Source organism: Aptenodytes patagonicus, chromosome W, assembly GCF_965638725.1.
Source record: "Aptenodytes patagonicus chromosome W, bAptPat1.pri.cur, whole genome shotgun sequence".
In the NCBI taxonomy this organism is placed as follows: domain Eukaryota; kingdom Metazoa; phylum Chordata; class Aves; order Sphenisciformes; family Spheniscidae; genus Aptenodytes; species Aptenodytes patagonicus.
In genome coordinates this window covers 4,525,560-4,767,127 of record NC_134981.1, presented here as the reverse complement: position 1 = coordinate 4,767,127, position 241,568 = coordinate 4,525,560, and the positions used below count along the sequence as shown (strand labels likewise).

The following is a 241,568-nucleotide window of genomic DNA, read 5'->3' as shown; positions in this document are numbered from 1 at the left end:
ACGTTTCGGTCGATTCCTGCTACCGCCCTGTCCCCGACGCCGCTGGTGATGCTACTGTTCTTGCTGCATGCGTTACCCTGCAGTAACACCCGGCGGGCCCCCGCTACAAGGCTGTGCTTGGGGCAATGCATGCATTTAGTGCAAGATTCTGCAAATTGCTTCAAAGCCGAGGCAGGAAGCCCAGGCGTGGTGGCTCTGTTCAATTTTTGGTGCCTATCGGTGCTCGGTCTGGCTCTTTTCACCCTCTGTGCATGCACCCAGCTGGGCGCTGCAGGGAGGATGAAGGAGGCAATCCATTGAGCCTGAGCTTGGAGGCAACAAAACCAAGGGATTCATTGCAATTTATAAGTGTTGACCCCTGGTCTAGCTGAGAGGGACTGGGATGGATGTGGGAGCGATTCGGGATCCCTTTGTAATGCCTGGCCGTGGGCATTTGCTATAACCCAGCCGCAAAACAACGCATGGAGCACAATCCCTCTTCTTGAAAACCTTACAGTTGGTTTCATCCCCCCCTGTTGAGGGGGAAACCTCAACTTGAAGCTTTTTAACCCACTGTAGAGCTGGGACCTGCACCGGAGCCCTCCTGTCCCCAAGGAGGGGGCCAGCCCCAAGCTGACATCCCGCTCCTGCAGAGGTGGCCAAGCATCCCCACCCCCAGCCACGGCCACGCCGCTCTCGCAACGCACTGCCCTTTCTCAAAAGGCTCCCGAATATCAAGTGCTCGAGCCTCGCAAGGGGGTTAGAGCACCTTTGATAATATTTTAAGCTTTAAGCCATAACCGCTCTTGGTCAGCGTAGATGCTCGGCCATGCATGGACAGAAGTGGGGTTCAATGCATGTGCTCAGCCAGTAGCCGTCCGTCCCCCCTAAAAAACTTTGGATGCAATTCTCTTTCGGGTTAGAAAGGCACAAAATAATGACTGTACCTTAATTTTTTTTTCTCTCTGTCCCTTCAGGGTGCTGCTCTGCTTTGTTGACTTTGCCTTACCCTGGGTTTAAAATCTGTCTGTGTTTTTTTCCTTGCTGCTCTGTAACACTCCTCCCCTGAAGCCTGGAGCTGCGGTTTTGAGCCGTGTGGGGACAGGGGGGTCGGTTGTTCCCCCCACAAAGACACTGTAAAAGGGATAAGTAAAACAAGGAATGAGCGAACAAAAATCCTCTCCTTTAATGACCTGGGCTGGTGAAAGGATCACCCACATTTTTGTACTCCTACTGCTGTTCTGTTGTGCTGTGCAACATTTTGCTACATAGACTATTTTATAGAAGAAAGCTAGAAAAATATTTATTATTAATATTAAAGCAATAGTGCATTGAAGAAATGAAAAGACATTAGAAATTGTGTAAATGCTTAGATTCACTTTTGGTGGATTTTTTGTACTTTATTTATAACTAATAAAACAAACTGCATTGCTAACTATAAACCGGTGCCACACAGAAGTCACCTGGCAGGGCGATCACTTGGTCTTTATTTACCGCTCATTTCTTGTTTCTTTGGGTCAGAGTCAATTCTTCTTTCACTGCTTATGCTTTTGGACTTTGATGTGCAAAAAAGACACCGCTGGGGCATAAAATACCCTGCCCAGCTGGTTTGCAGAGGCTGTTGGTGCTTAAGCTCCATGGCAGAGACGAGGTGAGGCTCTCCACACTGGGCACACCACTGTGCGTGATGTCCTGTGGCATCAGTTTTGTAATTAGGAACCAAAAATCACTTTCTAGAACCAGGCTGGAAGTTGCGTATTAAAAAGAGATTTCTCCTCTAAACACATCCCATGGTGCCTGTAGGATATCTCTAGCAAGTCCTGCAGAGATACCGACAGGTCCTCCATCCTCCCGGTGGAGAAGCATCTCCCTCCACGTGGGTCTCCTGTTTAATGACTAAGGAAAGAGAAACTTATTGGAAGGAAAAAAAAAAAATCCTCCAAACTAATACAGATATATCTGAGGGTATTTTCAATCCTTTTGTTACCTGTTGGAGAATCCAATGGGCCATACACCCAACTTTGCATCCTGCACAGCTCATTTCATGGGTCTTCTTGCACTTTTATTTTTTCCCCTCAATGAATGGTGCCGGTCTCTCCTCCTACCTACTCTCAATTTGGCTGTTCCTCCTCATGCATTTCACGTAGAAAGGCAGAGACCAGTCCCCAGCTTCGACTATGTGATTAGACTAAATGAGCCTTGGAGACAGGCGGCTGCTGATCGTAGAGATTTAGTTCCCGTAGCCGAGGGGAATTGCCGGCTCCTCCAGCATCCAGCAAATGTTGCATAAGGGACGCACCGTATTCAGGCAATACGAAGGCCCATTACAGGAAGCTTTTGCAAATTCAAAAAACGGAAAACAGGTTAAAAATGACCTGCTGGTCCAGCTGGGGAAAATCTCAGTCGCTCGCTGAGATCTTGCTGATGTCCTTCGAAAGGGTAACAGTGCTGAGAGAGTTGCTTGAGATGGCAATCGGTTTTGCTTCAAAGCTGCCACAGTAAACACGCCGCCGCGATCTGATAACAGCCCTGCCAAGTGCGGCGAGCAGTAACCGGTGGCTGTGCTGGGGAGGGAGAGGGGTTGTGCCCATTAAGGTATAACGCACGGGCCAAGATGCAACATCTTTATTTGCTGCGAGCATCCACTCTCGCAGCAGCTGCCCGGGGTCGGGAAGCTTAGCCCTTCTTTGTGTTTTGTAGTATCTAAATCCTCAGCTGGCCCACAGGTTGCAGCTCAGAGCTGTACAACCCCATCAGTAAATATCAAGTTTTTGTTGGTTTGGGTTTTTTTTTTTTAATGAGGTTTTTTTCTATGGGCCTCTTACACATAACAGTGGGGCCTGGGAGATTATAATATGGATACTTCACAGCCCTCAGTTATTCTGTCTTCATGCATGTAAGGCTGGTGTAGGTATCTGATGCTATTAAAAATGTTTCACAACAATTTCTTAGAGGTTTTCAAATAATTCTCTGTGTCCTGCAGCAAGAGACAACCAGTCCCTCTTAGCATCCAACTCTGCAAAGGACTCCTCGGTTATACTTGTTTTCACTGGCGGCACCCAAGTGCTTTCACAAACACAGCACTTCACTGGGCTTCTAAAATGATGGGGACCACAGAGACGATGGGATAGCCTGGTTTTGAAGAATCCTGCTGGGTGTCACCATCCTTTTCCTTTGCTCTTGCTTCTCACTTACATTAATGGTTTTGACTGAAGGCATGTGCACTAAAACCGTACCAATTAAGAAACAAAGAGAGGGAAAAAAAAAAGGTAGAGAGTGGCAGGGGATGGAAGAGCTGCACATCTGCCCAACAGCTTCGGGGAGCTCTGCCCCAGCAGGCAGAGATTGCCTGAGCCCTGCAAAAGGCACAGCCCTAGGACAATTTTGGCTTTTCTCCTCCTCAGTTCTCCGCTTGGCCAAGAACATGTTGGTTTTAGCAGCTTAATGCAAATCCCGCCCTTGGAAAAACTCCACTCTTGCCTTATTACTTTTGTAGCATTAGTTGTTGTAGCAACAGAACGACTCCCCAGAGCCAGGGTGGAGTTGAGTTTTGCACAAACAAGGGACATTTCTGAAGTCTTTAGAAGAAAAAAAGCAGAGTTTTTTTCATGCTTTGCCAAGGTTGCCTTCCTGGGAGGCAGTGAGGTTGCTGACCCCGTATCAGCAAACTCCCCCTTGGCCCTTTTTAGGGCAGCATTGCCTGGAGGTCAGCACAGCTTTTGTGTTGAACATGCCCGTCTGGGGATGGCAGGTGGTTTTGATGACAACCCAGGTATCTGCAATCCCATCTTTCACCTACGCAGTGATTTGGTGACCCCGAAGATGTTCATTCTTGCTTCAACAGGACCTCAATCCATGGCTGTAGCTACTTGCTACGTGTGATCGCTTCCAGATGTGAGCACATCTCATATGCAAGATAAGGATTTCTCTTTCCTCCTTGCCCCATGCAGGGATGGTGTGTGGATCAGGAGCTGCCTCGCTGCTCCCAAGGGCTGGAAGCATGGAGCAGTACAGGTCCTGCGTGTGTCATGGTGAATTTGCTCAGGGGCTGGCAGGGGTTAAACTGCTGCGATGCAGCGATGCTGCAAAACCAGCATCTCTGGCATCTCCGCACCAAGTGGGTGCTGACTGAAGCCAACTGGAAATGCTGGGACTACAGCATCTTAATGGGAAAAACTCCTATTTCACTGCAGCACACATTTGTCTAAAAATGGGACAAATCTATTGACAGGGAGGTTTTTTTCATAGCCCTGGTAGACTGGGGTGGGAGGGAAAGCAGAGAGATCAAAAGCCTGAGCCTTTTTTTGTTTCAAAACACTCACTGGGGAACTGCTGCTTTGCAACAACACTGCACAAGCGCAGGAACAGCAAATGATCCAGACTCTGCTCGTGGGACCCCCTGGCTCTCCAGGGAGCCCGAGCCCCATCCCAGCAGGGTTCCAGGGATGCAACATGCCTGCTGACCCCAGCACCCGCCTTCAGCCCTGCTGAGGTCTGTTCTGCTCCTCCTGTGAGCTCCCGGCTCAGTCCTTGCCCAGAGCTTGGTAGCAGCAGTCTGCAGTGAGGAGGGAGAATACAGGCAGTAAAGGCTGCTATTATTATTTCCATCAGCGAGTAGTTGATCATTGATGAGGTTGATTACTGGGCTCATTTAAGCAACTTGCTCCACTCCAAAACCATCAGTTACCATAAAGGTTTCTAAAATGAATTAGTCTGAGCTATTATTTGTGAGCTGGCACAGACAGCCCTGAATAAGCTCAAGTCTCTTCGGTGGTGCCTGCTGTGGAAAATAAAGATGCAGTACTTCCCTGGCGTGGCTTTGGTGGGATGCAGCAGCTTTCAGATATCCAGGAGCAATCGACAGCACCTGCAGTACACCCCTAACTCCTGTCTCAGCATCACTAGCCTTTGCTGGGGCCTCCTTTGCCCGTGACCAGGCAGGGATTCAGCAGTGGGACAGTCCTGCCTTGTGGCCAGGCACATCCAGGTCACGTCCCAGCGGAAGCATGCATCATCATCCTCAACCCAGGGACTGATGGGGTGGGTGGGCTCAGCGGGTTTAACCCGCTCTTGACCCATTTGAACCCCATTCGCACAAAGTGCTTGTTTAAAACCAATTTCTGGGAGGGGGAATGACCTCTCCTAGGACTCAGGTGGGCCAGGAGGAAGGTCTTCTTCTTATGGCGGCTCAGACACCCCCCTTTCTCCTCTGAAGGATGTGTCGCTGCTTTGCTCCCTGGGGAGGGAGACGGGGCTCCAGAAGCAACGATTTGTGAACAGCTTTTCTTGTTGGTACCTGTAGAGATGCGAGTAGCTGGGAAGAGCTCATCTACAGGAGCACTGGCCCTTATTGTGGCTGGGAAATCCCTTCTCCACCACAGAAAAAATCAAAAGAGCAATCCTTATTAAAAGAAAAAAAAAAATAAAATGAATGGCAGCTGCTCTGAAACAGAGTTGGTATTCAGGCCATATAGGGTAAGATTATCCTGAGGCAGCTTTGAATATAGTTAGCACAGCTTCCTTGCAGTGGAATTGATTATCTGGTAGGTCTTTTGCTGCAGCTGCCGTAACTGTAGATCTCAGCTCTAGGCAGACCCGGACGAATTCAGCCCGAGGGCTGGGTCTGGCTTGCGGGGGAAAGCCCATGGGTGGAAAACGCCACCCAGATCCCACCCCTTGAGACCTGGCTGGTGGATAATGGGTCCTTCCCAACCTCCCTGCAGAAAGCCCTGCTGTGCCCACTGCTTTCGATGTGGTGCCTTCTGGAGGTGCGCATGTGTGTGTACGGACATGCAGTGTTCACAGTTGTCAGAAGTGGGAGAAACTGGGATCTCCAAACTCAATTTTCTTAAATATATTGGCTCAATTCTCTTATCCTCTTTACTCATCTAGAAGGGGAGCCCATCAGTGGTGTAGGCCAGCAGGCTTTCCCAGCCCCGGCAGGGCAAAGCACTGGAAGCAGAAGATGGCATCTGAGCTGTTAAAGGATAGTTTATGGCTCTGCTGGTTGTGGCTTTTAATCATAAATAAGCGAGAAATGTATTTATTTAATTCACAATTTTATACACGCTTTAAAAAAAGCAGTATTACTTTTACAAAATGTTAACCCAGGAAGCACGTCTTGCTACTAAAAATCTCTCAGTATAAAAGGCAGAGTTTTAAAAAGTAAAATGCAATATAAAACAGTATAATGAGAAAAATGCGCATGCCGGAGTGACCAAAACCCTCCTGCAGCCCTGCCCTCCTCAGTACCTAGGAAAAAGCTCCCTCCAGATTAACCCATCGCCCCGGTTTTCATCCAGCCACTTCCCGCAGGGAAATATGGTGGTCACGCCGGTCGCCGAGTTGGTGATCTCCACCCGCTCCACCAGCCAGCCTGGTGCCAGACCGCTGTTGTCATGCTCAATCCGGACTTTTTTTAGCTCCCCCATGTCCAGCGTTTCCAGGTAAAACCTGTTGGCTTTGCCCCGCTCAAATAGGTTCCTGAACTTCTGCTTCAGCGCCCGCTTTCCCGAGTCCCCGTTCAACCCGAAGATGGTGATGAACACGTTGGCATTGGTCCCCGCGCCCTTTTCAAAGCCTGTGACCACGATGGTCTCGTATTTGACTGGCACCAAGCTCCGGGCTTTGCTGGCAAAGCTCTCGGTGACCTTGGCACACTCAAAGACTTTGTAGTCCCGTCTCTTGTAACGCAGAGGGATTTTCACATTGCACCTGAAGAAGTATCTGCCGAAGGAAAATTAGCAGCATGTTAATGGTATGGATGGCCACTTTATTGGGCAAATGTTACGGACTGGGTAAGCTACTAAATTGTCCAATATTAATGATGTTGCTGTACTTTTCCATATATGTGCTAGCACTAGAGTTTCCCTCTAGAAAGACAGCCGTGATTGAACATTGCAACTGCAACTGGAAAACCCAGCATCTCCCTAGACAACCACAGACACCCCGCACATGGGAGGGTTGGCGTGGGGCACTTGTCACTTTTGTCTGTGCAATGGCACGTTCATTTGCAGACCCACCGAGGCAGGACGGGCCAATCAGCCCCGCGGCTAACGCAGCCCAGCACTGCTGAGTATAACTGGTCTGGGAGCAGGGCGATCAGCAGTTATCCTCACTGATGGTATGGTTAAGGTTGGGCTGGGTACTAGGAAAAAGGGAATGAGAAAGACGGAAGGAGGAGGTTAAGCCCCCCTCCCTCCCCCCCCCCCCCTTTCCTCATCTAGATCACCCGGCCCATCCTTAGCAAGCAAAAAAAAAAAAACCAGCATCGAGCACAGAAATGATAGGTAACAGATGCCGAAAGCCCTTGGCTCTGCAGTGCTGCCTCTGGTGATGTGCAGGGAGCACATCACAGCGCACCCATAAATTACCGCGTACCTGGCACCCGGCCAGAGGCTGGAGCACTCTGCTTTTAATGATGTATTTCACTTCCAATGATGCAGATCATTCCCAAATGAGTTTTTTCCCTCTCCCCTGCCTTCACCAAGCTGCAGCGGGTCCTCCTGGAGGGAGTGTTGCTGGATTGCAGTGCGTGTGCGTAAAATAAACACCTGGAGGAAGGGTTACTGCGATTCCAGCAGTATTGTGCTTATTAAGCACTTCCAACATTTTTGACATTTTCCGCAGCCAAAGTAAAGCATTCCTTTCTCTGGAAAGAAGCTTTGTAAACGAGAAATTCTGGTGGGAGCAAAATTTTAGGCTCAGGGACAGAAAAACTGCATGAGAGTGGGGTGGAGGGGTTGCCTGATGCTGCAGTTTTATTTCCTGGGCTATGTAATATCTCATGGTCTGGGGTTATAATGGAGCATGCCAGTCTTCACAAGGGGCAAGAAGAAAAAAGATGACCTTTCTAGCCCTGGAATTTGCAAGAAAAAGCTTCTAAATACAGCCCTTTCATATACTAAGATCTACTACTGTAAGGCAAAAATCCCAGTATAATTCAAAACTATTGCTGCAGCAATCTCATAACTCTTTTAATTTGGTCTTTGGCTTGACTGGGTGGGGTTTTTTGGATGTTTGGGATTGGGAATAGCTGAAGCGAGAGCTTGCTCTCACGGTGCAATCTGCTCCAGTTGATCGTTTGCAGAGCAAACACCGCTGTGAAGTGCTGCGTCTGCAGAGCTGGAGCCCTGCTTCAGTGCAATGATGGGCTGCAGGCTTTACCGGTATCTCCTGGCTGCCCTCTTTAATGTAAAACAACTATACGAAAACTGGGGCTTTACGAGAAGATCTTTGGCCCCTTCAAAACATACTGTTTCAGCAGTTTCAGCATGCTCCCAGTGAGTTTAGTGCACAGATTTGATTGCACAGCTGGACTTTAAGGGTTCCAGGTTTTTCCCCACCAGGAGAAAAGAACACGTTTTAGTACGTAATTGACTGAGTTTTCATTCAGCAAATATTATTGTGGCTCTTCTGCTGGCTGATTAATTTGCTAGGAGAGACTCAGCTTCTAAAAAAAAAAAACCACTTCAAGGATTTCTTCTTAAACACTCAATTGTCTTGGCTGGAACAAAGCCTTTACAGTTAAATTCTTTAGCAGCAATGGAAATATCATTGAAAAGAAAAGAAATCCACAATTATCATTGTGGATATTTTCTCTGAAGAGCAGTTTGTTCTGCAAATGGATGATCTTCTCCGGTTCCTGCATAGTTCCTGTGCTATCTGCTCCCTGAGCCGTGAACGTCACCCCTTCCAAAGGCAGGGCTCAGACCAAAGCGCGTAGGACCTGACGTGCTCAGGGCTCTTCAGACATGTTAATTTTTCAGCCATGGCAGATTTCAGTAATATTCAAATCAGAGTAGCTGAGCTGCATGACTTCAACATTTCCAGTGGGCCTTTTGGACCATACCAGAAGGGTCTCTCAACCAAACTGGTCTGAATCAGAGGTTCAGGTTTTGTCTTACCCTCCACTTTTTTCTAGGAGCTCATTTTACAAGACTTACCTAACAGCCACTCTGTGCAGAGCATCCTACAAACCCCTTAAATTTCAGTCCGTCTAAGTATTTTCCACAAGCTGAGACATTAATTTGTCATAGCTGCGAGATTCACCCCAGCCAACTTGTTTATAAACTTATCTGCACATGCAAATGCTCTCTCTAACAACTCAGAAATTGCACAGGCAAGTCAGGCAGGGACGTTCTGTACCCAACACACCAAACAGCTTGCCCTTAGCTTTCAGAAAGGGTAAGACTCTCCGCTATTGCTTAAGTCTGAAATGCTTCAGGAGGACGCACGCAGAGCTGCTCAGCTTCCCCATGCCCTCCTGGAGCAGCTTCTTGCAGATGAGAAGGCACTTACTTGTTGCAAAGCTCCATCTCTGTAATGATAATCTCTTGGACATGCCAGAAGACATCAGCTTTTGCAGATGACTTCTTCCCATCTTTTGGGCAGTGACCAACGCAGATGGCTGCAATATCACCAATGTTCTTTGAAGAAAACTGAAATGAGTCTGTTGCTCCCCTGCAGGAAACAGGGAGCAGTTTCAGTTAGTATCTTGAAGGACGGCAGTGACTTGTCTCATATGGACATTAAGTAATTTGCACATGGCTACAGAAGATAAAAGATAAGCCTTCATTTAAAGTCATTTGATTTAACCTACAATCATTCAACACAAAGTATAATTTCCATATTTAAATTTAGTATTTTCTCTGATTAGGGGTGACACTTTAAATTGTTGCCACTAGGACTTTCCAGGATAAACTTGAGCTGTTCCACATACAAAATCAATTTGCCTCATTACAGATGAAGCTAAAGAATTACTAATTTCCCCTCCGGCACTTATTCATTCATTCTTGACAGATACTGTATCTGTTACACATCTACCCACCATAGCTGTTTTAAATTTGCTAGTTCAGCCACCCTTCCTGGAGCTCAGCTTGAAAACAGTTTAGAGAAACAATAGGTCTCTGTCAAACCCTTGGCTGGCTCCCTGTCATGTCCCCTGCATATCTGTTAGGTTTATCTCCTTGGACTGGTCCTTATTCAAACCTGCCCCCAAGGATGGACTGTGACTAATGCTTTGGAGAGTGGTGTCTTTAACTCCACTGTAGACACCATCAGCTGAAGGTCAGAAGGAAGCTCCTCCTGATCTTTCATGTTTCATATGAAATTTCAGCCATTCATACTAGAGTCCACACCAGCTGTAATTTCACCTTCCGTTACAGAGCCACAAGAGAAACCTTTCCTCCCTGCAAAGCAACCAAACATCAGCAGAGTCCGTGGCTTTGAAGAGGTTCCCATCTCCTAAGGGTGTGCTGTGTCCTTAAACAAAGTAGAAAACCCATCTCACATCTGCACCACTTTGGTCCCACATGGGAAGAGGAATCTGCCCCACGTTACATAGATGGTCCTCCAGCTCGTCTGCACACGAGGCTGATATTCGGCTTTCCTCACGCGACAGTGATCTTTCAGCCTTACCCCCCAGATTCATCTGGAAAGTCAAATCTGAGCAGCTCTGACAACATTTAGCCTCCAACTATTTTTATTTTCTCTCTGATTCCCACTGCCAGTGAGATGCTGTAAGAGGAACTAAAAACACCTCCAGCTTCCTTCTGCTCCTCCCAGCTCAAAAATACAGGGCCTCCCCGGGGGCTCGCCAGCAGCCCGTTTGTACATACTAATACAAGAGGACACACACACACACACACACACACACACACACACACGTCATTGACGTTTCCTTTTACCAAATGCCTTTTTCTTACTGTTTTTAAACCTGCTCTGTGTCTGCCCATCAGAAACTAATTTTACACCTTCCTTTTACTCCAGGTGAGAAGCCATTAGGCTTTTTGGAAGGGGGATGAGAAACAACATGGCACAAATGCAACTCCGGAGACCATCCTGGAGAAGAGGTGGCATTTATGGAAGACACACAGCTGATGAAGAGTTCCTCTAGCCCACCATCCAGTCCCACTACCTTTCAAATCTCCTTTTCCTGGAGGAGTTTTCCATAAGGAATTCTTTCGAGCGGCCCAGTTTTCCTTCTAAGATGATCCAGATGTTTTCCTTTGTTTCTGCATCCTCTCTGTCACTTGTTACTGTGGCAATCTCATAGGCTTTAAAGCATAATTAACACACACGTTAAACAGAAAAGGAAGAGCAGATGGCCAGAAAGATCTCTTCATTTGGCTGTCACTTCACTTAAAAACTGTCTTCCTAATATTTATCACAGCACACAAGAAAGCATTTGCAAAATAAGGATGGAACCATACTGAGATCTGTGGGACTTTTGACTTCTATGTGCTTTGGATTTCATGCAGGGATAGAGTACATGAAAAATATAAGTACTGCTCGATCAGCTAGCAAGAGTAGATGAAGCTGTTCTTGAACAAGCTGTATCCAGCTCCCTGCTGTGCTAAGCACTCCCTTTTTAACACAGCCCAAATCTTACAGTTTTTGTGCCACCGTTCCTAACAGGGACAGTGAGGGTATCCATGTACCCAATAGGATGTGCTCAGATGCTACGGTGGCATGTAAGTACCCAAAATGGCAACCAAAAGGCTGATTTTTTTGCGGGGCAGAGTGAAATCACACTGAAGTAATGTGATTATTAACTCTCCAGGACTCTCCTGAAGAAGAGCACTGTGGTGCAGGAGTTCTTGAGATGCACTTTGCATATCATCAGTGTGGTTGATGTGCGAGTGCCAGGCTGGGTGCACCCAGCGAGCAAACTCTTGCTCGCTCGCTTGCTCACCACATTAGACACCAGTATCATTACCTTGGACTCAGTGGAATTACCCAGAGCAGACCCAGGGCTATGGGGTGTTAAGCTCAGCCGTCAAGTTCAGCTGGGATACTTGAGCTAGTAGCCCAGAACATGTTAAGAAGGAAGCTGGAGCAATGTTACTTACAAAGCTTTCAGGATTAAACTTATTTTCCACCTCAAAGACTCAAGCCCATTATTTCTAATGAGACCATAACCATGTGTCCTTATGGCTTACTGCTGGATTGAACCGCTGCAGATGGGCCCCTCAAGTTTCAACCCATAATAAGATCTTTTTCTTCCTTATAAATCCTGATTTGTTTCTTTCTTATCACAGCATTTCACTTTTGAACTAAGGAGTACCTTAAGTAATTCAACCCTTAAAGCCTGCAAATACCAATGCCTATTGCATGGGAACCTTGAGCAGCTTGCAGGAGATGTGATCCTATGGCCCCTGAGGTCCCTCAGCAAATGCCACGTCAACTCTAAACTTACTGGTCCGTTCCTTCAGTTCCAAGATGTCATTATTGGCACAAGCCAGTTCCCTTATGAGCTGCCCATCGTCTTCACCTTTAGCCAGCCAGCGATCACACTGGAAGCGAAATGTCTTGTCCATGGCAGAGTCCTTCACGTCAATATATTCCAAGTGCCAACCTGGTGCGATTCCTAGTAAAACAACAAAATAAAAACACTTTTGGATATTTTCACATTGCTTGGGTAAGGAGGTGAGATACCTCTCCTCAGGAGTACCCTGCTGGTACTAGAAATGATCTATATTTGCTTCAAATAATGTCGCCAGTGAACATGACATTGTTCTGATACCAAAAGCAATGACGACCAGCTCAAGACCATAATCTGATCCCTCTTCTAGAGTCAGGCTTTTGAGGGAGTCACTGGCTTTTGATCAGATATAAGGGTGTTGGAGCATGGTCCTGGATAAGCTAGATTTCAAGCTTTCTGGGCAAGGGGCCATCTCTTGTCCTTGCCCGGCACTTTGCACGAGACAGGACTTCTGCAATACCAGTAGCAGCAGCAGTCAACAGGGAGAACCGGGGCCGGTGTGCCCCTTGTCAACACACCAACACAGGAATCGCCCCAGGAAGAAGCACTACTGTGGTTTAGGGACAGCAAACCCTTACAAAGTCCCAGGGAAACCAGGGCCCTGCAGAACTGTTTGCCGGAGCCAGAAGCAAGAAATCTCCTGGAAATCAGAGGGTTTGGGGGCAAAAGTTAATGGAGCAGCTTCTGTCACAGAAACCGCTGCTGATTCTTCCTTCCATTTTAAAGGAAACATGAAGCCTGAAAGCCAAAAGAAAGATACAAGTTCCTGTTGCACCTAACCCCCATCCTTCCACCACACGTCCATAGTTATTAAAAAAGACACAGCAGTGTGTGCATGGTTTGTGGGGGTCCCTTCACGTCTTGGGAGTGCTAGTTGGCCACAGGCTGTAGGGTTTAGTGTCTTTCTCTATGGCTCCCCAAACCCTTCATGTTTGGATTTGAAGGTCAGAAGGTAGATTACAACTTGCTCCTTTGACCCTACCAGCTAGAACATGCAAGGAAATTACTTATGCTATCCTGATCTTGCCAAGCAACCAGGGTGAATTCACTAATGTTGTGACTGGATATGAACGTATGACAGACTAAAGTGATGGATGTTCCAGCAGGGACCACCAAATCACCTAACTTTGGCTTTGGGGCCTCTGAGGACTCATAGCTCCCTTTTAGTTTTCTATTTCCTTTTTTTTTTCAGTGGAAAAGCAACTTTAAAATTAAGAAAAGGGCATTTGGGAACATTTTCCTGATTTCTTTGTTGAAATAGAAGGAGCCCTTGTTGAGCTTAGGTGGGGGGACAGGAGGTTCTGACAGTTCTACTTACAAGTCCTGTTATTAGTCAGACAAAGAAAGATTATGTTCATGATGAGAGATCTCTGCTGACTTATTATTTATTATTATTTACATCCCAGAGACACTAAACAGCTCTTGCTCTTCCAAGAACTCACTGCCATGTGCCTACTTCCTTAGTTTGCAAATATTAATCTTCTTTAGCCCTGAAAAGGAGATGATGGCACCTTTTTGAGTTATGTCAACAAGTCTCCCTGCTCCTGTGGACTGCGAGCCCTCCACACCACATGTTGGCAGTTCTCTACCAGCCTCACAGCCATTCCTGTTTTGTACTTTGGCTTCCTGAACCTTCTCCAAGCTAGGAAATCTCCCGCTACAAAGCACAGACCTCAACCAAAGACACCACTTGCCCCTTAAATTTAGAGGCACAGAACCGTAGAATCATTGTGGCTTGAAGGGACTTCTGGAGAACGTTTAGTCCAACCCCCTGCTTAGAGGGAATCAACTAAAACAGGTTGCTCAGGGCTGTGTCCGGTCAGGTTTTGTATATCTCCAAGGATGGAGACTCCACAACCTCTCTGGGCAACCTGTGCCAGTGTTTAATTACCTGTGCAGAGAAAAAAAGCTTTTTTCTTATGTTTAAATTGGAATTTCCTGTATTTCAATTTGTGCCCTTTGCCTCTTGCTCTGTCACCGGGCACTGCTGAGAAGAGTCTGGCTCCATCTTCTTTACTCCCCCATCAGATATTTGTACACCTTGATAAAATCTCCCTGAGCCTCATATTCTCCAGGCTGAACAGTCCCAGCTCTCTCAGCCACTCCTCGTAGAACAGACGCTCTAGTTCCTTGATCATCTTTGTGGCCCTTCACTGGACTCTCTCCAGGATGTCCACATCTCTCTGGCACTGGGAGGACAGTAGCATGTGCCAGTGACAAGACCTGTGCAAATACCATGGGTGCAGCACCCAGGCAGGGGAGTTGGATGCACTACCCAAACGTGCATGACCTCCTCCAGGCTCCGGCAGCAGAACAAGGGTATGAAGGGGTTTTGGGGGTGAGCTGGCATGCGATACCCTCACAGATCCTCACCAGTTTACTGCCTCCTGGGCAGACCTTATCAAGTTCCCCAGGGCTCCCACCGTGCTCTAACTGGAACAACTTTGCTCTTTGGGGCTGTTTGGAAATTTATTCTAAACACATTGGCAGTGTCAGCTGTTAATCTTTTTGGCAGGCTCATTTCCATTTAAGTTCAATGAACGTCTCTGCAGCATGTTCAGGAGGCTGCTCCGCTTCCATCAAAACTTTAGTTAAAACAGCGCCGGATGAAAGAAAGAAAACATCCCATCCTTCTCCATCGAGAGAGATCAACGACTGCAGACCAGGATAGAATAAATTGGTGATCTTAGTTCTGTTGCCAGCAGTGAACAGCACGACTGGGGCAGGATCAGTGCTAGGTAGTGGTATCAGGAGAGAGGCTGAATGAGGTGCACATACCCTCCTCCCTCTTCTCCAGCCTGGTCCCAGCAGCTGCTCACCAGGAGAGCTGCAACAAAAACCTGCTCTTTTATCACAGGGGTGGGTGGGCCAGAGCTGACTTTCCAGCACATGTTGGAGTTGAGGGCAAAGAAAGCACAAAGTGCAGCTTTTCCTGGTGTTCCCTGCGAAAGGTGCCATTTATCAGCTCTGGGCTATTTAAAGAGCAAGCTCTGGGCTCTGTCAGGGGATCGACACTGAAAAGCAAATACCAACAGGGTGTCCCTTACAGTACAAGTGTACCTCGAATCAAGGAGCTGGCTGGTCACTCTTAGAAAAATGGTGCTACTGCCTCAAGGCATCTTTCTGTCTGCTTTAAGGAAAAAAAAACTTCTCTTCCCTCTCACTAGAATTGGTCTTTCCTTTTTCCTGTTTTCCTTCCTGATGGTTAGCAACTTAAATTAGATTAGGAGACCTGGAAGCTGTAGAAGTATCCTATATTGCTTATCATTTCTCAAGAGAAATAATTCACTCCAGGTGAATGCTGTGCTGCTTATGTCCAGAGCAGCACATCTTCCCACCCTGTCCATGTCTCCTGGTGCCAGGAGCGGTGTCACATCAAGCGTTTCACCGCTGCAGCATTAAACCCCATTTAAAAGCTGATATGGAAATGGAAGGATTGATTCAGGGTTGAAGAAATTATTCTGCTTTACCAGAAAAATAATTGTTTTTCTCTTGTTTCAGACTGGGAAAAGATACATTTAATTTCTTTTTGTATCGATATAGAAAAAAACCACAAAGTCCTGTTATGCACAGAGTCTAAATGTGAGACTTTCCCTCCACTGAGCTGGCTCTGAGTGCCAGGGGGCACATCAGTGGAAGAAGAAACCATGTTTGCAGAACCACTTTTCAGGTCATGAAATCCTGGGTTCAGGATATTACCCTGTTTCCACCTTCTGTTTCCGTGCGGCTTTTGCAGAGCAGTGGGCTCAGAGGCGTCACAGCACCTGAGAAACAACAGGAAAGGGAACTACGTCTCATATGGGTGTAACCCTGGAGGCATCAAATCCTCAGCACAAGCTGGTTTATGGAGTGGGCATCAGTGAGGGAGTGAGGAAGAAGAGCCAGGAAAGTGGTGTGGATGTAGCAGGGTGGAAGGACTTTCCTAGGTCCTGGCCACTGCTCGCACAGCCTGGCCATGCAGGAGAAACTGGAGGATCTCTGCAGTGATGGCTCATCAGCCTTTTCCCTGGGTGCCGGGATACTTTTGGATGGTGGATCTTGATTCAGCATGAAAGCCACAGCTGTTCCATCACTCAATTTCCAGTGTTTGCAGAAGAGCCAGAGCAGATCTGTTTGTATCCCTTCGGCACCTCGACCAACAGTGCCAGGAGAACAAGGGCTCAGGAACAAATCGACTGCATGAATGCCTTGGAGAGCATCGCGGGCTTTTCTGCAGTGACCCCAGTACAAACCAGCACCACTACATTTGTCTCCATTACTGCTTTGGGGCAGAAGGGAAGAAATAGCACTTATCTGAGCAGTTCCTGTTTGATTATGCAGGTCTCGGTCTTTAAAATAGTTTGGCCACCACTGCGCCATTGTGGAAGATCCCCTATCACCATAACAAGTGTTCAATGTTTGCAACAAAAGGTACTTCACTCCAGGCCTGTTTTGCTGCCATCGAAATCCCCAGCAGCAAACCTGCCCTAATAAAACCCATGGCTGTGCCACGTAGGCTCCTTAATGGTCCACAGCTGGAAGTGACATTTTCAATAGCGTGCAAAACATTTCAAATGTAATTAGAGGAGGAGAAGAGCTTTGGGGAAAACAGAATCACTTTGCTTGCTTGACTCTGGCAGTTGTATAATTTAGTGTCATGTAGGGAAATGTATTCTCTTCCCCAAGTGCCCTTATCCAAAAAAGCAGTTATTTGTCCCATTTATCCTCCTTTCCAAAAGGGCTTAAGCTGACAGCTGGGTGATGCTGGGCAAGGGCCTCCTGTGTACGTCTGCAAGGTCTTCACAGGACCATCTTGTCTTTTTCCCAGGCGATGCTAAAAGCCTGTGCTTTCCTGACCTTGGACAGACAGGTTGGATTGTAAGCTCCTTGCCATGCCTTTCTGCAGTGATTAGCGCAATCGAGTCTGACTTTAGAAGCAGTAGATGCAACACAGATAATGACATTACCGCTTCATTGAACTAAAACCCCAACTTGCAGCACCACAAGTTTCTTTTGCCCCTCTTGGGAACAGTCACCTCTTGCCCCAGCCTATATTCACCCCTAAAATATTAAGCTGTTCTGACACATGCAGAAACATGGGAGGATGGGAGAAAGAGCGTGAGAATGAACCGAGTCTGGTGGGTTCACCACTGACCAGGCACCTGGTCCCTGACCTGGCTTTAGTAAATATTAACTATTCCTTGCAAAGCGAGAGCTGGTGGGATCAAATCTGTGCTGGCAGAACCACATCCAGGCTTGGATACACACATGCCCATGGAAGTTAAACTGACTCCACTCTTTGTAGCCGTGTTAAATTGATTTTCCTTTCTATCCCTTGTCTATCTGTAGCAGCATTTCTTTGGTTTGGTTTTGAAAACAGTTGATGCCCCATCGAGGATAAAAGTTGTCATTACCGGTGTTTATGTTCCCATAGGAGTAAACGAAAAATCCTGCTCAGGACTGGACTGCTCAGGGACCAGTGAAGAATTGCTGCTGCCCAGCCATTCACAACCATCAGCCAGCACTGCTCAGCCCCCTAATTGCATTTTTTTTTAATTTTCACATTTTCTGAAACATAAAGTAATGACCATCGCAAAGACAGTTCATCAGCCTTGTGTCCTCTGACATTAAAGCTGCCCGGTGGAAAAGGACCTGGGGGTGTTGGTCGACAGCCGGCTGAACATGAGCCGGCAGTGTGCCCAGGCGGCCAAGAAGGCCAATGGCATCCTGGCCTGGATCAGAAACAGTGTGGCCAGCAGGAGTAGGGAAGTGATCGTGCCCCTGTACTCGGCACCGGTGAGGCCGCACCTCGAATACTGTGTTCAGTTTTGGGCCCCTCACTACAAGAAGGATGTCGAGGTGCTGGAGCGTGTCCAGAGAAGGGCAACGAGGCTGGTGAGGGGTCTGGAGAACAAGTCTGATGAGGAGCGGCTGAGGGAACTGGGGTTGTTCAGCCTGGAGAAAAGGAGGCTGAGGGGAGACCTCATCGCTCTCTACAACTCCCTGAAAGGAGGTTGTAGCGAGGTGGGTGTCGGTCTCTTCTCCCAAGGAACAAGCGATAGGACGAGAGGAAACGGCCTCAAGTTGTGCCAGGGGAGGTTTAGATTGGACGTGAGGAAAAACGTCTTTACTGAAAGAGTGGTGAAACATTGGAAGAGGCTGCCCAGGGAAGTGGTTGAGTCCCCATCCCTGGAAGTATTTAAAAGACGTGTAGATGAGGCGCTTAGGGACATGGTTTAGTGGGTGGTGGTGTTTGGTCGACGGTTGGACTCGATGATCTTAGAGGTCTTTTCCAACCTTAATGATTCTATGATTCTATGATTATTTATCCCCTGCCTGGTTAGATGACCATCCATCCCTAAACCTGACCACATGAGACATCACCCAGAAAGCGGTGGGAGTTTTGATAGCAGCATCAGATCACTAGAAATGGAGCATTAATTGTGAGGTGTTAAAATCATAGCATTGAGCTTTGCATCAGTACATCTCAAAACACTTTAAGAAGGGGAATAATTTTTATCCCTAATTTACATAATTGAAAATGAGGTACAGGGATGTGATTTACGCAAGGTCATTCAGCAAGCCAGTGGCAGAATAAAAATAGATCAATTTTGTGTATCTCTCCTTTAGGATCACGTTAGTTCACACCACAACATTTCTTATCAGAGCAGACAGGCAATGCAAAACCTCTCACAACCTTTGACAAAGCAAAAGTTTAACACTTGGGACAGTTTTAGAAAATAGGTCCCCTGCCCCCCCCCCCCCTCCCCCCCTTCTCTGTTGTCTATGCAACTTGTTCAGTCCAGGATTTGACTCAGGTCAAAACCACCCATAAATTACTCTCAAACAATCCCCTCCCCCCCCATCTTACAGATAAATGACTCCTGTGCAAAAACACTTAACATCTCAGAGTGAAGATATAACAGTTTCTCAGATGATATTCTTGTGATTGAAGCGTATTTTGTGTTTTATTGAGGCATACTTGATGCAAAAGCATTTAACAAGGGTGCAGGATAACTTGTCCCCAAGAGGAGGTCAGGAGGCTTGTAGAAAAGAGAAACTTTTACAGAATTGATAATTCTACAGCTATATCTGGCCTTTTGGGCTCTTTCCACTCTGTAGTGAAGGGTTCTGCAGTTACAGGGGATTGGGAAGAAATGAATGACTGAGCAAGGTCAATACTGAAGTCTTCGTCTTCTCTCCAAGTCTGTTGATTTATTTGCTTACATCTTTTTTTTTTTTCTACTTTATGTCAACTCTGGACTTTGAGATGTTTGCAGTGTCTTCTGCTTGCTCTGTAATGCCTGTAGCACATCTTTGTGATAGGACTGTTGAGCGTAAGGAGAAGACCTACCATTGAAGAGAGAGGAAGGTGCATGGCATGTGAGGAGGGCTCTGCAGGTCAGTGGTGGGGTCTCCCGAGGGGCTGAGGCCAGATATGGGCAATCTGAAGGACTAAGCAGCCAAGGCACGGTTGTTGGGATGCTACACAGGTCTGCAGCTTGCATGCCCATTTGTGCCTTGTCTAAGGTGTTGACTTCAATCCATCCAGAAAGATGCAGGCGTTGACGTTGTCTTCCTCTGTACTGAGCCATCAACAAAACAGGGGGGATGGTGGACCCTCCTCTCCTTGGGCAGTTTTACACAGCTAATTCTCTTCCTCTCACTTTTTATTTAACGCAGAAACTACTCAACAAATCTGCCCCACGGATCAACAGAGTTTATGAGGCAACAGTCAAGCGCTGAGAAGAGGGCTTAGAAAAGCCCTTCTCAAGTCTGATAGCTGAGCAAATCCTTACAAAGGGCTAAAAAGGCAGATCTTTAGGTTTCTTTTAATAATTTATGGTCTACCAGTGCCCAAAAGGCTTGGAATCGTGTCCGTGAATTGTAGAAACGTATCTCTGGAAAAGCCGTGTGCTGCGAGTTCAAGGCCTGGGCAATTTCAGATCTGATCCAAGATACTGCTCCTTAGAAAGGTAGTTCCTTCAGAGAAAGAAAAGGAAAAACAAGGGTATACTGATGTTTTTGACTTGGGTCCAGATCAAGAAAGGGGAATAAGATACTTTCTCCACTGGAAGAGTCACCCAAAAGGAGTCACTGGGGCAGTTAGGCTATTTAAAACTCAATTAGAGAATGTCATAGCAGTTGGTGTAATTGGGAGAAGGGCCCTGTTGAGGCAAAGAAGAAATTGGGCTGCATAACCTTGTTATTTACTTCTGTCTCTGCTCCTATAATAACACAGAGAAGTCTGGTTCATCCATAATTAGACGCTTCCTGGCTCCCCTTGGCTGATGGCAACTGAGATAATCAAGAATCTGAAATTAATGACTTTAGAAAGACAGCTTATCATCTGGGTTCAAATTTACTCAGGCAGATGAGGGAGCTAAATCCAGATTTCCCATATCTCCTTGTTGCAAGGAGAAAAAGGCAACAAAAAAAAAAAAAAGTGAAAAAAAGCTTTTTCTAGGTAAATAATTCCATTACTGAGATACTGAGAAACTTTAAGCCATTCTTCCAGAATGGTGATTTAGTCCTGAAATCAGAGAAAAAATTGAGGCCTATATTTAGAAAGCCAGCATTTCTACAGACCTACAGATACTGATCTTGCATAAATGTAGAAGTAAATGAACTGAGATATGAGAAAATACATAGTGCCTATCTGAGATCAGGAGATGGGGAGTCTGGAAACGATTAAATTTGCTTAGGGAGTCTAAATATATTAGGTCGAACATCAGTATCTGAAAATAAACAGGGGCAAGATAAAAAGACATGGAGCAAAACTTAAAACTAAATTTCATTCACAGCAATTCATTGTTACCAGACTCTCGCTGGTGAGCTCTAAACATCTAAAAAAACAGGAACAAGTTCCTTGAAATTACAGTTGTGAAGTCTCTCAACTGCCTGTTTTCGAATGAGATGCCGACTTCCTCCCTAATCAATTTTACTGAAGTCAGAGGCATTAGATGGGGGCTTCATTCCTCCTTTACATCTCATACAGAGATGCCGCTCAGCAGTTTTTGTGGGGAAAACGTCATTTAAAAGCATTAAAGTGGGACCATAAAACTGGCATGCTTTTCCAGAGGAGGCAAACGCAGTGTTTGCAATTTAAAGACCTTCTGACAGTCTTTGCCATTGCAGTTACTGCCTCTTCAAGTCTGAACACCCCACTGCAGTCAAATTTCAGTGAAAGGATAAACAAAAGCGGGATGTCAACTGGGAGCAAAGCCACCGCAGCAAAACTTTGCTGGTGGAAACGGATGCTCAGCTGGACTTCATGGCAAGGTAACCACTTTGGGCAAGCCATTTAAATGTTTTTTATTCTGAAATAGGGACAGGTTGGTTGACTTCTTGCTGGGAGCAGGTGATGTCTGAAAGAAAAAGAAGCCTTGTGATGGTTAGTAGTTCCCTTAACTAGCCCATAGGTGCTAAAGGCACCTAATGTGAGTCAAAACAGGCTGATGCTGTCATTCTTAATAATCATTATTATGATTATTAAGAAAATTAGGAAAAGAACATCATCCATGTTCCAAGTCTTCAGCATGTGAGGAGCGATGGGGTAGGCCAGTGTGAGGCTGAGTCTTCCACAGACCATTGGCAAAGAACCCTTTAGTCCAAAAAAGAAAAAAAAAAAAACTAGGGAAAGAATGATCAACATCTGATGCCTCAAAGTAATGGTAAATACAAGCACATTTTTGTTTAATATCCAAAGTCCCCCAAGCATCTGACAAAAAACATGCACGACCCTCTACCCCTGACCCCACTACTCCTTTCCAAAAAAGAGAGCCAGGAATTTCCAACCAGTGGCACAGCCAATTTATATAAATTATATCGAGAAAACAGGCATATATGCAAAGGATAGCTATAGCCTGGGATCCCAGCAGTAATAAATACTCTACCCACCCAACAAACTGTCATGCTGCATTGTGTGAAGTTTTAGATAGGATATGCCTTTCACATGACTAATGCAAGAACAATGAAGACAACATATGTTATGGTTTAAACTACAGTTGTCCTTCTTTCTGGGGGGAAAAACAAGTACATTTTTGCTGAATAAAACCTGAGCATGTTGTTTGTTCAAGGCTTAACCCTGCAGTCAGCCAGGTCTGGTAGAAGCCCTATTAACTATTATTTATAAATAGAAACCAGTGATAAGAGGGAAATAAGGAAAGAGAATATGAGGTTGCAATGTGCATTTATATTCAAAAATATGAAGTATTTGTTCAGGTTCTAGGCACATGGTTTACTATTTTAGCTGACTTGTGGCTATCTGGGTATGTGCTCTTAGCCCACAGCAAATTTAAACGAATTGAGCCTATTTACTGCTTAGCCTAAAGCTAAACTCCGTTACTTCTCTTTGCCACTAACCAAGAGCGTGCAGATAGCAATTACCATAGCTCAGCTGCAATGTGGTAGCTCTCCAACCTGTATCAACATCATCATCAGTGGCAGGGAGAAGGTGAAGCGTGATCACTCGTGAAGGAAGAGGCAGCAAAACTGCCTAGATTAACAGGATTTGCTTATCACGCAGCAGAGTGCAGACCCATGGGTCTCATTGCCACGGGATGCTGTAGGTGCTAAATGTCTCCTGGGGAGTCTGGACAAGCACTTGAATGAGAAAATTCACTGAAAGTTACTTAATGGACAAAAATTATATCCAGTTCAGGAGGTGGTCTGAGCTATGCCTAGTAAGATGCAGAGGATTAGAGAAGGATTACATGTGCTCGCTCAGTTCCTCCTCTTCCTCAGGCACCCAATGATGCTGCTGTTGGAAACAGCTGCTGGGCTCGACAGGCTCTCAGTCTGACGCAGTTCTTATCTTCTTACATCCCAGGCTGTTCGTGTGCCTGAGCCCTAAGGATCAGCTCTGATCTGGTGGATGTATTTCATTCTGTTAGCACGACCGATCACCGGGGAGCCACGATGCCTCTTAAGGAAAATGTTCTCTTTGTAGACATTTTAGCTGGTAATGTATTTGAAAACAAATCTGCAAGTCCACGTTGATTTCTTGCTGCTCTCCGAAGGACATCCAAATCACCCTTGCAACTGCAAAGCAGCCTGTTTGCTGAGCTAAAACTCCAGTGGGTATTTTGATAGCCCGTTCCATTTCAGCATCTAAACCGCAGATTCGAGGAATAAGTGTTTTGGCAACTAAAATCAGGTAAAATGGTCTCCCTCACTGCATTCAGCACCAGCTATATAACATGATGTTACAGAGCTTAAACAACTAAATTGTCCTCTGTTGTGGGAGTGATAAATATGAGCCTGAAGCTTGCAGTGGCTGGGAACAAACAATCATGAAGCCAGATTAGGTGGATGGTCACATTTCCCGTATTTCACAACAGATTTCTCTTTTTTTTTTTTTTTTTTAAATAACAATACAGAGACAAACTTACGGTGGGAGAGTCCGATCCAGAGGTAGCATCTTTATTAATATTGCATGAGATGCAGCTTTCCCCAACTGCCACAACTTGGAGAAGTCAAGAAGGTGATGGCCATACTGACATATAACCCCAGCCCAGCCATAAACCAGCTGCCTCAGTACCCCGAGGTAATGACTGGGTAGTTCTGCCGCCATTCCTCCCAGGACTTCGATAAATACTACTGCCCAAACACCCTTGTTCATACTGACCGAGGTGGGTCTATGGGAACCATCAAGCTTCACCTTTGGGCTGCAGCAAGGGCCTGCCATTAGCGAGCAAGTCATTGTTAATGCAAGATCATCTCTTTTAGATGAAGGTGGGATGGGATGAGGTGTCATCACAGCAGTGTGAGTGATGCATTTGTTACAAGATGCTGCTTGGTACCTGAATAACAATACAAATGACTACAGCAGTGCTGCTTTGCTGTTTGTGAAAGCAGTTCGTGTGTCCAGCAGCAGGGAAATGTCAGAATCTCTCACAGCAGGGAGAGATCACACTCACTGTCTGATATAGTGATTTTAATAAAGACAGACACAGATCTTTATTTCTATCTTCTAAAGCCCACTATGTTATGCCAGGCTGCATTACCCCGTGTGTCAATGTCAGGCTGATAGCATTAAATTGCCAGGAAAGTACCATACTAGCCGGTGAAAAAGGTATTGCATTAATAGAGCTGGTGTGTTGGGATAACAGGCTGGATGGCTTTGCTTTGGAGGAGCTGTCGTTATCTGTGCTGCAGTGGTGGCTGTAAGCTCTGACTGAAGCTGGGGACCCATTAGAGCAGATACTACACCAGCACGTGGGGAGACGGTCTCCTGCATGAAGGGGATATGTCTAGACAGGCAAGCTGGGACACAGGATCCAGGTAAAATCCTTGGGATTACCAAGGATTGGTAATTATCCACGGAGGATCATGTGTTTCCTCGAGTGACAACATTGTCCTGACCTCTCCCACCCCCCCCCAAGTCACTGCCCTGACCTTTGTTGTCGTGCCAGATCCGCACTTTGCAGAGATCTCCCAGGCTCAGCATGTCCGAGAAGTTGAATTCGTCCATCTGGTTCCTCTCAAACTTGTTAGACTTGTTGGACTCCTTCAGAGCCAGGGTCCCGCTGTCCCCATTCTCCCCAAACAGGATTAAGAACACGTTGGCGTCGGTGCCTGCTCCTGGAGAGAGAGAGCAAGGCACATCGTCACAAGCTAGCCTGCCGCGTAGGGCTGACACCCAGCCTCCAATTCCATGGAAATGGAGGCAGCAAAGGCAGGCTGGAAGAGGCTGCGGTGACGATCAGGTTTCTCTGGGCACAGCCAACAAATTTCAGTGAAATTGTGCAGGGTCCTGCAAAGAGGACACCCCATGGTAGCTAACAAGCCAGCCCTTCCAGTCCGTCCCCCAAATACAGCTGGAACGCTTCGCCCTTGCATTCGAGGTATGGTGACCGTGGTGATAGCAGTACTAAAAGGAAGCAAGAGTATCTGCTCCGGATGGAGCACTGTGCATCGCGTCGCTTTGCAGAGGATGTCAGTGTCGTCATTCCCATTTGGGAAGCAACGTGACTTACCCAGCAACATTCAGCAATCTATGGAAGAGCATTAAAGAACATACTTTAACTTTTCTAGCTATAGTCAAAGTATTAGTACACATTGTCCTGGGCTTCCCACTGGGCCACAGTCTCTTTTCCACACTGTGGTCTCCTTCTGCAGTCCCACAACCTCCTCCAAGCTGTCCTGTGGCACCCAGGACACTTTAGCTGGGGTCTGTCTCGTGCTGCTCTCCCTGTGTCGTACGGCACAGGGATTTGAAAGAAAAGTGCAGATCATCAACCAAACCACTCTGGCATCTTGTGGCTCATTTCCCCCTCCCATAAGTCTTCTTTCTATAATCCTGTTTCTCAAAATATTGCCACGCTGCGTTAATAGAAAAAGTCCTAGTTTCTTGTACAACAGTTTGCCCCAGCAACTCCCACCTCTTCTTATGTATATGTTAGGAAAAGAGTAATTTCTAAGATGATCTTTATTACCTGATACTGAATTTCATATGCCCATGACTGCCCATATTTTGCTGCAGAAATTTTCCTGACTTTTGGAGAGCTTAAGGCCAAACCATCACCTGCAGTGCCCTTACGAACGTTTTAGCTGAAGGTGTTACAACGATTTTACCTGGCACTATTTATAATTTGACCAAAATTATTGCTTTTTTTTTTTTTTTGATGCCATAATAAAAAAGCAGATTCATAGGAAGAAATTTGATTCCGTGTGGGCAGACATTCATTGATGTGTCAGAACCAAAGCCTTTGAATTGTGGAAAATGAAAATGAGATCATCAAACCCAAATCTGTCTTACAAAGAAAGTCAGCATCTGCTGCCCTCGGTTAGATAGCCCAGCTTTGAAAACTCTAACCGCCTGCCAAGCCATTTCTTACACAAGAGGATCGTAAATCCACTTTGGACCACACCGACAGTATTTCCCACAGCTCCATTCACAACACAATGCAGGGACAAAGTCGGGGGGACAGAAAACTTTCCGAGAAAGCTACCACTTCTTCGGGATAATTATTTGAATACAGAAATTAGGAAGAAATCACAACTCTTCTATAAGGAGGACTGAAAAAGACATTAAAAGAAGGAAAAAAAGAGGAGAAAAAGAGTCGAACAGAGAAAAGGCAAAGCAATATTTGGTGTCCACTTGAAAAAATTGCCTATGTTAAATTGGGGCTAATTTTCAGCAGTTCCCTGGGAAGGACTTAAGAAGGAAGAGAAAGCATCAGGGATTCAGGCAGTTTATCTGGCAGTACCTTTTATGACCCTAAAGCTTGCTGAGGTGAGGAACAAAGCAAACTAAAGTCCATTTCCTTACAAGGAGCAGGCTCCCAATTAATGCAAGGTCTCAAAAAGCACAGAACCAACTGTTTCTTAGCAAAACCTTCCCCGCAGGAAGAAGCCTCATGCCGTGACATTTCCCTCACAAGCAATTAGCAGGAGATGGGCAAGAAAAGAACAGGAATCGCTGAATCAATGTACATTTCACCTATTTGGGTCTCTCTCTGATATTTTTGTTGTGGTTGTTAATTCCAGGAAACTGTCAGGCACATTTAGGAACTGTAACAGATTTGATAAATGAAGAGATGAGGGTGCTGTGGTTGCACAGGCCTTAACTGGCAATGAGTGCAATAGTTCATGGGTCGATACCGGGGTCTGCAGCACTGAACTTTGTCATCGACACCCTAAAAAATGACAGAGTGCATCCTGAGCAGATTTCCGGATGACATTAAATTTGGGGGAGTGACTGACATGCTGAAGGGCAGAATTTCAACCCAGGTGGGCCTTAAGAAACTCGAGGTCTGGGCAAGCAGAAATCCCATGAAGTTCAGCAAGGAGAAATGCAAAGTTCTGCGTCTGGGGTGGAATAAACCCTGCACACGTACGTGCTGGGGAGTTGAAGAAGACCCAGAGGTTATAGCAGTAACATTCATATTCAGGTTGAATCTAAGCTAACAGCAAGTTCTCAGTTTTCAATGCAAACTGCATATTGGGCTACATCAGGAGGATCATGGCCAGCAGCTGAAGGGAAGATCTTATCTCCTTTGCTCAGCACTGAGAAGCCCACACTTAGACCATGCTGCCAGTTTGAATCCCTGGGTCATGTCAAGACACTGAGGAAGGCTCAGCAGATGGTTGCCAAGATGGACAGGAGCTGGGGCACATGACCGTGAGGAAAGGCCAAGGGAGATGAGCTGGGGCAGGTGAACAAGGGGCCCTGTGATCACATGGAGGGAAGGTGGTAACGATGACAGGGTCATGTGCTGTGGAGTTGTCAGACCATGCCCCAGGGAGCCACAAATTGCTGGGGACGTTCAGGTTGGGCATCAGGAAAAAAAAAAATTCTTAGGAAAATGGTACAGATCTGGATCAGGTGCCTGGGGAGGTGGAGGTGGTACCACCATCCCTGGAGGTGTCAAACGCTTGGCTGGGCAGAGCCTTGACTGATCTGACCTAGTGCTGGCAACGGTCCTTTGAGCAGGAAGATGGATGAAATAACCTCCAGAAGCTCTTTCCAACCAAAATGTCTATGATTTTATGATTCTTATTGAGCAGCTGCATCATTTTTAAACAAACTGTGGGCTTGAGTCACAGCCTTCTGAAGCCAGCCTTCTGAATGTCCTTCTTTTGACTTAACAGAGACTTGGATAAGGCACTAGGAAATGACACCAACTGCCTTAAATTATGTAATTTGTAGGCTGTAGCTGAGCTGACAACATACTAATTAATCTTATAACAGCAGAGATAAAAACCTCCTGCTTCATTAATGCTTGGAAAATGAGAAAGCAGTATTTATTCTTTCTCCATCTTTATTGCATTACCATGTATACGATGCCTGCATGTAGAATACAGAAAGTCTACGTAAATCAAAATTAACAGGCGAGGACATTTTTATGCCACAGAAAGAGCCATCAGGTGATCCGGCTCTACTGCAGCTGTGTCTGTGGGTCATACCTTGAAGAAAATGAGCTCGTGAGTTACTTCTCTTATAAGATCAAAAGTAAAACAAGATGTTGGTTTTAACCAAAGTTTCCCCATCTGACTTGGGACGTGTCTGCCGTAATAACCCCTTTTCCCCTTATCTGTGTGTACTCTGAGAGCTGCCTTCTGAGGTACTTCTGATGGCCTATGGATTTGACCTTTGAAAGAGAGGAGGTTTGACCTTTCCCTGATGCAAACTCTGTATGTTACACGATCATCCAACTGAATGACTTCTGGAAAGCCAAACTGTAACTCAAAGGTTTCTTTGAGGAAAAAATAAAACAGGACTGTTGTTAAATATGTGTGTATGGTGGGGAGGAAATGGCTGATGCTTTCTTGTTCGCTGCAGGACATTTTCTGTGGGATTCGTTTTCCCTAACTTTAACCATCTAGCCTAACTTAATTGTGCTGGCTCTGTCTGAATCTGATGAAGAGAGAGTGACAGAGACCCTCCAGAGGATGATCCAGACCACTGATTAAGACTCCTCTCCCCTGTGAATTGACCAGAGACAGTCTAGACTAGAAGAAACTAAGACCAGAAGTGTAATTTTTTGGAGAGCGACAAATAGGTGAGCTGAATTTTCTTTTTTTTTAGTGTGCCTCTGATGCACTGGTAAGTTGAAAGCTATTGCAGAGAAAAACTTTATACCTAGAAATAAACACGTCTGATTCTATTCATTGTGGAGCATTGCTGTCCCTAGACAATGTCAGTGTGGCAGGAGATGATATAACATGTTTAAACTAACCATCAAGGATAAAATGTCTTTCTTCCTGAATTGGTCCAACCAGGAGTAATTGTGGAATACATAACGATCAAAGAGGGGAGATAGTGCATGACTTGTACCCTCTTTAGATAAGCTGGATAAAGTTCAGCATTATGTCAGTGCGCTGTGTGATCTAATCATAAACAGACTCTCTGAAACCTCTCTGTAATCTGCTCTTTCCTACTGGTTGTCGCTGTTCATAATGAAATAAAAAGTTTTATCATTAATACCCATCATCCTTCGTTCAATAGGAAGGGCAGATCTGTCTGCTGTTGCTGTCATCTTCTATTCTCCTCCTGCTTCTATTATTTCCATCGCCTTTGTGAGTTAGGGCTGGATTTCACAAAAAGGTCACAGAAAGATCTATCATTATACTAGATGGATTGCCAGATACATAAACAAATCTTCCTCTCTCTCTTTTGTTTTTTATATTTCACTACATGTTTTTCAGTCAAGCAGCAGACAGAGCAGATAAATAAAAAATGGTGAGGTGGCACGAAGACACTCTGCCAGGGGGATTTTGATATTCTCAGATCAAACCTCACAAGCTGCATAAATTACCACTGGTAAATCCAGGAAAAAAAAAAAAAAAAAAGAAAAAAGAAAGAGAGGTAGAGATCAGGAGGTGGTTATGTGCACTGGTGTGGCAGAATCCCCTTTGAGGGTCAATCTTTCAAACAAGGTGTCTGCAAGATAACGTCTAACTTGCCCCATTTTGGCACGAGGCAGCTTGTATGTGGTTGCAGCTTTCATTCAGCAGCCTGACAGAAGTTCTCATGAAAAGAGGCAGTGATCCCAGGAAATGCCATAGAAATCCCATTTCTTGGCTTTTGAAGATCTGCAGCTTTCTTTATACTCTGTTCCACCTCTTCTATCTGGTGTGCATTTAGGGATGGTTTTTCACGGCCTGAGATAAATGGTCTCAAAACACTTTGAAAAGGAGGGTGAATTATTGCTCCTCTCTTTGGCCAAAGTCGATAGTGCTGACTGAAAACCTGGAGCCCACCAGCTTTGACCGTAGCCTTTTTTCCATCCTACGTGGATGGACCTGACCTGACCAAAAACAAAAAAGGGGGTTCCTGACCATTGTAACATGGTCTGGCGATAGCTTTTGTTAAGGTGTCTTCAGAGGAAGCGGCGAGCAGTCAAATCAAGGCTTTGTGTCTAAATATTTTATGCCCAGGGCTCAGATCGGGATGAATCCCACAGCATAACAGTCATGATGAACAGCCAGCCAAAATGGAGGTGTTCCAGCATAGTAGGGCTAAATTATGCTTTTTTAAATCTAATTTCAAATTAAACAAAATCAAACTTCATACTAGAAAAGTCATAAAATATCCACCATGGACTTGCCTCCAATATCACTGGTTTTAACCTGAAGAGTGTATGTCGTGTCCTCCATCATCTGCTCATCATTTATCACAGCTGGCATCTCACACACAAGACTTCCCTTGGCATTTTTCAGCTTTGACAGCCATTCACCATAGGTAAATGTGGCCACTTCTTGATTAGTCAGGTTCTTCAGGACGATCTGTGAAGAGCCAAAATAAGGGAAAAAACTTCAGCTAAACTTCAACTGCCATTTGAACGAGGGCAAAGATCAAACCTATAAAGTGCAGTGTGGTAGGACATGGGTAGAGCTCGGTCATAGCTTCAAACCTGTACTGAGCTCTTCTGGGCTGAACGGAACTCTCTGCTATGGACAATATTTGCTGTGGTGACTTGTCCTGAGAAATGGTCTTCATAATATTGGACCTTTTCATGCATGGGGTAAAGAATAGGAAGAAATTTGCTCCTCTGACATAAGTTACGGACAAAGCTCATCTCTAAGAGAGTCAGACCTTTCCTGGAAGCCAGTATGGAATTAAATCTAAAGAAGAAGTAACAGAGAGTTATTGAAAACCTCACTACCTCTCCTTGAAGTACACAGTATCTTTCTTTTGCCCGCCTCCTCTGTGCAAACACGCAGCAATCATTGTAGAGATGTGCAAACCGACCCCAAGCAAGTTAAAGCAATGCACAAGATAAAATTAGGCCAGCAAAACTTAATGCTTCACACTCTTCTCCCTCTGGGAAAAGGTGACAGAACAAACAGTATGCAACAGATATTAGTCACACTGTCTAATGTGTCACGGGAAGGAGCTCAGATGCTGTGGTGATAAGAACAGAATAGGAACCTGTTTAGAACAAGCCAGTGAGTTACTCCGACAAACACCTAATAAAACACCCACCTTTATGTGTCCTGTTGAATGTGGGCTCAGTGGGCCACCAGTTTACTGCGAGAAAGGCATGACACATGCCTACAGCAAAAACCTAGCAGTAAATTCCCACTAAATGGGGGGAGTTGGAGGGAAGGGAGGAGACAGGGCTGCAAATTACCATTTTTGTTACCATCTAACAGAAACAGAGACCATACCCAAGTGAAGGAGTGCATCAAGAAACAGTGTCTTGCAAGGCACGTCTCTGCAAAGGCCATGGAAACATGAGCCCAGATGCGCCAGAGAAGTGTGACATGATATTAGGAAGAAACAAATCATGGAGTCGTGGAAAATGTTAAATTAAAAGGGACACCTGGAGGTGTCTAGTCCCACCTCCTGCTCCAAGCAGGCCTAACTGCAAGGCCATGTCCAACTGAGTTTTGAAAATCTTCAAGGGCGGAGTTTCCCTCCATCCTAGGGCTGCATCAGTCTCATTGGGAAGATATTTTTTCCTTATATCCGATCAGGATTTTCCTTGTTGCGACTTGTGTCCATTGCCCCATTCCCTTTCACTGTTCACCTCTGAGAAGAGACTGGATCAATGGTCTCTCTAACCTCCCTTTAAGCAGCAGAAGACTGCAATTAGATTCCCCCTTAGCCTTTTCTTCTGAAGGCTTAAAAACTCCATTTACCTTAGCCTTTCCTAGTATGCCATATGCTTCAGCCCCTTGACTATCTTAGTGACCCTCCGCTGCACTCTCATATATCAGTCTAAGAAACTTATAAAACTTATCTTGAGATAAAATGTGCTCAAATTCTGTCCTCAAACTCATGTGTCCCAGTCCATGCACTTCTGTTGACCCCAACCAAGCTTTGCCGGAGCCTTTAGCAGTTCAAAAGAAGAACATTGCTCCAGGTTATAAGAAATGATTTTAAAGAGGCCAGTAGCTACACCGAGTCTGAAGCAGTAGCTGTGCTATTTGTGCATTGTACTGTTCCTTGGGTAGGACACTCATCTGGGGTTTTCTTTCTGCCTGATGCTAAACAGGGATCTGTAACACAGCACCTTCATCCCAGAGGTACAGGACATTTTTGGGCTGTTGAGGCTGTCCCACTTTTCTAAAAAGCTGCTTATTCACAGCCGGTGACACTATTACTTTGTGGTCAGGAAATTGCTCTGTGAGTCAAGAGATGTTGAATCAAATCCTTGCTTTGAACCAAGCAGAAATCAGGTCTCCACCACCCCAGCTGGTGCCCTCTCTGCTGGGGTACAGACCAGAAGGAAGTCTCCTCTCTCAAGGATGTGTGAATGATGTCTACATCCTCTTAGGAGTCCAACCTAGAAACTTTTCTCTGGCTTAAATTCGCAAATTTGAATCACGAGTAATCTCGGGTTGACTGAAAATGCCTTTTTTTCCCCCCCTTGGTGCATAAACACTTTGCTGGAAAAGGTTCAGCCAGCTCTACCTCTGCCCTGCTTGGACATGACAGCGACACTGTTAGTAGCAAAATGTCCTGAGCAAAGCTTGCAGGGAAATGTCAGGAAAGCAGCGGGGGTTAGAAGCAGATTAGAGCTGCCAGCTGGAGTGCACTCGCAGACAGAGAGATCAGACCTCTCACAAATAACCAGCCCATGCCCAACGCTCCAGATGCTGTCTGGGAAAAACTGTCTGGCTCCTAAAAGCGCCGGAGCAAAATGCCCTCTCTTTCCATCCCCAGCCCCTCACCCAGGGTGGGTGAGTTCATCCCTATGCAGCTTCATGTAAGCAGTTAGCACAGACAGAGCGAGCAGCCTCTGCTATCTCGTTCTGGGATGGTGCTCCAGATAGGAGCAGACAGGAGCAAGAGATTCATTTTACGAGCTTCGTTTGCTCAGGGGAGATCACAGCAAGGGACATGGAGGCAGCAGGAAACCTGTGGCAGGCTGATTGCTCAGTCACAACGTGGGCACGTTGCCTACCTTGCCTAGCGTGAACCGCCTAAACATCAGGCATCCAGCCCAAGCACATCGTGTTGGCCCTCCCTATGGTCCGTGGTCAGAGCTGGGTATCACCAGGGAAGCAACGCATCCCACCCAAGCTGGGGGCAGGTAAACTGCCATTCAAGGCATCTCTCCCTCTCTCAGATCGCTCGCTCTGCTGACTACAGAGGAGGCCTAAATAGTTTGGTAGAAGCGGTGAAAGCTAAACGCAACTTTTTCAGTGACTTAGATAGCACAAAATGAATCCCACTCTACAAGGAGATGTTTGTGGTTGTTGCACACATACAGGATGATGCAGGATTTTGGTTTGGATCATGAGGGTCAAGAAAGTCATCTCAGGAAGCCAAGCTGAGGCTATTTTTATTTTCTGTCTGTTCCTCTCAGAAAAATTAGCTACCGCTTGGCAATGAGACTGCTGCTTTACATTGCATCTAAACTGTTTTTTAGGATACCTAGAACTCGCTGCGGACATCCTGCGTGCTTTTAAGCTCAAACGTTATCACTAATTATGCATAGGTTTTAACTGGGCTGTAGAACACCTATAGAAATGAAAAGGAAGCGGGAACGGTACATATGAATAAAATGTTGATAATTTGCCTTGTAGCTGAGCAAATATCGTAGCTGACAGGAACTTTAAACCAGCAACTTGAAATTAATTGTGCACTTGTATGCTGTAACAGAAAGGTTTGACGTGTCTGATCATTTGATTTACCTCAACCCAGCCTTCTCCCAGCTGCAGTGTAAAACAAGCTCCGCAGGGGCTCACACCCCACTAACACCAGAATACAGAGGTCCTGGATTTCATCTTTAAAGACTCAACCACACGTTTTTGTGGTTCTGTTGCAAGTCATTTGTCTTCGCTTAAAAACAGGGTCCTCTGACTGTAAAACAAAAAGCCTTTGCTCTGTTGCAAAGAACAACAGTCAGCTTCAGCTATAATGAATTGTCTCAAATTCTCTTAATCTCCTTTATATAAAGGAAAAAGAAGTGAATAAAGAACCAAGTCCCACATTCAGGATTATTTGTGACGTTTGAATGCAATGCAATTAGTGCTTCATTAAGACAGCTTCTTATCTGCCTGGCTTTGACAGCACAAAGTAACATTAAAATTCTGAGGGAAGCAACTCTGCAGAATTCAAGTGTCTTACAATTCCTGCTATTTCACTCAGAGAGCTCTCATCCCTTCTTATTTCTAGCTTTTCAACTTCATATCTAAGACACTGGGCAGCAGGTGAAATCATCACGTGGACTGAGGAACTGGCTATCCCAGGAGGAGGTTTCCAAAGCATGCATTTAGGTAAGTTTCCTAATTAGAAGTCACAAATTTTTTACGCTGAGGGTGGTGAAGCACCGGCACAGGTTGCCCAGAGAGGTGGTGGATGCCCCATCCCTGGAAACATTCCAGGTCAGGTTGGACGGGGCTCTGAGCGACCTGATCTAGTTGAAGATGTCCCTGCTCGTTGCAGGGGGGTTGGACTAGATGGCCTTTAGAGGTCCCTTCCGACCCAAACCATTCTGTGATTCTATGATTCTATTCTCTGATTTTTCAGAAACACAGAGCAGTGTCCTGGTAGCTTGACATGGAAGAACATGAGATTCAGCATTAGGTCAGAGGAAAACATCCAAACTCTGTCTCTCTCCCAGCAGTGGTGAGATCAGAAAGTGTTGCTCAGCTTTACAGAGTTTTTGGTATGTTTTTCTGTGCATAGCAATAATCAATAATATTCATTCTGGCCCAACACATCACTAATCAAATTTTGTTCCCTCTAGAGGATTAAGTATCAGCGTTTAAATCTTATTGCCACTTTTGGTGCAGTTTGAATCTTTGGCACCAAGTTCACTATTTTGCTGAGATTCTGAATGAAATTTCGATGTATTTTATCTAGACAGAAAGAAAAAAAAAAAAGACTACTTCCCTGCTTGTAAATTGAATCTTTTGGCTGTGTACAACATCATTGATAATTCATGCATTATAATTGGTATTTATGCACTTCTATTTCTGGTAAACTAAAAGCAGTATAAATTATGACCAGAAACATTTTACAAAAAGACCAAAGAGAATTAAAAAGATCATTTATTGTTATTTTAATAGAACAAGAAAACTGAGAATATCCTGTAGATAAATGGAGCAACAAATGGTTATTTATGGGGTTGATGGCTTAATCTAGCTTCTCATTTCACTGTGCTAGTTAGCACTAACTGTGAACCATCTGTCTGAGAGTTTAGCACTACCCCCACAAGTATTTCATTATGCAGTTTTAATATGCACTTCTGACAGAAATGGAAATGGGCTCAGATCAGTTTTCATGTCACACCAGGCTACATAAGTTTTCAAGGCTGGAATACAAATCAGAGAACACAAATCCTTCCTCCCCTTTTCCAGAGCACTCCTGTCCTCACTCGCTGCCTGGGAATGCAAATGCTGTTTTTCCCTTGCAGGGAAGGTGGGAAAGAAAACTAATAAATAAAGTTCTCTGCATATCACTGGAGCTAGAAGGTCCTCCACGCTCTTTTTCTCTAAGAAAAATAGAAACTATGGCTACAATTTTTAAAAGCTTCTAAAATCCTGGTCTCGAAGAGTTGCATGCATGGTCTGCCTGTTGCTTCGGTAGAGCTATAAGAGGGCCATAATCCCGTCGGATGGGTCCACATGAGAGTCCTTTTTGCCTACCTCTCTGGGAAAGCCTTGCTTTGGGTGGGACAGTCCAGCAGGCTGGCCGACTGGACAGAGTTGGCAACAGGAACATGTGAAGGTGCTACCTGCCACTAAAGACGCCTTTGAGCTATTGCTAATTCACAACTGCAAGATCTGGAATGTCCCTGGATGAATAAGCTTTATTTGATTTCATTTTATATGAATATGATTTATAAAACTCGGGAAGGTATCAGGGAACTGGCAAAGGGAGTTTGACCAAGATAACTGAATCAAATCAGAAAGCAGATTGAGTTATTCCTTAGGCACAGAGAGAAAAATTGCGTGTCTGTGGCATATATTCAGGAGATATATGCTGGAGGTCTAATGCTTTGGAAAGCTGCACAAGAATTGCTGAGAAAAAACTTAGCAGTGACAAGGCTCAAGTACAAAAAGGTACTGCACCACAGAAATGCTTTTTAGACCATGCTAATGGAGGTGGAGAGCGCTTCACTTCACTGGAAACTGGTGGCCACCTAGGACCAGTGTTTAGGGGAAAACGAAGGACAGCTTCAGACTAGTCGAAAAGGATAAAGGACCCCCCCAAAAAAAAATCCTGCACTATTCTTTCTGACCATGGGTTAAGCTATTGAGTCTTAACCTATTCTCATAAAAAAGTCAAGATACAGAAATCCAGCAGGATACCTACTCCAGAAAAAGCATGCTAAATAAACATGGCGGAGATGTGTTCCTCCCTTAATGACATCTGGTGGTGTGGAATCAGCACATCACTCCATCTCTATCTTAGAAATATAATTATAGGGACCCATAACAAGCAAACTACTTTTTACTGCCCAAATATAAGTGACGTTTACATGGGGCTGGTGGTTTGGTAGAAAATATAAAGGCAAGCACTGTCCTTTTTTGCGAGATAGGACACCAGGGAAAAATACAATCAACAGAAGCGGTGGGAACCGTTTTGCATGCTGTATTCAAAATGCAAGAATATTTAAGAATATTTAAGAATATTTCCCACACCTTATTTATATGAAGAAGAAAAGAAAGAAATCTGCCTGCGTGCTGGCGGAAGAAGGGAAGGGGAGAGATGTGATGCTTCACCTGAAAGGATGGATTATTTGGAAATGTCCCACCCAGCCCAGGCCCACGCTAGCTGTCCCTGCCTGGCAGAGGGTGATCCACTCTCCCATGGGGTCAGAGCATGGCAGGGGTCTGCAGGAGCTGAGGGTGCATCCCGGGGACCAGAAAGTTTTGCAGGTGCCCTGGTGGCAAGCCAAGGCTCTTTTGCAGGGAGGGAGAGCAAGATCTAACAGCGGAGACTGTGGTAAAGCTTTACAGCACAGCTTTTGCCCTTGCTCTCTTCTTTTTTGACTCGATTCCTGCAGGAAAAAAACATGAGAAACCAAATGGAAAAATGGAAATGAATGAAAGCGAGTCACTCGCTGCCTTTCTTCTCTTTCTCAGGGCTGAGAGGCTTCAGCACAAGCAGGTTGCGGAGAGACACGCGATGTGAAGTGCATTACCCTTTCCAGGAACCAGTGCGGGCGAGTCCCCTTCCCATCCGTCCGGACCCTCATCTTCCGGAGGGGTGCGATATCGGCGATCTCCATAATGAAACTGTCCTCTTGGCCTCGCTCAAACCTGGAGGGATTGAAAGGTCGAGGAGGTTTCCCGCTGCTTTACAGCATCGTTGTGTCTTGATCCCCTGTCCGTGCTGCAACTCGCACCTTGCCAACAGCCTCAAATTAAAAGTTTATGAATGCACTTTATTGGACTCGAGCTTTTCTGTCCTGCAATCACTAGCTACTGTGTTTTTGGCAAGACACCTCACTGCAGATTTGACAGGGATTCCTCCTCCCCTGGAAAATCAAGCCCATACGAGGCACCTGGAGTCGTTCCAGGCAGCCTGTAGCATACGTTGTCACTCTGTTTGTAACCAGAACAATAGAGACTCACAGTCGGGTTTCTGCACATCGCCTTCCTCCTGGCATCTGCCCACGTGCCTGCCCTTAGCCCATCCCAGCTAGAAGGCAAAGCAATTTCGCTTAATCTTCTTTCCCTAAGGCGCAGCACACAACTTTGCATTTGCTGCGGTGATAGACAGTTGCTGCAGCCCGGCTAAATACGGCAACCTGATTGCAAGTCGGAGCCCAACGCCTAAGTTCAGTAAGCGCAGGCAACTTGCGTTAGAGAGGAGCCCAAACTGACTGTCCCGCACTCCCCTCCTGAATTTGGGGAATTTGGATTTGTCTTTGGTAAGAACCAGGGTGGGTTTGTGTAACATTGCATGAAAGATCTTAACCTATGCTTGGCTGCTGTATATAGGCACAAGGATGTGTAGGAACTGCTCATCCATAGCAATCAGCAGAAAGCAGGAAAAAGGGAAAAAGAGCTAACATATGCTTCTTGAAGAAGATATTACACTGGCTAGGACTGCTGCTACCTTACCTCCCTCTTAGCATCAATGATGCTCGGAAAAAAGCCTTGCTGCAGTGAAAGTGCTGCCTCAGGCTCAATATTACTCTGTTAGAGCAAGTGTATCTTCTAGGTTTGCCCCCAAAATACTCTGGCAGACCTGCTGTGGGCTTGGAGATGGAAATCCAACCCTTGCTAAGTAGAAGGGCAGCCAAATCCAGGGGGTCTACCGGGACTACTCTGCTGTTGAGGTTCCTCCTTCGTGCAAACTTCTCCTTGTGAGCAAGTTACCCGAGTTTGCTGAGACGTTTGGAGAGAGCTCTGCAAACTGTGGGCACTACCATAATACAGGCAATCCATAATGATGATATCTTGTTCCTGGCAATGTACTCAGCCTCCTACAGCTGTGCAGTGCCAGGATATGGAGAAAAAAACATTTCTTTAGCAACCTCTGCTCAGATTACACCCTGCAGCATGAATGTGATTATCCTCACACCATTATCTGAGCCCGCATAGCTGCAGATGTTAGCAATAGCGATTGGCTCCAGCCTCTCAGTTTTCATCCAGGCATTGCTTTCCCTGCACTCCCAGAGGCATTTGGATAGGGCGTTTTGGTCCCAGTCCATTTCTAGTTATTAAGGGCTATGTCTGCTCTTTGAAAAACTCCCCTCTCTTGTTATTTGTCTTTCTGTGGCACCAGATCCCAAGACAGCCTGTCTCACGGTGAGAAAGAGAATGTGCTTTTGTGCCTGGACTGGATTGATTTCCACTCCTATTTAAGAAAAAGGTGTGACCTTTCCAGCGTGAATTATCCCATGATCCTATGATCAGTTTTCATTACAATCACTATTACCTACAAAGCTTCATAGAAGTCTCTCACTCTGTTCCTTTCCAGGCTGAGCAACTCTAAGCTAAACAGTCTGTTACCAAAATAAACCATTATTTATCTTCGGTAAATGCCCTGTTTACAGTTTGTAAACTGATACCTGCTACTTCCAAGAAGTCATTGTACTAGAGGGGAACAATTGCTGAAGTGACAAACTGAGTGACCCAAGAGCTCTTTTCTATCCCTAATTTATATGAACATGAACATAAGCCTGAAAAAAATTGAGAAGGGAAGAAGTACCCTTCTGCTGCTATTCCTTTTCCAGGACACTGAAGCATTTATCTAAGGGATTTCATTAAGCTTTCCTACCCATGGCTGCACTTATAAATATTTCTATTGCCCAGAGGTCTTGGCAGTAACAGTAATGTAGCTAAAATTGCCTTAAACCTGCGGCAGGTTAGACAGACGGTTCTTCGTAATGCACTAAGCTGCTGTGAGTGAATTGGCACTGGATGGCCCCCATAAAGATGAAGTGCCTTTTACCATTTGGTTGCAGTGGCTCTCACCTAACCCTCACTGCTGGCGCAAAGGCTGGCGAGATTTCCATGCGAAACAAGAGCCAGGGAAGCCTGTGTTGTTAACAGCTGGATGAAGACTGGTGGGAGTGGTGTGGAAACAGGCAGTATTTGTATTTGGGGACACGCCATGTCCTCTGCAGAGGGTCCTAATGAGATGACGAGAGCTCTGTACAGTTGGAGGTGTGGTACAGAGCGCCTCCAGCTCGCAGAGCTGTGCCAGTATCCCCAAAGAATAGCACAGCATCCTGGGGATATTAACATATTAATAGTTGTGGTCTACATGTCCTTCTCCTTTATACAGCCCCAATGAGTTTTCATCGCCTTTTGCAGATCTTCTACTGGCAGAAGACAACCCAAGCAACTAATAACATACAAACTGTGTGGCCCTCCTTTATTGCGTTTTCATATCCTTACAGCAGAGGTTAGACAAATGTGATGTTTTTTTATAGGCCACATAGTTTAGGGATATCTCTTGCCTGGCCAGCTGGAGCGAAACTGCAGTCCCTCTCTTGAGGGGTTGGAGATGTCTTGGTCCCTTTGGTCGATGTACCCTGATATGAATTTTGCTTTACTTTTAAATACAAACAGTCGTGGTCCATTTCCCCACCTACTAGAATTGAACGTTGGGCTTAAAATAGTGGAAGACAGATCAGTTTGGGATTGCCTGGGGTCTTGGAAGGAGGATGTCACCGATAGCCAGACACGGTGGTAACCCAGGTGCATTGCCCCGCACGTTGGATGTCTCTCTGTGGTGGGGAGCAGGGCCAAGAGCTACGTCTTTCTGCGTGACTCAGCAGTGTTTCTCATGGAGAGTTTAGTCAGCAGCACCTCTGCTACATTTTTTTTTTCAGCGCAAACAAGGCTCATGCTTATTACTAACTAAACACATGAAGGTTTCAATCCTAGCTGAACACGCTTGCCCAGACACCCACTCTGCTATGACAGCTGCAAGTAAAACATCCCCTGAGCAAACACCTCTATGCAGGGAGCCTTATCTTCAATTATCCAGCCCACACATGATACGCAAAGCTGCGGTGGAGGAACTGCATCGCCAGGAGTCTGGGGGAAGAGTCCAGCATCACCTCAGCAAGATGAGCTTGAACTGCGTGGCCAAATGCTCCAGCCCTCCTGACACTCTGTAGATGTTTTGCTGAATAAGATCAGAGGTAGTCAATTAATTAAATTTAAGGCTGATGAAGCTCATCTCTAAAAGCTGGTTAGTGCCACATTCATTCTTGCCAAAGCTTTCAGTACCGAGGGAGGTGCTAGAAAGGAACAGGAAAGCTTGAGGAAATGGATCAGTGGCATGTGGGGTTTTTTTGGCTTACGGAAGTGCTGGCGTCAGACTAGGATTACAGTGTTTGTTAGCTGTCTCTGCTGAAGAAAACATGAGATTTCACCTTTTTAGTAAAAGCAGAGCACGCAGTGCAGCACTCCGCGCAGCTCATGGCCCATTTCCATCTCTCTGCACCATAAGGCCACATCTGGGCAGACAGATGTCATCGTGTGTCCCTTTTGTGCCAGCTGCAGGCAAGCCAGCTCCAGTTCCAAAACCATGTGGTTACATTAGCGTGGCACAGAGCCCAAGCTAAGAAGCCCACTTCTCAGCAGGGCCCTCAGCTTACCGGCTCAGGCCCTTGCATCCCTCATGTGGCTTCTGGACCAAACTGGCTGACATCTGGCCAGCAAAGCAAACGGGAGGAGCAGACGGAGGAGAGTCAGCACCTTCCCATCACAGGCATTTCCCAAGGCAGGTTTGTACATGTTGATTTGTCTTTCTTTCATTATGCAGTTACTCATGCATTCCCATTAAATAATGTTTAAATTAAATTACTTATTTTTTCCACAAAAGATGCATTTTGCAGAAATTGCACCTGTGGCTTCGTGCAATGCCGACAGTTCCTCTTGGAGCTGATGCAAGACTTCAAAATTCATATTTTTATTCTCAATGCTCATCTCTAAAGCCATGAGAAACAGGTCAAACAAAACTTCTGCAAATGACAGAAGATGATTCCCCTAGCTACACAGTGCTCTCCTTTCCTCCACTCTGCTAAATACATTATAATAACACTTACAAGGGGCCCAGTTCTGAATCTATGAAGTCAATGGGAGTTTATCTTTGTGTTTCAGTAGGAGCATGATCAAAGCCCCAAGTGCTTCTTGGCTTGACACCAGGATCTCTTATCACTCCACTTCTAACCAACAAAAATGACAAAGTTACTGTACCTGTCTCCATTTTTTTCCAGCTGCATCTCCTCAGTGTTCCCATTGGATCCAAAGACAGTCATGAAAAGACAGGCATCGGTACCACCGCTTTCGATGTCTCCAGTCACAACTGTGACTTCGTAGAGGACCTGGTGCGGATTTGAAATAATCAGAAGGTCTCATTCAAACAGCTGTCCTTAACCCACGCAAAAGCCTGGGCAAAATGCTAGACAGGCAAAATGCTGCAGGAGATCTACTTCTTTGCCAGAAATGGTTACAACACAGCTTCTTGGGTTCTCTCCACACCGTGGTTCTCAGAGGCAAAGTTAGAGATTGCAACTTGCTACAGGACCTTCCTCTTTGCATCATCTATTACTTTTTCAGCAGATTTTCTCAGCCTCAATAGACTCAGAGAGAGAGACATTCATTTTGACAACCATATGCTTGGGGAGCGATGAAGACCTGGTAAACTACTTCTCCACGGGAGTCACAACCCTCATGTCAGTGTGTGGGTCTCCAACCCCCTGCTACTGCCGTCTTCTCCCGGCCACCTCCAGTGCTCCAGACCTCTGTACTGCACCAAACTTTCGCCATTTTTAAAAAACAGCTCCCAAAGACCCATTTTTCTCTTTCCCTGGACTGCAGAATGTTTCCCCCAAGTGTTTGGTGTCCATCTGGGCAACATTTAGTCCAACATCGCTAATAGTTTTAAAGTCTATAGATCCAAATGCTCTGTACAGCAGAAGAATGCCGCTATCCTATTTCCCAGTGGGATGCACACTGCTGCATCAAATGCAGAGTGTTCCCAGATCTCATACATTAAAGGTACGCCAATTTGTGAAAAGATGTTTCGCGTCATTTTCATCTTATTAGCCTGACTTTGTTCTTTTCTTCTGACATGTGAATAATAAGATTCAAAATAAAATATTTCAAAAGCGTGCAAGTCCCAGTGGCTGTCAGTGGCATTAAGACTTTTAGGCCACTTAGATGCTTTCAAGATCGTACCTATGGTAACAAGACCTCTGGATTTAAGAGGTGGAAGAATATCAAGAAACAGCCCCAACAAAACATATTTCAAATGGTGCACTGCTAGGCAAGTTTTATTGGCCTGAATTGTGATTGCCACGTAAATAAACCGTGCAAAGGAATAACATCATAGAAAAATTATTTTTCATGTTTGTTCAATCCTGAGTAACCTGTCCATCACATATTCATCCACAGACATTTTAAGTCATAGCAAAGCATCATATTTGCTATAGGTAGGAGAAGAAAAACTCTTTTACCAATGCATTAAAGGTTTTTAATGACTGTGGTGGACATTGACTAGTTTCTGTATGTATGAGAAGTCAAATACTCAATTTAAAGCACAAAGAGGGAATATCAAGCCAAGAAGAAAATTAAATTGAAATGGGTACGTATGGCTGTGCAAGAGTCAAGCAAAAGCAAAACAAAAAAAGCATTAATTTTCCCAAAGACCTTAAACATATTAGTCTTCTCTGAACTCTAAAAAAAAAAAAATAAACTCAGTTTCTAACTACAGCGATTTCCGAGGGAACAGTCCCAAATTCCCTCAACTAGGAGACTGATCAGAAAGTCAAATGCGCACTTCTGATTTCATGTCTCAAGCATCTCCTCTGATTTCCTTCAAACCTTTCAGCAAGTTTCTGGCCCAACTTCATAGAAAAAAATTTAGTTAGATGTGTCTATTTTTGGCATGCTTATGAAAATAAATATTCAGAATTGAGCTTTTAAAGGAAGACTGAACATAAGTCTTCATTAACATCCACTTCATTCTACAGGCAAGCCATCAGCTCACTGATAGGAGTTTGGAAACCTTATCCAGGAGGGTAAACAACTGATGGGAAGTTTTTAAGATATTAGGTTTTAACCTTGGTATTCAGTCTGGGGGAGGTTTTTTTTTCCCTCTTAGGTCAGTTCTACCACTGAAACTTGCATTAAGTTGTTGAATCCTTCACGGATGCTAAAAATGTTATCACGCTTTCAAGTGTCTGGGGAACAAGAAAGATTTCAGGAGAATATCTTTAGCTTGGGAATCAAGAGCAGCATAAAGAAAAATGAATGTACTATGAAAGTGTAACCTCACTGTAAATAGAAACACATCTATAGAGATTTTAAATTGCCATACAGGTATTAAACACAGTATTATTGTCCCATTCATCCAGACTGCTATTTCTGTTATAAACCTTACCTCCAAAATCAGCATAGCTCAGCTTTCCAATTTGTACTTGGTTGAAATATGGCATAGCACACATTACTTCAAATTTCATATATATGGATAAAAAGACTATATAGGTTTTTTCATTGCTTATTCAACTTTAATCAGTTATTCATTTTAAATATCAAGCTTACAAATGTCTCCATGGTTCAACAACTTCCAATTATTATTAGTTTCTAACTGAATTCGGTTTCCTTATCCCATATTAGAAAAGCTGATATGTAGCCGCACTATGCAGAGATTAAAATTTCTCCACTACTCTGATGTGATGAGTTAGAAGTATCTCCTCAAACAAAACACAATGGAGTTAGATTGCACCAAGGTGTTCACCTTGCAGCCGCCCCCACTCTACGGGTACCAGGTGATGCGGTGGGTGCTCCAGGTGTGGTGACAAAAGGAGGACATGCTGCTGAACTGTGTCCTGCCTGCTCTGGCCCTACCCTGTCCTTCTGCCTATGCCATGGCTGCATCCAGCCAGCATTATTGAACAGTGCTCTTAAGTGGCAATGATGCTAAACCGTTCCTAAAGATTTTGCTAAAGAAATGACAAAGAAACCCTCTGCAAATAAACGGCTCAAACCACATGCAGAAGTCAAAGTATGAGAACTGCTGACACACAACCTATATCAGCACAGGTCCATGCAACAGCTAAAGATACCGGATGAGCCTAGAGCCTACCTTGAGGCCAATGTTAACACAGTCTGCATCCAGGATGTTGAGGATTCGTGAGGTGAGTCCATCACCTTTGTCTCTGGCCAGCCAGCACTTACAGACAAAGTTATACATGATGCCTTTGGTGGGCACGACGATGGTGAGCTCTTCCACCAGCCAGCAGCTCTCAGGGGTAGCGCCATCGTGCCCCACCTGTGAGAAAACACCTGCTTGTTAAAGGGGATTTCTTCAGAGGAGCGGCCCTGATTGGGTGTTTTAAACAGTGATGATGAAGGACTAAGAGCGTTGACTATATACACCATCACACCAACCACTTCCACAGTGGAATGGAGCGAGCTGTGAAATAGTTCGTGCCACTGCTGCTCAACAGGCAAGACATCAGTGTACATGGTAGCTGATGTGGGCAAGGAAGCTCAAGTCATCTGCTGCTGAGCATGAGGGAAGGCAGGACACTGCCATTCCTAAAAGTAAGCAAGGGGAACATGGAATAGGTAGACTGCACTAACCTACGTGAAAACATGTCCACTCTCTTGCCACTCTACCTCTGCTCCATTGACTTCTACCTGTGTCCTGGTTTCGGCCAGGTTTGCTGGTCACTGCAGACCCATTTCTCCATCTTTCCAACCCTTTCCACTGCTGTTGCAACACTTTGAAGTGACTATCCAAAGCTTCATAGCCAAGATGAAAGACGCAGCTAGGCAAACACCCACATGCATTATTCAAGCACTCCTTCCCTCACATATCCACGTCTCAGTCAACTATATGTACCAGGCTGTTTCTCTGCTTCCCATCTCCTTAAACTGCAAAAGCTCCGTGTTTGTATAGGAGCCAACAGATGGAGCTTACATCTGTAGCTGGTTGATTTTCAAGGACCACCTCCTCCAAGCTCAAGAATGGTGCATCCTGAAGAGCAGGAAGTCACAGAAGAGTGGCAGGAAGCCTCCATGGATGAACAAGGGGCTCCTGACAAAACTTAAATGGAAAAAGAAAGAATACTAGAGGTGGCAGCAGGGACAGGGGACCTGGAGAAATACAGAGACGCTGCCCAGGTGTGCAGGGATGAGGTTAGGAAAGCCAAAGGCCACCTGGAGCTGAGTCTGGCCATGAACAGCAGCAAGCAATGTTCCTACAGGTATATCAGCAGCAAAAGAATGCTGACGGTGCAAACTTCTCAAGAAACTGCATCTGTCCCTCTTAAAGAACGTGGGCAATTCATCCCAGGGCAGACTTATAAGCATAATTATTTGTCCCAGCTGATGTATGAAACTCAGTCAGCCAGTCATTCCAATGAACTATCTGTACATAAAAGGTTGAATAAAAGAGCTACCTATAGTTCGTTATTTTCAGAGCAAGTGTTGTTTGTGTCATTACTAGGAAAATGAGGTCGTTAGCTCTCTCTGGTTTTGTTTTTAAATTATTAGGATATTTAGGGTTGCTCAGAAAATAATTTTTAATAACAGGTTCATCTAGGGTGATATATCTGTGGTATCTTTTTTTCCCCCCAAAACAAGTGATCTTTTTTATCTGTTTCAGCCATCACTGCTATTAGGAGTATTATTACTATACTAATGTCTGTGCAGCTGCAGAAAATTAGAGCTAACCACTAGGGAAATTCAAGTCTACAATGGATGTATTAATTCTCAGATTCCTGGGTGTGAGGTGAATGGGAATATAACACTTGCCTTCCCATTCCCTCTCTGCCAGCTTGGCTGCCCTTCTCCAAACCCAAAGCCCCTCTGAGAGTCTGCACACAGCCTCTCGAGACCTGTTGCGGGATGGTGCAGATGAGGCAGCGGGGAAAATTCAGGGCAATGGCTCTGCAATGAAGCAGGGACAGAGCAGCCGGAGGGAAAATCCCAATGAGCCCATTAAAGTCTGCTGCTCTTTTGGGTTCGTTACAGTGACCTCCTAAAGCGCCATTCCAAGACATTGCAGGGTACCAGATTTTCACAGCAACCTTTAACTCCTTTGGTATCAGTGACTGGCCAGAAGAAAGCATCCTGCACGTCCAGTTGCCTTGGAGAACCTGCATACGAGCAGACTTCCAAGGGCTCCAAGAACAATGTTGTAAATTCTGGGATAAACTCATCCAGTGCTGAGTCTTCCTTATGGCTGGTCTTTTAGAGCAGAGCACTGGGATTTGTCTTTCGATTCCAAGCAAATCTTTAGACGGACCATGCCAATACAGTGAATGATCCAAAGCCATGGCCACACCAGCAGTGTAGCCTGGACATGTACACCAGCATCATGACAAGTTGTTTGAGCTGAGATGTTTGTACTAAGTTAGAATGACAGAATTTCAAAGGCAGCTAGATCCTTGGGCTGTTTGAAAATCTTCGTAACTCATTCCCACTGTCCTTGAGGGACTGTTGAGTACGTCGCATCACCAAGACTAAGACGCACAATTTGCACTGGGCTGCTCACAATCCCATTGAAACCGAATGCAACAACAGGGGAAAATGGGAGAGAATTTGAGTGGTAGATAGAAGGAAAAGATGCCAAAAAGTGGGATTTTTTTGCTTATTCTGGAAGGTGCAGAGAATATTAGAGAGACCTGAGGGTTTTCCAGGATCAGGTCCCTAGTCAGTGAGGGACTGGACTTGTGACACTTTACACTCCATCACGCTTTGTGCTTGTGTTGGAGAAAGGGTCTGAACTAGAAGTGGTTTAGAAATGCAGACCAATGCAGGACTCTTCTGATCATACCTGTGTCTCTCTGCAGCAACAGCAGTCTAGGAACAGAGATACTTTCATTCATTAGGAGAAGAAATATTAAAACTTGTTTTAAGAACACAGTATAAAGTGCCTATACCCAATAACTTGTATTATTTATTTTCATGTCAGCGTGTCTATTAAAATACACCAGTAGTAAATATTATATCTGTAGGCTTACAAGACAGGTATAAACGGGCCCCTTTCAAATTACTTCATGTTCCACTGTTTCTGCTTTCACTATAGGATATTTGCGGCAGGAGAATAATACCTAACTAAAAGTGGCATCACACTGCAAATCTTATGATCCTACTAAGTCCTGTAGTCTGCAGCCTGGGTTATACAGAGGGCTTCTGGAAACTTAATCCCCATGCTATGCTATTTTCACATGGTAACTCATATTCAGAACTTCTTGCCTTTTTCCAGAAGCAGCCAAATGCCAAATCTGAGAACGAACTGTTCCTCACTTTTCCCAAGTAGATAACTAGCAATTTTCTGCAATGTCCCTGAACACTGCAATTTTCTACAAGGAAAATATGGACTGATTCCATGGCAACCACGGCAGACTGGCACATCGATGTCATCATTGGGACGTGGATGAACAAGAAGAGACTTTCCAAGCAGAGGGCACTACATGAAGGAAGGCAGAAGGCCAGGAGCAGATGGCTCCTCCAGCCACGAGCTGGGGGGTTACAAACTAAAAGGGAAAAATGAGCAAGAGGTGAGGCAGCAGACTGGTGAGATCACGGAGAATAGGGGTGAAAGAGGACAGAAGAGCATCGCCCAGCTTGAAAGCTATATGTTATTTCTTTTTCTAACTCTCTGCATTTCATTTGCAACCTTTTCTCTTCTTTCCCATTTGTAATCCTTTTCAAATTATTTCTTTTCCTTGCTTCTCTCTATTTCCAAGTGTCCGCTTCTCTTTCTCCTATTCTCTGCCCCTTCCTCACCCTACTCGCTGTCTCTTTTCCAGCATCCCTTTCTATTTCTTTCTTCATCCAGCTTTTCCTGTCTCTCTAGCACTGAGGGGTTATACTGGCTTTTTCTTCCCTCTTGGTCGCAGCCCATGGCTGTTTCCATGCGCACACAGTCTGGAAGAGAAGGATTTATGTACTTGCTTCACTTTCAAAGTTTGACCTAGAGATGGCTAGATAGAAAGTGACACTAATACTCATAATAACCAGGCACTTGGAGTGCATTAAGAAAATGGCCTGATAATAAGCTCAAATCTAGTGTGGAGACTTCTCAAGGTGTCAGAATCCATTGCTTGAATGAAAGCTAAGGGGAGTACTTCAGTCTATCAGCTGCTACAACAGGACGTACAACTGCAAAGATGTTTTAATTAGTTAGGATTTCTCTCTTTATATTTTTTTCACTCGTCTCCCTCCAAATACACAAGCACGCGCATCAACAGGTAGGTTTACTACAACACAGGCCATGGGGTAAAAATAAAATTAAATAGGCTCTTGGAAGTCCTCAGATGCTGTGGCTTTCAGCACTCGGGGGGCTGGAGCAGGCTTTCAGGAGGTGGAACTGCCGTATGAAACAGGAACGATGTACACAAACGCTCTGGAATATTCATGTGAAGTTTAAGCTCAGTGATGGAAAATCTATGCAAATTCTGTCTCCCTGAGCCATAGCAGAAAAAAATGGCTCCTGGACCGAAATCTGTTTGTGCATGTTACTTATGAACAATGATTAATTTTCTTCTCTAAGCCTGGGTCCTCCAAGCTGTGAAAACAATTTTCATGTTTAGCTAGAAAATTGTACAAGATGTGTTTCTCACTGCAGGCACAATTTATGAAACCCAACTGGAAGTAGCGTAAAAATCAACTAGGAAAAAGACCGATGGAGGACTGCATCCTGGGAAACTTCACTGCATCTGTCAATAACAGGGCTTGACTAAGAAAAAACAGTGCCAGAGGTGGGACAAAACTGGGACATGCTACAACTTCCTTATAATTCAAAATTATCTTCTGCCTCCCAAGGATCTTGGGTTTGTGACATGTAAAGCGTACTTATTTTCAGGTTCAGACACATGTGAAATCTCATTAGCACATCCCTGTTTACATTCCTTTCAGACCCAAGTGCCTTTCCTTCACTGCTAAGAATAACGGGAACATGTGCTTTCTTTGGCCACGTTTGTCATATGCCTCCAGTGCTTGTAATGCATTCACAAAGTACCTCCACTTTTTTGATCTCTCCCACATCTACGCCCCAAACAGAGAATTTCTCTACAGAGCCATCTGCAAACTCGTCTTTTCCTTCTGGGAGATCCAGCCACAGCCTCTCCGTCTGCGCTTTCTGAGGACCCATGATGATGATGTACACTCGGCTGTCGGTGCTGGAGTCATATTCTGTGCCCGTTGTGACGGTGATGTGGTACGGGATCACTGCAACAAACAGAGGTTTAATCACCAGAAAACCCACGCACAGATGCATTTACATGAGACTTCAGAAAACCAGGGACTCATCCCATCAGAGGGAGCAGTTGTGTATGCTAAATAGGTTCACCTCCCGTTGAACTCATTCGGAGAAGGGATAACACCGTGCCGCGTTGGGCTACAAATGTGCATGGGAGACTACTTTCCCATACGCACTTGGGACTGAATTCTGCAAGGGTTAATTTCCCCAGACAACCCTACTGGCTGCAAGGAGGTTATAAGTCCAGATTTCTCCCTAATAGATGACAGAACAGCAAAGGGCTTGAATCCTTATTTACACCAAGAGACCTTCCTGAAGATGAGGCTGAGCACCTAAATCTTAAACAGGCTATTAGACCAAAGTGATCTTACGCTCACCGTTCAATAAAGGCAAATAAATCTATGCTGACTCCAAGGTAAACCATCACTGACTGAATGTCCCAGTACAACTGCAAATGTTCTCCTTTGTGCTTCATTCGAGAATTGCTGTGATCTATGGGGCAGCTCAGGGTTTCAGCATCCCTTTGCAAATCCAGGCAAACTATGAATAATCCTTGCATTAAAGGTAGGTCACTCAATAATTTTATACATTGTGTAATAATACTGGTTAGGGGAAAAACCTTCAGGCCAAGGCTTGGGACTGAGCAGTTTTTTCTGTGGTTTTCAGAAATTTCAGTTCAGCTGTTAAAAGGGAGGAAGTGCCAGACTACTTTTCAAGTGTTTTCCAAAAGCTCATTTGGGCAAGCCGAGCAGGCGGTGCAGAATTAGATGCTGAATACTCGTTTGATTTCTCAGAACATTTGTGTAGGGCTGTTCAAACCATTCTGACAAGACTCGGAGCTCTGAAATTTGCCTCGTCACAGAATCGAAACTCAGCCTGGCTTCATCATCGCTTTTTTGATTTAAAAAAAATGGTTTATAAACCTTGACAAAAAACTTGGTTGGCTTTCAGATCATCTGGGATTGACATCTAATTTTGCTTTATGATGACTAACAGCATTTTTGGAGTGAGAGTTGTACTAGAAACTCCCATCAAGCTCAGAATATGTGTGCAATATCAGGGAAGGCATAAATTCATGCTGACCAAATCTGTTCTTACCTCTGGACAGAGCAGAACCCAAAGAAATTCATTCAGCCCCAGTTTGAGGATTTTGTGTACCAACACAAAATGACCTGATGATTAGGCAAGACTTATTCTCCCCTTTATGGTATCATTTACATTTCAGTGTGCACATCAGCAAAATGATATGCAATGCATTCTTCACAAAATAACCATTGGAGCTGCTGATATTAGCAGGAGAAAGGGTTTAGCTGTAGGCAAGACAGATTTTATAAGAATATGTTGAGGGGTCATGTTTAGAACATCTCCAGACTCCTCTTTTAAATAAAGTATATTTTGAATAGGGACAACATTTTCTTTTATACAGTTTTTACCCTGCTCTCCTGTGACAGACTAAGTTCGCAGAACTACCAGCATTTCCAACTGATGTTGCATCCTCAAGCCAAAGTACTTGAAACACCTATATAAAAAATGAGAACTATGAGAAATTGTTATCATTTCCCACTTTAAATAATGGATACAGAGACACAGAGTAGCTCGCTACCAGACAGCAGGAAACACTGTTTGCTGTTCTTTCCTTTAAAAACTAGAAAAGCGATCCTTTAATTTGTTTATCTCCCCTCTCCATTGTCTCCCTCTTTCTCTGGGTCTCCATAGTTCTACTTCTTCAAACATGGGAGAATGCAAAACCTGAGGCACATGGCCACAGCAGGACACCACAGGTGCTCCAGCCCATCTCCCTTTGCCCCCTGCTTCCTTGAGTCCCTGCGCAGAGGTCAGGCTGTTTGAGAGCACGTGTCCCCCTCACAGGGGGTTGGGTTTCATTAGGGATGTAGACCACGCCATCTCCAGCACTGCCTTCCAGCATGGAGCAGGGTTCCCAGTTCAGACCCAAGCAGGTTCCTAGTCAACAGGACCTTTCTCTGTGCTCCATCCTCACATCACCTCCTGCCCTTCAAAGGCATTCACCATCTTGAGCATGAGAGAGTCAGAACTGGGCTGCTCAAATTGTCACTCCCTTTCCCAGGCAACTCCCAATACCACTTCCCCTAATCAACTAATTAACAGCTGGCATTTTATCCAGCTCAGGAGGTGGCTGTCTGGCTCACACAGTCCATCTCATCCGACATTCCTTCAAGATGCGGTTTCCTTGATGAGACCATGTCACTGCAACAGAGATAGTGGTGATGACAAGCTCCAGGACTCAGAGAAGAAAGACCACCCTGGCACAATGGGGATGATGGGAACTATCTTAGCTCTGCTGGAGATGGGTTCTCATGGGAGATGTTGATGTTTTACCCATTATTTGTGAAACTACATGGAATGTCAACATGGCAGATGTTATCCATTGTCTCACCACAGAAGTAATATCAGAAGGAACATGGGAATCGCTTATTTTTTGTTTGAGCACAATATGGGATTACAAAAGAAGGGTTGCCCCGAGACACATGGGTTGCAGACCAGGTTAAGCAATGTGCAGCATTATTTCTGCTTCACAACTTAAAGGCTCGGGACACGCAACCCAGGTATCACATTACAACAAGCCTCTAGGAATCTGCTGAATTGCAGTAACCATTTGTGTGAGTTCTCTTGGACCACGTCAGTGAAAGCTATCTTAAACTCCTGAGCCAAATTACATCATTTTACACTTGGCTTACCATGGAAGTTTAAGATAAGTTTAATTATTTTGCACTTGCTGTGGACTAAGAGCCCATATACAGACAGTAACCGTGACTCAGCTGCTGCCCAGTTACTTGTTACAACACAGCATCTTAACCATGCATCTAAAATGTTAATCTAAAGCTAAAAGACCTGATACAGGATGACAACGAACTGTAGGTGCAATTTAGATAATTAGTCAATGTTCTGGAACACAGAGGTGACTGATCAAAAGGTACTTAAATACAGAGAAAAAAAGTCTGTGTGGTAATGAAGTTATAAGGAAATATCAATGGACTGGGGAAGCTTTCCACAAAGGTTAACATCATCTGATGGACACTGATTTTCCAGGCTTCCTTCACAGCCAGGACAGAAACAGAACCCGCGCAACTTTCCCACTTCATATCGGAGGCAGCTGAGCTAGACTAGCCTCCCTGCATGAAAGCTGGCCTTTGCAGACACAGTCCAATATATTTCACTTTTTATAAATTGCAATCCAGAAACAGGTTTTTCTTTTATATTCAGCTTTGCTTTGTCTCAGGAACCAGAGCCTAGAGATGGAAATCTACACTAGAGCCACCAACTGTTTCCATCAGGTATTTGAGCAGCAGCCTCAGTCCAGAGTTCATGGACTCCTTGTCTCTCAGTGACAGCACTTGCAGACCCTCCTCCTCTGCCCAATTATAAGACAATCCACCTTCTAGAAAAGAACAAACTCACCTGAGCACTCCCAGTTGAAGCTTGTTTTCTGAGAGCCAAGAGACTTATCTGTGCTCTTGCTCAGCTCCCGGTATCCCACTCCCCTCCCAACCCAACAGCTGCTATGATGCAGCTATGTGTTGTAAGGAAAAAACCCGAAGGGTTCTAAAATAAATCACCTTTAAATTCGTATTAAACAAACATCCTCGGTGATGAGGCACTACTAGCCTGACCATGAAAAGGGGAGATGGCTTAAATGTGGCACATAACATCTCAAGAAATTCAAAGCTACCTTTGGCAATTCAGATCTGTTATGTTACATGAAACATCATCTTGAGTAGGTCAAAGAGATATAGGAGGAAAAAAACTGCTGATATCAGCAACAAGAGCTACTTTAAGGAATCATGTGGAAAAGAGCCTCTGATAGTCCAAGGGAGGCACCTTTGGTGATAACATGTCTGACTTGCCTACTGTCCCTCTCACTGCAAAGAGCTTTGGATCCTTTGAAGGACACTTCAGACAAAGTTTTACAAAACTTGCATGAATTCTTCCCTTAACTCTATCAGACCCTGCTGTTCAGAGGGCAATGTCACTTCTCCCCACCTCTGAAGTGCTGTCTGCAATGAAGGTGGAGGTGGAGGAGGAGGAGGAGGGAGTATGATTCTTCAGGTCAGTGGGTTTCTTTCTGAAGAGGCCCTATGGATGTTGTTGACTAGCCCCTTTTCCACATTTGATGGTGTACGTGGACTCTTCTAACTTTAGGCATCTAAGGGACATGATTTGTTATTGCAGTTGCCCATAGCCGTCCCCTATGCCTTTTACCTCACTGCAACAGAAAACAGCGTACCCTTGAATAACCACCTGCCTAACAATATTGTCACACTGCCCAAAGCACCACACTGTTTGGAGAACTTACATCTGCTGGCAATGGAGAAGTCAATTCTGACAAGCTACAGCATCACAAATTTCCACAGGAGAGAAAGAAGAGTGTTGGAAACACTGAAGTTGCTGTGAACTTCATGGCTTATTCCACTGTTAGGGTTGGAGAACGATAAGAAAAGCAGCAAACACAGAAACACAGGCATTGATCCAGCCTTTCCCAAAGCGGTCACAACACAGGGTGCAGAGAAGCGATTTGCTGTGCTGCCTCTCCTTGCCCTTCACCAGGATGAATGCAACACCTCAAGCACTGAAAGCCAAGAACACATGCATGCATGCAATCAAACACGGTGCTCGCTCACGTGATCCTTCCTCTGCTGCCTTGACCAAGCTGGATTTTTTCTTCTCCTTCAGGTTTTCATTGCTATCCTGACTTGACAGGCTGAGAGACGAGCCATCCAGGCTGTTTCGCTCACCGTCATAGCTCTAGTTGGAAGGCATGTACGGGAGGGTAATGAGGTTGAGAGCTCAAGTGTTGTCAGCTGTTCCCTTGTGCCTCCAAGAACAACATGAGAAGAAATCCCTGTAGTTCCCCAGGTAGCTTTTTGCTCAGTGTAGCTCAAATAAATGTGACTTGTAATTTACTGCAGGTCATTCATTTACTTCATTGGTAACCTTGACAGGCCATTTTGGATATGTGTTATAATAAAAGAAAATATAATGGACCTAACAGACTTTAATGGTGTGGTGCGACTTTTCTCTGCTACCTGTGGGAGCAATAGCCACAGAAAATTCAGATGGATGGAATGGTATCAGATTTGCTTATCAGGGCACACACCGTGGTGTCAGACTAATTTACCTGGTACAGGTCAAAGAGCATAAGAGGGAGAGTACTGCAAAGCTGAATGATACGAAACATCTATTGTATTTGAAGAGTTCAGTGTCATTGTCCAATAAATGTGAGGGTCTTACCATGCAGTCACATAATTAAAAAAAAAAACAAGTAATTAGCTTTTCCTCATTATGAATTAATATGAGCAACAGGGTAAGCGTGACCACAACAATTCATAGTATTGTCTGCTGCAATTTTGTGAGGGAGCATAGGGCAATACTCATCCATGGTGTAACTCTTCTTACATCCATTCTGCTGTATTCAGGATGAGTCTGGCCCAATTTCATTGATGATAATTTTGGTGGTAACTGTCAATTAAAATGTCACTGTATTTTGCAAAGCGGACTCCTTAAATACAATGGACTTATAATCAGCTGCTTTATTATGCCTCACTGTATAGAAGCAAGAGAGGTCTATTAATCTTGTTTGCTAATTTTAATTAGTGTATGTACCTCGAATTCCAATTAGCTGTATTAGCCTGATAAAGCAACAGAAAATGTGCAAGTAGAAAGGGCATTTCACTAAAAACTGTTTGGTGCCTTGAGCGGTAGCAAAGAAACTAGATTTTTTATGTTTGGCGTTGGTGGAAGAAGTTGCTGAAAAGATAAACCCATCCAGTCCAGTGAGGATGAAGTCAAAGGACCCAATATTTTGGCTTGAGGACTTTGAATAGTGGGACCCATAACTAAGCTACTTTGTGAGCACGGCAAGGAGAGCAGCAGGCAAATATACTCTACTGTGCATCGGTAAGGTACTTTGACTCTCAGCCAAAGAGTTTCACTTGGCCTCCTTGATTTTTCTGTTGAAATTGCAAATTACAGAGCTACTGATACTGGGCTGAGAGTGGCCATACTTTCAGCACTTGTCCAAAAATCACGAATTCATTTTGGACAAGCCAAAAAAGGTAAGTCCCTAATGATCTGTCTTGGACTTCAACCACATATTCAATCATTTTACTTTTATTAGTAGCTGGGTTGGGATCAGAGCTTTGAGCCGTAACCATACCTGTTCATAAAGTGTACGCTCTATCTTTTTGTCCTCTTTCTTTTTAGAGAGCCAGCGCTCGCACAGGAAAACGAACGACTCCTCTGTGGTCTCATCCAGGATCTCTACTTTTTCCAGGAACCAGTCAGGACTGAACATGCTATTGTCATGACGAATCTTGATCTTGTACAAAATGCCAAGGTCCACAGCCTGTATAGTAAACGTATCCTCCTGCAGAGTGTTCAATAGCAGTTGCTTCTGTTAACGAGCTCTCAACAGATCATCTACCGGACAAAAGCAAACGGAGACTACAGAGCACAATATGTGTTTAAATTCCATCTCACATGACTGTGCTTGGTGAAAAGCTTTGCAGCAGTCTAGAGAGGCATTTCTGTATGCTAAAACTGTTCTGCAGGGAAGTGTTTTGAAGCCTGCTTCTGCTATGAGGGGAGCTGCACAAAAATGTCATTTTTACAACCAATTACAATATTGAATTCCTGGAATTTTACATCCTGGTTTTTAAGTCTAAATAAGACTTCCCTTTCTAATCCAGTTAGATTGGTATGGACAATCCAGATGAGACAATCTTTGCCGTCATTATATCTGAGTATCTCCATATGAGGCTGTGCATATGACTCATGGACTGACCACAGAGTACCACTTTTGGAGTTATTTTGTCAAACAGAGCTGCAGTTTAGGTCCCATCAGTTTATCATGCTCTGCAGTGAATTACAGTATATACTATGTACGTGCAAACCAGTTGCACAGAGGCTATGGGAATGAGAGACCTCAGGTTTTGTGTGCTCTCAAATCTGCAGCTAACATTTCAAGCCAGTTTGTATGGACCAAGCTCATAATTTGTCTATCAGTGACTTCACGGAAACATCTACTGCAGTGCCTGTCAGTCATAATACCCAGCTGACAATCCGTACAAAGCCTTCTAAGAGGTAATGAACATGGTAAATGGAATCAATCAATTCATCCCTCATAGGAAAACTCGTCCTATAAAGACAGTCATGGACTTGTTAGGTTAAAGACTGTGAAATGGAAAGTGTTATTAACCCGCTGCATTTGTACCTGTCCTCTTTCAAACTTGTTGAAGTTTGTTTCAGAATTGCTGAGTTTTCTCTCTCCTGTGTCCCCCAGATCTCCGTAGATATTTAGGAAAACATTAGCATCTGTCCCAGCACCATAGATATCTCCGGTGAACACGCTAATCTTGTATATGTGAACTGCAGAAAGAAACAGAGACATGATTTCTGGCCAGGTGAATTATCAAGGTCTACCTTAGATACTGAATTTACCTAAGAAAATGGTCCCAAAACTCATCACTCAGTCCTTGGAAGTTTAAAATCCCACATGTTTTACTTCCAGGCTTCTGATAATGATCCAAAGGTTGGGGAATCACTGGGTTGAAATGTGCTGACTTTCCTTTTCCTCATCTAATCAATGCCTATGTATTGCTTTGATCACATAAAAACGCAAAGAATCGTTATGGTTATTACTGGATGCGAAGTTGATAGAGGTGAGGGAACTCAGCACCTTTTCATACCGAGCCTCAAGGGACCTACATCTGAGAACAAGCGATTCAGTGTTGTGAATTCTTAATACTCCATCTTCCATAAACAAACTCCAGGGATTCAGATGTGCAATTGCTGCCAGAGTTAATGGCATGTATCTCTATAAATTCCCCAAACAGAAAGAGAACAGGTTTCTGGGTCCTTTTGCTGAGACAGTATTTAATTAAGGAAATGTTGGAGCTGTACTGCTTAAGCACCCTTTCTCTTTAGCTTGCTCAGTGATGATCCAATAAAACCTCATCAAATCTTTAGTAATGTGCTTTACTAAACCTGTTAAATACTCCTATTTTTATTTTGCTACTCTTTTCCCAATTACACAGGGAAAACAAACAGTTACCGAAAGCATTCTTGCCCGGAAAACAATTAGGGACTGTACAAGGCTCTGATTACCCTGGTGGCATACGAGCCTTGGAGAATGCCTCCTTGCAAATCCCAGGGCAATACAAATAAGGAAGAGGTTACAAAGTCTTAGTTAGGATTCTTTTTTGTACATTAACAGCGTCAAAGAAAATATCTATATAGTCTTTTTCTTCTGTACCTAGCTGTCATGGTTTAACATCAGCCGGCAACTGAGCACCACCCAGCCGCTTGCTCACTCTCCCCCTCCCCCGGTGGGATGGGGGAGAGAATCGGAAGAGTAAAAGTAAGAAAACTCATGGGTTGAGATAAGAACAGTTTAATAATTGAAATAAAATAAAATAGTAGTAATTAATAATAATAATAATAGAAGAATATACAAAGCAAGTGATGCACAATGCAATTGCTCACCACCTGCTGACCGATGCCCAGCCAGTCCCCGAGCAGCGATAGCTTCCCCCCGGCCAACTCCCCCCTAGTTTCTGTACTGAGCATGACGTCCCATGGTATGGAATGTCCCTTTGGCCAGTTTGGGTCAGCTGTCCCGGCTGTGCCCCCTCCCAGCTTCTTGTGCACCTCCTCGCTGGCAGAGCATGGGAAGCTGAAAAGTTCTTGACTTAGTGTAAGCACTGCTCAGCATCAACTAAAACATCGGTGTGTTATCACGTTATTCTCATGCTAAATCCAAAACACAGCACTGTGCCAGCTACTAGGAAGAAAATTAACTCTACCCCAGCCAAAACCAGGACAGTAGTTTTCCCAGTAAAACAGGGCCTATTCTGCTTCATAGTCCATGAAAGATTTCCGTCGATTTCTCTAAGAAATGGATCATGACCATTCATCAGGCTAGATGCAATGCCAGGTTTTCTGGTTTGCCTCTTCACATTATGTCCTACAGAATTACAGCTCCATATTTGCGAGACAACTGCTACATTAGTAATGAAGGAAGCAATGCCTATGGTCTAATTAGTCAAGTCATCCCTCTTTGGTTTTTGCTTGCCAGTTCTGGAGACCTTCAGGACTGAAGTGCAGTCTACTATACAAAAGGTGATCCTCAGAATACCACAGGCTGATTTTCCATTGCTGTCATTTACACTGCGTCAGTGCCCAAGATGTATGAGGACTCGTGGAGATGCAGAAGATATAATTCCTGTCCCAGATATTTTGTATCTAAAGCAGAAGGTTCCCAAACTTAGCCCTAACTCCCAGCCAAAAGAAATCTTCAGCCATCCAAAAATCCTATTCCATAGATTGTAAAACTTGTTTTAAGGCTTTGCCTTTAGAAGGAAAAAATGAGTCACCTAGGTTAATTAAGACATGGTAACTAATGCAAGGTAAAGCAACAGAAGTTAGTAAGTTAAAGAAAATGCCATGCAGGCATCTAGCAGTCATGCCGCTTACTAATTGATAATAAAACTGTCTTTGCCTCCGCAGGAAAATATCTCCCATGAGCTATCACGTAGTTCTTAACAGGGGAAAAAAGTACATCTGTCTCTTCTAAAGGCACAGTGCAAAGGCTCCAGCCTTCCTTACAGCAAGACACCTCTTCCCTTGGCAATGGAAAACACTTACAATCCATATAAATTCCACCCTGACAATGGTGTAATGTAAATGCAAATCACTCTGAGAGAAAAGAAACAGGGAGAGGAATGATTTTCTCTGTTGAATCATCTTGTTGCCAGATGCAAGAACCAAGAATGAAGATGGCAGCTGAATTCAGTTTGCTCTGCTCAGAGTGTAGGAAGGTTCACAACTTCTCTGAAGGGCAGAAGGAGCTCGGGGTGGGAAAAGGAAATCCTAGAGGAAAAAGAGTTAGGAACAGCTGAGCATACAGAGAAGCAACGAGTTCAGGATGAAACTTCAGTACTCGTTCAGTTGCTTCAGCTACCAGGAGGACCAAACGCTGAATGTGATCACTTTATTCTCCTCCCCAGAGGCACTTTAATGAAGTGAGGGTGGCTGCCTAGAGCCAAATTTTTAGAGGGTGTCCATAAGTACCTGAAGAGCAGCAGGAAAAACAACTTTGGGAGGAAAGAGGAGCATAAATCAGACCAGTAGGGTAGGAAAGGAAGGGGCAGAGTGCACAGGACAGGTGAAGTTGGGCAAACAAGTAAAGATGTTTGCAGAGCCTGGAAGACAAGGACAAGATGGAGGAAATTTGTTAGGCATCAGAAGAGACGTGCAAACTATGTCTGTGTGAAAGGGTGTCTGTGACAGGTTTATAAATGCCCTACAGGAAAATAATGGTATTATTGCACAGAAGTACTTCACATGTAAGAGAGGCCAGAGAACAGGAAGGGAAAGAAACGTGAACAGTTGTACCAGCGTTGCATTTGCTTGAACCACACATCCAAATGTTTTGTTCCAAAAAATCAGATTAACAGGTCCCTACCTAGTCCTAGGGTTATATTACCTTCTAATGGGTCTTCAACTTCTTCCTCTATCTGCTTGAGTGTCCCGTCCTTCATGAGTTTTTCAGTAAAAATACCAGATGGTACCAGTTCTCTGACGATCTCACCATCGTCTTCAGATTTTGCAAGCCATCTTTCACAAGGAAATGTGACAGTTTCCGAGCCCTGAAGTAAACATGACAGAGATAATCTCTTCAAAACAAAGTGAACACGTTAACATTTCCCCTTTGAAAATACTCTGACGTGCAAGCGAGGATTTTCAACTCATGTATGTATGCAAGTGTACGTAGATGCAGACCTGAAATAGTATATAGAAATACATTTCCTCCAGAAAGAGGACGTCTGAGGGCTCTGAGAAGAAGCACTGAACGTGTAGCAGAGAACAGTATTCCCAATGGCTGTGTGAGACTGGCTGTATGATCCAGTAGATCTCTGCCCTTGCCAGTTTTTGATCTTGCAAATTCCTAATCAGGACTGCACCATTCCTGCTGAAGCCATGTTTTACTGAGACTCTGCAATCCCTCTTCGATCCTTATTCAAGCAGCATTCTCTTTGAAGTCAGTAGGGGTTTTTTTCTGAGTCAATACTTCAAGATTTTGCCCTATAATTCTGTGACTCAAGCTGGTTTCCAGGCAATTCCCATACGTGCATTAAGAGGAGAAAAATAGTGATTTAATTTTTGATCTTTTGTTTTGACTTCATTTTGGTGGAAACAAATATGATTTCTATCAGCAAACAAACAAAAACAATAGAACATGTGTTTTCCACTCGGTAAACAAAATCAATCCCAGACCACTCATTAAGAACAGACTCCTGTAAGGCCTCCAAGATGGTTAGAGGCAGGCAGCTTTCTGTGTGCTGGGCACCCCAGGCTACATCTCCATAAAGAAAGGGGCATGAACCATCATGCAACTTGCAGAGCCCACAAGTCTGAACAGAAGAAAAAAAAAAGTTAGTTTTAATTTCACAGTAACTAAATAAAGGAAGAAAAAATGGCCCTTTCCTTACTGACAAGTTCAGCATTTCTCTCCTAAGTGGCTGTGCTGGTTTTGGCTGGGGTAGAGTTAATTTTCTTCCCAGTAGCTGGTATAGGGTTGTGTTTTGGATTTGTGCTGGAAACAGTGTTGATAACACAGGGATGTTTTCGTTCCTGCCGAGCAGTGCTGACACAGAGTCAAGGCCTTTTCTGCTCCTCACCCCACCCCACCAGCGAGCAGGCTGGGGGGGCACGAGAATCTGGGAGGGGACACAGCCGGGACAGCTGACCCCAGCTGACCAAAGGGATGTCCCACACCGTATGGCATCTTGCTCAGCATGTAAAGCTGGGGGAAGAAGAAGGAAGGGGGGGACGTTTGGAGTGATGGCATTTGTCTTCCCAAGTCACCGTTAGGCGTGATGGAGCCCTGCTTTCCTGGGGATGGCTGAACACCTGCCTGCCCATGGGGAGGAGTGAATGGATCCCTTGTTTTGCTTTGCTTGCGTGCGCGGCTTTTGCTTTACCGGTTAAACTGTCTTTATCTCAACCCACAAGTTTTCTCACTTTTACTCTTCCAATTCTCTCCCCCATCACACCGGGGCAGGGAGGGTGAGCGAGCGGCTACGTGGTGCTTAGTTGCCGGCTGGGGTTAAACCACGACAGTAGCCCAAGGGCTTTCTGCTGTTTGCAGTACTCTGTGTGCCACCACTTTCATGTATAACATACGTATGAATACTGTCCACCATAATTACTTTCATGTAATTATTTATCAAACAACCATTATTTATCACTCTTTCTACTATTTAAACACTAAAAAATTAATCTATAGTAAAAGAAGGGAATAGCTCTCACTGTAGCAATATTTAATATTGTTAACACTGTGTATTACTGCCCTGTACTGCCTTGAGGTGCCGGATCCTGCCCTCCCTGACACGGTCACTGAGGAGGAATAGGTCATGCATCTGAGATCAGAGACCCACTCCTGTCACTGGTTAGCAGTCACCGCTAACCTGGTATGAACAGGTCATCGTACCACTGCGCACAGATCCCAGACAAGTTGATCTGCAGGAGCTGAACCCCTCCAAGGGGCTTGTGTGATCGAGCGTCTTGAGTCTGCAGCAGAACCATCCTTTGAACCCACACAGCCCAAACCTTCTGCTGTCAATAAAACACCATTTCTCCTCCTCTCTGCCGTTCCCTGCAGTGCTGCTGTTTAACCCCCAGGCTTGCAATATTTAACTCCATAAGGCGGTTTGGAGCATGACTTGTACAAAATGATATCAAACAAAACTGGCAGCACTTTAGATGATTTCAAATGTTTTACTTTCAAGTGTTATTTGTGCTGTATAAGCAAAATACAGCACCTAATGACTGCCCACACCACCACTTCTGCCTCCTCATTTCTGCACGGGCTGTCTGACCACATAACCTGTATTATCTCACTGTATGCTGAGCCGGTGAACAGTGTTTAACTCCCCACCTACAGTCTGGAAAGAGAGGGCTTTCTGGAATGATGCTTCAGTCCTGAAACTCTCTCCTCCCAGTAGAGATCCCACTTCAGTCATGTCTCTCGCAGAAGATTTTAACCGCTCCTGAACATTCATAACGTTGGCTGTACGTGCCATTGATATGAATACTGCTTATTTGGTAATAGGATATCTAGGGACTCGAGTGCCTGCACAGTGGGGCATAATGTGTAGTTACTGCAAAAGTTAATTGTATCATTATTGTTAATCACCATGTCATTGCCATGTTTCTTATTGGAGTTTCCTTGTTAGTGATTGCATTAATATTTAAGTGACGTAAAGCGCAGTTTTATGCTACCCACAGTAAAATACTCTTGCAGCTCCAAACAGAATTTGTTTCATTGAGTCTGAGTCTGGCCCTAAGCTAGAAGCAGGGTATGAAAGTGTGCTAAAAGTCAGCTCTTTGCCCTTCTCCAAGTTGTAACAAATGAAATATAATTATCAGATATAACTGGCATGCCAAGACGGAGCTTTATTGGCATGCCACAATCCTAGTTTCCTACCCAAGTGCTTTCAATTTAATCTGAAAAGTTACTGACCTCATTTTTCTTTTGCAGCATTACAGATACATCTAGACACATCTTAGCAGTCTGATCAGGTAGCACAGCTTTTAGAAGTGTTGGCAGCATATTGCTATCCTGTGGCAGGTCATAATATCCTGCAGCTGATCAGCGGCATCGTGCAGTGCTCTGCTTTCTTCTTTTTTCCCATGCCATAATCAAAAGATCAGCAGAATTGTAAATCTCTCCATTTTAAGTTGGTCATGGTTTTCCTTCCTTCCTCCACCTTCCCAGGTTTCTCACCGTCTGTCCTTCAAAGCTGCTGTAATGATTGCAGAGCTGCACAGCCCTGAGGCCCTTTCTGGGCTAATGGAAGAGCACCCAACATGCAGCTCTCAGGAACTTCCCAAAGTGCTCAGTTAACAGTAGGTGTAGAAAAAGGCAGCCCAGGAATCTCTCTCCCCTTGGTTTCCATACATTTGTGCATCCCCCTCTTCAACTTCCCTAGCCTATGACCAATATCTCTAAAAACAATGTCAGCTTGTTCATCGACCTAATGAATCTGTACAAGGCAAGGGTTAGTCAATACACAGATAGAGGGTCTGATAATAACAGACTGGCAAAAAGGTGATCATGAGAAACGATCGAAGGGTATTGGCTTGTGAAGAAGCTTGTACAGGAGGATGCAGGCTTGAGCATGATGAGGAAGGTTCAGGGCAGACCTTTGAGTTGATCATGAGGCAAAGAGAGTAAAACGTGCTGGAAATTTTGAAGGAGGAAGCAAGATGAGAAGTAGGTTCACCATGACCAAGCAAGCCGTGTTTACACCAACACTTGATATTACAAGTCACTTCAGGAGGAGGCAGACCTGAGCGTTGAGGTGGAGGTGAAAGCTGACATCCCTTCAGAATAGGGGGAGAAAAGACAAGACAGAGAGCCCAGGTGTTCCCAAATACAGCTACTGCTCCAGTTCTGAACTGGTCCTGAAGAGGTGATTTTCTTCTGAACTTCCCTGCAGCCAGATTCATTCCTGTCCCTACAGCCAGCATCTGAAAGAAGGGCCAAGGAACAGTTTCTTATGTGGACAAGATCAAGATGACCAGTCTGGCTGTACTGCCTTAATCCTGTTGACATGAGCAACCAAAAGCCCTAGGACCTAACTTGATGGTTTTTATATTCAGTGATTTATATGAGTGATGAGCTTCTTTTAATTGTACTGGTTCCCTGCATTTATTCTTCCAGAATTAAGGGACTGATGAAATTATTTCTTGTCCATGTTTAGCAACAATGCTTTTTATTTTGAAATGGTACACCCGCTTCCCACTTCCGTCCCTGTAATTTTTCCAAACAAAACTACACATAAAAATATGAAGCTTTGTCCTCTCATGTCACCCAAACCCACCATTATCTAAGTTAGCCTTGGGCACTCTGGGATGTCCAGCGACAGCGGTGCAGTGCAGCACAGGGACATCTGCTCAGCCCTGTAATTCTTTAGCTGTATTTGCACAGCAATGGGTACAAACTCAGGAATCTCCCCTCTCAATCCAGCAAGCAAGTCATGATAACGTTGCCTCCAAACCCAGCAGGCAGATCGCTCCTTCACACAAAAGATGGTTAGCAAAGACCTCCAAAAGGTTGAGGAGCAACGTCACCGCTTTGGTCCCATCCACTGCCAGGAGAAAATAACTCTATTCTAGTCAAAAGGTACAATGAGAACAGCATTTTTTAAAAAGCAATGATTGCAGAGTCTTATAATCAACATTTGAAGAATAAAACATGGTAATACATGTTTGTTGTCCCCAGATCCTCAAGCTCTAGCAAGTTCATTAGTGTGCATTTTTCTTTAGGGAGTCGTTTTTCACTGTTACTCACACTTTGTATACAGAAGATGCGGTTTGGGAAATGGAAGCGGCTGCTAATGGAAACATATTGCAGAGTACTGGGATTCGCAGCCTACCTTTCCATTTGGCAACAGTCTCCGAATCGCCACACGGTCCAAATGCCATCCGGAGTTCAGTCCTCCACCCTTGTGTCCTATGCGAATCTTTTCAATAATGTCACCAACATCCTCCAGCTACAGAAAAAAGAAAGGGGGAAAAAAAAAAAAAGAGAAAGATTATGGCATGAACAACAAGTAACTTTTGAGACACTACTTCTTTAGCTTATTTCCTATTTTTCCAGTCTGTATGAAGCCCCAGGGGAGCAAATATTAGCGTTGATGTCAATTATGCCCTAACTTGCATTTTAGTTAAAGGGTTTCCCCGAACTTCTGTTCCAAAAATGGGGAGAATCTTGCTCTACACAAATTACCCACAGTATGAGATTGGTTTGGTTGCACAGCAGCAATCCTGCATCTCAGGCTTCTCTCTATGAGTGGGAATGAAGGTAATTCTTCAGAAATGGCAGTGCTGCTGCATCTTAAATTGTTCTTTTTATATCCCTTTCCTTTTTAAACACTTATTTGCACTCTTATAACACTGGAACAATAGCTTTGAGGTCAAAGTACAATATTAACAGCCTAGCATTTTATATTATCTCTCTCCTGTTCTGCCACAGAATCCCAATGCCATTCTGAGCAAGTCAACAGGATCACTATCTTATGAAGTGGCTACTGTTTTTTTTATGCCTCACCTTATTACTTGAGTAATTTGTTACCAGTTCATTACTTTTAAGTCACCTCCCTTCCAAAGGCCTGAACAGGAAAAATGATATTTGCTCCTAAGTAATAGCTTTTGGTTATTTCAGTGCAAACTTTGTATAGTTGGCCTTTAAAAAAACAAGGCTGGCTGCAACCCCCCCTTGCACGTAGGAGAAGCACACTGAGCTGTCTTTCTGTCCGTAGGGACTTGGAGTCTTTTTTTCTTGGAAACATGAGAAAACTGAACATCTTAATTTGCACCACTGGAGACTACTCCCTTCTTCTCTTCCCAGCTGACAGAATTGTCCCATACTGAAGAAAAGACATCGGTAATTTTAGGAGACTCCTCGACTCAATAAGACTGACTGCGCTACTCAAGGAGTTCACACTCCGAACAAACGGGATTTGACTTCGCCAGCCCTGCCCTGACTTTAGACAGCATAAGCATCAATTGCAAAATAATTAAATGACCCAAACTCATTTCTAAAACTCATGCATGCGCACAAGTATACACTAGAGGAAAATTATTTTCTTCCTCCTTTGTCCTGTCCAAATACTCAACTTTCAATGGGGCTTTTAATCAATACATAGCAATAAAGTGATGCTTGACCAGTAAAGATTCATGTTAAAGAAGAAGTGATCTTTACTCTGCTGCATGCATCTCCAACAAATCATCGCTTGGGAGCACAGCTGAGACAAGTCTCTAATCTTTTTTTCCTCTTTTGCCAAATAAAAGCTTGGCAGTTAAAATCACTAAAACAAACAGGCAATTCTCAGCTTGTGTTTCCTGAGATCCCCAAATTGTTTTTAAGGGCTGTTAAACTCCAAATTATGGCTCTACACAAGTAGGTGAAAGAAGAATATATTTTTCTTCATCCCCATCTCCTGCAGCAAGAGAAACTGGTGAAAAGAGAATGAAGTTTGGGGACAGGTTAATATGATGTTATAAATCTGGAGAACAAACTGCATTTTCACTCACTTCATCTAAGAAAAGTACAGATGTTTTCGATTCCACCAAACCTAAAATAAATCTTATGGAATAAAGAAATAACAGTAACACTCAGTTTAAGATTTATACCTATAGGTTAATGCAACCTCTGTTATGAAAAACCGTGCAGAAACTCCACCAAAATAAGTCTTATTCTTTGTTTTTAAGGAATCACACTGGGGATTTATTTTATGATTCATGCCATATAACAACAGCGTGGGCTGGAAGCATTTTAACTTGTTAAAAAGTTTGGTTTAAGATTTGCCTTCAATTATTTTACAAAAACAAACCAACCTCAAAACACAAAGAGGGTGTGCAGTTCTCTACAAAGACAGTGTTGGTGTTGCATCCAGGGAGGGAAGGTGAGGACATGAAGCAGTACCAAAAAGATAGGCCAGAGCAGGACTGCCTATATTTTTGCCTCTCACAAATTCTCAGCAATAACAATATATTATCACAGAATCACAGAATAGTTTGGGTTGGAAGGGACCCCTAAAGGTCATCTGGTCCAACCCCCCTGCCATGGGCAGGGACATCTTCAACTAGATCAGGTCGCTCAGAGCCCCGTCCAACCTGACCTGGAATGTTTCCAGGGATGGGGCATCCACCACCTCTCTGGGCAACCTGGGCCAGTGCTTCACCACCCTCAGTGTAAAACATTTCTTCCTTCTATCTAGTCTGAATCTCCCCCCTTTAGTTTAAAGCCATTCCCCCTTGTCCTGTCGCAACAGGTTGAATAGGAATAGGAATTATTCCTGAATAATAAGGCTGAATTATGAACAGGAATTGCTGAATACTGTGGATGTAAATGAGCTCACTCATTTACGTGCACCGGCTTAGTATTTGCATACAGTTGTGCAAACACTTCAGGAAACATTTGATAAGATCTTTCAAAAAGTTAGCCTCGGGTATTCAAAAATCACGGCGTCTGCAGCAAAGTAACAATCTCTCTGTCCGAGGATACAGAGAAACAGAGCATGATGCTTAGGTTGCCATAGAGTTAGAAAAAATGAACAGACCATCCACCCCAAATGAAGTGCTACGTAAGTAGTGAGCACCATGGACCAGATCCTTCAACATAATCTGCTGAAACAGGAACATGAAAGGATGCGTAGGGACCTTAAACACAAGGCAGCTAGTTTCAGTGATAGCGCAAGCATTTGTTTCCTGTTACCTTTCAAAGTATTGCAAACTGCAAGAGAAAGCAAAAGTGCAAGCAAGTAAGAGTGACAAGGAGAGGTACACATATTAGATCCGGCATGCCTGGAGACTGATACCCTCTCTTTACTAAGCGTGGTCTAGGAAATGGAAGATGTAAAGACCTTCCAAAGTGGCTCTCAACTTTACCTGGAAGGGCAAGCCTCCGTATCCATGTATTGGTACATCTCAGCTCCGTGATAAAATTGCACCGGCCTTTACAAGGCTTCACATGGCATTAGGCCACAGGGACACTGCATGTTGATACCTTTGGGTTGCTACTAACTGGACGTCAGTGAGGAAAGATTTGATCCGGTACACAGTAAGTCTGTTGCAGAACAGAGTTTTGAACCCACATTCTTCAAGTAAAAGAGCTGAATAGCTTTCCCTAAGAGAGGAGAAGTTCCCACTTCACTCCATTTTTTCTCTTCTTAATCCCCTTAGGTCAACCTAAGATGGGAGTGAGCATCTTTGATCTTACCTCCACAATGAACTGATTCACCGAGTTCCTTTCAAAATACATCCTTTGCTCTCTCTTGTTGAGGCACAGGGATTTCTGCTGAGTGCAGATCCCATCACTTCCATAGAGAACAATGAAGACATCTGCATCCGTGCCAGCTCCAAAGATGTCGCTGGTGTAGACCGTGATCTCGTAAGGAACAACTGATTTAGGAAATGGCAGAAAATTAAAACAGACCCACAAAAGTTAGTAAGCAGTATACCAATGCTCCTAAGAACATTTTAATGAAACAAAATCTGGATTAGAAAACTCAACGGTTGAAGAGGACAGGGCAGGAATCACACACTTGTGGTCATTCAGTTACCAAGCTGAATCCAGAGGAATTTCCTTTAACCCTATAAGGTCATTTGACCTTGATGCATGTTCATTTACTGAGATTTTGGGGTTAAACACATGATCAGAAAGCACTCAGTATGTTTATACCTGCCATCTAAAGTTACTGAAACAGGATTTACTTCAACAGCTCAAGTCTTAAAGCAAAACATGAATTCACAAATTTTTGAGCAACTAGGCAGATGGATGATATTAAGCCAACTGGAGGCAGTATATAAATATTCAAGATAGCCTTATTGATAAAAAATCTCCTATTATTTTCATCACTAAACAAGTGACAAAAATCAATCATAAGGAAAAGAAATAAAACCCTCTGCTGTCCACTCGGATCTAGTTTTCTCTTAGTACCACCTTCTCCTTAACACCAAGGCAAACAGGTTAAATTACTACTAGATCAATGGTGAATGCAGAACGGTAAGGATCGTTCCTTATTCTGTTCCCTTGGTTTCTCCAGAATGCCCCATGACCCCAAAATCTGATGCCTCCTTTTGTCCTTTTCTATCTTCACAGCTTCTCAGTCCTGAGTCCTGCTGGAGCATGACTCGGACTTGCTCAGGAAGACTGACCCAGGAATAAGACGGGCTCTGTTCCTGGCTCTGCTACAGACTTGCTGAATATCCTTAGTCAAGCCACTTCCCACCTCAGTTTCCGAGTTGAGATGGTGTTTCGCTCACAGAGTAAGAGACCTATGTTCAGATGCCTGCACGTCAAATAGGTGTGTACATCTCCAGACGTAATCACTAAAGTCAGCGGAGTTTGGAGAAAGAGTCAGACAAGCAAATGCAGGCATCTTCCTCAGGGTCAGCTGAATCATTCTCCAAATCCACCATCTGTGAATGACCAAACATCCATCGATGATAATGGGAAATCAGACACTCCACTGTCACGAGGACATGTAAATTCAGGTGTGCCATCTGCAAACTGAATCCTGTCCCTACCTCTTTTAAATCCTTTCTGAAATCTATAGATGAAAAATGCCAGGTAAGACGTGGGCACCAGTGATTAGCTGCAGGGACTTCTCCTGTCGCAAGGAGCACACAATCCCTATAGTCCACGCCACTACCCATAAGCACAGCCTTTGACACCCAGCGCTATCACCAGGACCTGCTCCTGGCCATCCCTCTCCCATACACCACCCACCCAGCTTCCACCGTTTCCCATCCCTCACTACAATCTTCTCAGCTGCTTGTCATCTGCATCCTCCCACACTGCGACGACTTCAGTCATCTTTGCTATTTAAACTACAGTACTTTGTGCTATATTTCAGATTCAGCATCTCTGTTAGGGTAGAGAGAAGGTTTCTGGCACCATATCTATTACTGTTGGAGTAACTCTGATTATGCGTATCGGGAACTAATCATTCATTAAAAACCCAGGCTCTCTAAACACGGCTCTCAGGAAAACAGAGATTAAGAAATTTTACTTTACAGAAAGTCAGCCTGGAGGTACTTAGTATTCTTTCTGCCCAACTCAGTGAAATCTGCTCTGCTGTGCTGCAGGTAAACTGGAATAGTTTCTGCAGTATGTAAGGGGGGGGGGGGGGGGGAAATCCTGGAGACCAAAAATCACATGCGACGCATTATGAATTAAAAATTATCTTCTCTGCTGAAGTCCGTGGTGCTTGCTCTTGTTGCTTGAATATTAACATCAGCTTAGAACTGAACCAGCAAAGCGGCACTGTAACAAGGTCACTAGCAGCACAACTTTCAGCTGTCAGACTCCCATTTCATTTACATGGCACTTTTAAAGTTGCATCCCCACAGGCATGATTTTAATTGGACTGCTGATGACATGTTTTCATCGTTTGTTGGGCGTGAAACAATTCTGGCACGTGTCATCATAAAACAAATCAAACCGTTTTAGTTACCTCTGGCAAACTGAAACCCCCAGGTTAATAGTTCAGAAACCAGAACGCGGTAAATAGCACAGCGGGAACGGTTTAAATGGTGAAACAGCCTAAGCTGACACTGAGTCTGGTGCAACCTTTTTGCCAGAGAGGTCTGACTATTTTCAAAGGCTGAATGTGGATGGCTGACAAAAATCAGGTTTACACGACCTATGTATTCAAAGGCATGGTATGCCAGAAACTCTTACATCATTTAATATACAGGGACATTAATAAATTATATAGTCAACATCTGCATCAAAATATATATCGACTGGGATAAAATGGAAAAACCTGATGAGAAGCACATACAAGGTCTCTGGGTTATATTCACTCCTATGAACATATTCACTATACCTACCTACAAATTTATTTTTTCAAACAGAAAGACTGTTATGTCTTCCAGTTGACTGACAAAAGTGGGGAAGGGAGCAAAGAGCATCCATTCCTCTGCTCCAGACAGTTTAGGTAAAGCAAGCAAGACATGAGAAATAAAAAATAGCTTGGCCAAAGCATGGGGGAGGCACAAAGAGATGACGTTGGCAGATCCTCAGAGAAGAAAGATGATTTTAGCTTACAGACTGCAGGATGTGAGGATCTGGACATTGGAGGGTAGGCCAGCCAGTGTGAAAGAGACCTTTAACAGGAACCACAGTGTTGACAGTAAAAAAGAAGGAGCCAAAGCAGCTGATAGTCTTCTGCGTCATTATTCTCACAACTACTTATGCAGAAGGAAACTAAGGAAGAAAGAGAGAGATTGGGCAGCTCTAACTTCTGATGTCTAAATAAGGAACTGCAGGAGGTAAGGCTTTTGATACCATCAATGCATACAATGAGGGATGCAATGAGATAAGAGACAGCTTTGGTGTGAACAACTTATCACTTGTCCAGAGTGACCTAGGAAGCACCTGGCAGGGCATGGGGTGGAAATCAACTCTCAAGTTCCAGAGCTCATCCCTCACCATTGTGGCATCCAACCTAATGAAGGGAAGAGGCAATTTTGATAGTCCCCCGAAGGTGGGCCAGGAAATATTTGTCAACAACTTGAAATGAGGCAGATCAGGGAGGAACAAATCAAATACAGTCCCAGGGCTGCGAGTTCCCTGCACACAGTCAAGGATGCACATGTGAAAAGGGAAAGAGAGGGCTACAAAATAAGCAAAATAATGTTTCCAGTCATTTATTTCAAGAAAGCCATGTTATCTGATTTTCAATGTTCTGCAGACAGGAAGAGAAGTTGCCTGAATAGAAGAGTTCAAGGTACCATAGCAGACTTGAAAATTATAAGCTTAGTACTCAGAAGGAGCTCCCAAAGGACACTGGGTTTACCCCAAACATTAATTTAGAGGGGAGTAAAGTGAAGAGTAAGGAAAAATTGGAGAATGCTAAAAGAGGCAGACCGCTGCAACACTATCAGAAAAGCACCACACTGAAGAAACTCTGGAAGAGGGTCTTTCAGCAAGAGAGGGGTGTGCAGTGTCAAAGGTACTGGGGGAACCAAGGCTTGGAAGCAGGACCAAAGTGTCTGCTTTGACAACAGAAACAGCAATATTAGACTGGAACAAGATCAAAGGGAAACTGGAGACGAGGAAGACGGCTTGGAACGGGCTGAGGACTTGGAGATGAAAGGGCAAGAGGGAGCAAAAAGACAATCATACACAGCCACATAGTTTCTAATGACTCTCTGATTTGGGAAACTCAGGAAATGTTAGTCTAGAGCACTCAGAGGAACCCTCTTGTAGTGGTTGGAATAGTTGGCACGTGATATATTTATAAGTTTTTCAAAGCCAATTCAAGGGAGAGGCCAAGCCTATAAAACTGCATAAGCTAGTAAGATTTTATCTTCTGTAATGATGGGTGTATCCCGGGGAAATGGCATTCTGCTCACATGGGATATATTCCGTTGTCTGCAGTTCTGCAGGGAAGATAATTCTCTCAATGGCTCCATCATCCTCCGATTTATCCAGCCAACGGCCACAAGGGAACTTGAGGCACTGTCCCAGTGATGGGGCATCAATCTCCACCCATTCCAGAAACCAGCCAGTTGAATTACCTGTGGTTGGACAGATAATGGTGAATAACCCACAAAGCTTTTACAGACAACAGCAAATGAATCATTGCATTCCAGACCTCTGAGAAATACATCTTCCTCTCTTTTGCCAATGGAAAAATAGATACCATAACGATCATTGCAAGCGATTGTCCAGGTTTGAGCTAATGTGCTTTACATTCCTATATGCGTCAGGTTAAAGATCTGCATGTGGAAGTGCTAATTACTCCATTGCTTGGATTAATTTGCCTTTGTAATAAGACAGAGGAGTTATCAACAAACATGTCCCTTGGTGCCCCACAGGGAAGGAATCCATGTGTCTTTCCACTGCTTCCCTAGTTTTAAGTAGAGATACATCTATGTCTAAGAAGCAGCTAGGACTTGATGATGAAAACAACAAAAATATTGATAAAAGAAATGAGACAAATCAATAGGTCCCATGTGGAACAAGAAAAACTACCAGGTTTTGTGATATATGAGAAATCTCTCTAAAGACTTGGCTGCAAAACTAAAGAGCCTCTTACAGAGAGAGAGGTTGCAAAGGTACCTGCAAGTTGCCACCGCTGTGCTCTTACTGCCACAGCCATGGGAAATGGTATTAGCAGCAAAGATAGTAGCAGCAACAGCCAAAGTGACAGCAAGGATCTGTCACTATAAAAGCTAAATTACATTTGGGGTCTTGGAGGCAGGTTATTTCATACAGCAACGTGCCTAATGCACTAGAAATACTACATTAAAAAGCAGATTATCTTACCTTTATTGTCATGGCCTATCTTGATTTTTTTCAGGTCTCCAATGTCCACAGACTCCACTGTAAACTCATCTACCTTCCCACGCTCAAATTTGTTCTTGTTAATCTTTGAGGCCTTTAGGCTGACTATCCCTGTTGTGGCGATGCAAAAGGACATTGTTCAGCATGTGAAACAAATCCTCTGGGAATGTCAACAGTGGAACAGGGGAAGTGGCTAAAATGTAAAAAATGGCTTTTCATCTCAAGATCCAAGCTTTCTCCCTCCCCCCCTCTGAACCCAAATCCGTATCAACACCCAAAATATATATAATTCCTTTCTTGAGTGATCCTCTGGCAGTGCCACAGGGACAATGCTGTTGTGCTGTGTTCACAGCTAAAGAAATTGGTCCTACCCAGCAGTTCCCTGTCACTGTCACAGGCATCCGAGTCACTGCACACACAGCTCAGCTCCTTCCAAGAGGATTTGCTCATCAGCTGATTAAATACTTCTGGGCCACTCAGAGAGGCAGAGGAGAGCTGGATTTCAGGAGCATGCTGATTCATTGCTGAGGAAAGCAAATCATTCACCGCATTCACTACTCAGTAATGTAGTCCCAGTCAACTGCGCTGTTTCTATAATTGAAATTAAAGCCTTTAGATCAGCAGCTGGTGCAAATCAGCATCGCAAAGTTCAGCAGTGATTTACAGCAGCTGGTGGTATGCTCCCAGCTATCATGATGTATGCGGAGACAGCGAGAACATGAAGTTGTGCTAAAAAGGAGTGAGGAATGGGTATTGAGGAAACAAAAGGAAACCACGACCTGTCTTTTCAGGTATCCAGCAGCGAGGTGCTATCCTGTTCCATCACGTGAAGCCGTACCTGTGTCGTCTTTACTTCCATAGAGAGTGATGAAGACGTTGGCATCTGTCCCACCATTCTTCTTGTCCCCGGTTTTCACTTTCACAGTGTATGTTGTTGATTTAGCTGTCAGATAAAATATCTTAATTTAAGAGTGTGAAGTCTGAGCAGGAATTAACTCTACTTTTCATTGCACATGTGTGTTTGGTTTGGGTTTTATTTTGACCGATTACAGCCATGTTGTAATCTCTAATTCCTGTTGTACGCTGTGGTAGCTCCTGGGGTGAGCTGGGCTATCTGGTTGCAGAGTCTTCTACTGCTCCAGTCATTCAGTACATTGTCTGCATATCTACCGATAAGAAATGTGCTCAAGCCTTCCCATTTGCTTCCTGGGAATCCATGAGGCTCTTCAAATCTGCCTCTGCCTACAATGCTATTTCATTAAAAAAACCCCCACAACACTCCCTGCCCCCTTTATTGTAATAGCACTATATAACATATGTGCATATAACACATACCAGAAAGTATGTGCATGTTGATATATACAGTTCATATTCATGAACACACCCTTCACAATAGCATCATTAGGGATGTTTCTATCGCACCATCATCTAGCAAGCGCAGTAAACTCATAAAAATTGTGGAAAAGTCCAATATAGTCTTCACTGCGCTGCAAAAACCTACTCAAGATTTCCAAACTGGCACCTTTCTTCCATAGTTAGACTCATGTTTCCAAGATGCTGCTCAGCCAGAAGGTCCTTCTGAATGAAAGGGCTATCCAATTTGTGGAAATTTGTTGGCTATACAATTTGTGGAAATCATTCATGTATTTGAAAGCATCTGAGGGGGAACTTTAAGACCTTTCACTGGCAGTGAAGCCAATGGAAATTCTGGGCACTCAGCACCTTTCAGCATCAGACCCAGGAGTGTGTCATTGCTCTGTGGTTACCATGCAAAATTATGTACAAGAGAGTCAAAGTTATTTCGGAGGACAACGGACACAAGCAGCAAGATGGAAAGTGAGACAAATTTAGGTCCCTTCCCTTTCTCTGGTCATGTTTGCTCTCTGCTCGGTTTCATGTTGAAATGTTTAGCCATTCCAGTCCATGATGTGAAATGGCTGGGATTTATGCCTTAGATATTAGCAACGAATGTGCATTTCAGTTGAGAGATGATGACTGAACATCTTATCCATCTTCCTAGCTTTCTCACTTTGGGTCCAATCTTGCAAGATGATTAAATCACCTAAAAATGAGGAGTGTCCACTCCTCGCTGGCTGACACGCACTTCACACTTCATTCACACCTGAAAACTTCATGGTCGGGGCAGAATTACTCACAGCCCAGTGAACGCTAACCACTAATGCCCTCAGCAGTGCTAATAACTTGGTTCCTTTTCAACCCCACACTGGAAGAAATACAAGGCTAACATAAACCTTTCTGTTCCAGGCCCAGCGTTGCAAGAGACTGGCCATCATTTTCCGAATCTTTCTTTACAAATGCTTCATCCACTGGGACCAGCTCCCTGACAATCTGACCGTCATCTTCCTCAACTGCTAACCACCGCTGGCATGGAAAATAATACCTACAAGAATGACAGCAGCACCCAGCACTTACACAGGACTTCACAGGCTTTAATAACATAAACAAACACAGATCAGAGGCTACTTAAAAAAAAACAAGATTACTCAAAGCTGAACAATACATCTGTTTTCATCCTTGAGCTCTGGTGTTGTTTGTGGGAACTAAATCCATAAATAGGTCAGCGAGCACTTACTGAAAAGTGCTGTTTCTGAGCTGTCAGCCCCATATGATTGATTCCTTTTAGGTTTCACTCCCAGAAAAAATTAAATAACTCAAGGGAACCTCCAGTCTCCCAGGCATTTTATGTTTATGAAGAGTGGACCCGCCTTGAGGTCCTTATGAGCAGTCCCACTCACCAGAGCGTTGTGCAACTCTTAAGCACGTGACTTCAAGCATGTTCTAGCTCAAAGGCAAACCTGCATTTCAGGTTTCTAACAGCCTAGGCTTTGCTCATCCGGCTGTCTGTGAAAATCATGGGAGTTTGCTTATATCAGGACTTGCTTTTGGCCCAGATCTTTGCATTAGGTACAAAAGACAAACGAAATGTGAGGTCAGGGACTTCCAGAGTGGAGCCTTGAAAGGAAACACATGAGTGCAGGCTCTGCAAGGAGACCTCTTCAGGAGGGAGAGTCCCTCTCAGGAGAAACAGAGAAAAGCTGAGGTTTCCTTCCAAACAGTGCAGGTTCCTAAACTGCAGAGATGCTGGGACAGCAAAACCCCACACAATGGCCCCACACTCAGTATAACAGCACAATCATCACAAGGATCCCAAAGGATGCCTGCTCCCTGTGAGTTGGTGAGGAGCTATGACAATGCCCTTCTGCATCTCCTCCGCCTTCCCGTGGTTCTGCAGGCTCCTGAGAACATGTCCCCTTTTCTGACTGTATGAAAAGGGTGCAACAGGCTGCTCACGTGGTGCTTTCCTTGAGGTCAACAATCTCTACCCTCTCCAGGAACCAGCTTGGGCTAGCACCAGAGTTATCGTGGCGGATCCGCAGCTTCTTCAGCTCACCCAGGTCAATGGCTTTGATGGTGAACACATCCACCTGCACAGGAGGCAAGAGGTAAATGTCTGTGTTTCCCAGAAAGGGGGAAAGAGAGGCAGTAACTGGGCCAGAGTAATTTTTTCCCATTAAAACAAAAGATGTTTGTAAGTCTCCCTTGTATTCTTAGGGTAGCTGTACTAAAATAACTAAAGAGCTGTGAGCTCTCCCATTACACTCATGCTTGGCTCCTACAAGACAGTAACAGCCAGGGAGCTGCATAACCCTTCGCTCCTTTCTTTACCTCATCCCCATTTCAGCTTCCTCTAGGTTTAACTCATCTCTCCTAAATCTCATTCCTTTCAGACTCAGCATTTTCCCCCGGATTAAATCTGGAACTGGACAGAAACATATTGACTCCATGGAAACTCTCCTGTGCACCTCCATGTGTTTTATTTCAAACCACAAGTTTTTTTTTCCTTTTGTCATTTACTACAACCACGATGTTCATTTATTAGCTCTATTAGTGTGACAGCATGGACCTTGTTATCATAATACTTTAAACATCTTAATGTGATTAACTTGTTGGTAGACTTTGGGTTTCTACTCCCAAGAGCAGAACGCGTTACCTTTGCAGCTTGGAGCTCTTCCCACTGAATGAAGAACCATACGCAGGTTGCAGTTTCACCGGTGCCAAGCTCATAAATCACAGCTAACAGCTTATTTAACCACCTTAGGCTCTTTTTTCCTGTTCTCAAGTTTTCCACAGCTGCTTATTATTTCCGTAATTTTTTATTATTCAAAATTATTCCTTGAACAATTCCTGGCTATAATAGTAGCTTGTTAATTGTTCATAAACATTTTTATGGTGAATATTCAATCTACAAGAGATGCTGTTTAGTTGGATTAGATTATAATGTAACTATAGCACACCATGTGATACTGCTTTTATGCCCTGACTGGTGGAGTAGAACATTTAGAATCGTATTTGCAATCTAAATACTGACATACCTGAGCTGCCTCACAAATGCTCTCCAATATTAATTTAAAGTTTGTGGTTTTCAAGTATTCCTGGCAGGAAACATTATTACCAGAATGCTTACAGGAAGCAAATGCAAAAGGTGGCTCCGATGTAGAATTGGTGTTCAGCTTATTATTCAAAAGTATTTCCCCTGGAAAATGTTTTGAGGCATTTTGCTTTAAATAATACATTTAAGAAATAAAACACATCTGAGTTTTAAGCTGAAAGAAGCAGCCAAACCTTGCAGAGAAGAGACTGTAATGAATGGCCAGCATAACTGAGAGCTCTGCCAGCCTTCTGCTCACTTCAGTGAGTTGAGTTCATGCATTACCTGGCCCTTTTCAAACTTGTTGAGGTTATTCGACCTTTTCAGCTGGCGCTCACCCGTGTCTCCTCTTCCTACGCCATAGATGCTCAAGAAGACATTAGCATCCGTCCCAGCCCCCCACACATTCCCAGTGAGAACATGGACTTCGTAAGTATTCTCTGCAAATAAAATTGCAAAGGGAGATCAGGAAGAACCCAGAAATAGGCATATTTCATCAGATCTGTGGCTCACCATGAAAGCGGGTAGCCCAAAAATGCCAGCACAGTCAGCTTTAAGAAAGGTTTTGTCTGGAGTTTGTTAAAATGGTTGCATGTGTCTTAAAACATGAGGGGCTCCATCTTTCTCCAGCCCTCATCATTAACCAAATAAGTAGTTAAAGCTTGCTAAACTTCTAGCCACGGTGGTAACCTGTGGGACTCTCAACTCAAGTTCCCCAGACAAGCCTTTCAGAATCCTATAGCAGTCCTTTAGGATACTCCCATTTCAGGCTGTCTCCTCCATGCTCTGCCTGAGTTTAACCACTGTCCTTTTCCTCCCTACAGTTGATCAACCAGCTCACAGTGTAACCTACACTGCGGGCCTGGGGCAGTGGGATGGCTGGGGGGGGCCATAAATGGTCCTGCAAAACACCACAGTGTGGTTATCGTCCTTCATGCAACTGCTGTATCCCCACACACAAGCACATTCCTTCTGATAATTACCCTCCAGGGCAGATTCGCCGTCAGGCACCAGCTCCACCACAAGCTCCTTATCTCCTTCGTCTTTAGCCAACCAGCGGTGTGCCACGAACGTATAGACATCCATTACTTCTTCCACCTTGGTCTCCTCTTCTTCCTCCTCATCAGACTTCTTTTTCTTCTTCTTCTTTTTATCAGACTCCTTCGTCTTCGTGGCAAGCCGCTTCAGCGTGACACTTTCCAGGAACCAGCCATCCCCAATGCCTTTCCCATCATGGCCTATCCGAATCTTATAAATCTTGCCAACATCTGCAGCCTCTCTCTGCCACCAAGGGAAAGTCAGCACCCAGGAGGATATAAGACATCTTAACTTCATACAGTGCATTCTTAAAAATGAGGAGCATCACCTCTATCACCCAAAACCATCTAAGCAAGGGTAAGATCAATTTTTTATGCAAGTTTACCTTTACTTTTTCCTTCCTGTTTTATTCTTTCATAATTCCCATCATCAAATCTCATCTGAACAAACTAAGCTGAAGACATTCAGAACAACCATGGCAAGGATAGGAGCTGAATTCATATTTACTGGGCTCCCTACTTCTCCATTGCTCTCCTCACTAGTATTGTCTCTATGTTGGTATTAGAGGTGCATATGCCAAAATATCATACTAGTTTGTCAGATTCTCAGCGCCTGAGTTCTTTTTTAAATGAGGAGGACTACAAGGATGTCGTGAGGTTATGCAGAGAGAAAATTAGAAGGGCCAAAGCCCAACTAGAACTTAACTGGCTACTGCTATAAAAGACAATAAAAAATGTTTCTATAAATACATTAGCAACAAAAGGAGGGCTAAGGAGAATCTCCATCCTTTATCGGATGCGGGAGCAAACAGTGGCAAAGGATGAGGAAAAGGCTGAGGTACTTAATGCCTTCTTCACCTCAGTTTTTAACAGTAAGACCGGTTGTTCTCCAGGTACCCAGCCCCCTGAGCTGGAAGGCAGGGACGGGGAGCAGAATGAAGCCCCCATAATCCAAGGGGAAACGGTTAGTGACCTGCTACACCACTTAGACACACACAGGTCTATGGGGCTGGATGGGATCCACGCAAGGGTACTGAGGGAGCTGGTGGAAGTGCTCACCAAGCCACTTTCAATCATTTATCAGCAGTCCTGGCTAACCAGGGAGGTCCCAGTTGACTGGAAGTTACCAAATGTGACGCCCATCTATAAGAAGGGCCAGAAGGAGGATCCGGGGAACTACAGGCCTGTCAGTCTGACCTCGGTGCTGGGGAAGGTTATGGAGCAGATCATCTTGAGTGCCATCACGTGGCACATACAGGACAACCAGATGATCAGGCCCAGTCAGCATGGGTTTATCAAAGGCAGGTCCTGCTTGACTAACCAGATCTCCTTCTATGACAAGGTGATCTGCTTAGTGGATGAGGGAAAGGCTGTGGATGTTGCCTACCTAGACTTTAGTTAAGCCTTTGACACCGTTTCCCACAGCATTCTCCTGGAGAAACTGGCTGCCTATGGCTTGGACGGGCGTGCTCTTCACTGGGTAAAAAACTGGCTGGACGGCCGGGCCCAAAGAGTTGTGGTGAATGGAGTTCAATCCAGTTGGCGGCCGGTCTCAAGCGGTGTTCCCCCGGGCTCAGTACTGGGGGCAGTTCTGTTTAATATCTTTATCAATGATCTGGACGAGGGGGTCGAGTGCACCCTCAGTAAGTTTGCAGACAACACCAAGTTGGGCAGGAGTGTTGATCTGCTTGAGGGTAGGAAGGCTCTGCAGAGGGACCTGGACAGGCTGGATCGATGGGCTGAGGCCAATTGTTGGAGATTCAACAAGGCCAAGTGCCGGGTCCTGCACTTCGGCCACAATAACCCCATGCAACGCTACAGGCTTGGGGAAGAGTGGCTGGAAAGCTGCCCGGTGGAAAAGGACCTGGGGGTGCTGGTCGACAGCCGGCTGAACATGAGCCGGCAGTGTGCCCAGGCGGCCAAGAACCAGGCGGCCAAGAAGGCCAATGGCATCCTGGCTTGTATCAGAAATAGTGTGGCCAGCAGGAGTAGGGAAGTGATTGTGCCCCTGTACTGGGCACTGGTGAGGCCGCACCTCGAATACTGTGTTCAGTTTTGGGCCCCTCACTACAAGAAGGACGTTGAGGTGCTGGAGCGTGTCCAGAGAAGGGCAACGAAGCTGGTGAAGGGTCTGGAGAACAAGTCTTATGAGGAGCGGCTGAGGGAACTGGGGTTGTTTAGCCTGGAGAAAAGGAGGCTGAGGGGAGACCTCATCGCTCTCTACAACTCCCTGAAAGGAGGTTGTAGCGAGGTGGGGGTTGGTCTCTTCTCCCAAGTAACAGGCAATAGGATGAGAAGAAATGGCCTCAAGTTGCGCCAGGGGAGGTTTAGATTGGATGCTAGGAAAGATTTCTTCACTGAAGGGGTTACCAAACATTGGAAGAGGCTGCCCAGGGAAGTGGTTGAGTCACCATCCCTGGAGGTATTTAAAAGACGTGTAGATGTGGTGCTTAGGGATATGGTTTAGTGGTGGACTTGGCAGTGCCAGGTTAACAGTTGGACTCGATGACCTTAAAGGTCTTTTCCAACCTAAACGATTCTATTATTCTATGATTCTAACTGAATAATAAGATACATTTAATACTTAGCATGAGACATGAACCAAGCAAGAAGCAATAATGGTATAGTGAAAAGGCAGTAAACTTGGACTCAGATAACTTGATCTCTAACACGGAACATGGGCTTGGACTGCCCTTCTTACTTCTCATCTGGAAAAGTAGAAGAGTATTGTCTCACTTCGCTAGTGTGCAGAGAGGATACAATCATTAGTGATTACAATGCATTAGTGGCAGAAGGCTGTATCAGTAAGAAGATTTCCATCTCTCTAGTCAATATAGCAGATACAAAACCTTGTTGGTTTAGATTATTTGTCTGGATTACTACCTAATGAAGTTGGATAGAAGGTTTTACTCCACACAATCCTTCAACAACCAATGACTTCTTTCTGATGATTGCTTATGCTGTTAGGCAGTGTTTATGTTATAAAACTTGCAAACATTTGCTTCAGGCTGAAATCTGGCAACTTGGCATATAAGGTTTCAGTCTAGAAGCATTTTTTTCTATAGTAGATTAAAACAAAATCAATTACACACAAGATGCTTATCAGAAAACTAAAATTGATCCAGCTGTCCTGGCATAAAGAATGTGTCTTTCCTTACACTGCTTTAATGTTAGATTTGCTATAATCATCCTGCATGCCCTGTCTATAACTGATGACATTTCCTATTAGCATGTGGCTCACAGAATCTTATCCTTGCCCATATCTTTCTGTAAATATTCATATAATGAAAGAGATAGAGGATCTGTCTATTAAAGCTTCAGAGCTTCTGCCTTGTGTGCTTATAAAAAAAAAATCACAGAAAATGGGCAGAACTTTAAAGTCCAGTAATAAACATCTGAGAGAGGATATAAACATGGCTATGTAAACAGAACACTGTACGTATGGCTTTATTATAAATCTGATATTGGCTAATAGCTTTTACTCATAAATTTTGGAAAGCTTATTTCCTTTAAAATCAGAGAAACCTAATCTTAAATTATAGAGTCTTAAAAAAGCAAGCAATTATAAGGTGGCTAGTCATCTTAAATCCCAAAGAACTCATTAAAAATGGATAAACATCACTAACTCCATTCTATAAAGCAAGAAACCGAGGCAGGAGGAGGTGAACTGATCTCAAAAATACACATTACAAAACTGTAGTAAAGGCACCTCCATTTGGCCAGTGACAATGGGAAGGATACCCCAGTCTTGATGATTCAGGGGAGCTTCCACGACTAGCTCCAAGTAGGTGCTTAACTGGGATGAGATGGATCCCACCTCTGTGGGACTGCAAATTCATGAGGAGACCTAGGCACCGCTGTGCTGAGCCTTGTGCTGTAAACACATACGACAGATGTACCTTAAATCCTGCTTCCATCTGGAATCTGTGCTTTACCGTCCAGATATTGGTGTCTCCTGCAGTTACTTCAGTACAGAAGGATGTGGCTCTGACGTGCCCTGACAGCACATCCTGTCCTTGCTCGAACCCCACATCAGGGCAAGAACATTCCTTTCCCCCAGACCTTGGTTTTTCTGGATAGAAAACCCAAGCAAGCAAGCCAGAAAAGGATGGCACTCCAACGTAGCCAGGCCCCACTCAGGAGAGGATGCCCGACCACACTGTGGTGCACACCCGCTGCTCAGCCTTGCCAGCCCAGGACCTCTTGCTGGATTAGCCAGGTCCTGGGTCACACACCTGAGTTATATCTGAGGCTTTTCATCCCTGCAGATACTCTGCTTACTGTTGGGTTGCTCAGAAAGAGGTGTGGACTCTGCTGTATAAACCTAAACGCTGGCCAGACCGATAGCTGGAGGAGTGTGCTGTACACCTTGAGCACCGTGACTGTGCACTGCTCGCTGGACTAGTGCTGCAGGCAGTAAAATCCATGGGGCACTCACACGTTCACAGAAATTACAGCGGGAAACCTCTGCAGGGTTGGGCTGACAGCATGTACCAGTGGCGAAAGGAGTGTGTGACCACAGGCAAAGCCAGGATTCCTTATATTCTGTATGGGGTTTCTTTTTTCCCCCTTTTTATGGGGACAATAACATGTGGTCAGGCCCAAAATATAAGTAAGTTTAAGGTCTTTTGAGATCTAACATGAGTACCTCCTTTTGAAAGTAAAGGTAAACAAATGCTGCTATTAGACCATATTCTTCCATGACACCTTTGCTACCAGTCCCTCAGAAGACGAAAGTCACTCCGCGAAACACAAAACCTCCCAAAAGAAATACGAAATCTCCCAAAAATACGGATAGAGGACAGCAGATACCAACAGACCTGGCAATTTTGTTAAAAAGTCAATTGTTTTGTATGATTGGGCCAATTAGCCTGTTGATGTCTCAGTTTTGGCTGGTCATTCCTTTCCCCTCATAGAAGTGGCAACGACTGCCTTCATCATACCTTGAAGATATCTGTGGCTCCCCGTTCAAAGTTGTTTGATCTGTTTTCTAAGATGATCAATTCAGTTTTGCCAGTCTCGCCATAAATCTGCATGAAGACTTTAGCGTTGGTACCTGCGGCCCGCACGTCTCCAGTAACTACAGACACCTCGTAGTTTATCACTAGTCCAAAAATAAAGCAAATAAATCAGAAGAGAAGCTCAGATAACAACATTCCCGAGGGCTCAGGTTCAAAATTTAATTACCTTGTCTTAACAAATGACCACGTAGCCAACCATTTGCTCTTATCCAAACCAAATGTGAGATAACACAACTCTTCACTGAGGACTAACCTAATAGTTTTCCCTTTTACAAATATAAAGCCAGTGTCAGAGGGGTGTAAAATAGAGCCTTAAATGGGAATTTCATTTCAGTATTAACTATAGAGTGGTTAAATGATCTTCTTAATGTAATAATGGGAGGGAGTTACACAGAGCAGAGGAAAAACACATCTTTTCTCAGGATCCCAAGGCAAATTTTAACCATAGCCTTAAAAGAAAACAAATCTACTGATAAAAGTCAAATAGACAGTAGGGATTTGGTCGTTATTTATCAAACAGCCTATCTTTTCCAGGCAATGGGGTAATACAAGCAAGACAGGACATGTGCTTCTGCAGGACTGGGGCAGGTAAATGTGAAAAAAGCAGAACCCACTGGTATTGTAATGAAGAGGCACAGCACGTTGTGCTGTGTTACACTGCCCAGGACGTACATTTTTCATACGATCTCAGGAATTTAAGGTGGAAAACTCAGTAATGTTTTTCCAACAGTTTTAGAAACAAAAACAAACAGCAGAATAATTTACTTTCCTCACCAACATAAGTTCTTTGGGACAGGGACTTTTTGGTTTTGGTGTCCAACACAGTGGTGTCCTGGTCCTTTAAGAATGCTAGTAATACAAATTTAGTCCTAGCTATAAAAAACCCACACATTTCTCAATGTCTTTTATCTCACATTTCTCAGTAGGCACAATCTCACTTGGGTAGACCTCCACCTCCACCCTGCCATCAGCCTCATCTTTGTCGAGCCATCGGTTGCAGGGGAACATGTACTGCCTTCCCTGGACTGGAACCGTGATCTGGACGCTGGCCAGGAACCAGCCAGACCGGAGACCCACGTTATCATGTCCGATCAGTATTCGGTTGATCTTTTAAAAAGCAAACAAAAACCAAGAGGACAGAAAAAAACCCCAACACAACAGAATTTACTTAATATATAAAAACCTCCTTCCCCTGGCACCTTGTTCTTACACCATGTTCATGTAAATCATTTATATATGTATTTAACTATAAACTTAAAACACACTCTTCACATGCCAGCACGTACGCTAGACTGCCGACGTATAGTCTATACAAAATGCGTTCCTTAATCTCCAATGCAAAGGTCGGAGATTCGTACATCACATTCAATCTTTAGCTATCTATTGATTCTGAATTCAGCCGCTTGCACGAAGCACAGAACCACCTGCAATTAATTCTTACCTCCCCGATGTCCATCGTATCTAGAGTAAACTCATCCACTCGACCACGTTCAAAATAATTGCCTAGATCATTATCAGAGACTAAGAGAGCCTCTTTGCTGGAGTCTGCTTTTTCACCGTAGAGTTTGATGGAAACTTTGGAGTCTGAGCTGGCACCTGGGATATCTCCCGTCTTCACGCTGATGTGATAACTGACATCTAAAGTGGGATCAATGTACAAAATACAGACATGTGAGTGGCATTTCCAGTGCTCAGCCAGGCAGTTGGCTTCAAACAGATATAAGGAGGGGGGCTGCAGCTACAGACAGAGAAAGGACTTTGCTTCTCCATTCACGCATCCAGCATCTTAGGGCCACACTGGAAAAGCCATCACACCTTGGAGTTATTCACCGAAACATAAGAAATGCAACAGTTACACTAATAAGCAGAAAATATTCTGTACTCCTCCCTCTCACTGTTAGATGATTACCAAGCCATAAAAATGAGCTTAGGCAAGTGAGGTGATTTCACTTTTTTTATACTTACAATTTAATTCAATAGCTTTGACTTTTTTTCTAAAACAAAACAAAAAGCATCTCAGCCTGAGCTCTGTAAACGCTGTTTTCTAAAGAAAATTGTAGTATTGGAGCCCTGGTTCTCCAGAAAAGGCCAATGTAATATTTTTGGTGATTTTCTTCTGGGAACACAATGTTATTTGATGGAATTTACTCTACTAAAGCAGTGGCAATTCAAGATCCTTCAGAGAAAGCTATACAAGAAAGCAATTATTAAACAAATCCTGACATTAAAAATCAAAGTTTCTTTCTACATATATAATGTTGCAATTATTCTCTTTTATGCAAATTAATCCCATTCATAAACTAGGATTTAAAGGTCAGAGGCATTTTCCCCCGAGTGACCTACTGCAGCATCTTGCATAAGAATGGCAAAAAAAGCCCAGCAGATTTACATTGAACCGACATGAATCATTAAGTAGGATAAAGCAAGTAAATACGTGCATACACAGCTCAAACCCAGCCCTTCTTTTTTCCAAGCTAAACTCACTTTTTAACATCGGTGACTCCCCAGCGGGCACTAATTCTCGGACAATCTGACCGTCATCCTCATTTTTGTCAAGCCATCTGGTTTACAAACAGAAGTAAGTTATCTTTGAATAATCAGGACCTATTAGACCTTTCAAAATCTAGGCTGGCTCCACACATAGTAAAAATCCACACCATAGTCAAAAAGATATTTTTACAGGGCTCTGTATCTCTGTTAACTTTGCAGGAGCTTGACCAGACCCTACGGCAGTCACACTTTAAACCTCCGTTCTTCCAGGAAGAGAGATCATGAGAGCCCTGCTCGCAGTAGATAAGCATCTGCTGTGATGTCCATCTGTCTGGAAAGCACAAACTCCATAGCCACAAGTTATTCCTGTAGATGGGCAGTCTCGGTCTTCTGAAAGCATTGACCTTCATTGACCAGAAATACTTGCAGCTTTTATTACTAGCTGCCTTGATTACAACCTTTATAGCATCTAAGTTATTAAAAAAAACCCTTTTTTTTTTCAGTGTTTGCTTACTCTAGTTTATCATCACTTCTCTCTTCCTTACAGATAAGTATATAACCCCTTTTTTCTCCACCAGGAAGGGGGTGAACTATGTTGTTCCCATTTTCAGGGCTGACTGTGTGGAGGCAGTTGGCACCAGCAAAAGGAAGGATTTCCTCTGTTTCTCAACATTAATCTAATGATCCAACTGCACTAATTGAGAAGAAGAGCCGGGCACAAAGCAAAATGTAGCATGATCTCAAGGGAAAAAAATCTGAAAGGAAAATTGAAGGGAACCAATTGCCAACCTGGTAATCTTCACAGCTGCTCCTTCAGCCCCAGGGATGAAGGAATTACAGCCCCAACCCCATCATACACCACACAGCAACCATTGCACAACAACAGCAAGGGCCCTGGCAGAGGTTTCTCACTTTCCACTTCAAATCCAGACTGCTGCAGCACTCGGGATATTCCTGTAAGCATCTGCTTAAGGTCAGGTTTCCCACAGCGGTGCACTGGGGCCATTTCAGTCCCCGAACATTGTGTCGTGAGAGCGGGCACAGTTCCCAGAAAGTCCATTGTTCCCAGGTACGCAGCTATCTGCAGCATCATCTTTTGCAGTTAAAAATACTGCTTAAAACCAGCGGGAGTGAACGAAGGACAAGTGAGCAAGCTCTGGCAGGTCACGCAGGGTATTTAAATTGCTATAACAATTCCCAGAACTAGAAAGAGAAAAACAAATCCCCAGAAACTGTTTCTTTTTAAAGGCGGCCACACAGCTATGTGAATGACACCAGACCGTAGAAGACCTGCTTCTGCACAAACACATGCAGCGCAGATGTCCTGCAAGCTTCCTGCAATGTCGCCGTGCCATGTGTGCTCTCCTTGGCTGACCCTCACACCAAAAAGGAGGGGAGCTCACTTGCCGTTTAAGTTTCCACCTTTGATTTTGCTGATGAGCCGGCACACATGGAAACCAGCAAACGACCCTCATTACAGGGATGTGGGGACATGAACAAACGCCCGCGGAGAGCTGGATCAAACCTATGGTATCTCACTGGTAATAAGCCAGCACAGCTTACTGTCATGACCAGTTGGGCTCGCCATGGTGACCAAGAAGTAACCAAATATTTTGGAAGACCAAGGGCGATAGGTCTCTGTTCCGTCCGTCTGAAGGAAGGTTATCTTTTTAGTCTCCTCTCCCTTCCCACGCACAAGAAAACAATAAGCACAAAGAAACCGTGCAGAAAACCAGCACTGGGAGAGAAATCCAAACATGAGCTGAAGCCGGTTGGTCCCAGAAGCATTAGCAGCAAAGCTCCCATGCAAAAGAGGCGCATACAGCCCCACCACAAAGACACACATCTCCACTCCCAGCTCCCCTCTAAGCTTTGGTGGGTTGTCGGGTATGCAGTCTACCCCGTATTCTTCCCTTTCACTCTGTAAAGCAGGTGGCCATGTGCGGGTGGCTTGAAAAGGGCTAAAAGCTAAGGGGGTCAGCATGAAGGTGATGAACACGTGAACATGTGATGATCACACAAACACCATGTGAGGGCACCAGGTGTGGTGGTGTGCCTCAGTGGAGGCTGAGAGGTGTAGTAGGGATAGAGGAGCAGAAAAATCTGTGGGGAAGAGCATGAAATTGATGTCAAGAGCTGAGCAAGGGTGGAGTGCAAGGAAGGCAGAAGAGGAGCATGCCAAGACATCACGTTGTCTTAAGAAAGGAAGCCTTTATTGATGTTTTGGGGTTGGGGGATTTTTTTTACCTGTTAGAACTGGTCCTTAATACCTTTGTATCATGTAGTTCTTGATGCTGGCTCAGGATTCACGTCCTTGGACAGGTATCCAATGGCTAGGGGATCTCATCATCCCAAAAGTCAAGATGCTTCTGCATACATGGATGTTAACTGGGAGGACCCACAAAATTCAAGCCTGAACTTCACCACCCCAGGACCACTGAATTCAGCACGGCCTTCAGGAAGGCAGAAGCTCACAAGGTAGACACACTTCTGCTTTCCTGCTGCTGGTTTTTGTGTCCTGCAAGCTGCTGTTTATGCTGCCAGTGTACATGCTGTTGTTTTCCGTCACCTTTGCCATTGCTGATGTTTTAGGGAATTGTGGGATGAATCTGGGTGAACCGCTTCTGCGCCAAGGTGGCAGGATGAAAATACATCCCACGAGAAACAGATCTCTGTGTGAAGCATGGAAAATCCTAACTGCTTTGGCAGTGAGGGGGGCCAAGAAAAATTAATCCAAAGAGGAGGACACACCCCTAGACAAAGAAATTCCCTCTACCAATGTTGGCACCTACTGATGGCAAGAGGAGTGTGTCTTGGACTGGAAGAGGAAGAGGGAGGTTTATCAGCAGAAGTGGATTAAGGCTCCTTACTTTGTTTCAGCCAAGAGAATAGCCAGAAGTGGCAGAAGCACTATTTTCTCAAGAAGATGACTTTAACTAGTGACAGAGGAAGTATTTGGATGAGCAATGTCATTGTGTTCCTTCCCTTCAGCGCATACACTGCAATATCCTAATTTTACTTCAATGTAATTCCAAGAGCGTATCACTGAGCAGCAGATTGCAACCAGGGGTTTATAGTCTTACACCGAACACAAATGGATTGGCACATCATAAACACACCAGGCTGCAGAAAATAGACTTTTTCAGTATAGTGCCATCATATTCCTAGTACAAAAGACCTGTCAAAATCTTTTGTTTTACCAGAGCTTCCATACGATTTCAGTGCATGTAATTCACATGCCACTGTGGGTTTTGCAAGGGTGTAGTCATGTCCTGTATCATATACTTAGTTCTAAAGAGATATTGTATGTCCAGTAACCCAAAGCAGACACAAATATGACATGAAAGCCACTTCAGAGAGAACTTCTAGAGGATCAGAGAGTCAGGGAAGCACTGGAAATAAATATGGTATGACATCATATATAGCATTTGAAATCCAGTAAATGGTAGCCTGTGTGCAATTAGAATGACTATTACATCCGTTAGATTCAGAGATACATATGTATTTGTGTGTGTCTTTAAATATAACCTAGATGTATAAATATGTGTAAAATAGATAGACATTTCAGTCTATTTTAAGGAAACAAAAGGAGGTTTCTCGGGATCCTTTGTATGATGAACACTTTTGGCATTTGACTGAATAAAAGCTCTTTCACAGGAGTCTCCTAGTGCATCATCCCATTCATGGTTTGTCTGTTGTTCTTCAGAGAATTAACAATGTTCCCTTATGTTTGTGCTGGAGAAAAATTAGGATGGTGCAGTCCATATGCTTAGAAAAAAAAAATGTAATGAAGTATCATTGAAGATTTCAGTGGAGCTGTAATGATTTATAGCATATAAAATTCTATCCTATCACGAACTCACGACTTTGCCTGATTGAAAATTCATTTCTGTCTGGGATATAAATATTATGAAAAATAGGCTATTTTAGAGAATGTCAGCTAGTCCATTCCTGGACTTCCACAGAGCCTTGAGGAGAAAATGAAATCTGAAGAACTCAGTTCTGAGCTTCTAAAAGGTTTGGCTCCAGTTCTGGGGCGAAAGGTGAACTCCTTCATTTTGAACTTTCTAGCGGTATTCATAATCGCAATACCTAAACCACATCAGGTATTAATAGATATAAATTGTTCAGTTGTGCCACTGAATGAGTCAGTGTTCAGTCCCTAAAAGCATGTATATTATAATGTCATGTGGTCATAAGGGAGGAATAATACTGCAATGCATACAAGTGACGTACTAGTAATTCTGCAAATAATGCTTGGAGAAGTTACTTGCATTTACTTCTTGCAAGCACAGATCAAATGACCGCTTTAAAAATCTCTGAATCTAAGAAAAGCTACAAGCTATTCCCTTTACAGCCAACTGTTTTAAGAGTTGAAAGCACTGGCCTGGGAGTCATTATTTCTCAATGCTCTTCCTGAATCCGACACAAACTCACAATTAATCCACTTAGCTTCTCTTTATCTCTGCTGGCTCCCTTGTACAACACAGACAGTTCTTCTCATAGAGCTCTTGTGACTATTAGATAATAGATGTTCCTATAGAGTCATAAAAAAGCTTTCAAATTAAAAGACAAAACATAGCCGTGTATATGAAAATGTAAATAACAAGAACAGAGACTTCAAGGAGTTATATGCAATGAAGATCTATGAGGGTATCCTACAGACATTCGTTATAGTGGAAGCTGGTTAGCCAGCTCTTTGCTATAATATCTGCTCTCCACACGCTGGTACAGCCTAGTTTTCACAGAGGTAAGAAGCCTGTGAAGCCTTCTACACGGGTGAGATGTGTTTCTGCTGGAAGGCATTTTGTCCTCTAGCTGTCTCACAGTAGCAGCTAAGCAGCAGAAAGTCAATGGAGTAGCTTTCAATAAGGACGCAGCAGCAGCAGTTGTTTTCTCCAGACCATGCAGTTGTGCTGTGTAGAAGAGTGGAAGTTAATCAGGTCTTGGAGATGAAGGCAATGAGAACATCAGCATGTCCACTGGCTGGCCACAGGTTGGCCAAGCAGAAACAGAAGCTTCCCTGGTGTCCCCCAGATGGAGTGTCTAACTAACCTCGCTTGCATTGGCTCACTAAAAGAAGGCCACTCTTCTTGGCCGAGTCTTCTTCAACATCTTGGCTCTGAAGAAGCAGGTGAAGCAGGCCTCTCTGAGCACCTGCCCAAGCAGCGAGGACATAAGCTGTCCTTGGCCTACAGGACTGGAGGGGAACATCCAAACGCTGCAGGTCATGGAGATGTTTATCCCTCACATGGAGGATGCAGTGGGTGAGCACCTTTGCCCTCAGATATCTCCAGCCTCCATGACGACACCCGTATACTGCGATGATGCCCCGGTCTCTCAAGAGACATAAGCATCAAAGATAGTGAGAGGGAGCAGCTGTCCCTGTGTTTGGAGGTGATCAGTCATGTTACCTTCTCAATCTGAGAGGAAGAGATAATGCTGGCACAAGGACAGCAAACAAAGCTGCACGAACAACGCTGATATCACTTGGAAAAAGAGACATTAAGAAAGGCAAGAGTGGAATTCCATCACTTGTGACTTGAAGCCTGAATGCACCCTATTAATATTTTGGGGATAAGGTCTTGGGGTTTTTTCTCCCTCTTTTTTCAGTCCCTGGCCTGAGGGGAATGCCCCATGGACTCTGATGCTTCTGACCCACAGGTGTAAACCTCAGGGGAGGGGGGTCATCACTCCAAGCTGAGGGAAGACACCCAGTTATACAGTCAAGTAAGGAGACAATTCAAAAGGAAATCTTTAAAATGAGCCAGCTGCATAGTGCAGTTAGACACAGAAATATCTCTGAGGAGTCTGAGCGAAACAGCTCTTCACGTGGACACTTCATGTCCAAGTAAAAACCCGTCTCGCTTGCCTGCTTAACTCAGTAAAACATATGGTTGTTAAATATGTATCAAAAGGCAGCAATGACAACATGATGGTTTGTTCTTTGAAAAGGGAGAGACTGGCTTGCTTTTCACAACCAAGATGACATTGCATCTGCTGCTCCATGCTGTCTCCCCAGTGAGTTCGCTCTCTGATGTGACGTGGCTTTAGCAATGCAGAGAGGCTGGGGCTGGCTCTTGTTTTGTATTTGGCTGACTCCCTTCATTATCGTGGAGTTCTTCCTGATTTACAGTGACAAGAGAGAAGTAACCAGCTTAGCGGTTTTACCTTTGTTTGCAATTTAAAAATAATTGTGTGTGCGTTTTACAATTCCACTTGTCCCCCAGGAGATGACTTTTTAGAATGGGTACTTGATGTTGTTAAGTGGAGCTCAGTGGACTTCCATCTCACAGGGTGAACATCCCAAGAGGGCAAGCGGGACTTTACAGGGCACTGAACTACACTGAAGTTAGTCTCTCATGTTTTCACTCAGTTCTCTCTAGTTCATGCTGTGATGTTGAGGCAGACCCTAGTTAGTGCCAGGACAGATGGTGCATCTCATTCCCCGTGGGCAGCCTCAGTACAGCACATTTCTTTTGGCCACTTGATTGTCTAGGAAAGAGAAGAATACACTTATAACCCACCCATAGGGGTAAGTTACATCCCTTTGCTCTACCACTATCTCTGTCTGCATGATATGCATTTCCCTTCATGCAAGGAGCTCTCAAGATGGCGGCATAACAATTTTGCATTCTCCCAACACAAAAATAACATCCCATTGCTCCTGGAAAGATGGGATGTGCATGTGAGTGACCAGAACCTCGTCCCACACATGCAATAAAACTAGCAGATTGCAGCAGATTGCAGAGCGTGTTTCTGCAGCAGGCAATTGCAGTGACACTGGATGTGGTACTGGAAGGTTGCATTTTTACCTTTTGGAAATTCTCTGTATTACTAAGCTAATTGCTGAGAAGTTCACAATTCAGATTGCTGTTCGTTTGGCAAGGGGAGTTAACCGTATCTTAAACCTCCCAATCCACACTCTTTGCTTTCGGGCTTAGCAGAAATAAATGAATGAATAAATAAAAAGGATTAAGCTCTGCTCAGAAAATTCCAGTCTTGGAACAATAGCTAGGCTCTTCAAAGTCTGGCAAATGCATAGATGGAGGCATAATTTGCAAGCATTGTTTCCAGTACCTGTAGCAGGGGAATTCCACAGCCTCGCTTTCTGGCTGTCCTTCTTCCCTCACTATCACTTTGGCAAGGTACCAGCCACTGCTTCCTCCTTTGCCATCATGCCCTATCCTCACCCTCCTCACCTGCTTCAGCGTTACTGCTTCAACGAAGAATTCATCAGCCTTTGAGAAGGAAAAGAAAAAAGGTAAGGCAATATTTCTCCTTAAAAACAAACAAACCAACCAAATTTATTATTGCGATCAAACGAAAATCATCAGCATGCTGCAAGATAATTCTTCACAAGGTGAAGGACAAAGTACGAATTAATTTACCAAAGAATGAAAGCTTGAATATTTGTGCTAGATGTATAACATTAGATTTACAAATATATGATCTGCCAGCATTTTAAATCTCCCACATCATTGCATGTCCTCCACAACTGTAAAAAAGAAAAGTAATTTGATTTTTTAAGAAGTTCATACAGAGAGGCAGGAAATCCAAGTTCAAACCCCTGCACAGACATCCGCTTTCTGGGCAACCCGGGGCAGGTCACTTCAGACCAAATCCACAGAGGTATTTAGAGGTACAGTTCAAAGACATACATTACCCCACGTTAAATTCAGACGGGGACTACTGCGCACAATTTAACCCCAGCCATTTCCTGGCATGCAAGCACCGGGCATGGCTGCACAGGGGTATTTCCAGCTGCTCCATGAGTTGTGTTCAGAGATTGGTGCGAACCTAACCCAGCAGCTAAATACCCCTAATACGCCACAAGAGACATGAATTTTGAGTCTTTTTTTTTTTTTTTTTCCCTGGAAAAGGGCTCAAATCACCAACCTACAGATTAGCCCAAGCGATGGCCCCTCAAGACCAGAGCCCTGTTACCCAAAGGCGTACCGGCGGCAGCAGTTCCCGATGGCTGAAGGAAGAGAGATGTATTAAGAGCGAGTTACTCCTCCGGGAATCAGGCCAGACAAGTTTCCATGGTACGTGTACAGACGCACACACATGCGTGGTAAATACTGTGTGTAAACACGCAGCGTATCTGAAGCATATAGCCCAACAGACAGAGATGACTGCTGTGGTTGCCATCTCACTGAGATGCCTCACTAGGTAAGAGAAAGCTAACCAAACACTGCGATTCATCCGTTCTTCATCTCCCAAAAGCCCGTGAAGCACATATGGTGGTAGTATATATCCAGCTAGCTCCCAGAAAGCGTGGTGGCAAGGCAATATTTATTTAAATATTTAAATTTATTAAAAAAATCATAATTTTTCCATCATTCAGGACTCCAAACAGACCTTTAAAATAAAGACAACTAAACAACTAAACTGGTTTAAGTGTTAATGATGGGCTTACATACATGAACAAGTGTTACTTACATACTCAAAACTGTTGAATTGGGGATTTAAGGTATCAAAACCTCACTGAGTCAGTCTAAGTCAATAAAGTCTAATTCATTAGGCCTGATGTTCAACTTACTTATTAACGGCTGATATAAATTAATGAGTAAGTAACTAACTGGAACCACAGCAGGGTAAACACCTAATTTAGAGACATCTTTAAATTTTACCTTCTATACAAGCTGTTAGTTTGCATCTGCAGGCAAACTTTTCAAGTTAAATTGGTAATCAAGGTACTATTGGTTTAAGTGGCTGTAGATTAGAGACCGCAGTGACTTAGCTACATTTCTTTTAACAGGGTATCTGAGTTAATCAGTGTAGATATACTCATTCAGTCTCTTGAATATACGAGCTCTAAGTTTGTCAGGATCAATCCTTAAACGGCTTCCAATTCATTCACCAGCTTTCAGCTCCTCAAGCCAAGAGAGCAGTTTTCCATTAACAGATTCCAGTTCGGTTTATATCATCTGGATACTATTAATCACATGAATTGATTTCCAAAATTATTTTTCCTTTTCCCCCGCCCCCCCCTTTCATGCAAGTTACCCTATAACTCATTCTTGGGAATAAAAATAAAATAGTCATCATCTGTGTTGAAAATATTTGTATCTTCTGTGAATCAAGCATCTTTCTTTGGAACTCCATTGAAACAAGTCTTCAAACCACCACCAAACCATGAGTCATTTTGCTACCATTTTGACAAAACTAGACTTCACCAAATGACAAAATGCTGCCCTTTACAGCTTGGGCCTACCTTTTAAAAATAAAAAAATCTATAATGTAAGTGCATAGGCAAAAATAAGATGTTTGCAATGTCCATGTCTGCAAACCTTTATATCATTTAGAAGCAGAACGAACTTTCACACTATGTAAATGCCACGTGTTTCCATGGACAGGTCTTACAGGCACAAGAAAACCTTGATGAAAGTTCTTTTAAAGTCTAAAAAACTCAGTGATTTCAGTGAAGAATTGGAAATTCTGGATGCTCAAAGGCAAATCCAATGTGCTAATGCTATTTCAGAAACCTAAATTCAACGGTCAGTTTTGAAAACATTACCTTCTTTTATCCTCATTTTGCTTTCCATTCCGAATCTTCAATCAAATAATGACACAAAAGATGGGAAATCTGCAGAGTTCTGTGATCAGATTCTCAAAATCTCCTCCAGGAGATACTGATTACATTTTACCAGTCTAAGTTGGACCCCAGAGATCCAAAATGTGCCTTATAATTGAATATATATTAAGTAGGTTGACCCCATAGATCAGATCAGCACACTATTTGCTTGTTAATCCTGCAAGGGCTTTAACTACAGTTTGACCTTTTCATTATCTCCAGCTTCCCAGGGAACAAGCTCTGTCTTCAGTTCAGGCCATTTCCACCCCCCTCCATTCCAGACACAGGCACACAAAAACATGATGAAAACCAGATTGAAAATAAGACACAAAAATTGAGTGCATCGTGGTGGAGGGGAGACTGGAGGAAATATAAAGGAAACACGCTAGGCTTTCGGTTCTGATTTTCACATTAAATAAGTTGCTTTTTCTTCCTTTGCCCCGGGAGCCAAATTTTTGCCATGTTAGATGGAGGGTCTTGGAACATGAACAGGTTTCCTGGAAGCCTTCCCCCATGCGAAGATGCAATTTCAACAGTCAGTACTTAGTTCGGCAGCAAACCAGGAGACTCTTTTATGAACATACCAATGTCAAGCAAGGGCACACTGTCCCTGACCTAAACCTGCCTCCAGCTGCAACCTGTTATGATGCTCTGTGGAGATGATTTATTTCTCCCTACTGCCCCAGCCCAAACTGGCAAGGAAATCAGCCAAGTTTACAAATACACATCTCAACAAGAACAAAAACAAAATCTACAAACCATCACACACTTTAAAACCCGTCTTAAGGAGCTGCCGTGTGAACTTACGTTGCCTTTTTCAAATTTATTGACAGTGTTGATGCAGTTGTAGAGGATGCGCTCTCCCGTGTCTCCCTGATCGCCGATGAGGCAGACAAAGACGTTGGCATCTGTGCCGCTCCCACTTACCGTCCCAGTGCAAACTGTCACCCGGTATTTTATCACTGTGGAGATATAAATTAATAAAACAATTTCAGCAACACTATTAATTGCCATTTAAATTTACTGCATTTTCCACAGACTTGCAATTAATTTTAAGTGTTCATACTTCCAGCTGGTACTTCTGCTGATGTATTGACTTTTACACTTCCATGTTATCACTGGGAAAAGAAAAAAAGCCAAAATAGGAAGGCCTGAAAACCCATAAAACCCCTCCAAAGAAGGACACAAAAATGCCGTCCCCTTCGGGTAAAACTTCATGAATTGGAGTGCATAGCCTTCTCGGGGCCCCAGCCCTCCTACCTCCCCTCCTGCCTTCCCAACAGCGTCCTGGTGACAGAAGACCTTATAACAATGTGTTTGGGGAAAACATCATTTTCAGCATCCAGGGGCATGGCAGGCAGACAAAAAGAGTTAAACAGGGCTGAGCGCTCAGGGATCTGAAGAACAGGCTCTTCATGTTGGCTTTATGGGGCAGGACAAGCCCAGTTGGCCCCATCTCCTTGGGACCCTCATAGTGCAGGAGGTTGGATCGTGTCTTGCCTCCTTGTCACCTTTGAAATCTTTATTCAGGATTTTGCTGGATGGATTTTGAGCTGCAACCTTCCTCCCCGCACCCTGCCCTCCTCTCTGCCCTCCCATTCCATTGGGTGAAAGATTTCCAGAAGAAATTTCACAACGAAGAACCAGCCCATAGACCAACCTCCAAGAGAGAGAGACCTTTTTGTCCAGCATCGGGAGAAGACAAGAAGCAATGCTCCCACCCTCCCTCCGAAACCCGCCTGCAAGCCCAACACGCCTCTGCTCAGCACAACTGCTCCTCACGGGAAAGTGCCTGCATTTGAACTCAAGCAGCCCTCTCCACAGTTGATTAAAAATACATTTCAAAACCAGGTTTATTTACATTTTAATAACATCTGCAATTACAATTACTCTTCCCCTTCTGAGGAACTGCTCAGCTGCATGCAGATCACTGAGTTCATCAGAAATTTCAGAGAACAGGACTCGTGGTCTACAGAGTGTGGAGCCTGATTGGGTGCTTTGGTGGAAATAAGAGAAATCCCAATGGCCACCTTGAGATATTCTGCTCTCCAAAATTCTCCCTCCAAGTACATTTAGTTCTTGTGACACTGGGTCAAGACAGAAGCGACCACTTCAGGAAGCCAACGCAAAGTTCTGCAGCCTTCCTTAATTAAATCTCCAGTTCAAGCATAGTTAACCCAATAAATAGTTCGGATTGCTCACACGTACTGAAAAGCGCCTATGCTCCTGCACAACTGTTCTGTGCAACTTCGTGTACATTTATACATATAGCTGAATAAATGTGCTCATAATTAAATAAAACTTTAAAGCCCAAAAATGGTTGTTAAAGTTTAGATTGCATTTCAGCTAAGCTTGCTTTCCATGAACGTCCCTTTAAACCTGGCATTTCACATTTTAAGGGAGACTGGAAAAAATACAAGTTTGGGAAAAAAAAAAAAAAAAAAATAGCTCTGGAAACAATTGTGCTGTGGCCAGATCTCTCCCATCTCCCACCACAGAGAAATCTGCTCAGAATAAGAGCCTGGGATTTCTGAGGCTTCATGCAGCTAATGATGTACACAGAAAATACTGCAGAGAGAAAGTGCCAGAAAGAGAAGATAATTGAATTGCATCGGTCTGCCTATGCATCCCTTACACAAAGAGGGTTTCTTTCTATTCAGGTCCTAAGCGAGCCCCTGCACGGAGCCCGTGGCTCTCACCTGGCATGACTTCAGTCACTAGAGATCCCTCTGCAGGGAGCTCCCGCACGATCTCATTGTCGTCTTCATTTATATCTAGCCAGCGGCCGCAGTTGAACGAGTATTTTTCTTTTGTCAGTGTTTTCAGCAGAGTTACCTTCATTAAATCAAAACACTGCATGAGTTCAGAGGCTTGAAGACAAAAAAGCAACAAGCTCCTGACAGGTTTTTTGCCTGAGAAGCAAGAGTAGGTAGCAGCAGAGAAATAACACACATTAATAACGAGACCATCACTCAGATTCACACACCGCAGCGATGCACGGAGCAAAGTCTGTCATAGCTGATGACTTTTCATTCCCCCTTTCTCCAATTGCTCCACGGTGTTGTGAAAGTTTTGATGGATACCGTGGCTCTTAGTAATTGCTCGTCATATGCCACTGTACAAATTCACAGAGCAAACTGTGGCTGGCTCTTGCACTGCTGGTCCCTGCAGCTCAAAACCAGTGCATGGCACATTTAGAAAACACTCAGAAAACGGCAACAAGAATGATCAAAGATCTGCAGTAGCTTCCAAAGGAGTAATGAGCAAATAAGGTGGGGCTCTGCAGATGGCTGGAGAAGCAGGTAAAGGGAGGGTGTGATGGACTACAACATCACAGGTGGCATGGAGAAGGCAGAGGGGGGTCAACTATTCACCCTTCTGCTATGAGAAATACAGGGCATCAAATGATGCTTGTAGACCGAGGTTCAAAGCAAACAAAAGGACACAGTCAACCTGTGAAGTCCTTGCCAAACGCTGTTATGGTCACTAAAAGTTTGATTGTTCGAGGGGAGACTGGAACTTTTAAACAAATAAATGGAAGAGAAACCTACTAAATGCTTCGTATTTAGTAGATCTGTTCAGGAAGTAAGTCTCCAACTGGAAATAGCTGAAAGCTGGAAGAATATTAGGGGAAAGTATCATAATGCTTGTCCTTTTCTTACTGTTCTCTAATCATGCACTTATGTGACACAGGAGAGAGGTTGTTGGGCTAGATGGACTTTTGGCCAGACCAGTATGGCTGTTCTTGCGTTCGTGTAATAGAAAATGGAAGCCTGCCCTGACATGAAGCAAGCCTGGCATGAAATGTGTAAAGACTGGAACAAAGCATCGTTAAGGCTTCATCGGAGTTCCTAGATGCTAAAATGGATGCAGAAGAGATGGGATTCACGCACCACGAGCCTGATGCATCCAGAAAACTTCAGACTGGCTGTATACGGGCAGATTGATTTCATGCATCTTCACCAGGTTTGCTTAGACAGTTTGGCCCAAGGTGAATCCTAGACACACTGTCAGATCCCTCTTGTCCTCCCTGAACACAATTTCTGTGCAGGAAAAGAGGATACCCCAGGGAAATGTACAGCTATGGAAGGTCTAAGCATTCTTTGCTCACCATCTGTGAACAAACTAATAGAGATGATTGCAGTGGCCCAAAGTCTGACCAGTGCTTTCTTTTTGATAAAGACCACAGCCAGACACCTTCTCCCGCTATATGGTGAACAAAGTAGTACTTGGTGCCCTTTCCCCACTGGAGAGGTGTTTGGCTGCGTATGCTTTCTCAGCTCCCTGACAATGCAGGAGAGCAGAATCTGTCAAAGCACATTAGAGGCACGCGAGAAAAATCTCTAAGCAGTAAATTGGGATTTATCATCACAGTTCTTTATGGCTGCGCAGCAAAGTGTATGTTCTGTTAAGTGCAGAGAATGTCTTCCAAGCTCTGCAGGAGTATGGGTGAAGCTTAGAGATGAACTTGCCGCCTTGCAGACCCAGGTGAGGGATGACAGCACGGTAATCATTGCTGGTAGAACAAAGGACATGTGACTGAAAACCAAGCAGATCACCCTTTTTATCTCCCAAACAGCACGGTGCTGCTCTCGCCTGCAAAGTCTCCACAGGCTTCTCCAGTCTGCAAGTGTCCACCTCCTGCAACAGGGTTGTCAGCATTTCAGGGAAGGTTATGCTCCACCGTACAATAGGTCTCTACCATAATCAGTTTTTTGCTATGACCAGCCTAAATAGGCCATAGAAGGAGTGGGTTTGCCTCTCTGTGCAGTAATGATGTCTAGAAGAGCAGGGGACCCCCGCCAGAAGCAGTGAGGGGGGACTACGGTGGTCTGACGCTGGCAGGATGGGGAAACGTGCTTTTCACCGTCGATCTGGGCTGTTGGCAGCTGCCATTTCCCACTGCTCTTATTTCCCATACATAGCTGGGCTGAACCGAGAGGGACAGGAAGGAGATGGAATTTCCTCCAAAAAAACCACACAGTGAATCTTTCTCTCCCCACACATTTTTGCAAACGCTACAATGTGCTCTCTTCACATCCCATTTTTCGTGTAGGATTTCCAGTTCCACCCCTCGGCCAGCACCGTCTGTAAAGGGAGGCACCTCTGACCACTGCACATCAAACTCAGCTGCCAGCTGGGGAACGCAGTGACCCAGGGCTGACACTGCACACCTCTGCGACCAGCCTGGCTTTTCAGCTCTACCTTCCCTTGCTGTCCTCTCACCTTATTCAGATGCCAGCCAGCGAAGGGATTTCTTTTCTCGTGCCATATCCGAAGCTTGTAAAATGTGCCCAAATCAGGCAGCTCGATCTACAGAGGGGAAAAAAACCCCAACATTATTTCTGTAGGTCAGCAAAGCATGCACACAAAGGACACCTCTGAAAATCTTTTAAGAGACAAATCAGAGAGGGGTCAAATACTAAAGTTAAAAAACCAATTATGTTCTTTAAAATTAATAAACCCTACTCCGCAAAGATAGCTTGATGCCTCTCTTTCAGGGGAGGAGAACATATAATTTGAATCCAAACATTTTTGATCATGAGAGTTCCTTGAAACCATTCCTCCCAGTAAGAACTAAGGCCAATTCTCAAGCTTCAGCTCTTTCTCAAACACGGTCTGCGAAGCACAACCACGTTTCCTCCAGAAGGTATCTACAGCTGCTGGTGAAAACGGGGTAAATGTTTTTGCTACAGCCATGCCTTAAAATCCTCTGTTTCTCAATTTTTCTCTGACCAGTCCCCAGTTAACTTTTAAACATATTTGTTCCTAAACACAAAAAGACCCTCCCCAGCCTCCAAACTCAACATGCTGTTGCGCTCAGCCCCAAATATTCGTGGAGGCTCACGTCCAAGGAGGCTGAAGACCAGATCACTGAGGAGAGAAAACACCACTGCTAATTCTCCTGTAAATAGCTAATGACCACTTAGGCACTGGGGGGAAAAATAGATAAATCATTAGCTTTAGAGAGGCATGGTCTAAATGGGTGGAGCAGTCTATAACAAACATGAGTGGGGCTGTGCCTGAGGGGGAGACTATCTGCTTCAGGAGCCACAAAGGAGATGTGGCACTTAGTACCACCATGACTTGAAGTCATCACCACCTGAGCACCCAGGAACACCAGCCTAAGCCCTGTTTGGAGAAGACAAGCCATATCCATAGGTGGGGAAATCATTTGCATCACCACCAAACTGAGTCACTTCACCTCCACTTCAGAAGGATCTAGTGAGGTAAAGATCTCGTGCTGCTGATTTTCTGTACAGGGCTGAAGCTAATGTCCTGGAAAACAATACCATGCCAAATTTATCACTAGCACGAGATTCATACCATGAACTTGTCAATTTGTCCAGTTTCAAAGTTGTCTGAATTGTTGTCCAGCTTCATCTCGTCTGACTTCCCCTTGTCTCCGTAAATCTGGAAGAAGATGGTGGCATCTGTCCCTGCATTCTTAATATCACTTGTCCAGATCCACAGAGACCAGGGGCTTTCTACAAAGAAAGGTTCAAGACATTTTGTTTAAAAAGTCATTTTTAAAGGTGTCCTGGTGAAAAACATAATTCTCATTCTTTCCCCTGGGTGGTAGAGAGGGCAGGATGGTATGAAAGAAGACCAGGACATTTTATCCTTTTTTGCACAAACATAATCAGCTGCTACATGACATACAGGAATGAGATTGCCTGGAAATATGATTCTGTGTTTCCATTTAAAATAAAATGAGGAAAACCATAAATCACCACTTTCCAGGTGAACCATATTCTTCTATGTCATACATTACTAACAGGGTAATCCAGGGACGTGCTCCATCTCTGTAGTTTCAGTATACTTCTCCAACACCTCCAACTCTAGCTTCAAAGACCATTTTAAAGCCAGGGAAATACTGTCAGCTTTCTTTTTGTCAATGAGAAAGAGTCTCCAGTTACTTGCGTACGGTGCAATGCAGGTCCAGGTAGCTCCTAAAACTTGCTCCAGATGGTCTGTGTCTGGAACAAGGAGGAGTATGGATGCAGCCATGTATCACTTCATCCTGAGCTAATGAGCCTTCCTGAGACTGGACCAGTTACCCCAGATACGCCTTTTGCAGGACAGGCTGGCTCGGAGCCCATTCCGGTATCTCTAGCCAGGCTGCGTGGTGTGGGGCAAACATGCTCAGAGCAATGTAAAGATATTTTTCAGAAGTTTTAAAATTATTTACATGCCCAAATCCCACCTGACTTTAGTTAGCACTTGTGTTACTCTAAGTGTGTTTGTGCCACAAAGATCGTGGCAAAGCTACAAAATTTTTCTCTTTTAAGTCTTTACCCAACATTTTAACTGTAAGAGCAATCCACCTGCAGCAACTTTACATTGGTTTTCACACCAGAGGATGGTTGCACATATAAAGGTGACGTTATTTCCTCTAAAGAGCCCCTCATGCATTCTTTATTGATAATAACATGTTTCACTTCTGCAGGCCTTGCAGCACCTACAGGAGAGGGAACAGGTTTCTTTCCTGACTCAGACATCAGCTGAATTATTAACAAATCCTAATGAAAGAATTGCTAACCCTTTCGGTATGCCTGAGCCCACATGAGCATGGCTTGACCTTCAGAGCCCAGAATGGAATATAAAAATATGATGACATGCATATAAATTAGATTTTTACTGACCTACTCAGCATTTGACTGTAAAAAAGAGGCGACAGCTACTCAGAAAATGAGGAGGAAGAGGGAACTCTCTTTTAGAAAAAGTTTTGCCCTTATTTTAATAATATGCAAAATGTTGATAGCCACTCCCTGCTGAAAAGCACCAGCAAGTTTTATCTGAGCAGAAATGAAGCTAAGGCAAGTTTGCGTATGGCATGTGATACAGCAGCCTCCTCTCCCTGGGGAAAAGAGCAAGGGCAATTCAGACAACAGAGACTTCTCTCATCTGTCTGGTTTGGCCTCCCTGACCTCTTGCTGAAGGAAAGGAGGAGTGATGCATGCAGGGAGGGGGAAAGGGGAACTTGTAACAGAATTAAATGCTGATAGAGGGCTGTCAGGGAGAAACCACACAGGGAGAAACGTGGGTGAGCTAGGTCTGCAGCTGCCGGAGGAGCCCAGGCATTTCCCCAAATACCCATCATCATCCTCCCAGGGCTCGCTGGGCATGTTCCCCTGTTTCCTCTTCCTTTGCATCGAGGGATCCAGGCAGTTTGGAAATTCTCGGGACCAGAGCAAATATTCCCCAGGGCAGAAACATCAGGGAGGGCTAGACCTGACACAACAGTTTCCAGGATAACATTCAAGATAAGGGGGGGGGGGGGGGGGGGGATAAAAAAAAAGACTGAGAATAAATACAAGCTACACGTCGAGCTGCAATCTGCTGAGGGAACAGCTTGCAAACGCTGCACAGGGAGCCATTTCACCATGGATACCCAAAGTGAGGTTGAACCAAGCTTTGATCAGCTCTACAGAAAGGGACAGTCCTATATGCACGGGGAGATAGGCGAGATGCCATAATAGGTCTTTTCTAACTCCAAGTCTTATGCTTCTATAATCTGGCAGCTAAAGGTCACAGATTTCTCAAGGCTAATGCTCTCTGTCTATCTCCTGCGCTGCAGCAGCAGGGGAATTAGCCTGTCAATAACAATCAGAGCTGATAATAGAGGGTTAAAGGTTGCAGATGCTTTAGTTAAATGGACCGAGTCAGAGGCGCAATGTGGTTATAACACTGACTAACATTTAGATAAAGCTTATTTAAATGAACTGCTCTTTAAGCAGGAGCCCACCCAAAGCATTTGGATTAAACTGTATGTATTATCCTAATTAAAACATTCTGCTTACACATACACACTGGCGCAGGCGAGACGGCAGCGATCCGTTTTGCTTGGTGCAAAACCAGCCAGCGAGGCTGGGTGCTGGAGCCGTGTGTGGATGGATGAACATGCCGTTACGCTGCCCTGCACGGCACCGAGCAGCAAACATGTGCCATTGCCTCCCTCTAGAGAAGAGGCTTCAAACGCGGCACTCGTCTGCCTCGGGAGGCACGTTTGGCAGCTGGACAGGACTAAGAGCTGGTTTTTCTCTAAGGCCAAGAGTAAAAAAGTTGAAGTTAGCGGGAAGAGTTTGTTTTTTCTTCCTGTTTTTCCCCAGGTTTGTGTTTTTATTATATTTAAGTTTTGTTTCCATCTGGAACAGGAAAGCTTTGCTTCTGTAGTGATAAGAAACATAACCTGGCGTGTCTGCAAAGGTGAGATGGCGGCTGAGGCAGCCCTAAGCCCAGTGAACCTAGGAAGGTTGCCAGGTCCAATTTCTTCCCTTAAGAAAACGAGTGCAATTCTTCAAAATATTTTAAAAGTTTCATTTTAAACTCCCCAAATCAGGACGTTCAAAGCTGAAACTCACGCAGGACTCAATTCATTTGAGCCTCTACTTGACCACGGGCCTACCCATGTCATGTTGCATGGGTGACACTCAGGGTGCTGTTGCGTGGGGGGGGGTCACAGGAGCCTCCTGGGCACTTGTACCTACTTTTCAGTCTTCTCTGGCGCAGGGAGATCATTTCGTAGAGCTCCCGTTCTACGAGACCATCTCCTTCATCTTCATCCAGCCATTTCCTACACGGGAAGGTTTGCTCAATACCAGTGAATGGGCAGTAAACCACCACCTAGGAAAAGAAACTGGGAACGTGAGTTTGAATATTCTGTTACTGGCAGCTCACAGGACCTTGATACTGGAAACTTAAGTAACTGAAGCAAAGACAGAGCTGGAGATTTTGGTCCTGCTCTCAAAATCAGGTTTTCTGGACCAACATGAACTGGACTGGTTGCACGATGCCCAATTTGGAGTATAGCTAGGACCCATCTGTCCTGTTATTCCCACTTTTCCAGAAGTACATCAAAACGGGTCAACAACGAAGAGGTAAAACACCACGAGGGGAAGGGAACGGGAACAGGCAGTGTGGCTGCAGGAGTCAGCGTCATGTCAGTGTGCAGCACATGCCCTGCACCACACCAGTGCACAGTAGGGTTTTGCAGGAAACACAAGACACAAAAAGCCTTCAACCACATCCGAAGCTGATTTTGCTTTCCAGGAAAACTGCATTTTCTCCCAGCTTCAGGGTAGGCAGCTGCCTCCCTCTCCACTCTCCCATTAGCTCCTGCTGATTTTGTACACGATCTCACATCACATATTGTTCCGCTACCTCCCAGTAACAGCTGTGGTCAGCCACTTTTTTTACTGAGCTCCAAAGCAGCATCTAAAAGCTTCAGGAAATTCTGAGTATAGATGATAACTTTTAAATGCTCAGCTGAATGAACATCTGAAGGTGCTTCTGGCGCTGAGCAAACAATAAACTCTATCTTTGTGACTGCAAAGGGGCAATCAACCCAATTAGCGAGTGATTGACTTATGCATTGAATGTACCTTTGAGGCAATCAGCTACTACCATGCATTATGTATAATATTGACTTGTTAAACCGGGGATATCGTCATCCAAATAAAAGCAGATTTTTAAAATTTTTTTTAAACTGTGTTTGGTTGTTGGGGTCAGGTTATGAATAGGAAACAGTCTGACAGCTGCCTACAGACAAACAACTTAGTCTCACCTTCTCACAAAACCAGCCAGAACTGACACCGCAATTATCATGCCCAATGGTGACTCTGCTGAGAGGGCTGAGAAGGGCAGCTATCTCCACGTTAAAGAGATCTGTCCTGGCACGCTCAAATTCACCTCCTTCCAAGAAAATCTTCCCACTGTTCTTTAAGCCTTTGGAGCCGTGGAGGATTACGTGGATCTTGGAGTTTGTGCCAGCTCCTCTGATATCTCCTGTCACTACAGCAACGTTGTACACAATACCTGAAGGAATCAGGAATTCGGTTAGGAAGAAAAAAAGGGAGGAAAAAAGGCTGAGAGTAATAATTTTTGATTGGATTTACATTGGCCTCTACTGGTTTCCCACTGGTCTTTTTAGCTTTCGACTTACACACAGTGCAATGCTTCATTTATTTTCCTTCCACACGTACTCACAGCTACCTTCAGATTGTCCAAGAGAAACAGGTTTGTGGCAACAAATTCACTCAAAAAAAGTATGGTTTTTTTTATCACCACGTGGTGATGATTAGGTGAAGAAAGGCAAAAAATTGAATTGGCAACTAAGTCACTTGATTTTGAGAGGTACCAAGCACCAGACGCATCAGAGAATGCTTAGATGACGGAGGGGTGTTGCTTTAAACAGTGGTGGCAAGATCTGCAGCATCACAAAACTCTGAAAACATGGGGTCAGCAGGCCTTGATGCTGCTGAAGCCAGAAGGACCCTCACTGCCACTCTGAGAGCCTAAAGATCTCAGCAAAGCAAGGCTTGGAAAAGGCATTAGCCCAGCTGGAAGAAAGAAAAATATTCCTGAAAAGAAGTCTATATGCATAAAAGTTCACTTGGTTTTTTTCTAGCTCTAAATCTTGGTCTAAGAAAGATGACACTTCTTCCTACAAGCCTTACTTCTCAGTAGGCTCATTGACAGGCATATCGTGGGGCTGTGTCATGGCATCAAATAAGGAGACACCTCTGTAACTATAACAGTGTTTTAGGGAGCATGTATAAAATAGTTGAGGTCCAAGCTAAGTTTTTCCTTTGCTTAAATCACCCAGAAATTGCAATAGGAGCTTTGGACTAAGTAGGAACATCAGAACTCACTCTTATAAACAATCCTCTCTTTCTTTAAAGTTTACATGAAAAATTGTATTCAGGCATGTTTTACTGTGCATATGGAATATCCTCAACAAAACTCATGAAAGCAGGAAAAAAATGCACAGTCATGAATAGTAAAAGAATAAAAGAAGCTTTTAGTAAATGAATTGCATTTTTTTAGATTTTTTTTTTTCACCTGTCTTCCCCTAATTTTTCTCCACATGCATCCTGCAGTCAGGACTCTGCATCCAGACCACTTTACCCGCACACATGTGGGGAGGAGTATGAGGACTGCAGATGTTGAAGACCATGCAATAAAGTAAAACAGCTGTTACGTGCATAGTCAGAGTGTTCACCTTTATGCTAATGAATAAATACAGGCAGAACACTATCCAAATAGTCTTCTGCCTCGTAGTAATCTGTTTTATTGACTTTACATCCAGGTTTCTTTTAACAAAGACGTAACTTCTGGTTGTCTCTGCTCTAACCACGTTGGATAATCAAAAAGCCAGTTTTAGGGCTCCGCACTGCCTTTCTTGTTTTGTAAAAGGATGCGTAGTTCCCCAGCCAAGGACCTGAAGTACCGTATGCACTACTGTGTGGCACGTTGGTGACTGTGGAAATATTAATCCACTTTCTGAAGGCTGGTGAGCAACTTGCTGAAGTACAAGCCAGGTCTTTCATCCTTTGCCCATCAGCCCCTTATCCAGGTGCATCAGGTGATAAATCAGCATGTAGGTCCTGCACAGCTTCACCAGTGAGATGTGGAGGTGGGAAATGTGATGGTAGTTCAGGGACCCTCACACAAAATTGCCTGTCACCAGCAGATGGTCCACTGCAGGTCTCCCTGAGCGCAAGGCATTTAATCTTCTAAAGAAAACATAGCTAGCAATATTAATTAGGCCTTTATATCTTCACATTTCCCACTATGGATTCAGCCCATGACTTTACCTGTGGCTTCAGTGCCCCCAACAAGTATGTCCCTCTGGATTTTTCCATCATCTTCATCTAAAGCAAACCAGCGTCCAACTGGGAATTGGTACACACATTTATTGCCAATGTCTTCAATTATCACCTAAGAGAAAAGAAACAGCACTTTGCAAAATACACGTGGAAAAAGCAAAGGTGTTACATGAGGGGGTGACAGAAGAGCAGAAGCTTAATGTACACGCTCTCACCTGATATTTAATATATTCAACACTCAAGCAGATCCCTCTCCGCTCCCTAATTAGTACTGATAGAATTTCAGACAACCAGCGAGTAAAAAACAGGCCTTTTTCTTTTCTTTTTTTTATCCCATGAACTCAATCTGCATCTCTTGCAGTGTACGAGACCAGCTGTCTCTGCTAGCAAGACCAGCTGGCTGGCCTGTCTTCCTTCTCTCCAGAGCCCGTTTGCTGGCTACTCTTCTCCATCAGCTGAACGGCAGCTCTTTGTTCTGCTTTGGGAACAGGCTGTCTTCTTTATCTCTCAGTTTTAGACGCTTGTTATAAAATAATACCAAGGAATTTTAGGACGAATCAAGACTGTCGGATCAGCTTGTGTGACCTAGTAATATCGTGTTAACCCTACTCAGTTACTCCAGGATGGAACCATTGCAAAGACGGTCATGAAACCCTGTGGTAGGAATAGTTTCTAATTTGGAAGGATTTGGCTCTTGGCCCTACTCTAGAGACATATTCTATTGACACAAGCCAGGGAACAATCTTCACCTTTAAGCCAGTGTTACCCACTTGAAGTTTCTTGCACCTGCTGAGGCATTTCTTACCAACATCATCTTCTGGGTTCCTGAAGCTTGCTGTGGAGTTACTGCAGTATTTTAAACAAGCAGTGAAGAGTACTGAAGATTTTCAGCCAGAAAAGAAGAAATCAAAATCTCTACTCGCCCACATGGCTTATATCTCAGAGAAAGAAAATTCACTATCAGGGATAGAAAGTCATTGCCACTTTTCTCTGCCTTCACAGCAAACAGGGAGAATCTGAAATCTGTCCTTTCTGATAGATTTGTGAAACCATTCTTTGGGAACCAGAGCTTCCCCTCCTGTCACTCATCCCACACTGTGCTGTTGCCTGTAGCATTACCAATTCTTGTTGTACCTCCGTAGACATGGACAGCAGCGTCTGCCAGGGCTAGGATTGTCAGCATGAGAGAGCAGTGCTGTGCTGGAATGTTAGAGACTAAAATATATGAGGTTCAGAAGAAAATATCAACGCTCAGATTCCCCTCTACCTGGTGATCCTCTTTGGGTTCATGTTAATATCTTTAATCATATATTTAGAGGTAGAAAACCAGCTCTGAGTATAAGCCACGCTGAAAACCCAGGACACATGAGAACTAATGATGCTTGGCAAGTTATCCAGGAGTGACAACGCTATAGTCCCCAAATATTGGAGCAAATTAGAGAAAAACATCTACTGACAGTAGAAGATAACTGGGCTATGGTTTAGATCATTCCTCCAACCTTCCAGCTGAACTTGCAAGGCAAAAGTTGCCTTTTACTTAATCACAAACATCTCGGCGGTTCCTGTGGCAGAACATAGGATTAATGTGTTGGCTGCGACTAGTCACTGCTTCAGGCTTCGGGACTTAAGCAACCTAACCAACATCAAAAATTATGTCACGCAGGCTTCATCTGTAATGTGAGAATGAGGTTCCTTTTCTGTGGGTTTTTCCCCCCCTATTTATTACAGGGAGCACAACAGCTCTGGTTTTCATCTGCATTTTTCACGGACAACCAACATAACTTTTAGTGCAGCGTATGGTGACGGTGGAAAAGCATGTGCTAATATTTGCACTTGTAATACATCAAACCAACCTGTTATCTAGGATTTACAAATTTGGGGTCAGATCTTCAGTGGATTAAAGCCAGCTGTGTTAAACTACACCAGCAGAGGGAAGAAAATGAGATCAGAGGAGAGCACCATAAATTTCTCCTTTTAAAATATTCCTTCAACCATTTCACTAAAAGCTGTGATACCTTCATGCCTTAGAGCAGGAGATTAAAATGAGGAGGGAAGTGGGAGTGGAAGAAAAGAATCTTTGTGGCAGGTATATCTTTTTTGCTGTGCCAATGATAAATCACTTAAATTTGGCCAAGCTATAAGTCTTTGCAAATTTCCAGTGTGAACAGACTTACAGATATTTCTTAGACTCTGGTATCTTAACCATCTTGGTAATGAGTTAAGTCAACAGAGTGAGAGGGGGCTTGGAGGCCCCAGCTTGGAGAATTCCCCCTCATCTGTCAAAGAAACTGCAGTGACTGAGACAGGAGAAATACTATTAGAGCAGGCAAATTCAAGTGTTAACAACTGGATTTTCTCACCTAAACCCAGAGTGTCCCCCATTTTCTAATTACCCAATCTAAATCCGCTGCACCTGATTTAGATGCACCACACTGGCCTGCACCAGGCTGTTGCCAGTGCTTCATCAGCCCCCTCTTGCTCTGCAGAAAAAGCAAGTGCTGAAGAGGATACTTCTGGAAAGGTGAAAACTTGATTTGTGCCTTTCTCAGTAACCAGGAACCTGTATCGCCAGCAAACATCCCTGCGTTTCTTAGCGTCAGACCGCCGAGAAGGTAAAAAGTGAGACATTTTGATCCCACAACATGCTTATGTTAAACATTTCAGGAGCAACTAACCTTTGCGAGGAACCAGCCAGCAGAGCCACCCTTGTTATTATGACCTATATTAATTTTCCTTAGCCTTCCCAAATTTGGAGCATCGAGTGTGAACTTGTCCTCTGCTCCCTTTTCAAAGTTGTCTTTGTCATTGTCCAGTTTCCTCACACCTGAGAAAAAATAAATATAGAAGAACCAAGGAGGAAAGTGTTACTGGCACATGCGTATTTGTAAGTGAGGAAATATTTAGGAATGTCACCATGGACTGAATCAGATATTCTCCAGGTACCAGCTCTCTGCAACCAGGATTCAAGGTAAAGGCAGAGGACTTTATATTCTAATAAAAAAGGTACCTTTTCTTGAGCACACAAAAGACCAGGATTTTCACTCTAATGTCACAGTTACTTACAGCTCTCAGAGTTTTCAGAAATACATATCCAGATGGCTCTTGCATCTTTTTTTCATACCACCACATTTCCCTTTTATTTTTAATGTCTTTAAAAATCTCCAAACTGTTTAAAAAAGACTTTGGTCACAAGCTGCAGATTTTGACATTTCAGGCCATAGGATTCTTTGCTGCCTCACACAGGAGGGATTTATTTTCAAGCTGGGACCCAACCAAGGGTATCGGCTTTTCCTGATCTCACAGGAGCTTGCCTTTACGACAAGTATTAAAGCGCCGACCCCCGTTGTAACCAACGCTGTTCCTGTGCGAGCGATGCTGCGAGTGAGATTGAACCTGCCCAAGGCAGCAGTGCAGGGAAAGGTGTCAGAGGGCAATTCACCCCGCTTACCTTAGAAGGGGATGAATAATTTTCTAGGGGTGTTATTCCTCTGTGTAGATATGACAGAGTGCCTGGACAACCGGCTTAGATTTAGACTCCCACTTTCAGATGTCTCCAGGGAGATCACATGAATCCCCTTGTAAAAGTCTGGAGAATTAATCAAGGATGAGACCTATCCACTAGGTTTCATAATCTGTTCAAGGACACTTGGCAGACATCATGTAATTTTTTTCTTGAATTTGACAGGACAGGTGCAGTATGAAAGAGAGAGAATATTTGCTAGCTGGGTCTCCAGGAATTTCCGCCCACTCTTCTCCATAGCGTGATCCAGAGGGTTTGATCTGGGCACATCTTTTAGTATTGTTCAGTTAAAAATACTTTTAAAAAATTAAATTCAAATTCCTAGACCACTGTTGTAGTATAATCTACATTAAAAAAAAAAAAAAAAGCTAGCACCATTACTTTAAAGCCGACTAATATAAATCTTGGTTAGATTATCTTTCTAAATGGCCAGGCAGACTCAGCCACAACCTGCGCCACACTGAAAGGACAGCATTATCCATCCAGGGCCACAGAAAGATGGAACATGCAGCTCTCACTGCATACACTGTAAATACACATTGGTGTTGGATCCCTCGGCGGACTGGCACTTACTGCACTGGTTTATGCTGGCGGTTTATGCTGCACTTTCCCAGGGTTTGGGGTTTTTGGTGGTAGGTAACTTCAGTCATGCTCACAGCCCAGCTACAACTGCTGCTCTGCAGACGCAGCCTCCAGGAGCTGCGGATGTGAGAAACCCCAGAGCTAACACCACCATTTGTTGTGCCTTTCACTCAGCCAAATTATTCTGTATTTGCCAGATTGCCGCTGTGTGTTGTTCAGATCGCAGGCCTGCAGAGCAGGAAGAAATATTTTAGGAAATGATTTGCATTTGAATACCTGTGTCTCCTTTCTCACCGAAGATATTAATGAAGACATCTGCATCTGTTCCACTGCCGCTAACTTCACCAGTAAAAACTCGGACCACGTATTTGTTGACTGTAAGGAGAGAGGCAGAAATCCCAATACATTAATAACTCAATGGTTTGATACAAAACATAATAGTACAAACCAATTCAGGCTGTGCTGATGCTATCTTGAAAGCACGTCTGAACCATGGCCCCTGGATCCTGTACACTGACACTCTCCTCCACAAGAGGAATAAAATCCATAGGCAGAGCTCTGACACTTTGGGTATTCACTGCCCTGGGCAAGAGGAAAAGATCACTCAGTTCCTGGCCTTGACACTGAAAGTTGAAATAGATGAGAAGAAGGTGCAAATTTTGATGTTGATACATGGCCATTAAATGAACTTGGACCTACACACCAGCCTTTCTTTTTCGAAACATCAATGAGTTACAGACCCAGCCATCTGCCCAAGCTCAGACCTGACCCCTCCGGTCTGAATGGTACCCTGGAGCTATTTTTGCCGCCTAGCTTATATTTAGCCTGGCTGGTGACAAGAAGTATTTTGAGGAAAGGTCAGTCACACTGCACGAGCACAAAAATTTGAAGGTGACCACCCTACTACTCTGCCCAGTTTAAAAAAAGAATGAAAAAAATCCAGTCCTTTCCATTTAATGGAGAAACAGGAGTAAAGCCCAGGAGCTGTGACACTAAGAAGCTACATCATGTGTGGCACCAAGCAACGCAAAAATCACGTGAGTGAGCCACACCACAAACGTTTTACACATGCCACGTCAGTGAGTTTGAGAAGCAAGTTCTTCAGAGGGATCAGGACGGGTCTAACTTGGCTCCAGAGGACAGCAAGGGTGAGCTCAGCTTCTTCTGAAACCAATGAGAAAACTCCCATGGCCTTCACTGTGACTATATTTGGGGCAAACACGAGCAACTTTCAAAACCTGCTGCCAAAGTCTGCCTGACTACCTTGTTCCTCCAAGCAAAATCATCGATGACAGACGTCTAGTGCCGTATCCTCTGTGCAGAACCAGTGCTGGAGACAGACAGCAAGATACAAAACAAAACTGACAAAGATTAATGCAAAATCTACTACTGAACAGTACATGGCATCACAGATGCCCTCAACAAAGTATCTGTTATACCCTGTATTACTGAGCCCTGGTGAGCTCTGCGCTACAGCACCTCTCTGTTTCTGAGTCCTGGGCACACTGCTTCTGCAAAAGGGACAAATGCACAGGCCATGTCACCCATACCTCCCTTGCAAAAATAAAACTTTTGGCACCATGATCGATGGCGAGCAACTTTTTCCCTTTGGCAGGTGCAAAGTTATGGGAGAAGCTTGTCTGGGCTCCCCAGCCAACACCAGAAATTATTTCCCTCAGGAGCTAGGGACCATCACAAACCCTGGGTTACCACTCCCAGAGCAGGTCACCTGCCTCCTCCACCATAATCACTGTATATTAAAAATTATTCTAAAAGACAGCAGACACTTTGGTGCACATGTTCCCCTTGAGGCAGAGGATGTGAGAGCAAGCGTATGAGAAGCGGCTGTTGGACCATCCCTTGAATTAAAAAGACACGCTCAGCTCCCGGGGTGAGGAGTACAAGGGCAGAGCCCAAACAGAAGGGAAAATCACCTGTCACAGTTTAATGAATGTGCTCTGAAAAGGCTAAAAATCAAGCTGACATTCTTGGCACCCCATCACAAAACATGCCATTACAAATAAAATAATAATGATAAAAGTGCAATAAATACTAAATAACAAGAAAGAAGAGGACAGAGCCAGGCTCAGACAAGGGAGAAAATGCCTTAACGTTTCTCTTTAACTCTTTTGCTTCAGTTCATAGAGCTCTACCTGCCTGCTAGAGATATGCCAACACCAAAGGATTTCATTTGCATTAGCCAAGGATGGTGATGGTGCAATTTACAGCTCCCATTTGGCCACTAAGCTGCTCTAACTAAAAGTGACCCACTGTACATTGGGATCTTTAACCACAGACCACATTTTTCAAGAAGCTTTGCTCCTTGCACCTCCCCTAGAATATTTATTCTGATGTCAGTGACTAATTTTCCTGGCCCCTGAAAAGTGGAGTGAAGAACCCGACGGGATAAAAGGATCCACAAAAGGACAAGCATCAGCGGCTAAACTTAGATTACCCTTGTAGGATCAGGCTTTATGCCTCTGAAGTATAGACCAGAAGGATGTCTGTACACATGCAGAGCACCAAGGAGGACGTGTAGAGAACAAGTCGATGAAGAGCAACCAGCAGCAGTGACCAAAAATAGGGCAGGAAGGGCACCTTGTACCGCTTCTGCAGAAATATGTCTGGTCAGCAAGAAAAACGCTGGTAAAATCATTTGCCAGATCCAACACCTTGAAAAGTTTCTCAACATCGCTATATTTCAAATCTAAGGTTTATAATGACATCATTTGACAACCTGCTCAGAACACCAAGTGCTCCCAAGGGCTCTCTATACACACGATGTTGCTGTCAGAGTGTCAGCACAGAGACCCCACAGACGGAGCTGATTCCTGAGCCCGCAGAGGTGGGCAATGCATTGGGTTATCATTTTAGGCTAGCGGCAATCACAGGGCACTGTGCTGCAAGGGCGTTATGTTGTCCCCTAAAACATAAGCAAGGCTGGGGTGCGTGGCATGCGCTTGCATGCCTCTTCTGCGTGGCCCTTGCAGATGTGTTTCCGCAGGCAAAGCTACTCCAAGAGCATTAGTGGTCCTTGGCTTAGGTCACAGCACATCCCTGCTTCATGGACCGCAGGATCACGCCTAGCGTGTGCTCACCAGGTTTTCCCCTTAATGTTTTTCATATGTTCCCAGCTCTGAAACTGTGTGCACTCAAGCCAGTCCCCATACCTGCCCCACTCAGCTCTGCGTACAGGACAATTTTTGTTCCTTCATCTTCAGGAAACAAACGGGGTCAATCCTGAGCCATGCTGAATTTTTGCCAGCGCTTTCTCCCTCTCTAAGCAATTCAATGCTCAGCTGCAGCAGAGAGAGTAGCTCTTCATTCTGCTCAGGGGTCCTTCTGTGCTTCATACATCAGCACATCTTACAGAATTACATGGTGGATGCGCAAATTTAAATAGAAAGGGATGCTACATCTCAAAAAGACAGCGAGGATTCAGCTGCTAGAAGCATGCAGGAAAAGGCTCTCACTGCAGCCAGACAGAGATCTGGCTGAAGTCAAGCACTCCTCATTTTAAACATGGGTGGATGTTGTTCCCTCTCCTGTAAGCCCTTAATCACGCATTATTTAAAACAGTAACGTCATCTTTTCAAAAATACCCGCTTGGCTTTATTTAATCTCAATACATGGCTCTGAGTTCATCTGCAAAACAGAGATCAAGATGTTGCCTGGATGCTTCTCCTAGCACTGGGAACATGCAAAATGCTAATGTACGGCTGGTAAAAGCTGTGACTCCATCTAGCAGTGCAGGCTCACTGCAGCACAGGCACGGAGAGGGGAGTTTTCCTAGAAGCAAAATTAGCAGCTTCAGAGGCACGAACTGCAAGATGCCAAGAGCAGAACAGCTAACAAAAATTCAGTTGCAAGAGCAGTAACTATTTTCTGCTGGTTTTCCTCTCCCCATTGCAACACACAAGCACAAACGTCCTGTATGGTTACAGCACCTTCCTTTTCTTTACAGCCGGGTGTCTGCTCCATTAGAGACAATCCAGCTCCCCCTGACATCTCTCATCCAACACACTGACACACACAAAGCTGTCCCAAGAAGGCATTCGGAGACGTTGCCAGGATGGCATCTCAGGGGAGCAGTGGGGTGGCACTAACTGATACGACTCCACTGCATTAATTTAGCAGAGGTGTGACAGTCAAGCAGCTTGTCTGTTACTAATCAACTCAGCCACAGCTTTCAACAGCTAAGAGGGAAGATTAATATTGCACCGTGGGCTAGAGTCAGGCTCTTTCCACTGAGAGCCAAGGGGTTTATTCTGGTGAAGGGCTGTGATGCCACAGGCACTCCCAGCACTGCTCCCAGGGGATGACGGGCATGGGGCTGCAGCCCTCCTACCCCCCCCACATATCCCTTCTGGGCTGGGCCCACTGCCATCTCCATCCCAAGGAGCCAGGGTGCAGCACTTAGCCCAACACCTTGCCCGGGATCTTTTTATCCAGCCCCAGCACCCCTGGGTGCTCTCGTGCAACCTCTTTCCTGCCTCCAACCATGGAAAACGCATGGACACATCCCAGCCAAACCCTTCCACCTGCAAGCTGCAGCTGACTGCTCAGCCGTGTGATATTCTTCTGTTAATGCCATTTATTTAGCAATATGATATCATAGTCACCTGAAACTCCATAGGATGGAATTGCCTAAAGAAATCTGGTAGCTAATATTATTTGGGGCATTAGATAGGGTGTTTAAGCACAAGCTGCTGAGTTTGTAGCAGCAGGGGCACCAGATTTAGGCAGGGAAACAAAGCCGACCGTGCTTCATTACCTAGAGTTATCACCTCCTGGAGGGCACAGTGAATTCCCTGCTAGACATCCCTGCCTACCTCCCTTGTGCATGACCTGCCGTGGAGCAGGGCGGCAGCACAGCATGCAACAACTAAGAAATGTCACAGCCTTCAGAAGCAAAACACGCTGGGTTAAGAGCGGGGAGCTAAGTCGTAGGCAGCGATAGATTCTTCTCATAAGGCAACATTTAGCAATTGTCCTTCTGTTTTCACAGTGCTCCCAAGGGTGGCAATGTTTAAGATCCATCCTGTACTGCTCAGCACTGAACAGGCAGATTTCAGAGGCGGGGGGGGGGCGGGTAGGGAAGAGGCAACGCTACTGTCTCTGAATTGCTGCGGGCAAAGAAATACACTTGTGGTTAGTAGAAAAAGTGAAAAAATTTGTTGCTAGAGGCAGAGGCAGGGGGCTGGATCTGCAGGCAAGGCGCGGTTTCAACCTGAGGCTGCCACAGCCTTTTTGCATGTGCTCGGGAAGGTGGTTTAACATCCATATGCCTCGGTTCCTCGCTGTCAGATCGAGTCAGTCATTCCAGCCCACCAGAAATTGTCTGACAAGATCTCTTTGTGATGGAAAACACTGACTTGTCAAAATGGAAGCTCCTTTATACCACTTCTGACAGCATATTCCTCAGTGACAGCTAGACTTCTTGGTCAGAGCAACCTCAAAAGGTCAGACAGCCTATGTTCAGGGCACGAAGCTGGGATCTGGCATCCCAACACGCTTGAGTCAGAGCAAGCATTTGAATTTAGTTCTTGTCTGTCCTGGGAAAAAGCCCATCCCACCAGGCTAACACCACCTTTTCCTAGATCAGCTTCTCCCAGCCTTCTGGTGGAGATGCCTTACTGCATTTTCATACAACACAGCATTATCTCTGGAGTCTCTGCAAACACTGCAGAGAAGAAAACTCGCCCAGCCCTAATCATTACACCTGTCTCTACTGCAGTAGCAGGGACCCTAGAGACAGCTACTCAGAGCGAGACATAATGAGAACTTAAAGCAACCCCTGTAAAAGCAGAGGAGCCCTGCTGAGTTCACCAGGAGCTAGCTCTGTCTCAAAAGCATGACCTGTTCTTGCACAAAGCAACTGCACACAGTTAAGGAAGAATTTTTTTTCCCCCCATCCAGGAAAGGGTTGAATTCGAAGGGTTGGTTTAGAGCTTGAGAATAATTAATCTCTGTCAAGAGTAATTGACAACTATCTTAATGAGCTGCAGCGCAGGGGATGCTGATGAAGAAAGAGCTTTGCATTGCTTTTGGCCCTGAGCACCCCTGCCAAAACACGGTGTTAGTGGGGGAGAAAGGCTGAAGAGCCTTTGCGTGGCTTTGGGGTGCGTGTCATCAGAGGCAGCACCAAGGATGCAAGGCCGGTGCCACCCTGGATCAGCATTTCATTAATCTCAGAAGAGCTCTCTGAAAGTGTGTTCTTAAGAAAGAGAGATTGCTGCTGCCACTCAAGGAGGCATAAGACATGGGAAAAGGAAACGATTATGTTTGCTCTGCTGAATATTGCATTATCCTCAACCGCTGCCTCGTGCCCCTCCTATAATGAACTCAGCCGCTTGGTCTCCCCATCCAGCCCAGAGACCACGAGATTCAGCCTTATTTTGTGTGGCTCTTACGTGAAATCAAAGTATGCATCAAAACAGTTAATATATATTAGGATTCAGCCCAGATCATCCCTCTGCAAAGCCTGTGAGAGGCAATCTACCACATGCAGGAGTCTTTGCTTGTAGGATATGCTAAACTGATGTTCCTACTGCAACTTCAAAGTGATTATGACATTTTGAAGTGAGCTTAAATGACCTTGCTCAAGAGACAATAGCGGTTTAGTTGCAGAGGCATGGAGCTTAGCACAGGGAAACCCATCTTGTGACAGCGGCGCGGAAATTCTTGTTCATCTAATTCTCCAAGTTTTCTCATTATTTTTCATTAGTTCAGCCCCAGGGTGGGAGCCCATGGAAAAAAAAAAAAAAAAAAAAGAAAAAAAGGCAGCAGACATTTCACAAAAGAAATATCCGCTTCCTGTTTTCCCCAGATCTACTGTTATCAAAATTGGGGAAATCACTGAAAATAACTTCTTGGGTAAAACATTTCTGCTCAGAATGAAGAGTAAAATAATTTTACAGTGTTATTTAAAATCATATTATTATCACTGTACTTCAGTCTTGCTTTGTATAAATAATATATTTAAATAAAGTTACTTTATTTTAAAACTGATAGTTGAAATAATTACAAAATCTAGACGTAATTGGTCAAAATTATCCCCCACCTTCACAAACGTGTTGCGCTGTTTTGTATTGAATACATATAGATCTATATACCAGCCACACATAGAGCTGTCTCATGCCTCTCCAAAATTTTTTCTCTTGAAACATGAGGTCTTTTATACGAATTACAAATCCCTATTTCCATCCCATTTCTGAGCTCTGTGCATCTTGTCTTCCTTGTGCTTTACAAGTCACCAGGGCTTCTTTTCATTTCTACATTTCAATTTCTCATTGCCCTTACCCGTCTTTAGAGACAAAACAAGAGGCAAAAAATACAAGTAAAATGTCCATAGCTGACTTGTTTTAGACTCGGTAATATAAGATGGGCAAAGTTTGCAGGGAGAGTAAAATCCTTATTAGACCAACTGAAGTATTTTGGGGGGGGGAGAGGGAAGACAAGATATTTTTGGATACTCAGTAAGTCATATAGCATGACAGGTTTTTTCCATTTTTATCAATTGGGTAGTAAAAGATATTACTCCCTCTACAAACCTTGTTTATTGAATATCTTAGCATGCAGCAAGGCCCCATCCTTAATACAGGGGGTATTCACCATTATTCAAAAGTAAACAACTCATATTTATTTCAGAAGTGTATTTAGCTGCATTTTCCTGTGCTGATTATACACTTCCAGTTCTCAGTGTAAATAAAGATGAATTTTGATGAGCAGGTAACACCTATTAATATTTCACACACACCCCATCCTCAGAAATAATCTTTTTAGTTTTTCTGACCATGGAAGTTTCCAAAATGTAACACCTCGTTTTGAATCATGACCCGTGGGAGACAGGAGAGGGACCAGTCCCACCCTCCAGGCCTGGTGCTTTGTGAAATGAGGCTGCAAAGCCCACAGAGCATCATCGACCAGTGCCTCGCATCCAAAATGCTGCTCCTTGTCAGAGCTTCTAGCGCCAGTGCGCTATTGAGAAATATTGGCCGCAGCTTCCGTCTGGATCCAGTCCAGCCCTTCGGGACATGCGTATCCCGTTGGGTCAGGAAGGATTTGCCTACTGACTCAAAGTCAAGCATGTGCATCAATACCTGCTGCCCCAGGTCTTTCCTCAAGCCACAGCCAGGTCGGTGCCTCGTAAGTCTTAAGTCAGCCAGCATTAAAACTTTGGACAATGAACTATGAAGTCTTAATACAAACCTCCTTCGCAGAGGGAAGAAATAACACAGCTCACATTCCCAGCTCAAATATATGCGGTTTAGGTCCTAGTGGATCTAAAAACCTTAGAGAGTATCTAGGGCATGTTAACTCTACGTGTGCTTGCACAGATGCTCTCAAAAGCACACTAGGCAGAGAAGTCCAGTACAGGCTGCTTCTTCGTGTGCACAGACTGCCTTCGTAACGCCTGCAAGGACTGCCTTTCCTGCCTTCGAAGCAAACCGTTCTGCGGCTCTCTCTGCCTGTGGTCTTCTCCTCTGACCCACCATGAACACAAACTGCCCAAGTCTCCTCGGGTGATCTCATTAACTCTGCCCCAGATGAGGACAGACCAATGATTCAAAGAAACTTGTGACAGACTAATGGATTGGGCCTGACCTGCAACTTGATCGGCTGAAGCTCTCTCATTTGTAACTATAATAAATATTGTTCTCATTTTTTAAAGGCGAGACTACCCTCTGCATGCACAAGCACACAGGCACGTTTCACCGCTCATCTGCCTTTACAGGAATCCAGTTCCCAATTGCTCAGTGTGACCTTATAGCTATTACCCCTTAGGACGTATCCATGCAAACTCTCAGGTGCACCATATATCAACCCCAAATCAGGCCAGAATTGACACAACCGTCGACCTTCCAGTTCAAAGCTGGTTCTTGTCTCAGCAAGGCAGAAAACTTATGTCTGCCTGCAAAAGACCATGCAGACTTAGCCTTAGATACAGCACAGCTACACTAATCTGGTCTTGCAACCCATTTTTGACATAATATTAACAAAAAACAATGGGTGACCAACGCCTGGCACTTTTAAGTATGGAAAAAATAAAGGCAACGCAATTGTGTTGGATGTTCCCATCCTCAAAGTCGGGGTGCACCACACATTGTGACTGCCCTGCTCCTCAGTACTGTGCTGTGTAACACACCCGTTGTAAACACATTCATTATTAATAGACCAAATAAAACTAAACTTCACCCAGAAAAAGTAGAGAATGGAGGAGTTTTACAGTTTGAGGTCACACACGCAGTTCTCTTCTACTGTGAATACGCAGCCTTGAAACAGTTTGACGTGAGCTGCTGTCCCATGCACATTTATAGCCCATCATGTCCAATCTTAAACAATTTCAGGGTGCTGAAGGCCAAAGAGCTAGCTGGAAATCCGTCCTTGGCTCTGAACCTCATTTGCGACAGGCAGGTTGGCAAGACTTGACCAAAATTTGACAGGTTAGCATAAACTGCAATTGCACGGAAGTCTGAATTTATTATCAGATATCTGTGCTCTTGAACATGGTTTTAAGGACCAAGTGAGTAAAGGCCCCCTTTGCAAATGAATATTCCTGCTTTCTCTCAATAAAAGAGCGAGCACAGATAATTGTTTTGATTAGGGAGAGATTTCAAAGGTAATCAAGAACAGTCAATGTGTGTTGGGGATACCTAACCTTTTTCCTTCGTTCTGAGAAAAACTGGAGGTCACACTGCGGAGAGCCTAGACTAACCTCAACCAGCTAGATAGTGATAACAGCCTGTTGTTACCCCAGAGAGAAGATGGCCTGTGGATAACTAACCCGACCAAACCTCAGCTTCTTTTATGAATGAGGATAAAATGTAGCCTTGCAAAAATATTCCCGTATGACATCTTGAGACACCCTTCCACCTGAAGACCAAATCTCAGGACTCCCTGCTTTACAGCTGGGTGGTAAAAGCTGTGCCCATCACACACACAGGGATGGAGAAAGACACGGCCGTGGTGTCCCACCTGCAGCAGGTTCCCATGGGCAGTGCCATGCCTGGCTCCAAGGGATATCTTTCACCCCAGTGGGGTAACCACCATGGCGCTCATGGCATGTACTGGGCTCAGACTGGGGCTGCAGGGCAGCTCTGGGGCTGCAAACTGCCAGGGAAAGCAGGGTGAAGTCCAACCAAATGAGAGTCACCACGGGGTGCGAGACACACGGGTCTGTCCACAGAGTGACACAAGTGATTCACGACCAGTCTGCAGATGTCAAACAACGGGCTGGAAACCGGCTTCCAAATTTCATTTGCTTTTTCGTCTCCATTGGGTCAGTAGTTCTTATTAGAGCAGCTACAAGCTATTATGAATGGTCTCCTCCCCCACTGCTTTGGTAGGACATCAGACACCCCCAGAGTGATCCAAAACCCGCAACACTCAAAGGAAAATCATCTCCTGATTTCAGCTTTGAGCCAGTCCCTTGCATAGAGGCTCAGCCACAGTCATATAATCCTAAGGCTTCATAAACTCGAGCAAAGCAGTATAAGGCCGAACAATAGCCCTTCCTTGTAATTAATACCTGCAATGTAAATTAATCCAGGCTGCCAATAGCAGCTGCTGGGTAAATAAGAATCTGTGGCACTATCACTGTCAAAGGGCCATGGGCATACGATGCCATGGATGTGAATACAGGGAATAGAGGATCATTCAAGCAGGAACACTTAAAATGTAACCTGTTCTCCTTGAGAAATGTGTCGCATTCAACAGGGAACCTGACAGGAGCCATTTTATTCAGATAAGTAAATGCAATCACTCAGGCATCTGCAATCATTAAGTATTCCTGCCATCCTCGGTAACTCTATTTGGATCATGAAAAGAACTCGTTTTTTGTGTGTCTGTGTGTCCAATTTTTCAATTATATGTAGACTATTTTTTGGAACATACTCTTTTCTGCATTTTTTAATAATGTCTCTGTTTTTTCCCTTTAAATTAACCTCTTCAAAGCTCATAGCCCTGCAGGGATTCTCTGGCTGACCTGTGCTCCTCACCAAGAAAGAGGCTGAGTCTCCCCATAGCTTGGTAGGTTTTGGTCCAAGCACCAACTATGCCCTTCAAATATGCTTCAAATGCCTCTACAGAGCTTCAACAAACCAAAAATATGACAAAAAATAATTTAATTTTTCTCCAGTCCACATCCCACACATATCACAGAGAAGATGCACGTCCCAGCAGCGACCTCCAGTTCAAGAGAGGAAGGTAAATCCTCATGACAAAAATGAGAAAGCTCTCCAGGAGAAGATCAAAAGCTGAAGATGTTGCAGGAGAGGGAACACAGAGGAAACTTGTTTGGTTACCTCCAAAAACATACCAGACTGTGGCAGCAAATGGAACATGAAAGCAAGGTACGAGACTAAGGTCTGTAACAACAGTGCCCGGGTGATTTACAAAAAAGAACTAAAGAAAAAAGGGAAACAGCGATTGAAGAGACATGACCAAAAGGGAGAAGAGTATGGCACTGAACACTGCTAATGGGAACACGGACTTAAGAGGGAGTAACTAATCTTTCTTTACAGGCACATAAAATCACCAAACCACATAATTATTCATTTGTCTAGCAGCCTAGAAAATATTAATACTCAAAGAGTAAACACCACTGTTTAATCCATTTGAAACAAAAAAAAACACCAAAACAAAACAACAAAATTTAGGGCAAATGACTTGTATGTACAAAGAAAAATCATATCACAATCTCGTTTCAGACCTTTGCAGATCCAGAGGGAGCCAAATGAATTCAGGTAAATTTACATTTGCAGTTGACAGTTCACCTCAGCAGCCCGGGAATGTTTATCTTTCATTAATTATGGTTCAAGGGGAACTGCAACCCGAGATAGCTGAGCTAACCCTCTCTTCTTACAGTTTCAGACCTGCCGCCTGGAAGGCATCCAACCCTTCACCCATACTTCTGGCCTCAGCCCAGCTCCCTGCATTTATATGGACGGCTGCAGAACACCCAGCCTGTGCCACTCAAAAGTGGGTTTTTCTATCTGATAAAGATAGAGAACAGATGCATTTCTGACAAATGCCTGGCTAAATCTCTTCTTTCATACTCTTAAAGCAGGAGACAATCTTATTTGTATTTGTCCTGGACCAAGCACATAGTGAGCAGTTGATCTATAACCCAAAACCACTCCTCCAGAAGGGCGAGCACTCGGGACTAGCTTTTCGGCTGGTGAAATGCAAAGTTGCTCCAGCAATTTCATTGGAGCTGCACTGATTTTTACCAGCTGAGGGTTTAGCCCACAAATCTTTTCCTGCTGAGAGACAGGTGTTGAACAGGATGAAGGAAATCACATGCATTCCTTTGAATCAGCTCTCCCAGGCAGGAGCAATAATAAATTCAGATAAACCGTTGTGTCATTTTTAGATCTATTAAGATTGAATGGTTGACTTTCTCCTCGAGGGAACCTCTCATTGATTGTGTATTGCTTTGACTCATCCACTATCTTGTCCAGACCCCTCCTGCCCCCTCAAGTGTCCTTAACTCTTTCATTTCACAAACTGAATGGATAAAAGAGCAGCAAAGAACTTTGGCACGCACAGCCCCAGCAGTAACTGGGTGGGGTTTTTGGCAGAGCATCTCCAGACGTTATCTCATTCCCCTGTGGCAGCCACCCTGGAGAGGTCTGCATTTATAAAATGCTCCCACACACATTTCTTGTCAATGGATATTATTTGTGCATGCTAACTCACATGCAGTATCCTTTAATACTTACATCTTCAACATACTGAAGCTGTTTTAGGAGGTTGTATCTTAATAGAGCAAAATTATTTAACAATTCAGGAACAAACAGTGTCACAGTGTATTGTTTCACTGTTAACTTCAAACAGGATCTCAATAAAAATAACAATACTTTGCCCTTCTAGAGTATCTATCAATGCTCAAAGCACTGTATTAAGGCTGGCAATAAACTGTTTTTACCAAAAAAACGATCCTAAGTGGTCATGTGAACAACACTAGTGCGAGAAATCTACTACTTATTCTCAAAAATATGTGATACTAGCAAAAACACGTTTCCCCTCTTGTGCACCAAACTATACCTCTCCTTTCCCTCAGACCTGTGGCTAGTGGCAGGTGTACTTCATTTTCCATGCCCAAAATTAAGCTCCCAGAAAGGAGCGGTGCATTGGTGAGGTCATCAGGAAAACACAACTCGGTTTCCTCATTAGCACTTGCAGATAAACTGCTGACATACCACCTGAGGCTGGTTTGCTGGCTCTACTTTCACATCTCGATCATCTTCCCACTCATGTTACATGCACTATACATCACCACATGGCCTACACGCTGATATCAATTTGGGAGTACATGTCTGGTTTGCAAGCTGCCCTGGCTTCATTTCAACATCATTAGCTTAAAACCACTCTGAAAAACAGGCACCAGCTCAATATGGGTATCACACACATACAGTAAACCGGCATAGAATTACAGTGAGGGGGTTGGCTTGTTTATGGAAATTTCTTGCGGATCGTCACCAGAGCCTGGAAACACTTAACTTTATACGCAGGACTGCAACCACGCTGCCTCTTCTGATAGCACACAGTGATACTGGCTACATCTTCTGGGATGGGATGCCTCTCATCTGTGTGTAGCCATTTAATCTAATTTAAAGGAGTCATCGCAGATGCTTCAGTACTCAACCAATGAGCGGAGCTTCTCCAAATAGTGATTTACCCCACCCTAAGATGTCAGGTCTAACATTGGAAGAAGGAATTACCCTCTGGAGGCACCTTGTATCTTCCTATTTCTCTCTCCACTGACTACAAAGAAAACTCAAATTAGTGTAGACGACGCGATTACTTTTTATATGGCTAAAGTCATCTGAAAGCAACCCTGTCCGTTCCAACAAGACACCGTGCTTTTTGGAAAACCCTTACCTTTGGGCACATCCATGGGATCCAGGCTGCCGATGAGGTCTCTGACATACAGTCCGTCCCCATCCTCCTTGCTCAGCCAGTTGTTGCAGGGGAAGTAAAACCGGAGGTGAGGTCTGTTCATGTCGGTCACGATCACGCGGTCGAGGAACCAGCCCGCATTCAGTCCGGTGTTATCGTGCTCAATCCTAGAGGAAGAACAACCCTGATTTGATATTTTGATTAAGACTGGCCACTAGCACTGCAATTTTGTGGAATATTTTATATTAGGCAAGGCTAGAGCAACTATACACAAAATGCCTACTTATACCTAGCTATCCAAAGTGTTTCATAGGTTTTATGGGCTTTTACAGGGTATTTTGTAAATAAAAACGTTCCTATATATGTATATGTGTGCAGATATCATAGGTGCATATGTGGGCTATTGCCTGCAAGGGGATGCACACAAACATACACACACCTGCCCGTTCGTTCCACATATGCATTCATTCACCTTACACTCCATATCTAAAACATAGGTGACTCTCCTCCCACCCTGTATCCCTCCTGCTCTTTTCTCTTCTTACTTTGTTTTATCCACCTCTTCCCATTTTCCCAGCTTTCTTTGTACTACTAACTGATTTTTAATTTTATATAGGTCAGTCAGATGGTGGTTAAACATAATAATTACCATTTACATTACATTAATTTAGCAAACCCCATTTACCTCCATAGGAAGATAAAAACAGTCCTAAACTCCTTCCTCTGTGATTGCATATGACAGAAATACAATTCTTGGTGGGGAGCATGGATAGTTATAAGCAATACCGTAGGTGATTTCATGCTTCAGTTCAAATCTTAGGCAGGAAACAAGCTTTTTACCACCCCTTAACTTCACCTTGATAGGAGCACGTTAACAAATAATGAATAAAACATGGCAACACTAAAACCTCTACAGCCTGTCATTTGATTAGCACCTCACGGAGCAGGTACCATGGTAGTAACATTGTGCAGGTACCTTATTTTCTTTATTTGTCCGACATTGTTGGTTTTTACTCGGAACACGTCTGTTTTGCTCCTCTCAAAGGCCGTGCTGCTCCTGTAATACACATGCACCAAAAGCTATGGTAAGAAAATAACAACCTTGTCAGCAAGCATACCTCGTGGCCTGACAGAGTAGTAGTGTTTAAGGATGAAGAAATGTCATTTCTAGCACCGGAAAGACCTACTTTTCAATGCCCTCTTTCCCGTGACAAGTTTCGGATAGCTCTGAGTACTGACATTTAACAGACTTTTTCCCTTCTCAAGCTCTAAGAGTCCTTCCAGAAGCTGAGACGGAAGCTTTGGGGGAAATGCAATGCTGGCCCAAGCAGATGCAAACCTTGGATCACATTCCATATCGCCTCCAAGAATAAAACATGACAAAGGTTTTTCAAAATCCTCAACTAAATTGCCTGTAGAGGTAAGAGCTGGGGGAGCCTGTAAGACTTTCCCATCAGCAAGTGGCTTTCAGAGGTGTCTGAAAATAATCGGTGCAAATATTTCAAGGCAGCACCCATGAAGCAAAAATTACATGAAGAACTCCAACTCTTTGGTAACACCTTGTCTGTGGTTCCTCAACCCTGCTAGCCCACCCATCAGTTGCTAAAACATAGAGGTAACAGCAAAAAACACAGGAGTGTTTTCAGCTGCTCCCCTCCAGGGTGGCTGGAAAGGGCTCATTTGGAGTGGTCGAGTCAGAGCTTCGTTTCACCCTTATCACCCAGTCCTTGTCGGCCAGCCAACGTGGAAGACCCTAGTGAATCCAGACCCCTGCACATCCACCTCAGGTGCTTTACAGGGCCTCAGTATGCTTTTCATTTCTGTTTCCCACCCCCAGAGATGTCCTCTCCTGCCATCCTAGCCTCTGGGCACCAAGCAGACCCGCTCTTGGTGATGGAGTAAAGGGGGTCTGTAGCCCGGCGAGTTCCCTGCGGAGCCGCAGATCTGCCCAGAGCTCAGCCAGAGATAAAAGCATCCAACTGCATCAAAGGTTCTTTCCACGCCCATCTTCCGACATTTTTTTCATGACCACTGAAACTTCCTTTGCAGCTTTCTTTTACGCTTTGCATGTCATTGTATGTCATTCAAAGCAAAACGACTGCAGGACAGGAACTAGTTTGATATTTTTGTGAAGTGTTAAGTGTGTGGTTTGTATTTCACAGGTGCAAGTGGAAGACAATGTAACATATATTAGCCCAGGTCAGGGGATGCAGAATTTAATTCCCAGTTCTGCCTCTAGCCTGCGGTGTGATCTTTGGCAAGCACCTCCATCCTTTTTGAGCTCCTATTTTCCACAAAAACACTATGAAAAACATCAAGGCAAAACCCATCCTTGCTCTGAAGACACAGCCTCTCCCACCTGCCCTCCCTGATGGGCCCCCATTTCACCTGGGCCGCTGAGCATTGCTACAGATGATTAAACACAGCAAAATCCAGAAGTCATATTAAAATGGACGAGAAACCACAGCACTTCAGCAGCAGCATAAAGCCACAGTGACAAGCAGCTTGTACTCAGAAAGTTAATGAATATTAATAATCTGAACAAGGGGGTTTGTTTTTGCTCGCCTCTCTTCTCCACATCATTGAAGGATCTGCATGCACCTTTCTTTAGAGGTTATTTTGTGTGCTCTGCAAATGCAGGCACAGGCCTCCTCCTCCTCCGTTCTATCTCAGATACCGTGCCAGGACCATCGCTGCTACATGAAAAGGCTAAAATGGTTAACCTTGCCGTGAAGACAAGAGACAATTAAATCCAGCCCAGCCTCCCCCAGCCTGGCTGTCGGAGAGAAAACAGTCAGCGAGTACGAGGCAATTTGTTTGTCAGGCTTGAGCGAGCATCGTAATGACAGCAGCTTCTCCCCACATCGGCTCCGGAGATCGATGCAGTGCTGCAGACTGCTACAGGGATGGCACAAAAGTATTAAGTGAGACTAATTAGCCCAAAACTTTCAGCACATCGGTCCCGGTGGCTGCTGGTTTACGGCAGTCCCACCACTGTGCTGGGCTGTTTCGGTTGCTGGGATGGTGGGAGCGCGGTGAGGAGGAAACCCAGTGTTGGAGGAGCACTGAGTGGGCACCCGAAAGTGCCCATCAGGAAGATGCTTCATGCATCTTGAAAGAGCTTCGGAAAGCATTGGGAAACATGACGCTGGTCCAGGCGTCAAACTCCTGGGAAATCTGGCTGTTGAAAGGTAGGAAGAATTTGACAAATCTTTTCCCTTGAGGTGGATATGCAGCATCAACAGCACAAAAAAGGGAAATGTTTTAAGGAAAACTCCAACCCTTCCTTCTAGCATTTTTTTAGCATTGTCAATTAAGTGAGAAGAGAGGGAGTGAGGCAATATCCCATCGTGAATGGCTATACTGAAATTTATCCCCCAAAAAAAGAAAGAAAGAGAGGGAGAGAGAAGGAGAAATTACAGCTGGGCTGTGTCAGAGTCTGGTCCAGGCTGGGGCTGGGGTAAGAAATTCATAGCCTGATTACCATAAGGGACTCGTTACACCGAACAATGCAGCACACTGGCTTGCACAGCTCCAGTGACAAATAAAGCAGGGAAAAATCTGACTTGGAAATTGCAGCACTAAATTTCTAATGTTCAGGCTTAACTGGATTCAGACCCAGGGACTGGGCATGGCTAGCCATAAGCAAACACGTAAAGATCAGCAGAATTTCACTTGAAACCCTATTGTTCAGCTGGGATATCAGGTTAGAGCAACTTCAAAATATGTTTCACTCATTTTTTTTTATTTCACATATTTAATTGGCTTTAGCAGCTCTATTTTTTATAGTCCGTTGCAGTGTTTTACCCAATGGCTTTGTAAGAAACATCCAAGGAACTTCACCAAAGATTAGTATAAGAAATTCTCAAATATTTTTTGTATCTGTTTTCAGATTCTTTTGGTTGAATGATTGCCTGCAGGTTGCACTGCTCGTGGTACTGCAAATGTACAATGATTTAGAGCACTATGTCCCCTGGTTGGGTAAGTCACGTTGCTAAAAAGCCCCACAAGAACTGGTGCATATTTGAGCACAGTATTTATAAATCCCTGCGTGCATCTCTTCTGTAGGCCATCAGCACAGACAACAGAGCCAGTGCCATGAGAGTGTCGCTACTACTTGCTATCTTGACAACAAGAAACTATCAACGATGCAATTTTAAATGTAAAAGTACATAAAATAAACATTTGCACTAGTAAATCACCTTTTTTTTTTTAATATATGGCAATTAACAAGAGATAATCCCACCACCTAAATGAAAGTCACATTTGAAATTGAAATTTTGAATATTTGTAGAAAATAGTCTGTAATTCTGATCAGCTAACAGCACCCTTTCCAGAGCTGAGTTCTTAGGAACAGAGGGGAAACCTCGGTACTGATCACAGCAGCGGCATAAAAATAATAACCACAACCTTTAACAGTGATGGAGTAACCTGAACCAATTTAGCTTTGAATCACTGCATTAATGATCATTTAAATTGCCTTTCTATTAGGTGTTTCATCTGACAATGCCTTGTACACACAGAGCTGCCTGCAAAAGCACCATGGATGAAGGGCTGCACAGAAGCACGAAGTGTTACCATGGATGTCAGTTCGAACAACATTTTTAAAATGCTCCATTAAATCATCAGAAAGAGTCAGTTCTTGGTGGCATCTCCCTGCAACCCTGCCTGCAGGTCCGCCTGCTCCTGCCACTGACATTTAGCAGCAGCGGGAGGGAGTTGGGTACCGGGGATGATTTCAGAAGGTCGCACAGCAAAAACCATCCTACAGCCTGTCAGTCACTAGGAAAAAAATAATGGGAGGCGAGTTTCTCATGGGCTAGGGGTGGACTGCATAGTTTTGACATATAGAGGTGGCAGGGATGAGCACTGGTCTATCCCTATCGTTTTCCTGGCTTGAAAGTACAGACAGCTTTGCTCATCCTCAGATTATCCAATATACATTATAGGCTGGGTGAATCTGTGTTATCAGGCCTCTGGCTAAGACAGCAGCTTGCCACAAGATGCAAAAAGATGTTGGAAAAATGCTTATGATGTGTTTGCCTTATTCTTCTGTTTCTCCCTACACATCCACTATTGTAGAATCATTTAGGTTGGAAAAGACCTTTAAGGTCATCAAGTCCAACTGTTAACCTGGCACTGCCGAGTCCACCACTAAACCATGTCCCTAAGCACCACATCTACACGTCTTTTAAATACCTCCAGGGATGGTGACTCAACCACTTCCCTGGGCAGCCTGTTCCAATGCTTGACAACCCTTTCAGTGAAGAAATCTTTCCTAGCATCCAATCTAAACCTCCCCTGGCGCAACTTGAGGCTGTTTCCTCTCGTCCTATCGCTAGTTACTTGGGAGAAGAGACCGACCCCCACCTCGCTACAACCTCCTTTCAGGGAGTTGTAGAGAGCGATGAGGTCTCCCCTCAGCCTCCTCTTCTCCAGGCTAAACAACCCCAGTTCCCTCAGCCGCTCCTCATCAGACTTGTTCTCCAGACCCCTCACCAGCCTCGTTGCCCTTCTCTGGACACGCTCCAGCACCTCAACGTCCTTCTTGTAGTGAGGGGCCCAAAACTGAACACAGTATTCGAGGTGCGGCCTCACCAGTGCCCAGTACAGGGGCACGATCTCTTCCCTACTCCTGCTGGCCACACTAGTTCTGATACAGGCCAGGAGGCCATTGGCCTTCTTGGCCGCCTGGGCACACTGCTGGCTCATGTTCAGCCGGCTGTCGACCAGCACCCCCAGGTCCTTTTCCACCGGGCAGCTTTCCAGCCACTCTTCCCCAAGCCTGTAGCGCTGCATGGGGTTGTTGTGACCCAAGTGCAGGACCCGGCACTTGGCCTTGTTGAATCTCCAACAATTGGCCTCAGCCCATTGATGCGGCCTGTCCAGGTCCCTCTGCAGAGCCTTCCTACCCTCGAGCAGATCAACACTCCTGCCCAACTTGGTGTCGTCTGCAAACTTACTGAGGGTGCACTCCATCCCCTCATCCAGATCATCGATAAAGATATTGAACAAGACCGGCCCCAAAACTGAGCCCTGGGGAACACCGCTTGTGACCGGCCGCCAACTGGATTGAACTCCATTCACCACAACTCTCTGGGCCCGGCCGTCCAGCCAGTTTTTGACCCAGCGCAGAGTACACCTGTCTAAGCCGTGAGCCGCCAGCTTCTCTAGGAGAATGCTGTGGCAGACAGTGTCAAAGGCCTTACTGAAGTCCAGGTAGACCACATCCACAGCCTTTCCCTCATCCACTAGGCGGGTCACCTGGTCATAGAAGGAGATCAGGTTAGTCAAGCAGGACCTGTCTTTGATAAACCCATGCTGACTGGGCCTGATCACCTGGTTGCCCTGTACGTGCTGCAATCGATCACTCCTGGAGAGAGGACGCTGGCCTGGATGGACTTATGGACAACCTAACTGCAAAAAAACCATGTTTAAACCATAGTTACTCTTAGCACAGAGCTCCAATAGCAGCAGCATCAACCTCCTTCTTGGAGCAAGAAATACTCCAGGGAGTTTGGTCTGCAAATATTTTGCCAAGACTGTTGTCATGAAGCTGACAACAGCAGTCAACGGGTGGCTGGAAATACCGCGTAAGGCAGCATGCGTCCAAAAATACTCCAGATGGAAAAGAAACCAGCCGGAAAGCACAGCAACTGCAAACATCTCTGTACCAAGGACATTATTTTCTTTTTCTACCAATAACCTGACCAGCAGAAGGAATCTTGCTTAAACAAGCACAGAAGAATTAGTGAAAAAATGGTCCCACTTGAAAGGATTTAATTGAATGAGATAAATTGCTCAGGTGTGTAGCAGCGTGATGACACCCAGGAGCCAACCACCAGCCCAAAACTGTGAGCCCGTGTCTGAATTTACCCTGAAACTTTACAAAGTGCCATAGGGAACACTGAAACAGCCCCTGCCTTATCCATAAGCGTTCCCAGTACAGATTTCAATAGCCTTAATGTGCTCCTTCACTTCGTACTGCCTGGAGCAGCAGTATCTTAATATCAGATTTTCATCTTTGGTGGCATGATTTACAAAAAGAAAATAAAACAGTGGTATTTAATTTAGATAATCTTAGCTATGCTTTACGTCTTTGTCATCTGCAGTTTGGTTCTTGTTTTCTGGAGAAACTGTATACAAAGCAGATAGCGCCATCGATAACGGTGCAAAGGTTGCTCAGCATTTCCCAGTATTAAATTACATTTTGAATTGCATCTACTTTGCCAAATTTGGGGGCAAATTTTACTTTGCTGAAAATTTCTATCCCATTCCCACGGAGAAATAGTTTTGAAAATTTTAATGAGAATGAGCTCAGACATTTTTAAGACTGAGATTAATGAGTTGGGGGTAGGGGCAGGATTTTGAGCAAGGCAGAAAGGTTGAGTTTGTTCCAGAAAGGCACCTTATACTCATCCCATGGGAAAACTGGTCAGATTTTCCAGTCTGAAAAATGCTGCTGGCACTTATCAGCAGGGACCTGGTCTAGCAGCTAAATTCCCTTAAAAGCCTGCCTGTTTTGAGTAAATTCCTTTTTCTCCCTCTAAGGCTTGACCTTTCTTGTAGTTGGTACCGCCAGCTGCTACATGCGTAGCTGCAAGTGGATTATAATTTACACATACACCAATTCTACTGGTTCTTATCTTTGGGTTGTTCAACAGCGCTAAGCACCCTCTCAGGTGGTTTTGTTCCTGAAATGCTAGACACGGGCTAACCAATAAGCCTGAGCAAGAGAGAGGAGAAATTTCCCACTTTGTTTCTTTTTCGGAAGCGAATATAGACTCTAAAGTGTGCTGTCACTTAATGCTGCCCCAGATCATTAAGTCTTCAGAGCGCGGTGTAAGTGCTGCAGATTTGTACGGGCATAAATCAGAGTACAGTTAGATACATAAGCAGCTTTAAAATAGGAAACATCCCTTGTCAGTAAAGGAAAGGTGTTGCAACTCATCTCTGAAGAAGTGCTTCAGCAGCGATGCAAGAAGTCTTCCTCCACTGCACGTGGGGTTCGTTTGCTTCCTAGCCTGGACACCCCTTTCTATACCAACTTTCTAACACTTCCTAACTTGTTACATTAACTATTCAGAGTAGATAAGCTTGCTTCCCTGTACTTGTTTATTTATTCCAGAGCAACAAAATCGGATCTTCTGCAACTCGGTATGGCTTAGCTATAGCAGAGCTACAAACATTAACATCCTCTAAGGACCTGCAGTACATACCCTGCAATTCATACGTATTTGCTGGCATTAGGAGAAGGAAAAGCTCTGTATAGCGACTCAAGACCAGGTAGAAGGGACTGCCAATTAAAGGTATTCAGCATAGGAAATAAAAAAAAAAAACAAAATCCACTGCACAGTCCTCAAGTTCAGTAAGAAGCCAGCTGTCACTTACCAATTATTTCATCTTTCTTTCAGATTGCCAAAGCTGCTAAATCTTTTCTTTTTTTTTTTTTTTTTAAAAAAAAGGAAAAATCTCCCCATTAGTATTTATTGCAGTTGTTACAAGCTGCACCGGGTAAGCCTGACACAGAAAAATGGATTTGTTTATGCTAATAACAAATAAATAAATTTGCTACTAAATACGGTGAATGAGACGGCAACAGCGTTCCTGGCTGAGTTTTGCAATTGGTCCTCAGACCCAGCGTGGTGGAAAGCACATGAGCAAAGAGAAATAAAACACTATGGAAGATCAGCACTGTTTGTTCTGCATTGGACCATGGAGAAGCAGCTCGTGCCTGTAGGAACGGTCTCAGTGACTGCCAAAATGACACCAAGCAACGCCTTGGTGTCCACCCATGTGCCCATGATGGAGCTCGTGGAAAGAAACTTATTTTGGGTAGTGCTTTTAGCTTCTGGCTGAGCTGTAAGCTGGTGCAGGATGGCAGGTGGGGATCCAGAGCGTTTCATGAGCTGGGTTTTTAAGCAGGATTTTGCCAGGGCTGAGCAGCATTTTGCCAGCACCCATCCACCACCTCCAGCACTGGCAGGGAGGTGTTACTGTCCCCCCAAACTGGCAGACAGCGACTGCAAAGGAGGATTTATTCCAGCCCCTCCCAGACCCAAACACGACTTAGCTAAACTTCCTGACCTAAGTAAATGCATCTTTCGGGGCAGAATTTGGGTGGTGCCACTTCCAGAACTGATGTTCCTCCCGACAAGTCATGATGGAGATTTGTGTTCATTTTTCACAGTTACCTTATTGTTGGCAAATGTTAAAAACACATGATATTACATCAGCTTGCCATATCTTCCCTTTACCGTGCATGAAAAAAAAGATCTGAAATGTCATGTATTTCACTACCAGCACACAATCACAAAAGAAATAAGGAAAACCTATTCTAACCAGAAGCTGAAATGGTAGTACCATCTTTAGGCAATGCATGATATTTTAGCTTTCTGTCATACACCGGGAAATGTAAACACCTACAAAATGTCATGCATTTGCAGTCATAAGTGAACTCGTGTAAACATTTAGTTGAAAGATGCATGAGATTCCATCCTTTTGCCATATTCACAAAGCTGCATAATCAATTTGGGGGCAAACTGACTATTTCATGATTTGCTTCATATTTAGGAGACAGGACTATCAATTAAGCAGGTCTGCAGACACTTCTACACTTGGACTAGCTTTTCTCTCACTGTTCCTCGATGAAGCACTGTAACGTGCCAGATTTTGCTTAAAGGTGTAGAAATTTCACTGATGTTTGGGAAACCCCCAGTGGAAAGCTGTAGTTGCCGTTCTAACGGTCACTTCCTATGGGACCGGTTTTAAGAGCCCTGAACTGCAGAAGGTTGGCTTCCCATGCCTTTCATCCTTGCTTACCAACACCTCAGCCATCTGCTCTCTGCAGCAACGGGGACCAAGCCCAAAATGCTAACCCGGGCCTGAACAAGCTCAGACTGCTGCTGCCGCAACCTAAAACCATCCCTGCGTGTCCCTTCTTTATTTCTTTCACCAAAAAAAAAAAAAAAAGAAAAAAAAAAAGTGGTGAGTGCAGGAGGAAAGAGCAGGCATTCACCAGAGTGCCAGCAAAGATGACTTGTACCACCGGTAGCTCGTTTAAGGTCACAGCTGATAAAGAAATCTATTATGGGGATCTCCTGACTTCTTCTCTAAAGGACATACAGTATTTTTATTAATTTTTTTGGAAGGTAGTGTTTGGATTCTTTCCATAGCCACATGCAGAAGAGCACTTTCACCATTAAATGGCTCTTTATGTAAATGCTGATCACAAGAAAACTGGAAAGCAGATGCTGCTGTGATGGCTTTGCCAAATACTACGAGGCAGGTTTGGGTGCTAGAAGCTCTTCCCCCAGCAGAGCTGCTGCTGCTCCCAGCTCTGCCACTGACCTGCTATGGGACCATGCCATCTTTTACCTCCTTGCCTCAGTTTCCTTCTCTGTAAAATCAAGAGAAACGGTATTCAGCTTCATAACTTCATTGGGATGTCTAGATGGAAATCACAGAACAGAGACAAAGCATTTTGTATAGATATATCATATACAATCAGCAAGTTCTCCCTGGTGTTTCTAGAGACGCTGCGATAAAACAACTCCTTCACCTAGCTCTGATTTCTGAATTTCAAATATGGCAAACAGGGCTGAAATTTCATGTATTTTCTTTACCATTCCCATATCATTTTCTTTACAGACTCTCATGTTTGAGTTGCTTCACTGGGAAGAGAAGCTCTTTTGAGGGTAAAATTTAAAATAGCTGCAGGTACCTCTTGTCGGTGCTGTAGAAATGGAGAAAATGTGAAGTTACCATGTGACATTAGCACAGGATTAATAATTTCTGAAGCACATTTTCAAGAAAACCAAAACAATAAGAACACCGAAAAACAGAGACACACAGCCTCTCCTAGACCCCATGGAGAAGGGATTTCTGCTCTCTCAGTGCAATTGTTTGGCTAGGGGAAAATTAGCACATGCAGAACTGGGACTTTGTTAAAAGTCACCTTGCTTTCATGGAAGCTCAGCACCTGCTGGCCCTGATGCTCACTTTTTTTGAAAAATAAAGCTATTGAGAGAGTCAAAAGCCTCCTAGTAGGTTCTTAAATGATAAAATATGTTTCCATTAAGTTTAACATAGTGATAAGAATTGAGAAGTTGCATCCAGAGGGTGGCATTGGCATCAGCTGGAGGAAAACAGAACAGTGCCACCACAGCAGCGTGCAACCACAACGGTGTGCAACCAAGCACACAGCAGATAGGATGGAAACAGCCTAAATTAGGAAACAGCTTAAATTCTTCCATTTCTGCTTGCCTCAGATTTCCTACGGCTGGGTGTGGGTGGTTACCCATCAACAACATTACTTCAAACCCACTGAGTTACTCTTCAGAAACATTCAAGGACACGTATCTCTCTGTACCTGACTTAGCATGGAGACCTCAGTGGGATTTAGGCATGCGAACATGTCCCATCAGGCCCACTCCAACAAGCGATGAACATTCTCAGCTCCTAAATTGGGAGCTCCTAATTTAAGCTTTAAGAAAAGCAAGTATCCCCACACCTTGCAAGTGTGAGCCTTATATAATGTGGTTCTGAACACACATTTCCACCTACAGAAAGGAATGCAGGTTTGCAAGGGATTTGGTAAGAAATACGCAACGGCAAAAATTCAGATTTCCCTCGTGATCTCAAAATACCTTTTAGATTTATCCCCTCTGCATCCACCAGCACAATATTACTTTTCATCAAAATGCAATAAAAGTTACTGAAGAACAGGCCTCAAAGACACAGATTTCCTTCCAGATACTCACTTGCTTGTGAGATGAGTCTTGGGAGTAATCCCAAGCTCTCCAAAGAGAGTAACAAAGACGTTGGCGTCGGTTCCTGCTCCCCGGACATCTCCTGTCACTGTCACCACCTCATAAACTGTGGAAGGAGAAAAGAAAGATCAGGACAAGGGGAGAAACCCCTCACCCCATACATTATAGATCCAAGTCATCCCCAAACCTGGGCTGAAATACAGACCCCAGGGACGGATCTCTGCACCCACCACCAAAACAAGCCCATCTCTTGGACAGGGCACAGTCACTGCTAAGGATCAACACAATTGGTGAAAATCATCACATCAAACTAAAACTGCTGGAGACACTTTACATGGGCAGAGAGGGGTTGAGTTAGGACAGATTTTGCTGAAAACACTTCTCTTTGAACACATCGCCTCCCCTACCGTAAGGCATGTGCACGTATTACATACAACAGATGAATTTATGTGAAGTGTTAGAGTAAAGCTGTTGAGCCATTCTTCATTTATGCACATGTCAATGCAATGCACGATTTCCTGCTTGCTCTGATAATATATCTGTACGAAGCTGAGAATCACTACAGCCAGAAAGTTTGCGTTTTGGTTGTTCAGGAGACTTTACCAAAGACCAAATGGTAAATCATGATGAGAATAAGGTAGGAAAACGCCTAAAGTAGAGTCTCAAAGCTCTATCAATTTATCTTTCCACGTAGTAGATTGAGTGGCGACTTTATTACCACACATCGATATCTTCTTGGGAGAGACACAAGTTAAAAATAGCCTTTTACTCAAGTGGAGAAAGGCATGACAAGATCCAACGGCCCGAAGGTAAAGCTAGATAGATTCAAATTACAGTCAGACACGCATTTCTTAAGCAGGATGATGAGTGAAGTTAGAACAAGACTTAAGGCTTGAAAACAGGTTACCTTTCTGAAGGACATGTCTTGGTTGGCTCAGTACAGAAGGAACTGGAAGAAATTATAAAACTTTGCCTATGGCCGGACCAAGCATCCTGATGGCTCTTTTTGGCTTTAGATCACGTGATGGTCATTAGCTAATAACGATATTTCAGGCTCAGACCTATAAGCCGGAGGAAAGACTAAACTTTCATCATTTCGTCCTGCACAGCCTGACTGCTTAGTATGTGATTTCTCAGAACTAACGCTGTAAAACTGTCCTTCTTCATGGGTGCTTCAGAACTGTTATGTATTTTGTTAGTGCCCATCTTTTCCTCACTACATCACGTATATATTCAAAAGAGACAAAAACCGTATTGGGGCTCTATTCTGAGCATCAGATGTTTTCCCCCACTAACACAATGTTTTTCCCCACTAACACTCTTCCCTCAAAGCATCACTGAGAAGAAAATAAATCACCATTTTAACTGAAAAGCCTGGAGACAGAGTGCTAGAGCAAAACCCAGGCCACTCATGTAAAACTGATTAGAAACTACTCCTTATTTCCAGCAGCTCTATTGCACTGAGACAGAAAATAATACCGTAATATTTTCCTAATCTCACCTTTCCACGAATGTAACTAGGACAGAAAGGAGACATTATTATAATAAATACAGTAAGTTATGATCTGTGCTCAGCTAAATTTTCAGAATCCCTTGGCTTGACAGATTTCATTTATGGGCTCAAAGGAAGAGACTTCTTTGCAAAAAAAGAATATGAAATCCACAGCTTGCACATGAGTAATATGTATGAACAGTGTTTTCATTTCACCTCCCTCCTGTTAGCGTTCACACATGCCATCGGGAGATGTTTGGCATAGCACGGAGAGACAGACGACGTCCTCGCATTAGCCATTAACAGGAGGAAGACTCGCAATCCACCCTGCCCCAGTGATTCACCACTGATTGTTTCATGGTTTTCAGCACCGTATTGACTCTGCTTTGGAAACAGGGAGCTTATGTCATTAAGTTATAATATTGCTGCACTCGTTTACAGCAGCCTTTTATGTCTGGCCGTCTCAAAGCATATTGCAACTTAACTGTACCATGGAAGTACTTATCACTGTCAGAGCATCCTATAGGCATCGCCAAAGTGGCAGTTACAGCTGAGCATCCCTCTGCAAGGATCATTTGGGAAAAGGGCCTTTAACGCATTCTCCCCTCCCTGCCCACAGAGGCTCAGCAAAATTTGGCCCTGTTCCTGTTTTCAGGGGGTGAGGTCAAGTTGTACCCAGCTTCATGCCAGCAGGCACATGGCTGAAGGCATTTTTCCTGTGAAAAGGGAGGAAAAAAAAAACATCACAACACTCCATATCTTCCCAGAGACCTTTCAAAAGCTCAGGCAGGTTTTCTAGTGAGGTTTTTTTTTTTACTGCTAGAGAAGTGCTAGGACTTATAAGTTATATGTGGCAGGCAGAGTCTGTCATGTTACATCTGCCCATGTCACATCAAGTGAAACCCATTCCTGAACCGGTCTGCTGCACCTTTACGGGTACTGACGTCACCTAATCTGTACATCTAAGCTTAACTTCCTTACAGAAGACCTAAGTCAGACTGATCTACTTTCACTTTTCAACTCCTAACAAATGAGATGATGGGATACAAGGAAGTTATGTGTCTAAGACACCACCATCAACAAGCCACAATATTCACCCCTTAAAAATCAAAACCCCTCTCTAATTCCCACAATAGGAGTCTCAGAGTTGCAAGAAAGCACAAGCCACGAGTACGTACAAATTTGCACTTTAGGTTCACAACCCCAAATTCAGCCTCCACACACCGCAGCAAGCAGGCAGCACATGGATGAGCAGTTTTTACTGGGACAGATGTGCTGAGCCCTGCCCGAGTAGCACGTGTCGTTACTGAGCATACGCTGTGGTTAGCACCATTTTAATTAACTTTGCATAGAGGGACAAAAGGGGGGGCTGGGTAGGTGACACCAGCATATCACTGCATTTGACAAGTGCCACGGTGCACCCCTGGAAGGGGAAAGGAGCCCTGCTGCCCCTTCTCCAGCACTACAGCTGTGTGGCCAGCTGTGGAAGTAAATGATCATAGAATCATAGAATCATTAAGGTTGGAAAAGACCTCTAAGATCATCGAGTCCAACCGTTGACCCAACACCACCATGCCCACTAAACCATGTCCCTAAGTGCCGCATCTACACGTCTTTTAAATACCTCCAGGGATGGGGACTCAACCACTGCCCTGGGCAGCCTGTTCCAATGCTTGACAACCCTTTCAGTGAAGAAATCTTTCCTAGCATCCAATCTAAACCTCCCCTGGCGCAACTTGAGGCCATTTCCTCTCGTCCTGTCACTCGTTACTTGAGAGAAGAGACCGACCCCCACCTCGCTACAACCTCCTTTCAGGTAGTTGTAGAGAGCGATGAGGTCTCCCCTCAGCCTCCTTTTCTCCAGGCTAAACAACCCCAGTTCCCTCAGCCGCTCCTCAGAAGACTTGTTCTCCAGACCCCTCACCAGCCTCGTTGCCCTTCTCTGGACACGCTCCAGCACCTCGATGTCCTTCTTGTAGTGAGGGGCCCAAAACTGAACACAGTATTCGAGGTGCGGCCTCAGCAGTGCCCAGTACAGGGGCACGATCGTGATGTCGCAGCTTTCCAGTGATGTCATGGATGCAGGGCCCATGACTTCCTTTGCAGGAAGAAAATAAAAGTTTAATACTAATATTGATGCTAGCTCTTTCTGGAAAAGGCACCTGGAGACAAACGCAGCTTATTTAGCCACTTCCTTCAAAGGCATGAAAGTTCAGTGGTCTGGATCCAGGATTGTTTCCTTTCTTTGCATTTCTTTTATTTTTGATCAACCACTGACAGCTGATGGGTGTCATCTTTGCTGGGAGCATCTCTGCAGCTTGAGGACCCGGCAGGCAGAAAAGGATACCGTGCTGTGGGGGCAGCATTTTATACCCCAGACCCCTTCGCTGGGAACAGCGTCTGTGATATAAGACGACAAGAACTGTAGACTAACGACATGTCTTAACCACCTCAGGAGTTTGCTCCCGAATAATTGGAAATTCTGGCTTTGAGAGAACATATCCAACCTTAGCAAATCCCAAGCACAAGCGTCTTGTACTTTATGATTTGGGACAATAAAGCCAAATTAACTGAAAAGCTTGAAATTGAAATTCTGTGGAAGTCACACTTCTAACCAAGGGTGGAATCTGGGCTAGAAAGATCAATTTTTCTGCCTCAGTGCTTCATCTGTGAAGGGGAAGATTAAGAAAACACAGAAGTTAAATATCTCAAGTATCATACCTGTTTCATCATGCAAGCTAGGTCTTCCCTTCCCATCAAGTTCCTTTCTTTCTTTTTGGATGTTCTCATGGGATTTCCAATCTTCTCCTCATTTTGAGTCCCCATTTTTCAAACCCCTCTCCACCACTCAAGAGGTCTGAATTGCCTACTGAGGATCCACCTCCATCACTGCTGTAAATATTCTCAGGATCATGGATGTTAATGCTCACCAAAGATTTACCTCAATGGTGCAAAGATGCCAGCCCTTAAAACCCCTCCACTGGAAGAAAATATCTACCCAAATTCTCTAGAATCTCCCAAATAATTTTTAACAGGGTCAGTGAGTAAGTAAGTTTGGCCACCTGTTTATTCGCTTTTCTTATCTTCCACCTTCATCAGTTTCACGTGGAATATATGCTGATTACCAGGGAAAGTTAAAAAAAGAAATAATCCATCCAGTTTATATTGTCAAATGGAAGGGTGAAAAAAAAACCCAAACAAACCCCAACAACCAACCCACAACAAAACTGCAATATTTCTTTGCAAAGTAATGAAATACAAAGGTTGTTATTTTTCCACCCGTTGACACTGATGCACACAGTCAGTTCAAGATTTATTTCAGGGCTGTTGCTCGCTCCAACAGCTAAAGACAAATTATAGCAAAATTTTTCAAGATAAAATGAGGTTTTGGTATATCACTCCAGATTTGGCTGTATCTTACTATTTAGACTCCTCCTCAATGGAAGCAATCACTGAATGCAAATAAAGAGAGCATCCACAGGAATTTTGTGGTTACCCTTGAAGTTTCTAAGTGCATCCACAGTGTCTCCCTCTTCCCTTACTAATTTATGGGTTCTCAGTATGCTTTGCTGTTAGCTGTCTGACATCGCTGAGAGTTGTCGTGGGGAACCTTTAAGCTCCTCAAAGAGATCTGCTCTCATAGTGGAGTTTGGGAGGGCTGGTTCAACCCCACTGACATCTCCTCCACAGGGTCAGCTGAGAGACCAGTCCTGAGCAGACACTGTGATGGTTTACCAGCTGCACACTTCAAGAGTTTTCCCCGTTTTGGTCAGCAGGACTTGAAACACGAACTTTCTTCAGAGCTTTGCAATAACTTTTGGCTTCCGTGATGTGAAAAACAACTCCTTATATGTATTCCTGCTGGACTTACACATCAAGATATATTTTGGCAGAGATCTCTCAGCCTCTCCATGGGCTTTGTACCCACCATACCCCTATTTCCTTCTTGGTCAAACATAAGGTGCAAACCATGGCATTCCCATGTCCCCGTGTCAAATATTGGCATTGGCCTTCTGCCTCCCTTTAAACATGGACAGGATGCCCCAAACATCCATGCCTCTTCACCCATGCTGCTGCTCGGTCAGGCCATTAAGCCAGTGTAAAGATGCTCCGGCCCATCTGTGCTACTCCTTAACGTTTTTTTTGACTTGCTTATTTTCAGCAAATAAACTAGTGTCTATTATTTCCTTTATTGAGCTTGTATATGCCCATGAAAAGCAGTGATGGGTTTGCAGCCCACAGCAAATCAGTTCTGTTTAGCTTGCTGAAACTTTCACCGGTTTCTGAAGTCTTCGTGCCAGATAGCTGAACAGTGGAGTCAGCTGGGGATTCAATATCTGCCAGATGAGATAAGTGAACCAAATTCCACTTGACTGACATAATATTTGGAACAAAAGAGTCTGTATCAGTGGCTGTATTAAAAGTTTTGTATTGACTCTGCCTAGCCCATTGGGAGAGAAGCAAGACTTGGAGAGTGGCCTGAAAGTCAAGCATTCCCATACTAACATTGTAGATTACTGTAACTTGGCCATGTTCTGGGCACTCAGAATAGACTTACCTTGACGGCGAGGTTGTTTGCCAATTAAAAGCACCTAAACGTAGGTGTCTTCCTGTGAGCAGTGCCATGTTCAAACTGGGATCCGGTACTCTCCCTTTTGCTTTTGCAGCCTCTCTTTGGGGCACCTCTACCCATGGTGCGCGATGAACCCAGCCAACACTGATAGGAAAAGGCAAGATGCCGTCTTCATCTTGAATATAAACCCAAACCAACACAAACTGCTTTGAAGCTATGGCTATCAGAGCTACCTTCAGATGCATCCGTTTAGCAAGATGCATTTAGCTCGGCAACGGTAATGGTTGTTTGCACTTCACCGTATTTCCAGTTGGGAATTCACTGATTATTCTCAATATTCACTTAATGTTGATTCATGCAAAGCGCCAATCACTCTGGCTCCTACTGAAGCACTTCAGCGTATGTTTGTCTTGGAGCACCTGCAGAGTGCCTTGACATTTATGCAAAATACTTGGAAGTTTTTAAGGGTCTGTGCTGACTGTTACAGGTTATGCTTGCAAAAATGATGTTCTATGCACATGAACACACAAGTTAAACACTTGCTATGGTTATGGTTTTATCAGGACCATCCTTTACCTACCGTGAAGATGGGCCTTTGAAATCAGCACTTGTTTGTTTTTATCAAGCCACAATTTGAGGAATAATCTCTTGTCATACACAAAATGAGTCGAATTCTTCTCTCATTCACTCCGGGGCAAATCCTGACTAACTCCATTGACTTGAGCACAATGACTTTGGATTCATGTTGGCAAAACTGTGAAAAGATTTGGGCCTCACACACTACGAGAGATTGCCTGCTCTTTATGTGCTTTAGCGACAGCAGCTTTCGAGTCCGGCATGGATGCCAAATTAATTATTCAAAGCAAAAGAGAGGGATTTTTTCCATGAATATTTGGACTGTCTGCACACTGTTATACATTTTGTTATTCATAGATTATATAAAGAATTGCAGAATTAATAATATCTTGCATTTTGAGACACTTCACGGACATGAATTAGGGAAGTTTCTTGCAAACTTTCCACTAGTATACACAGATAGCATTATCTTGAGCTCTGAAACATCATTTATCTCTTAAAATATAAATCTAAAGCTGAATACTGTCCCGTCTGTTCCCACAGGCAGAGTAGTTGTGATTTGGAGTTTGTTTTACTTCACCAGCTATTGCAAAATCAACATTTCATTCTCATGCACCGTAGGAAGCCAAACTCGATTCATCTGGTGCTCCAGCTATCACTTAAAAGTGCTTTTGCCATAGCACCACCAGAAACAATATCTCAGTTCTTTGCTGGAACAGCAAAGTAGAATTAGCTTAGCAATCGACATCTTTGTTCTTCAAGTTTAAATTGTGCTGGAGGAAAACACTGTGCCTCAGGGGAGAGAAACATTTTCGAGAAAAACCTGTTCCATTTCTTTCATTATCTTTTGGACACATGGAGGGCCTGCCAGCATACGGGGTGTCTCTGAATCACAACTGTGGACAGCAACATTAGACGTTACTGTCCAACGGGAATTGCAAAATGCAGCCTGGGTAAAATATGATATAGATTTTACCTGCAACATTGAGCAAGAAAAGTCTGCAGTAGAGCAACGTGTCTGCAAAACACAACTGGAAGTAATTCCCTGCTGTCTGTCACATCATCCCAAGACCAGGTTCAAATAAAAGCCCCACTTTCTTCTAGTTGTCTAGGCAGCAGGACAACCAAGACCAAGGAGATGTTCTCCTTGCTGCCAGCTCGGACTCCCAATACCCAGGTAGCGGGAAGAGCAATTTCACCAAAGATCATTTTTTTGCTGACTCCCCAGCATCCTTGGTTTGGAGGCGTTGCGGGTGTTGGATGCTGGATGTTCCCTGACATGAGCAGGGCGTTTCTCCCAGTTTGTTTCTGGGGAATGGCTGAGCTGTTTTTGCAGAGAAAAACACGCCGACAACGACATTTCAAAACCGCTCAGCCTGAGGCAGTGAATCCAGCAGGATCATGTTCGGGAGTCAACAGCTGGCGAAGCCACCGAGTCAACAGCTGGCGAAGCCACCGACAGGTGAGGACCAGATGATGCCACGAGCAGGGACAGTCGCCCCACGGCGGGCACACCGTCTGCAAGCCGGAGGGTGACGCTGCGCCCTCGGCAGCTCTCAGCTGAGGAACCAGCACCTTTTGCTCCTGAGACCAGATTTCCAGCTGTGTTTCAGGTTGATGCTTGGCGTAAGCAGGGACTGATATACCTGTCAGAAGCTTGTTATAAATACAAGTTATATGTGCGTTACCTATATTTACATGCACATTTTTAAATATCATTATGAATTAATCATAACTCCCCAACTTAATCATTCATGATGGACAGTTACTACTATCCAAACAGCACCTTAAAAAAGATTTTAAAAAAAAAAAAAAAGAATTTATATACCCTATGACCTTCCCACTTTCTACCTCTTCCTTCTTTACAAATATCTCCTGATTAACACTTACAGCTCACAGAGCAAGTCTCATAGAGATACTACTATGATACAGACATGTATAAAATGGAGGACACCAAACTGATGTGGAAAAATACAGCAGATCTGAACATCAGGGGGTGAAGTGCCGAAAAGACTGACCGTTTCCAACAGCCACATCCAATTACACAACGATGAAAAACTACTTTGTGATACGTGTCCAATGAGTCTTGTAGTGCATGTAAATCCATCAACAAAAGCCAGAATTATTATTTTCAGTCTGTTTTTAAGTGTTGCCTCTCAGGTGTTTGTGACATTGTGTTGCACGGCAGTGTCCAGCAACTTAAAAAAAACCCGAAGGCAGAAGAAAAACCCCTCTGACAATGCCTGGGGAAATACCTGCACCCACAAGGCACTGAGAATAAACAAGTATTTGTTGGAGCAGCAGTAGTCAGCCAAGAGGAGGCCTTAACGGGACAAAAAGTATGTTGTGAGCTTATCTGGAAGTAATGTCCTAGTTGCATCCTCAACAGCTGACACAAAAACCCCCAGTAAATCATAGCATCCCAGCAGCAGTCAGAGGCTCTTGACACCAACCCCGCTGCAAGCCTCTGCTTTCCTGGGGCTCAGATGGATAAACCACCTCACCTGAGGCTGTGGGGAGTGACCTAAGCTGGAATAAAAAACTGGGTTGCCCTGGTTCCCTCTCCATGCTTAGACCCTTATAGCTCAGTACGATTTTCTGCCCAGGCTTTCCATCCAGATGGAGGCAATTCTGCTGTTTTGATGGTCCAGTATCCAGATACTTGTCCAAATACCCAGGGACAGGATGAATAACAGCTTCACAGAGAGCCCAGAAGATGTATATTTAGCGAAGTATAAACGGGAACAAAACTCATGATCCTTAAAATACCAATGCAGTCCTGAAACGGGGAATTTGATGCACCAGCGGAGGGAACTGCTGTACCTGTGAGCAAAAGCGGCTCCTCAGTTTTCTTTCTGCAACCAGAGAATGAAAAACTACCCAGGCAAATCTTGGATTTTCTAAAAACACAGGAATCTCGCTTAGTTTCTTAAGGATTAAAAAAAAATGGGGGGGGGGGGGAGAAAAAGAAATAAAACCCCAAATCTTCTTGAATTATTCCAATGTGATCAAGTTCTAGTCCTGCATCCTCTAGAGGTCACGTTCCTCAGAGACGACACCTTGCCCTACACCTTGGATGTTACAGATCATTAAATCCAGGCTGATGGGACACGTGGGTTGGGGGGAACACATCCAGAATTGAATATATTAACCTGCATTTAACACCTGCTTCTCAGGGAAATCTTGTTCAGTTTCTCTTCAGGAACTCTCAGATATTTTCTTTTAAAGTCCAAAACCCAAACATTCAGTCTAAAAAATAGCCACAGACAATCAAGGATATGAAACTGAACTTGCCATTCCATTCAGATTTAAGTATTTTGGTTGCGAGGAGAGCAGCGATGCTGGAAAACTGCAGCCCTCACGTGTGCGGGTTTTACAGGCATCAGCCGGCACATCAGCTGCGCCGTGCGTTTGGCAGCCCGGCGCCTACAGCTGTTCCTCAATGCTGGTTTTGATGCTGCCAGCTGGGCTGAGCCATCCCAAATGGATCGTGTGTACGTAACAAGGATGGCTTCTGCATATGCTTGGGGCTGCTGGGTCCTGCCCGGAGAGAGGGAGAGGTGGGGGGGTACACAAGCGCTCACTTCCCCCAGGCCTGTGCCCGCACTGGCTGAGCACACACCTGCAAACAAAAGGAGACATCTTCAAGGCCCTAAACCTGCAGGTACCAGCGAGGGCTTCCTCTGAAAGGTTTATCTGCACTCATCTGCTTTACGATACTGATTTTCCATACCAATGACTAGCAGCAGCCCTGCTGCAGGTCAGTGGCTGACCACGGAGGTCAAAGACGAAGAGCCGCTGTGATTCCTTGCAAAGCCCCATCCGCAGCATTTTAACTACTTATTTCTAATTTGTAAGACCCCGTTTCAGCATGACACCTCCAGGCAACTTTAACTCTCCGGTGGGACTACACAGGTGTGTAGCAGGGGGGGTGTCTAATAGCCAGGCCAAAGATTTTTCGGTGCCTACATAAAAATATTAGCAAGTGCTCCTCCAACTTAATCAATGCTTTAAGATCACAGTTAGTTTAGTGTTGGCTTGCTCTGTCACACAAGCTGTAGTTCCTGGGTATGCTCGTCTAAAACTCTAAAAGTGATCTGAACTTTTCAAAATTCATACCTCGTGCGGCCATTTGTAACTATGGAAAATGCTGAGATGCAAACAGGTGCGATCCACCACATCTCCAAGGCGGGTGCAGCACCACCTTCTCTCAGTAGCATGCTTTGCATGTCCCACTGGATCACAAGACATAAAATTGCCTCTGGTACAAAACTCTTCTCTGAATGTTTTATGCCTAAAACCAAAGCTCATTTTAGTGGTAAGGAGAAAGAAAATCTGTCTTCCAAAAAGGAGTCCTTGTTCCTTCCGAGCCGGAATATTAATCAAAGCCTCGGTTCGGGAAGATCAGTGGGTGCAGGGCACAGATGAGGTGATTTTGCAACTGATGATCATCTATCATAAAAGTATGTGATACATCTCTCCAGTTCTGTATATAGCACAGGGAGAGAGCTGGCGACCACACAGCACTTGCTCTCCTCCTCCATTCCACTGCTAAATTACATTAAACAGAACTTAGCAATAAACTCGGCACGTCCTGAATGCTTTTTCTGTGTAACCCTTTGCTGCAGTTGCTAAAGGAACATGATCTGATAAATGTAACACAATAAAACGGATGGCGTACATCAAAAGAAATGATGAGCGGCTCGTATATCTATTTACAAATCAACAGTGGCCATTTCCCCCCTCCCATCACCATTTGAGACAATGTGTTAATAAAAACATGCATTTCTTGAGTAGCTTTCTTCATTTTATAATTATTATCTGCACTGCCAAGGTCACTGAAGTCCAGCTTCACCCTTGCACAATATGGACAAACCAGCAGTGTTTCATACAAAGTGCTCAGCGTCTGTCCCTGGAAGAGACGACTGCAGCCTCAAAGTACCACATCTCCTGGGAGCTAATCCAAGCTTTGATCCCTTGCGTGGGAGCGTACGTTTCCCATGGACCTCTACGGTGTCTTTATCATCATGAGTCACCTGAGCTTTCCTAGCCATTTACTGTCACGCAGACCTGCCATTTAAGAGGTTGCATGTGTGGAAGTGCCTTACCCTTCATCCTCTATGAAACAGTCCTGGGAACCTCGGCCCTGGAGGTGGTGACCAAGTGAGCACAGTGTGGCAGGTCTGACTACATGCTACAGTAAAACTTCCAAGAGGCAAGGAAAACCCACTAGAGGATTTGTTTCTCTTTAAAGGAAAGATACCCACTTCTTTACCCAGATCTGAAACTCAACAGGAAAAAAAAAAGGGAAGAAAAGAAGAAATAGAGGATTTTATCATCAATAGAACCCAAAAAAGATTGCTTTCCTCTGTAATGATATATGCCTCTTGGTGAGCTACAGCTGTGCAAAGAGGGAAGCCCCAAGATCTCCTGAGTCAGCAGCACTTTACTGTGACAGTACAGGAGGGAGCTTTCCACCATCTGCCACAGCCCATGGATATCTCAGGGCTGGAGTCACCAACCCAGCAGCTACCAGCTCAGCCAGCGGGAAAACTCAGTTAATGGCATAAAAGCAAGTTTGGAGAAGGAAACATTTTCTTTCTTCCTACCAACCCAGAGATAGCCATGGCTTTGGCAGAAGTGACCCAGAAAACAGATAGTGACACTTGTCTGTTCCTTCATGGTTCTCTGACCATGGTTTGGACCTGAGCAGGAGGACAAATAACCTTGCCAGTCTCCCTCTTCCCTATCACAGACAAGATTTGAAGTATCAAGAGAAAGATATGGAGAAAGAAAGAGATGGAGTTCCTGCAAAGGGTTTCAGGTCTTGGACATCCACTCTGAACCTCAGGTAGCTGGTACTCATAGAAGCTTTAATGATGGTTTAGGCAGCCAGGGTGCTATATGAACAGTCTCTGGATACCTACTGCACTTTAAATCTACTGATTCCACCGACTAAGTTTACGTTATAGTGTGCCCTGTTTGCACTATTATTGGCAATTCAAGATCATAGAATCATAGAATGGTTTGGGTTGGAAGGGACTATTAAAGATCACCTAGTCCAACCTCCCTGCAATGAGCAGGGACATCTTCAGCTAGATCAGGTTGCTCAGAGCCCCGTCCAACCTGACCCTGAACACTTCCAGGGCATCCACAAATTCTCTGGGCAACCTGTTCCAGTGTCTCACCACCCTCATCATAAAAAACTTCTTCCTTATGTCCAATCTAAACCTACCCTCTTTCAGTTTAAAACCGTTGCCCCTTGTCATGTCACTACAGGCCTTGGTAAAAAGTCTGTCCCCATCTTTCTTATAAGCCCCCTTTAAGTATTGAAAGGCTGCAATAAGGTCTCCCCGGAGCCTTCTGTACTGTACAAGTAACTTCGCAAATACTTATTAATAAATAACTAATCTCATTAACACCAGCATCACAGGAATGGACAACAGCTGCAATTTAGTTAAAAATGCCTGGTATCTCTGCTATAATTTTCTCAGGTACGCTATCACCCAGTCACTTGATATCTTTTGTTTTCCTGTCCCCAGGAGCTGGATTTGCCTTGTTCTTCAGTCATCGATCGAATGTGATGGGGGGGATTCCTTCTCCTGTTTGCTAATGCAATAAGATAAAGAGGACATCAGATGACACAGGCACCATTGACTCCCTGCTTATAAAACATTTACATCTCTCTTTTCTTTTTACAGCAAAAGGAATCACAGCTTGTGGACTGAAATATAACTCTACTGAATATTCACCAGTACCAAAGGCAGCTGATATCCCCATGGGAGGTTTTTTTGCAGAGGTTACACTTTTCTCAAAAGCCTGACCAACAACAGTCACTTCACTCGATGGTCCTTTGGAAGAAAAGCAGCAGTGGCCTCCAACTAAGTCACACCAAAAAAATCTGCTGTTTTGAATCAAAAAAGGAAGAGCAGCAGCACAGTGCATGGCAGAGGGAATAGCTGAAACTCAAGCAAGAGGATAGGGCAGTTAGAGGTTGCTCCTGAGCTTTTGCTTTTTGGTGTCAGATGGCTCAGTAGCAGGTTTTCACTGGTGGAAAACCTCAGTGGCTCATTGATTGCGTATGTCCTACCCAATTTCCTTCTCCTCTCCCTTGCCCTCCATTTCTTCCCTCACATACATGTGCACTCGCTTCCATAAATATCTGGAAATTGAGGGTGCAAAATACTGAGACACAGCTCAAGGAAGAGAGTCCACGATCCAAAGGAGCAACCAGTAGTTCACCCCTGGGACTTTTGACCACATGACAAGTTTCTTGGAGGTCCTGGGGCTGTCGTGATAGTAAGTGTTGCAAGTCTTGGACCAAGTTTTTTAATTTCTGATACGGACTATAAGAATCAAGTCCCTGCTTAGTTCATTCCCCAGTGTTTCAACCACAAGCTATTACCTTCCCTGCAGAAACTGATGAGAAACTCAGCAGAAGACCACGTAGAGATTATTACAAACATTTGCTGGAACGTCTGTCTTTGAAAAGCGCAAGAGTTATTATTCCTCTACTATAAAAAAATTGTGATATGAGGGGAGACAACCTCTCTCCCCCTACAGAGCCATCACAAATGAAGTAGGTTATGCGCATGGCCTAAACACAGTGTATACGGGAGGGCCTTGCTCCTCCTGCATCAGAGCAGTTGAATCATTTTCTTTTCCCCGTACGGTCATACGGCACCATTACAGAAGTCATCAGTTACACTTAACCTATAACCACACCGCAAGCATGAGATGCTTTACAAGATTCCTTAGGCACGCTCGGTTCTCCAAATTGCCACGTACAAGACACGTTATTACTCTAATTAACTGATGGGGAAACCACAGTGCTGAGAGGTTAAGTGTCTTGCCCCAGTCATGCCAAGATCCAATTGCACGGGTAATGGGTCACCAGCGTCACCCCTCCGCAGTCCATTACCTCTTTGCTGCCCACCTCTCTGATAAGGAGATAACCTCGCTGTGCTTGGGACCACCCTCCTACGTATTGAGGGCTTTTTCTTTTAATCATGGAGCTACACCATGGGTCTTTGCTGCTCGCCTTGCAGTTTCCTTACTTCTCTGCCACAGCGCTGCAGGTTTGCTGGGGATGGGATTACTAGCTGCCACTCAGCAGATAAAACGTTGAAGGGCAGTCTTTTTCCACAAGCTGTCTAGATGTTGCCAGGCTGATGGCTGCAATCCTTCTCCAGACCATGGTCTTCTAATGAACCTGAGTGCACCATCTAAAACCTTAAATCACTGCACAGCTCACCATGCATGGAACTAAAGTACCCTGTGCATATAAAACAAGTGGACTATTTATTGTACCGACACAGTATTAAGGTTTAGAGACGACCAGCAATATTTCCCCAGCCTATTTGGTTACTTACAACAGCCAGAGAGACGGTGTGCTGGACCTCCTGCTTCTACATCAGTACTAAGTGGCCCACTGCCCGCTCATCTGATTGCTGAAATCACTGGCACGCTCCTGCTGCATATGCTTGAGCAGGACTGTGCATCTTTGCTACGTATCCTGCTTACACAAGGGGAGTTATCATAGCATACCAGGTTGGTATATACTCAAGGATCATCTGGTCCAACCTTTCTTGATAAAGCACGGTCTAGACAAGACGGCCCAGCACCCTGTCTGGCTGGGTGTGGATTCCCCAGGGAATCCATCACTTCCCTGGGGAGATTATTCCAATGGCTGATTGTTCTCGTGAAAAATTTTCCCCCTGGGTCCAGTCGGAATCTCCCCAGGAGTAACTTGTACCCATCACCCCTCGTCTTTTCCATGTGACTCCTTGTAAAAAGGGAGCCTCCACCTTCTTTGTAGCCACCCTTTAAACAATGGAACATGGTGATAAGGTCTCCCCTAAGCCTTCTTTTCTCAAGGCTGAACAAACCCAGTTCTCTCAGCCTTTCCTCATATGGCCGGCTTCCCAGTCCTTTGATCATCTTTGTGGCCCTTCTCTGGACCCTCTCCAGCCTGTCCACATCTGATGATTGCAGCTTCTGAATGGCACCACAATGCAAATATTAATTAGGAGAATGTAATTACACCAGTACCACGCACAGGGCAATGTGACTTCATAAACTGAAAAGCTAATACAGACACAATCTGTCAGTGCCACCTCACATAGTAAAAATTCTTATTTAATTAGAAATATACCCCACATAGGAAAGAAAAGTGCCTGCCCCCCCCGAAGGATCCTGAGACGGGCATCAGCAGGGCCAACAGCATAACTGCCTGCTCAAGAGCAGAGGTAAGAAATGATGGATCTGACCTTTTTTTTTGTTGTACTCATCTTCTGTCGCATTGGAGGAGTCCGAATGATAGTCCCGAAGCTCCTGTTCGTACATCTCCAAAAAGTTCTCATCTGTCTTTCCTTTCTTGGACTTGTCACCTTTCTTCTTCTTCTTTTCTTTGCCTTTTTTGCCTTTTTTCTTCTTTTTCTTTCTGCGCTCATAGTCATCCTCATCCTCACTGCTATACTCTCTACGCTTGTTTTTTTTCTTTTTCTTCACTTCTCCATCATTCTCGGAGTCCTCAGATTTTGATTTCTTTTTGCTTTTTTTCTCCTGGCTTTCATCTTCCCCATCTTCCTCAATTACCTTCTCCACTACCTCTTCCACTACCTCCTCTTCCTCCTCCTCTTCCACTTTGTTCTTTTTGGTCTTTTCTTTCATGTCATTGTTTTTCACCCCTACACTTTTAACAATGCTCTATGATTGCCTTAACCTGACTTCTGCCACCTACCCTGGCTCCTTTACCAATTACCAAAGTCCTTTAGTCCTCCTCTCCCTGCCTAGGGCTGGGCTGCCCTCGTTTCGCAGTGTCCTTCCTCCTCCCTGGCTCAGCATAGGTATGTCCTGGAGTTCCTTGTCCTTCTCAGCCCACGAGTGCCAACAGCTCACCTCCTTCTGACTCTTCCTGCCTTCCTTCACCTCCTTGACTGAGGCACCTTCCTCTCTCTTTTGTCTCTCCTGGTCTTTGGGTTTTCTCCTTTTCGTTATTATTATTTATTCATTGGCCTGTGCTGAGAACTTTCTCTTTTTTTCAGAGCTGCCTCAGCCTCTGCTCAGGGTCAGTTGACAATCTGGGTCTACGGTATCAGGACGTGCCAATCAAGGTTGCAGCTCCCTGGAAAATTGGGCAGATGAGGGCACATGGTCAAGTCACTTCTTGTCCTTCACAAGCCAGCTCAGGACAGGATAAAACAGAAGCATTTCTCCTCCTCATAACATGTAGCAGCTTCAGAAACCTCATGAAAAATTACTTAGTGCTATCCAGTCATGTGTTTATAAGACAGATGGGCAGGTGAAAAAAGAGACCCACCGAGCAACCATATCGCACTGGTCTGCATTTCCTCTCCATTATTCATGGTGTCAGGATCACCTTACTGATAACAAAGGTCTCAACTTTACATAGATTTTTTTTTTTTTTTTTGACCAGCCAGGCCAGTGACCAGAAAAAACAAACACCTCCAGGATCTCCATCTGGAGACCTTCAGCATCAGCAACGCACTCCTGCATCCAGCTCCTCCATCCCCCAGTTACTGTGCTGCACCTCCAACCAAATGAAAAATCAATGCTCAACAAATAAATACAACAGTCAGAAGAAGACACTGAATGCGCTTTACACAAGGTGCTCTTACAACAGCCCATCTTGGCCAACCAGAGAGAAATAAAACTTAGATTAATAACTGAGCACAAGCACAAATATACCCATCTGACAGCTCTCACGGGCAAATATTGAGGTGAGATAGGTGGAGGATGGGAAAAATAAATGATGTAACGTCATGGTTGGAAGGCCACCACAGCATGAAGCATGCCCAGCTTGTGCACAGGGATGTCAGCATGGGGCTCACCCAACGTCTAGTACATGCAACTCCCATGCCCAGAGGTAGATATGCCAGCGGGAGATAGGAAGGGACTGAGAGTCCTTCGATCTCTCTCTTCCCACCTGAGCCACCACTGCAGCCGTGGTCCAAGTCCCACGACAGGGTAAGTGTACAGCCCCAACTGTTCAGCCTGGGTTAGCATCCAGCCCTGCAGAGGCTCCGGCAGGCTCTCGTGGCAGGTAAGGGAAGGACAAACACCACGAGACCAGGTCAATCTCAGCTGCAGTCAGGAGCAGATGATTTAAAGTCTGACTGAGAACAGGAAGATAAAAGAAGAAAAATCATCTCCCCTTCTTCAAAGGTGCTCTTATGGGTTTTGTCATAGAAAATGAAGTTTAATTAAAAACTGTGATATAGAAAACCGTACTGAATTTCTCTGGTGTAGCTCAAGTGTACGTAAACCAAGCAGGGCAGTCAGCCTGGCACTAAATCACACTAATGGAAGAAGCGAGAGCTGAATTTATGGCAGGGCTGTAGGATGATGACACAGAGCCTCCTGCTACCACCCACCCTGCCTGTGGGATAACTCAGCCCACAGCTTCCTCAAATGATAAATTAAGTGCGATTTGCTTGACGGTATGCTGCCCAAGTGGTTGATACCGTAAGTATCGGTAAGTCAGAGGGTTTGGCCATGCTAAGTCTTTAATGCATGTGATTTAAAACTCTTCCTAGATAAATCTGGGGGTTTCCAGGAGCCAGCCTGGAAGAGGGGGATGGCATCGGCGGTGGGTTATCAGGAACACGAGCAACAGATGTTTTGATGGCAGCATGTGCAGCCCGAGCAGGATGGCAACGGCATTGCCCCGGGCAGGAATGGATGGGGAGCACCAGGCCCAGAGGATCCAGGGTTGGTGAGGGTCTGTCCCACCCTCCTTAGCAGGTGTTTTGCACCAGTCTCCAACAATTTAATGTGAATACTAATTGTAAAAAAGCACTGTATTTTTTATGGTCTCTGTTGCTGAATGGAAATCTTTCTATTAAGCATCACAAAGTGAATTATCCAGGGACAGCTTCCAAGTAGGTTAAAGCACAGATTTGGGATGAAACACAAGAATGGCTTTTCCAAGGTCTTAAAATCATAAAGAAAAAAAAATAATCACTGTCCTTCTTTATGATACAGCTCTCACTTGCCAAAATCCTGGGACACCAGCACCACAGGACCTGCACCGTGTCTGAAATCCCCTGTTTACTTTCAGGTCTTTATTTTCTGGAAAGCAGCAGAAAGGCACATAGTGCATCTCTGCATGGCACTTCTGAGAGCGAGCACGGGACGGTTGGCTCAGCAGGCACCAAGGGCACGCTGCTCTGAAGGCACCGTCCAGGCACATGGATGCTGCCAGTCCTGAGGAGCTCAGGGATCCTGCAGATATTTGGTGATGCAGCACATTTCCCCAGACAAATGCTTTGCAGCACAGTATATTCATAACTGTTACCTTTCCCCTCGCTGGAACAGCCATCAGCGCACAGCAGAAATCACAGGCACAAACATTTCAGCTTAAAGCTGGGAGCTTGATTTCAGTATTGACCGCAGAAAAGCCAGCCCTTTCCACCAAAAAAAAAAAAAAAAAAAATCCCACAGAACAGAACAAAAACACGCCTTCAGAAAAAGAAAAATCATGGGATCTCTCAGAAAAGCAAAGCTCATATCTTTGTTATGCTTTCGCAAGGTAAACACTTCATCACACCGAGTCCCTGAGTGCTGCTGCTCCGAACGGCTCCAGCTCTATGCAGCAAAATGCTGACAGCATCAACATCTAAGGCCAGAAGGCAGCATTATGATTACTCAGGACAAGTCATCCAGGTGCAAGATTGGTCCCTTCTAGCCCTAAAATAGTTTTCCTAATAGTTGTTTACCCCCACCCCCATAGTAAGTTACCTGCCTTTGACAGCAGAGCTGTTGGGGTAGAAGAAATGCCTCCCCCCAGCCTGCACTGGGAGATTCAGTTTTAGGATGCCCAGGGCACCTCTGGGAGCAGCCTCAGGTTGATGCAGCCCCAGCCAGGGCTGAGGCCATGCACCCGTCCCAGCTACACTTGCAGAGATACCCCGGTTAATAAGTCATGCGTCAGGAAGAAACGTCTGAGGCACTGAAGGCACCATGAAGGGACACCATGGTAGTTGCCCCAGTGAGAACCGGCCCCTCTGAGCTACCTCTAGCCTTGCATTTCACTTTCTCCTGGTGCAGCGGAGCAGGACCTCCGGTATAAGCCACAAAAAAAAAAAAAAATCACTCCTATCAAATGGGCTAAAATGATGGGGGAGAAGAGACATTTACCGTGTCTCATTCAAACTTCGCTCCGTAAACTTCCTTCATCTGTTGTTTTAATTAAAAAGAAATGTGCTGAGAACACTCCGGCTCGCTTTTGTTCTTTTTGTGAATAACAGCTGGGAGAACAATGGGGTTTATTGGTGCATAAAGAACTACCGGGAAAGCAACCAAGCTATTGGTGAGAATCATTAGTTAAAACTGTCAACAGTATTTATATGGGTTTATATTCTTACCCTGCATTCAGCAAGAGATTCCCCCAAATCCTCCCTCCCAAAAAGACTTGGGCCAGAAGCCACCAGTGCGCCGTGAGCCCAGGGTGACTTCTTGAATTATAACAAATTTGGTGGAGTACAAGAGGTCAGAATTTGGTTCGCTGAGGTCCTAACTCACCTGTAACCTTTTTTTCCTGGGCTGCTAAAAGCCGTACAATGCTTGACCTGGAATTATCCCATTATCAGGTAATGGGATTATTATTATTAATTATTAGGTAGGTACTAGGCAAGGCACGAACACACCTTCTCTTTAGTTCATTCCCTTCTATGTCTTTCCTATTTTGCACTTATTACCATAAACCCCAGATGTCCTGTACCCAGGCGTCATGCAACACAGCTGACACATCCCAAAGAAGCATTTGTTCTAGTCTCCTTCCCAAGGCAGATGCGGTGAAGCCTCTTGTTTCAGGAGAAGTTATTTTTCAATACATGCCGCTCTGCACTTATGGTTAGAGAAGTCTGTCATCCTCATTGCACTGTCAGGGGGCGATTTAAAGAAAAAGTTGGTGTCTGCATGCATGGTCTGTGTTTGGATGCTTTTTCGGTGACCAAGACAACCCATGGAGATGAGGGTAAAGAAACTGGCTGTGAAGGTCAGACAGCAAGACATAGGTCAGATATAGGCAAGGCAGTTTTCCAGATGTTTTATGAACCAGGTGTTTGAGCCTGCCTCCCCCACTGCTCCTGTGGGATTCAGGTCGGGGTATAATCCGGAAAAAAAGGGCATCCTTGAACTCCAGCTGAGTTACCACAGGTAGCAGAGCTTCAGGGGGCTTTGAAGCACCCGATGCTCTGCCCAGGGCACTTGCCAGCCCCTGGGGCACAGCGGGGCAGGCAGGGTTGGCAGCCGCTGCCTCAGCTTTGGTACTGCAGGATTTCATATTTTTTTATGCATATACCTGGCAGTAGGGCAGGATCTACCCCCATCTCTGAATAGTTTCTTGAAAATACTCCCTGCAGCCCAGCATGCCATATATTTATAATATATATGCACACAGCCCATCTCCTTCAGAAAATAAATATATTTAATGCCACCGAAATAAATACCAAAGGATTCCTTTAACGGAGCCATTTCATTTCTCTCCCATGTACGTGAGTAATGCACAAGATTACACCAGACTGGGCAGAGGAGGTGCTGGGGGAACCGCTTGCCGGTGTTGCAGTGCCAGTCATTACAGATTTAATCAGACCTCACGGTGCCTACTAAGAGCTTTGCTTTTTCTTCCAGCCCCAGTTGACTACTTATTACTTTTTTTTTATTATTTTTTAACTCAAACAACAAAATCTGCATCTGCATTGCAATCCCATCAGCCCAACAGCTTAGGGAGAGGTGGTTGGGTACAGAGTCCAATCCATCTCAAAGACAGGCTGGAAAGGTTTTAATATGTCCACGGGCTTCAGTGAGAGCGCGCTACCTTCAAGCGTATGGGCATGACGGCCTCTGCTGGTAAAAATGGGGTTTAGCCAAGAGAAATATTTCCCTAGCAAATGCTATGAGAGATGCTAAGTGTCCCGCAAGGAGATGAGCAGCAGTCCCCGGTCTCCAGGAGCTGCAGGCGTCCATCAGCAGGGACACGCTTATAGACCCTGAGCCCTCAAAAGCCTCGAAACAGCAGCTCCTGTAGCCACCTCAAACTCAGGACCGGGGAAACTGCTTTACTCAAGGTCGTAAGAAAAAAGTCTTGAAATCAGGAATAAAGCATGACGTCTCTTAACAGAATTTGCCTTAAAAATATATATATATATATACAAGCTCTTTCAAGAACAGGTGATTGAAGTTGGGGGTCTTAAATCCATGTCAAGATAAGGATTTGTGTGACTCTTCCACAATGTGGAATGAAGTCTCTCCCGTTGCCTGAACAAGCAGGCACCAGAGCACAGACCCCACCAGCATCCCTGGCACCTCCTGGAGCTCACCCGCACCTCCTAGGACACAGCCAAGCAGGCTTTAAACATTACCCGTCCAGCTTCGGGTGCCAGAGGAGCTGCAGGAGCAGAGACCTCAACGTAGGTTCAACACCCAAGCATTTCCCAGAGGTTTTTACCCTGATGACACTTCTGATTGAAATAAGGAGGTGCTGGGAGAGTGCAATGCCCTCGTCTACTTTTCCCTGGGGCTGTGGCACGTCTGATTTGAGGGGTCTTGTCAGACACGTAGGATCTGCTCCAGATACCGCATGCATAACTTGCCAGCTGTGGGTAATCCATCAAGGTTTATTCACAGCCATAAGTTGTTTTAAAAGCCGCAAGCCTGGGAAGAAACAGCATCTTAATGCTGCTGGGATAAAACAGAGCCCTTACAAGAACAAGTGTGTAAGGCTGGTGGAAGAGGTGCTCTTCTTTTTATCAATTTAATTCGCAAGGTTTAAGCACTGCTAAGAATTAATTCGTGACAATTAAAAATAGCTTGAACTGTGATTATGTGTCCTTAGAAAGTCAAGCTGAGCCTACGTGTACTCAGCAAACACGAGAAGCTCGCAAAATCTCTATTTGCAGCTTTTTGCACAAACAGAGGGGTCTCAAAGCTGAGAAGTCAACCTCTGTCACCAAAGGAGCTGTGCAACATGGGTTTGGGAAGAACGTAATCCAAGACTTCTTGTTCAAAGGAGTTTTGCAACAGCAGAAAATGGGAAAGGAGCTGACTGCATTTTCACCTGTTTCTCCGACTGCCTTTTCGCAAAGCGACAAGAAAATAAGACCCACAGAGATCAGGAATTTCAAGTGTACATAGATACACTCCAATGCATAAAGGACTATCAGCTAAACAAATTAAAGGACATTATTTCTGTTTAAACCTGCTGTGCAGCCAGCCCTGATTAAGGCATTAGCTACAGTTACTAGTATTGCATGTGGTTCCCTATTGAAGAGGCTTTTTCCTTAAAGACTAACAGTTTGAGTCTTGCTGATTCCAAGAGAATGAGAGATTCAGCCCCAAGACTGTAATTCGTCTGTTCCTTTTGATCATAATATACATTAGCCCAACCACCAAAAGTGGGAAGAGGGATTCAGAGCATCGGCCACTTCTGTACCAAGTACTAAGCATCCCCACAGATGGTGAAGCTCCTTCATCATCTTGTACAGGAGTTATTTTAAGTTTCCCCCAGGAGGGATCAACCTACCTCTTTGTATCCTAAAACTTTCTGACATATCTGTTCTGCCAGAAGGCTATAAAATCCAGTGTTTCTTGGAAAGACTGTGACTCACATCGGCTTTAAGTATTTCAAAGGACACTGTTCTTTCCCCCCAGTGAAGAACACCACAGATCATAACAAGAGGCAGCAGCAGAAGTGACTAAGTGGCAAGGATACGAGGAGGAAAGCAGCTATCTTCAAGCACTGCAGCAGGGGTAAAGAACCAAAAGGGTTCAGTTTTGCAAGGTGCTGAGCATGGTGAGATTTAAAGCATGAGTAGGAACACTGAAGTCAATGGGATCAATCGATGCTTGAAGCCCCACCTGAGTCAGAGCAGATCCAAGCAAACCTGAGAGCTTTGCTCCCATCCCAGTGGCACAGAACACGTCACTGCTGCCTGCATCCATGTGGCTGCTTCTCCCTGCAGAGCCCAAGCACAGCTCTGCTTGCTCCCTGCCCGGCTCCCAGCCTCCACGGCTCAAGAAACCAGCTGCACCACCAGGTCCTACGTTCACTCAGCTTCTCCCTTGCCAAGGCACCGGGAAGGCTCAGGAGTGCCAATCTGAGCCCATATGTAGTCATCCCATACCACCCTGATGACCTACTGCCTGCAGTGGAGGCCAGGCACCACCCCAGCCCCATGTCCCCAACACGCCAAGCTTCCCCCTTCTCACTCCAGTACCATCTTCAGCAAGGACAGATGGACACCACAGCCAACCCAGCGCCTGTTGCCCCAGCCCTGATCTTCTGCATCCCCAGCTCAGTCCCTTTTTCTCCACCCAGAAGAACCAAAGCCATCCCTGAGCTCCAAGGTGCATGCATTTCACACCTCTCCCCAGATTAGGTTTATAACCCCGTATCCATCTGCACACAGGGCTGCCACTTTCACTGGGGAGAGGGGAGTTAGAGAGAAAAAAGGGGTGGAGGGGTGTCAGATCCACACTCTCCTGCTAATTCCTACCAAAGGATGAGGCTGCATTTCCACCCATCTTCTAGCTGCATCATGAGCAACACATCTTTCCTACGTTGGCTCATCATCTGCAGAGATAATCATCCTTTTCATTAACCTGGCTGCTCCTGGGACTAGATCTTCCCCTGAAAAGTGCTATAAAACAAGTTACAAGCCAAAGGGTGTGTTTAGAGAGCACTGAGGTGGACAAGTCTTCTGCAAATTGTTTCACTTGAACTGGCCTCCTCTTTTAAAGGCTGGAGGAGGACCCAAGAGCAAATGGTGACCGCACCGTGTAACAGCATTAGCCCAAGATGCACAAAAAGAGGATTTTAAGGTTGGCTATGAGAAACAATAAGGTCAAGAGGGCAGAAACATCAACTGTCTGCTGTCCTCTCTAGGGCAGAGGTTGCTCATAGTGGACTAGAGACTGGTGCAGAACAGAAGATAGGGGAGAGAGGGGGAATCAGCTAGCACTTTCCACCTCTACTTCACTGAGTATCTCTCACTTTCCCACATCCCCAGTCGGCATTTCCCTGGGGAATGGACACTCATGCACAAGCCTTCAGGACATTGCGGGGCAGAGCCAACCGCAGAGGGACTGACCTGCTCCCGCCTGTGCAAACACCCTGCTCACGGGCGGGCCAAGGAAAGAGATTCTCCCGTGGATTAAGAATACAAACACCTCCTCCTTTGAAAAAATATATTAATTAAAGGCATTCATTAGGGAGCTAGCCAGGAAACTAGGTAATTTAATTTCTCAAGTACACAATGTCAGGAAAGATAATGGGCCAAAAGCCAGTGCTGCCAACAAGGTGAAACCTCTTTCATTTATTATCTGAGAGGTGGGGAAGTCAAGCATGAACATCAGAGTGTCATTAGAGAAACCAGATACACTGAGCAAGTACTAAATTATCCAAATGAGTCCATTATATCTATTGCTGTCAGGTACCGCCCGAGGGAGATGGGAAAAGTCTCCCAGCTCACCAGTGATGCCATGGGCCAGTGCTCTTCTGCAGGTGAGAGGCTTTGCTGGGCTAGACACCACACAGAGCGAGTCAATAATTTCAGAGAGAAGAAAAAAGAAAAACCTACCAGCCAGCAATTTGCCGTGGGAAATCATGAGCAAATAAAAATTCAAACAACATTCCTCTAAAAGATGTTGATGCCCATGAAATGCTGGTTAAACCAAGAGCTACAAAAATTATTTTAAAACCCCAGACTAGCTTGCAGGGTTAAATGCACAGGGAGGCTGTGTAAGTTGTCCCTGCCAAGAGATGTCCCATCTGGTCTGTGTTTGGGGCAACAATGGAAAAATCAGGCTGGGTGACTTTCTTGCCATCATCTATAAAAAGTGATGGAAACAATCAAGCTTAGTCATTTTGCTGCACATTTCTGGTTTTCTTCCAAATACATCAGAGAACTTAAACACAAATCAATCCTTACAGCAAGAAGTCAAGCCAAAAAGCTTTGCCACGCTCTGAACAGGTAATGTGGGGCTTGGGGAAATAATGGAATTATTACAGCACTTGCCCAGGCTGATTTAGCAAAGCAGGGCTAGAGACATGAGCAACGGAGTCCTATCTCACCCCTTTCCTCAGCACAAGAGTCGAGCGTTGGCACCTCGGGCTGACCTAGCCTTTCCTTTCCAGGGACCAGGCAGGTAACTCCAAAGCACCAGATTCAGCAGAGGGAGGCACCTAGCCAGAGCTAGGAGGCTCGTTTTGACTTAGCAAGGCACGGTTTCAGCTCCAGAAGTGCTTTATGGGAAGAGATTTTTTTTTTTTTTTTTTAATTTATTTAAAAATACCGACTTGGAAATGGCAAGAGACTACCAGCACAATCAGTCTAGGACACCATGACTCTTTCAAAAGACTTGAGGCTCTGGGGGAGAAGAAAAAAAAAAAAACACTGCCCCTCCAATTTTAGAAGGTCTAAGAACAGTATACATACACCCATCTACTGGTTCCCAGCCTACCCTGAGGAGTCCAAGACAATGCTCTGGCAGCACATCCTGCAGCGGTCAGTGGAAGCGAGACTGCCTGAAAACAAGCAAGTACAGGGCAGTTCCCATTCCTTTCCCACCCCTAGAGAAATGCACACACTTCCCCCCCCCCCCCCCCTTAAAGATCAGCATGCCAGTACATTATTTTTTGTAATTAACATGACAGTGCACCATTAAATTCTCCTAATTCATAAAAAGAACCGCACTATAACATTATATACACCAGGGGAAATATATTCTTTCATTTAGGACAGGTTTGAAATTACTTTTGGATACATCTAACCCCTTTAAAATTGGAATTCAAGCAATTTCACTGAAACCCTGTTTGGTTTTTATATTCAGGAACAGAAACCCTATTCAGTACATACCTCCAAAGGAAAACATTACTGTTATCCAAAACGGCATTAAGATTTAATACAAACACAGTAATTCAGCCTTTCAAAATTCAATAATGGCTCCTCTGATTTGACACGTAGTGAAGCTGATTGCAGAACTACCATTAACTTCAGTGATTTGGCTGCAAGCTTCCTGACAAATTCAAAATTACATCCAAATCACACAACATCATTTATTATGATGTAAGCTACTACACAGTAAATTAAAATCAAAGCTAACAGATGTTTCTACAGCTCTGTTTACTTAAAAGTTACACAACTAAAGATAATCATTTTCATTTTTTTTATTTAAACCTACGCACGGGCTACCAAATCTAAGTACGTTTAATATTTAATGCAAACAGTATGATCCCTAAGAGAATTTAGCACTGCCAGTGAAGCCAGTACCACTGTTGACATTAGACAGCAGGAGTAAGCGTTTGCAGAGTTCAGACCCATAACTGATGTAATGACAGTAAATATGCAGACCCCGATGCATGTCCTCCAACTTCAACAGGGTTAAGCTTCCAAGATGCAAGTCGGGACTTCTATATCAGATCCACGTATCAGAGACCAGAAGAGCAGCAACGTTTAAGGCCTGTAGTACACAGCTTGTTGTTGAACTTGGGGACATTTGCAGCAAACATGCCAATTCCGTAAGCTACCTTCGTCTCCCTCGCTAAAAGATAAGAATCTAATTCAATAAACCCAGAAGGGCTCAAACACTCAGCTCTTCAGACGCTGCCAAATTGGCTCTGCAACAGTCATTGATTTCCTCTCCTGCACGCCCACAGCCTCCTCAAAGCCTGCGGCAGGGCTGCCAAAATATCACTCAGCATCCCTGTGCTGCCTCTGACCCTCCTGCCCCGGGGGATGGAGAAGCTGCGTGGCCCAACCGCACCCGTGCACGTACATGGGCAGAAATTTCCTGGCAGCAATGCCCAGGCACACCTGTGTTTTATACCTTAAATACCTTCCGGTACTGCAAATGTTGTTTTACCTTTTAAGACAGTCGTTAGCAATGTAATCAGCATCAGAGAAGCCTCTGCGTACTCTGTTCCCAGGTAATGGGGAAAAAATTGTTTTTATTTGTTATTTCCTATTTTCTCTGCGGTGACATTAGAGTTCCCAGCTGAGACTGGGTCCCTGCTGTGCTGAATGCTGCAATAATCACATTGAGAGGGAAAGTCCTTGCCCCAAAGGCTCTATATAGACAGGAGAGACACAGAGCTAATAGGAAAAGGGCAGGAGCCCAGCCACGATCACCTAGCAGCTCACCACAGCCAAGCTGGGGCACCTCCTGACTCCATTACCTGCCCTACTCCGGTAATCACCGAATCACCAGCAACAACATGCACCAAAACCCCAAAGTTTACTGTCTTCACATCTTCCTTGCTGCGCGCGGTCACCTGCATGGAGGGAAGCAGGCTCAGGGGTAATAGATGCTCTTCACAAACAATTAAAGAACTATTCAAGCAGCGGTGGCTCCTGAACAAGCTGATCATGAGCAAGTTTAAGGTTTTCGACATCAGAGCAGGGAGGTTCTCAAACAGCCCCCCCAAAACAGTGGGCACAAACCCACAGCTGGATTCAGCAAGGGCTTGGGGCCTTCATGGGTTAAGTACTTCATGGGTGTCGTGGTTTAATCTCAGTCGGCAGCTGAGCACCACGCAGCTGCTTGCTCACTCCCCCCCACCCGGTGGGATGGGGGAGAGAATTGGAAGAGCACAAGTGAGAAAAACTCGTGGGTTGAGATAAAAAACAGTTTAATAATTGAAATAAAATGATAATAATAATAATAATACACAAAGCAAGTGATGCACAGTACAATTGTTCACCACCCGCCGACCGATGCCCAGCCAGTCCCTGAGCAGCGGCCCCCCCGGCCAGCTTTCCCCAGTTTATGTACTGAGCATGACGTCCCATGGCATGGAATGTCCCTCTGGCCAGTTGGGGTCAGCTGTCCTGGCTGTGCCCCCTCCCAGCTTCTTGTGCACCTCCAGCCTGCTCAGTCGGCAGAGCATGGGAAGCTGAAAAGTCCTTGACTAGTGTAAGCACTGCTCAGCAACAACTAAAACATCGGTGCGTTATCAACTTTGTTCTCATCCTAAATCCAAAACACTGTACCAGCTACTAGAAAGGAAATTAACTCTATCCCTACCAAAACCAGGACAATGGGTTAAGCTGGAACTAGACTTGGTGATGCATGTGGTCCCTTGCAACCCTGCATTCTCCAAACTAATCACTTTGCGAGCAGGTGACGTTACTGTGGCATGTCACAAAATAAATACTTCATCGATGGCCCAGGGCATTGACTTATCAGTATTGTCTGTCTTGATGGCACTTCACCATTCCCAGGGCCTGAGCCAGTGATTGTTTACACCAATTACAATATAGCAGCACTTGTCCCACCAGTGGACTTGTCCCCACCAATGTGTACCTGGTCATAGAATGGTTTGGGTTCGAAGGGACCTTTAGAGGTCATCTAGTCCAACCCCCCTGCCATGGGCAGGGACATCTTCAACTAGATCAGGTTGCTCAGAGCCCCGTCCAGCCTGACATTGGATGTTTCCTGGTGACAGCCTCAGGAGCTCAGACAGAAGATCGTTGGCCCCAGCTCACCTACCATCAGCCAAAGCCTTGCAGACGAACACTTTGATGCAAAGGCAGGTCCTTCACATCAGTAGCTCAGCTACCAAGCTGTGAGTCCTGCTTTTCCTGCAGGTCCAGCTGCTGCCCTGTGACACACGTCCATGCACCTGAACAGGGCTGCCCACGTGGGGCTTATCTCACCCAAATGTGTGCTATAGGTGTCCACACCCCAGCAACCCATCCCACACCTCTGCCAGGGTTGATGGATGACTGCTAAGATGAGGTGTCTCCACACACAGGGATGAATCCCACCCAAGAAAATGCAAGGGTGGCCCTGGCTTTTCCAAATCCAGGAGATGTAGAAGTGATAATGAAGAAATTGTGATGCTGTGGTCACCTAACTGAAGGAACTGCTTTCTGCCCATCACACACCTTCATGCTGTTCTCCAACCTACCAGAGGCTTTATGCTATTGCTGTACAGATTGGCTCCTTTCTTCCTTTTTCTCATGGACAGGGTAATATTCCATCACTGATTTGAGGCAGGCAGCTTGCAGTTACAGCTCTGATCACAGCCAGACACAGCTGCCAAACATATTCTATGAGGAAAGTCAAAAATCCTACAAATACTTTACATACATCTGCTAGCACCTGCTGGAGGACCCAGAGCGACACAGCTACCTTCATCTCTAAATCCCAGAAAACATAATAACCGGCTCTTTGCAGACAGGGCCTCAAAGAGGGAAGGCCAAAAGTCAAAGCTAGGGTCCTTTTTGAGTGCGTGACACTTGTCTCAGCTGTTAAAAACAATCATTTCTTTGCACGGCACCTTGGAAGTGAAGCCCACCAAATATTTGGCACCTTTTCTTTCAGATTTGGGTGTTCAGCACAATGCATCAGCCATTGATCAACCACAGCTGAAAATCCTGTGCATTAGCTCTGCTCTAGGAGAGATCAGAGAGGATGGAGAGCTGAGAACAGCTGTAAAACTGCTGGGGGTTTATTTCCTTTTAAAATTTAAAAAAAAAAAAAAAATGATCAAAGCTTTGTTTTTGCAGTCCTGTACAAACGTGTGTTCTCTTTATCTTTTCACCCTTTCAAACACTAATCATCCCCAGAAAGTTTACGACACAGGTAAAGGCTGAATTTCCAAGACCTGTGTCATGGTTTAGCCTCAGTCGGCAACCGAGTACCACCTCAGCCGCTCGCTCACTCCTCCCCTCCCCCTCCCCCGGTGGGATGGGGGAGAGAATTGGAAGAGTAGAAGTGAGAAAACTCGTGGGTTGAGATAAAAACAATTTAATGATTGAAATAAAATAATAACAACAATAATAATAATGTAATAATAATAATAATAATACACAAAGCAAGTGATGCACAGTACAATTGCTCACCACCCGCCGACCAATGCCCAGCCAGTCCCCGAGCAGCGGCCCCCCCGGCCAGCTTTCCCCAGTTTATGTACTGAGCGTGACGTCCCATGGTATGGAATGTCCCTTTGGCCAGTTTGGCTGTGCCCCCTCCCAGCTTCTTGTGCACCTCCAGCCTGCTCAGTCGGTAGAGCACGGGAAGCTGAAAAGCCCTTGACTAGTGTAAGCACTGCTCAGCAACAACTAAAACATCGGTGTGTTATCAACATTGTTCTCACCCTAAATCCAAAACACAGCACTGTACCAGCTACTAGGAAGGAAATTAACTCTATCCCAGCCGAAACCAGGACAACCTGTTGTTAGGAAGCAACCAAAGCAAGCCTTTTGCAGTGCTTTTGCAGACTGGAAATGCTACCGCTCCTACAAACCCCATCCAAAATATGATATGGGATTTCAAGTGGTAATTGTGAGCCTGCTTACACACACGTGGGCTGAATGGGTTTATCCCTCTCTTTTTATTCACACCAAATCTCTGAGTCGCCCTGGTAGCATTGCCTACCTCTCATAATGCCATCCTCCTCCTCCTCCTCCCAAGGATCCTTATCTTGAAGGAGAACTAAGGCTTTGCAGCACACAAACTGCTCGAGACAGGCACTGAAAGAAAGTCAACTTTTGGCCAAAGTTTCTTCACTCAGGTATTTTTTTGCCTCTGTTCTTGTATCAGCGATAAAATTATCACCAGCAAAATTTTTTTTTGCTAAGAGAATTAATTTAGAAGATTTCTGTCAAGGAGGATTAGAGACATTGTTACAAGCTGCCAAGAAACAAGAGTGCAAGCATATATACACGTGTCTGGGAAAGGGTGAAAGTAAAGTAACTGCAGCTGAACTCGCCCAGATAACACCAAACAAATACAAAACTTTCTACTAAGCTGACATAAAAATAGAAAAGCTCTCAGAGTTACAGGGATCCAGACCTAACCCAAGAAATATTAATATCCCTTATCTGTCTGTGCCATGGATTTACTCTCAGGCTGTCAGAGTTGATCTCATTATTTCCTGTAGGACTTGCTGCTTGCTATACCTTATCTGAATACGGCTGTAAGTAGCTGTAAGCATGCAAATAAGCTCCCCCAAAATGCACTACACCAATTCCCTCCCCAAGTACCCTCTGTATTAGTTGTCCATAGGTGACTCCAGCACAGCTGCGCAAGCGGTCTCTGTCCCGTGGTGGCGAAGAAGACGCAAACACGCAGGTCCACGTGTAACATGAGGGAACCAGATAACCAGCCTGCCCTGAACTTTATTTCTGAGCCTGATTGATTTCCTGCCCCCTCTGAAATCAAACCACCCTCTGCCATGGCAAATCTGATGGGCCACCCGGAGATAAAGCTCTGCTTCAAGACAAAACATGCTTGGCTACCTCCTGCCAGCTGAATGACTAATGAATTCTATTACAGCACAGGTGAACAGCAAACCAAGTTTAACACCTATTTGCAGTGACACTTCTACCTCTCACAGTAAACAGCTGGATTTTGGTCTAGTCATCCCAGGTCCTACTGCTCATACAGCATTGAGACTGGTCAGATTGGGTGGCAACATTTATACCTGTAGTTAAATAGGGTTTTTTTTAAAAAAACAAAGCTTCCAATATTGGAGAATTCAGCATAGTCACAATAATGGTTCATCACCTCCCCTCGTGAATATCTCCCATGGCTGACTTCAGCTTCCAACAACATCTTTCGTACTGATGCCTGCTAGACTGAAGCAAGACTGACTTTGGGTGCCCAGGAAGGCACCATCACACAGAGACCATGCCGAGATAAACTAAGGTGCTTGACTTGTTAGTTTTCAGGCACATTTTCAAGCTTTTCACTATTCTCGTTTGAACTCTCTAACATTTTGCACACTTGACATTGAGACTATTGCAGGGGTGTTATATCAGAGCCGCACAGAGAGGTGCTCCCACACAGGGACCCCTATTTCCACAGGGACACTTCCCACGGCAGTAGGAGTTCATGGTAAACCTGCTTTCAAGCCTGGGGACTTGTTTCACGTCACTGCACATAATGAAGATCAGCAGAGAGATTTTTCACCCCATAAAATGTAAATTAAGAGCCAAAAGTACCTGACAGAGTCTGACTCAAAACCCAACCCACTGAGCCTCCTGAGAAGGTTTTGCACCAGCCCTGGCATACTTTGCACGCAGAAGTACCTGGGCAGAAATCCCCACTGCTCTGTCTTGTAGCACCAGGTACACAGCTGTCAAGAAGGAAACAAGCAATGATTTTTTTTTCATGCTGTTAGCTTTGAAATTAGATTCCTTGAAATACTTTTTAAAGCCCAACCCCCGATATCCACCTAAACAATCGCAAATAAGCATTGCATTACTACGCAGCTAAACTCCAGAAACAAGAGGAGGATGACAGTTACTTGCATTTCCTATCTGCTAGGAGAAAGGGACAACATGGCAGGAGCAAAGAGATCTTATATATGTGCATGTATATATATACACACACACACACACACAGAGTATACAAGGACCAACAGCAACTGAAGCACATACACAAAGAGAAAGGAGAGAGAAGAGCAACCCAGCCCAGCCAGCACTGTCTTTGCAATGGGCTACAGCACACGAAGGACAGACGTGCAAGAGCAAGGCAGATGTACAATATCAAACAGGTGAAATAATCTGCCGCAAAAAAAAAAAACCCATAGAGGGCACCTTTACGATAAGAGATGAAGAGGAAAACAGTATTACCGCACAATCCCGGTCTGGGAGTCATAAGTAAGTCGTAATCCACGCTGAGGTCGGCTCCGCCAACTAATTGAACTGAAAAGCCAACTGAAAGCCTTCCAACTTCCAGCATTTTCTAGGGAGCAAAGGATCAGTTCAGAAAGCACTTCTGCAGCTGATCAACTCTAAGCATGTAATTGGACCCACAGGGTAAAATTCTGGCCTTAGTGGCGAGCTCTTACTGAACTGGATTGAGGCAGGATTTTGCCTGTTGGAGTTTGTGAGCGCTTGGAGGCTTCCCTGAACCCAGACAGGAATTTCAGCTCTTTGCAGGGAAAGCATTTGTGCAATTTCTTTCTATTCCCTTCACAAAGAAGTTGCACAAGGCCAAAATTTCCAAGCGTTGGTGTCCTAAACCGAGGCATGTTTTGCACTGTTTTTTACCAGGGCTGGACAACTGCAGCTCCCATCTTCTCAGACCCATCCTGCCGTGAGCCAGCACCTTGCAGCCAGGTGTGGTTCCCAGTTTCAGCATCTCAGGGGTGGCTTTTTGTGACCTGGCTCGAGACTTAAGTTCATCAACCCATCAAAATAATTGAGTATCTCCTTCACTGCAAACCTGCCAGCGGTCTCACTGGAGCTAGCACGTGCCAAACTAAACAGCCCTACGGTGGATGAAGTTCACTGCTGCCTCCTTCGTGGGGAGCCTGATGCTCTTTGCAGCACATAATAGTGTTGGATACGCAGCCACTTAATGCATGCAGCTGTTTAACCAGAAGACAAACAAATTTTTCCCCTTTGTGTAAATTCTTCAAGTCAGAAGTTTTTCTGGAAAAATTCCCCAGGACATCGCTGACTGATGTTTTCTTCAAAGGCCACCACTGCCTGCTGGCATCGCTAGAAGAGCAGCCTGTGCACTCCTGAAAGGCTCTGGGCAGAGCTGAGGACATACCTCCCCCTCGTTATCCCTTGCCACAACATGGAACAGCCGCCAAGATATTCAAAACCCATCCAAAAACCCCTGCCTTGGAGGTGACAAGCAACATATGATATTTTGTGGAATTCTTAAAGCCGAGCTATCAAAAACCCCTCATAGCTGCATACTTCAGCATTAACGTTTTTGCAACTCAACCAAGAACTATCACCACAGTATAACTTTAGCTAACGTAGACCACGGCACCCCATCCACCATGGGAGGTCAGTATTAGGACCATGTAACACTGTGCCTCCTCCGTCCTCTGCTCGGGTTCCAGGCCAGCAGCACACCTGAGATGTGCTTAAAATTAAGCCTCAGACACCAAGTCCAAATTAGGGATTTCAGTGGTGACATCAGAGCTGTTCAAAGAACAGGCCTTTGCTCCAAAATTCAACAGTACGTTGCCTCCAACACATAAAGGACAAATCATGCCTTTATTTGAAAGACACACATCTTTTCATCAGAAGCTACAAAGCAGAATAATTCAAATATATAGTTAATGAATGGCTTGTGAAAGTATAACTCTTCTTGGTCTTTTGACAGAGACTTTTAAGATTTACTAGCACACCACTTCACGTGCAAATAAAGAGAAATAAAACAGGGAAAGCACAAAAGGCTCCTCACCCTTTACCATTTTACCACCAAGACTTTCAGCACAGTTCAGCCCTCATTGCCAGGGCCAGATCTTCAAGTCTGTATTAGTCTGCATTATTTCATTTAAGATATTAAACAATAAACCTCTTATTTCATACTGCAGCAGCCTAGCCTATGCACCCCCTCAATCATATGGATTTGGGGAAGCTTATTATAATCATAAGCTATCAAGCCATCATGTAAGTTTTTATTTCCCCATTATTAACTTATATAAATTCAGCTCCTTTGAGGGCAAAGCTGTGGCAGAGGAATGAACAGGGCACTCGGCTACTCTTTGCCCCAATTTATGCATATTCTTACAAATATCCTCCCCCTGTGCTAAAGAGCAGCACTCCTTTTTGATCTCATCTGTCTTCTCCTGCAGAGGACAATGTGGGGAGACTTTAAAAAAAAAAAAAAAATGGTGCCAGTTTAGGTTTTCCACCTGGCTGCAAAATATTGGCATCAGGCTCAAGATAAAGAGAAGCTGTTATGGCATTCCTTTGCATGCCTCCAGCCTCAAGACTTTTTATCTGCATATTTTAACTACTTTCTCCTTACAGAGATAAAAGATTCTTAAGGTTTTGTTTTGGTTTTTTCTCTGTAATTATGGCAGAGAAAAAAGTCACATTATAACTTTTGGATATACCTCAAATTGACATTGCTGGGCTTCACTTTGAGGAGGGAGGGAGAAAAGGGGTCTGTGTGCATCTAGAACTTGGGGTATAAAAGACAGAAAGGTGAAAATCGTTACCCTACCAGCACACCCACCAGCAGCCTGGAGCTTCTCCTCCCACCGCATGGTGACTGCTCTAGTGGCGATCAGTCGGTTCCCTTCTTCAGCTGCCGGTTGCAGATTGGTAAGTGAAGCCACCAGGGAAAGAAAACTTTCTGTCCAAGGTCTCAGGTGTCCTCAGCAGAGGAACTGACCGAAGCAACCAGGAGGGGAATCAGGGTATTTACATGCCAAAGGCAGTCAGCTGAGAGCCCCGTCAGAGTTAATGAGGGCTTTAAAAAAATATGAAGCCAGCAAGGACCTACTGACCTCTGAGAGATGGTGGGGAGATAACAACATGGGGGGGAGGGGGGGAAAGGAGGACTAATTAATTGCACATTAAGCAGATGTTCTGCCATTGCAGGCTTCACCCATAATTTAATTTCTCCCATTTAACTCACGTTGACCTTTCTCCATATACTACTGACTAGATCCATTTTATCTTTTCATACAAAGGAGGAAAAAACCTCCAGTTTCTGACTTTCAACATCAGTACAAAGAACAGTAAAATCCCCTTCTCAAGGCACAGACCAGGTTTGTTTGATGGAGTCTATCCTATATAACTGAGAATATCTTCAGTCCTGAAGTTAAATGGACCTTAAGGTATTTTTTTGCTTTTCAGTATTCAGACTTGAGCACAGACATCCTCCCTCTTCCCCAAGCATTTTCTACTTTGGCAAAGGAACAAAGGACGACTGGGGAGAGCTCTGCACCATGGCCAGCTTCACCTGCACTCGACCAAAGGGCAGGTCACCACTGCTTTGCAATAGAGACAAAATTAGGTCAGCGCAGAAGCCTTAGGAAAATCTGATCCAGAAACCCTGGTTTGAAGACACCATCTGCAGTTCTTCCGCAGGTCACAACTCATCAGATGCACTTTCTTTTGGAAAAGGAAAAGTTTTCACTGTCATTAAAATACTAAATAAAGAATTACAGAGCTGGTTTCATGAAGATCCGGCCAACGCTGCAGGCCAACAGCAAACTAGAGCAAGTGACGTCTCACGAAGTCTCTTTGGAAGAGCAACCTTTTAGGCTTAATATTGAACTTTGAAGACGTCAAACATATTAACCCTGCCATGGGACGCTACAGGGGGTGTTAGGGGAGTTTCTGCTCAAGCACTAGCTGGGGTGGCACTGCCAGCCTGCGATGCAGCATGGACCAGCAGGTCCCAGCCAGGCATGTTCACCCTGCAGCATACCATATCTCAGAGAGAAAATATTGAATTTAGGCCTTGTTTCAGTTTACTTATTATGATGGCAAAGCACTTTTCCACAAATGGTTGTTTACGAACATGCCCCGGTTTTCAGAGCTGTGTATATGTGAGCACATATTGAAGTAGTCTTTGCTTTATTGGCTTTTGTAAACTCAAAAAGACAAACCTTGAAACAACTAATGGAGGCAGTTAGTGAACTCGGCTGCTTCAAAGAGCTAAAGGACCACAGTTTGGAGGCAGCTGGGAAATTTTTTGAGTCAGAAGTTCAAAGCCTGTTGTTTTAGATCTAAATCATAAGTAAAGGGGGTGATGGGAGACGTATTCCAAAAGTCAGTCTGAGTTAGACTTTGGAGGTTAATAAAGAATAAGATATATTGCAACATGGATTTCTAAAGAGAGAGAGTGCCTGACTAAACTGAATTCTCTCTCTGATTATTGACTATTTTTTAAGAAATGAAAATGTGCCAGCTCTCTTACATTTGCAAGTTAGTCTGTTATGGAATAAGTTGCAATGTGGAAAATAACTTAATTCAGCTACAGAAGGTGTGGACTGATTCGAGCATCATTGGGCAGTGAAGGGGAGACAAGGGGTTTTGCCAAAAGGAGAATAAACGAAACAGAGCTTATCAAATGGAAACCCAGTGTGTGTGTGTGTGAATGAAAGGCATGGACCTAATTAAAAGAAAAAATTACAGGAATCATCAATATGAAAGAAAAGGTCTTTTCATTCCTTTGGATGAAAGTATGCTCCAAGCATACGGAGCAGCTCCAAGCACATGGGATCAGCGCCAGCCTGCCCAGCCCATCCTTCTCACCTTGGGCTTCCTATCCGGCAGCTGACCATTGGGTTGGGTTGGCTTCTTTTGCTTTTTTAGGTGTTTTTCATACCAGTCCCACTGAATGCGATAACGAGAGGAAAAATGCTATTCAGGTGCTGCATTAGTATCCTCATTGAATAATAAAATTTTTCCTTGTGAAAGTTTTAGATGTGGTTCATTTGGCATCCTTTTGATCTGGCAACAGTTACCCCTTCTAGATATATGTGCATCACCAGAGAAAACTCCCAAAAAAGAAAGAAATGTGGAAAAGCATGCAGACTACCCTCGCTCAAACCAGAGAGCAAGATAACGGTGCGGTGAAGGTGATGGTTCATCGCATGAGCAGCAAAGCCATTGCAATCTTGAGTTGTTGAATTCAGCAAAGAGCAGAGGAACTGTGCTGTATCACCCTCATTTACACAGAGCACCCACCTAAATCCAGTACAGCTGACTGGCTTGGGGAAAATACCTTAGATATTTTGCCATTAAAGCCAGACTTTCTGCCTGGTTGTGAGTTAATGACCACGGGGAGCCAAGCTCTTTGCCTGCACAGCCAGGATGGGTGACCCAGCACCACACTGACGGACCCACAAGTGCCGTGAGAGGGTACTGACATCCCAAACTCTCTCACATACAGCCAGAATGGGGCTTTTTTGAGTAGCCTCCATCCGACACAAGCATCAGTTACCTCAAGCTGTAATCAAACGTCTCAAACAGTGATAGAGGTGACTGCCCTTGTGTGCCTCAGGGCTCTCTGAGTAGCACAGGTGGAGATACAGAATGGTGAAGGACGTGTTCTTGGAAAGATAAAGGCAGGAAAGATGCGCTTAGAGCAAGGAAAACAATGCAACGGTGGTGAGCAGGGACACTATCGGCCTCAGACATGCACAGGGCAAATTACAAATGACGACCAGAAACGTCTCTGCATGGCACTCTGCTGCTTTCCTTCCCTGGGCTTTTCCTTGCCCAGGCTGGCCCTGCCTCCTCTCACCAGAGGTAATGGAGAGCTTACTACATTGATATTTTGAGTTAGATTTTAAGCCAATGAAGCTCCCACGCTCCCCCCAGTCCATTCCAGTCTGTAATTTCACTTTGAAGAAAATCAGAGTAATCTGAACTCCCACACCAACAGTTTTCTGGAGGGTGATATTACTATATATACAATTTCTGGAATGTGGATTGCAAAGGTATTAACCGACTCTGGTGAGAGTTTGAAGACTGACGTTGCCCCAGTCACCGTTGATCCAATCATCTTTGGTGTGCGTGTCTTGCTCTGTTTTCCCTTCAAGCCCTTCTCCTGAAGAAATACCTAGGAAGCATGTAAGACATATCCCTGTGTTATAAATAAAGCAGCAGCATTAATACTTAAAGTACTTAATAACCATCTATCAAGATATGGCAATAAAGTAAATTAATACTCCAAAGTCCTGATTTGGATCTCACTTACGTTGGTGTTACAGGACTAAAACTATTGGTTTCAGTTGGGTCATTTACAGTCGAATAACTGAGGTTAGCCTGACCTTGTATTGCTCTAATAAATACATTACAGTAACAACAGATCTGGAGTCAAAAGGAGTTTGCCACTGGTTGCAACAGTAGCATAGTGTAAATAATACATGGGTATTAGAAAAGCAATTACGTCCCAATATCAGAGTCCAGATCATGAGCACAGGCTGCTCTGCAACACAAGCTGGCTCTATTGGGATGAATGCCCTTTCTAAATTACAGCCTTACGGGTCAACCAGATACTCACTTTGTTTCTGTAGTTATGCAAAACGGGAGACTGCTCCAAGTTTAAGGTCAGCCTGATTTTTTTTTTTTTTTTTTTTTTTCAAATAGATCTCTTTAAGGACATGAGTTCATCTTTCGGAGAAAACAAAACCTAACCTTGGCATTGGGCAGGCGCAGGATGGCATCTCCATTTAGCTCTAGTCCTTCCTGGGTGATGCAGAGGAGGGAGAGGAAAGGCAGGATGAGGCACGCTCAGGAAAACTGCTATCAGTCTGACGCCATTTGGGAGGAACGAAACTAATACCTGGCCTAAGCTGGTAAATTTGGTGCATGTTTCTACAAACAGAGCCCTGGCAAGGAGCTCACCTGTAGGCTCTACACTGGAGATGCCTAAAATTAGGAGAGATTAGTTTCACGCTAAGTATTGTTGCTTTATATTTGCGGGAGGTGCAGACTCAACTTTTCTCCATCTCTGTTTTTCCATCTATAAACTGAGAATTTGAATAATATACAGCTAAGTTCATTAATGCCACTCATGCTGTTGGAGATCAATGGCCAAAGAGACAAGACAAGTTCTCACCTTTTCATTTGTCAGTGTCCTGGTTTCGGCTGGGATAGAGTTAATTTTCTTCCTAGTAGCTGGTACAGTGCTGTGTTTTGGATTTAGCATGAGAATAATGCGATAACACACCGATGTTTTAGTTGTTGCTGAGCAGTGCTTACACTATGTCAAGGACTTTTCACCTTCCCATGCTCTGCCAGCGACGAGGTGCACAAGAAGCTGGGAGGGGGCACAGCCGGGACAGCTGATCCCAACTGGCCAGAGGGACATTCCATACCATGGGACGTCATGCTCAGTACAGAAACTGGGGGGAGTTGCCCGGGGGGCAGCGATCGCTGCTCGGGGACAGGCTGGGCATCGGTCAGTGGTTGGTGAGCAATTCAATTGTGCATAACTTATTTTGTATATTCTTTTATAATAATAATAATAATAATAATAATAATAATAATAATAATAATAATAATAATTATTATTATTATTATTATTATTATTATTATTATTATTATTATTATTATTATTTTCCCTTCCTTTTCTGTCCTATTAAACTGTGTTCATCTCAACCCACGAATCTTACTTTTTTTTTTTCCAATTCTCTCCCCCATCCCACTTGTGCGCGAACGGCGGTGTGGTGTCTAGCTGCCTGCTGGGTTAAACCACAACAGTCAGGGTCTTACCATGTTGGGACTGTGTCTCAAATGGTGAACAAGCAAGACCTTGACCTCAGCTTTGGACAAAGCCATTTGCTACTTGGCAGAGATCTCCTTTGTCACTCAAAAATGGTGAAACTTAACCCTCTGAGATGAGCCACATTCAGTCTTCTTGTGCAAAGAGTGTGATTGGGCTTAAAAAGAGACGGTCAAGGCTAAAAACCCAACCAGACCCATCTAAGCCTCTGTGATTTATGGTTGGATTACTGGGAGACTTCAACAAATACCTGTCCTTCGTAGCAAGCCCCTTTAAATAGCCATAACCCTGGTATAAAATTATGCAGCAGAAAACAATAATTTTTTAAATCAAAATATTTTTAATCAAAATAATATTAGCTAGGATAAGAAGGCACCTGGTGAGCTGCTGAGCACCCAGAAACTTTAATAATAAGAGCTTATAAAGACGCAAATGCTTGCTACTTTTCCAACCGAATCATTGAGTTACATTTGTATGTGTCTTATCGGCCTCTTCTCTGTGACAAACAGTTTAGCATCAGCCTGGCAAAGTGTCTGCATGTTCACTGGGATAAAAAAATGTTAAGGTAGCAGAGCAGTTATCGGGCAAGTCCTTAATATTTTGGGGTCAATACTGCCTGTTGACGTGATTTCTTATAGAAAGGTTTGTGTAAGCCTCCTGCCTGTGCCCGTCTGCCAGCCCCTCCCTCCTGCCTTCCAACTCCTGTGCTAAATGTCAATCAAGGCTGAGAGCGAGTCAGTGCTTACAGAGACAGTCTCTTCCTAGGTAGTTTATGGAACATTTTAGGGAAATAAAGAGCTATTGTGGATAGTGCACGCATGCTTGTGCTTTCATTATACTGGAGAACTTGCAAAGGGGAGAAATCCCAACCAAGGAGGGGGGTCTCTGGTGTCTAATATGGCAGAAAAACTGATTTAATGTCTTCTGTTCATGTAAGCATTCGTAACATCTCTCTGCTGGGTCAGTCCTATAAGATCTAATATGGGATAAACCCACTGCTGCACTCATTTAAACAAAATAACCTGCCCACCTTGATCCATAAATCCAGAAGAAGACAATTTTCCTCAGCTCCACTGCTCACAAAACTATTCTGGATGTGTTTTAGATGTTTTCAGCTTGTGGACACACATGGTTGCTCCTGTGGTGATGTGTAAACATTTAATTCTGCTAGCAGGCTAAATAAAGTGATGCCAGCAGGTTTTGGGGTTTTTTTATAGAATAAGAGGCCTGTGCAGACAGAGACAAGGCCTGCTCTCTGTAGAATATTGCATACATTGATTTTTACTAATTATTCTTTATTCAGATGAGTGAGGTAGCACACTGATCAGATACAATCATATAAACAGAACCGGATAGTCTGTCTGTAACAGTGGATGAAGAAATACTGAAAGGCAAAAGGTGTTTTCCTGCCAGTGTTAACAGGTCTGTGATTTGAGATGAAACAACTCCAAACCTCCAACTAAAGCAGCTACTAGAGATGAGCTAGTCATTACGCTTGTCCTTCTTTATCCCTAAGGGTTTATAATAAAGAAGAATGACAAATTAGCATATAGCTCTAGGAGAAATGAGTGGTTTGGGGAAACAAAGAGTGTTTGTTCCTGGGTGAGCTGGAGAGGCACCTGGAGGGTGGCTTGTACCTCTGCCGCCTACGTGTCCCCAGCGTGCAAGGGGACAACTTTCAACCCTTATATTCACCAACAAATATAGGACTGGCTTATGTACTGCTGCTGCAGCTGCCCCTGAAGCAACGGGAGGACAGCGGGGCTTCCCTGCTCCCACGAGCATGGAAAATCCAGGGAAATCCATCTAATCCCAACACCTGTATTGCTACATACAAGTCATTGTATATGGTTGCAAGGCAAGAGAGACTAAAGAGCCATAAAACTGAGAGTGTTAAGGAGAAAAAGAAATGCATTCGAAAAATGCACCTTCATTAGAAAAGAAGGCGGCTCGAGCAAGACCAGGAACCTCCTGGGGTAGGTTGCAAAGGTGCCCAGCGAGATTGGCGTTTAAGCTTTCTCAGTGGCAGGCAGCAAGGCAGAAGGTCAGACCAAGTCTGGTTCTGGGGCTGGCCTGAGAGTGGCGCAGAGTGATGTGTGGAGGCTCTGCAGCATCCTCCTGCCTCCCTTCAGCTGGTGGGAAAAAAAAGAAGCAGAGAGATCCCCCAGGCCATAAACAGCAGCCTGAAGATTGCTGTGGACCGAAGTTTTTCTAGAGTTATGTGGTCTGGCAGAACAAGGAGGGACTCCTCACCACTTCCATATTACCTTGTAGAGAAAGCAAACAAGATTCCCAGAAAAAGGCAGGAGGAACAGTGAGAATCATCCCGCTTCAGCAAGGGAAGGGAGGTGGTGGACAAAGTAGCTTGCACCACACTATGATATTCCCTTCCCGGGGTTGTGGCTGAACATGTCACCCACCCTAAATCTCAGCAGGAGAGAGGCAATGCACATGTCGAACCACTTGGTTATGGGGGGGTCCACACACATGGGGTTGACGGGGGGAAAAAGCCACCATCATCCCCGGGGGTCTCCTCCCAAAGGTGGCAAATCTGGGTCCCACCACCCATGGGACCTTCAGTGGAGGCGAGCCGGTCATAAAATGGGCATGTCAAGTAAACAGAGAAGGATACTCAGCCAAATTCCCTCGCTGCTCCAGAGACATGGCTATCCTTTCTCCAAAATATGTTGACTTAACCAGTTTTATCTACGGGATACTTGGACCATCAGAACTGGAGGGGAAAAGGAGACCATCTCCTCTGGTTGCTAGGATAGCACCAGTTCTGTGTAAGAAACTGACACTCCGTAAAGGAGAAAGAGAAATATCTGATGGTGGTTAATTTTCATTCTCACCATCTTTCAAAGAGCCTACTCAATCAGTTTTCCACGTAGTGCGATACTGAAATCCATCACTGTTGCATAACCTTTCCCAAATGTTGCCATGTGAAGCAAAGTTTCTGAGAGATTTATTAAAGACATGATTGAGGAGACACTTCTGAAACAACAAAAAAAAACATTCTCAGTACAAGGTACTTCATGAAACACCTATACGGGAAGTCAAAAATGCTTTTTTGACTTTAATCTTTTCAAGGGAAAGGGACACATATTCCATATTTATCATCCTCTCCACATGCTCACGGAAACATCCAAAGAGCACGGCATTGGGGACTCAAGTATTTTATTTTATTGCCTGATGTCACTTGCACTGAGCAGCAAAGATTGCAAATTATTTGCAAAATTATCAGACTCCCTCAGTGCCTCAGCACTTCTCAAGGGAAATAACGTGCCTAGAAACACAGATGTTACCAAGATTAACTTCCACTGCCTGAAAGGCATTTGCCTGCCTGACCTGACTGCAGCCTGCAGTTTCATCAAGTGCCGCTAAGCAAACAGGCAATGAGACGAAAACGCTCCCATGAAGCTCCAGGCATCAGCTCAGATGCCTCGACGGTATTTCATTCACCTTGTCTGGGAAAAGGATGAACTTTGTTTTCCAAAAACTGGCTATAAGTCCAGCAAGGCAGGACTGCTAAAACTGACAGTGTGACAGCCCTGGCTGTTAGTACAGCTGACAAGATCTATTCCTTGCAAAAATAAACAAAAGATGTCCTGTGAAAGGGAAACAGTGGATTTAAGTCCTTTTTTCTCTCCAAAGGTGCACAGAAGCCCAGAGAAAGCTTATTTTTGTTGGTGAATTTTATCGTTCTCTATCAGGCCGGTTAAACCTGGCCTGGCAGCAAACCTTGCGTCTGAGAGACCCTTCATATATCAGCATGTCCCGAGGTCTCAAAAGGCAGCACCGAATCACAGGAACCGGGATGGACAGGGTCCAAGAGCCCCTTGTCCTTCCCCTGCAGGACCAGCCACCCCAACAGCAAGGACCTCTGTACAACCTGATTTCTGACCCACCAGTGACAGAGAATTCGGTGGCTCCCCAAGAAACCTTTTCCACCGCCAAGCCCTCGTTGTCTTTCTGACAAGTCCCTGCCAGGTGCTGCCAGGGGAAGAGGGGTTGCAGGCAAGGGATGGAGCGGGCATCCCCATCGGCCCCAAGGCGCTGGAGGATGCAGGCAGAGAGGGGTGAGCACCTGGAGGGATGCTGTCAGCAGGGAGGGAGGACATTAGTGCCACGGTGTTTTTCTACAGCTTTGGGCAGAAAAGAGCAGGCGAGGTGTTCTGGACCTCCGATTTCACCTCCACGAGTTGTAATGAAATGCAAAACAAAGCCGGCGATGACGAGCTGAAATAACTGCCCACTGGTTTTGCAGGTTTGTGAAACGATATCCGACACCTCCAAGAGAAATTAAGACAGTGCCGGTGTACTGGGTAACACTGTAGGCTTAGGTGATAAGAATAATGAGTGTACTGGGGGACGTGTACATCACTCGTTCAAAAGCAGAGCAAGAAAAGGATTATTTTGTTAAATATTTCAGAGTTCTGTTTTGCATCTCTGCCTTTCTACCTACAGACGTCTACTTAGGGCTACCACAGTTGCTATCAAACACCTAGTGAGACACCCTCCTGTAGCATTTCTGTTGATTCAGTGGTAGGATTTGTGGTCTGTGTTATTGTCTCTGAGGTCTACATAGCCATCTATTTTCTACATCCCACCTTCAACAAAATACTCATGCTCCCAACTCCTGGTTAAGACCTGAACTTGCTAAACCAATAGTTCTCAAGTGTAGAAAAAAATTAGTGGGGTCTGAGTTTCTACACGTAGGAAGCTTTGGCATTGACATCCTTGTAACCAGGGCGTTTTCTCCACCTGAAAAGGTGCCCGTGGCAGCAGTTATACGCACTTAATGGAATATTTTCCCTCTCTGTGATGGACAATAGCTCCTTTATGGATTTAAATGGTTTATTCCTCTATCCAGATCCACTGGGAGGGCTTAGAGATGACTGAAGCCTTAGAGCAAGAAAACAACTAAGTGATAAAAATTACCTGACAGCTAGCACTTCACCGCCCGGGAGTAGATTCTGCTTAGCAGTGCTCATCACAGCTCTAGAGCTGGTTGGAAAGAAAAAGGAAAAAAAGGATAAATAGATATTCATAAAGCTTTTATTCCAAGAGGTGATGCCTGTGATGCCTGTGGTGGAAGAAGGGAGGTCAGTATCTGCCCTGGCTCCACCGCGCAGGTCCCACAACCCAAAGACATATTGCTGGGTGCCCTTGGGAGAAAGGAGCAGCTCACAAAAGCAAAAGGAATCACTTCGTCACGGGAGCGCAGAGCTAAAATCTTGACACTTGGTATCACGCAGCGTTGCTGAGGCCAAAAATACAAACTGGCAATACCAATTTGAGGGAATACCAGCAGAAGGGCCATTTATTACGTTCCCTATTTCTTCTGCTCTTTCCCTAAGTACCCACTCCTGGGCACTGTCAGAGACAGACTGTGGTGAAACATCTCTGTAATTCACTACGGCTTTTTATCGAGACTTTCTCAGAGGAAAGGCTGCAAACGCCACGAAGGAAAATGACGGATGCTGCAGTCTTTAGGAAATGAGCCATTCTTTGATTGCTTGCTTAGCTGAGCAATTTGCAATGTGATAGACAGCAATTATATCATCCAGCGTCAATTTGTCTATTCATTTTTCCCTCTCCACATGTTTCCTCTTCTTGATTGAATAATCACTAACAATAATCACAAGCAGCTGGGGGAAGGAAGTACATCCATCAGTTTTAATGGTAGCAAGAATGAGAACTGATTCCTCCAGCATTCACCAGAGCTCTGCATCTTCAAAGTCATTTACATTTTCCTTATACCAATGCTAATATCAGGATCGTATTATTTCTATTACCTACTCCTATTTCAGTTTATAATCTAGGGACAATAGAATGCCACGGGAAAATACCCAATTTAAAAAAATATATGGTTGTTTCATCTGCTATTCTGTATTCCCACAAATATTTTTATATTTATGTTTTAATTCTCCTGATGCTGAGAATATTGACAGAAGTGTAAGCTTGTAAGACTGCAGCTACGTAAGAGAGACCAGACCCGAGGAAGATGAGTTTGTGTAAAAGGCGAGGACAGTAAAAGACAGACTGTTGGGAAGGTGTAAGTAGGCAAAACCCATGGATTGCAGAAGCTTTTCAAAGCTTGTCTGCATACAGATTGCTGCTTCTAGTAATAAATTACCTTCCTGTGCCCATATATATTGTAGGCTACAATCCAGAATGTAACATTGAACGTCCAGTGATAAATTGTCAATTTATATCATCATATAGCCCTATATATATACTTTTACATATCTGTATACATATATGATGTTATCGTATAATTCTACAGTGGTATTCTCTAGTTACGTGAACCAATTTCTATCAGCCGAGCTTCCAACTCCCTCTGTTCAGAGACACAGAACAGCAGAAAATACAAAATGAGTTTGAAGGCAGAAAAAGTGGCCCAAAGCTTGCCTTTCCCATAAAACTGTTAAAGTGGTTTATTCAATAGAATTAAATCATCTTTCAAACACAGTGACACAGACCAAAAAAATACCCTGATTACTGTTTTAGTTATGGCTTACATCAATTGATAGGCTTTCTATTACAACCATAATACACCTACAGAAACAATAATCAAAAATTACAGGGTGGAAGGTTGAAAAAAGAAAGGTGAGTCAATGGACACGAGGGATGAACATCAGCGTGAAACTACCATGACTCCGCTTGGATTTCTCCACCCCCACCGTCACCGCCTTACAGAAATAACAAACATGAAATAAGCTTTATATTCGTAATAGCCCAAGCTCCCCTGGCGTGAAGATGCACAGTTTTGCTCCGGTATTTCCAAACTAAGCACTTGTTTTCCACCAGGTGAAAACAGGGGACATATTCAACAGGCAGCAGCTGTTCAATACAATTTACAAGGGCTGAACGCAGAGGTTTGATCAGGGACTTCATGGTTGACGATAAGGAGGACCCAGAAATGAAGCAAAATTCACCATGTCCTGTCCCAGACGGAGCAGGTACAGGCAGTTTTCCTCGTCTCTAAGGGCACAGGCTCTAGTGTCACACGTAAGCGTGTACCATTTGGCCAACACAAGGTTAACAAACAGGGATTAATTCAATTCTGCTTGCTCCCCACTGCTAAAACAGGTAATAACCAGAGTCCTCATAAGCCCTATGGAGCATTGGAGATACTTCAGTGTCTTGGTCCATCAGACAGTGTCAAGTAGAACAGAAATTTCGAGAACTAACCAAGACAGTATCTGATTTTGCTGGCTTAATTTGTCACCATTTTACATGCTAACACATTTTACAGGATTAGTACAGTTAAAAAACACACATCAACTTACCCAAAGATCAAACACTGAGAATATTTATGGCTTCTAAAGGGAAAGTCAGACATGTCGGTAACGTAGTTACAGCTTTCAATCCTTGAAGCGCTGAGGCAGATTTGCTTTTCTTTAAGTTTCCCACTATGGCCCAGTCCCACAGTTCTGATGTTTCTCAGATGCTCAGGGCTTCAGGGAGCGTTGGAGGTGCCGACGGCCTGGGACTCAAGCTCTCTCACTCTAACGCCTAGCGTACATTTGGATTTCCCTTAAGTTTATTTAAAAAAGCACTTAAGTACAATTGCTTGTTGATTTTGAATACCATGCAGACAACACAGGGATGCCCAGCAGCCTTGCCCACATTAGACAGGATGATAATAAGACATAAAATGATAATAGTCTGGGAGGGGTTTTTGGGAGATGCAGGTTATTGGCTTGACTTACAAACATCGGACCCGATGGTTTTTTCTATTGAAGCCAAATGCGAACGTTGTGCTGGCTTCAAAGGGAACGGGCTGAATCCTGCCTTGAACACATTCGTATCACTGATGAATTCCACACTGGTATTTTAAAGCAAGCAGAAAAACACCTCTTTTCTGAAGGCATGCGATTCGCATACATACAGTTAGGTACAGAGGGTTCATTTGTGATTTGATATGGCGATTTACACTACCACGATGAAATGCTTTGCATAGATGAGTTTGAAAAGATGAAAAGTGCCAAAATCTGGAAGGGAGAGCAACCATCACAACACTTCTGCTTCCAGATAAGCTTATTCTTTATGCACACCATTAAAAACACAGTATTGCTACTGCACCGTATCTACAATATTTTAAAAAATGTATCTGAAATCAAGTGAGTAAGAAACAAGAGGCTGCTCTTCCTGCCCATGATCGGGGCCCGTTTCTGGAGGCTTGCTCTGAAGTACACCGAACTTCCCCCAGACTTCACTAGAGTTTGGAAAAGGCCCTAAGCATAAATACTGACTCTTTATTCCTAAACCCTCAGCTCACTCCAGAATTTCCCAGGGAATTTGGCCCTTAGGGATTGCCGAATTTTGCTATGTTTCCTTCTTCATATACGTGTAAAAGCTCCAAAGTTCTCTGCACGCTTGGACGCAAGCGAGATGGGGGAAAGGACCATTTCAGAGCTCTCTGTTTTCACTACCCAAGCTCATGCTCTCTACAATCAGAGCTTTGCTAACAAGCCACCAGACCTCAGAAGATTAAAAAGGACAGATTCCCTCCCGCTCAATGTCTCAGTGTTTTATCCACCCCGGTTTCCCTCACAGGCAAACCGGAGATTGCTCCTTCCTGCCATGTAAAGCCGAGCACGGGCAGTCCACCCACGTAGCTGCAGCACCACCACTGGTTTTGCCTTCAAGGTCTGAGCAACATTTCTACCGATTCACTGACACCCCCCCAGAGTGGACTGTTCTTAGAGTTGATTTCCTTCTGTCTACTACATCTAACCATCCCGCGTGAACATCACCTTCAATTTATCATCAGTCGAGCCTGCATGGGGGCAGCTTTTGTCAGGGACTAGGGGAGCTACTCCTGGCCCTTGCAAGCTGTGAAGCTTCACCTATCATCACTACCATGTTACTCCACAGTGGTAAAGGCTCTGGACCAGAGTGGTGGTTGCAATCATCTCCCATATTCCCTTTACATCACTTTTCCAGGCGATCACGGACCTACTCGCTATGGTGCATCTCCTCCCCGAGATCGCAGCAGGAGGAGCTGCCATGGCATGGCTCTCCCTTTGCAATTCATGAGCTGGCTTTGACAACTCCGTTGCAATCACAGAAAATATGCTAAAATATTATAATGGCCCTATCACCATTTAATCCATTCTGTCCAACAGCAAAGTTGGATTTCATAAATCAAAAGCAAGCGGCTAAACTATTTCAACTAAATACTTCCTTCCCTTTGACGAAAGCACTGGCAGATTCATAAGCTCCTCTGTTGACCTGACAATAAAGGAGAAGCAGTCCTAGTTATGTTTTTCCGGCTGAATTTGCATTGCCAGTGTATGCAGATCTCAGGAACTTCTTAAGCGATTCTCCTAAATAATATGAGTTGGTGATTAAACCATAATATTATAATTTTCTCTCTCCCTGTCTCAGATTTCATATCCTCAGCAACAGAGCCGGGATTAAAGCCGGAGCTCAGGATGTGGTACCAGACAGCTGACAGCGTTTCTTCTTGGACAGATCAGATTTTTGTATCAAGGGATTTCTCTGGGGCCTGCAGCCTTTCCTGTGGGAAAGCACGACATGCTATGCATGCCCTTTACTTGCCATAACAGTGTGCAGCAAACACATCCGGCTTCCTGACAGTCACTTCTTATCACTCAGGTATCCCACTGTTCAAAGAAGGTTAAGATTGGACATTTGGAGCTTTGACCACGTGGGAGAAGGGAAAACAAAATAGCCTCAAACTCAAGACACATTCTTGATGTCAAAAGAGTTATTTTCTTATGCGCAATACACAAAAGAATGATGGCAGAAAACAAGGAGGGTCCTTCTTTCTGCAACAGCCCTTCTTTTCGTCCGTTTAAGCAGGACGGGCAGAAGCTCAGGTTGGTCAATGCTGGCTCACCACAGTGACATTGCACAGGTAGTGACCTCCGCATAGCTAAAATCTCCTGGGCAGTATTTATTTGCTATCCATGGAGAACAGAGCAGCAGGTAGGGTCCATCCTCAGACCCTGCTCCTGCAAGCTGCCACCACGCCATTTCCACTCGGCACCACAGATGCCGCGGTACGGCAGCAGGAATCTCATTTTCCAGTGTCCAGTGCAAGGCAAGGAAGCCAAAAAATATCTGAAAGCTTCTGCATATGGCATTTCTGACAAATGCCATAGTTTTTCAATCATTTTTTTGAGCCACACCTGAAAAATTAATCAGAAAGTAAACACGTTGCAACATGCATTTCATCTCAAGGATTATTATATACATATTTCTTTAAGTATCTTTCTGGCTTGCATCACTCCTTATATCTAACTATACACCTATGTACACCTTCGCAGACTTGTCTGGGCCTGTTTCTGCAGTCCCTACACAAATAAAATACCCATCCACTTGAATGGGAGCTCTTTTCAGATAAATGTGGCAAGACTGGGCCTTTGGTGCATACGTGCGAGTATCTTGCACACACATTTTAAAATCATTAAAAAAATATAGTAGCTATAGATTTATAACCGATCAAAATCTAAACACAGTAAAACTGCACTTATTACAGTATAGCCTAGGTGAATTTACATTGCTCATTTACATGAAGCAAACAAAGGAAAGGAAATGTCTATGACCCTGTAATTACAGGTTAACTGTAATTACAGTTTTGCTTATCCTTTTGTCTGTCCAAAAAGTCCAAAAGGATTTTTGCAATAAAAAAGAGGGATTTGCACCATTTCTTTCCAACATATGGATGCTTCTCAAGTGCTTTCCCATCTTTTTTGAAGTATCTCTCGCAACGTATCAGACTCCTTTCGGTTGCTTTTGTTCACTTCAATCACCATAGTAAAGAAAAATGCCTTACTAAAGAAGGTAACCTTAGCAAAGTAGCAGCAGCAAAGCAATACTGAAGTCATGACTAGTCCCATACTCAGGCAGAATAAGGAGTAAGGGCTCTAGGTACCAGCTTCAGCGTCATTACTGTTATCATAAAGCTTAATGCACAGCAAGATGGCCAACCCACAGGGTCACATTGCTCTCTAAATAGCACTTTCGTTACAGCACTTCATTATCAAAGCCCTTTGCACATAAATTTACAAAACACAGCAAAGACAAAGATCTCTTTTGCATATTAAATCAAGGAAACCATTTCATCTACAAGTTCATTCTTAGTGTGCTGCATATTTCACAGCTAGCCAATACGAGGCGGTGCTCACTAACACACGGTATAACTCTAAGAACAAAAGCACAACACCACACATATATAAAGCTTAAGCACAGGTCCTTCACCTACCCCTGGCTGGTATTTCCCAAGTGAGCTCTGACACCTTTATCAAGGATATGGGTTGCTTTTAAAGTAATCAGACCTCTGGAGTCTAGTGTAAAGCTAAGGAAATACACTCTCACATACCGTCCAGGTCACTGCTGGTCAGTAGGGACTTTTGAAATGGTGACCATCGTGCTTCACGTCCTTTCTGATCATTTTATCTGTAGCGTGAGCAACTTTCACAGCTTTCAGCACAGCACAGAGGATTTTAAAAGAAGCTTTGTGCGCTCATGCATTACAAAATCAAAATCCCAGTCCAGATTTGGATTCAAACCCTCTCCCCCCAAAAAAGAAAGTATCCCTCATATAGAACTAGCACTTTAAACTCCAAATCCTTGATCAAAGATGTTGTAATCTAATCAAGACAAGACAAGGCACTGGACAACAGCCCAAGTGCTTCAGACTAAGAACTTATACGAGGAAACTCTGTTCATTTAACTATGCCAGCACAGCTGAAACAGCAAACCTCACCCTCCTGTGCACGCAGTCATACCAGTATGAAAGGGCACACACCAGCAGCCTACTACACCACGGTTCAGCAGCCAAAATAAACTCCAGCAATACGTGGCATCTTTTCTGCATCAGGATTTTGCCAGTCTAACTGTATCAGGTGAAAAATTAAGCTTGGCATAACTGACAGAGTTAACGTTGGTAACTTTTTAAAGAATACACCAGCCCTTTTACTATCCTAATAACATTCTCAACATACAAAAATGCCACGTTAAGACATCTGACATCTTGAGATGCGTAATTTTAAAATAAGTATCATAATCCAAGCCACAAAGTACCTTCACTGTATTTTAACTTCATTTCCCGCCAGTACTTATCACAGATGCCTGACAGTATTTAACTTGACCTGCACAACAGTGAATCAACATTCAGATACTCTTACAAAGTCTTTAATAAAAATCAAAGAAGAAATGCCTTTTTCTATCTTATGCTGTGATATTTGAACCGAAAAATCAACTCAGAAAATGTAACTACGTAATCTCCTTGCTATTCAGCCCAAGAAAAGCTTGCAGAAGTGTGAAGGAGCATGTTTCTTCAATAAGGACTCCAATCTGAAGCTGAGATGGTCACTGTAGGAGGAAGTACACACAGTGCTCGTGCGTTAGCTAGAAGGAAAGCATTACAGACAATGAGAAAGAAAAGATGATCAGCAGAGGAGACCAGAAATATAAGACACAAGAAGAAGAAAGAAGCTCTAAAACAATCGCACACAATGATCAACACAGTTACCTGTCGCTGTGAATGGGAGTTTAACACTCTCTTCTATCCTGGCTGAAAAATTTCACAAAGTGATCTTGTTTATTCCTATCACATCTATCCGCTATTTTTCACCAATACTTTGTGACATTACAGAACAAAGACCTCAAGTTATATACTTCCCCTTAAAACTATAATGCTAAAGAGTATTTTCAAAAGCCCAAATGCCAGAGAACAGTGCTTTCAATAAAATCTGGCAATGCCCCAAGGTACTCGATTCAGAAACCTACGTAAAGTCATACAGTCTCTGCTAAAATTCTCCACCACTGATTCTCCTCAAAAGTTTGGTGCTTTTCTTCATAGTGAAATGATAACTATATTAATGTGCTCTGTTTATCACTAAATCTATTGGAAATGTGCTTCTTATCTGACTTGCTTTCCAGGGCAGTGCATACCCTGGGACAGAGGAGTTTTGCTTCTCCCACGCTGTTACGGACCCAACTCTGCTAGCAGGAAAGATGCTGGTATCCTAGATCTTATGGGATGCAATACCTTGAGGAAATTTATATCAAACAATTATTGCATAATCTCAGGGTGTAATAAAACCTCCTACACCATACACAGGCATCGAGTTCCTGTTACACTTTTGCGTCAGAGGAAGGAGTGTCCCTGTCAACAGCAGCTACAGGTCCCTGTATGAACCCGCAGGATCCCCTTGCTGTGCATGTGGAGGAAGTTGAAGATTTCTGAGGGCATAGCGTGAAAACCAGGGCGAGGTTTCACATTGTCATAGTAGTGGTGAGTTATAAAAATCCCTGAGGGGTTCATGGGGAAGGCCCAAAAGCCAAAAAGGTGGACTTCTTCGCAGAGCTCCAGGGCAGCAGTCACCAGGATCAGTCCAGTGCTAATCCGCTTGGCCCGCACCCCTTGGCCGAGCCAGTAGCGTGAGACGTTGATGAGATACTGGGGATGAAAATAATAAACAGCTTGCTGAGATTCAAAATCATCCAGGACATATTTGACCCGGATTGAGACGTCCGTGTTGCGAGTGTTGTAGAAAGCTGGCAGCAGCACGGAAGCGTTCTCGTAGACCTGGAGCACGTCATAGAAGGGTTTCCTCCATTTTTCCAGCTTATGAAATCTAAAGAGAAAAGGATGCGAGTGATGGTCAGAACAGCGCAGACTCCGTGTGGGCCCAGCAGACAAGAAACCTCCAATGGGCTTTTAATGAAACATTTCTGACACAGAGATAATTGAAATGATGTTTCCGTTAACAAGGGGAATATATTTAGATTTGTAGATAAAGCATGTATGATATGTAGGGCAAAAATGCAGGGTATAAAAAAATACATGTTCTCCTCTCTTTTGGCAATACATTCATCAAACAGTGGAAAAACTTTGTAGACATTTCCGATCATGTCTCACTTCTCATTTTATTATGAGAAGTATGTCATTTTTCCAAGGTGTGGACAGCTGTATAGTGCATTATGCAGTGCAGAACTGTATAAAAAAGTGGCAAATACCAAAGCAGAGCAAATGTCTAAAATGTCTAAAGGAAAGCAGTCATGAGCCCCATGGTCCCAAACCTGTCAGCAAGGTGGCATTAAGGTATTAACAAATTTAAAATTAAAATCATCCAGTCAATCCTGGCTACAAAGTTTAACTGGCATTTTTTAAAAACATATGAGAATGTGTGCTACTTTATTTAAGCATTTAGGGTGGGATCCGGTTGCTTCCACCCTGAATGTTTCTGAGACATTTGCCTGGGGCTTGCAAGCACGGCACAAGACTTCCAGGGGGAAGGATGGCTCTGCTGTTATAATTTTAGCTCATCAGCTTCCCACTTTGTATCACCAATGTGCAGGTCTAAGTGTTTTACACATTTCTGTAAGTTGTTACTGCTTCCATATACTGAATAACTTCAATTCAGAATGAAATATATGATTCATAGTGTCAGTTTAAAGTAATATTGGGAAAAAAGTTCTCTGTAACAGTTAGAATTAAGTGAAAGGTAGATTTGGAAAAGCAATAGAGATGAAAATACAAAAACCAGAAACGACCTCTCAGTAATTATACTGGGATTGACAGTCACGACATCCGTCTTTACCCCAACGTCCGTGAAGTATTTCTCAGATATAGGAGGCAAATTGCATCTATAAAGGAAAGAAATTAGTAAGAAAGTTAAAAAATTCCTTGCACCTTTTCAGGACTAGAAAGTAGAATTTATTTAAGCATCTCTCCTAAGCAACAAATCTAGAAACAGATTGAGAATTTAAAATTGTATCAAAACATGGTGATGCCAAAACTGTGCATTAAAGTAAGAAGTTCTTAGGGGCTATATGAAGACCTCTCTTCTTCCCCAAGTCTGTGAGACATGACCCCTTTTTGCAGATGTAGCCAATGCTCGCTCATTTTGCTTCCTTAATAGCAGTTCAATTATTTACTTCTGCAGTTTAGGACAAGAAATGGGATGAAGCCCCAAGGACAATCAGCCTATAACATCAAAGACTTCCTCAACAGCAGCTGAGCTGTATTCAATGATTAATAGATAAACTATATCTATAACATTGCCTTTAACATGCTTTGTTTTATACCCAAGAGAATTTAGGGGAAATGCTCCACAAGAGACAAATCAGTCCAGTCCTAATTAATCCAAAACAATCTGCTGCCCTTCCTTTTCCCTTTATAAGTATCTCCCAGCGCAGTGTAAGAGCAGCAATTCTGACTCTACAGATTCACCAGAGGATGTCAAAGCTATTAGGAGCAAACTTGTGAAGATTTGCAAACCTTGACTTTGCCCAACCTCCACTCACCTTGGCCTTGACCTAGATTCATCATCACAAAAAATTTAGGGCATCCCTCAAGAGATGCTGAAGTTACTGAAACACGCACACATACACACAAGCTATCACACCAGCTTTGCTTCCATAGGAAACCTAGCTAAAAAAAAGCTTCAGCACGCATTATCAGAGGCAACATAAGTGGCCTTGCAACTAGTTTTACACTCAGTTTAAGCTAGCGTTAGATATTTGCTGACATTTTGAAAACTGTTTGAAGCGATCTACAAGCCACAGTAAAAGCCTTCACTGTTAAGATCCCCACATCTCAAAAATACTGCTGTGCCTAATTCCCAAACACCTCTGTATTTTTGAAGATCAGGGCTGAATAGGAGAAAACGGTGTAGGTATTTAGGGTAAGCGGTGCTCAGTGTTTTCACAATACTGCAGTTCAGCTACCATCATAATTTCTCAGTCACAGGGAGAGGGCAAGTGGGGGAGCAGAGGGACGCACAAAAATCCTTCAAAGTCCTTCTCAGACTCAGGAGGTTCACATGTACCTCCCAGAGAGTCCCTCTTTATCAGGGCAGAGAAATTTTTTTAGCCACCTCATCCTTCTCATAGGCAATGTTATTTCCAGCACTTTTCTCTGCTAGGTCACGCAAAGTCCTTCTGAAGTCCTCTAGCATCCCCAGTTCCACCTAGCACTGGGCACTGTGCTCATTAGATTATATTTGAAAAAGGTTTTCAAATATTCAGCTTCAATATTTTCAAACAGTAAACTCCCACCAGGATTAAGAAAGAGTGAATTTGTTGAAAGTGGTAATTCCTTACAAAAACGATACGATCCGCATAAACTGTAGTTTTGTCATAGAACTCCAAAAATTCATCCCTGCAGAGAGTAGTCCCATCTATAAATGCACCCAATGTTTCATCACAGATCTCCACTCTGGCCAGTAGATGGAGATAGACAATAACAACTAGTAAATGCAATTCGTGTGTGTGTGTGTGTGTGTGTGTGTATTTTATATAGTCTACTGTAATATAATTAATTGCTATCAGAATTTATTTCATAGAAAAATCTTGGTTGCATCCTGCTGGCCACAAGCTTCCTGACAATAAAAGATTTTCCCAGGCGTCCTGAATGTTTCACTGAATGTTAGCAGTGCTCCATAGGCAGTTCTTGAAATATTTTAAAGGATTGTTTTGTCGGTGACCAAGATGGTGATTCCTGACAGTTTGGTGAACTGGTGTCAGACTGGAAAGTGGATTCGTTCAGACCTGACCTTAAACACAAGCTTTACTTTAAAATTGATGTCAGCAGACCTTAAGCTGTTAAACACTAGCATGTCTTTGTGCATAATGCTGGTCCACATGTTTTGGAGGTGGTGAGCCAGGGGGTTTTTTTGCACGAGTACTGATGTACTTATTCATATTTCAGTTCTACTTAAGCCTCTACTTAATTAATTACTGGTACCAAAAGCAATTTCTAAGTTCTGTAGTGATCTGATCTGCTCTTTTTATGCAGTTGTGGTACAGTTCAAGAAAGAGCAACAGTGGTAGAGAGGGACCTCCACTGCAAGTTCTTATACCTAAATGATGACATTTGCTGCCCGTATTTCCACTTCCACTCAACAGTTTGTCACCTCCATGTGTAACATAAAATCATAGAATCATTAAGGTTGGAAAAGACCTCTAAGATCATCGAGTCCAACCGTTGACCCAACACCACCATGCCCACTAAACCACGTCCCTAAGCGCCTCATCTACACGTCTTTTAAATACCTCCAGGGATGGGGACTCAACCACTTCCCTGGGCAGCCTGTGCCAATGTTTAACCACTCTTCCAGTAAAGACATTTTTCCTCACGTCCAATCTAAACCTCCCCTGGTGCACCTTGAGGCCATCTTCTCTCGTCCTAACATGTACCTTTCATTTCAACTATACTGATAGCTGTGATCCAGCACAATAGAAGGGAATCTACAATAACTATTTAATATATATAGGGTACACTAGGCTTTTAAGAGGCAAATTATGTGAAGCCTGGAGTGTTTCACAGATTAAAATAAGGCAATAGTTTTCTATAAAATGGGCACAAGAGGCAGACACAAGGGGTCTGAAAATAATGAATAGTGAAGGTAGGATCGGTAAAATTTTATTTCTCATTTGATGCCAAATCAAATTAAGAATGCAATGAGCCAAAATCTGACCTAATTTTTGCTGGTATGCAATCAGAGAAATTCATTGATTTATGCACAGTTATTCTAAACTGACAGGACCGTACCTAAGATCAGAAAATAGGCCAACAGAACTAAAAAGATCTTTCTTTTCTACAGAACAGGTCATGAATCTCTGAGCTAGCTGTCATATGCCATGACCTGGGAAAAGAGCTTAACAGGATTTAGAGAGGGATTAGTCATGCATATGAATAATTGTGGTGGCTTGACCCTGGCTGGATGCCAGATGTCCACTGCAGCCGCTCTATCCCTCCCCTCCTCAGCTGGACAGGGGAGGGAAAATATAACGAAAGGCTTGTGGGTCGAGCTAAGGACAGGGAAAGATCATTCACCAATTACCATCACAGGCAAAACAGACCCGACTTGGGGAAAATTAATCTTTTATCAGAGTAGGGTAATGAGAAATAAAAACTAAATCTTAAAACACCTTCCTCCCACCCCTCCCTTCTTCCTGGGCTCAACTTCACTCACGAATTCTCTACCTCCTCCCCCCAAGCGGCGCAGGGGGACGGGGAACAGGGGTTGCGGACTGTTCATCACACGTTGTCTCTGCCGCTCCTTTCTCCGCAGGGGGAGGACTCCTCACACTCTTTCCCTGCTCCAGCGTGGGGTCCCTCCCATGGGAGACAATCCTCCATGAACTTCTCCAACGTGGGTCCCTCCCACAGGCTGCAGTTCTTCACAAACTGCTCCAGCGTGCGTCCCTTCCATGGGGTGCAGTCCTTCAAGAACAGACTGCTCCAGTGTGGGTCCCCCACAGAGTCACAAGTCCTGCCACCAAACCTGCTCCAGCGTGGGCTCCTCTCTCCATGAGTCCACAGGTCCGGCCAGAAGCCTGCTCCAGTGCGGGCTTCCCACCGGGTCACAGCCTCCTTCAGGCATCCACCTGCTCCGGCGTGGGGTCCTCCACGGGCTGCAGGTGGATACCTGCTCCACCGTGGACCTCCATGGGCTGCAGGGGAACAGTCTGCCTCATCATGGTCTTCACCACGGGCTGCAGGGGAATCTCTGCTCTGGCGCCTGGAGCACCTCCTCTCCCTCCTTCGTCACTGACCTTGGCGTCTGCAGAGTTGTTTCTCTCACATATTCTCACTCCTCTCTCTGGCTGCAACTTCTGCATTTTTTTTCCCCCCTTCTTAAATACGTTATCACAGAGGTGCTACCACCATCGCTGATGGGCTCAGCCTTGGCCAGCCGCGGGTCCATCTTGGAGCCGGCTGGCATCGGCTCTATTGGACACAGGGGAAGCTTCTAGCACCTTCTCACAGAAGCCACCCCTGTAGCCTTCCCGCTACCAAAACCTTGACATGCAAACCCAATACAATAATAAAGAAGTCTTTCCCATATATATTAAGATGATAAAAGTGCTGCTGAATTCCATTACCCAGGGACACAAGTCGTGGGATGTCCCAGTCTATGCAAAACCTGGATAATTCCACATATGGTGGGGAGCACAATATGAAGACACTCAACCTTCAAAGTTATTCAGGCATCTCTGCACACCCTGGAGTCTACAGTACTGATTACTGTGACACGTATTATCCAGCACTTGAGCTCTGCACTACTTCAGAAACACACCTCTGAGGCACGTGAGCTGTACAGCGTGGAGCTATTAACATCTGGCCAAGCCGCTTGTCACACAATAGAGGTTGTACCTCTGGTTCAGAACTGCCCCAGAAAATTACGGCCACATTCACAGGACACTGCTCCTGGACTAATGTCCACGGAAGGATAAACCCACAACCTGAGTAACAGGGGACATCCTGAACGAGGATGTCAAACTTTGTCAGTGAGTCAATGATTAACCACATGGAGTTAGGGAGAAATAATTCCTCAAAGCATAATTTTTAAATAAATATTATACAGTGAGGTGTTTTTTTCGAAACGTCACTTTTTGTGCAAGAAGCAGGCTTGATATGGCCAGGTTGGCAAATCCTGTGTTTCCATGTGAGAGAGAACAGCTTTGCAATCCTTTATTTGTCATTAAAACAGGCAAAAAGAAAAATGGTGCTGTGGTGATTACCGAAACACGAAGTCTGCACTGTCAATCTCCCGGCCACATCTGCTGTTCTTCAGAATTCCTCCGTTCCCGACCACTGCACATTTCTTAAACTGGGAGCGGTGGTACGGCATATCCTGCAACATCACAGCAAGGAAACAGTTAAATATCCCGAAACATGGCCGCAACAAGTCCCTTTTTTACTTTTTCCTTTTTTTTGGTGCAGCTGCATCTTGCTGCAGATGCACTAATCATAGGAGGTTGACACTGGTTCTGGCCCGCAATATTCCCATGGTGTACCTAAACGGATGGGATCGTTTTCTGTGCAATTAGAGATAGTATGGGCAACTAACTCAGAGGGAAAAAAAGCAGTAACACGGTTTTGTCCAGACTTAATAACGGAAGAAGTCATTTTAGAAACTTGCTTTCCCTTCTGATTTCCACATGAGGGCATGAACCATAAAATTAGCGTTCCCCAGGCATTGCCTTCTGAGCTGCCTGCAAACTGCTTGCTCCTCAGGCTCTGATGTCCTGCTTTTGAGAAGTCTGCACACATAGTTCCAGAGCAGCTAGTAAAGCCCAAGAAGTCTCTTTAAGTCAGACAGCACATTACAGCTATTTATCAGAACCTAGCCCAAATTTTAGCGCTTGCTACCACTAATTGTACTAATAGTGTTAATGATCATTAATTAGCACTTGTACTACCAGGAGTGCCTAGAGCCTTTGGTCAGGCACCTTTCTGGACTCGTGTAGGATGCACCTTTCTGCAATCTTCGGGCAAAATTCTGTCTTCACATGCAGACATGCAGCTGCTGCCACCAAAGCAGGAGAAGGTGAAAATCACATCTCCCAGAACAGAACTGGGCCGTTAGGGTGAGAGGGCTGGGGCACAGAACTGAGCCGCGCTACACCTTATGAATATGTAGAGATGTGTTTATATAAGCATGAGAGTGCTCGTTTTGGTACATACATATTTTATCAATAATTTCATACCGCAAACTAGAGAGATGCGATAGCGACATGACATTTCTAGGTGATTATTCCCAGGATCTTTCCATAGTATTCATAAGCAAAAAGGCAAAAGGGCATGCAATTACACCTGTCTGAGAAAAGCAGCAGCTGTCTAACAGAGTGGCAATATAGACTTGTCTGTGCTTTATCCAGAGATTTCTTAACACAAAATGCCTCGGCAGTCCTGAAAGGGAGATCAGAAGCCAGGTGTCCGCACTCAGCACAAGGCTCTTACAGTCGTGCTCCCAGGCTTTCAGCCCTTTATCTCCTACGCTTGCCATGCTGCAGCCCTGCTCCTAGGCAGAGGGTGGCTTTGGCCACATAGGTGCTGCCCAGTGAATCCCAAAGGCACTTTGGCATGGGATAGAGCCGGCAAAGCATCCTCAAGGCATACCTGGATAAATATAACAGCAGCTATAGGACACCCCTAGCAAAAGCGTAGGCATCTAGTCTTTCATCCATTCATCCGCGCAATCAGGCAGGGTTTTGAGGATAATACACCTGGACTTAGATGTACTCATTTTTCGCAAGTCTCCAGATGCCAAAGTGCTTTCCTGGATCTGAGCCTTTCCCCTGCTCTGCCCCAGTTCCCCATGTGCACATTTAGGTAACAGCACTGCCCTACCTCTTAGTAGTGCTCCGAAAGCAAATGGATTAAAAGTGGCTAGGCCCTGAAGGACAACGTTAATGACAAAAATCTAAGTACTTAACTTGCATATTTTTCTGACTTTCTGAAAGGGATAAATTTCAGTTATCCCCTCCAAATATGCCATTTTAAATTCATAAGGTGTGCTCCATGATAAATCAGTAGTCACATAAGCCCATTTCTGCACATCAGTCACTGTGTGCAATGGGAATTGGCCACTGGTTATAACTTTGAATGACCCTCAGGTCAAGGATTATTTGCTGAAAAGGTTTTGAATAATCATTATGATGAATACATTTTAAAATTGTGCAGCCTGTTCAGAGATAAGCTGCAAACAGAAATCAGTATAAAAATACTTAGTCACTGTGAATATGAATTATAAAATAACCATGCCCCTAAATAAGCAGACCCACCCAAAATGTTGGATTTATTGTATGTGAATATTGTACTTTCAAAAAGTTCTGATCAGTAAGCGCCTCTTTTACTCAGCTTTCTTATTTCATTAGCCACTTTGCTGCTAGGTCAGTAATATTCTGCAGGAAAATATATATATATTGTATACTAGAGCAGATGACGACTAGAACATAGGATAATCAGCTAAAATATCATAACAAAAATAAACATTTTCAAAATATATGCAATGAAGTTTGTAGAAATGTCAAACAGCCAACTGCTAAATGCTTGGCTATAGGATAGCATCTAATGCAGCAAGTAGGGTGAAGTTGATTCTGCAAACGGACAGAGGCATGAGGCACCTTTGGAAACATTTTGAAGATTTCTTGGTTGATATGGAAGATTCCACTAGTATCCACTTCATATTTCAGTTTAGTTCCCAAGGGAGTATTTTTCTGGGTGGTGAACAGAAAGGCAGGGGCATTGCAACACCTCGACAAAGTAGACCTGTAAAATGAAAAAGAGAGAAATAAGACCAAGGAGCTGATAGCATGCTTTAGGATTTGCAATTACTATCACTCCTAACAAGGTATTTTTCAGCAAAAAGAAACTTTTTAGCTGTAGGAGGGTAAAATGGTGGTTTGCTGGGTTTTCCTTTAGAAAATTTCAGATTCAGTGAAATTTTCCTTGATTGAGGAAATTAGGTAAAAAAAACCCAAACAAAAAACAGAAGAAATGAGATCCCTGTACCTGTCTCTTCTAGGCTGCAGGAAATGCATGTGCAGATTCTGCCCTGCTCCAGACCCCAAAGCTGAGCTTCTGCCCCCAATATCCTGGGGAAAGCATCCTGATGAATTAGTCCCTCCCTGCTTTAGAGGTCTTCCACTTTTTGTAAAGTATTTATTCATCACTGGGTAGGAAATGCAGGGGTTAAAGTATTCAGCTGGGGATGAGGAAGCTGGGCAGGGCAGGGACTTAAACACAGCAATACCTAAAGACACTACCCCGCTTACCAGACTACTGTGGAGCACGGCAGACTTTGATTACAAAAAAAACCTTTTAAAGGTCTTAGTTTTGCCTTTGACCTTGCATATGTGCATCAGGAAGATGATGTGGCCCTGACGGATGGGTGCCAGGCAGACTGGTCATGGCTACAACTCCAAAATCTCAGACAAACGGCCAAAATTTTCTTGGTCGCTGGGACAAAATGGCAGGTATTCCAATGCAAACAAGAATAGTTTTGAAATCTCAAGAATGGGATTCACGGCATGAGAGAAAAAACATTCAGCTCTGATCCCCTTACCATAAGTTTCATATGACATTTAAATAGGAAAAGCAGCTTTCCAAATAGGGGTCCATTTCTTAGCTCCCATCTTTCCCTGAATGCTTTTCTCCTTTTACTGGTGGAACTGAAAGCCCTGACTTCAGCTTACTCTTACTCCAGAGCTGGTTCGTTTCTCAGTCAATGCATCTTACACTTTAATGAAAAATACATGTCATGGCAAATGCACAAACATGAAGACAAAGCCAAATGGCTCTCAAATAACCTAGATTAAATACCTTGCCTCTCGGGTATGTGGCCTCATTATGAGTTGGAAGAATAAGCCAGTCTTCTTTATGGGCTTTATTACAAGCACCAGAAAGCAAATACAGAATTATACAAACATTTCAGTGATGCCCAATTACTGTTATAGACTTGACTCATGCAGAATGACACAATATGGTGATCAGATCAAGGTAGCAATTGAGACTGAATAAGTCAATAAATAATTTCTAATAACAAAATCATTAAATAATTACAAGCAGGTAGTGGGATTGAATTGTGATATTTGAGATATGAAAAAACTCTTCATTAGTTCTGGATTAAGGAATTGAAAGAGATGTTGTTCTTTAATCTAATGTCCAATTGGTTTTCCAGAGGCATGTTCCTTAGTGTAAATGTTTCGTATCTGATGGAGGAAGACTGTCAAGGAAATTGTTTTCCTTAGTCTCCAGATACAAAAGCTAGTGTGATTTTTGTGCTCCCTCCCTCCCTGCTGCCATTTAACTTTTGCTGGATTCTCCCCATCCCGCTTGATGGTCCAGAACTGGCAAAGTTCAAAAGCCCACAACTCAGTGTTGTTAGACCACCACCTTTTAGCCTCCTACTAGCCTACCCTCCAACCTCAGAGACTTTGGTCTGCTTTTAAGGGACTAGTTTCCCCACACATTCACACACTGAAGTCTCTGTCCCATAAGACAAAAATGAAACAGACTTTGAACTTTTTTTTTTGTGACTAGCATGATTATTGTTCCTGGAACCAGCTAACAAAGGTTAGGTTACATCTAGGTGCCAGTGGGAGTTTCTTAAGCAGCGATATATCAGGCAGGCAGGTATAGCCAGCGATAGGAGTCTTTCATCTCTTCTTTCTCTCAAGGCACTCTCTAGGATGGAGAGGGGTTCTTTGCTTAATATGCTGGTGTTGGTGGCCTGAGAGAGAGTGATGGTCCTCCTGATGATCTTTAGATAGTCCTTTCTTATTGCTCCCACCTCTGGGCTGGCCTCCATACTGCAATGTGCTCCTTGCACTCTGGGCACAATCATTAGTTCTCTTACTCCTAGCAGTCTCTCTCATCCTGAATGGATCCTGTCTTCAAAATGGGCTCTGGTAATTGCCCATCAAGTAATTTCCAGAAAAAAATATACTAAAAAAACCCTGAAAAAACTTATGTCTGTGTGGAGCTCGTGCTGGAAAAACTGCTATGAGCCCGGGACTAACAATTAGTTATTTTTAAAGACATTAATGACTAACTCAGCACATGCATTCTCACATTGTCTCATTAACTCGTGACAGCTATTTCCTGCAATCATGCAAGCCAATTTGGGAGAAAGTTGTGGGGCCTTATTCTAAGCAACAGCTCTGAATCATGCCAGTGACTTACAGACTTAACCAGTCTATATTCCACTTACTCTGAATTAATGTGGTTTCTCTAGACCTACTCAAATATGGCCCTTGAATATATGTACATTGATGTATATTGATACAACATTAAAATATTGTTTTGGCTTCATTCTACTATTGCCTTCACAAGACCAATTTCAAAAGTTGTATCTTGAAAGGACCACGGATGACCTTCAGCAAAGAGGAAGTCACATGAAGAAAGACCGAGTACTACAGAAACAAACTGCAGAGGTCTCCGAAGACCAGAAAAAATATCTAGATAGTCAGGGAGTAATAGTTGAGAAGCCATTAAAAAAAAGGAAGTGATAAACAGAGTCTGGCAGTACCTAATACATCACAGAAAAAATCCGGTTTGAGTATTTTGTAGGCCAAATTTGCAGTGTCACCAATGATATTACCATTTTACACCACCAGAGAGTTAGGTTGATGTATTAGGTGTAGCCATTAAGTCTTGGCTCCATCCTCATGTCTGCCTGAATCATACCTGGAAAAGTCTTTCCCATACCAAATTCCCTGCCTTTCCTGGGAAGACTGTCCCACGTGCCAGAAGAGCTCTCTTTCACTCTTGCTGTTGACTTTTTTAAAGTAAAAAAAAAGTCCATATTTATTCAAAAGGATGGTACTCCAACAGTAACAGTGTTATAATGCTTACTCTTGCTATCCATATGAAGGTTTGATCTCTCTATAGGAAACTAAACTCAAACTAAAGTAAATCTTACTCAGTCTCATTAATGTGGACCATTCTTACTTGAATAAATTAGCTTCTGTGACATTCATCTCCCATTTGCACATCTGTAGGCTCTTCCATCTGTCAAACAATTCCGTTTGTTTCACCCTAAAAGATAAAAAGAAAGAAAATGAAAATTCACTTTATTACAAGGGCTTCATTTCCTAAAACAGCTGCAGCCAGGGTACCATGCAGTAGGCTTTTGATAGGGCAAACCAGCCAGTCTATCCAGTGCAAAATTTATCGTTTTTATTTCTTTTTCTGCTCAGACATAGCAACTCTAAGCCATGTATACACAGGTACTGATGGAGCTCTTCAGAAGTTTGGGACTGCTTTCTATTCCCTGATAGGCATTCTCCATTTCTTCAGGATAAAAAATGCAATATCAAGCAAGAAGCATCTACTGTACCAAAGTCTGTCCACAGTCTGCTGGGAAGCTAATGAGTGTCTGGCAACTACAGTGGCTTTGGGGGGAAAAGTTGCACCTAGCAGAAGGGCCCAGCAGAGGGGGTACTGGAAAAGAGGATACTTCAGATAATTTGGCCAACAGCCATTATATTTGGGTGAGGTTATCTTAATCCGTGAGATCCTACAGAACAGCACTGTTGGTAAATCCATTTTATAAACTGCAGTAGCACACGTGTAGGGATAAGCATCTGTGACGGTAAGAGGACATGAAAAGCTCTTTACATAAGGATCTCTCCCTCCCTCTCTGTTAATAAATACAGTTTTAGTTCTATCAAAAAATGACATCCCTACTTCCACTAGGCTGATACAGGATGACACATTTTTGGTGATATCATTCCAACCACTTCTACCTTAGAGTTCATACATATTCTTCTGTATTTGGACAACAGAGATAATGAAGGCCTTGCAAATACCTAGAGCTAGGGAGAAATGTCATAATCTGGCTGGGAAATTTTGAAGTCTGAGATTTCTTCAAGACTGATAGGTCTTAATGAGTTCTCTTCAGGCTTGAGGGCTTTGAATGTTTGAATAAAGCAAAGACTTTTAAGATAATTATATATTTAAAGTGAGTAGAACTTAGGATTTCCCAGGCTGCGGAAGTTACAGGAAGGAATTAGGTCATATTGTACTTTCTGTAGCCCACCAGAGCACATTAACTTGGAAATCTTCCATTACAGTAAGGGCTGACTTAGGAAATGTAGCACGTTAGAAGCAAGCACATCAGAAGAACCCAGCATAGTAAAAGAACTTAATGACAAATGGCATCTATCGTAAAAGTAAGGCTAACTCCATCCAGCTGAGCAGGAGTCCACTACCTTCTATGTGCCATTGGATAAGATGAAGAGAAACGAGTAATTCTCTGTACCATCTGATAAGTATGCAGAGAAGCAGTTCAAAACTCCCTGTCTTCAGCAGAACATTGGCAGAAGTGTCACATTCTCACCCCTTCTTTTTATTTTTAAGCACTGCAAGTCAGCAAGCAGTGCAAAGTTGTTACTTGTGTATCCTTCATCCAGTACCAAATACACAAGAGAAGGACATAACCTACATTTTTCCGTGCACAAAGTCAGCGAGGGAGACATGCTCAAAATTCATGCTGACCTGGAGCAACAAATTGTATTTGCTGTAGCCTTGATTGCTTAATGCTATGAGCTTGTATAGCTGCACTTTCAATTGAGATTCTCAGTGCGCTTTACAGACCTTAATAAGCCTTGTGGATTGTCAGTAAGATTACTAAACCACTGGGTTTAGATATGGTAAGGGATTAGGCATAATCTAAGCAGCTAAATTCAGTGCAATGCTGAAAATGCAAAAGGGCGACACAAAAATACCCTGCTTTGCTCTGTCCAATGAGCTCCCCTGGCAACCTCACTTTTTTGCCTGATTCCACCTCTATGGCTTCATGGATACATCTCATTCAACTCATTAGTTTTCTGATGTACATATAGGACCACAAAAGACAAAATATAGATATTTTATTATTTCTCAGAATCACATTTTCCTACTTCTTAGTGAGTGTTATTAACTTATGAAACTCACTGCTGCAGGAAATTGTGGAGGTCAAAAGTACAAATGGGCTCAGAAAAGATCTAAACAAATTAACAGAGAGGTCTGTTGTCCACTCTGACTAGTCTAGTCACCACCTACCACTCAGCAAGTCCCCATGCCAGTCATTATTTGTTATCAGGAAGGGCTCACCTTTTTCCTTCATTTCTTAGCCTTCACTGCTGGCCACTGTCAATGACAGAGCCTTAGGCTAGATAGACACTCGCTATGAGTCCGTCTGGCTATTCTTACTCTTCAATTACCCTCAGTAGAGGGCCTGGAATATAACATTACAAATAATATTACACTGTATTTCATTCTAACCAATGATACTGGGCCTGACCAAAATGCCTCAATGTACATGAAATGCCTCCAGTTTTTTCAAACGGACCTCAGATCAAATTCACATGTGACTATTTGCACATATAAGAGAACCTCAGGAATCCCTGATGAGATCCCTGTTGATGGGATCTCTTAAGCCTTGCATCTTTGACAATCTTATTGTAAGTTATCATTTTCATCCTGCCTGAGAAGTTACCTTTTAGCAAACATACATTCATACTTACATAGACAAAACCTTCACCTCAATGATGTCCTGCCGTAATTCCAGGCATTTAGTAGAGTTGTACTCCAAAGGCCCTTCATAAAACTCAAAATACCTGAAGAAGGACAAGAAAAAAGATTATAAATAAGCCTTAGACTGGAATACTTGTCTTACACATCAACAGAAATCTGCTTAAAGTTGTCATTTATGATTTCTGCCTGACTTGAGACTACACTGTCTGGCCCATAGGCAGGTTATTACTTCACAGGAAAACACAGATGTCACTGCTGATTGTAGAACAGCCACCCATGTCCACTTTGTCCATCTCTACAAGAGTTCATCTGTCTTGTAGGCACCAACAAGGACCAGCTACCTTTTCCAGCAGTCAGCACATGGCAGCTGCCACTGAAGGTCAGGGGAAAAGCACTGATCACTTAAGGGACGCTGTTCCCATCCTTTGGGTGTCTGAATGCGCTGAGAGTTTAAAAATCAGTTCCTTAAATTTTGCTCTTAGGCAGAAAGCAAAGTGCTGGAGGTTGCATCTTGTCTGTGGAGACTGTTGCATACCTCTACGCAATTGAGCTTTTCGTTGGGATTTACTCTTTTGGTATATTCAGACAGGAAGGGAAGCTGGGATTTTCTTCTCAAAACATTTGAGATGGTTTTGAGAACAAAAGGATTTGAATGCTCAGACACAGCACAAATGACAGTGCTATTCTTAATTAAAATATAGACATAAATATTTACTTTTTTGGTTAAATTCCTCTACCTTAACCATCAGACTGGAGTGAAGGGAAAACAAAACACAATGGTAGCTACTCATGTTTAGAGGCCAGAGAAAGCCCAGGCTGTCCAGTGAATTCAGTGAGACTGTATTGAAATGACAGAAAAGATTTAGGGTTTAAACCAAGCTCTGTATCAGTTTCGCCACTTATCATTAGAAGTCTGTATTAAAATCTAATACCTAAGAACTGCGCATACCCATACAGCAGTTATGAGCATAATGAAGAAATACAGGGAGACAACCTGGAAGGAATAGGTATTATGACCAAGGCTAGAGCAAGTTATTTTGATGGATCCTTTACAATCTCAGAACTCATGAGGCTGTAACTCCAAACTATCTTTTGAATTTTCAATATGAAAGAAAAACACAAGATTCCTGGAAGAGCTTTATTTAAACCATCGTTGGAAATGTAATATTTTGGTTTTGTGTCATTTTAAAATAACATCAAAATTCATGTTTGACCTGAATGTCTGTTCAGGTCTGAATATATAATACTTAAGAAGGAAAGCCTTGTTAGTTTCCTTAGTAGTTCATGTTTATTAATATAAAAATTTTGGGGGATCCAAAACTGATCTGTTCTGGAGAAGTGCTAAGTGTTCACACCTCCCAGGGGAACTGTAGGAAGGAAGAGTGTCTGGAAAACAACATCTCCAGGTATCTCCAACAGGGCCTCCAAAGGCCAGAAGCAACTAAAAACAGCTTCTGAATTTTGCCTTGTAGGTACATCCAGAAATCAATCTGATAAAGCGGGGAAGAGAGAAACCTATAGAAGGGAGAAAGGGACTATAGTATGCGACTGGAAAAAGCCCAAGAGTTTCCCAAAGCAATCTGCTACCAACTGGGAATGTTTCTATCCTGTCAAATGTTGCTTTAGGATGTGTCTCCTTCACCCCTCCCTGAGGTTTTCACCGCTTCAGCTTTGTCAAATGCCAAACCAATCATTTCTGTGATCCAGTGAGAGACACAAAGCTGGAGACTTGAAGGAAGAAGGCCATGCCTAGAAGGTGGCAGGAGAACATCATAAATTCCTAATAAAGAAGTAAACTGATTACTGTCAGAAACAAACAATAGCTCAGCAATCTTTAAAAAATGTGACTTTGGAAATGTGTTTGCATAGTCTTCAAGGCAACAATTATATTTTTATGAGTTTTGTAGAGGAAATTATGTATTTAAAGCGCTCCATAATCAGTGACAAATCTGGGAAAAGACTTTCTCAGCCTCCAGAAGGGAGATGAAGTTCATGTAACATGAACCTTCATCTGGTCTCTCATCAAAAGGCTTGGGCTCTCCTTCCAACTCAATTGTTCACCTGGACATTCAGCCTTTACTAAGGAGTAGCTGAAATCCATTGCACTGGCACATCTCCTGCATGCTTGCCTTGTTGAGCTCGAGCTGAGCAACTTGTGTATTTTGAAAGCTGCTCCAACTGAAACTGGATAAAGAGCTCACCTGGTTGCACCAGGCCAAAGCCCTGTGTGGATGTACTCCAGGTAAGTTTCCAAAACTAAACTGAAATTTCTCTCTGTGGAGCCAACACCATAGGACTTCTTGCTGGCCACAGAATTTTATAGGGGTGAAGGAGTCCCCTCTGGCTACCAGTCCAGACAACTTTTTCGTCCTCCTGCAATACTAACTTTTCTTACTGTATTTTGCGGTATCCATTCTTTACTTTGGTTCTTTGAGTCAGACAAGGCTGGGACCCTGAATGTGCATGTCCTACACAATAGCTAGAGGCAGGTGTACAACCCCACGCAACACTCAGCACGTTACACACCACTCCTACCTCTTTGGGCGTAAGGGGGATAGCAATGGCTATCAGCCTCATCCTCGCCTTTCATCTAACACTGGGTTTCAGTACCTTGTATGTGCCTCAGGACAGATAAGAATGGCAAAAATCTAGATTAACATGTATTTTTATCTTTCCTGCACACTTCTGGCTCTGCTGCTAAGTTAGAGAACTGCAGCTCAGATGTCAAACAGCACATGCTATCACGTGGGAATGCCACAGTGGGGGAAAGCTGGCTTCAGCCCACGGCACTGGAGACAAAGATGTCATTTTATGTAACAGAGGTGAAACTTCCTGAGTCCCAGAGATTCCCTTTGATCATTGCCTGTTTACCCAAATCCACAAACAAAAAACAGAAATGAAAAAGGATGTGTTACCAAAGAGGCAGAAGGGTAAGGAGGAAAGGATTAAGTAAAAAATAAACCACTTCTGGATCTGAAAGGAAATCCATGAGGCAGCATTGCATTTGTAGGAGAGTTATTCCATTAGCTTACAGCTTCGACAAGCACAGGGCTGTCCTGCAAGTCTCTAACTCTCACAATAGCTCCAGCTTTTCCAGCAGAGTCACTGGGAGTGTCAAATTCACCATTTGGCTCTTCGTGGAAGTGCAGAGGGAGGACCCGTGAAACAGGCTGGATGACACACTGCCAATGGGACACGTGCCTCCTGCAGCAAAGGCAGGTGACACCAACGGCGGTGTCACTTCTGCACCAAGTGGGGAGAAGATGCTACTGGCCACGGGGTGAGCTCGATTGAAATTAACTCAGTGTGCCTGAGCCACTGAATAATCATCATCTGGGCTGTCATTCATAAGCCCTGAACCACATCTGAAGCAGACAGCCAGACACTAAGCCTCCTTAGTGTTAATGCTACTGATGCTGCAGCACTTAGGATGCAAGCATTAATGATGCTACAACAGCATTAAGGAATTTGCAAGACAGTATCTGGTCAATAGACTAAAAAAAGAAAGTTTCCTCTCTTTCTCCCAGGAGTGTTCATGCTATTTATTTGCTTCACAGCAATCCCCCTCCTGCTACAGACACCGAGGCAAATTAGTAGAGGCAGCTCCCTGGAGCACCGGCCAACCCCTTCCCGCAAAAGTGCTTCACATTGTACTTTCCCAGAATACAGCTTCTGCACAACACCAGGCTCTAGCACAAGGAACATGGGTTCCTTCAACCCCCGCGGATGTCCTTTAAACCCAGCTCCTCCGCTCGGCAGGGTCTGGTCCTGCTGGGAGAGTTTGGAGACCAGCTGCCCCGCACCCTCCCAGAGGAAGCATCAGTCTCAACCCCTCCCTGGGCTCTGAGTGCTGCTTCTGCCTATTAACTCCCACTCTAAACCATGTAGTTCCCTGTGAATGAAGATGCATTTGCCTGTCAGAAAGCTTAATTAGCACAAATGGAAACTGTCCTCCCCATCATCTTCCTCAGTCTGATATCCAGCTAAGAAGCAAGGGTGTAGTGCAGTTTATTTTGATTTATGCTCTTGATTAGTGACAAGTGACAAACCTGACTATGCTACTCTTTTTCCTACGGAAAAGGGCTGTGTTTCAGCTTTACAAGAATGACAGTCATGTTTCATATCCATAAAACAGAGTTGATATGTCACCGCCAGAATGTCCTCTCCCTGCATTGCCTTCGCTTCCCCTGCTGAAATCTAAATAATTTTTACCCCTCAAAGGTCGCAAGCCTACGGGAAAACCAACACGAGAATTCATGGTTCTTTACAATAGGGAACACAACTACAACCAGATCACAACAAACAGCACAGTTGCACGCAGGACTGCATTTTCCCAGGGTACCAGGCACTACACACGACTCACTGCTCTATGTCCATTCAAGTCAATTGTAGCTTTCAAATCTACAACATTTTTCCAGATCAAATCCTGTATCTGAACACCACAAAAGCTGCAAGTGCTCAGAGAGGACTCTTTTTTTATGGCTGTCAGTACTGAATGCCCAGAAATGAGATGCTATTCACTCTGTAATTTTCCATTTTTGACTAACTGAGACTTTCTTCTTTTCTAACCTTCATGTCTCCCATTGCAACCTCACCTCCAGCTGAGCAGCTTACTGAGCTTGCTAGGGAGAGGCAGATTTCTGGTGTACTGGTTTCCCAGTACACCAGCTAACTCCTAGGTCTTTGATCATCTGCAGTTGGGCTGCTCCTGCTTTGATCAACAGTAAGCTTTTCTTGATCATGCTACATGAATTAAAAAGCCTGAGACTTCAATCCTGCCTTCAGGTGACTCTTGGATTGAGGCACTGATTTGTCTGATACATTGCACAAAGGTTTTAAAATAGAATTGAGTGTAATTGTCAGGCATTCTTTCAAACAAGACCATTTTCTCCTGCACGAGCCACCTTCCCATTTCGCTCATTCCTGCACTGCACTGTTTGCAGTGAGGCTGCAGCACTTACGCTGCAAGAGAGCAGAGTATCGCAGGACGGATTTCCTGCACCAACCCTGCAGGAAAAACAAAGATCTTCCAAAATTCTACATTATCCAGTGACTAAGAAATGAGAATAAATGAACCAAGCCTTGCAGGCTTCTACTAAATACTTACTAAGAGAACTGTCCAATTAGTAGTGCCTGCACTCATCAGTATGGGCAGATCCATGGCCAACCTTGGATCTAGATTCACCTTCCCTACTCAGGAACATTGCAAGTGTGCCAGATCGCACTCCCCAAAGCACACAGGTACTCACGTTCATCTGGCAGGGCTGGCATGGGATCTTCATACACATGTAGCAAAAATACTGTTGAGGTGGAACATATCATGGCTATAGGGGCTCTGGAAAACTCATCCAGAGCAGAGCAAACTAGGTGTTGACTTCATCAGAGAGTCCATTGGGAGTGAGCCACCAAATCCTGGTAGCTTTTGCTTCTATTAATATTTCTATGGGACAACATCAAAAACTACAAGATTTGGTCAAAAGGTTTAAGGGCCTGACAACAATACAGTGATCTTGTTCCCTCAAAGAGTGCATCCTACCACTTCGCACGGCATATTCTCCTAAGATTACTTTGACCCCGTTCGGAAGGCACGATCCCTGTTTAGCAGATAAAGCCGATGTAGAGGCTGATTGACAGGTAAGTCCGTGGCAGGTAGGAATGGGGACCTTGGGCTCTGCTCTCATAGACACTGCCTAGACTACACGATTACCACCACGAACAAGAGCAGCCTCTGAAGTTGGTGGAAATCATAATGACCTTTCATACTACACCTTGCAAAAGAAAACACCTGTGGACGTACTGATGTTAAATGAGACACCCCTGCTCTGAGAATTGGCAAGTGAAGCAGAAGTGTTTGATGCCCTTAGATTAATTTACACTTCACTAGGGCTGTGGCACAAAAAATCACATTGCTGCATGTGTTGTTTCTGCCATTTGAGAGCCTGAGTTGACTTGTCCACAACAGGATGGTGCTTGAAAGACTGAACTGAGAGAGAAGGTGCTGTGGGCATGAAGGAGGAGGCTGGAGAAGCAATAGTCTTCTCCTATATGGGTTGGTGAAACTATTTGACTACCTTCTCCTTGGGGAAAACAAATATAAAAAAAGATGGTTCACATTCCTCCTGGCTACCACCTGCTGATGCCAATGTCACCGGCATTAACTGGTTTAAATCTTTTACCACCTTCATATCTAATGCCACTAGATGTAGTAGATGTCTAACTGATCATGAACTTTCAGTATGTGGCTGTAGCTGGGAACAAAATGTGTCATTATAAACTGTGTCATATAAAAAAAAAAGAAAATATAAGCAAGAGAAAATGGTCATACATCTTTGTATACATTATGTGGTAGCAGCTCTTCTGAATTACTGCACCCCATTCTAATATTTCAAGTCTGAGGGTTTGAGATACTGGCAAGAGTTACGAAATGACCTGCAGAAATGATTTGGGTTCCAAAAAGTATGAGAGGCGTAGGAAGCTTAATCTAAACATATGGCGACTGAGTAGGGAGACACTGCACAAGGAAGCAACTGCTAGTAGCAGGAGGTTTTTCAATACAGCATAGCAAGGAAGGAAAAATTGTATCCGATGCCTGCAAGCTGAAGATAGAAATGGCATCTTTAGTTCAAGGCTGGTTTTCTTTCTAGAAGAACCAGAATAAACAAACAGAAGTCAGGAGCTGGAATTCTTGTACAGGGACTCATGCTTCCCAAGAGATTCATGTAACTGAGGTTAAAAGATATTAACTCATGAACCTCCTGATCTTCCACCTAGGATATTTCGAAATGTTTGGCTAGATTTGTCTCCTTACAGTGTCACAAGTTTTTTCTGGGTTTTGATAATAGATGGCATCAGAAACGTCCATCCACCAAGACAAGGGTACTTTCCTAAGATACCCTGCCTATCTTCCGAATTAAAGATTTTTACTTCAAAAAAACCAAAAGTGCTTCCACGAACCAGCCCTAAATTCGTAAGTTTGATCTTCCACAGAAGAGGAGTGGCTTTTATATTTCTGTCCTTCAAAAGCAGTTCATTGATAGCTCTGTGTACCTCCCAAGTAACCTTAGAAAAGCGCATGTCATATCTCAGAGGTGCTCCTTTTCTGGATTCCTTATTTGATCTGGTCCCATGACTTCACAGACAGCTTACACATCTGTAGAGTTAAGATGATAGCTGTGATACCCCGAGGATATGTTTTTCATCACGACTATGAAAGCTCCTGGCAAACCGGCACTGGCTGCTCACTGCCGTTCTGATTTTGATCTCCTGTCTTCATGTCTCAACACACAGACCATTTGGGATTGCTTGGCTCTGCTGTCCAGTGCCACATCAGCAGTGTGAATTGACCAAACATCCACTCCAGCCAATGCCACGTTGTTCCCTTCTCACCTGTCCATTTATTTGGGAGCCAAGTCTCTCCAAAATTTCAGTCTAATATGCTACCCAATACAGCTCTACTGCAACAGCTGTGGGTGTAACAGCAGGAGCTACAGCAGAAAGAGCCTTAAATGACACAGCAAAGTCCAGGCTACCTCCTGCAGTTCGTTCACCCACCTGGGATAAGCCCGCCTTGCAGACCGTACTTCTGAATCAACACCACTACCCCCTGTGCTTCCTGGGTCTTCTCTCACACAGACTGCCACGCACCTTCGTTTAGAAGTTTTCCCACTGTACAACGTGTCACCCCCAGAATGATTTATTGGAGAGTATATTGAATTCTAGTTTCAGGGACACTTTGGTGTTTCTTTTCTTTCACAGTCACTGTATCAAAACAACACTCGCTCCTGACAAGCAGCAGTGGGGTATGCTGCAGGGAGTCCTATTTTACTCATGTCATTTCAGAACTCTTCCAATTTTTAGTAAACTGCTGTTTGGCTGTTTTAATCAAGCCCATTCCCATCACTCTGATTGAAATAAGCTGCTGATGTTGTTAACCATATGACCACCTCGGAGGCATAACAAAACACATGACAACACTTACACATCGATAACATCTCCAAAAACATATTTTAGTTTATCAATCATTGCAAGCAATGGCTTTTTTTTTTTTTTTTCCTTGTGCTTCTCAAGATTTTAGTATCTTTGTATGAGAAGTTCAGCACTATGACTTAAGGAACATCCTCAGCTGCTGTCCTGGCCAATGACCTCTGATGTCTCAAGCCCTTACATTCATTCTTGTAAAATGTGTATTTGAGGAATCCAATTGATTATACTTTCTATTTTGTAGCCACTGGGGACAAAGCTCCAGATTTGTCATACTGGAGAATTCAGTGTAAAAATTGACAGGCCCAAAAGTATAAAGCTCACGTCTCCTCTCGCCCATCAAAGGCTTCTGTGGTCTCACCACCTAAGTCCTACTTTGAACCTTATTTTCAGCTCAGATGGACTGAAGGTAGCAGAGAACACCATAATCCAGCTAATATGGCAGATAGATCATCACGTCATTAAGGCAGCTTCTTGGCAATGAAAAATGCTTTAAGCATGAAGACTCACAACCCCAGTAAGTTGCAAAACATATTAAAAGGAGAACAGAGGAAACAGGGCTCCAGGAAGTCGTCTCATATATTACTTCTCATAACCAGCATCAGATAGAACCCTTTACCAATTCCCCACAAGGTTGTTGTAAGATTTAGAATACTTAGCACAAGACAAAAAGCAGAATGTAGAAATCTGAGCAATGGCTGATATGTAAGAACCAAAAATAAGCCAGTATTTGACAATTGGTTGACATTGCATCTGAGTGAGGGTTTCAAAGAGCCTGCAGCCCATCTAATCCTCCTTCAGTTGAAAGTACACATCCCTCTGGCTTTGGGGAGTTGTTGAGTGTTTCACTTTTGCTCCTTGCAAGTATTCACAACTTCTTTGCTACCTAGAAGACCTGCAGCAATGCAATATGCATCGAAATGAAGCTTTTGGCGCCCAAAAAGCCCCAGCAAATAGAGATCTCTGTCGGGCATCTACCTACAGCAATATCAGATGCCACAAACACGATCCACACTCTCAGTTGTACCACATACTGAGCCGAGCTCATGATATTAGCTTTTATCTCCATGGACTGGTTCTACGCAATCTGAAGAAGTGTCTTACACACTGGGATGAAAAGCCTTGGTTAGCTTGGTTACACCAGCACAGCGGAGCTGTCTGCAATCAGAGTAGGGCTCATTTTCCGAAACTGTGTAATGAACTCCCCTGGACAGTAAAAAACATTCCAATTGCAAGCCATGCTTTAACTTCATACGTTAGTTAAGGTCTGAATCAGTTTCTACTGAAATCAGATAACATGACATTCTTCGTTTCTGTCCTACCTGATCCTTTCCATGCAATGTTTAATCTTCACTGTTCATTGGTTTTGATATGGCCACTACTCTCGTGAAGCCTGGCTGTCTTGCAATTCTAATGCACTTAGTCTCTCAGTGTGCCTTTGCTTTGGAAGTCCTTCATTTTCATCTAATAAATCACTCCTACAGAATGAGTTGTCAACGTCTTTACACCATGTATTAAGTTACATGATTAAAAGATAAAGAGTAGTTATAGAATATACATGGGTTGATACCACATATGTATGAATAAACATGTATCTATATACACATAGATACATAAATGATATAAGCTAATGAAAAGCCTATTAATATTTATTTCAATTAATATCTTTAAACACCAAACCTTTCACGAGGAGGTGATAATGTCTAATGATAACACAGTAAGAAAGGTGATCAAAGGTAAACAGTGAACAATTTATGACATAGGTCTGCAGTTATTCACCACACAGTCTCACCTCCAGTCTCACCTCCACATTTATACAGTTCTTTTTTATTTTGCTGTATTCTCAGCTTTCAGACACTAGACAAATGGATAAATAATGTCCATAACACACTTATGTGCAATATATGTTGCAGCTAGACTTATCCCTAACTCAAAATCCTCATCTTTCAGCTCCACATTCATTAACATGACACAGACTTTGAAATTTGCATCTTTTATTGATATTACAACCTTTGAAATTTATACCTAACTTGTGCAGTTTGAGCCTGTTTGTATAAAAAACACTTGCATCATCCTGAACCCCGTTATCTTTGAAGGGGCTAAACAGATTGAGAATAGTACTGTCGTTCAGTGCTTCACAACTAGTATGTATTTTGCAGTCAAGGGTTTTGGTTCCCCGTCCTGCAATCAATGATGGTTCAATTGTCTCTGTCAAGGGTGCCTAGAGGGGGAAATCTATATTTATTAATTCCCTCATGTCTTCAAGAAGATATCTGTCTTTGTGCCACATTCAGTTCTTTTATATGCCAAGTGCCTAAACTGAAGACTTTGCATATACAGACTATAGATGCATACACAAAAAAGGCAACAAAAGTAGAGATAGACAGACAGACAGATACACACACACACATACATACATACATACATGCACACATAGAATGAACCATTTTTCCCTTGCTCTGAGCGAAAAACTGCAGCTTAAGCTGGTTCTTTTTATAAAGAACCTTGACCAGTTAAACCAGCCGAGCGGCGGGTAGCACTCATACAGGATCACCTTACAGTGAAGAGCCATAACGGTAATTGCAGCATTGCTGTGGTTCAGTGAGACTGGATGATTTTTGGCAGGTCAGACTCTGTACTTCCGCTTGCCTTTGAAATGCTATCAGCTCCACAGCTGTAGGGGCGCATGGTTACCAAAATATACTGTGATGATAGTTTAAACAAAATATGTAATTTATCCGAAGAGAGTTTTATTTATACGTAGCTATTAAATGTAAGCTTCTTTTAATTGTCTTAATTTAACCTACAGTCTTCCTAAGATTACCCTGCTACTTATTGAACTTGATACTACACATGACTCAGGATTTTTAACCACTGCAGCTGAGGTTCCAGGAAGATACCCCACATATTCGCCCTATGCCTGTACCCGGATTTATGCAGATGGCCTGCAATAGCCACGGAGCTCTTTAGGCACGACTGCAGCCAGTTTCCTGACTACGCACATGGCTCGTCATGACCCTTCAGATACATGTCAGTCAAAAGGATCCTACTACAAATTAATAAGTACAAAATGTGCAGTGGCACATCAGTGCTTCTTACATTTTCAAAATAGTGTAAATGAGGGAAATACTTTTCCCCGACTAGGCCCTGGAAAGATTTCAAATTAAACTGTGTTTTCTTAGAATACATATTCTATTATAAAGAAAGCCTTGGGCCAGATTCTCCAGTGTGCTTTGCATGCATCAATACTGTCATGTTGGGACATTGCCCACCCAAGTCCCACTCTCCCGCACTGCCACATATTGACAGATAGCATTGGTGGGAGAATGGAAACAGGAGAGGCCAGGACACAGAAGTCATCCTCCTGTGTACTGCATGGATGCTTATGGCATATTCCAAAATGGCCCCAAGGCCTTGAAGGGGTAAAACAGCACAGCACTTGGGCATCCCTGGCATCTTCTGTGCCATGGGGAGCAGTACCGAGCAGCCAAAGCAAACTGCAAATCTCATTTTTCATACAGCCTGTGCTCACATTTGTGGTTCATACAAAGAGAGAGAGATCTCTGTAGTCATTCCCTCGGGTGTTGGTACCTGATGCCTGTGTCACTGCCACTCTTCACTGCTCCGCCATCCGTGAAATTAAAGGTGCCGGTCCAATTTGCCAATTCCTCTCCATTCTGCCAGCTAAACTGCAGCCCTCTAGCAAGAAAACGAGGCAGTTGATATTTGATATCATGTATTAGGTTAAGTCTATCAGCATGAGTTCTCATGTCCTTTTTCTTAACACAGAAATGTGACTATGACACATTCATCAAAAACAATAAAAAGATACGAAGAACCACAAGACATCATCTTACTAGTGGAAACAATTAATTTTCACTTCCCATGACTCTTCAAGTCCTTGGCTGAAAACAACACCAGACTCCCCAACCAAATTGGAAGGCCACAAACAACATACATATGTGTGGAGCAAGGTGGAAATTTCATTCCCAGAGACGCAAGTGCAAAAAGCTGGAGACTCATGTGGAAAACTGCAGGGCCGAAGAAGTAAACCCTCCAAACTTCAATTTTACATCTACAGTAGTTGTTAAATGTGGTGGGCATTGGGTCCTTCGTCTGATTTGTTGGCCATGCTAGCAAAGGATTTGTCATTTCATGACTTAGAGAAGTCACACTATATTGCTTCTTTTCCCTATTTGAGAAGACGACATTTTTTAAGCCAAAGCATATCACAATCATCACAACTCCCTGTTTTCCAAACTTTCACAAATTCATTCCAAGACCCATGATGCCTGCAGTCTTCTGGAAACTCCACCTATAGCTGGGTAGAAATCTCACATGTATTTAAAAAAGCTGGGTCTGAAGAAACATTTCACAACACAAGTCAGATCCTTCCCTTAGCTCAGAAGTCAACGAAAAAGAATCTCGCAGATTGTTATTTTTAATCTTCTCCATTTTAACCCAATTTCATGATTTCAGAACCTGGCAGCTGAGTTGTGAACATTTGGTGCTGCCAATACTGAAAGTTAACTTCCCGCCTGGGCTGTGCGGGGACAGCCAGCAAGCAATCTGCCAGCCTGCTTTGCCCGAAAGAAAGGGCATCCAGGACCCCGCTAGTTTTCTTGGTCAACAGACTTATGACAAGGACTGGAGAATCTCTCAGACCACATCCATCCTCTAGTCTAATTGGCAGCAGTAATAAGCATAGGAAATTAAGAAGGAACAACACGGGGCGTTAAAATAAGGCCTCTTTGCTTCCTGCAGCAGAGAAGGGGAGTAGCTCTAAACAGCTCCAAAGACCTATAGTAGGAGTTTATTTGTTCTGCATTGTGGAAATGTGTGCACATAACTTCTTGTTGTCATAGTTGTTTTAAGACAACCTTGTCTAACTCACTTCAAGTATCTGCAGTGCAGACATTTCCACATGAGCTAATTGTCTTCGTTCTTAAAAATCAATAGAGATTGGCTTAGTACAGCTAGTTTAGGGAACGATTCACCTGATCAAAGGCTGGCCTTCACCCTAGGGTGAACTGATCCATCCCCCAAACTCTTCCCCCATCAGCAGTACAGGGAGCCCGGAGTTGCTTGTAGTGTGGGCACGCATGACAGAAGGATCCCACCACCCGAGCGAAGTGCAGTGCATGTCACCACAAACGTTTTTTCTGACCTAAACCCAAGATATTTTGAAAGAATTTAAGAAGCCTATTCTTGTATGTCTTGCGCCTTTTAATCTTTCTGTTTGCTGGGGTTTTTTTAATTGAAAACAGACTTTTTGGTAAAGGCATTTTGAGGGAGAAGGAATTCTGAAGAAGGTAGGGAGCCATTTCAACACTCTGAACTGAGGAAAGAGCTAGCCTCCTAAACTGCCCCCTCCCCTCCCAAGCTGCCTCCCACCACAAAAGGTGGGAGAAAAGCACTATGAAAATATTGAAAAAGCTTCCTCTGAATCTCTCAAATGCATTTTCATTTCTTGCATGTTCTCCAGTGGACAAATTTTGCTTTTTCAAAGAAAAACTTTTTAAGTATAAAAATGGGAACATTTCAAATATAGAAGCCAAATTTTTGCTCATAGGAGACCCGTTCTGATTACTTCTTAATTAAATACATCGATGCGATTCTCCTGTTTTCCAAAAAATCAGAACAAGTGGAAGAGACCATCCTGATTGCCATAAGCAAAATGAGGTGATATCGCACACTTACATCTTACATTCAGCTTGGAGAGAGCTACTTTGATGATCAATTTGGAGAATCACATCAAAGGGTGTATAGGTTATGCTATCATGGCTATAGGGTAATGCAGTGCTATGGCTTGTCAGGGAGTCCCATACCTTCTATGCTGCTCTGACAGTTTTCAATCAGCTGAGGCTGCCCAAGGTACGACTTCCGAGTAGAATATTGGTGTGAAGAAAATATGAGAAAATTCTCACTTTTACTAAGACACCTTCACTTTTAGGCTTGTTGAAATAAACACTTGTGATTCTCTCCCATGTACCACAGTCTAACACTTTTTTTTTGCCACACTGTAACTGGTATGGAAACATGTTTCTTTTGAATGTGTATGTCTTTGTCAACTGCATCTAAATATATGACCTTAAAAATATGTTTTAATTGCTAAGGGCAGCACTAAATGACACATGGGGAGAGAGAGTAGAAGTGTGCGAAAACCAAGTTGGAATTGTACTTTTTAATTGGATTTAAATTAGATATTTTGGGCGTAGATATTTACTTGCAAACTGAAACAGAGAGCATTAATCTAGATAAACAGCTGGTGTTGGTGTGTCCTTCAGAGGTAAACTCTCCTAAAGCATAGCCAATATTCAGGCAGATGAAATGAAGAATTAAAACATTCAGTAAAGTCCTTTCCCTTTGTACATCTTCACTCCACATGTAACAGCTGGAAGGAAAGCTAAGTAAACGCTCAAAGGCGGAGGGGAGGAATCTGTCCATAAAGCAAAAGAAATTATAGAACCACTTCTTAATGCCTTCCTCTCATCAAGCCTTTTTTGGGGAACAGCGTGTCCTGCAGCTGAGGCACCAAGTTTAAAGGAGGACATGCACATTTTGGGTAAGATCCAAGAGGAGATCAGGAAGACTAACACTGAGGAATGGTAGATATGTCTTATGATGAACAGCTTAAAATACTTAGCTTTGAAATGGCAGAAAGGGGGATCTAATTGAGGTACAAAAATATCTAACAAGGGCAGGCAAGGGTCTGGGTGTGACACTTCTGCATGGTAAGGACGAAGTACAAAGTTGTGAGCTGAGCTTAGGGTCAGGAGCAAGCTAAGTGCCCGACCCTGAACCAGACAGGAAAAGGGGACCACACAGCGCTCTTCTTCCAACGAACAGGTACTCAAGAGGTTAACAACACATAGACTTAGATATACACAAAACACACCACTGAAGAAACATTACACAACTCGTAGGACTGTGTGTCTCACTGTGAATCTGCAAGACTGAGACCAAGCTGCTGCACTGCATTTTCTGGAGTGATGGTACAATAAACCTCCTCCTCCTAGTAAGAACAACTCCCATGAATAATGGTTTGTAGCATTAGGACTGAGTAGAAATCAAGGACGAGACATTTAAAAACACTGACCTGAATTAATTCTGTTCCTAACAAGATTACTGAGAGTTCTACCATTGATTGCAATCAACCTTGAGTTGGGAGATTTCAATTTTAAAAATACAAAATTTTCTAATCCTCTCAGTTGTGAGTCGTAAGTGTTCACACAAGCTGTCTGGCCAAATTTGCAAACAGCCTGAGAAAATAGAACAGAGACATGAACGGCTCCATCAGTACATTTCTTTGGCATATTAAGGTAGTCAAATTCTAACACGTTCCCTCTCAGCACTAACTACCTTTTAACAGGTAAACAAAGAAGAGGTAAATTAAGCTTCTGTGAATCAGAATTGCAATAGAAAAGCACCTGCAGGATGGGAACACAGAAAAGGAAGAGGAAAAGCAGCAGAACAAAGAGGGTAAGGAAAGATTAAAAGAAGGGAAGGAAAGCAGAGGAAATGACTTAGACATAGAGGTCTCCTATGTAATTTAGACAGTTCATGTCAAAGGGTTTAAAGAAAAAGAAAAGCTAATTTTAGGCCTGGGATCATTATCCATGATTACCAATGGTGGAACTCCACCATTTGCTCAATTTGCCCTAATGTTATTTCCTTCTAAAATTAGTACGTTTCCCCAGTGTGTGGTGCTGATGATGACAAGGGAAGACTTTATAAAAGATGTAATAACCAGAAACACTCTTAGTGCAGAGATGCTATGTTTTGCCCATTCACTGTGAGCAAATTTCTCATCAAGGTTTATGGACGTCATTAATCACGGGACTTACCCCTAACAAATAAGAGTATGAGCAATGTTGTGCCTTGCGTTAGAAAAACTCCATTAAGTTGGATGTCTCAGCAATAAAGACCTTGAGCTTCAGGTAAGTGTCAAAGCATATTTTGATCCTAATTGGTAACTGTAAATGTTGAATCAGTATGTGGTCAAATAAACACCGGCGTAATGTAAGAATAGCAGGAGGGGGTGAAAAAAACAGAAAATTAACAAAGCAGCAGCAATTCTGAAGGGTTTGTCAAGACCGGCTGTCAAGAAGCAGCAGGAAGCAAAGCAAAAAGCCTGTTGCCGCAATCCAAACAAGAAACAACTCCTGCACAAGCAGAAGTTTTAATAGCAGAGGATGCCAAACAATTATGAGGTTTTTGAACGATAAGGTGAGAATGAACAAGTGGATAGATTCCAGCAAGAAGCTTCGTATCTGTGCTGCCGTCACACTGAGATCCCACCTCAGGGGTGTCTCATTACCTTTCTAAAGTGCGAAGGCAAGGTGAAAATTCAGCTCAGACAAGAAGGCAAGGCTTTTAAAAGGGAGCTATTCTACTGCTAATAAATGGAGAAGACCCAAAAGACTTTAAGCACAGCTGGCGGTCCTGTCTGGGCTCTAACCAGAGAGCAGGCCATGACCATGAATGCAGCAGAATTTTTTCAGGAGAGATCTACATGCTTTCAAGGCATAAGAGCAGTTTGCTGCAAGTGGCTGAGTAACAGAGTGATCAGCACCTACGGGTAACAAGGACTGAGTGGCAACAGGGACATCATGCAGGTGGTGCGAGCAGAGGGCATGGAAGAGCACCTGCCACTCCAGTGCCAACCCATTCCCCAAAAAACACCAGCTCATCTCATTTAATCGCAGCCAGTAGGCTATTTCCACTCATCTTTCAAGGTGACAGCTACCACTACCCCCATCCTGCATCTACCAGAGGCAGACTAAACCCAAAAGCAAGCAAAAACAGACAGAAACCAATGTCATTTTATATTGGTGAAGCTAAGCCAAAATCTGACTCAGCTTGCTGGCCTACCACAGATGGTCAAGCAAGGGGAAGCAGAGGAGTCTGTAGACTCCTTCTTTGAAGGCGCGAAAGGAAGATACAAATGTCCCCAAGAGCAAGGCAAATTACTTCATTTTCTTTCTGAGGTCCCTCTCTTATTTGTCTTCACTTTTCCTGCTCTTTCTTTCTAGCAGTTCTCATATTCCTTCTCTATATGGATTCTCCCTAGCAAAGAGGCCATTAGGAGGTGACAGCAAGCCCAGCTTTTGTGACTCCAGCTCCTGTTTAAGTTATAAGCTAATAGTATATACATTAATTCTGTATACATCATTAAAAATTTTATAATCATATTTCTACAGGCCTGGTCATGGTGCTGCACTACACTGTTACAAACTACCCAAACACAGAAGCCATATACAGTCCCTGCCCTGACAAACAGACAGTCCAGGCTATGTATAGGCTTCCCAAAGTCAGTGGAAAATCACTTACTTTCACTGTACCTCAGTTTCCCTGTTTCATAATTCTTGTGCCCTTGAGAGGAGGAACTAAGACTTCAGTGTTAAATGATCACGCTACTCTCTTTGAAAATGGAAAGTGATGCCCCTAGCCTACTAACAGGGATGCCACAGAGGTATAGGGAAGTCAGATGGTTAATCTTGCTGAAGTTCCTTCTTTCTGCAAAATAAGGCAAATACGACTCACTGTGTCCACAGGGTGTATGGAAAATAAAACAAAAACAGTGGTATGCATGAATGACCTGCAGATGAGAGTGATTGAAAGCACTCACTAAACTGGATCAGAGAGTAAGAGGCGGTTGGGTAAGAAAGGGGAATATCAGGAAGTCTCCCATGTGACAGACTGCTGCACAAATGAAGACAAGCATAGGAGCCCACAGAGATAACAATAAGAGGAGTTTTGGAGAAAAAACAAGGATCCAGGTTTTTTTCATGCAGGCCAGAAACAGCAAGTTTATTTACACTGCACTTGAAAAGACATCAGAGGGGCTTGAAAGGGGTAAAGCATCCCCTAGGTAACAATGAGATGCTGAGATCAAACCCAACCCAGCAGAGTCAAGACAGACTAGCTTCTGTGTCCAAAAACTCCCCTTTCCTGACAAAAGGGACAGACTCAGTCCCTGAAGACAATGAAGTTAGATGACAAGAGAAAGGCAAATGCTTACTTGAATAATTTAATATCACCTCAAACACTCCAATCCATTTTGAAATAAATATTCAAGGCACAGCAATCTAGAAAGACACAGCACAGATGAAAGAAAGAAACGTAAATCTGCCTGTAGCAGTCCAGGTCCAATTCACCTGTGCTATAATGCCAGAAAAATACCACACGTGCATCGGCCTCTTTCAGTGGAGAGTCCATGGGCATAACCCTACCAGGTACAGCACAAAGAAATAAAACATTTCTGGGGCCAAGTCGTGTACTTGAGCAGGATGCTCTCCTTCTTATGTGAGTCCATACTAAAACTCAGGTTTGCATTCAGTGGAAGCAGAGCTGAATCTGACCAGTCCAGTTTAGAAAAATACTTATTTCTCCAGTAAAATTAGCAAAATGCAAGTTTTAGTCTGGATACATACACATACCTACTTCTGCTCATTGCATTAAGAGACCAATCTTTGCCCTAATGACCTATGGCTTTGCAAGTTGACTGACAGTGGGTGACTGCTGAGCTGATTGCTTGCTATCTTATTGGGAGAAAACCCTTAGAAAAGGCTTTGAAAATGTATGAAAGTATGTGGGAGAGCAGGAATGGTATATTCACAACAAAAGGAAGAAATGAAATAATATGGGTCCCAGGAAAAGCAAAATATGGATGGAGGATGTGGGAAATGGGCACGTCTGGTTACACCACACGCTTGGCCATACAGTATTATAGCAGGGACAAGCTTGGCTCTACACATTAAAGGGAAATTGTAGTAATAAAGTGGTGGAGGAGTATATTTTGACTAGCACAAAGAGCAAAATTGGAAACATGGGTGGGAAGCTTCTGGATTATAACCACTATTATACAGAAAAAAGGTTTTGTTTCATGTAGCACATTTCACATTTGGGTTAAACCTTGTATCAGATATTCACATGCAATGTCTAAAAAACCTGATCTAAAATCACTTCCCAAGAAAGATAAAATAGACTCAACACCAACATTCAACTAGTCTGCTTAAATGGGACAAAGTGTTGACTAAGACATCAAGGTCATCAAAGGATGCCTTTCAAAACAATACAATCTTTCCTTTTCTCATCTGTGGCTGGAAGATAAACATCCAAGGAGTAATAGATAATCTGTATCAATTCTATTTGTAATAATTATTCATAATTAAAATATTATTATTTGTAATAATTAGGCACAGCACAAGGCCCACAACAGAATGAATTGACATTGAGGCAGGTTGTGAACTTTTCAAGAAAAAAGGCCAATCAAGCCCCAAGCACAGAGGCTCACAGGAAATCCCAAGTATTTTAAGATACCAGCAAATTCTGACATTTGAGACAGTAGCTCAGTGCAAAGATACTTGACGCAGCATGGGTACCACAAGCAATCTCATCATAGCATTAGAGATCTGAGTGAGCTAATTGCTTTGCATCTCATGTTTCCAAAACTAATATATTTAGCACCAGGTCAAGTGTCCCTACACTGCACTATATTCTTCTGTGTAATCATACACACAGAGTCCCAATTGCACCGAGGACTCATGCTGAAGACAATGAGCAAAATGCCATTTAGAGTCAATGTCTCTGTATGCAGTATCAGCCACGGGAGTAGGCAATATTCCCTCTCTCCACGCATAGAAGTGGAGGGCGCAATCTCCTCCTACCATTTGTGCAAGCCCTCCAAACTGTTGACTGCCCAAGATTTTCAGCTGGGACTGTGAAAAGCCTAGCCTTGGTTATATTTGTTCTTATGGAAAGTGAGATGAAACCATCAGTGACAGAGATTGCTTTTAAGGTTTTCATCATGAGAACTAAAGCGTAAAACTAACTAAATAAAGAGGACATGGAAGGACAGTGACTATCTGTGGGGCTGATGAAAAAGCAAAATGGATGCAAGCAACGGGAGGCCAAGGATGCCTCAAAGAAATGAGAGGTTAAGTCCGCAGTTTGCCTGAGGGAGGCATGGACTGCTGAGCAATGAATACACTTGAATTAAAAAATGAGAAATGAAATTAAAAAGCAATCAAGGGTAAGAATGAGGCACAGCAAAAGTAAGAAAATACAAAGCTTTACACAGCGATTATGTCTGAACCAAATTCAGCAAGTGTAAGAACGATCAGGAAGCTCCAATGAGGTCAAAAATAAAAGACAATTACCAGGAGGTCTGCAACACTGGCCACAGAGGTCAGCGGTCACGGATGTGATCGCTCACAGCTGGGGTTGTGGGGGACATGGGTGTAGCCCCACTCACAACAAGAAGACTGGCTTCTGGATTTGGCTGTCTACAAACATAGATAAGACTGAACTTTGTACCTGCCCATACATGTAGAGGGCATGCAGCTAATTTTTTCAAAACGACATAAAACATGTTGATGGCAGATTATAACAGAGATGTTTTTGAAAGAAATGCCACAGGGTTTAAACCACTTTGGATGAAAGGGCTTTGATTCACAGCTGTTGAATGCTGGGCGTTGGCAAAACTCAACCATTACTTTGTCATACAGAGGCAACAGATCTGTGTAAAGTGCAGAAAGCGGAGTCAGCCTAGATATTCAGCCAAATATTCAAAAAGAGCTGTTTGCATGGACAGAAGTAGGCCTAGATCCCCACAGAACAAAGTTAGAGACTGAAGCAAGCTGCTACTGGGTATTACATGAATTAGGATTTAATTGTCTCTGTACTAATCAGCGAGGGTAATGGCCACCTTTTGGCTGGTAAACGGGACACCTATAATTCACCACTCCAGGGCAAGAAGCTTCTGAAGAGCTCCTACAGCCCAACATGATTCAAACCCTAGGCAAACCAACGACTCCTGTGCAGGGTGGACTTGTGGGAATTGGATTAGGGACTGCCGGGTGGCCACAGCCACAGCGAAAGGGGCAAGCGTCTGTAGGTCACTCTGTAGTGACTCACATCGCCCAGGGTTTGAGCTCAGGAAGGACCGTGGTGTAACACACCGGGGAATGACACACTCAGGATAATGCAATTTGCACATGTAAAATATTGAAATAACTGACTTCCATTACCTTAATTTACTGTCATCTGGGAAATGGAGAAGGACTGGCAATTCACAGACTAGATCAGCAAGTGTTTTTGCCATCTTAACAGCAGAGGTGCAACTCAGCAATGCTAGAAATAAAACAAGTCTAGAGGGAGCAGGGATTCAAACCCTGCCTGTTTTCTACACCAGAGCCATAGAGAGCACTGCCAGGGAGCTCACGAGAGGAAATAACATACCTTCATGCTCTGGTACTAAAACTTCAGCCACTTGATGCTTTCCTTTAAAAGCAAATGAAAGTTATGAGTCAGAAAACAACTCCAAGTAGCAGAAGGTAAGAATTTGGCTTTGGGACACTTTTCACAATAAAAGTCTCTGTTGCAGCCTGTGATGGAGCTGTGATTGTTTGCAAAGTTTTGCAGAGCTTTAATTCACATGCCACGTGCTTGTGAGCTCTCCCCTTTTATTTGATGTGGGGAGACAGGAGCATTACATAAAGCAACCAACAGCAGCAATGAGAAAGGGAATGGGATGACCAGTGGGGGATGACTTTGCAGGCAGCTGAGTTAATCTACCAGCTGCCTGTCTGTTCTGCCCCCTCCATCCCATTGCCATCTCTCCCCCAGCACAGGCTCCAGTGCTCCTCTGACCTGTCGGGCAGCTGGTTCAGCTCCTTGTCTTTGTAAGGTTAGTTAGGCACGATGGGGATGCCAGCTCCCCAGTTCCCATCCCCTTGAAATGCACTTGGGAATACCCTGTAGCAAGAACAGCATGGCTGGATTCTCAGCTTCTCCTATTATGCTAGACTAGATCTGGTCACTTTAAGGTGATGGCCATATGCCATACATACACATATTGGTGTATATAGCTTCAAGACTTTGCTGTCTCCTGAAGTTTCCAGTGCTCTTCTCCTCTGAAGAAAACCGACCGAAACCAAGACCTGCTCTGCAGCCCCATCAGGGATTCAGCAAGGTGACTCACGGGTCGCATGTCATTTCGCTGGGATAATATTTCACTCTGGTTAGAAATGGAGGGGGCACAGAGCTGTGTGTTGAGAGATGACTCACTAGGTGACCTTCAGCTTACGTCTCTTGGGAAAAATATTTAAATGGAAAGAGACTTTTAACACTGGAATAGATGGTCTTAGGTTACGGTTAACATCTTCACAGGGTGTTATGAACAGGCCAGAGGAGCACATGCCAGGTATGGGGCAGGAGCTCTCAACTGACATGAGCTGGCTGTAGTTCCTCAAGAGCCCAGCCTAGGACAAAATACAACTCAGGCCACATGCAGCCTCTGTACCCACATCACAACTACTGCTGTCGCTGGTATAAGTAAGATATGATCTTGTTTTATAGCATGGTACAGACTAAAAGATCTCTCAAGGTGTAGTCTAGGTTTATTCTCTGTGAGTTTATTCCTTATTTGCCCATGCTGTGCAAAAAATGATCATAAGCTATCTTTCTTATGCGGGTAAGGAAAGGGGTAAAGATGTCTGGGGATTGATTTGCAACTGTTGGATAAAAGCTGCTTCAGAAATACCAAAATGGTGGTATAACCTCAAGTCTGATATTAATTATAGGGTACACACACATAGGAGTGATGTTTTATTCTCATTTAAGAGATGTAAAGCTTTCAAATAATGCAGGCTGCCTGCATGGGAAGGTTTGCTGTTTCCTGCTGTGTGATTCTCTGAGTTATTGTAGTGCCCGCTCTGACAGACCCCAGGGTAATCTTTGTTTAAAGCCTTTAATAGCTTTGAAAATGTGTTCTCCTCACTCGGCTGAAAAAAACAAAAGTTTTAAAGGAGCAGATTCCCTTCTTCAGCTGACTCTCACCCTGTGCAGAAATCAGGCTGTTAAAAGAACAGTATTTAGTGAATTCCCTGTCAATAGAATATTGGTATATAGCAAAGTATTGCTCTGATATTTTTCCCTTGCCAAAGCAGGCAAGGACCGTCCTATTGATCTCTCCCATGCTACAGGTTGGGAGATGAAGACAGGGACCGTTTCAACATTTTTTACTGTACTGGCAGTTTCCTGATGTAATCCAGGATTATTCCCTGCTGGCCAAACAAAAGCTCACAAAAAAAGGCCAGCCCTCAGCTGAGCATCTGATTCAAAAGAAAATTCAGCTGAAAGCCGAACATTGGAAAGATGAGTCAATACAAAAGCAAGCAGCAGCTCTGGATTTAAGCAGAAGTCCACAGCGTTTAACCTACTTTAGCAGATCAATGCAGTGGATTTTTAATCATCACATTAATCCTAAAATAAAAATAATCACCCCAGAGATCCGTATTAAAGTCCCTTAATTATATCTCATTTCATCATCCTTTTTACTCAGGATCAGAAGCTACAGAGACCAGAGTTTCCCGATGTCATTTTCCAGCTTGCAGTTTAACTCTCTCGTTAGGACTTTAGCTGCTACTACGGGGATGAGGCACTGGCCTTGCTGAGAGCACCCACATCCATCCCACTTGGGGTAAAACTGAAAAAGGGAAAAAAAAGGTGGGCAGGATTCTGCTTTCCAGTGACACGGTACAAAACAACAGGGGAAGGAGCAGAGAACATTATATGGTGGGTGAAAATTGTGTGAATACCTAGAAATTCAATCTCTATATTCTCCCCTTCTTCCAGCAATGCCAGGAACTCATTAATATCTCATTAAGGGGAAAGAGAGGACTTGACCAGAGGCTGGGCCCCTTATCAAATTTCACCGAGCAGAGTTTATTTCCTGGAGCATGCTCTCCCGCCTGCAGTCCTGCCATCCCCACAGCCAGGCTTTGGGAGCATGGCCGTGAGCAAACGCAGGACCACGAGCCTCCATGGCACCCTCCATGGAGAGCTTCAGGCGGGTTTTTATGGCAATAAAACCAGCCCATTCCCTGCTTGTAAGGGCAAGTGGCATGGCACAGCTTACAGCCATAGAGCTAACTTTCCCATCTTTCTCCCAGAAAAGGGTGCCTTTGTCCACACCACTTATTGGGACCAGTCTCTAGTCTATGCTGTCCCCTCCGTTGTGCCCAAGCTGCTTGTTTTAGGTCAGATTCCCCCTGCCTTGCTGGCCTTTACCCATTTCCACCATCTTCTTGCAGAGACAAACGCTAGCCCTGTGTTATATTTAGGCTTAAAAGCATTGTACATTTACTGGAATAGTACTTTAGGGCAATTTTCAGGTTTCTCTGAATACACTAGGGAATTTTTTCCCACTGCCTTGGGAAGAGGCCCAGAGGCCTGTTACTGTTGCAGATGTTGGGATGCAAGCAAAGGCTATCATAAAACAAGCAGTATGTTGAATCCTAGTGAGTAAATGGCTTTAGGTTTAGGCAGCGTCCCCAGGCTCCAGCTTGGCAAGCGGCACCAAAGCTATAAATATCCCACTTCCCCTCTGCAAGGATGCTCTCCAAAACCACCAGCTCCACCGTGGTCCCTGGAGGTGCAAGCTGTAACGTGTCCAAGGAACCTCACAGCCGGCATCAGCTTCTAACAGGGGACTTAACACCGGAGGTTTGTGAAAGAAAAGACTAATTAAAGGTTACAGCTACCCCTGCACGGAGCGGACTGGCAATCAAACTGCCCAGGAATGGTCACCATAACATACTACAGGGCATGAGAGTGAGAGAGGGAAAGAAAAAGTGAAAAAGTACCTTCATGATAATATTATGGTAACGATGTAAGCTAAATCACCTTTCTATCATTAATAACTGACAGCCTGAGACTGCCACATCCTGCTTTTTTATTTCCATGAAAGATGGGAACTACCACTTCCCAGCAGAAAGGAGTCAAAGTGCTTTTTCTCTGCACTGAGTCGGGGGGAACCCTCTTTGAGACTCTTTCATGTGATAAAAAAAAAAGGAAAAGAAACAAATCATTACAAGCTGGAATAAAAAAATTAAATAAACAGTATTTTCTAGTCAAAGTGTCAAAACGTACGCACATCTCCCTGCTTGAGCCCCTTTGATGGCAGAGTGCTCAGAATCAGACTTTCTCCTAGCAAGCCTGGGAATTGGACATCACCCTTTTTTGCATTCCCTGCAGCCCGCTGATGACAGGAGAGGCTCCCTGGGCACGAGGCAGGACAGAGACTGGCCACAGACATCACTCAGTGGAAGAGTTTTAGTTGCATCTTCTCACCATTTTATCTTTACTTTGCTATTTTTCATTTCAATCTATACTTTGGATTTACTTTTCATTGCTGTAATCCTGTTGCAGTCATTTCAAGTTAGAAAAGCAAGTATTGGTAGGGCTGCAAGGCCTCTAGCACAAATAGGAGAAACTGAGAAAATAAGGCAAGATGAGACCTGAACTGGTCATAAAGTCATCCTCTCAACACCAAGGCAGCTCGGTACTACCCTTGTCTACCTAACAGGTTCCTGAAGCCCCCAAAGATGGAGATTTTATACCTCCTCAGGTAGCCTTATTCTTTAAAAGTTTCCCTTCACGGTTAAAGCCAAGTTTTTCCTGCTGCAACTTAAGCCCATGACTTCTTGTCACCTCGTGAGTCTTCACAGGGATGTGTTTATTACCTTCCTCTTGGCAGAAATAGTCTGGGTGTGTCAAGACAGTTGTCATATCTCCCCTCAATTTTCTCCAAGCCAAACACAGGTGTTCTACACCTCTGCTTATTCTTGCTGCTTTCCTTTGGCTCCTTCCAACTGAGTCACATCTTGCTGGAAATGAGGTGCCCAAAACCAGACAGAGTCCCCCAGCCAAGGCCTCACTGCTAAGCAAGGCACACAAATTGCTCTGTGGATAAACTACAACACTCCTGTCTATACGTATTAATATTATGCTTGCTGTTCCCCCCCAGCAAGAAACATTTGCTGATTTGTCAACATTTTGCTTGCTCTTGGCACAAGGCAAACAACCACATGAGTTGCAAACCAGGAAAGAACCAAACCATTGATCTCTTCTGGCAAAATGCAGCTAAATTCCAATAAAAAATTCCACAGCAGCTGCCTACACTACTGAAACCCGCTTACCTCAAAGCATGTAAGAGAAATATTCCCCTTTATAAAATCATACAAGCTGTAACACCTCAAACTAGATTTAAGCAAAATAAACTCTGCATGGGTCAAGGTTAAACACTTGAAGATCCCCACTGGTGTTTGCTGTAAAAAAGAGAAGTACCATTTTCAGATCAAGGACTGATGTGCTCTACAACAAAGCAGTCTCAGCAGTAATTCATGAGAATACAGCAGTGAAAAAATAAAGTGCTCTCTCTGTTATTTGGAACACTAATATAGCCACTTTGATTTTAGGAATTGCATCGGCATGTTTGTTTCTAAAGACATTAAAGTTTAGGCAACGAGCATGCTGCCTTAATTCAACCTCTCAAGCTATTTCAGCTGGAACTTACATAGGGTGAAAAGCCTATCTGGCAGGGTCTGACCGGGGCAAATGCTCAGATGGTACAAGTCAGTCTAGCTTAAGTTAAGTAAGACCCAGATTTTTACAACAGCTGAGGACTAGAACACAATCTAAGAAACACACAAATTGTTATATTCTGCCTAACATTCTCCTTTATTAATAATCTAACAGACATTACAGATGCCGGATGCATCTTCCCAGATTGACAAGAGATTAATATTGTCAGCACACCACCAAGAAGTGGTTTGAACCGGTATAATGGTATGGCTGGATCTCTGTCTCCATTCAGCCCCATCAGACAACTTTTCCTGTTCCCTCAAATCCCCCCTTACCTTTTGAGATAGTTTCTCCCATAGAGGATCTGCTGCAGCAAGGTGACCACGGCAAAGGCGCAGATGAATATGAAGAACAAAGTTCTGTTTCCCAGCAAATCCCTGCTTGACGAAGGGTCAGTGTATCCCATCCTTACGAAAAGCCACTGAAGCTCTGCTGGGTAAAATTCAGTTCATTGTCACCTTCATGCCCTTTTTGCTGGGAAGCGGAGGGGAACGCTCGCTGGCTTTTCTCTGAGCAATCCAAGGACAAGGTATTCCATTGTTCGGCCCTGCTGCCCCTTCCTTGCCCCTTTTGGATGTTAGCTCCAGGATTGTGTGCAATGGCTTGCTTCCACGGTAAAGTTTCCAGGAGATTCAGACGTGGGTAACATCTAAAATCATCTCTCAGAGCTCTTTCAGCGCAGGCAGCCTGTGCTGTGCAAGAAGCATTCTGTTCCCTCTAAGCCTCTCTTGAAAACCCGCTGCTAGCAATTATCTACTTCAATCCCATTTTCATATTCCAGATGGGGGAAGCTGCAAATAAACCAGAAAACTGCAGCCAATGGCAAACACAGGGCTCCGGCAACCCGCGTTGGAAACACATAGTCGTCAGCTCTTCTTTGCTTCTGCTCAGTGATTCCAACGAAATGTGCTTGCAAGGAGACGTGACTGGGGTGTGCTATTATTGAACAAGCATGTAACAATCATGAGGATTTCATTCAGTCCCCTGCAAAAAACAACAGCAGCAATCTGGTCAGACTAGCAGGAAAGCTGCATTTTGTGTAGCAGCGTGCCGTCCGTACCGTGCCTTTGGTACCGTAGCATTTGCATGCAGAATGCAGTGCCTTTAGTCATAGACCACTCACTATTTGGGCTCCTATATTTCCCCTGGTTATTCCTCCAGAGTAAGCATAAGCAAGGTCACTGTGCATCTCTTCAAGGACAGAGCTCTCGGTTCCTGCATGCTGATTTATTGGAGGCTCTGAGTAGCCTCACAGCCGCAGAGAGGGAGACTGCCTCTCAGTGCAGGCTCTAAGAACCATTCATTTAAAGAGACAAATATTCTGATTGTTCCTCCACCAGAAACAGTTCTCTTTTGAAAGGGCAAAGCAACAAGACCTTGTCCACGGCCATCATAACTCCTCTAAAAATCTCCCCATTGTCAGGAGAGGCTCAACTCAGCCCACAGGGAGATCAATGGGAGTTTTGTTGCTGATTTCACTGGGAGAAAAATCTGCCCCCAACCCTTAGCTTGTTACAGTAAGTTCCAATAAAAGCTTTATCCATGAATGAAACGTCCTGGTTAGGAGGTTGGTTTGCCCCCATAGCAGACGGGAAAAGGATTTTGACAACAAAATGTAGAAAAAAAATCCTTTGTCTAAGAGAATGGCAAGATTTTTGTGTGAATAAATTTTCCAGCAGTTAAATCAGTGTATGCTAAATATTCTAGTGTGCCAGCAGCCCAGATGTGCGAAGCAGCAAACGGACTGTTTCTGGACTTTGTCTCAGCTGTAATTGGTGCTGCATGGGAAGAAGGGCCAAAGGTAACTTTGTGCAACCCTTTCAACCCAGTTCCTGTTGCCAGGGCTAGTCTTCAGCATGACCTATGGCAATTCAGGAAAGACAATCAAGGGCTAAAGCAGTCTTTGCCTTACCTAATTTTAAGCAACAAAAGTATCAGAAGTGTTTAAGGTAGGAACCTGGTCGCCCTGAACTCCTGCAGGCTGGAACCCCAGGGGAGACCAGCCCTTCAGACACCCTTGCCTTTGCAGAGAAGGTGTAGGGATCCAGCCTCTGACACGTCCTTCTTCAGTCCCTTCCAAAGCTCCCACACATGCATTTGTGAACCCTGCTAAATGCTTCAATTATCACCTGTGCATATAAAAAGAGTGGTGATCCCGGGTCAGATCAAAGATTATCCAGCCCAGTGCCTTGTCCCTGACAGTGGCCAGTGATGGATACACAGTGAAAACTAGAAGAGGACAAGGACATACAGATACTTCCTTGGAAATGCTCTCCCACTATTTTGTGGTTCAGGGTCTTCCTCAACCGGGGGAAGAAAAACAGTATTTTGGTTAGAAAAATAACTGAGTTGGATGCACCCATTTGTACTGTACTGGGAATAATGCACATACCAGGGGACTGCAAATTAAATAGCAAAAGCAGTTTGATTCCCTCTTGTCAAAGTCATCAGCTCTAGGGCCAAATATGTTTCTTTTAACAACCAGTTCACGTAAGCCCATATAATAAGAGAGTGTTTCCATATAGGAACCGTACCATTTAGATGGATCTAACCACATACCCTTCTCAGTAACAGGAAAAGCAGTCTGGCCATCAGAAATCCCAGGCTGGGACCCCACAAGATACTAGACAGGCAGATTTGTATGGGGAAGCTGAGAGGTAAGGCCAGCAAGGGCAGATATGAAGGAAAAGGTACTTAATGCTTTGATTTATTGGATTTTTACTGATAGCTTTGAAAATCCTCTCCAAGAAATTTGTCTCATTTGCTCCAGGAGTTATTTTACAATAACAGCAAAGTATCAGAGAGCAGAATTTGGCTACTTATGACCTTCTATGGGTGTGATGCCAGTTTTGCAGATTTTAGTACCACCTAGGTTTTGGTGAAAACACACTTTCAGCCTTTCTTACTCTATTCCCCTCCATTCAAAGTGATTTTTTCTTGAGATATCTGTGCTGTAGTGCACCAAACTCATACGCCTCGCAGCTATTCTTTCTCCTGGACTGATGGTCAGCCTGAGCTGCAGTAGACAGCCCAGAAGCACCATATACTCTCAGTCAGTCTTTGATTTTCTGTGCCCTCTCATCCTTCTCTTCTATACCAGAGCTGGCCAGAAGATACAGCACCTGAGAGGCCTATGTGCAGGAGAGCTGCACACCTAAAGCAAAAGGCAAAGGACGAAGATATATTTTACAAGTGGAGAGGGCTTTCTGTGCCAGATCTTGCACAGACACCGTTCCTGATGTCATATGTAAAAGAAATGTTTGCTGCCTTCAGCCCAGTACTACAATAACACTGCAGAACTGGAAGCAGAGCAGCTCTGTGCAAGCATAAAGAAATAGGATGTCTCTCGACAAATTTTCAAAGGATGCTCAAGGTTGCCTGCAATATTTGTCGTGAGTGAAAATAGTCACATGGTGCATGCAGAAGGGCTGAACGAGCAATGCCAGCACTCCTCCCCAGGGATGCTTTGAGAGTTTGGCTTGTCAGCTACAGGCCTCCTTGAAAGCATCAGGCCTCTGCAGAGAACAATTTACATTTTTTTAAATGATTTTGCACCGTGCACTTAAGCAAGCAACGACCAACAAAAGAGCCCCTCCAGATTTTGAGAAGGGCTTGGGGAAAAGGACATTACAGTAAGTTGTGTTGCAAACACAGATTTGCTGGGCATGACTGGGCCTCAAGTGCTGTGTACAGCACTGACTGCTAGTCACGTAGGCATTGACCCTGCAACGGGCAGTGTAGCTACAATGACACTGGTAACATACAGGGACTCCAGGCCACATCACGCTATACTCCAGTCAGCATCATGCCAGAGCACAGGAACCCAGTAAATAAGATCTCTTCCATCGCCAGAGGATCAAGTATCACTTAACTAGTATCAGCTACTCAAAATACCTCTTATGAGATGGTGAGAGAGAGATGGATAAGCTGCACGATATGCACAAGCTCAGACAGGGTATTCCTATATTTTTTCTTGGAGTATAGACTTCAGAGGCTAAAGCAACAGTGGCAAAATGGAACTGCTCATAGCCTATCATAATATGAAGCTGCCAGAAGCAGCCCATCTTACACATTGCTGCCCTTTATTTGTTGTATGTGACCTGCTTGATAAATATCACCAGAGAGAATCTATCACAAGAAACTCCTCCAGGCTGAGCAGTGAGACTCTGAGCCCTCTAACACAGACATGAATATGCTCCAGACAGTGATACCCTCCAATGGGAGCTCATCGTTTGCTCTTAAGTCCAAATGAAGCAGAACTGAATTAAAAAAAAAAAGAAGTTAAAATTGAATCTCAAAGACAAAGAAATCTTGGCTAACCACCAAGACCATGTTTCTGAAGCTCCACACAAGGAAAGCTGAATTAGCAAAAGGACAAAACGTGGTAGGAGTCAGACTCTACTTCTCTTGTGCAGGGAACAAGCACATCTCTCTCTCTGCTGAAAGGACAATATGCAGCCCTTATTTCTAAGCTGCAGTTTATTTTTTAATGCAAATGAAACAGAAAAATTCAATTCTGATGGGCAGGTCTGATTAGGAATTTCCTTAAGTACCTTTCACTGAACCTGTCATTTGAATCAGTGTTTGACTGATTATGCACTCTAATTTCAGCTGAAAGCAAGGGTGTTCAGTGCCTCGGTTAGCAGGATCTGTCTGTTGGTTGTTTAAATTACGGTATACATAACTGAACATGTTAAATTCACAGTATTGTACAGGTTCAGACTAAAGCAAAACATGCTTCACATTCCCCTTCAGGATTTTTTCTCTCCCAGCCTGCTCAGCCACTCTCCACTCCTCTTCATGACTGTTAGGCAGATTAAAGAACTTCACACACAGCACAGCAGAATACTATGGGCTGTAAAAGGTTTTAGCAGAACACTTTTTACATCTCATTCTAGTATCTTTTCTTTCCCTAACTTAAAATTAAATCAAGTCTATTTACAGTTTCTACGATGCCTATGTCAACTGCTAGATCCCTGATTTTGCAAAGCACTGGCACATTAGGTATATGTCTGGAAGGTTCTGCTAAGTATGAAACTCATAAACATATGCTTATCAATATCAATTCTTTTGAAGATATAAAACATGAATTTATTAGCATAATCTAGTGGTTAACACAATGTCTAGTCCCCCATCACTGCCACAAATCCGTATGTCTTAAACTGGGATATTAAAGGAAGCTGAAAGGATTCAGTTAAGCTGTAAACATTTATTTCCTCCTGAGCTGGGCTAAACCACGAGGAGATGACAACGCCTACATTGGCACCAGGCCTCCTACCTGTGGAGCTGCCTGAATTGGAGGAAGTGTCCTGAAGATAGCATATGGTCTGTACACTGGATATACATTACATCATCTATTGAATCATGACCAGTTTCCTTCCAATTATGGGTCACATAGGCACTGGAGAAGAAATGAAATATCCCTTTTTTACACTGCTGACACCATCTCTGATGGAAAAGAAGCGAGGTCTTCCTCTCGCTGGTAGGAAGCTCCAATGCAGAGGCTGCCATGGCTATAGAGCTGCACATTTACTATTCACAGTTCCTTATGGCAGGGCTTGCCAAAACGTATAGCAAAGTGCAAAACTAAGCTGGGCTGGATGCTAGGGGCAGCCTTGCTTCCCCAGCGGCATTTCCAGGCTTCTAGAAAATATTGGAAGTTTAGTGTGATTGTTATGATCCTTTACAGGCTCACAACAACCCTGCAAATAACTGAGAACGATGGAAGCTCAGTTTCTCTGCAGGGAAAAAGAAACAGGACCAAATTACTTTTACAGGACTCATCTGTTAAAAGCATTAGTTTGATTTCAGAGCACTGCATGGGAGCCCTGGATTTAGCACCAAATCAACAGGACTGAGAGGGGTCAAAGGGTTTCCATGGCCAACACTTGCTCTCAGAATAGGAACATGATCCTGCCTCTATCCCAGGGAAGTCATAACTCCCACCTAGTTCATGAAAACCAATCCTAAAACCTTCTAATGAAAGCCTGGAAAGTGCTGGAATCAGTGGCACTCACTTTACAAGTTTAATGGCAGTTTGTCACGGTTTAACCCCAGCTGGCAACCAAGCACCACCCAGCTGCTTGCTTACTCCCCCGTGGTGGGATGGGGGAGAGAATCGGAAGGGTAAAAGTGAGAAAACTCATGGGTTGAGATAAAGACAGTTTAACCGGTAAAGCAAAAGCCGCGCACGCAAGCAAAGCAAAACAAGGGATCCATTCACTCCTCCCCATGGGCAGGCAGGTGTTCAGCCATCCCCAGGAAAGCAGGGCTCCATCACGCCTTGGGAAGACAAACGCCATCACTCTGAATGTCCCCCCCTTCCTTCTTCTTCCCCCAGCATTACACGCTGAGCAAGTCGCCATACGGTGTGGGATATCCCTTTGGTCAGCTGGGGTCAGCTGTCCCGGCCGTGTCCCCTCCCAGATTCTTGTGCCCCCCCAGCCTGCTCGCTGGTGGGGTGGGGTGAGGAGCAGAAAAGGCCTTGACTCTGTGTCAGCACTGCTCAGCAGGAACGAAAACATCCCTGTGTTATCAATACTGTTTCCAGCACAAATCCAAAACACAACCCTATACCAGCTACTGGGAAGAAAATTAACTCTATCCCAGCCAAAACCAGCACACAGTTGAAAGTTTTGACATTTCTTTTCCCTGAAAATATTCTAGCATTAACGACAATGAACAAATATTTCCCATGGTCAGAATAAGGATCACACATTATCTAATGCTGAAAAAGCCAATTAATAAATATTTCACTATTTTAACAACACATTTTTACAGCAAAAATAAAAATGTTAATCTAAGATATTTAAAAAACCTATAATACGGCATATAATGTTAGATGTAATTCACGGAGACGACGAATCTTATCTTGGAATATGTTTTGCGGTGCCAGTGAGTAGTACTAATCAGAATGGGGGTAAATAGGAAAAAAGAAAATATTCCTCTGAATAATCAGCTAATTATGTACTTCAAAAATTTTACACTATGCTTATAATTAAGATGTAGAACAGACCTATTATAGAAAATGATTTAAGAAAAGTTACCTTTGCCTTTTTACCACAGTTCTGCATTGATTTTACATTCAAAGGAATGAAGTATATTCCTCTTGAATTAATCATCAGCTTCAATTCACACACACTTTCAAGCAGTCCAGACAATCAGCTTTCAAACCATTCTTCATGATGTCCTCCTACAGCACTGATTACATTACTAACTATACGCCGTAGGCAACAAGTGTTGACTTGGGTAGCCTACCTGTTTACCTGAGTTACTCTTCTAGGCAAAGCCAATATATTTTCAGACACATCATGATTTTTTAAATAGTCCGTGCTAGTCCATGCTTAGTTCAGTCCATGACAAAAATTATAAATAAAAAAAGATCCAGCTGGCTTCTGCCGTCTTCAAAAATTCCCACTCTTCCTGAAATACATTTTATTTCACTCTTCTGGCACTGTGGAAGTGCTCACTGGAAATCTGGACAACCAACCCTAAAGAAAGAAATCTCTATCCCTACAATACTGTGACTAGGCACATCTTTCTACCCCTCCTGTGATAGCGTGGATTCAGCTTTTAAGCTCTGCACCGTGTCCGGTCTGACCTGCATGCGGTTACTATTAATAAAACTGGCGACCCTTTCAAATTCCTTCCCTTGGATCTGCGATCTGCCATGAATTCCTGGGTCATGCTTATTTGTATTAGGGTAGCAAATGGAGACCACTCCTGGAGCAGGACTGCAGCTGGGCATTAGCAGAGCCAGTTCTTGCCATGAGAATTTATAATTTAAGCAGGCAAGAAGGAAAGGTGAGAGAGGGATTTATTAGCTCTTTTGACAGAGGGCAGGAATGGCAATTTAGAGGTGATGTTTGATAGCATGCAACTTATTCAGCTTGCAAACACGTATGAGGATGCAAACCCAAGGCGACGATGGTCCATTTTGCTGACAAACAAGTCTGGGAGTCCCGAGGAGACAGCCAGCCACCCAGACCAAGAAACTCATCCGTAGACAGGGCCTGGATCACCCCCTAACCTCTACCAGCAGTT

General features: G+C 44.1%; 2 protein-coding genes across 3 annotated transcripts; both read right to left on the bottom strand.

Annotated features, from left to right (window-relative positions):
- Positions 1-6,224: 6,224 nt before the first annotated feature.
- On the bottom strand, positions 6,225-155,008 carry LOC143172158 (lipoxygenase homology domain-containing protein 1-like). Its single transcript, XM_076361417.1, has 40 exons — positions 154,807-155,008; positions 138,687-138,801; positions 127,901-127,981; positions 126,907-127,091; positions 113,296-113,394; positions 111,593-111,741; positions 108,906-109,029; positions 106,874-107,124; positions 105,798-105,933; positions 102,634-102,794; positions 101,533-101,619; positions 99,006-99,141; positions 97,114-97,268; positions 93,807-93,967; positions 86,721-86,797; positions 85,678-85,874; positions 85,151-85,343; positions 84,159-84,319; positions 79,162-79,459; positions 78,464-78,618; positions 77,041-77,174; positions 75,981-76,129; positions 74,567-74,671; positions 73,711-73,839; positions 68,650-68,831; positions 65,303-65,419; positions 60,346-60,508; positions 57,073-57,227; positions 56,017-56,226; positions 54,482-54,605; positions 49,584-49,792; positions 44,694-44,879; positions 41,801-41,928; positions 37,279-37,396; positions 30,280-30,457; positions 24,623-24,808; positions 12,179-12,349; positions 10,898-11,036; positions 9,280-9,441; positions 6,225-6,705 (listed from the first exon to the last, which is right to left on the bottom strand). Exons 1-40 carry the CDS (start codon positions 155,006-155,008, stop codon positions 6,225-6,227), a joined length of 6,549 nt encoding a protein of 2,182 aa, XP_076217532.1.
- A 33,520-nt stretch (positions 155,009-188,528) lies between these two features.
- LOC143172089 (alpha-2,8-sialyltransferase 8E) lies at positions 188,529-234,405 on the bottom strand. 2 transcript variants are annotated; one of them, XM_076361333.1, is made up of 8 exons: positions 233,801-234,405; positions 218,685-218,792; positions 207,104-207,196; positions 204,546-204,632; positions 201,218-201,362; positions 198,830-198,942; positions 193,853-193,945; positions 188,529-192,933 (listed from the first exon to the last, which is right to left on the bottom strand). In XM_076361333.1, exons 1-8 carry the CDS (start codon positions 233,929-233,931, stop codon positions 192,465-192,467), a joined length of 1,239 nt encoding a protein of 412 aa, XP_076217448.1. In that variant the 5' UTR covers positions 233,932-234,405; the 3' UTR covers positions 188,529-192,464. The 2 variants fall into 2 exon arrangements, with proteins under 2 accessions (XP_076217448.1, XP_076217449.1); XM_076361334.1 differs by lacking the exon at positions 218,685-218,792.
- Between the last annotated feature and the right edge of the window lie 7,163 nt (positions 234,406-241,568).

Bases quoted from the DNA above. Each gene is read 5' to 3' on its own strand.
- LOC143172158 (XM_076361417.1), bottom strand. From the start codon at position 155,008: ATGAAAGAAAAGACCAAAAAGAACAAAGTGGAAGAGGAGGAGGAAGAG. The intron at 101,620-102,633 runs GTATGAATCTCG...TCCCCTCTGTAG, and splicing joins GACAAATTGACAAGTTCATG to ATCGAGCTGCCTGATTTGGG. The intron at 86,798-93,806 runs GTACTGGAAACA...TTTGTAAACCAG, and splicing joins GTGGAATTCCCCTGCTACAG to ATGGCTTGACAAAAATGAGG.
- LOC143172089 (XM_076361333.1), bottom strand. From the start codon at position 233,931: ATGGGATACACTGACCCTTCGTCAAGCAGGGATTTGCTGGGAAACAGA. The intron at 218,793-233,800 runs GTAAGGGGGGAT...TTTTCTTGCTAG, and splicing joins GGGAGAAACTATCTCAAAAG to AGGGCTGCAGTTTAGCTGGC. The intron at 198,943-201,217 runs GTGCCTCATGCC...GTGATGTTGCAG, and splicing joins TCTTCAAAATGTTTCCAAAG to GATATGCCGTACCACCGCTC.